The following is a 276127-nucleotide window of genomic DNA, read 5'->3' as shown; positions in this document are numbered from 1 at the left end:
GGACAGTCCCGATTTTTGGGTCTTTTTCTTATATAGGCTCCTATTACCCCCCACCCCCGTCCCGATTTTTCACACTTGCTGTCTGGTCACCCTAACCCTGGCACAGCTGGCATGCAGGGGGAGGTCACACACAACTCCTGACAGGAGGAGGAGGAGAATGGAGGGGTGGTGCTGAGCTCCTGGTGGGAGGCAATCGGAGATCCTGGCATGGGGGGGGAAGGGAGCACACAGAACCCCTAGCAGGGGGAGAGGAGTGGGGGGGGGGTACACAGAGTCCCTGGCATGATAGGGAAGCTGGGGGGCTTGCTGAAATAGAGGGGGATGGGAGGGAATGAGGATGCAAGGAATCCCTGCTGTGTGCAGTGAGCTCAGCCGGCAGAAGCAACAAAGCATGCAACCCTGGATGTGTTATTACTCATACAAATATCAGCTGGTTTTACTGTTCATTCAGAATTTGAGGTCCCACTCCTGCACATGCTTAGCTTGTAGCACATGAGCAGTCGCTTTGCTTCAGTGGGACTTTTCATGCTCTTAAAGTTAAGTATACGAGTCAGCAAGGATCGGGCCATTAATTATGGGGGGTTGTTGTTTTTTACTAGTAGCATCACTAAGCATTGGTGGTAGTGTTATGTTCACAGCATGCACACAGAGCAATTAGATAAAAACATCATTACTCTTGCTGGAAGGCTGAAGCGTACCACCACTTTATTGCTTAGAATTCAGAATGGTAACATACATGAACCTAAAACCAGAAAGAGACAAAACAGGCTGCTCCCTAAAAAGAGCAAGGCACAACTCACCCTATCTCATGTCTACACACTCTAAGCACACCGCTGTAGCACTTCAGTGTAGACACTTACTACAGCGATAGAAGGGGTTCCCCCAATGCTGTAGTTAATCCACCTACCCACGAGGTGGTAGCTTGGTCAACAGAAGAATTCTTCCACTGATCTAGTGCTGTCTATACAGGGACTTAGGTTGGCTTAACTATGTTGCTCAGGGATGTGGACTAGAAGCTGCTGACTTCTACTGCTAGACCCAGATCACATGCTCCCCTACAGAGCCCTCTAGCCTGCAAGCAGGACCAGGAAAACCCCCTGAAATTAGTGACAGCCTACAATTTAACACCGTTTTCATTACACCCCGGATAGCGATATTCATTATTAGTTATTTAGTCTTCTTGGTATTACTCTTTTGTAGAATCATTTAGTATTCATTATTAGCGATAACTCATCTTAATATTAGCTGTGGTAATGTCAGTTATTAGATATTATCTAACAGCAATATTATTCATCACTAGTATTAATTAAAAGTCATTTTCATTGTAGTAATATTACTTACTCTTCATAGTAATAATAGTGGTAGCTGTATTATGAGCATAAGTAGCATGACAGTGTAACCTAGGTGCCCCACAAAAATCCAGGCCCCATTGGGCTGGGCACTGAACATACAGCCCCTGCCCCCCAAAAAGCTCACAATATAAATAATACACAAAGGGTCTGAGGGGAAACTGAGGCACAGAGCAGGGACATGACTTATCCAAGGGCACACAGCAGGTCAGGTCCAGAGCCCGGAATAGACCCCAAGACTCCCAGTCCATTGCTCTGTCCACTAGCCCACCCTACCCTCCCAGGAATAGCACGTACTGTCAGCATGAGGCACGCTCCTGCTGCAGAGCACCATTCCTGACTCAGCCTAGCTCAGTCCCTCGGCCCCAGGGTGCCCTTGCCACGGGGTGGGTCAAAGCAGCCCCTCCCCATTCCAATCAAGAAGGGTGTGCGGGTGGAGGGAGCGGGTACTTGGGGGGGGGCAAAAGGGTTTAATTTGAAAAGAAGCCGGTGTTTTGGAGGGCGGGGTTAATCTGGGGGGTGGTTTGAGGACATGGGGGTTAATCGGGGTGGTGGTTTGGGGGCAGGGGGTTAATCTGAATGAAGGGGTGATGGGGGCAGGAGGGTTAATCAGGGGAGGGGGTGTTTTGGGAGCAGGGGGTTAATCGTGGAGGAAGGGGTGGTTTGGGGCCAGTGGGGAGTTAATTTGGGAGAGCTGGGGCCCTGGGGTAGTTTGGGGGGGCAGCGGGGAGTTAACGTGGGAGAGCCGGGGCCCCGGGGCCGTTTGGGGGGCAGCGGGGAGTTAACGTGGGAGAGCCGGGGCCCCGGGGCGGTTTGGGGGGCAGCGGGGAGTTAACATGGGAGAGACGGGGCCCCGGGGCGGTTTGGGGGGCAGCAGGGAAGGCTTGTGGGATCTAGACACTGGAAGCAGCAAAGTTTCTCTTGCAGCAGGAAACCCACTTTGGGGCCAGCTGGATTTCCCCCTCCTATTGGCAAAGTGGCAGGAGGAGGAGGGTGGATTGGAGGCCCAGCAGCCCCCCCGCCAGGGTCTCCTTACTCACCAAGTTCACTTTGGCCGAGGCCTTCCTCTGGGGCAGGTCAGGAGTGGTTAACCCGGGTGCAGCTGGTAGCAGATTCCACAGGCCCCGTGCTTTGCAGTTACTATTGTTTGGTTTGGTTTGGTTTGGGGGGGGCAAGGTGTTTGATTTCAGGGTGTTTTTCGGGGGGAGGCGGGGGTCTGCAAGCAGAAAAGGGATCCAGCCAGGGAAAGCCTACTACAACTAACCCTTTCCTCCCAAACCCCGGCCTGCCTGACTCTTTCTTTAGCTGCAAACTCCAGGAACTCAGGATAATACAGATGATTAAATAAATAACCAACCCTCCCTTGCTGCCCCCTGGAGCTCAGCTCCTGCAAAGCAGCCGCAAAAACAGGGCAGAGATCCAAGCCCGCCTTCCCAGCGTGGGATCCCTGCTGCTGGTCCCCCTCAATCCAGCCAAGCGGCTCTGTTGACCTGGTCCCACCTTGCCATGGTCCATGTGCTGTGTGATCTGCTCCCCACTGGGAGCCGGTGGCATTTCACGCCCGCTCAGTGCTGCCTCAGATGCCTACGGCAAGGTGTAGGGCAGTGGAGAATTGGGCCCTTTCACCCCAATGCTTCGTGTCAGTGCTGGGTGACCCCCAGGATGCTCGGCATGTGGGGTTTGCCTGGGCTAATTCGGTCCTTCAGTTCCCCACAATCCCTCCCGTCCCAGCCCCACCCCAGGCCTGCTGGAACAATTTGGATAGTGGGGGTGCTAAGAGGTATTTAACCAAACTGTAAACCCTGTATATGATGGAAACCATTTCAAGACGGGGGGTGCGGCAGCACCCCTACTTCCAGCACCTATGCCCCACCCTGGACTGTCCCTCCACCCCAACCTTCTTTCTCCCCCTCCTGCCCTCACCCCCACTTTGAACAGACATTTCCACGCTTCCCAGCTCCAACCTGTCAGGTTGGGTTTGTCTTTCCTGGATTCACAGATTCTAAAGCCAGATGGAATCACCAGATCTTTAAGGCCAGAAGGGCCCATTAGCCCATCTAGTCGGACTCTTGTATAGTACAGGCCGTTCCATTTCACCCAGATACCCCTATATTAATCCCAAAGACTCTAGTTATACCAAAGCGTTTCAGGCCTGAGGAAACTAAACTGTACACCACAGGCAGAGAATGGGAGCGACCAATCAATCAATCAATAAAGCAGGGGGACTGGGCCTCAGAATGCCTGGCTTCTATGCCCAGATCTGCCACCGACTCGTTCTTGTGCCTCAGTTTACCCATCCATGAAATGAGGCTATTGTCTATCTCTCTGGGGGCTAAGAGGCTTCACTTCATGGAAGTGCAAAGTGCTATCGTTAATATTATTATACTAGCCAATTGTATTATATAACATCGGGCATGTGACATTTGTGGTTATTCTGCAGGCCAAACGTCTGTACGTATCACAGGTCCAGACGCTCACTGAGCATTCTAGGAGTCTGTAGGGCCTAATTTTTAAGCCCGAACCAGACCCGAATCGGACCCAAGCCCACCTAACCCAAGCGGGTCAAGTTGTTTTCTTACCTGACTCATCCCCCTGAACCTGAGTCAGCGCCGCCACCTCCTTCGGGCTTACATTGGGCCGTCTCTCCTCCTGTCCATGGGGTTGACACCGCGGCGGTTGCATTCACCAGTGGCTGTGTGCCCCAGTCCTGCCATCCACCGCCCCTGGCTGCGCTGTGCGTGCTGCAGCGTGAGTGACTCACAGCAGCAGGGTGGGGCCGACCCACTGGGTGGGAGGAGGAGAGCCGAGCCCGAGAGAATCACCTCGATTTCCTGACCTGACCTGACCCCGATGCCTGTAGTCGCGTTTGGGTCAGGTTGCCGGGCTCTCGTGTGTCCTGGCAGCTCTGCCTTCCCCACGACGCCACATTACAGGTCTCCCACAAAATCGGACACCCCCCACGGTGCTCTGCGCTGTACATACATGATTATTTATCCTTTCTATTGCCACAGAGCTTCGGAACTCCAGTGATGCTCCCGGAGCCCTATGCCACTCGGTGATGTACAGACACAGAACAGAAAGATGGCCCCTGCCCCAAAGACCTTCAAATCTAAGTATAAGACACAAGACAACAGGTAGAGACAGACAGGGAAGGAAACAATGAGACAGTATGGGACAGCATGGTCAACAACAGTCTCTGCATGTCAGCTGCCTAGCTGTTGCCAAGTTTTTTGTCTGCATCCTGGCATAGGAGAGTTTTCAATACACGGAGTAAGAGACAGTCCATGCCCTTGTTTAAATAGCCAGGGTGGAAACAGAGAGGGGAAGTGACTTGCCCTAGGTCACTTAGCAAAGCAGTGGCAGAGCCAAGACTATATCCGAGGTCTCCTGATTCCTAGCCCAGTGCCAGTTCCAGCAGAACATACTGCTTCTCATCTTGAATTTGAGCTGTTTCTGCTAAAAGAAGCGACCAGGTGAACAGAATAATAAACTACTACACTCCCTGCACACACACACACACACACACACACACACACACTCTCTCTCTCATATTGTTAAAGAAACTCATGCTCAGGAAGGTTGTGCAAAGCAAACCAACTTCCTTCCTGGTCAGAAAATGCCCATGACCGTTGGTCATGCGAGTTGGCTCGAACACCAGGGCTATTTTCTGATCAGCAGTGAGTTGGGTAGTTGCAGGGCCGCCAGCTCTCGTGATATTATCACTAAGTCTCGCGATATTTGGTGTTTTACTTAAAGCCCCAGCTCCTGGAGGGAAGTGATTAGGAGAGAATCTTTTTCTTAAAGCAAGCTCTGAGCCCTCACGGCTGCAGAGAAGATCTCGAAAGTGTGACCCCCAGAGGCACAAAATCCAGAAGGTGACTACAAAGCACCCCAAAATTATTTTTTTAAATCTCATGGTTTTGAAGCCAATCTCGTGATTTTGGGGGGGTGATCATAATTTTTGCTTGGTGCTGGCAACACTGAATTCTGGGATGTGTTAGCAGGAGTGTTGTAAGCAAGACACAAGAAGTAATTCTTCCGCTCTACTCCGTGTTGATTAGGCTTCAACTGGAGTATTGTGTCCAGTTCCAGGCACCACATTTCAGGAAAGATGTGGACAAATTGGAGAAAGTCCAGAGAAGAGCAACAAAAATGATTAAAGGGCTAGAAAACATGACCTGTGAGGGAAGATTGAAAAAACTGGGTTTGTTTAGTGTGGAGAAGAGAAGACTGAGGGGACATGAGAACAGTTTTGAAGTACATAAAAGGTTGTTACAAGGAGGAGGGAGAAGAATTGTTCTCCTTAACCTCGGAGGACAGGACAAGAAGCAATGGGCTTAACTTGCAGCAAGGGAGGTTTACGCTGGACATTAGGAAAAACTTCCTAACTGTCAGGGTGGTTAAGCACTGGAATAAACTGCCTAGGGAGGTTGTGGAATCTCCGTCACTGGAGATTTTTAAGAGCAATTTAAACAAACACCTGTCAGGGATGGTCTAGATAATACTTAGTCCTGCCATGAGTGCAGGGGACTGGACTAGATGATCTCTCGAGGTCCCTTCCAGTTCTATGATTCTATGACCGCTGTGGAAGGAGCTTATGCATATATGCAATTGATTGTGTTTGGTAGGAAGGACGGTCTAGTGGATACAGCACAGAATGTGGATTCAGGAGACCTGGGTTGAGTTCGTGGCTCTGCCACCAACTCCTTGTGTGACCCTGGGCAAGTTGCTTAATCTGTTCAGTGCCCTTTCCTGTACTAAAATGGGGATAAAACTCCCCTTATGTCACAGGGGGGTGGCGTGAGGATAAAAAGCTACCAGCGATCACGAGGCGATCAGATTAAGGAGGGCACCTGGGTAGGCAGAATAGCAGCTTCTCGCATCTCTTCTGGTACGGAAGTAGATCCAGCGTGAAGCATTAAAGCTGAAGGAAGACGAGCAGCAGCGGGCAGGTCGTGGCATGATTGTGGGCGTGCCTAACACTTCAAAGCTATTGCACAACATCCCTCTCCCTTCACACGCACCCCTCCGGCCATGTGTGGTTTAAGGGGGTGAGAGCACGTCTGGGAGGGGATGAGTCTCTGGGACCCCCTTGCAATGCAAAAGTCAGGCGGTCAATAGCATGGGAGCTGGCAAAGACCTATCTTGCCAAGCCCTCACCACCTCAGCCAGTGTGGGAGGGTTCTCGCTGGCTGTCCGCGTTCCCCTTTCCGGCCTAACGTCACGATGGAAATGATCGCACAAGGGGTGGGGTGACCATGAACGGTCCTGGGTGCCTTCTAGTGGCAATTCCAATGGCAATACCGCGCAGCCTGGTCTACGCTAGCCACCTGGCCCTGCTGTAATTGAAATCGACCTGGTCACAGCAGTGCAATAAAGAGGCGGAGGAGCTGTTGCCAAAGCTGGGGAAAAGGCAGGGGGGTGAGGGGACGGTGCTGGCCTCCCAAGCCAAGGAGGGGAGGGCAATCTGGGGGAGGGATGCAGCTCCTGGAAGCCAGAGAGGGGAGTTGTGGGGAGTTTGGGTGGGTGTGGGGCTTCTCCAAGCCAGGCAGGGGAGTGGGAGCTGCCCTCCGCTCTCAGCACTGGTCAGGCCCCCCAGATCCTTTCTCTTCTCCCCAAACCCTGACAGAGAAATTGACGATAAGTGGAATGGAAGCCCAGCAGCGCAGGGGAAATAAACAAAACAAACAAACAGCATCAGAAGAAGAGAAGAAAATAAGTTTCCAAAATTCCAATTTAATAGGTTTCTGAGTGACAAAGACAAAGCCACTGGGCCACATCCTCAGCCCGCCTAGCTTTATTCACTTCAACGCTGCCACTCGGATTTACGCCAGCTCAGGATCTTGCTCTATTATTTATTGTATAGCTCATTCGTTACTTCTATGACAGCAGCACCGAGGGGCCCCAGCCCAGAGGAGGGCGGGCACTCTACAAACACACCTTAAGAAACAATCCCCGCCCAAAGAACTTACAATCTAAATAGACAAAGGCTGGGAGGGGAAACTGAGGCACAGAGCAGCAACATGATTTGCCCAAGGCTACGCAGTAGGGTCAAGACTAGAACCCAGGTCTTCTGTCGCGTCCCCTACCCACTAGACAACACTGCCTATGCTAGTGTCTTTTTTGGGTCGCACGGCTGAGACCATGTGACAAAATTCTAGGCCCACAAGAGTATCTCAGCTTGTAGCTCAGTGGAAAGCCCTTTCCTTCTGTTTGCTGATCTCAGCGCTTTCATTCTCCCTGGTGCTCCGCCCCAGCACTGCTCAGATAGCCACAAGGACCTGGTCTTGCACCAAAGCCTGTTTCCAGAATAAACATCTGGAAGTGGGTCATTTTCTTTCCACAGCCAAACAGACTCAGGACTGAGGCAAGGGGAAAGCCAGCCAGCCAGAGCCTGTGATGTAAGAGAGGCGCACCAAGGATCTGTCTGCTTTTGAGAGACCTAGTCCCGTGCCTTGGAAATCAATTGGACTTTGGCCACTCCCTCCAACGGGAGCAGGATCAGACTGTGTCCGGATCCAGCAGGAAGCAAAGAACTAGGACGGAAGTCTCAGTTGCCCCCACCTCTGAATTGGAGAGTTCAGCGCTGCTGCAACGTAGCCGATGGCCAACTCAGCCTAATTTGCTCCTGCAGCCACATGGTCTGAAGGGCAAACCCCACTACCTTGCTCACCCGGTGAACAGAAACTGCTCCGTGGTGGAAAGGTGAGGCAGTAAAAGGAACCCTGGTTGACTGTCATTTTGTTTTGTGGTTGTACAGCCCCTAGTACCCCGGGATCCTGTTCCATGCCGGGGGCTCCTAGGTGCTACCAAAGTCCAAACACTTAATCATAATTGGCTGCAGTTGCAGCGAAAGGGAGGCTGAAGTAGAATTTACTCGGTGCATGCTTTCCTGTTGCTCTCAGCTAGCTGTGCCCTCAGAGAAGATAAGGAAATGACCTCTACAAGCAGGGAAGGGAGCTGTCCTTTAGCGCAAGTGGTAGAGGGCGGGGACTGTGGCGCAAAACGGCCTGGGTTCTAGTCCTGTATCCAGGCGTGCGAGAGGCTGATCGAGTCACTGCGTCTAGCAGCTGCAGCGCCTGGGTTTGTTATAACAAGCTACGCTTGCCCTGCGGCCCATCTTTCAAAGGTAAATGATTTCAGATCTCTGGGGCTATTTGAAATAAAGCCCCAGTGCTCAGCCAGCAGCACGTGGAGACCGGGAAGAGGCAAGTTGGGAGGGGGAAAAACAACCAAAGCTATTGCAGAGGTGATCATCTTGTGTTGACATCCTTGGTGGATGGGTCTCTGGCTCGGTGGGGTGGCAGACGTGGTCCCAGTGATGTGTCAGCTGGTTCCTCAAGCGCTATCCTCGCTGCTGGAAAGGTGCGGGCTCGGCCCTCCAGTCTCCTCCTGGTGTTACCTGGAATGTTCCTAAATGGAGTGAAGCCGGCATTGGAAAATGTTGCAGCCCTTGGAATAAATGGACATTTCAGTTTAATGACACACCTCTGCCGGCAGGTCATTCTGCATGGACGCAGATCAATTGCAGCAAAAACTGCCTGCGTGCTGGTAGAGACTAAGGACCTGTCTATATGGGAAAGGGTGCGCTAGATTATAGACTCATAGTCTTTAAGGTCAGAAGGGACCATTATGATCTTCTAGTCTGACCTCCTGCACATCTCACCCACCCACTCCTGGAACAAACCCCTGACCTATATCTGAGCTATTGAAGTCCTCAACTTGTGGTTTAAAGACTTCAAGATGCAGAGAATCCTCCAGCAAGTGACCCGTGCCCCACGCTGCAGAGGAAGGCGAAAAACCCCCAGGGCCTCTGCCAATCTGCCCTGGAGGAAAATTCCTTCCCGAACCCAAATATGGCGATCAGCGAAACCCTGAGCATGTGGGCAAGACTCACCAGCCAGCACCCAGGAAAGAATTCTCTGTAGTAACTCAGATCCCACCCTATAGTGTCCCATCACAGGCCATTGGGCATATTTACCGCTAATAGTCAAAGATCAATTCATTGCCAAAATTAGGCTATCCCATTATACCATCCCTTTTGCTTTAAATCTATGAGCCTGACTGATTTAAATATGTCATTTAATCAGTGCACACCCCTACTGTGCACCCACTTAAACCAGTTTAACCGCATCTACCTTAGGCATTTACCTTGGTTTGACGAGTCATCCCCTTGCGCTACACTAGGGCCAGGACGGCCTGGGAGGGAAAGCGTCCCCTACTGAGCCACCCAAACTGGGACACCCTGGGATTTCCTGGGGAAGCAAAGGCCGGCCCTTTCTGAGCTTGAGCGTGCTGACGGGGTTCAACAGAGGCAATATAGCCACCGAAGAAGACACCTGCGTACAAGCCGTCCTGTCACTTTAATAAAAAAAAAAAAAATCATCCCCCTCTGCAGCCCGCTGAGCTGCAACCCCCACTGCTCCTCTCCCACTGCATGGGGGATGAGCGATAGCCTCAGCCCCTCCCTTCCCCTGGGGAAATCACATTTCTCATATGGAAACGCTTAAAGTTCAACCCAAGATCAGATGTGCCAAACGGCACGCCAACAGCGTGGCCGGCCCGCCAGCCGCAGCGTCTGTTCCAGCTGCAGAAAGTCTCTGCGGCCTGTCCAACCCGCATCACGTTCACACCGAGCATCAATTTCATGCCAAACAAACTACCCTGCAGTCGCCACCCTTCCGCGGAGCAAGAGCTAGGAAGGAGCTGCGTCTCTTGTACACGTTGTGCTGCTCTGGTCAGCTCAAAGGGGTCTTAGAAAGGGCAAAAACAGCCCCGAGAATCCACCCTGTGCGGGGCCTCCTTGGCCATTATGGGGGTGGCATAAGGGCTCTATGCAGCTGGTGGATCTTGGGCATAGATCGCAGCTATGGGAGATCAATGGCAGATTGGGGTGTGGCTGGAAAGCACTGGGCTACTTCTGTCTCCCAGGGACCATGGAAAACAGCCTGTAAGTTAGAGCAACCCTGAGGCTGCTCTAATGTACCCTGGGGGACAGTCAGGGCCTTGCACAGCCCCACAATATGGGCAGTGGAAAGAGGACTTAAAGCCACCTTCGTCACAGCCCCAGTCACAGCAAAAGAGTGACTGGGAACCAGACCTCTGCCTTCGGCTTGTGCCTTTCCAGCTTTCTACCAAGTTGTACCCGCGGACCAGCCCCCACCACCCCGGGCTCACCATGTACCCAGATTCAACCCACGCCCTGCGTCACGGCTGCGAACTCAGCTGCCCTGGCGAGAGCTGCCCCTTGATCAGGACCCTGCGAGGAGCCAGGGGCCACACATGGAATGGGAGAAAAACCTCTTCCCCAGCCTCCTCCCTCAGACCCAAGTGGGGTAGCTACATGCTGTGGGACCCACCGGGGGCAGGAGCCACCTGTATGCCGTGGCCCCTCTGTGCTGGCTACACCAGTGCAAAGGGGCCGTAGAGCCTCTGGGCTAATACCTCCCAGCTTAGAGGGCTGAGTTCACCGGCCCTGTAGGAGCCCAGGTGCAGTGGGGCTAGGAGGAGGCGTGGCTTGGCCACTCCCCTCGGTTGGTGCAACGCTATTGCAGCTGAGCGCAAGTTAAGGCAGATCTCAGGGATGCCTGAAGTAGCTCCAGGATAAGGGAAGCACAGTGCTTCCCCCCTCACTCCCTGTGCCGGGCTCAGCACTGGCATGGGATGAGGCCGGGCCTGAGATACCTCAGCGATGAGCCCAGGTAAGTAGAGAGAAACAGACCACGAGGCTTTGATCCAGCCTTGTCTTATGGGATGGTTTGTACCGAATGGAGGCGTCACTTCATACTTCAGGCAGCTTGCAGGCCCTTTCCTGTCTGACTGCACCTGCTCTAGAAGAGATCACGTGGAGTATGTCCGTCCCTGTCCGTCTCAGATCCCTGGAAATTTCCTGCTCCAAAAGCCCCCGTCTCTTGAACTAAAGGAGAATCTCCACAAGCGATTAGCAGTAGAGGCTATATGACACACAGGTGAGCAGTTCTGAGCCCATCCAGAAGGGGGCAGAAGTAGCATATGTCTATATACATGTCACCTACAAAGGGGTCAGTTCAGTGCCAGCAGCTAGTTCGTGCTTCACTCCACCGGTTTCCTTTCTACAGGCCTGGTCGTCTATGGCATTCTGGCTCTGTCTGCTCATGATTAGCCAGCCTCACGGATTGGAAGCAGGGTCTCCAGCTGTGAAAGGGGCCCTACGGCCCTGACCCAGAGAAATACTGGGGGACTTCAAAGACCATGATGCCCTGCTGAGCTGCACAGCCCCACCCCGCCATCTAGTGGCCCTTTCGCAGCACTACATCTATGGCACAACCCGGGTTTGACCCCCACAAACGCTGCCTCAGTGAGACCAGGGCCACGATTCATCCCCAGGGCAGGGTCATGCTGGGGAGAGGGGGGGCCTTAAGGTACCGCCCCATCAGGGATTCACAGACACCGAACTGCCAAGCTTTGCACAGCTCCATGTGTGACCCAATAACGCAGATGATTGAATGAGCTCATTTGCAAACGATTTGTATCTTGCCATAAACTTCGATCACCACCCTCTCCCCCAAGCAGTGACGGGGAGAGGGCCTGGAGCTGCATGAATGTTGCCAGCTCCGAGGCTGGGGCAGGTAGGGGGGTGAGTGGGTGGGTGGGTGCTGCTGTTGTACTGAGGACTGTGCCTTTAAGGGCTGAGGTCCCAGCCAGACGCTCTCTTGCCAGCACCTGACCTGCTGAGTGATCATTGAGCATCCCAGCTGTGACTTAAAGTCTTTCAGCTGGATGGTTTGTATGAAAGCAGCACCCGAAAGCTCAGACGCTACGGCGTTGGGGACCTGACGGGGATATTCGATGAGAGCAGGCAGAGCTGTGCCTTCTCTGAAGCAAAGGGGGGAAAGAAGAGAGACAGACAGACGGACAGACACACTCACTTGCACAGAAGAAAGATCCTAGTTCCCGGGAAGAGGAGGGCAAAGCTCACTCCTCCTTCGCCCTCAGGATTCGGAGCAGCATCGAGTGAACTTCTTCATCCATGAAGCCCTGAGCCGGAAGAAACCCCATCCCCGATCAGTGTGTTGTGTAACACACTGGTGTCCATGGTCTGGCTTGAGACACGTTCCAGCAGCCCTCCCCACCTCACCACCAGCCCTGGGCTTGCCATTCTGTACCACAGCACCCCCTTGTGGAGGGCCAGTGCGTGCTTCAGCCACTGCCTCACAAGCTCTGCCGGGGGAAAGCAATTTTCCTTTTTGCTCCAGCGTCCGTCCATAAGGGCCTGTCAGGCACAGCCTCTGCTGCCAGGACCTGTCAGATCTGCCTGTCCCCTGGCTCTGCCCCATCTACGCCCAGTGCTGCCTGCTTTCAGGCCAACCTTGGTCCCCCAGCAGAGAGACATCTGTGGCTTGCAGGGCTACAACTTCCCCACTCATGGCTGTGCAGTGCTGGGGACCCTGCACCCGGGCGTAAGCTTGGGGAAATCTAGCCCCTTGACTGTGCGAGGCACCTCCTAATCAGCCCTGTGGTCACTCCAAATGGCTGGAGGCATGTCCAGAGCCAGAAACAGGACTCAGGACTCCCAATCCCGTGCTCTAACCACTAACCACTCCCCTCCCAGAATGGGGATTTAGGGCCCAGTCACACTGGCTCCCAGGACTGTACTCACCCCACTAGACCACACGGCCTCCCAGAGCCGAGATGAGAACTCAGGAGTGGGTTAGGGCAGTGAAGACTGAGAACTGGGACTCCTGGGCTCTATTGCCAGTTCAGGGAGGGAGTACCTTCTAGTCGTTACAACCGGGGACTGTAACACTCTCTCTTCCAGCTCCCCCTACTCTAACCACCAAACACCACTCCCCTCCGAGAGCGGAGATTAAATCTCAGGCATCCTGACTCCCAGTCCCCCCTGGTCTAGCCTACAGTACCTCAGTGCTAGGAGTCTCAAGCCAGTTACAGCAGAGATCAGTGAGAACCTGCGGAGAATCACCTAATGGTTATGGGAACCAGCAGGAGCAGAAATGTATTGAAATCTACCTGAAGCCACACTAGCCTCAGCACCAACCCAGACCATCTGAGGTTTGTACCTGGGCTGCATTGAGCAGATGGGTTCTGTAGATAGTAACAATCTCCTGGTGATTTTTTTCCTTAACCTGGGAAAACAAAAATAGACAGTGCTGGTGAGTTTCAATCTGCCAGCAGGTGTTTATATTTCTATTAGGGTAGCACCCCAGAATCAGGGGACCCATTATGCCAGAAGCTGCATGTGCACAGGGTAAGAAAAAGCCCCTACCTCCAACAACTTACAAATGAAATAGACAAAGGGTGAGAGGGGAAACTGAGGCATAGAGAGGGACTTGCTCTGGGTCACATAGGAGGTCAGTGGCAGAGTCAGGTCACCTGAGTCCCAGTCCAGAGCATCTACCCACTAGATCACGCTGCCTCTCAGACCTATAAATAGCACCCTGACTGCAATGCGGATGGACGAGCCTTGCAATCTGAATGACTATTGTGCTGGGTATTAGAATGCTGCACTGCCCAGGTGAACCAGCACCTCCCACTGTAAAAACTCCCACAATCACCTGGCCTGGCGAGCAGACGCCGTGCGCTCAGAGCATTCCTACAGAGGCAGGGCAGCACGCGACTCACCTCTAACTGCAGCTGGAGACGAGCACTCTCACTGCGCAGGGCCAGGATCTCTGCCGAAAGCTTCTCCGTCTCCTTCAGCAGCTTTTTAATCTACAGTTCAACGACAGAGAAGAACGTCATGTCACAGATTGGGTTCCATACCGTCAGCTCCTCCGCTGGCGTAAATCAGTTATCTTCCCTCTGCTTCAAAGTTGCTAAGCCAATTTACACCCACTGGGGACTTGGCCCCTAGGATGTTGCAACTAACCCCTCCCCCAACTAGAGCTGGTCAAAAATATTCCAGCGAAACATCTTGCTGCTGGAAAACGTTTGCAGGAACGCGTCAATTTCGCTGACGTTTTTCTATGGGGGGAAAAGTCGATCCGAATCGTTTCGACTTTTGACGTTAGCACAACAAAACAAACGTGTAGTTTCTGTAAAGACATTTCATTTCGACGTGTGTGTCAATTCATTTCATGTAGACTTTTCTCTTAGACGAAACTCTGAAAATGAATATCCTATATTTAGGTACGATACGTATTCGATCTGATCCAATCATATTTTCATCTAATAGGAAAGTCAAACCAACGTGAATCAAACTAAGAGCCAAAATGAAAGATCTTTATCTGACTGAAATGAAACGTTCGGACGTTATTGAAACAAAACAACCCGATGCTTCCAAATGGAACGTTTTACAGAATTTTCCATTCCATGGGAGATGCCAGTTTCTGACCCCCAACCCTTTTCGCCTATAGCTCCTGACACTGTGCTCCTGGCCCTCTTTGCTTTTTAAATGGGTGATTCAGGGCACTAGAGCTGGGATAACATAACATAAGAATGGCCGTACTGGGTCAGACCAAAGGTCCATCTAGCCCAGTATCCTGTCTACCGACAGTGGCCAATGCCAGGTGCCCCAGAGGGAGTGAACCTAACAGGTAATGATCAAGTGATCTCTCTCCTGCCGTCCATCTCCACCCTCTGACAAACAGAGGCTAGGGACACTAGTCATGGGCTCTGAATCCAGCCTGGTTCGGGAACGACTGACAGCTGTTCCCATGGGGTGGCGAGTCAGGAGCCCCTGTGTGAGTCTCAGGCCAGTTTCTGCTGAACACCCTGGAACATATACAGTGATGATCCAAATTGCTAAGGCCTGTGATTCATAGATTCATAGATTCTAGGACTGGAAGGGACCTCGAGAGGTCATCGAGTCCAGTCCCCTGCCCTCATGGCAGGACCAAATACTGTCTAGACCATCCCTAATAGACATTTATCTAACCTACTCTTAAATATCTCCAGAGATGGAGATTCCACAACCTCCCTAGGCAATTTATTCCAGTGTTTAACCACCCTGACAGTTAGGAACTTTTTCCTAATGTCCAACCTAGACCTCCCTTGCTGCAGTTTAAGCCCATTGCTTCTTGTTCTATCCTTAGAGGCTAAGGTGAACAAGTTTTCTCCCTCCTCCTTATGACACCCTTTTAGATACCTGAAAACTGCTATCATGTCCCCTCTCAGTCTTCTCTTTTCCAAACTAAACAAACCCAATTCTTTCAGCCTTCCTTCATAGGTCATGTTCTCAAGACCTTTATCTTGATCAGAGGGCTCTATGCAGATAAATAGTTATTAGCTATGGTGCCAGTGTGTGGCACTCAAGAAAATGCAGGATTGTTCCTGGGGCTGGTAGGATCAATGAAAACTTGGGTGCGCACTGCAAATGGGGTGTTCTGGGCATCTCTACATACCAGCTCGTGACCGCCCCCTTCTCCACTTCTAGTGCCTTGGACCAATACTGCAGAACCCAGCAGGGTCTGATTCTGAACTGAAAATCAGGCCCTTGGTATTTTCAATAAGGGTGAAACCCCCTGTCACAGAACAATGTCCCAGTGTGAGTTAACAATCGAACCCTGAGCATCGCGTCCAGAGCAGGAGAACATTTAAAGGACTCGCGCGTGAGACCCTCCAAGCCGGCTATGGGATTCAGGCACGTTGGGTGTCTAACCCCCCCCCCCCCTTCGAAAATCTCAACCAATAGCATCGCAAGGCTGATTTGTGCCCTGGGAGCAACACCTGCAAACCCCATGGAAGCTGGACATGCAAGTCCAGGGACTTGCTGTGGGACGTCGTGCCAGGGAAGCAGGCGATCCTGCTAAGAAGGCAGCTTTGGAGTTTGTGGAGACCCCCCCCTCCCTCAGTCCTTTCCTCTTAAATCTATAGGCCAAATCGCTGGCTGGTGTAAGTCAGCGTAGCTCCATTGAAGACAATGAAACTACCCTGATTTACACCAGCTGAAGATCTCAGCCACCATCAAAGTCAATGGGAGTCTTTCTGTTGGTTCAATGGGTGCTGTGTCAGGCTCTTCTACATTCATAGGCCTCTGGCCAGCTTCAGAGGTCTCTTTGGTCTTACCTTCCCTTCTTTGTCCTGGCAGGTCCTGGAGAGCTCCTCCACCTTCTTGTTCAGCTTCTGGATGGGTCTCTCCAGCTGCTCCGACGTCCCCCTCAGCTCTCCGGCTTCCTTCTCCTGCTCCGCCATCTTGGCCAGCAGGTCCTTGTTCTTATGCTTCTCTGCGGCCAGGGCCTCCTCCCGCTGGGCGGACTTCCCCCTCACCTCCTCATGCTTCTCCTGAAGGGCTCGCAGCTCCTCTTCCAGAGCCTGAGTCTGGAGCGCCAGGGAGCTCCAGGCCTTCTCGTGCATCCGCAGGGTCTCCTCCTCCTCCGAGCACAACTCTGCCACCTTCACGGGCAGTCGGTCGAGCATCTGCTTCAGCTTGGTCACGTCGTGGCTTTCACCGCCCAGCGTGGCCTGAGCTGCCTCTAGCTCCTCCTTCAGCTCCCACAGATCTCTCTCCAGCTCATTCACCCAACGCCAGGGTTCAAGCACCAGCTCTCCGCCAACGATCTCCAAGGTCTCGGGCGCTTCCTGACCGAGGGCCTGGACACTGTGGCTTTGAGGGTTTTTCTCGCCCGCCGCGGAGGCGTCGATAGCCTCGCACTGCACGGCAGGACCCTGGTCGCCCACAAGCACCTGGCTCTCCTCTTCTATCTCCGACACCAGCTGCAGGGCCTCGTTATGCTTCTTCACCAGGTTGTCCAGTTTCCAGTGCAGCTCCTCCAAGATGCAGGTGCTGAGGCTCTGGCTTCCCACGCTGTTGGCCTCTCCCATCATCTGCTTGAGGAAGCTGTCCCTCAGCACCACCATCTCCCTCTTCTGGGTCTCTAGCCTTAGCCTCAGCTTCTTGGTCTCTTCCTTCTCGGCTGACAGCTCCCGGGACAAGGCGGCCACTCTCTGCCTCAGCTCCTCCACCAGGCCCTGCGCCTCTCCTTGGGGGGACCCCTCCTTCTGGTGCTGCCAGAGGCGCTGGAGCTCATCCTGTAGCTTCTCCCTCTCCTGGCCCAACTGGGCCAGCTCGTTCATGAGGCTGCCATTGTTCTGTCTGAGGTCCGACACCTCTTTCTCTAGGTCAGAGCTTCTCCTCCTGGCCTGGCCCTTGGTTTCCACAGAATCATTCCTCAGCCTAGGTCTGAGTTGCCCATGGGGGCCATCTTGGAGCTGGTTCTTTTCCATCCTGCCCTTCTCCAGCTCCTCCGGGGATTGAGGTTGCCTCAGTGGAGACTCAGCCTCATCTCTAAAGACATTGCTCTCCTCCTCATGCTGCTCCAGGCCATTTCTCAGCTCCTGGAGCTGGGAAGCCACCATGCCGTTTACCAAGACCCCTGACTCCTGCTTGCTCTGAGGGGCTGAGATGGCTTCCTGAAGAGGCCTGGCTTTCTCCAGGAGGCTGGAGTTGGCCTCATCCATCTTGGCCAGAGCACGTTCTAAGCCCATCACCATCTTCTCCCAAGAGGCCACGCTCTTCCTGATGGCTTCTGATGGCACCGCCTCGAGGTGAAATTTGCCCCCGAGGGCCTCCTCTGCCTCCCTCTTCAGAGCCTCGTTTTCAGCGAGGACCGTGGCCTTCTCCTCCTGTGCTCTGGCAGCCGCCTCCCTCATCCATGACAGGAACTGGCCTAGCTCAGCACAGAGAGCGGCTCTGGGCCCTCTCTGATCCACCTCCTGCCTTCCCGCCTTCTGGCTTTCTCCCTGCTGCTTTCCCAGCAGCCCGCGTAGCCGTTGGTTGTCGCCATCAAGCTCAGCGACACGAGCCTGAAGCTGCTCCAGTGCCTCACCATGGGCCCGCTTCTTGGCCTCGTAGACGGCGATCACCGCCCTCATGTTCTCCAGATGGCCTTCGATCTCCACCACCCTCTTCGTCGCGCTCTCCTTCCCCTCCAAGGCCGTGGCCACTTCGGCCTGGAGCCGCTGCAGCTCCTCCTGGTGGTGTCTCTTCTCCTCCTCTTCCTCCTCCCCCGGCCACTGTATCCTCTCTTCCTTCACTGCTACGTTCTGGCCTCCTCCTCTCCCTGCCTCTTGCTGTCTCTTCTTCAGCTCTTGCACTTGTTCAGCCAAAAGGTTCAGGTAATAGTCCTCTTCTGTGGTGTCCCGGCTGTACCGGCGGCTCAGCACCCGCCTGCCCTCATCTGCCCTCTCCGGCAACAGCTGGCTTATCTCCTGCACCTGGTCCCAGATCCTCTCCTTCATCACCTTGCACCCTTCCACCAGGGCATCACACTCCTTCGCCTTCCTCACTAGCTGCTCCTCCAGCTGCAGGACCTTCGTCTGCTCGTCTTCGTACCGACACCTCCACTCCTCGGCGTCGAGATCCTCTTCATCCCCGTCGGTGGCTCCGCCTCCCTCGCTCTGCAAGGTTGTGCTGCTGCTGCTGCGCTCCAGTGGTTCGGCGGTCACCTGGAACCACAACAGAACAGATGAGTTTATTGGAGAAGCGCTACAAAATGGCGTCCTCCACGCACCGTGACCTCACACGTACAGTGGGTGCGAAGTTGCGCTGTGCGGAAGACGCCATTTTGCACTTCAAAATGGCACCCTCCAGATTGTCCAGGGTCCCGGCAGGAAAGACTTTATTAAAATGGAGTTGTGCCAGCACAAATTTGGAACCCCCTGCCCTCTAGGTATGTGCAGCACCTAGCACATTGAGGACATTTAGGTGCTACTCTCCTATAAATAACAAGGACAAAAGTCAGCCAGACACTCCCCAGGGGGATGGGTACTAGGAGGTGGAGCCTTTTCCCTTCCCAATAGACCTTAGGTCGCCAGTTCTAATCTGCCCTTCGGCTGGTCGGGACTAAAAATCACTGCTCTCGCTGGCATTCTACGTGAACCAAATTGGTGGGGAAAAGGCCCAGTTCTGTCCCTTGCGCCACCACTTACACCAGTGCAGAAAACGCCAGCAGACGAGAAGAGCCATTTTGTGCACCCATTTTGCACAGACGCCGCCAGGGGACGGCGCTGGGGAATGAAGTCCTCGGGTTCAGGCCTGGTAACAGCAGCACAATCAGGGCTGATGCTGCTTCTCGACCGCCCTGATCCAATCTAACTCCCCCGCAATCCTCCATGTGTAACCAGGGACTGCAGAGTTTATCGCTGCGTAACACAGCCAAGAAGCTCTGACACACCTACAGTCTTTCTATGGCTGGTTCTCCTCACCTGTGCAGTGGCTCCTGTTTGACGGCCAGGTCCGTGCTCTGCTAGGGGAAAAATAAAAACACTGAATGAAATTTTAAAGCTCTCCGTAGCGCAGAGTGGATCTCCCGGCTCTGCACGAGCAGGGATTCAGCTAGTAAGGTGGGTAACGGATCATCCCCAATGACAACAGCTGTGACTTGGCCACGGTCTCACAGCGAATTTATAGCCGAGCCAGAAATAGAACCCAGGAGAACCCAACTCCAACCGTGGGAGCACACTCCCATCCTAGAGCTAGCTACAAAACACCAGTCCTCTGCCCTAACTACCAGGCAATACTCCTCCCCAGAGGTGGAACTAGAACCTGGGGGTTCCAACTTCCAGACCCCTGCTTTAAAACACTGGACACCACCATTGGGTAAACCGAGGCACTGAGCAGGGAAGTGACTCGCCCAGCGTCACCCAGTAGCAGAGCCAGATCTCTCGATTCCCAGTCCCGTGCGTTAGCCACGAGGCTGAATTTCCTCCCTAAGCGCAAAGCTTTCTTATTATCCTCAACAAAACTTGCTGAGATTCTTTTGGAAACGTTCTGGCGGTTTATTTTTTGGCTCTGGCCCTGCCCCTCATCCATAAGGCAGTCGCCATGGAAACCAAAGCCTAGCAAGCAGAACGCCGAAGACCAGGGTCCCCTGGATATTACATTTCGCCAAGTCCCGCCAAGCCCGATTATTGCTTTTAGAAATCAAAACCATCTGGAGAAGCTGCCGGAGGCTGGAGACCTCCTTGCAAATGAACAAAACAAACACGCATTAAAAAAAAAAAACCCAAGCAACCAATATCCTGCCCGAGCGAGGGTGGGTGTAATCCAACCAAAGGAGCCGATTAGAGGCACAAAGGGAAAGTTGGAGGTGGAAGCTGGGGGCGGGGGGGGGAACGACAGTTTTTGCTGCTTTCTGAGGCATTTCTGCATCTCAGAATGAAGTAAAATGCTACCTACTAACTAATAGTTGCCATGTTACCAATGGCTCTCAGCAGAGGGTCCCCCAAGTCCTTTCGAAGCCTCCGCCAGAGTGGGAAATGTGTCCCGCACTAAGCAAGCTTCTTGCATTAATCTCTGATTGTTGTGCCAGCCTTGTATTTTGGATAGCTCAGCCACGGCTAGACGTTCAGCTGGACGGGACCGTCGGGACCCTGTACATCCTCCTGCCCATAGCAGGCCACAGAACCTGGCCCACCCGCGCCTGTAACAGGCCCCGGACCTCTGGCTGCATTACTGACGTTGTCTGATCTTGATGTAAAGACTTCGAGTGATAGAGGATCTGCCAGTTACTCTAGTTCAAAGCAGCAAGGGACCCGTGCCCCATGCTGCACAGGAAGGTGAACCCCCCCACCCCAATCCCTTCCTGACCCCAAAACCAGCAGCCCCTTCCCCTCACCTCTTCTCTTCCTCTTCTTCAGGGCACTACGCAGCAGCCTCCTCAGCGGGCGGCTCTGGGACTGCAGGGCGTAGTGCAGGGCGTCGTGGCCCATCCTGTCCACCATGCTGAGGTCCACCCCGCTGCTTACCAGCAGCTCGGCTGACTCCACACTGGAGTTCTCACAGGCCAGGATCAGAGCAGTCCTGGAGGGGGACGTGAGGGGGCGTCAGGGTCAGTTCTGGGGAGCCCCAAGGGCACCCCTTGCAGCCAGGCCACCTGGATAATCCCTGTGTGTGGATCCCCCTCAACTGGCCCTCTCTGCTCTGGCCCACTGGAGCAGCTCCCATTTAGGGCAGCAGTTCTGAACCTTTCCTGTACGGGGCCCCCCAACCTGGGGCTGCCCATTGTTGTCTAGCCCTGACCCCTCCCCAGGTAGTAATACAGGAAGGACAGGCTGGCTGCAAGCGCCTGACTCCCAGTCATGACCCCCGTCTCTCTGGTGGTCCCGGCCCCCAGACCAGGCTGAGAAATTTTAGGGGACTCCTGTAATAACAGGCTAATCCCCGTGAGCCAGCTGTCTCAATATGGGACCTCGTCTCACCCACTGTCCCCAGGTTTCACGAGGTGGCCCCCAAGGCCTTCCAGAACTTCTGGGAGCTGCTGTGGGTCCTGTGGCACAAGAATGCCCACAATGCCCCTGGGCAACTGCCCCCCCAATCCCTGGTGAGAATGCCCATAATGCCCCTGGGCAACTACTCCTCCATTCCCTGGTGAGAATGCCCATAATGCCCCTGGGGAACTGCTCCCTCCCCGCCATTTCCTGGGGGAAACCCCCCACAATGCCCTCGGTGCCAGTGCTGTTTTGATTCTCAGAGCCCAGGCAGGACTCACTTCTGGTCCTTGTCGGTGAGGTCGCCGCTGGCCCCTCTCTGGAGCAGCTGGCAGCAGATGGCGGGGTGGTTCCCCACGGCCGCTATCATCAGGGGTGTGCGTCCATTCTGGAAGGAACAGCAGAGGCGGTTTGCGTGGCAGGGTGCGCGGAGCCCCACCCAAAGCCGGCGCGGCTTCCCAGCACCCAGTGGCTGGGAGCCGGCTCCCCGAGCCCTTGTAAAGGTTATGAGGCCCCTGGCCTGTGCCCTCCACACGGGGAGCGAGTTTCACCCCTCGTGAGGGTCCTTTCACCGGGCCCTGTCCTGAAGGTTTTACACTCACGTTATCGGTGACATCCAGGAAGGCCTCCTGGTCGCACAGGAGCAAGACGCTGGATGCACACCCTGACGAGGCTGCAGGGCAGGAGGAAAAGGAGCGGTCAGTGCTCGAGGGACATGCCTGGCTGCTGCCACGCCTAGGCCCCGGCTGCCCAGCGCACCAGGTACGCCCTCTCTCAAGGGCCAATGAGGGAAGGAGTCTTCAGTCTGACCGTCATCACTCGAGACCTCCTGAAGCTGGGGCCTTGTTCTCTGCACAGGGTGGTTCTTCAGACGAGGCGAGACCCGAGCAGGGTCATTTCCCCACGTGGGTTTAAACCCCCAGGAGGGGGAGGGAGGGAGGGAGATCTGTTAGGGCATCTCCCATGGGAAGCCCTGTCCCAGGGGATATTTACAGCTAGACTGGGCAAGCCAGGCAGCGTTGGCCAAAAAGGTGGACTAGAGACTTGATGGGACCGGGATCTCTAGATTTGTTCCATCTCTGGTCGCTCGGGTCCTCTCCTTGAAGGTGGGTGTGGGGGGAATGGCTGGAACACAATCCACTGCCCTGATCCAGCTCCTGCAGTCTGGCTCCCCACCCGCTATCCCTGCAGGGCAATATCCTGGGGACTCGGGCAGCTGGTAGGGACTGGTATATTTTGCCCACACTCAAATCAGCCTTTTCGAGGTCCATATGGCCCCTGGCTGGCTTCACCTAATCCACGGCGACACCCAGTGGACATGCACAGGCAATGCGCATTGTCAGCATCCCATCCCTACGGATGGACAGACAGACAGACACATGTCTGGGGATGGAGCGAGAGGTGGACAGAGGTACGTCGGGGGATAGAAAGACAAGGAGGTAGCTAGGACAGACAGGCAGGTATGCACGGCGATAGACAGACAGACACATATGGGGATGGTGAGGTCTAGAGAGAGAAGACTCTAGGGACGCCCATGGGAGACCTGCCTCGTGTCTGTCTCTCTAGCGTGGCAATGAGAAGACGACCGTGATGGGAGGGAACTCGTCAGATCTCCCTGCTGGGAGTCGGGTCCCCAGCCAGCTCTCAGTCCCCTCCGGCTGTCTCCAGGAGCCCGGGCTCAGCCTCCCGCTGCTGATCAGCCTGGCTCCGAGCCCCTCACGCCTCAGCCCCATTAGAAGATCTGCCGTGACGCGCGCGTCGGACAGAGCTCAGCTTTTCCCCTCGCCCGGCCCGACAGCCTGCGCCACCCGGAACTGACTCACCGGCCCAGTGTAGGGGGGTGCGGTTCTCCCCATCCACGCAGTCCTCGTTGGCGCCGTGCTGCGAGGAACAAACGTGGCCGTGAGGGCAGCGCGTGAGAATGGCCACCTCCCCCCCCCGGCCAATGGGCCAGGGGGCGGCTGGAGCGCAGAGCCGCAGACCCACCTCCTGCCCCAGAGGGAGACATGGCCCGGACGACGTGGGACAGCAGGAACCCTCACCCTGGGGTGAGCCAAGCAGGGCTTCCAGGTATCCAGGACAGATGATGCCCCTCAATTAAGTGGACTCCAGATGCCTAGACTCTAGCCCCAAGGCCGCCACAGACTCCCTGCATGACCTTGAGGCAAGTCACTTAAAAAATAAATAAATATCTGGGCCTCAGTTTCCCCATCTGTAAAATGGGGATAATGACCATTCCTCTGGCTTTGTTTGTCTCAGTTCGTTGGGGTCGGGACAGTCTCTGGCTGTTTGTATAGCCCCGAGCACAATGGAGGCCCCACAGTGCTGCCCAGCACAGATCTGGGAAGACAGGAGATCTTGTTTTCCCATCTCCAGCACTGACTCACTGCAGAACCTCGGGCGAGCCAACCCCCACCTGTCCGAGCCTCCACTTCCCCAGCGGTAAAGTAGGGCTAATTATTCAGGCAGCCAAGGGCTTAATTCAGGAACAACTGCCCGCGTCTCCCCGGCGCCTTCTCTCAGAGGATCCCAAGGCATCCGTTCATCTGGAGGGGTTTTGCTGGCTGCTTAGAGGCCAAACAGCCAACACAGTAAGTCGTCAAGCAGGAATTTGCTCACTGCCCTGAGCTAAGAGACACGCCTGTTACATTTCTGTCTCGCCCATTGCTACCCTGTCACCTCTAGACTGAAACTCCCCGGCCACACCTTGCCACACCAGAGGGAAATGATTAGCCCCGGAGCAGCTCAAATGCCAGGAGATGGGGCACGGCCACTGCTGGGCTGGGCTGGGCTAGGGCATGGTAGCCTCGTGGGATGCCACCCACAGAGCCAGGAGGAGGCTGGGGCCCAGTTTCTGATCTCTGGTTTGGCGGGGTGAAATGCAGAACAGCTCCCTCTACATCTGGGGTTACTCCAGATCAATAGTGGGGTAACGGAGAGTAGAAATTGCACCTGTGCACGCCGGGCTCTGAAGGGCACCCTCCATTTTCCACCCCCGCTAGAAAATGTGATTACATCTGGGGGAGCTTCCATGTTTTGCAGCTCCACCGGTGCGCCCAGAAATCCAAGTTAGGGACCCAGTTACTCTACAGCAGGGGTTCTCAGACTTTTGTCCTGGTGACCCCTTTCACACAGCAAGCCTCTGAGTGCGACCCCTCCTTATACATTAAAAACACTTTTTTATATATTGAACACCATTATAAATGCTGGAGGCAAAGCGGGGTTCGGGATGGAGGCTGACATCTCGTGACCCCCCCCCCCATGTAATAACCTCGCGACCCGCTGAGGGGTCCCAACCCCCAGTTTGAGAACCCCTGCTCTACAGGGAGCCCCCCACCCCTATGTCCAGCTTCAGGTCTCATTTCGTCCCTGAAATGCACAAGGTGGCTCAGGGCTCTGCATTCTCAGATGATCCCGGCCCAGTTTAGCTTGAATTCCACCCAGTTTGGATTACCACGCTCCCAATGCGCTGCTTGCGAATCACAGGCGCAGCCCTCTCACGATCTTCATTCATCGAATGGAAGGAGAGGCTCTATCATTCTCATGTCACAGCTGGGGAAACTGAGGCACGGAGCGGTGGAAGGGACTCTCCACAAGTCACCCGGACTAAGAATAGAACCCAGGCCCTTGACTCCCATTCCCCCCCCCTTCTCTAACCACTAGACCCATAGACCAGATAGCCCATCTTTTCTCAGAGGAGAACCCAAGAGGTCCTGGCCCCTGATCCAACCAGCAGACCCCACTGCAGCCTCCTACAGACCCTGTCAGTGAACGTGAAGCGAGTCTGTAAGGAATCAGATGGACCCTGTGGCTGCCCAACTGATGGCTTGAGCCCCAGCGGGGATCACCCCGGTGCCCAGCCCGGAGCATGGGGGCAGGGAGGGCAATTTCCATCTTTACCTGCAGCAGAACCTTGACGCACTGGGGCTGGCAGGCGATGGTGGCCAGGTGCAACGCCGTGCTGCCTGGGGAGCAGAGCAAAGGGAGAGCATCACGTCTCAGGAACAGAAAGCTAAACCCTGCCCGGAGCTGGGGAGTCTGTGACTTGCTGTGGGTGCATGGAGCAGGGGTGAAAACAGCTTCATCTCTCCCAGGGAGGGGAGGGGGTGGGAGGCCGATCAGCCCCTGGACTCATCTCAGGGCTCAACATGCCTGGCGCCCAGTAACAGATCCTGCTTGTGGGGGACAGGTTCAGGACACGCCCAGGGGTAGTGCCAGGGTCTGCAGTGGCACCAGGTGTGTGGCTGGCTGGGTCTGGCTCACCTGCTCAGGGCCTCACTGATGATCATAGGTGGGCTGGGGAAGGAATTATTGCCCACGTCAGATCAGCAGGGACCGGGGGTTTGCCTCCACTGCAGCGTGTGGGTGCCAGGATTCATAGAATATCAGGGTTGGAAGGGACCTCAGGAGGTCACCTAGTCCAACCTCCTGCTCAAAGCAGGACCAATCCCCAATTTTTGCCCCAGATCCCTAAGTGGCCCCCTCAAGGATTGAACTCACAACTCTGGGTTTAACAGGCCAATGCTCAAACCACTGAGCTATCCCACTCCTCTGAGTAGCTGGGTGTACCTCACTTTGTCAGTTCCGTGCCACTGCGGGGGCCTCGGGCCCTCCGGCTACTAATTTTCATCCTTCAAGATGCAAGCTGCTCCCCTGCCATCCTGGCCAGGGAACAACAAGGTGCACAGGTGGGATTTGGGCCCAAATTGGGGCCGTCCACTGAAACGTGGTGCTGGCCACCGTCAGAGCCAGGATATCAGCCTGAGTGGCCCATTGGGCCTGGCGGGGGATGGTGGGGTACTAATAGAGGGAGACAATTTAGCTAATCTGGTCTGACAGGAGGCAGGAAATGGGATAAGACCAACCGCTGGTGAGAGTGAATATCCTCTTGTTACTATCTGCATTGTAGTCGCACTTGGTCCCGAACCAGGACCCCAGCACTAGATGGCCCATTGATGTGTTCCAGTGAGGCAGAAGGTGGGATACCAGCCAAGGGGCCGGGTCCAAGGCCCACTGAAGTCACTGATTTCAGTGAGCTCTGGATCAAATGCCCCATGGACCACTGGGCAGGAGCTGGGACTCCAGACTACCTGGACCATTTATCTGTATGGGCCGGGCAGGAGGCGTGATGCTGGATTGGAGGGAACAGTGATCTGAGTTGGCCTGCCAGAGGGCGGGATGGCTATTAGCCTAGATCAGTGTTTCCCAAACTTGGGACGCCACTTGTGTAGGGAAAGCCCCAGGCGGGCCGGGCCGGTTTGTTTACCTGCCCCGTCCGCAGGTTCGGCCGATCGCAGCTCCCACTGGCCGCAGTTCGCTGCTCCAGGCCAATGAGGGCTGCGGGAAGCGACGCGGGCCAAGGGATGTGCTGGCTACCGCTTCCAGCAGCTCCCATTGGCCTGGAGCAGCGAACCACAGCCGGTGGGAGCCACGATCGGCCGAATCTGTGGACGGGGCAGGTAAACAAACCGGCCCGGCCTGCCAGGGGCTTTCCCTACACAAGCGGCGTCCCAAGTTTGGGAAACACTGGCCTAGATGGAGCATCAGTCCAGGCCAGCCCTGCACTCTCTGCTCCTCCGCCGAGCCAGGGAAATCCCTACACATACCGTCGTCATTCTTCTCATTGACTTCGGCCCCATGAGACAGCAGGATGGTCAGGCATTCGGTGAGCCCTTTGGAAGCTGCCAGATGGAACCTGCAAAGAGGCGGAGAGCCAGGACTCACTACGGGCACGGCGAGAAACTCACCGAGCGAGCCATATTCTTGGGGAGCAGCGAACGTTCCACCCTAAAGTCATCGTCAGAGAGAAACTCCCGCTTGCTTCCTACCTAGAGAGGACTGTGGGAGAACCCCTGATGTGTGTAATGCTTAGAGCAAGGGTAAGGAAGCCAGGACTCCTGGGTTCTATTCCGACCTCTGGGAAGGGGGAGGGATCTAGTTGGTTAGAGCAGGGAACAGGACTCCTGGGTTCTATTCCTGGCAGGGGAGCGTGAGCTATTTTGATTAGACCAGGAATGAGGAGCCAGGACTCTGGGTTCTAGTCTTAGGTCGAAGCAGAGCGTAAGCAAGTGGTCAGAGCAGGGAACAGGGCGCCAGGACTCCTGGGTTCTATTCCTAGATCTAGTTAGTACCTATGGCACCAGTGGCAGCCTTTGCTGGGTGAAGGGGTTGCTCATCATTTGATGCGCTGTCAACCAGCACCAGCTGCACAACCGGCAGTGCCGTCCGGTACTGCAGCACGTTGCTCAGGTTAATGGGAAGATAACATCTGTGGGCATGTGGTGTAAGATAGGGACAGTCAAGTCCTGTGGTTCAGGGCACCAGCGGCTCAGGAAGGAACTGTCAGCTACCATGTGCTGCATTGCACAATTAGCCAGATGCATTATGGGGATTTCATTCCCCACCCCACCCCCTACCCCCGGCCTTCAGTGTGATCTCTGTTAGGGGCAGGATCCAGGAATAGCTGGACCAATGGGCTGGGCTGGAGACAGCTGGCTAGATGAGATCAAAGCTTTGCTCTGGTACAGTAGGAGGGAGGGAAACCAGACCCCATGCTCTAGTTATTCTTCCTCTTTTTAAAATCCAGAAGCAACTTGAGGACCCCAGCTGAGATCAGGGCCCCAATGTGCTAGTTGCTGTATAGACACAGAGTGAGAGTCCCTGCCCTGAAGAGCTTAGACTCTAAATAGACCAGACAAAGAGTGGGAGAAAGGATTGTTCTTCCCATTTTACAGGTGGGGAAACTGAGGCACGGAAAGCAGCCATGACTTGCCCAAGGTCAATGGCAGAGCCATGTCTCCTGAGTCCCAGCCCAATGCCTTGGCCACAAGACCACCCCACTTGTCAACAGGCAGGTGTGCTATGGCAGGAGGTGGGGATGCTGGACTGGATTGGCCAATGGGCTGGGCTGGAATAGGAAGATGGGGGTGGGAGGGATGTTTGGCCCGATGGGCCAGTGTTATGATCTGGTGCATGAAGCAAATCCTACGTCCCTATCTTAAAGTGACACTCACTAGGTAGGGAGATGTGATTGGAAGGGAGCTGGGCTTTGTCCTGGCTTGGTGGGAATTAATCGCCTGAGCGCCGGCCTTTGGGGTACGGTTAGAAACAGCTGGGTTAGCGGGAGGGAAGAGGACAAGAAAACTTACGTACGCAGATTGGCCAAGGGCGTTGAGCTTGGTGGGTCTCGCGGTCTTTCTGGAAGCCAGGACGGCAACTCGGCCCACGTCCCCCTTCTCGACGGCTTCGAAAAGCTTCTGGTCGTGTTTGTTCCAGCTCTCGACCTGATTCGAAGAGAGCGTCACGGAGCAAGTGAGAGCGGGCAGGGCTGGAGGAGACAGGGCAGCATGGCCAAACAGAGCCAGGGCTCCCACAGGCTAAGTACAGGCCTGGGAGCCAAGAGTCCTGAGTTCTGATCCCATGGCTGCCAGTGACTCACCCTACAAACTAGGGCAGCCCACACCACCTCTGCGTGCAGAATGGCTGAGCAAAGGCAGTATGGGAGCAAGGTGGCCTGCGTTCTAAACCCACTGTTATCACCTACTCACTGAGTACGTCTACACTGGAGCTTTTCCCTCCAGTGACTTGATTGCAAATTAACTCGAGGGCGTCACCAAGCTTGTGAAGGCTCGTCCGGACACTCCCCCAACCCTCTGTGGCTTTCCTTAGGGATTAATCTAAAGCAAACCACAAATATGTGAGGAGCGTCCAGGCCAGTTTCTACAAAAGCCGAGCCCTGTGTAACCTGGGACAACCCACCGCTTCCTTTGTGCCTCAGTTTCCTGCTCTCCCAAAGGGAGATGATAACACAAAGGGGAGTGACAGTTCATTAGCTCTCAAGACACTAGCTATTATTCTGGTGCATGTGATGCACAAAGAAAACATGGTGCCTTTACAATACACACCACCTTTCAGCTAAGGATCGCCAATTGTCTATTTATAGCTGCAGGCTTGTCATCAGGAGTGCCATTCCCTAGGGGTTAATTAACGATAATTAGGGCCCTACCAAATTCGCGGCCATGAAAAACGCATCACGGACCTTGAAATCTGGACTCCCCTGTGAAATCTGGTCTTTTGTGTACTTTTACCTTACATGATACAGATTTCATGGGGGGAAACAAGTGTGTCTCAAACTGGGGGTCCCGACGCAAAAAGGGGTCATGGGAGAGTTGCAAGGTTACTGTAGGGGGGCCATGGTATTGCCACCCTTACTTCTGCGCTGCCTTCAGAATTGGGTGGTCGGAGAGCGGCAGCTGCTGGCCAGGCGCCCGGCTCTGAAGGCAGCGATCCGCCAGCAGCAGCGCAGAAGGGTGACAATACCATCCCACCCTTACTTCTGAGCTGCTGCCTTCAGAGCTGGGTGGCCGGAGAGCGGCGGCTGCTGACAGAGGGCCCAGCTCTGCAGGCAGCAGCACAAAAGTAAGGGTGACAATACCATACCAGGCCATCCTTACTTCTGTGCTGCTGCTGGCGGCGGCGCTGCCTTCAGAGCTGGGCTCCCGGCCAGCAGTCACTGCTCTCCTGCTGCCCAGCTCTGAAGGCAGCGCCACCGCCATCAGCAGCGCAGAAGTGAGGGTGGCAATACCATGACGCCCCTACAATAACGTTGTAACCCCCCCCCCATACACACAATACCCTACAATGGCAACACCCTGAAATTTCAGACGTCAAGATCTGAAATCATGACATTTATGATTTTTAAGTTCCTATGACTGTGAAATTGACCAGAACGGACCATGAATGTGGTAGGGCCCTAGAGGTAATAGCTGGCCCCTATGGTTAAATGCCATGTTTCTTATTTGAGACATGCTTAATCAGGAAAGCTGCAGGACATCCTAATGACAGGGGAAGGCAATGGCAGCTGTAGAATCGGGACAGCATTACACCCGGGTTTCGCGAGTGCTGAGTGGTTAAGTGGGTGTTTAACCAGCTGCTAAAGAGACATGACAGAAGACGTTCTGGTGTATTAATTAATACAGGAATTGCCCAAACGAGTATTAAAATAAGAGAAAGAAGGATCAGATCAAAAGACCAAATGGAGTGAGTCGTCTTAATCAGTCCAGAAGTGTATATCATTCAAGACATAAGACAGAGACACAAGTGCGGTCTAATGGGCTGAGCTCAGCAGTAAGAACCAGAAGCTCTGTGCCTCAGTTTCCCCACTGGGTGAAATGTGACAGCGATACTCGCCTTCCTTTGTAAAGGGCTTTAAGATCTATGGATGAAAAGCTGCTATAGAAGAACTAGACTTTTTTTTATCATCATCTGTGGTCTCGGGCAAGTCCTTTCCTCGCTTTGTGACTCAGTTTCCCCATCTACTCAACTCCCTCACAGACAACTTTGGCCTGGGGGGTGAAAACACAGGGATAAATTAAGCCATGGGAGAGCAGATGGGAGCAAATCCATTGGAGTCGCATCTGTTTACACTAGGGCCTCAATTTGGCTCCAAGGCTGGGTTTTTTTTAAACTATCCGAATCTATCTGTCTGACGTACTCATCCGGCTCACACCACCACAGTATCTGAGCACCTCGCAGTATTTAATGCATTTATCCTCATACCCACCCCGTATGAGGCAGGGAGGCTATCCTCCCCATTGTACAGAGGGGAAACTGAGGCACAAGGAGACTGAATGACTTGCCCAAGTCACATAGGGCGTCTGTGGCAGAGCCGGGACTGAACCCTAGGTCTTTAGTGCCCTAATCATTGCACAAGCATGGAGTATTAATGGACCCGCAGAGCCTGAGCGTTGGGTAGTTGGTGATTAACATTCCACACCCGCCTACACACCCTGAGCATATGTGTGTGTGTGTGTGTGTATTATTACACAAGGACAACACACCCCATGATTGCTCAAATCCTAATTACCCTGTATCCCAGATGAGGGCTGCAGTGGGAAAATAACCACAGGGTGGGATGCCCGGTCAGAGTGTACGAGCGGGGAATGGGATCTAGTTGCCTGCTCTCTTTGTTTCTTGCATGCACTATAATTGTAGCCCTGTGGGTCCCAGGATATTAGTGAGACAAGGTAAAAGATATTACCTTCCCCACCTTGTCTCTCGACAGTAAAGAGAAGCCAAGCAATTGTTTGCTTGTTTTGCTGGGCATATGAGTGCGGTCTAGTGGTTCCATACCTTGGAGGGAGTGTGATCCAATGGTTAGAGTGGGAACAGGACTCCTGGATTCCATTCCCAGGTCTTGAAAGAAGTGTTGCCTAATGGTTAGAGCAGGACTCTCTGGTTGTGACGTGTTTAGCACATAACATTGGACATCAGGACCATGCCTACCACATCCACTTACTCATCACTTCACTTCTTTATTCCTCAGTTTCCCTCTCTGGAAAATGAAGCCAATAATGCTTCCCTACCCCCTACAGTCACACCCTAATGTGTGACTGTAGAGAACTTTGAGGTGCTCCGATTAACGATGCCATAGACATGCAAATTATTATCACCAACCTTCTATTAACGTAGCGTTTGGTAAATTGGGCCTACACTAATTAACTGTAAACAATCCTTTGCCACTTGGATCTTCACAGCAACAACAGGACTAGAACTCAGATCCTCCTGCTCCCAAGACCATCCTCCTACCACTTTAGATGAAGGAGAATATCCCTTAACTTTTTGGCAGTATAGGGTCCATGACACACAGTTCCAATTCCAACCAGCAGAGGGCAGGCATGTGCATAGGAGGTGGAATTACACTATACCTATCTGTAAAGAAGTTTGGGATCCTTCAGGATGCTATAAAAGGAAATGATTATTAATTGGTTATGCGCTATCATGGAGTGTATTAAAGATGTGGGACCAGATGTCCCTGATACAGATGTGCAGCACCCAATACCTATTAACAGGCAAGTGATTGGAGATCCCCGGTGGACCCTGCAGTGCCTCATTGCACTGCTCGGTACAGGAGCCACAAGGCAAAAGTGTTGGGGTAACTTCTGCCGAGGGTGGGGGGCAGAGAATACCGAGTCCCCAACGGGATCTTTACAACTTCACGTCCCCACTCCCCTGGGGGCTGGCCCCTGGCTTCTGTACCAAGCCCGGGAACACCCTGGAGATGCAACAGCCCCTGGCTGACTGAGTAATGAACCCACTCCGCCATTCCGGTTTGTCAGGCCCGGACGCTGGCTCCCGTTGCCAAACCCAGATCGCTGCGTGCGATGCAGAGCGAAGACAGGCTGGGAACTGCATGGCATTCACCCCATGGGCAGAAGGGGCCGAGGCTCGGGGGCGACAGTGAACAAAGTGGGAGAGACTCTGTGCAGAGAGATTTCTGGTTTGATTTGCTTCCCGGGGCCCCCTAAGCAAAGGGGGACAGACTCCTAGGGCCTCACTAGCGGCTCTGAGCCCTTGATTTCGGGGGCACCGGCCCTGCTGGCGGCTCTGAACCCTCAGATGCTGGCCAAGGTCACACCAGGGGTCCGGAGCAGAGCTGCGAATTGACGTGGGACCGAGCTAGGGCTCTGACCATTGGACGGTCCTTCCTCTCCCATCACCCCCGCCCCCAAACGCGGGCCGCAGAGTCAGCCCCAGCCTGTAGGACCCTTGCCCTGCAGTCCAGGGGCAAAAGGGCCGGGCTGGGAAATGCTGTCCCCGAGGGCTAGCTCCGTAAGATACTGCTGGCGCGGGCTAGTCCTATGGGCGAGAGCACAGCGCGGTTCCCACCCCATACGGCAGCAGGGGGCTACGGTCAGAGACTAGCGCAGGGGCTCTCGGTCTTTGGCCACCCCGAGAGCCCCCTCCTCCCAGCGAGCTGAGTCCCCCTGCCTGCTTAGCACAGCACGGGGGGCAGACCCCTTAACACCTGGTGGGTGCGGTGGTCACTGGGAGAACCAGTACAATAGCATATGCATTGTATGGGGCGATTGCCAAGGAGGGCAGTGTAGGTACGGGGCTATTCCCATGGGGGTACTGTAGGCACGCCTCCCATAGACTACTGCGGCACAGGGCTCTTCTGTAGCACACAGGAATGTTCCTTTCTTAGGGCAATAAACCCTCCACTGGGCTCAGCCCCCTGCCACGCCGGCCAGCTCAGGGCAAGGGGAACATCTCGGCGGAGCTGACTCACCGCGACCTGCGAGGTGGAACAGGAGAACATCTTCTTCATGGTGCCCAACGTCCCGCTCCAGGGTGCCTCCCCGCCGTCAAGAAACCAACCTGCACCAGGGCAAGTGCCGGGCTCACACCATCCCCAAGCCGCACCCCTCGCTTCTCAGGACGGGGGCCCGAGAGAGCGGGCCGGGGTCCCCGGCGTTGAGGAGGGCTGGGTGAGGACGGCCATGGACCAGCGCCCCAGAGGGACTCAGCGCCGGCTGCTGAGCAGGTAATTGCTGTCAAAGGGAAGAGGCGTGCTGCGTCTGGAGAGCGTTTGAAGCTAATCCTTCTGCCTCGAGGGCCAGCCTCGTCCCCTCCCCTCGCCGCCTCCCGCGCACCTGCTGATGGCTCAGGCCCAGCCTGGGCTTGCCCAAGATCTGATCTCCGAGAGCGTTCGTTCTGGGATTTAAAAGGAGAGACGTTTCCTGCCATGCCACCAGAAGCAACTGCAGCCTCGGCTCCATGAGAGACGCCGGTTAGTGTCAGGGTCCGACGGAGGCACCGGGACCACGCGCCAGAGTTTGCATTCTTCGTTAAGCAGAGTCCGCACGGACGATGAGCAGGGGAACAACACACGAGGGGACACAGATCAAACTTCCAAGACAATCAAGTCCCCTGCCCCTATTTGACCTGCTTGGACATCACAGAGGAGGCCTGGTGGGCTCTGTAGAGATCAGACATGGCTTTGTTAGACACCCAAAACATATGGGCTCCGTACAACCTGTACCCCGAGATACACTCGCACACACAGGCATACACCCATTCCCCCTTGACACACACATATACTCTGACTAGCGCTGGCTGGGAGTTTTTTGTGAACAAGCCGATTCATCTAAACTGAAACTGTTCGGGAAACAGGGTCAATTTCCGGGCTGGGCCAGGAGCCTCGCTCATGAAATAATCCACCAGCAGAGGGCAGCACCCCCACGCAAGAGGAAGACGGGCAGATTGGGAACCCAATTTCCATATTTATTTGGTGCCCATCCCCGTAGTATCTGGGCACCTCCCCAACTTTTAACCTCCTCGCACCCCTGTGAAATAGGGACCGTTGCTCCTGTTTTTAACAGGTACGTCGTCGAGCTGCAGCAGCAAAGTGACGTCCCCAAGCTCTCACGGCAGTGCTGCGCCGGGAATCCAGCGCTCCTGGCCCCCTCACCAATGCGCCATCCTTCCTGTGCTCCACGGGATGGGGAGAGACGGACATGCATGCAGTGAGGGCCATTTTCCTGATGAATCCCAACCAGTCCCAGAGGGCAGCATGACCCCAGGGCAGCTGAGGTGAGATGCACCCCTCCCTCTGCAGGATAGATCTGGGGAACCAGACTGCAATAAGATAATAGGGTTTAGTAACAGCATCAAGCTCTCATTGGCACCGTCCAGCCAGCTAGCACGTGGGAAAGGAGCGCAAGCATCGTCATTCACTCGTTACACAGGGGGAGTGGAGAGAAGCGACTCATCCGAGTCACTGAGAGGCTAGAGTCCTAACTCCCATTCTAGCCCCTAGCCACGGGGCCATGCCGGTTGGTGGGTCTCAGCGCGGGCATCCCCATGACAAAGGAAACCCGCACAGCCCCTTCCACCCTCGAGCCTGGGAACTTCAATTCTGCCAGAGGCTCAAAACCAGGGACTGATCTGAGACACTGTGGCCCATTTGTGGCCCATTACAACCATTTATAGCACGCCCTACAGCCTGCTAAGAACTTGTAAAGAATGAGGGGCCGGGGCTCACGTACGGTGATGCTGCGCGGAGGACACCATCTGAGGAGCAAGCCGGTGTCCTCCGCACGGCGTGGCCTCCGGTACTTTCGGATTTAGGACAACACCGCTGGTGCCGGAGCTGCGCCGGTGAGCCCGGCAAAGCCCGGCACAAATTACGTTCTGCTACTAACCTTCCATTGTCCCAGGACTGCAGAGGTGTTAACTGCTCGCTTTTAAGTGGTCTCCTACAACACGCGTCACCCAACAATTGCTCCCTCCTTGAGTTTAGCGTGGCGACCCGGGTTACTTGCCCCAGCCCTGAGAAAGAGCTCCGCGACGCTCGGAAGCTGGTCCCCTCCCCCACCAGAAGTTGGTCCAATAAAAGGTGTCACCTCACCCGCTGCATGTCTCTCGTATCCTGCAACCAACATGGCTCCTATGCCACTGCAAAACTCTGGGCCCTAGGTGCTCTGTCACGTCCAGGGTTTGCAGGGAGCTGAGACGCTTGGGATCGGGTCTGAGGTGCTCTGCTCGGCCTTAGCCCTCATAAACCTGGGCCTTTGTGTGCTCGAACGGATTGCAGGCCTCCTTCATCACCCGGGATTGCCAGGTACTTTATTGCTGCCTCTTGCTGCCAACTCAAACAAACCAGGCAATCGCCGCATGTTAAATCACTGGCAAGGGCAGAAGAAACTGCCCTGAAGCTGGTTGCTATTGTCCTGTTAAGGTGTCCAGCGGAGAGACAGGTGCGGGGGACAGGAGGGCTCAGCTGCCCGGGGACACTCTCGGCGCCAGGCTCCCAGGGGGGTTGGGATCCCAAAACTCTCAAGATGGCACCAGGTGGCGAGACGAAAGGCCAGGCCTCAGCTGTCACCAGCACAAAACCGGCTCTCTTGTTTACAACCTCGGCAGAGATCAAGGACTGGCTGGAGGGAGGATGGGCCAGGGGTTAGGACACTAGCCTGCAACTCGGGTTCAAGGCCCAGTTCTGCCACAGACTCCCTGTGGGAGAGTCGCTAGGTGGCTCGGTGCCTCAGTTTCCCATCTGGACAATGGGGAGAGCAGCACTGCCCTGCCTCCCAGGGGGCTGTGATACATCAAAGACTGTGAGGCGTTCAGCTGGTGCAGTGATGGGAGCCATCCAAATACCCAAGATAGCTAGGCCAGGGGGTCCCTCCAGGAAAGGCCTCCCCGGCCTAGTTTTTAGGCCCCACCCAGACCCAGCCCTACCCCCTGAGCCAGCGCAACTTCCTCCAGCCCCTGGGGTCACTGCGTGCCCCTGCCGGCCACTGCCCCTGCTATGCTGTGGGGGTTGCAGAGCGGGAGGGGATCTGGTTCTTTTCCCAGCCGGCGCTCATAGTCTGGTCCTGTTGGGTTGCCGGGCTCTAGGCATGGCCCGTTGGCGGAAGATAGGGGCTGCAAGGGGCGCTCGCCCCTCAGCACCCTTAAATCCAGGATTTCCCAGGGGAAAAAAGCCAGCTAGGGCACTCCCAGGCTTTGATCAGCTGCCCGGAGCACAATCACCTGGACGTTGGAGATACACTTAAAGGGACAGCGCCTGATTAGAAATCACGGGTCAGACCTGGGGGTCCTAACCTGGCAGAAATCAGCAGGAGTTTGCCGTGTGTCTCGGGGGGCAGAGACACTGCACTGGTCAGTTTCCATACAGTCAGTTTCTCCTCTCCACTTCTAGCACTTTTTTAAACCAGAGAGCATAAAGCATTTGACAGATGGGGAAACTGAGGCACAGAAAGAGGACCCTTCTAGGGTCAGAGCCAGGAGTGGGCCACAACTGCCCAGCGAGGCAGCAGTGTCTAGTGGATGGAGCTGGGCACTCCGACTCACCAGGCACCGGCTTGCTGGGTGACCTTGAGCAAGTCAAGACCCTTCTCTGTACCCGTTCCCTGGCTGCAGGGAAGGAGCGCTGCTTGCAAAGTGCTCAGGTCATCGTTCAGTCTCCTGCCCTAACACAACAGCCGCGCAATGGTTACGTTGCAACCCCCCCAGGCTGAGGGAAGTTGATTTGTTTCCATTGGAATTTAAATTCAGGGCAACATCGGTACTGACATTAGAATTTTGTTTCTACAAAAAACCTGAATGTGGGACCCAGTCCTGACACTGGCCCTTTAAAATACGCCCCCCCCCCCCCCACACACACACACACGCTGGGCCTGATTCTGATCTCCCTACCTCCAGGGTAACTAGATTAGTCACCTGGTGCAGTGACTTAGACCAGCACAAAGGGGGTGCTAGCCACTACAGGGCCAATGGAGAATCAGACCCCACTGGCTCATTCATTCCTGAGTCACCCCAGGGCCTGTGCTCCAGCCGGGCTTGCTGCATGCACCAGCGGTGGCTTCGAAAGTCTCACCTTAGCAGTGGCTGCAGGTAAACAGCTGAACAGAGAGTCCAGCAGCGTGGGTGGATGGGGGAAGAGGTACCTTTGTTCTACCTGCCCCAGGAACGAAGGAGGAGTCTTGCCCTGCCCCTCGGGAGGGCCGGCCTTCAGTCGCTAGAGTGTCACATACACACCCAAGGCAGCTCTCCTGCCTTGCACAGTTCAGTCCACACCCCCTGTGCAGCTGGACTCAGGAGCGCAGGAGAGAGGAGATCGGCCAGCCTGCGTCGATTACGAGGGGTGGATTGGGGTGATTCAGGAGCTCAAGGGCCGACCCGGGCCTGAAGGATTCCCCCTCCCGGCTGTGCGAGCCGCTGCTGGCTTATTGTGTGGGGCCGTCCCCGTTCCGCGGACCCAGCGGCATGTGCACTCAGGGTGAGCAGAGCTGCATGGAAGAGCACTGACGGGGAATGGGCTGGCTTTGGGCAAGGATGGCTGCGCTGGCCACGTGGTGAGCAGAGGGGCCGCTCTCCTCCTCCGTGCGCCAGGTGCTGTACATCCTCAGTGCCACAACCCCTACCCCCCAGCTGGGAGGAGAGTGTGTTGAACATGCAGGCAGGGGGGATCGGGCAGTTGAACAGCTCGGCACGGCCCGACTTCGGGAACAAATCTCTGCTGGACTCTTGGGGGCTGAGCGGGGATGATGCGGCCTCCGTCCCGGCGGATGGGATCTTCGGCCTGCGGATCCTCATCTCCAGCGTCTACTTGGTGGTGTGCGCCGTGGGGCTGCTGGGCAATTCCATGGTCATGTACTTGGTCCGGGCCCGGAAGGGCAGGCCGGCCTCCGCCATAGACGTCTTCGTCTTCGGCCTGGCGCTGGCCGACTTCCACTTCGCCCTGACCCTGCCCTTCTGGGCGGTGGAGACGGCCCTGGACTTCACTTGGCCCTTCAGCAATGCCATGTGCAAGCTGGTCCTCACCTTGACCGTCCTGAGCGTCTACGCCAACGTCTTCCTGCTCACCACCATGAGTGTCACCCGCTACTGTTCCGTGGCCTCCGCCGTCAGGCCCGGCCTCAAGCTGACCGCCAACCTGGCCAAGTGGATCACCGTGGCTCTTTGGGCCGTGGCCTTGGGAGCCACCGTACCCACCGCCATCTTTGCCACGGTGACAGATGTGGTCGGGGTAGAGTTGTGCCTGCTCAAGTTCCCCACCAACCGGTGGCTGGGGGTGTATCACCTCCAGAAGGTGTTGGTGGCCTTCGTGCTGCCCCTGGTCATCATCTTGGCCTCCTACCTGCTGCTCCTCAGTTTCCTCCAACAGCACCGGGTCAACGCCAACAACCCCAGGCGGCAGAGCCAGATCGCCACGTCCGTCTGGCTCGTGGTTACCTCCTTCTTCGTCTGCTGGTTCCCCAACCACGTGGTGACCTTCTGGGGAGCCCTGGTGAAGTTCGGAGCTGTCCCCTGGGACAAGACCTTCTACTTCCTCCACACCTACATCTTCCCCCTCACCACTTGCCTAGCCCACAGCAACAGCTGCCTCAACCCTGTCGTCTACTGCCTGATGCGGAGGGAGTTCCGCAGGGCTTTGAAAGATGCTTTCTTGAGCCTCCTGGCCCAGGCTTCCTCCTACCTGCCTTCCTCCACCGGCCAGGCAAGGGACGAGGGCACCGCCCAGGTGGCACTGCCCTTGCACCGGAGGGGCAGCCCCAGCGGCCTACAGGTGGCAGAGAAGGAATACGCCCTGCTGTCCACCACCGTCACCGTCGTGCCTGAGCTGAGAGCCGAGGAGGCCAGCCCGCAGGGCGAGATAGGGACGGCCCTGGGGCGGGCGTCAACGAGGAGATGCCGAAGTGACCGCTGGTGAATCACGGCCTCTAAGACACATGGATGGCTTTTGGGCTAACAGCAGAGGAGCCTGGGCTAGCAGGGCATGGGGCTGCCGTTAGCACTGGTCGTGCTACGGGGCGTGATCTTTTGCACCCAACCTGACTGGAGGTCTTTTGCGATGCAGGCTGGCGAGAGCGATTCCACTGTACTCCTGTTAGAAATGCCGGGACCTGACGCTGGAGCTGGAGCTTCAGCCAGGGCTCCTTCCTCTAGCCCTAACACCCCAAGACTTGGGGGGGAACAAAGAGGGACTTGGTGGCTCTTATTTCCACAGCGCATCCCACAAAAGCCCCAGAGCCAAGCGAACCTCTTCCCTGCTGACGACCGGTCTGATGAGCCGGATGGCGCCTGCATTCGAGTTTCGTGGCTCCCTCCTGGACATTTCCATTGGCTTCATTTGCCACCGTCAGTCGCTGAGAGGGCAGACGTCGCAGGAGACCCCGTCCTGTCGTGGTCTTGCCACCGTCCAGGGACTGAAACCCACAGAGGACTCCAGATCTTAACGAGGACTTCAGCCCATGCCTGCAGATCCCGGGACCTTCCCCGCTTGCACCCCACAAGGGGGCTTGGGACTCGAAGACCTACACGTGTGCACCTCTTGACCTCTCTAAGGAGGGTGCAACAGGCCTCCGCATCTCCTGCCGGGTCTGCGGAGCAATGGCCAAACCCCAATGCAAGAGCTTTTTACAGAGCAACGCCTCCCACAGGCCCGGCGTGGCACCCTCGCTGAAGAGGGCCAGGTGGGTTTCCTCTTCAGAGTCCCGCTGGCAGCCCTGGGGCGGGAGGGACATCTACGCTGAGCAGCACAAATCGCGTCCCCCGTTCGGGGCAATTTCCCCAGCCTAAGCAGTGCAGGGGGGGTGAGGAATTGAACTACGATCTCCCAGCAGGGCAGTGTCCCCGACCCACCCACCCACAAAGCACATGGGGCCAAAGCAATCGTCAACTGCACTGTAACCCCGAGGCCAATGGGGTTGGTTACCCCAGGGGTCAGTCTGGCTTAGTAAACAGTGGCATAACTTTCCCTGGGCAGAGGGGTAAGTGTGTGTGTGTGGTCCCTCCAGACAAACTCACCTCTGAATCCATTTCTGGGGTTCCTACGTGACACGCTCAGCCCATGGGGTCCTTGCCCACTCACCTTAAAACCCAGATGTCCTTGTTCTTATAGCCCATCTCTGTTCTGCCGGGCGCCCCCCAGCCTCGAACTCTGGCCAGACAGAAGATGGCTCTGTTTTCAAGGCTGGATTCAGCAAGATCAGCTTGGGGTGGGGGGTGGGGGGGGAGCCAACTCTCTGGCTTCCAGATTTATGGGGCTCGCGTGAGGTATTATCGACTCCAGCCTGTGTCAAAGTCTAAATCAAGGCGGCGCTGACGCGGCTGCCAGCACCTGATTTAGCTCCAGGACAGAGGTTAATGAGGAACTACACCGCGGCTGAAAACATAACCCCTCGTAATGCTTCCAGCTGTGTGGAAGCACAAGTGTTAGCCAGGCCGAGGCCGAACCGCTGGAGCAGCTGGATTCCTTAGCAAGGGAACGTTCCACAGCGCTATCCAGCACATGAAGGGTTAAAAGGGTTAAATCCATCCTAAGGGCTTGATTGTGGTTGGTGCTGAGCTCCATCAGCTCCTATTGAAGTAGAGTAGGAATGTCGGGGGTGGGGAGAGAACAAACCCGTTCGTCACGCAGGGTTTGTGCCCATTGAACGAGTTTGGCAGGAGCTTCCAAGTGAATGGAGTTAAATCCGTCGAACTCCGAGTGTGGACGTAATAAAGGTGCAGTGTGGCCTAGGAGATAGAACACTGGGACTCAGGAGACATGAGTTCTAGTCCCTTCTCTACCACTGGCCTGCTGGGTGACCCAGGGCAAGTCAAGGCCCTGCTCTGTACCTCAGTTTCCCCATCAATAAAATGGGGTGATCCCAACCTCCTTCAGAAAGTGCTTTGACCTCACTCCTGTCCCTGTTCTTTTATTAGTTGTCCCCCGTAATTTTTTGGTCTCCAGGTCCTGTGGACCCCCCTTAGGCTGGGGGGGATCCTTTAGCAGTGGGCGGGCTTTGCCCGCCCACTTCCTGGATCCCAATAGGTCAGAAAGTGCTTTGAGATCTGCTGTTGAAAAGCTGTAGGAATTATTATAATGGTAGAGCCCTTTCCCTTTTGGTCACAGGGACCCCGCCTCCAGGAAAAGAGATGTTTTACCCCTCTAGTATGGCTACAGTTAAGCACCTTTATACCAATAAAACTGAGAGTGTCATACTGCTTTAACTATACCAGTGTAATTAAAGCTTGTGTGTAGAGAAGCTCTTCGGGAGAAAATATGATTCACTTGTTCCTATAGCTATAATTCACTCCCAGCCATCTGATTTATGAATTGCTCTGCAATACTGCAATTAACGTAGGCCGTATGTGTGTGTGTGTGGGGGGAGATTGTGATAAAGGACCATCAAAAAGGGACAAATCAAAAAGGTAATCAGCTCCCAGCCCTTGAGCAAACACAAAATCCCAGCCTGTCAGGGGACAAGCAGGGCCCATTTCCTGTTCACAGAAATGAAATTTTGATTGGAGTCAACCCAGGGCCACTGTTTTGCTGGGGAAGGAGCAAAGCACCAGCCTAGACGGAGGAGTTTAATTGCACCAGTGTCACAACTAAGGGGATGGAACCTTTTGCAGGGCTCGGCCCTCGCAGTCAGAGGTGGATTTTCCCAAAGAGCCCCTTAAGGTACCAAAATAAGTGGCTCCATTGTCAAGGGAGCTCAGAACATTAAATTCTGGCCTTAAATAGCCTAATGGGATGCTGAGCACTTTTGAAAAATCTGGCCCTGATTTAGGGGCATCAAGAGGAGATGAGCACTAGGGGAAATCATTGAATCATGGAAGATTAGGGTTAGAAGAGGGAGAGGGATAACTCAGTGGTTTGAGCATTGGCCTGCTAAACCTAGGGTTATGAGTTCAATCTTTGAAGGGGCCATTTAGGGATCTGGGGCAAAAATCTGCCAGGGACAGTACTTGGTCCTGTGGTGAAGGCAGGGGACTGGACTCAATGACCTTTCAAGGTCCCTTCCAGTTCTGAGATAGATATAGCTCCATGTTTAAAAAAAAAAAAAATTAAGAAGTGACCTCAGGAGGTCATCTAGTCCAATCCCCTGCTCAAAGCAGGACCAACCCCAACTAAATCATCCCAGCCAGGGCTTTGTCAAGCCATGCCTTAAAAACCTCTACGGGTGGAGATTCCACCACCTCCCTAGGGCACCCATTCCAGTCCTTCACCACCCTCCTAGTGAAATAGTGTTTCCTAAAATCCAACCTAGACCTCCCCCACTGCAACTTGAGACCCTTGTTCTGTCATCTGCCACCACTGAGAACAGCCGAGCTCTATCTTCTCTGGAACCCCGCTTCAGGTAGTTGAAGGCCGCTATCAAATCCCCCCTCCCTCTTCTCCAGATTAAATAACCCCAGTTCCCTCAGCCCCTCAGCCTCTCCTCATAAGCCACGTGCCCCAGCCCCCTAATCATTTTCATTGCCCTCCGCTGGATTCTCTCAAATTTGTCCACATCCTTTCTGCAGTGGGGGGCCCAAAACTGGACACAATACTCCATTACCCCATTTGTGGGCGCTGGGAAATCGTCTTTAAAATCTGGCTTGACATGGGCATAAGGGGAAGCAATGGTTAAGTTAAAAACTGTATTTACAGGAAGACATTTCTTTACCGGGGAAGTGTGGCCAACCCCCCGTGTTCAAAACTCAGGAGGTTGGGGTTTTTTGTTTTTTGTTTTTTAAAGCCAATCACAAGATTTTGGTTGATCATTGACAAACTTCTCTCCTATTTAACCCATCTATGGTATCGTTCAGAAATCTTGAGCCCAGAAGGCTGATTGCAGATTTTCCATCAAAACTGATGTTTGAGGGGAAAATCAGGTTTTCAGCTAAATGGATTTTTTCACAAAAAAACACCTGCTCTGTGCAGACAGTTTGATGTTTCATCCAAAAACGGAACACCCCCAAAGTGAAACATTTTGTTTTGGAAATGCCGCCATGTGCTTCATAGGAATTATAGTTTTAGGGCCTCATGCTCCCTTTCTCCTCTATTGGCTAAGCTCCCTGGTCAGACTACATCTCCCACAATGCACCATGGCCACATGACTGCCATGATGCATCAAAACGGGAGACTGTAGTGCATCATGGGAGATGGAGTATGACCAGTGAGTCCAGCCCACAAGGGAGAATGGAAGCATGAAGCACCCGAACTACAACTCCCATGATTCACTGTGGCAGCATTTCAGAATCACAATGCCTTGGTTTTGAGAAAAGAAACCATGAAAATTGTCATAAAAACACTCCCAAGTTTACTGATATTTTGAAATGTTTCAAACCCAAAAGGGCTGGAAAAGGCAAGGCAAGGTCACAAACATTTTGTCAACATTTATTTCGACTTGTCGATGATTGAAAAATGTCCACCAGCTCCAGTTCAGAAACAACCTCATGTGACACGTGCAACTAACCGACGCGGCGTGCGTTGCACTTTGGATGGTGGGAGACCCAAAGACCTAGCCAAATACCAGTTGATCAGCGAACACATTTGATAATTTTTCAGCCTGTTTGCAGACAAGTTGCAAAAAGGAAGGGAAGTAAATAAATTATTCACTATGATTTAGCTGGCAACCCTTGTGATAGAGGAGATGAGTCTCATTTATCCTAAAGGCCTCATTCTGGTAGTGTCAAGAGACTTTAAAGTGGGTACCATCCTGCCATTTCAAGGTTTCTTTACACTGCCAGGGGGTTTGTAAAGTGGCCTTGGCTTAACTGAGAATCTAGGGGGTATTCAGTGTTCCTTCTGGAGGGGATAAGCCCGGAGATGGTTCTCAGCTGTTGTGTTTTCTTGCTGCTACACGGCTACTACTCTGAAAGCTACAGAACATGAATCAACCTCAGATTCTCTCCTGGGTCCTTGCCCGCCCTCCATGTTCACAATACCTAAGCACTTTACAATCTGTAACACAGGTGTCCTCACAATGTCCCTGTGCGGCAGGGGAATGGAGACCCTGAGAGACTCATTGATTTCAATGAGAGTTAGAGACCTAATACCTTGAAGGGTCTGGGCCAAGATCACAGAGGAAATGTGTGGCAGAGCAGGGATTTGAACCCAGGTCTCTAGTGAAAGTCCTAACCACGTCCTCTCTTACCTGGTGGTTCTGATACCTGCTGGCTGTTAGGCAGATACATCCCCGGGAGGCAGGTTATCCCTGCACTGCAGGGTTTCTTGCCTCTTCCCCTGGAGCAGCTGGTACTGGAGGGCAATGGGAAGACTGGTCTAAAGGATCCACTCCTGAGCTCTCCCTGGGCAGTGCCGTGCTAAAAATAGTGAATAATAATACGGTTGGCTCGTAAAAGCTCTGAGGTCTGCAAACCTTCCGAGGGAATGCAGAGCCGGGGGCATCCGAAGAAACCCAGGAAGAGACTCGGGGTGCTTGGCTGTCCTTGAGTTTATCACTCTGTCCGTGGGCCGACACCGTGGAGTTCCAGGTGTGCAGGTCTCCAGCATATTCGGGGATCTGACAGAGGCAGGTTCAAAGCCCCCTCTCTGGTGTGCAGGGGGCTTTGCATGGACAATCCAGTCTGATTTATCTCGAACGCATCCCTTCTCCAAAGTCAAAGGCTGCAGCGTCACTGCAGAGTTGAGTTAATTGCTCCGGAGTTAGCTTAGCAGGAGAGAGAGCAGCCTCGCCGCAAAATAACCCTCAGGACCCTGTAGTGCTCGGTGTCCACCCTGGTGCTGAACTCACTGGTGTGGGGCACATGCCATGGCTCGTAGGGCCCGAGCCGGTCTATTTATTTTTGCACAGTGGAGAACTTGTCTGTCCTCTCTGGGCACATGGGAAACTCGGCCCACACAACTCACATAAACCCACCTTCCTCCCCAAACACATAACAGTTGCTGAATCCCCTGCCAGCCAAAAAGCTACAGCTCTCACCCGAATCCTCTCTCTGCAACAGCCTGGCTGGCTGCCATCGCCATATCATATCGTCACCAGGGGAAGATTATGGCTTCAGGTGCCGGGGGAGTGGGGAGAAATTAGCAGCAGGTGCAGCAAGGAACTGGCCTTTCTTGCACACGTGCCTAAGCAATAAAAAAAGTGGCGTGAAAAATCGGTCCAAAGCAAAGAACGGTTTGGAAAGTTTTCCTGCATTGGCGAGAGCGATTTCAGTTCCAAAAGAAAGGACAGGGGAGGAAATCAGCTTGGGAAAAGCCCTGTCGATTTGACTTCATTCCTGCAGGCAGTCTGGCCTCTGAGCGGTAGTGCCCCATTCTCTCCTGCCCTGCGCCACATGCAATGATGCACACCAGGGCCAAGTGGGTGTGGAACGCTGCCAGATCACAGCTGTCTTATTAGTCACTAGTTTTAGCACGGCACTGCCCAGGGAGCGCTCAGGAGTGGATCCTCAATACACTAGGTGCTGTACAAACCCAGAGGAGCCCTGTACACCCGCTTTGCACAGCTGTCCATGACTGCACAAGGCACACGGTGATGTGGCGGGGGATTAGAAAGACAGATGCGTTTATGAAGGGAGCCAATTCAAACTGTGCAAGCAAAGCTGTGTTCCTTTCTCCACGGGGTTAGGGGAACCCTCTCCCTTTTCTGCTGAGTAGCACCCACTCAGGGCATTATTTCCACGCTCACTGGCTCCAGGCACCTGGCAATGCTGAGAGCTGATTAATCCTTTCATGGGTGCAGACTGCTGACCATTAACTCAAGTACCTTGCTGCTTTCTCCTCTGCGGGGCACCAGCTTTCGCAGGCCACTTGTCTAGGTACCTAACTATGGCTTTAGGGGCCTGCCTGCAAGCACCCGAGTTGGAAATTATTTATCACGGTACAAGCAGTGCCGGTTTTCAGGGGCCATCGTCAGATTCTCTCTCTATTGACTATGGCCACCCATTGCCGAGGACCTCCCATGTCAAAACTGGGAGTGAAGGCCCTGAGGAGGGGCTTCACGGAGCCTCTGGCTTTTCTCCTTTTGGGGAATAAAAAAACCTGCTTTTGGGGCGGGTGCTGTGGGTTGTTTTTAATGCTATTAATTTACTTTTTTTTCAGATTGATTCTTTTGGAGGGAGGTGATTGGCTGGCTGGGGAGAGGTCTGGTTGGTTGCATTTCAGGGGAAATAAACTCTGTCAAAGCCCCTCCTTTCACCTCCACCAAACCCCTAAGACTCACGTGTGTAACCCACACCCAATGTGCATGGTGCTCTGTCCCCCTCAGCCACGACTGGGGGCCAGCCCCCCACCTTGCATGGGTTACCCCCAGTGGCTCGAGAGGAGCTGCACTATGTCAGGCACACAGCTAATCTCCAGGTGTTACCCGGGGTTCTCTTAACCCAAAGGTCTCGGTAACTTTTACTCTGTGCGAGGTGGTATTAGGAAATAAATCAAGGGAGACACGGCCGTCCGACCGATAGATGGCTGGCACAAACAGGACAACACAAGAGTGCTTTTACTTAAAGCTAAACTTTACTTAGTCTTAAGCACTTACACACATCTGCAACAGGTTAGTGAAACACCCCCAACCCTCGATAATTACCGAAGCTGAGCGTGGCTTTCTAGTGGCACCGTGACAGGCTTCAGCAGGCCAGGCTTCCGTCTGCCGGTGGGGACCCAAAGATGCGTCCAGAGGGAGCGTCCCTGAAGAGCCCCTCCTGCGAAGTCCAATTACCTCAAACTTTTCCCCCTTATTTATACATTAGTAATACAATGACATATCCCTTAAAGAAAACTTGCTAAGCAAGCAGCGTTAAAAGGTCAGACACCTTATGATTGCCAATTAACCAGAGAGATTTTTTGTTTCCGAGTGTCCATGCCTTTGGGCCCTGACAAACATTCCCGGGGGCACATATAAAAACAGACTTCTTGTTTTTCTACAATACATGCATCAGCAACCCTCTTAGCAGGAAGGGTGCGGGGTCAAGCTGTTCTGTCTGTGGCACCCGAAACCCCCGCCCCTCCTGTCTGGTTACACGGAGGCCGCTGCATGACCAATTTACAACCTGCTGACTTAGCTATTTTTGTTAGCAATAAGCAAGAATGGTTCAGTGTGGCCTGTTAACGTGAGTGGTTCAGTATGACCTGTTAACTTGACTACTGTTAGCAATACACAATAGTGGTTTAGGCACTTTACTGGTTTGCCAAAATCTCCCCGAACACAGGACGAGATGCCTCGACCTCCTTCCCCCCTCCTCGCCACCTGTTGCCACTTGCCAGCCTTGGTTGTTAGCTCCTGGGACGTTGTCTCTTACCATGTGTCTGTACAGTCCCTAACACAACAGCGGCCCTGCTCTCAGGTGGGATCCTGGAGGCGCTACTAGAACAGAAATAATCCTTGAATAAAAATTATCTGTGGTTGTAATATTGTAAAAAGGGAAGATTCTTGCCGGACTCCCTCCCCACTATGCAGAGACTGTGACCGGTCTGTGTGCGCCAGCTCATGGGATTTCCACCGTATACTGCAACCAAACAGCCCCTCGGGCTGCAGCTGTGAGTGAGGATGGCGGGTGCCAGGTTTGCCCAGCAGGATGAAAGCTGGGCTTAAAACGAGGATGCTTTTTTTTTAAAAAAAAAAAAGATGCAGCTCCAAAGAGATATTCCGCTTCCAGCTTAAAAGATAGAACGATGGCTTCAGCCAGCAGGGATCAGACCCCCTTCCCTCCCTGCCCTGGCGAACGGACGCTCGAATGGAGGATGCATCAAAGAGATTCAAGTGCAGATGAAACATGGACATGGTTTCCAGGCGTGGGGAAGGGCAGGATTTTCAGTCCTGGGGGACGGAGATGGGCAGTGCTCAGCTCCGGGCTGGGGAGGATCAGAGAGTCTTTTGCTCTTCACACAACAATAATGATACGAAGGAACCAAATGGGAACAGCTGAGTTCCAAATACACATTTACTAACTGTACACGACCATGCTGGCTTTGCTGCCTGCATCTAGCTGCGCCCCTAGAAGGCACATATGGTATTGAAAGAGATCCTACTCTATTGTTATGCACCAGAGTAACCAACCACAGAGCCTTTGCAGCCGTTGTTGGGGGCAGATTGGGGAAGGGGAGGGAAACTGGGGGAGATGGTCATTCCTATTTCTCTCTCATCGTCGTTAAAAAAGGGAATTACGTTAGTGCCAGTGGGAGGGGCCAGAGAAACAGACAGCAGCCACATATTCTTCACTTCCTGTCCTGAACCCTTGCACAGTGCTTCACTCCAGAGGTGGCTGCATTGCACTGCTGGGTACAGTGATTCCTTTACACACCAAACGCATTAAGATGGAAGATGCTAGATCTAGAGTCATTTTGAAGGCAAATCAAACTGGACAGTGTGGTGAAGCACGCAGGGCACCAGACCCAGGCTTCATTCCTCTCTCTGCACCTGACCTGCTTGAGTGACCTTGGGCAAGTCACAGCCTCTCTGTGTGCCTCAGTTTCCCCTCCAAACCTGTGTCTATTTGGACTGCTGGGCTCTTTGGGGCAGGAACTGTCGCTCACTCTGTGTCTATGGCGCAAGGGGGCCCCAATCTTGGTTGGGGCATCTAGGCAAAACTGGAATACAAATAATGTATTTTAAGTGAGTAACACTCCCGCACACACACTAAACTCCCCCGCCAGTCCCTCAAAATCCTGCTGGGCCAGGCTGCAGGCGTTACTGGGAGCTGTCTGCGGTGCTGGACGTGCCCTGAGTCCAAGCATGAGCTGTCCAGTGCTGACGAGTCGCACTCAACCTCTGTGGAACTGTGGGTTTTATACAACATGAGGTCAAGGTGAGGGCCTGACCCTGGGACAAACCCACAGTCCTCAGCTCTCATTGACCACTCAGCACCCAGCTTTCCCCGTCCAATACCATCATTCCAGTAGCCTGCGAGACCCCCACCAACACAGGCGCCGGCTTCTAATTTTCCCCGGAGATGCTCAATCCCCCGTTCAGCCCCAGGCCCTGCCCTCACTCCACCCCTTCCCCTAAGCACCCATCCCCACCCCACCTCTTCCCACCCCCACTCCACCGCTGCCCCCAAGTCCCCACCCCGCCTCTTCCTGCCCCCTCCCCCGAGCGCGCCCCATCCCCACTCCTCCCCTTCCCTCCCGGTGCCTCCTGCACGCTGTTCTGTGCTGGAGTTGATCAGCCGGAGCTGCCGGCAGGTGGGAGTGCAGGGGAGGGAGGGGAGCTGGCTGCCGGTGGGTGCTAAGCACCCGCTAATTTTTCTCCATGGGTGCTCCAGCCCTGGAGCAGCACTTATGCCCACAAAGATCATGGACCCATTGCTCTGTGCAGACACATTGTGAGAGACAGGCCCCCAGCCCGAGGAGCTTACAGACTCAGGCAGGGCCGTAGCAACAAAGAACATGGCCCCCTCCGAACGGTGACCCCCTCCGAACATATGTCCGGGCGGGGCCCCTTACAATGCAGAAACTGGAATGCGGTATTTATTTTGCCACTTTTAGGGGCCCCCTTCCTTGCGGGGCCCCCTCCGGTCAGAGGGTACGGAGGGCACTCGCTACGCCTCTGGACTCAGGATACAAGACAGACAACAGACGGATCGTTACCTCTGTTTGTACAAATTGGGAAACTGAGGCACGGAGCAATGATGTGACTTGCCCAGGGTCACACAGGAAGTCTGTGGCAGAGCAGGCATTGAACCCAGTGTTCCCAGGCTAGTTCCCGAACCACTGGGCCTTCCTGTCACAACTCAGGGCAACTGCACCTGTATTCCTCCTTTATGATCCCACAGGGTCTCCCATGCTAGGCTCCAGACTCCCCAGCCATCACCGCCCTTGGGTAGAGACCTGCTTCTCTCCCCCTTCTGGCCTGGCTATTGCCAGGCTGAGGAGTGCCTTGCCTTCACGGTGCTATCCGACTACCTCAGCAGGCCTGCATGGCTCCTCTCTGCAGAGACAGGACCCAGTGTAACCGCCCCAGTTCTAAGCTACCACGCCGCTCTTTCCCGGCGAGCACATTTTATTCCTAAGGTAAAAGCAACACAGAGAAAACATATTTACAATCATAAAAGAACCTACACCTGTGCTGATAAGAGATCAGACCAGCTCCAACGTGGGCTCCGGCCGGTGAGCAGTGCTTCAAACCCCACAAAGGGGTGTCCTAGTGGTGGGGCGGGGGAGGGGAGGTGTCTCATGTTCATTACACCCTTTTGCTCAGATTAAGAGCAACCTTTCTGTGATGAGCCTGTGACTAGGTGATCAGCCAGCCAACGGGTCTCTTCTAAAGGTGGGATTTGGGGTATGTCCTTTGCTTTTCCCTCTCCCTCCAAGTGTTTACATGTGAGGGGAATTTCTTAGGAGTGTCCCCCAAAGTCCTTCATCTTCCTGATAGCTGCATTAGTCCCGTCTTCATCCTAAAGCAGTTCCATACACTCCCATAAACATTTGCATTGGGGGGAGGGATAGCTCAGTGGTTTGAGCATTGGCCTGCTAAACCCAGGGTTGTGAGCTCAATCCTTGAGGGGGCCACTTGGGGATCTAGGGCAAAATCAGTACTTGGCCCTGCTAGTGAAGGCAGGGGGCTGGACTTGATGACCTTTCAAGGTCCCTTCCAGTTCTAGGAGATGGGATATCTCCATTAATTATAATAAATTGGGCTCCTAAAAACCATAATTCAAGAAGGTTTGTCCAGAATAGTGCAGGAATTCACCAGCTGCTGCACGTTCTCTCTCTCCCGTGCCAGGGATCAGTGAAGGAAGCCTACCACAAAGGGGCTTGCGGGGCTGCAGAATTGAAAAAAAGAAATGGACTGGGTTTTCTGGAAGAGACTGCCAAGCTATCAGCATTTGCTTGGGGCAGGGGGACACTCCAGCACGAAGCGGAGAGAAAAAAAATGGAGGGACACTTGAGGGTAGGCTGGTGGGAGAACAAATGATTGATGTCTGTGTGTATTTTCCACACAGCAAGCAGGGAGGAAACCTGAGCTGCCAAAAACTGCAGTCATCGGCGTGGAAAATTTTTACCTAGCGCTGTTGAATTAGAGACATCTCCGGGCATTACATTAAAATATAGGGCCAGCCCCACAGCTAGTATAAATTGGTATAGCCCCATTGACTCGGATGGAGCTACACCAGCTGAGGATCTGGCCTCTGCTCCTTGGTATCTTGTCTTTCCTTATTTAAAAGGACGAGCTCGTTAGAGCAGGGAATGCATTTGTATCAATGTTTGTAAAGGGCTGGGAAAGTTCCGGTCCTATTAATACGAATACTGCCCTGCTACCCACAATCCTCTGCCCTTCCACAGCATCACAGGCTCTCTGGCTGCCATTCGTGAGTTTAGCCTCACACTGCCCTTAGGAGGTAGGTTATTATATCCATTTTACAGGTGGGGAAACTGAGGCACAGAGCAGGGCAGGGACGCTGTGGCAGAGAGGCATTGAGCCCATGAGGCCTGACTCTCACTCCTGCCCTGCTCTAATCCCTAGACCATTCTCTTCACATCCGGGGAACTGGAGGCAGCCCTTCAAGGAGGAAGGACAAGCTTGGCCTTGGCCTGGAGATGTGGTTCAATTCCCAGCTCAGCCAACAACTTCTTGGGGGACCCTGGATTCCTGGCTCCCAGGCCGACGCTCAGACCTCCCCAGCTCCGTACATGGCCAACAGCAGCGATAGCTTCTCCTCCCCACCTCCATGCTGCTGCTCGGCCAGTGGGGCTCAACCCAGCCCTGGAAGGGGAAAGCTCACCTGCCACGCCATGCCCCATGTGGTCACTGGCCTCCCCGCTGAGGCCGCCAGCCATCCTGGTGTTCCGCAGAGACGCCGAGCTGCTGGCGTGCTGCCAGGTGAAATAAAAGTGCCAGGCGTTGGGGTCTCAAGGGCTTTGTTTAAGATGAAATTCTTCCCTAGTCACGGGACTCCAGGAGCTGGAGCTTCAAGCTTAGCACCAAACGTCATGAGAGCCGGCAACACTGAAAATCAACAGTGAAACCCTGGAGCGTAATTCCCTGGGGCTTTAACCAGCCAGAAAGGGAAGAGCCACGTCTTTCCCCCTAGCCCGCTTCCACCCAGCTGCCCCTTCCTTTCGTACTCCAGCCCGTGCAGCCGTGGGACCCATCAACCCTTTCCAGACTGCAGCGCTTTTCCTTTGCCACAGCCTCGCTTTCCCTGGAGGAGCTGGCAAGGCTTTGGAGGACCTGGCTAATCATAAAGCCAACTCACGGCCGACCCTTAAACCTGCAGCTCTCCGAATCAATCGAGAGGCTGGAAAGAGCCTCGGGCAATAGCCCCCCTCTAACAAGCAAGGGCTTCGAGCCCAGCTGGCTTGCTCACATCCACGCGTAGTGCTCAGCGCTGGTGCGGCCCTGGGCTGGATTCGAACCTGTGCCCAGGAGGCTCGGTCCGGCAGGGTGTTTATCGAAGGGCCATCGATAGGCAGTGCAATCTAGCACCATCTGCATCCTTCGCTCCCGTAATCAGCTGTTCCTCATTGACAAGCGCCTTCGATCAACACAGCTGTGAGATAAGAGGAGCCTGTCTGTGGGGTTGATTACTGTTCCACTGGAGAGCGCTCCGGGGTTTCATGGCAAAGCCTCGGCTGTGTCTTAATTAAAGTCGCTGGCTGGGGAAACAGGAGGCAGGTGCATCAACCCAGGGGCTGCCTGAGTGTCTGTGGTGATGCAGAAGGGGCCAGGTTGCCACCCACTCTCTGGGGGTCAGAGTCTCAGAGGTTCCCCTTGCGGGGGACTTGCCAGAGCCCCGAGCTTAGGTGGGTAAGACAGATAATGTGCAAAATCTTGGGCAGGCACCGCTGCAGAACAGCTGGGGGAGCAAAGGGGTGGACGAACTGGAGATGCTGCAGAACAGCTGGCGGGTGGGGGGGGCCTAGGGGCTGGGAGAGCTGGAGATGGGAAAATGTATTTCTCTCTGTCCCACGCCGGGAGCCCAGACAGATGCGCAGTCGGGAGCAGAGGATGTAGGACAGGAGCGCTGGGGTTGAACGTGTGTGCGTGGGGAACGTACGGCCCTTCTAGGGCCATCGGTTCTCTCCGATCGCCAGGGCTGGAGGAGCCGCTCTCCGTGCAAGCCACGGCTGGTTGGGGTGGACACTGGCCCGCAGAAGGGTCTCGCTTCCAGCTCATCGTCGCTTTGCAGGGCCCAGGAGGGAAAGGGACAAACCGGGGGAGCGTCACACCCAGGCCTCACGCTACCTGGCCCCTCTGCTGCTAGAGATGCCCATGCACACGGTGACCATCTCAAACTGCACCTTCTAGCCCCGGCAGCGCAAGGACCAGCCAGTTCCCACCAGCTTTATCAGCCTATGGGATCTGGGCATCTTCCAGCCGGGCATTAACTGACCAGCATCTGTCACATGGCACTCGAGACAAAGGGCGGGGAGGGACAGAGGCCCGGGGAGAGGAAGTGGTTGCCACAGGCAGGTGTCCTGTGTCCCAGTCCAGTGCTCGGTCCACTAGGCCATGCAGCCCAGCGCCTGCCCTCTAGCCTGGGATTCTGCCTCTCTGCAGCTATCAGAGCTCATTAAACTGAATGGGGAAAAAATAGCCAAGAGGCTGGGCATCCCCATCCAGGCCAGACATCAGCCAGACCCAGGACGAGGGCTCCAGGACCCCGGGCCCGGGCTCCAGGACCCCGGGCCCGAGCAGATCTGGCTGCTCCTACCCCTTTGTCATAACAGTTTAGATGGAGGACGCCGGACCAGGGAATTATCGGTCGTGCGCCGCTTCCAGGCTTAGCCCTTCGGAGGGCAACACACAGCCAGCACGCCTGGAGGTTAGAAGACAGGTCTGGATGTGGAGAGATGCTGCTCCCATCCTCGGGGGTCTGTCTCTGGAGGGCACGACTCAGGGGGGCATCCCGCGGCAGGGGCGTCGAGAGATCGGCTTTCCCTTCAGGGCTGCCGCTTGCGGGATGAACCCTGGCAAGCCTGTGCCCTGAGCCGTTAGCATTTACAAAGCGCTATAAATCGGGTTATAAATCGACGCGCTTGCTAAATGGGCCAAAAAAAACCAACAGCCAGGGCCTTATCTCGCTCCCGCCTGGCCAAACACAACTGGCTGCACATCACGGCCTGTAATGAGCGTCATTTGGACTGTGCGTGTTTTTCTAATTGTTCTGCTTTCGCTCGGCGGCACAAGGATTTTTAATTTCCTCTTTCTATTTAACTATCACAGACCTGGAGCTTTAAACACTCATCCTCCGCATTACACACTTCATTTATCCCAGTGTTTTCCCCCTACAAACAACCTCTAACGAGGACCAGCGAGCCCAGAATAGGTTATCTAGGAAGGTGGTGGAATCCCCGTCCCTGGAGGTGGGACGAACACCTGTCAGGCATGATCTAGGTTTACTTGGTCCTGCCTCAGCGCATGGGCAGGACGAGATGATCTCTCGAGGTCTCTTCCAGCCCTACATTTCTATGATTCTACGATCACCCAGCCTCTTATCATTGCCAGACGAGAAGGTGGATCTTGACAAGAGATTAGCCCGTTCAGAGCCAAACATTCCCACCATTGTGGGGGGTGGGGGGGAAGGATTTGGATCAGGTGTTCCCGATAAGATTCAAAAACCGATACGAAGCCGTGTGTTTTTTCCATGTATCGCACCGTTAAGCCTGCGGAACCCATTGCCACAACGGATCGGTGAGGTCAAGCGGTTAGCAGGATTCCAAAGAGGAAGCCAGATGGCCTAGGTATATTTAATCCTGCCACAGAGCATGGGGATGGACTCGCTGACCTGTGGAGATGGCTTCCAGCCCTGCATGTCTGTGATTTATACGGCTAATGAGATCATACAGAGGTATTATAGCTCATACTAATCATCAAGAGATTGGAAGGGCAATAAACCTTTTTGTGTCAGCGCATAAACCAACCTCTAATTACTGTGGGAAAAAGAGGAGATTTCTGCAGGGGAAGGTTATTCCTACGGCAGGGGTCTTGCACTTTTCTCTGAAGCGGCTGGAGCTGGCCAATGCCAGAGACCGGACACTTGGCTAGACGGCCCTTGGATCCATAGGCACCATCTCCGTGGGGGCTCCAGGACTCAAGCACCCATGGAAAAAAAATAGTGGGTGTTCAGCACCTATCAGTCACAGCTGTTTGGAGGCGCCGATGATCTGCTGTTTGGTGGCTGGGAAAGGCACTTGGGGGAGGGTGGAGAGCAGCGAGCAGCAAGTGGGGACCTCGGGGGAAGGGTTAGAGCCAGGGCGGGAAGAGGCGGAGTGAAGGCGGAGCCTCTGGGGAGGGGGCAGAGCAAGGGCAGGGCCTTGGGAGTGGGGTCGGGGCCTCGTTCATGGAGGTGAACCCACGCTGGAGTCCGATGTTCACAGAACAGTTCAATCCACAGGCCAAACCCAGACCAGAGCAGCAGTGACCAGGACTTCACGGAAGACAACGAAGCAGCGCCCAGGCCTGGACTGGCCCAAACGTTGTCGCATTACCACCTGCATTCGGAACGTCTCCATCGGCTGCGCAGGGAACTCTCTGTGCCGCACGCCCGGATGGCTCAGCCCTTGTGGGTTTAAACTCGCCTTCAGAAGTGGAGACCACATCTGAAGTTCAGGACAAGAAAAATCACCAACGTTCCTCACTGATGAGCCAATCGGGAAGCCGAGTTGGTGCCTAGCCTGTCCAACCGGCTCAGGGGAGGAATCATTTTGACCTTCGCCGCAGCCAATCATTTGGCAGAGGAGCTCTGATTGGTTAACGGCGGCATGTAACGGAAATATTTAAAGTGGGTTCAAACCACCAGCCCTTCTAGGAACCAAGCTCCAAGTATCAAGATGAAGGGCCAGGGGGGAAGGCCTGGAGCAAAGGCATTGAGAGGCTTTATATAGATTATTTCGGGGGGGAGGGTGGATACATATTACAAAGGGGACGTGGAGGCCCGTGGTCACTCAGAGTTCCAGTGGAGCTGCGTCATCTCCTGATGGATGGCGCTGAACTTGGGGCGCAGGCTGGGACTGGCTTCCCAGCACCTCAGCATCACGTCGTAAACTTCCACCGGGCAGCGCGGAGGAGCTCGCATGCGGAAACCTGCCAAGGCAAGAGAGGCTGGAGACACACAGCACGGGGGGGGGGGGGGCGGTAGCTCTGCGGGGGGCTGGGGACTAGGGCAGGAGGTACGTTAACATTCTCTGCACCTTGAAGTCTTTAAACCCTGATTTGAGGACTTCAGTAGCTCAGACATAGGTCAGGGGTTTGTTACAGGAGTGGGTGGGTGAGATTCTGTGGCCTGCATTGTGCAGGAGGTCAGACTAGATGATCATAATGGTCCCTTCTGACCTTGAAGTCTATGACTCTATGATTGTCTGTACTGCAGCAGAACCAGGAACTGAACCTGGCCTCCTGAGCCTTAAGCACATGGCCACCCCCTTAGCTCAGGGATGTGCCCCTTGTCCAGGACCCGTGCTGTGATAAACGCCAGCTCGCGCTACTTGCCTCGCTCCACCTGGCTCACCACCTGCTGGTTCGACATGCCGGGGTAGGGGGCAGCCCCCAGGCTGAAGATCTCCCACAGCAGGACCCCGTAGCTCCAGACGTCGCTCTCCGTCGAGTACCGGCCTGCCATCAACCCACAGGGGACATTAGTGAAGGGGGCCCGATCCCATAGCCCTTTGTCACGCGATCGGCAGGGTTACCCGTGAGGTTAGGGTAGCCACTGACGCGTCCCCAGAATACAGGACACTCCAGTGGTGTCGTCCTGAATGAGAAAAGTACCGGGACTTCCAGATCTGCCTGGGCCCGCCCCTGCCTGGGGGATCCTGCCTTCACCAGTGAGGTCACACCGGGGAGGGCAGATCAGCGCGCTCTGCACCAGAGCATCCTCCCTGTGATACCAGACGAACTCAGGAGAAAAATTGCTCCAGTCCCTTCAAACCCCAGTAGGGGGCATGCTGTTGGCCTTGACCAGCCTCCCCTGCCCCAGACCTTCCTGGGCCCAGGCCCCTTCCTCCTGCCCCGACCGCTGTAAAAGCTCAGCGAGGAGCGAGCTGTTCCCGCGCCCCTGACCGTATCTCAGAGCCTCCGGCGCCGTCCACTTGATGGGAATGTGCTTCATTCCTCCCCGGGAGGCGTAGACGCCATTGGCCTCCTGCCGCGACATGCCGAAGTCGCTGATCTTCAGCACGTTGCCTTCCCCCACCAGGCAGTTCCTGGCCGCCAGGTCCCTGCGGGGAGAGGACGAAGGGCTAGACGCACCCGGGCGCTGGCTGGGTACTCCCTGGATGCAGCAGGCAGGACTGGCCAGCAGGGGAGCTGGACACGGAACCTTACTGTTGGACTTTGCTCACTCTTCGGGGCAATTGTTAACCCTCTGGGTGCCCGGGGTGTCACTTTAGCCTCCCAGCGGGTGCAATTCTCTGTGCCGCAAGGGGGTCTCACCCATACCTGTGGATGCAACCGTTGCTCTCCAGATAGGCCATCCCTGCTGCTGCCTGAACTGCAAAGTGGATGAGGTCTTGAACCCAGAGCCGGCTCCCCTCGGAGCGGAGGAACGATAAGAAATCCCCACCTAGGTGGGGGGAGAGAGAGAACGAAAGAACAAAAGACCCAGATGATCCATGCCCCTCACGCCAACTCCCCAGCTAGGGCTGGAATTCAATCGGCAGTGAAACTCAAACGCCCCTTTCGCTTGGTTTTGCACAGGAAATAGGGCATGCATGCACTTCGGGCTGCGACCACTAGGTGGTGACATTCCCAACCCTGTTGCAGCAGGCCTGACATTGCACCCAGGAGGCAAAAGGTGCATTGGAGTCACAGGCAGACATGCAGAGCATGCTGTTATGCAGAGAGTTCTCCTGCTCACCGGACACCAGCTCCATGACGATGAAGACAGGCTGTTTCCGGGCACAGACGCCAATAATCCGGACGACGTTCGGGTGGCTGTAGCGCCTCACGATCCTTAGAAACAGGAAGGAGCAGAGGGATGAGCCACTGAGCCAACAGGGCGGGACCATTGCCCATTGGTCCGTCAGACCCCATTGCTGGCTGACCTGGCTTCCATGAGGAACTTGTGCTTGGTCTCCGGGGCCAGGGGCTCCCTGCAGGTTTTCACAGCCACGGGGGTGTTGTCGTATGACAGGCGGCCGCTATACACCTCCCCGAAATTCCCCTGGGGATGGAGAAACAGCGGTCGGGGGCAGTGATCATACAGCAGAGCAAGGCCTGCTCTGCATTACATGCCAAAGGGAAATCAGGCCCAGCCTCTCCATAGAGAGAGCACAGTGTGTGCACCCCCTCACTTGGCAGCATGCTGCAGCCACTCCCAGAACAAAAGGGCAGCTGTCTCCACCCACCGACGGAGTGCTTAGAAATTTAAAGGGGCTGCGCACCCAATTCCTTCCCCTCAAACTAGGTCAGGGTTTCAGCCTGCGAGCTCTGAAGGCTGGAGTGCTTTCTATCTGCCTGGGCCTCCCAGCCACGCCGACCCGCTGCCAATGTGCCCTTGCTGGGAAGGATTCCCCTCTAGGGATGAAAGGAGAGTTTGGCCCATTCAGTCCTTCTGTTCTCTGCAGGTTCCTAGACAGAGCCCATCACCTTGGTATCTGGGCACGTCGCCTTGCTTTCTCTTTTGAGGCTGCAAGTGAAGCGGGGCCCACAGCACGGGTGAGTTTTTGTGCTGCCAACCCCTGTCCTGCAGACATCATCCTGACACCCGCCAGCTCATTTCGCAGAGGCCACTGAGCTCCCAGTGACGTCAGGGCTGCACCTCAGATGCCAATCACAGCACCGAACAACAAATCTTACTGCTCAGCGGCTGTGTGGCCTAGCGGATAGAGCACTGGACTGGGAGTCGGGAGGATCTGGGTGCTATTCCAAGCTCTGCCACTAGGGTGACCTTGGGCAAGTACTTCCCCTCTCTATGTCTCAGTTTCCCCATCTGCAAAATGGGAATAATGGTACCCGCTTCCTTTGCCAAGTGCTTGGCGCTCTAATGATGAAAAGTGCTAGATAAGAACTAGGGATTATGATGTATGATCCCGATGTCCCACTGCTGCTGACTGACATGACAGACACCACAGACCCTTCCCACCATGATCCTTCCCTCCCCTTCCCTTAGCAAGGTGTATTATACTCCTGTCCACTCTCCAACCCCCTAGACCCACCGCCCCTCATCATTGCTCCGAGAGCCTTTTATGGGACGCAGCAGCACGAAACCATCAGATCCGTATTTCATAACACGGGACAAAGACGGGATGGCAGCTGCTGTATGAAATATTCACGTTGCCCTGTGGTTAGTGTCATTATCTCAGTGCTGAGGACGTAGCTAACAAAAGGGACTAGGAAGTGAATGCCTGAGGCAGATACAAGCACCACAGAGAGGTGTAACTTTTAAAGGGATTTTGTCCATATGTTACTAGATACGGCGGAGGCAACGAGAAGATACATTTATAGTTCCCTCTAGAGCATAGAAATGTCAGGCTGGAAGGGACCTCGAGAGGTCCACTGTCTAGTCCAGTCCCCTGCACTGAGGCAAGGCTAAGTATTATCTAGACCATCCCTGACTGGTGTTTGTCTAACCTGCTCTTAAAAAGCTCCAGTGATGGAGATTCCACAACCTCCCTGGCTAATTTGTTCTAGTGCTTAACTACTCTGAAAACTCTCTCTTGCTGCAATTTAAGCCTGTTTCTTCTTGTCCTGTCCTCAGTGGTTAAGGAGAACAATTTATCACCCTCTTCTTTATAACAACCTTCTATGTCCTTGAAGACTGTGGTCACGTCCCCCCTCAGTCTTCTCCAGATGAAACAAACCCATTTTTTTCAGTTTTCCCTCATAGATCATGTTTTCTAATCCTTTTTGTTGCTCTCCTCTGGACTTACTTCCATTTTTTCCACGTCTTTCCTGAAACGTGGTGCCTGAAACCCAATGCAGTACTCCACTTGAGGCCTTATCAGTGCTGAGTATAGCGCAGGGGTGGGCAACCTTTTTGGCCCGAGGGCCACATCTGGGTATGGAAGCTAGAGCGCCGGAGCGGGGCAAGCCCCAGACCCCGCTCCCCAGCAGGAGCTCGAGGGCTGGATTAAAACATCTGGTGGGCCGGATGCAGCCTGCGGGCCGTAGTTTGCCCACCCCTGGTATAGCGGAAGAATTACATCTCGGGCCTTGCTTACAATACTCCTGTTAATACATCCCAGAATGATGTTCACTTTTCCTGCAACAGTGTTGACTCACATTTAATTTGTGATTCACTATAACCCCCAGACCCTTTTCTGCAGTACTCCTTCCTAGACAGTCATTTTCCATTTGTGCAATTCATAGACTCACAGAATATCAGGGTTGGAAGGGACCTCAGGAAGTCATCTAGTCTAACCCCTTGCTCAAAGCAGGACCAATCCCCAGACAGATTTTTGCCCCAGATCCTTAAATGGCCCCCTCAAAGATTGAACTCACAACCCTGGGTTTAGCAGGCCAATGCTCAAACCACTGAGCTATCCCTCCCCCTCAGTTGATTATTCCTTCCTAAGTGGAGTATTTTGCATTGCCACTTACTGGATTTCACCCTATTTATTTCAAGCCCTTTCTCCAGTTTGTCATATTTTACATACTACTGAGCACGTGGAAACAGATTTTCAGAGGCTTATAATTTTGTCAAATTTGAGTGGAATTTCCAGGAAACAGGCATTTCAATGACCCCAGGGTGACTCTCCGGCAAAATACAGTCCCTGCTTCAAAGCATGGATGTGTTAGAGCTTTGCAATAAAAGGGTTGGAGAATTCTTTTAATATGAGCAAAACAATCCCTAATCACGTTCTCGGAAATGGGCGAACCATTTTAGCTGCAACTTGCCAAAGATATCCGCTTGAGGCAAATGCCCAGCATGGGAAATTTCACCACAAATGGCTCAAGGTTGTTAAAGTTATATGCAACTGAAACCAGCGTCTTAGAGTGGAACGTGCGGGACGACTTTAATTATAAGCATTGCTACCAGATCCGCCTAGGATATTATAGACGCACACGGAGAAAACTCACCCCCAAATTGGGGGGTGTAAGAATAAATGCATATCTGAGTCCCTGGCTCTGGAAGCTGAATCCCATCCCTGCCTCCCAGTCACCTGTGGCATCTGTAGCTCCAAACTCTGATGCTTTTACTTTTAGGGTACTACTCCTTTAAGCTTCCAAAAAGAAACCCCTCTGTGCGTGGAGAGAGAGAAGCCATTTGCTGAGTTAGAATCATAGAAATCTCAGGTTTCAAGAACCCCGAGGGGGTCATCCGGGCCAGCCCCCCGCGCTGGGGCAGAATCAAGTAAACCTATAATCGGCCCTGACGATGGTTTGTCCAATCTGTCCTTAAAAACCTCCAGCAATGGCGATTCCGCCACCTCCCTTGGACGCCCGTTCCCCTGAGAGTTGGAAAGCTTTTCCTAACATCTAACCTAAATCTCCCTTGCTGCAAATGGAGCCCACTGCTTCTTCAGTGGCCAAGGAGAACAATTGATCCCCGTCCTCTTCATAACACCCTGAAGATATTTGAAGACTGTCATCAGCTCCCCATTCAATCTTTTTCCTCAAGACTAGACATACCCAGTTTTATTAACCTTTCCTCATAGATCGAGTTTTCAGTTTTGCTGCTCTCCTCTGGACTTTCTCCAATTTGTCCTCATCTTTCCTGAAGTGCGAGACCCAGAACTGGACACAGGGTACAGCTGAGACCTCACCAATACCAAGCAGAGGGGGATAATTACCTTCCGTGTCTTACATACAACACTTCTGTTGATACACCCCAGAATGATGTTAGCCTTTTCCCCAACCGCGTCACATTGCTGACTCGTATTTATCCACTAGACCCCCCCAGCTCCTTTTCAGCAAGGCGACCGCCGAGCCAGTTATTCCCTTTTTTTTTTTTTTGAAGTTGTGCCTTTGGTTTTTCCTTCCTACATCTAGAACTTTGCACCTGTCTTCGCTGAATTTCATTTTTGCCGCAGCACGGTGTGGGATGCACACACTGCTCTCCCCAGGGGGATGGTGGGCCTGATGCTCATTTATATACTAGAGGCACAGAGAGGGGCGGTGACTCGCCCAAGGCCAGGCAGGCAGGAAGTGGCACAGGTAGGAACAGCGCCCTGGTGTCCTGACTGTCAGATTGCTGCCCTGTCCACAATTAACATCAGTCTTCCTGTGCGGAGCAGTACACGGCTAACAGCCGAGAACGGAGTCACTTACGCTGCCCAGCAGCTCCCCCAGCACCACGTCTTCATGGCTCAGGTCCCATTTGGCCTACAAAAGAACAAGGCGCCGGACAATAAGGGCTGGAGACAATAGCGCTGATAGCTTGCGTGGTGGGGCTGATCCTGCTCAGGGGCAAAGTCCCCTCGTTGACTGTGGGGAGGGGATCGGGCCCCGGGGGACAATGGGGGCTGACAAGGGTTGGAGCAAACACGGAGAAATGGGCCTGATTCTGGGGCCGGCCCAAAATTTTCCATTCAAGCTGTTTTTCACATCCACTCTTATAACCTTAACCATGGGGGCCCCATGCCCACCAAGGGGGGGAGTGGAGCAGAGGTTAACCCCTTGTTACTGCCCCGTCCCCCATTGCAAGCCCCCACTGGATCTCTGCCATACCCCCCACCCTCACCCAGCTGGGGGTCCCGGGCATGCAGCAGCGCAGTGGGCTTACCTTGGTGACCGGGTTCCGCAGGAGGAACGGACACTTCGTGGTGAGCACCTGGCGTGATTGCAGATGGTGGTGGATGAGCGAGGGGATGGTGGGGGCCCCCACCCCTCCAGGCTCAAACTGGTACCTGCCCTGCAGAAGAGCCCAGATCAGGACAGAGTGAGCGGGGGGAGGGGAGAAATCAGCTGATCAGCACAGAAGCTACCATTGCTGCTGATCGACAAGGGGAGTGTAGCGGCCAGGTTGGATGGGTCCCCCTCAGGGGGGTCCCCAAATTTTAAAAACCATGGGAGGGAGCAGGGAATCAGCTGCCTTAAGTGAGAAAGAGAGAAAGAGAGCGCACTGCCCTCTGCTAGAATGAATCAGAACTCCAGTGTGTGTGTTACAGGCCCTATACTGCTCCCAGCCGGTGGGGATTCTCCCATAGCAGGGGGCCGTGTTTCTGGACCAGGAGGCTCTGAATTCCAGCCCCACTGCTGCTGTGCACTTCTGAGCGGCAACAGCTGGAAAGTCCCAGGTGGCCACTGATTTATTACAAAACCCTACATTTGCATAGCGGCCTTTATTCTATGCTCTAAAGATTTGAAGCCCGATTTTCCTTTATACGAAGGCCCCCTTTGCAGAGCGCTGGCCGCACGATGAGGCCAGCAAATCAGCATCGCCATTTTACAGCTGGGGAAACTGAGGCACAAAGAGGTCTAGTGACGTGCCCACAGTCTCAGCCGGAAATAGAAGCCCAAGCATGTTCCTCTTTGGCGCTGCAAGTCCAGCCAGCGACCGCTGGAGGGATGGCCACAGAACTAAGCGGCTTGATCCAGAGAGATCAATTCAACTACACGAGCAAGCATGAGAACGCTCCTCCCACCAGGCTACCACGTGACAGCCAACGTCCGCGCGTCCTCGCTGGCCAGGCAGCACTCCTGGGGACTGGACGCCAGCTGTAGCCACTCCCCCGAGGCGAATAACCCTTTGGCGGGTTGGCATGCATGGCCTGCAGGGCTCACCATCACGTCCCCTCCCCACCGAGCTCCTCACCTTCCGGCACTGGATGATGAAATGCCTGCACTGTCCTCCAGCCAGCGCAGACAGGACATGGGCTCCTGGCCTCCCCTGGCTTGCGCGGACCAAGAAATCCCCCTCACTGGTCAGCAACGCCTGAGCCTCCTGTCTGGGGAGTGAGCCGTGGTACCAGTCCTGCTGGCCAAGGGGCCTCTGGGCCACCGGTACCAGCGGCATCGGAGGGGGCAGCTTGTGGTTGTGAGAGAACAGGAGAGAATCTAGGGTTAGATGCTCGCAGGGCATCCATCGGGCCCAGCCTTTTAAGAACTTCCTGCCTGGGAGAGGGGTTAGGGAGGCCGCAGACCAGAGCAGCCCTCTCCACACCATGTGCTGCCCCCTGCCAGCATGCCTCAATCCTACCCTGCAGCACCCACCTCCCCAGCAGGACGCTCCGGGAGGGTCACCCCCACTCAGACACTCCCACGCAGGGGCCAGGCCGTGCCAATGGACAGGGTGGGTCATTTGGGATGCGAATGCTTTTGCATTAAGTGGACCGAGACCTGCAAAAACTCATCTCATGCAGCGGCTACGGTGCAGCCCCCAGCGGGGACCAACTTTCCATCCCCGCTGCTACACGCTGAATCTGGAGCAGCCGCCGTTCCCCGTGGTTAACTGCAACGTCACTGGATCATGGGAATTCCTCCCAGCCCAACACCAGGGCTTGAACCGGTGACCAGCAGAGCCCCAGGCTCCATAACTTGAGCTAAAGCTCTCTAATGGGCTCTGGCTCAGGGACCAGCAACAGTCCCTGAACTGTAACCAGCAGCTAAGCCTCCCCCCTGGATCACTTATGGGTTCTTATGGGGTTTATAAGGGACACACTTCTATGGGGCCTGCCTCCCCTTTCTCTGCATTGTTGCACTATACCCGGATGGGTCTGATGGGGCGCAGCCTGTCATAAGTGCAGCCCCACGCGTATTTCTGGCACGAGGGGCAGCTCATCCTTCATTCCACGCAGCACCGGGCACGCGTAGGCCCTTGTAACCCAGCATGGGAACCTGCCACCCGGCCACCCTCCGGGGAGCCTGTCCAGGGGGACAATGGGGTATTATGACATCAGCAGTCACGTGAGACCGGCCAGACCCTAGGAGGAATGTGTACGTTAGAGACATGCTCAGAGTTACACCCCCAACAACAAGGGAGCACCGGCTCCGCTGGCTCGGGCGTGTAAAGCCAGGCCGGAAAACGGTGAGCGTCCAACAGTCCGAGGCCGAAGGAAGAAGACAGAAGCTGCCCCCAGATGATGTGGGAGGGGGTCCTAAAAGGAAGGCAGGTCAGCATCGGGGATCTGGCATTGAACAGAGCACGTTGGAGGGGGCAGCCTCGTAGAGCGGACCCGTTTGATGGCGTTAACGCCGGGAAGTAGTCACATGACACAGGCCCTTTGTTAAAGAGACATCACATCAATATACAATTCTATGCATTTAAAGACAATAGGGCCTGATCCTCAGTTATGCGAAGGCCCCTTTCCACCGCTCGGGCCATGCCAGGGGGCCTTAGTGAGTTTAAAGGGAATTTGGGCCCACTTTGCACTGCCAGAAAGGGGCTTTAGACAAGAGTCTCCCAACAAGAACCAGAGCCAATCGGTCGTCTCCCAGCCCCCCAGAGATGGGTATGGCTGTAGAGACCCGACCTGCTTTACGTTTCCCCACTGACGCCGCCTGTTGGTGTATTGACCCTTCCCTAGGCTCGGCTTCTTCCCCTCTCTTTCTAGTCAGGTTTGCTAGAGATTAAGGCCGGAGCAATCTGGCCTTAATCTCTCTTGGCCTCCCAGCCTATGAAGCGGGGAGACTAATCGGCCTCTCTCCCAGCCATTGTCTGTCTTCATGTCTATGGCAAGTTCTGCAGGGCAGGGACTGGCTCTCAGGCCCACGGTCGCTACAGCCCCTCGCACAGTAGGGCCCTTGTCTCGGCTTTCATCCAAATAAACTGCAAGGGAGGCAAAAGACATGGACACAGACCACGCTGCTCGCTGTTTATACTTCAGCAACATCTGGTTCTTTTCCCAAGCTCCCTCCCCGTCCCTCCATAAGCCTTTTGGCTCCACGACCTATTAGCGCTCCTATCCCCTTTCCCCCTCCACTCTAGCCCTGGGTGGTCTGCTACCGGCATTAGCAGCCGGAGCGCCAGGAATTGTGCTTCAAAGAGCCCAGCTCCTGCGCCGACGGAGTCTCTCTAGTGGGTGGAAAGTTTTACATTACAAAAATCTCCTTCCCCCAGCCTCTGTCATCACAAACGCACAAAGAGTTTGCTCTTGGAACAGGGATCAGACCCCGAAACAGAGACCGGGGGCTGACTTCAGCTGCCGGTGGGGAGTGAAGAGGATCTGGCCCCAGCCAGATTTCAACCCCCTGTGGCAGGGCGGGCTGCGGGGACTGGCCCCCTGGAGCATGGAGCAGGATCGCGCCTGCCTCACAGCCTGTAGCTGACCCATCCGTGGTCTAGCCACTCGGGGGGAGACCAAGAGCCATGCAGGGGTAGCCCAGGGCACCAAAGCAAATCACTGCATTAGCGGGTGAGCTGATTCTTCCTGGATTCCACGGGGCAGACAGCGGCCGGCTCCTCCAGGGTTGCTCCATGTCCAGCAGCCTCGCTAGACTCTGCCTCCCGACCAGCTGATCAGTCCAGTCCCCTGCTGGGAGATGATGTCAGAGCTGCAAAGTGGTACCCGTGCAGAATGCCCTGTGCGAATGCCCCAGCCTCCAGAAGGAAGCCCCAGGGTGTCTCATGCGACGAAGATGCACATTGGCCCCTCCCAGCAAGGTTACGGGACAGGCTTTGAGTGTCTGAGTAGCACGGGCCAGACAAGGGGACGCTGTGGGCACTTCCGGCTTAAAAACCAAAAAACGTCTATGGAAAACCCTAGGAGCTGCAACCCCCCCACCACCAACACACCCACAAATTGAACCGGAAACATCTTACATTCAATACAAACCGCCTGCAGTTTGGACTTTTCATCCCCAAATCTCACCCCCAGTCCCACCCAATTACTGTGCCAGCCTTGTAAACTGGACTCTAGAGAACCCGTCCACTCCACTCCAATACAGTCAGTAGGGGCCTGCTTCTCAGATACTGCTCCCTGCAGCACAGCGCCCCCTAGTGCCACACGGGGGTCAGCACAGACTCGCTCCCTGCAGCACAACGCCCCTGGTGCCACATTGGAGTGAGTCCGGGCTGACCCCTGCAGCAGAGCCCTGGAGTGAGGCATTGGGGTCAGCACTGACCCAGAGTGTCCCCTCCTTCCCCCGTGCCCTATAGCACACCCTCTGGCACCGCACTGATCATCACTGACTGCAGAGCGTACCCCTGCTAAGCCACTGGCCGGGCTGCCAAATACAGCAACGACTGAAAAGCACACGTCCAGTTTCCACCGGCCGATGAGCTCGTTGGAGGCTCCTCTTTGCAGGGCTGTAGCTGGCAACCCCACCAGCCTCCTGAATCTTGAAAGCAACCAAGCCACCCGTTAAAAATTCAGGAGAAGTTTCTCTTGAGCAGATCGTTTTGACTCGAGTAAATCCAGCACACACACGCAGGGGGTTGATTTTTTAATTATCTTTTTTTTTTTTTTTGTACAGTTAAATCAACAGGAAACAATAAACCAATTGAAACTCTTTTTGGCATTAATTAAAAAAAAAATTCCTCCCTTACAGCAACATCTGCTATTAATAGGTTTTATTGGCCAGCAGGCGTTTTAAAAAAAGAAGATTTTCTGTGGTCAGACTTTCTAAAAACGCAAACCTTCCGGGACTATTTCAACATGCCCCAATCCCTGTTTTCCTCCTAAGATCCAGCCGGCAGGAGCAGATCAGCTGAATATTTTAAACACAAAGGCCAAGATGTTGTGGTGGTTCCTAGTGCATCTGCAAATCGATTTTGGAGTCACCCCAAAATGAAATGTAACGAGGCCGCATTTTTTCAGGGGGCTGATGGTCTGTCCATCAGACTCCTTTAAGGGAGGGCTCCGTTGAGGACTCCCCGGAAAATGGCAACACCCCAAAGTCAATCATCCCCCTGGGAAAAATCAGAGCCCCAAACTGTCCCCCCCCCATCTTTTTTTTTTTTTTTAATTTTAATTTAATTACAAAGAACTCCAGCTTTGGTACAAAGAACCCGCCACCCGCTTTTCTGCTGCCCTCTGACACACCCCAGATCCCTTTGCTGGAGTTGCCCGATACATTGTGGAGCAAACAATGCAGCCAGGGCTATGTACACTCCCCCTCTTCCATCCCCACCGCACCGGCAGCCCCCAACCCCAACTGCCATTCACACGTCGGCAGGCAGGGGGCAACGTCTGGGAGGCCTTGGGATTTGGGGAATGTTCACGCTCAGCTGTTTTTCAGGGGGCGGGAGGGGAAGTCCCAGGACAAGGAACAGTGCCCCCTCGCCCCAAAAAAATCTGGGAGAGGGCTGAACCCTGATGAGATCGCCCTCATTTCCAACTCCCGCACGCCATCCTCCCTTTAAACATCACATTTGAGAGCCTCTTTTAGGTTTAATTGTTTCTTTTAAAGGGCCAGTAGAACCACCGCTTATAAATACCCAGAGACGCTATTTGGGGCCATTCGTTGTATCTTTAAGGGATGCTGCCCGGCAGCGGTTGGAGAGCATTGAAAAACAGAGCAGGCTACAGCAGGAGGTCTGTTCCTTGCTCCCTCCCTTATGTTACATACCATGCGGGCTCCTCCCCAGAGTGGCTCGCACTTGTCCTGGCTCAATGGCGACTCCGAGTCAACGGGGGTGAGCGACATCTTGCATAATTAACCAATTCAGTGCTGGACTTCCCAGCAGAACGTCCCTTTTGACTGCTGGATCTTCCAGATATTGCCGCTGGGCATCCCAGCGGAAGGGTTAAATCCTTCACCCCAACCTGCCAGGGTGCCCCTATAGTGTTGGCGTGCGTGTGTTTTCGCACAGGCACATCTAGTGTGAGCTTCGTGCAATGTCACGGAGAATGGACCCAGACGGGAGGACTCATCCGGCTGGCGTCTGACCGAACCAGCCAGGGGGAAATTAACGTTTGCCCTGGATATCAGACACCTGTGGCTTCCTCCCAAGGTCTGATCGGCTCCCAGCCAAGGGCCGGCAAATAATCCGAACCCTTCCGGTCCCTCCCGCCGCAACAAACAAAATAAATAAATTAATCGGCTCGGGAAGCCGCGGCAAACCGGCCGCCCCCTCCCCAGGGGAAGGAATAAAAAAGGAGCTGTGGATCAAAATGTTAAAAAACATCCCATGAGCCCAATGTCCTAGGGCAGCTCGGGAACCGGGCCGTGGTCCTGCTCCCCCTCCACGATTTGGTTTGTATTTGGTGCAGTTTTTCCCAGGGTCTCTTCCCTCTTTTGGCCAGGAAAATCTGTGGCAGCAGCGTCAACCCCTTGGCAATGGGTGGGCGGAGGAGTAGGGGGGTCGGGCCCCTCTCTAACTGTCCAAGGAACCGCCCTCTCCATCCTTGACCTCCTGGCTGCTCTCCACCTCCTCAGGAATGTCCTGCATCCTCGAAAAATCTGCAAGGAACCAAACACCCCAACTGATGAGCTCATGCACCAAGACGTCCATTAATTCATGGACTAACACCCCCTTCCCAGAGCACCAAGTCTGCACGAGGGGCACAGCATCATTCACCCATATTGTACAGACAAGGAAACTGAGGCACAAGCAGGGGGAGGACTTGGCCAAGGTTACTCAGATCCCAGGACTCCTGACTCCCAGCCCCTCCTGCTTGAGCCACTAAATCCGCTCCCTTCCCAGGGCTGGGAACAGAACCCAGGAGTCCTGACTCCCAGACGCACCACTCTGGAGAAGGGCCGGGGAATTGGGTGTTGCATTGTAATGCTTAGGGACACCAGAGACTGCCCAGGGCAGGACAAGTCCCGTCCCCCCCATCTCATTCGCCCATTTCCATGTTGGACCCTATGCAATCTCACTACCCTGAAGCCCCAAAGCTCCTGCTAAGTTGCACAGGGACGAAATACGCACGCCAGGGGCAGGATCCAACCCAGCGCTTCCTGCACCGAGCGCGCAAACCCCTGCCCTTGAGCGAAGGGTGCTGGCTGTGGCAATGGCTGGGGGTGACATCGCCACACGCACCACACTGACCTCGAGGGCTGGGAGGCGGAGACGGATGGCTGGCCACGCCCTCGTCCTCAGACAGCGCCTCAAAGTCCTCGTCGCCCTCCTGCAGCTGGGCGGGGCCGTCGCCTAAGGCACAGTCGCTTGGCAACAGGTTCCCGTGGTTGCTCCCTCGGCTCTGCTACGGTGGGGGGAGGAAGAGGACTCGTGTGAATGCAACGCCGTGGTCCTGGGGGCGTCATCGGGGATCGAATGCAGGAATTAATGGCTGATCTAGGAGAGCCAAGGCTGGGCCGCCTCCTTGACATGGGTGTGTGGCCCAGACACCACTAGAGGGGGACAGAGCGCCACACGGCGTGGGCGTGGCTTCCAGCTCCACCCCCTTCAAACGAAGTCCCGTTGAACAAGGGCAGGACAGCAGGGCCGATCGAGGAACGGGGAGGACCAAGGACTCCAAGGGTTTTGTGCCAAAAGACGGGATCCTTGCGCCACGGGCTCCCGAGGGGAGGGACCCTGCCTAGGATCTGGAGGGGATGGCGCAGGGGGCGACACGGCCCTGGACGGGGGGCTAAGAAGCAGGTACGATGGGGTTGTGGGATTTTATTTTTTTTTAGGGAGTGAGATTTTTTTTCCAGCCCCAAATCAAACTGCACCCAGGGTTTTTTACATCCTGCTCCTGCACTTGCTGTGTGGGACACCGCACAGCCTGACCGTGCCTTGTGCTGGGGGCAGGTGCTGACTCTCCAGCAGAGGGAAACCCCAGAGAAGGCTCCTGGCCGCCTCCCCCTTTCAGCAAGGGGGCAAGAGGGCTGGGAAGGGTGGCGTGTGAATTCCTTGGCTCGGGTCAAGAGCCCTGGGGACAGCAGATCCCATTGGTCAACCCAGCAGGGCAACCTCCCGCCCCGCCCTGCCAGGGACCAGCTTGTGCCACCCATCTGCTGCCCATGGAGCTGAGACCCAGCAAACGCGTTTCACGCCCAGCGTCATGGCTGGTGATGCTGGGTTACTCCCGACCTAGTCAGGAGTCGAACTGGTGACTGAGGGGCTCCCTGCCGTGCCCCTGACCCCCAGCCCGGCTGGCAGCCCTTGAGCAGTGGGTTTGCAATGCTTCCCCGCCCCAGGTGCCGCCGTGCATCGTGGGTAGCCATACCTGGGGCGGGGTGAAGCTGAGATACAGGGCGTCCCCCGCGGGCAGGCTCCGCCTCCGAGGCTCCGCCCCCTTCCGGACCCACACCGCCTCGGCAGCGCCTGCGGCCACCTGCCTGCGGGCCTCCTCCGCCTCGCGCTCCAGCCGGGCCCGCTCCTGCTCGCTCTCCCGCAGCCGCGCCTCCAGCGCCCCGGCCTCCTGCACCTTCTCCTGGCACAGCTGGCGGCACCGGCTCAGCTCCTCCTGGAGTAGGGTGTGCTGCCTCTGCAGCAGCGCCAGCTCCGTGGCCTGCTTCTCCGGGCCCTTGGCCACGGCCGCGTCCCCCGGCGCCCCCTTGCGGGAGTTGGCGCGTGACAGCTTCTCCTGCCGGCCGCCCCCGTCGTAGAGGTGCAGCTCCAGGATGGAGTCCTGCTGAACCACAGCGGCCTGGGGAGGGGAGAGGGCGTCACCAGGGCTGTCACGGCCCCACACTCAGCCGGACATACAGGCCCCAGGCAGAGCAGGGGCGATCCCTAGGCTGGGATCCCGGCTCTAGCAACTCCCCGGCCACCAAACGCTTGTCTCTAGCGCTCATTTCGTACCGGTGGCAGCCCTGTACTCTGCCCCCCAGGGGCAGCTGTGCCCCTGTCCCCAAGCCCCGTGCCCCTCCCTCCAGCCCCCTTCACCTGGGCTCTGGGCCTCCTCCCCGCTGTGGACTTCTGCTACCCCATCCCCTGCGCCGAGCTCTGCAACCCTTGGCCCAGGAATGCCTCCCTGTTTGCATGGGCTCCATGCCCCCCACCCCAACCCCAGCTCTGTGCCCCTCCCCACAGGGATTCTCCTCCTTCCTACCCCCATCTCAGAGCCCTCTCCCCAGGATTCTCCCTCCACCTCACCCCCTGCCCCAGGGGTCACCCTACCCCGTCCCTCCATACTACATCAACGCTCTGTGACTCCCTCCGCCCCAATGACAAACCCTAGGCAGCAACAGGGGAACCTCACCCCCACCCATAGGGACATGCCTCAGCTCCACACCAGGACGGATCCCACCGTACCCACCAAGGGGAACCGAAACCTTGCTCTACAGCTGGTGGGGAGCAAAGCTCGGGGTTCCCCCAGCCAGGGGGCACGTGGGATGGGAGGGAGGTTTGATGGTACAGACCTGCAGGCCATGGAGGAGGGCGTAGAGTGCCACAAGCCGGTGAATCACCTCCTGGGAGGGAAGAGAGCAATAAATCCATGTAAATAATAAATCAACAGCTCTTTCTAGCCATAGATCTCAAGGGGCTTTAGAAAGGAGCTCAGTATCATTATCCCCATTCTACAGATGGGGAAACTGAGGTACAGAGAGGGCAAGTGACTGGCCCAGCAGGCTACTGGCAGAGTTGGGAATAGAACCCAGGGCTCCCAGCCCAGGGCTCTAGCCACAAGGCCACACTGCCTCCTAATCCCCACACTCAGCACAGGGGGCAGAGCCAGGACTCCGCTCTCCTATCGACCCCTTCCCTCCAGCTGTATAAATCCCACCCCCATCCAGAGGCCGCCAGCCCCCCTACCTCATGGGGTACCTTCTGCTGCAGCTGGTTACCATTCCCATCCTACAGAGAGAGAAGGCAGAGATTAGCCATGTGAAGCCCCCCATAGCCAGCCGGTATCCCTAAAGTGTGTGTATTACAGGCCCCCCATGTGACAAATCTGTTACAGCACAAGCCAGGGGGGCTGGCTCTGTAGCTCAAGCTGTAGCAGCTCCTGCTTTTAGGCCTGGAGGTCGCCGGTTCAGTCCCTGGTGTGTCAGTGTGGATGGAGGCAGTGACAGTAATGTGCCAGCCAAGGCTCTACAGACAGGCCTAAGCTGAGCATAACAGCCCCCCCGCCGCACACGTTTCCCAGGAGGGAGCTTGCCATCCCTGTTTTACAGATGGGGAAACTGAGGCACAGCAGGGCCACGTGGCTCAGGCAGCACCAGGAATGGAACCTGGCTTCCCCCGGCGCTGGCTGTCAGACCCCGCCGTGGCATCCCCACTGGGACTGGCTCCCTGCCGGGGCAGAAAGGGACTTACCCGCTGGTCGGAGTCGGCCCTGCAGAACTCCAGGGAGCCGTTGAGGCTGCTGGTCTCGCCGTCTGCGGAGGGAAGAATGAGCAGATGAGACAGGCCGCGCTAGCCCCTTCCAGGGCCGAAATCCGCCTGCGGGTCACCGACGCAGGAGGCGCCCGGCCCTTGCGACATCTAATTTTAGTGGCTTGTGCAGGGTAGCACCTCCGTAGGGGTCAAAGGCTCCAAGGCCCGAAGGGACCATTGTGACCAGCCAATCTGACCTCCTGCATACCCGAGAACCTCACCCAGCGACGGCTGCGTCTGGCGGGGCTGGAGAGGCACTTTCAGGAAGAGATGTAAAGCCTAAGGCCTTGTCTACTGCAGGTTTTGCTGGCCGAGCTGTCGGTCCCAGGTGCGATCCCCGACCCAGAGCGGAGCCAGCAACAGACCCATGTGTAGACACAGTTACTACAGTACAAAAAGCCCGTCCGGGGAACTGGGGTACGCTTTTTGCTGCACCCCCACTAGGAGAGTTGGCCAGTGGAGCTCTCCAGCACAGCTATACTGACGAGCCTTTCTAGCGTAGCCACGGTCCCAGGGGTGTAGAATCCCCCATGTCCCTAGGCATGGAGTTCCAATGGTTAACAACCCGCACTTAAAAATCTGCACTTCATTCCTAGCTAGGTCTGCCTTCAGCTCCCACCCATCGGCTCTCATTCTGCCTTCGGTCGCTGGGTTAGACACCCCTCCCCCCTCACAAATCGCCTCCCCCTGGAGGTGGTCCTGGGATAGGACCCAGTCGCCCTCCATCTATTTTGCTTCCTCCAAAGAGCAGGGGAAGCTCCTGAAGCGTCTCACTGCAAAGCAGGTTTTCCCAGCCCCGTGAATCATTCCCGTCCCTCTCTCTACAGGCCTCTCCTATCTTGCAAGATACACCCAGTAGAAAAGGAGCTGGCACAAATAGAAAACACTGATCAGCTCCGGGGTCTACGCGGGCAGCGTCGGGCCCTGCAGCGAGACTGCGCCCTGCGGCGCCCCCAACAGGGAGGGGAGGAATCAGAAGGGAGGTCTCAGCTCGTACTCGGGGTGTCGGAGCCGGTGCCGGAGCCGCCGTCGGGATCAGCAGGGTGGTTCTGGTCTCGGTCCCTCACGGCTCCCACGAAAAGATCCTTCAAACACTCCACTGGGGGAGAAATACCTGGTGAACTAGTGCCGGCAAGACACTGATATTCCCTATCTTTCTGTACCGTGAATCCTTCTGCAGCCCTGGGGTCTGCTAGCAATGGGGCTGGGGGGGGGGGGGGTACAGAGAAAGGATGGGCACTAAACCGGGACTCAGGACACCTGGGTTCAATTCCCAGCTCTGTCACTGATTCCCTGCGTGACCGTGGGCGTGTCACTGCCGGGCTCCGTGCCTCAGTTTCCCCATCCGTAAAATGGGGAATTAATACAAACGCCTCTTTCCCACCCTGTGTCTGTCTGGTCTATGCAGACTGCAAGTTTTGGCCAGTCTCTCCCTCTTAGCACTGGCTGTTCTCCCCCTAACAAGAGATGAACACTGGGAAGTGGAAATCTGCCTGCTTTGGACCTTAAAACTCATCCTTATTAGAGGTTTGGAGGAGACCCATTGGGGGGCAAGTTATCCCACAACTGTCCACTAGAGGGAGCCCTTGCCCCTTGCTCGGAAGCAGCTGGTGCTGTCAATGTGTGAGACCAGATACCGGGCTAGATGGGCCCGGGGTCTGATCTGCTATGGCAGGAGATCCGGCAGGCAGGCCCTGCAGGAGGGAGGGCACTTTGAGAGCGGGGGGTGTTTAGTCCCGTGGCATCGGGTACCTTCGCGGATGGCTTTGCGGAGCAGCTTCTCTCCGCGGGGCCCGTCCAAAGACTCGGCCCGGAAGAGGGTGCGGGGGGTCGGGCAGGCTGGGGGGTCCTCGCAGCCGCTCCGCAGGCTGAGCATTTCCGCAAACAGCTCCACCTTCTCCTCCAGCAGCTCCGTGATCTCCCGGTCCCGCTGCGCCATCTGGTCTGGGGGAGACGGGAAGGGAGGGGGATGAATGACGGGGGCTGGCAGGGCAGCCTGGGCCAGGGGGTGGGGGTCGAGGTTACTGCTGGGCCAGGGCTCACTGGCAGGGACTGCTGGGAGGGGACACAAGGGCCAGTGACTGCCGGGGACACACGGGGAGGGGGAGGTGGGGTAGTCACTGCGGGGGCAGGGCGACCCCCTACCTTTCAGCTTGCGCAGGGTGGCCTCGCTCTCAGTCTCGATCAGGGGGAAATCCTGGCGACTGGGGCACCTAGAGCAGATCGGCCGCGTCAGGGGCTGGAGCCACAGGCTAGAAATCCCCAGACCCCACAGCTCCTTCCCCCGACTGCGGATCCCAAAGCACCACCCGGACGCTGAGGGCCTGAGCTCCACCCCCGCCCCTGGGGGAGGTCACTGTCGCTCTCCCCCCTGGGCCACCAGGGACAGACGCCCTTCGTGCCCGGTCCAGCTCGCAGCCCTCTCCCTGAGAGCAGGGAATCAGAGCTGGCTCTGTCCGCCCAGCCAGATGCTCCACAGATCCACCCCAGCAATGCCCCCTCCATAGGCACCCAGCCCACGTGGATGGTTGCCCCTCCCCCCCTGCCCCCTTCCCTCTGATGCCATCTTCACCCCTCCACTGGCTGCTCACGTTGGTCACCCCCTGGCCACCCAGTACCAGTTTGATAGCTTATCCGCTCCCCTATAACCTCCCAGAGGTCCCAAGCACCCCCCACCCCATACCTTTGACACCTCCCTTCCCCTCCCACACTGCTCACCCCCTTCCCCAGTGCAGGGAGGCTCCCCCAGAACATAAGCCCCACCCGGGGCGTCCCCACTTGGGCCAACAGCGGAACCAGAACCTGGAACTTTCAGTGCTAAAAGCCCCAGCTTCTGACGCTCGAGCTGGAGAAGCGGCTCCCTTTGCCGGCAGCTGTAGTAAAGCTTTTATCCTGCCCGTGCCAGACCGGAGGCAGACGAGTCCCTCCCTCTCCCCGTCCCACGGGGCGGGGGCACTCACAGGCGGACGGTTTGCTGGATGATCTTCATCCAGGTGTTGCGGTCGTCGCGGGAGGCGGCGTGGACCTCGTACATCTCCGGCGGGGTGCCGCTGATCAGGAACATGCCCTTCTCCTGGTTGGCGATGTCCCGGACGATCAGGTTCTGCAGGGAGATCACCGCCGGCTTGTCCTGCGGGAGGGGGTGTGGCAGCCCATTAGGGGGGGTGAAGGGGAATGGGGGGGATCCCAGGGGTTCACGAAGAGAGAGGACTGCGAGGACTGGCAGAGTCCTTATCTCCTAGCCCACCCGTCTGTTCATCTCCACCGGCTGTCTCTTGTCATACTTAGATGGGAAACTCTGGGGCACTCTGTTGTGTCCTGGCCCAATGGGGGCCCCGGTCCAGGACTGGGGCTCCGGGACACTACCGTAACGCTGGCACCGTCCGAGGGGCAACGCACACGGGCAAGCTAAGACGACGCAGGAGCCGGGGCGACGCGAGCAGGTGCCCAGGGTCCCGGTGGCACAGCTGGTCTTCACCAGGCTACTGCAGGTAAAGCTCGGGCAGGTCTGTCTGCCCGGACTGCAGGGCAGCCAGAGCCGCGGGTTACTAAGCCGGGCGCAGCAGATCTACCAGAGCAACCCGTTTATTGGGTCAGGCACCGGATGGGACTCCAGACATCGACTGTTCCCAGCTCTGCTGCTGACCCGCTGGGTGGCAAATCGCTACCCCCGCCGTGCCTCAGTTTCCCCTCCCAGCCTTTGCCTTTTCCATGTAGCTTTGGGGCAGGGACTGACTCTCGCTGGGTCGGTGCAATGGGCCCCTCTCCACTGCCATATAAACAACAGCGATAGCCGCAAAAGAGCGACCCAGAGAGCAACGGAGCAGACGCAGAGACCACCGGGCTACGAGCCAGGCTGGGTCACAACGCTTCGCTCACACCGCGCCTACCACTGGAGATGCTCCCAATGCCAACGAATTCACCCTCCCAACGGCCCCTGGCGGGAGCGGGTCAGGATCACATCAGGTTTGTTTACAGCTGGGGGAAACTGAGGCAGAGAGCTCCGGCAAGGGGCTCTCCTGCGGTAAGATGGGACCCAGGAGTCCTGACACCTAGCCGTGTGCCCTGAGCCCCAGCTAAGCCAGCCCTTTTGCCAGGAGGCCCAGCTGTTTCTGGCCGGCCCTGTGGCAGAGGATGAGAAGCCGGAGGGACCAGAGGCAGCTCACCAGGGCAGGGAAGGTGAATTTCTGGTCCTTCTCCTGGAGCAAAATGAGGACGTCGGTCATCAGCAGCACCAGGACATCTGTGAGCAAGAGGAAGGACACAAAGGCATCAAGGTGAGGGGCCTGCGGGCGATGGGAACCTCCGATCAGCTGCTGCAGCCTGGCAGGTTCACTCCGCCTCAGCCAGGCCACAAAGGGAGGGGGATGGAGCCTCCGCTGGCAGCAGAAGGAACGGGACACCCCGGGGAGCAGCCACACCTGGGAGGAGGCGGAGGCTGGTGCCCGGCGTGGCTTCAGGCTGGGCTTTGGGGGGGGGCGGGGAAAATCAAGCCCATGTGGATGTGCCTGGGGGCGGGGGCCTGAACCTCTGCCAGGTTCCCCCAGGGACTCCCCCTCCCGGCCCGCACCTTTGAAGCGCCCGGCCGCCGTCTTCCACAGCAGGCATCCGTCGTGCACCAGCTTCCGGCGCAGCAACTCGTCTTTGCAGAAGGAGGCGCTGTGGCCCTCCCAGTCCAGCTGGGCCTTGGACCGCCCGTCCACGCGCCCGTAGATCTCCTGCAGCCGCGCGTTCTTCTCGGACTCGTGCACCTCCTGGTCGATGGCCGAGATCAGGTCCTTGACCAGCGTCAGGGCCGTGCCCAGGTCCTGCTGATCCACCTCGTTCCCTGGGGAAGGGAGGGGACAGCGCCAGGAGTCAGGGCAGCTCCTTCCCCAGTAGCTGAGACGGGCACGCAGGGCACTCCCCACGCCCCCAGCTCTGCCTGTGTCCCTCGATCCCGACCTTTAGCCCCCTCAATCCCCTTCTATGCCCGGCCTGGGTTCCCCACGCCCCCAGCTCTGCCCATGTCCCTCGATCCCGACCTGCAGCCCCCTCAATCCACTTCTATTCCCACCCTGGGTTCCCCACGCTGCTGCCCCTCAATCCCCTATTCCCGCCCTGAGTTCCCCACGCCCCCAGCTCTGCGCATCTCCCTCAATCCCCTTCTATGCCCAGCCTGGGTTCCCCACAGCCCCAGCTCTGCGCATCTCCCTCGATCCCGACCTGCAGCCCCCTTCTATGCCTGCCCTGGGTGCCCCATGCCCCCAGCTTGGCCCAAGCCCCTGAATCCCCCCAGCCCCTCCTCCCAGGAGCCCCTTCACCTTTGGAGTTCTGCAGGATGCGGTCGATGAGGACGGGGTACTTGGTGATCCTCTGGGTGACCAGCAGGATGCACTCCTGCACCCCGTGCCGGCGCAGCACTGAGGAGCGGGTCAGCCTCTGTTGGGAGGGGAGATGGGGACAAGGATCAGACATCAGCTCAGAGCCCGGCCCAGGGGCTCCCCGGCCTCGAGTCACTGCTCAGTCAATGGCACACTGCCCCACAGACAGGATAAGCTCCATGATCCTCTACACAGATGGGGAAACTGAGGCACGGAGAGGGGAAGGGACTTGGCCATGGTCAGCAGCAGAGTCAAGAACAGAAGCCAGATCTCCTGACCCCTCTCAGCGCCCGCTCCGGTCAATAGCTCCCCCCAGGACAGAGTCACGCCAGCCTCACACCTCTGCCAGGCCCCTGGGTGCTCCAGGAGCCTGGCTCGCCAAGGTGGGGCCAACCCCCGGGAACAAGCCCCGAATTGAGGCCGGGCAGGGACTCACCCGTATGAACTGCTGGAACCTTTTGTCCCGGGCGATCAGCTCCTTGTAGAGCTTCACAGCCTTGTTGTGCCGGCTGCAAAACTCCGTATAGGCCTTTTTCATCTGCTCGGCGCTGGGGCCGGAGAACTGCGGGGGGGAGAGAGAGAGAGAGAGAGAGAGATCATCAGGCATCGCCACCGAGCGCTGCTCCAGAGAGCCGGGAGAACCAGCACACGCAGGGCCCGCTTCCCCCTCCCCCACCGCGGAACTGCAGCCACCTCTGGGGGGCAGGAGACCCGGCTGCTGCTTGCACAGTACAATGACGCCAACAGCTGGGAATGTGCACTGATCTCTCCCCCCCTCCCCCGGCAGAGGGAACTGCTGGGGGGAGGGGGTGCTAGGGAGGCAGAATGTTAATTAGTGGAGTTAACACCCTGACTTGTGCCATGAGCTCATTATCGCAGCACAGCGCCCCCTGCTGGGTCCCCGCCCTGGGCCTGGCAGCACAGCGCCCCCTAGCATCATGCTGGGGAAGTGCAGTCAGCACCCCCTGGCGGAAACCCACACATTCCCTGCAGCACTGCACCCCCTAGTGTTGTGCTACAGCACAGCGGTCACCCCACTAACACAGAGGGGAGAGCGCCCCCTGCTGAGCCCCCCCACCCCGCTCCCTGCAGCACAGCGCCCCCTAGCGCCATGCTGGGGCATTGTGGTCTGCACTGACTCAGAGGGTAGAGCGCCCCCTACTGACCCACCCACCCCGCTCCAATGTCCCTGTGTCTCCCATCCAGCCTTCGCCCAGCCTACACCACCTGCTGGATCAAGACGTCCCCCAGGCGGTGGATGACGAAGTTCTTGTTGCTGTCAGCGGCCAGCGACTCCTTGCGCCGCTCCAGCAGCTGCATGAGGAAGCGGTCGTGGATCTCGCTCAGCTCGTCCACGCAGGGGAACACGCTCTGCACCAGGGCCGGCTCCATCTGCAGGTCCTCCAGCATCCCCTTGCGGAACATGTTGGTCATGATCTTCAGGGTGCGGACGTGATGCATCTCGGTCTGGATCAGCTCTGGGGAGGGGCGCGAGACGGGGAGATGAGAGGCAGAGCCAGAAACCCCAAGGCAGCCCCCTAGGGGCAGGGGCAGGCGCCCCAAGGCAGTGCTACGTGCCCACAGAGGACCAGACTCCGACCCAGCCCCCAGCTGGGCAGCCTGGTTCCTCAGCTCCAGCCCTGGGCACTGGCGTGCTCAACCCCGCAGCTCCCTGGTTCTGGCGCTGGGACGCCCCAGTGAATCAGCTGCTCTGTAACGACCCACGGGGCTGACTCCATCCTCGCCTGGCCCCATAGCCGAGCCCAGAGTGGGGTTAAAATCACCGTCATCCCGGCTTGACTGGGTCTCGCGCCCACGTCGCAAGCAAGCGGGAATCAGGCCCCTGCATTGTGAGCTCCTGGGGGCAGGGACGGGGGCTTTATCCCCTGCGGGCCGCTCGCCTTTGAGGCACGGAGAGGGGGAGGTGAGGATAGAACCCAGGAGTCCTAGCCTGCGCACAGCCATCTGCTCGGCCCCTCCCCAAGCAAGGATAGAGAGATAAAGGGTCCCAGGCCCACGCCCTGACCCACCAGGGCTGCCGAGCCTGGGAATGGGGAGGAGCCCCGCGCTCCCGGGACGGGAACGGGCAGGGCGGGGTGCGGAGCCGAGTCCCAGCAGCGCGCAGGGGGCCAGGGCTCACCGTAGATGACGTCCTGGCGCTTCATCACCTCCTTCTTGTGCTGCTGCAGGTAGTTGTTGTCGACCGCCAGGCTCCAGGAGTCGGCCGCAAAGTCCTGCTCATCCGTCTCGAAGTTGCTCATCAGCTGGTTGTAGATGACTTCGGCCCCTAGGGTGGGGGAGAATGGCCAGTCAGGGGGGAGCCCGGCCCGAGGAGGGGGGCGTGTGTGCACAGAACAGGAGAGCGGGGCAAGGCAATGCTCCCACCCAGCACCGGGCTCTGCCCTGCTGGCGCCAGCACATCGGGGTGTCGTTTCAGAACTGGGGGGGAGGTGACGCATTGTGCCAGCAGACAGAATTACAGGCTATGTTCTATTATACCCCAAGAAGGCAGGGGGGCGGGGAGGAAGCGGAGCATACGGGCCTATGAGAAGTCCAGGGGGAAGTTGCCCCCTTTGCCCCAGTGCCAATGACCCCCCCGTTGCATAGCCCAGAACCCACCGCCCCTGCAGTGCCAAGGCCCGCCACCTCAGCTCTCCCACCAACAGTGAGGCGGTGCCCGTCTCTAGTCACTGCCCAACCCGAGACAGATTCGAGCGGCACCCCGAAGTGCCCCGCCTAGAGCCCGGCAGAGCGCTCGCACCTTCGTCGATCAGCGACTCCACCGACAGCGTCCGGTTGCGCATGTTGAGGGAGTCGGTGGACTGGGATAGGATGCGCCGGAGACCCAGGGGCGACTCGTCATTGAAGTTCCTGGAGGGAGACGGCGGGAGAATCCAGGGTCAGAGAAAGCCCCCCGGACAGGAAACGAAAACACTGCAGCTCCTGGCCATGCGCCGCGCCAGCCAGACAGTCAATTTCCTACAGCTGGGAACCCAGGCACTAGGAGGGGACGGGCAGATGGGGAAAGCCAGTGGCAAAGCTGGGAATGGAACCCAGGAGTCCTACCTCCCAGCCCCCTTGCTCTGATCACTAAACCCCACTCCCCGCTCACAGCTGAGAAAAGAGCCCAGGAGTCTTGATTCCTGGTCCCGTGATCCACCCACCAGACCCCGCTCGCCCCGGCACTTACCCTGCGATGTTGGTGGTGGAGACGCTTTTGGAGAGGGACAGGGCGGGCCGCCCCCGGCGGGAGCCCAGCAGGGTCTGGCGGAAGCTCTCGGCGGGGTAGATGGCCGAGTTGGGACGCTCCCTTGTGGTCGCTGCAGAGAGAGGGAGCAAACGGGCGCCGTGAGCTGGAGCACCGGGGGAGAGTGGGTCCCACTGGCGAGCCCACCCCGGCACGGCCTGACCAGTTAAAGTCTCACTGTGGCGTCGAGAACCAGACCACAGCATGTGGGTCCCCGCCGGGCAGGACCCGGCCAACGCATCCGCCGCAGGAAATACTTGGGGGCAGCATCCATGCTAGGGACCCAACCCTGTCCAGTGCAACCCGTGGTTCCCCGAAGCCATGCCCAGCGGGCGAGCCTTCCCCTGCTCCGGGGAAGGGTGTGGGGACTAGTGGTTAGAGCAGGTGGCTGGAAGAGGGAGGGGAAAACCAGAAAGAGAGAACATTTGGGATCCCAGCTTGGCACATGCTCAAGGCCTCTTCTTTGCCCTATCCATCCACGGTGCTATCGCCATAGGGCCTGAGCATCTATCCTGTGCCAGGATCCCCACTGCACAGCTGGGGGACTGAGGCGCAGAGAGTTCGGCCCCTGATTTTTAACGGTAACTCCCATGGGAGTTAGGCACCTAAACACACTCAGAAATCTGGCCCTCAGTGACTAGCCTAAGCTCAGCGTCTCCAGCAGAGCAGGGAATTGAACCGCGGTCTAACGAGTCCCAGGTTAGTCTCTAACCACCAGGCCATCTTCTCTAGTCTTCACCGCCTGGTCCTGGCATGGGCAGGCAGCTCGGCCGGGAAGGAGAAGGCCTTTGTCTGCAGCCATATTGTAAGGCCTAAAGCCTTCGTCTGCAGCCAGATTAAAAGAGCAGCCAAGCAGCAACCGTTAGCAGGAAGTCACATCCTCATATTCCATCTAAGTTACGTTAAAACACTCAGGAGCGCCGCCAGCTAGGGCGGCGGAAGGTCCCGCCCCAAAATGCCGCCCTCCCACAGAGACGGCGGAAGGTCCCGCCGTGGTCGCCGCCCCCCAAATCGCAGCGCCCTAGGCGACCACCTAGGTCGCCTAATGGGTTGCGCCGGCCCTGAAAACACTGTAATATCAGGTTGTTAAGAAGGAGACCCCGTCCTAATGGCCCCCACTATCACCAGGTAAAGAAACAGATCTTGAGATGGTTAGAGAAAAACTTAGTTGGACAGCATCTGTCTGGCAAGAAATCACTTATCAAGAGTTGTGGTTGTGAAATCCTCATTTCTTTATTGTTTTGTCTTTATGGTCCCCACTTCCCTATTGTTTATCTGCATGGTCTCTGTCTGGTTCTTTGATTGTTTCTGCCTGTTATATAATTAATGTTGCTAGGTGTAAATGAATGAAGGTGGTGGGGTAGGACTGGTTAAAGAATTTTGTTACGCTATGTTAGGATTGGTTAGTAAAATTTTAGTATAACGATTGGTTAAGAAGGACTCAAATTTCACTCTATAAACTGGGGTCCAAAAGGAAGTTCTTTGGGAACCAACTCCAGGACACAGCCCCAAAGATCAGAGCGGCCAGACCTCAACACTCTGCCAATGACGCCGTGCAGAGACTGAAGTCCCCCAGATGGACCTGATCCTGACTGGCCATGAAGAAAAGTTCATCTGTCTTATTGGGAGCGGTGAGCCCTGTCTGTGTAGCGTGTGCAGTCTGGTTTGGGTGATTGTTAATGAATAGAGGTGATGTAGGATATTACTGTGTAAGGCTCTTTCACTGGTAAAAGACCCCGCAAAAGATTTTGCCCTGAGTCCACAGGGAAAGGGTGTTTGCCCAGAGTCCATGGAGGAGTAGAGCCCAGAGCCCACGGAGGGGTAAAGTTAAGTGCTTTTCGCCTGGAGCCCTAGGAACTGGGTAAAGGTGGGTGCCCTTGAGTGTGTGAGTAATAGAGAATTTTGTGCAGGTAACAGGCTGGGGCTGGGATCCAGAGCCGTGGGGCACGTGGGACAGTCTGGCCCCAGTGACGTCAGTGGGAGCGGTGCTACCGATTCCATACGGGCCAGGATTTCACCCTCTGCGCGTGGCGCTGAGGGGCCAGCGCCCCAGCTGGCGTGAACGGGTGACTCCACCGGCACAGAGTGCAGCCTGGGGGCGCCTGAACCCTCCTCGGGACGGTTAACGTCTGGTGGAGTCGAGAGCCAGCTCCGAGCGCTGCAGACCCCAGGAACTTCACAGCCCCCCCCCCCCCCCCCCCCCCCCCCGGAGAAACGATCCGCGGGCGTTCTCCACAGCTGCCTGCAGGGGAGGCTGGACGTAATCGCAGCAGATCATTCAAGAGGGGATCTACATCTTAGGCGGGGTGGAAAACCTCTCTCCTGGGGAGAAAGCCGTCTCCACTGCCTCAGGGTGCAGTATCCATGTCAAGCCAGGAGGGGGCAGCGTAGCCCCATCTCCACAGAGCACCTGGTCTCTGTTAGCAGCTCCATGCAGTCGGGGTGCCATGGACAAGACTCACAGGGGGCAGGCACCCTGCAGGGCCCAGGGCAGTTCCTGGAGTCAATCAGGGGGGTAGAAGCCCCGTGGCTGATGGGCAGACATTTCAGCTCTCTCCCTCCCCACAGGGCATTCAGTGGAGACCCCTCCCTTTCCCCAGGAAGGGCAAAGAGCACCGAGGCCAGGAGGCTCCGAACCCCGCTAGACCAGCCCTGAGGCTTGGGTAGGGGGCAATTCAGGGGGGCATCTTCTGCCGCGGCTCCTCCCTGTGGGAACTCCCCTTCTGTGGGAGACGGGCCCAATGCTGCTGCTGAACACAAGCTCCTGATGCACCTTCTCTAACCCATTCGCTTTTCGTCCTCTTTTATAACCTGCCCTCTTCCTCCCCCCAGCCTCCTGCCAGGTTCTTGTCACTTCTCCCGCAGCCCCTCTAACTCTGCTGAGCCCCCTTTGCGATGGGGCGACCGGTGCGGCAGGGGGGTTATCCCTATGCAGCCGAACACTGTGTGCGTGTCACGGGCACCTCAGCTCAGCAAACCGGGCAGGGAAGCCACGCTGGGTCAGTTTGCCGTGTCCTGAAGGGCTGATGCTTGAACACGGCCCTGTTCACGAGACAGCGGCGCGGTTATCGCCTCCCCCTGCTCAGATTCTGATCAATAGCAGCCGTGGCAGCTTCCTCTCCGGATGGCCCAGAGCACTTTGCGAACTACACACATAGCGCTGCTGGAATGCGGCCACCTCTGGGGCGGGCAGCTGCCAACTGGAACGCAGCACGCTTCGGTGGGACGTCCGGGTCAAGGGGACTAAGGCCAGCCCTGCCACTAGGGCCACGGGACCTTTCGTGGCCCCTCCTGGCAGACCCACAGGGAGTACCAGGCATGGAACAATTTATTTCCCTGGGGCAGACAAAGGTCTGGGATGGCCCAACCGGGATCCGAACCTGGGGGTGGGGGAAGTCCAGCGATTTCAAACCTGAGGATTGGAAGACTAGGGCTGCCTCTCCCCATCCTGCTGCTTCGAGATGGAGCGTTAAAGGGACAGGAACGCCACATGGGCCGCTCACGTAAGGGGGGACGGAGAAACACCGCCAGCTTTGGCACTGCAGCGCCCCCCCCCCCCCCCCGGGCTATCATGCGCCATTGACTCGGCCCTCTTCAGCAGCATAGCTGGGAGTAGAACCCAGTCCCCTGCTCCAACCACTTGTCCCCCCTTCCTCTCCCAAAGCTGAGAACAGAACCTCCAGATCCTGTCTCAGATCCCCTTGTTCTGATCCACAAAACCTCTCAATCCTTCCCAGGGCGGGAATAGAACCCAGGAGCCCAGACTCCCCTCTACCTGCTCTAACCCCCCGGCCCCCACACCGTCCCGGCCCCCCTTGCTCCAACCAGTAGACCTCGCTCACTGCCCACTAATCCAATTCCTTTAATAGAAACAAATTGCTCCCCGCCCTCACCAGCCACCCCGGCACTCGGCCCCTTCGGGGGGCTCAGGATTTCTGGCTCACTTACTCTTGTTCCGCAGGGACACGCTCTGCAGCGCCGAGTTGTTCTTCAGCGCGGCGGCTTTCTGTTGCTGGGGGCAGAGGGCGAAAGGGGATGAGCCAGATTATCTCACCGAGCTTCTGGTGATAGAACAGGGGTGTGCACGCACACACGCTTCCCCCCCCCCCAGCTAATTTGCAGTTGCATTTATTCTGCACTCAGAATAGTCCCCCAGGGCCAATGTTTAAAGGTATTTAGGCGCCTCCATCCCATTAATTCACAGTGGGCACAATGGGGTGAGCATGTGGGGCGAGCTTCCTCCCACAGAGCGCCCCCTACCTACGAGCCTCCCCCCTGCCCTCCGGAGGGAGAGCAGAGCTTCCCAGCTGAGTCGGACAATCAGCCAGCTCCTTGCACGAAAGGCAACTACTAAAACAGACTGGAGCTGGTGATCTGGTGGTGAACAGCTCCCTAAGAACAAAAGAACAGCCCTACTGGGTCAGACCAATGATCCATCTAGCCCAGTATCTTGTCTTCCGACAGTGGCCAGTGCCAGGTGCCCCAGAGGGAATGAAAAGAACAGGGAATCATCAAGTGATCCATCCCCTGTCACTCATTCCCAGCTTCTGGCAAACAGAGGCTAGGGACACCATTCCTGCCCATCCTGGCTAATAGCCATTGATGGACCTATCCTCCATGAGCTTATCTAGTTATTTTTTGAACCCTGTTATAGTCTTGGCCTTCACAACATCCTCTGGCAAGGAGTTCCACAGGTTGACTGTGCGTTGTGTGAAGAAATACTTCCTTTTGTTTGTTTTAAACCTGCTGCCTATTCATTTCATTTACTCACCCAGTGCTCAAGAGAGGTGATGGGGACCCCCCCCCCCCCAGGTCTCAGTCCCTCCCCAGCCCCACGGGCTGCTCACCTTCTGCTTGACCTTGGTGCAATTGGGCAGGGTGTCCTTGCAGCGGTTGTGAATGGCGACATTGCAGGCTGGAAGAGAAGGAGAGGGGAGTTTAGACCGGACACCAAAGTAACAGCACTGCCCCATTCCGGGGTCTCGGCCCGCTTTAAGGGCCTCATTAAAACCCCTCTGAGATAAGGGTTGATCTGGCATTATGGCCTAGTGGTTACAGCAGGACGGCTAGGTCCTAGTCCCAGCCTGGAGTGCTGTCTAGAAGGCATAGAACACGAGTCTGGGAGTCAGGACTCCTGGGTTCTCTTGCTGGCTCTGGGAGGGAGCTTTGCCTAGTGGTCAGATCAGGGGCTGGGAGCCCCCCGTGCCCCCAACTAGTAAAATGGGATAACATGTATCCAGGGTTCTAAAGCCACAAGTGAAAGGTGCCGGTGCAAAGTTTGTTATTGTTATATACTTTGTCCACCACTGAAATGCAGCCACCTCTGGGGCAAGATGCAGCAACTTTAACCGTGCAGAGAAACAGTGCAACACTGCTTCAGGGCTAGGGCTGAAGAAAAATCATGTTCAACTGAAACTGCAAGGAGACAGAATGTAGTGAATAGAAGTGGAATTTAGCCAGGAGCCAAGAGGTTAACAGTCTTCTTATTTATATCATGGGATCTGATCCCAGGACTCCATTACACTAGGTGCTGTATGTACACAGACAGTCCCTGCCCTGAAGAGCTCAGGGTCTAAACAGAGGATGGGAGGGGAAACTGAGGCACCAAGCAGAGACGAGACTTCCCCAAAGTCAGAGCCAAAGCTGAGAACTGAACCCAGACCTCCTGAATCCCAGTCCGGTACCTTAACCACAAGGCCATGCTTCCTCCCAAGGCCAGGAAGTGCAGAGGGATCTTTAATGACCCACCCTCACTCAGGACCTCAGCGTTGGAGCTCATCGGGAGGGTGCTGTGTTATTCTGTAACCTCCCCTTGGACAGGCTGAGCCAGGCCTGTGCTGCTCTGCCCTGCCGAGCATCAACACACGTCAGTTTCCCACCATGACACCGTATTTTCCTCCCTTCCCTGCTGCGGAGGATCAGATCCACCCAGCGACATCACCGCACCCTGGCCATTTGGCTGCTGCCACAGCCGGTTCCCACCTCCTGCCTGGCGCTACCCAGGCACTGAGCTCCTGGTGGGCAGGGGTCTCTCAGGACGGAGGCCAAACAAGGGTTGAGGCTCCGGGTGAAAGCTCCCCACTCTGTGGGTGGATGAGTAGATCCGGCAAGGCCTGGTGTATTGCAGACCCCGAGCCTTTGCGCTGAGAAACTATTTCCTCTGGCCCCAGACAGAAGTAGCTTCTCATCTCCGGCCACACCAGAGACTCTCCACCATAAAGGTGCCCATCCCGGAGGTATGCCAGCAGATCGAGGGACATGATCATTCCCCTCTATTCGACATTGGTGACAAGGGATGTGATCATTCCTCTCTATTCGGCATTGGTGAGGCCTCATCTGGAGTACTGTGTCCAGTTTTGGGCCCCACACTACAAGAAGGATGTGGAAAAATTGGAAAGAGTCCAGCGGAGGGCAACAAAAACGATTAGGGGGCTGGAGCACATGACTTATGAGGAGAGGCTGAGGGAACTGGGATTGTTTAGCAGAAGAGAAGAGTGAGGGGAGATTTGATAGCTGCTTTCAACTACCTGAAAGGGGGTTCCAAAGAGGATGGATCTAGACTGTTCTCAGTGGTGGCAGATGACAGAACAAGGGTCTCAAGTTGCAGTGGGGGAGGTCTTGGTTGGATATTAGGAAACACTATTTCACTAGGAGGGTGGTGAAGCACTGGAATGGGTTCCCTAGGGAGGTGGTGGAATCTCCTTCCTTAGAGGTTTTTAAGGCCAGGCTTGACAAAGCCCTGGCTGGGGTGATTTAGTTGGGGATTGGTCCTGCTTTGAGCAGAGGGTTGGACTAGATACCTCCTGAGGTCCCTTCCAACCCGGATATTCTAGGATTCTATGAGCTACACTCTGTGTAGGCTCCAGCAACCCAGTCAGGCCTGAACTACGCCGGGGAGGCTGCAAACCCTGTCATCCCTACTCCCCTGCAGCTGGGGAGCATAGTTCCCTAGACGGCACATTGCCAGCTGGGGCAGGAGACTCGGTGCGCCTCCCGGGAAGCCTCTACCAGCTGCTTACGGATTCTCATGTGAAACTGACCCTCCCCCCGAACGGGGGGGAGAGGGGGGTGTCACCACCATCTGCACTCCCCTGGGGGGGGGCACTCCCCTTGGAATGCTTGGCACCGGGGCTGGCGCTGGCTGCAATCTGCATCTCGCCGTGCCAGGGCTTGGGGCGAGGCCAGTGCCACCTGGCTTGGAGAGGCCCCCGGCCCCCTGCTGCCGAGCAGCAAGCCTCCCCACCCGCTGCAGGGGCTGGGCACCAGATGGTGAGCGAGCTGGGCAGGGATTCGGCGCTCGCTCCAGACGGGTCCCCCCTTGCAACGCCACTTGCCGAAGATGCACGCGATGGAGGCGCCGGGGGCTTTACCAGCCTTCGTGGCCAATGCCCCAGCTCAGCTGGCCTGCGAGGGCTGTGCAGGGACAGGCCTCAGTGTCGTGGGGAGGGGCTAGCAGGACCGTGGGGAGAGACTCCCCCACCAACAAGCAAACCTAGCCCCCCTAACCCAGACAGCTCTTATCCCCTGCAAAGTTTGCTGCCTTCCACGGGTCTGAATCTGCCCTACGGTGTGCATTGTAAAATAAGAGGCAAGTAAGGACCTCTCAGGGAGGGGGGTGTGGTGGACCGGGAGCCAGGACTCCTGGGTTCTCTGCCCAGTGCCATCGCTGGGCAAGTCACTTCCCCCTCCCTGTGCCCTCTGTGACATGGGGCCAAGAAGGTTGAGGTTAGATTTACCCCAGAGCAGGAGGTTGGCATAAGCGCTCATGGCCCCAGGCTTTACCTGCAGGGTGTCTTAGGTACCAGGACTGATGCACTGGGGTGAAACTGACCCCAGTGTTTAATCAAGCACTTTCAAGGCCCTTGTACGGGTTACAGTGGTTGAGGGCAAATATCAAAACCCCTCTAAGTCCTTATTGAACAACAGAGGGAGAATTTAGATAAGCGGTTACCCCCCTGCAACAGGCAGTGAGTGTTTGTACACTGAGCGATTGGGAGCTGAAAGGTGCAAGAGGAAAAAAAAGTTTGTTGTTCTTCTATACGTTGCCAGTGACAAGCCGCCATCTCTGGGGTGGGATGCCGCAGTGCTGCATCACACCACGCAACACCCCAGCAGGGCTCTTCCTGACAAAGAGCATGTTCAACTGAAACGGTAGGGAGAATTTAGGGGGATGGGATGTTACGGCATCACCAACCCCGGGCATTCAAAAATCATGAGTCAGGCCCCCCCAAAAATGAGATTTTTGTAAAAGAAAAAACCAAAACGTTGGCTTCTTTCAACTGGTCTTCTGGTTTCCGAACCTTTCGGATTCACATTTTTAAACTTTTCTCTGCCACCACAAGCGCTAGAAACTATTTCGATTTTAAACCAAAGTTGAGATTCACATGACTCCAGCAGCTGGGGCTTTACGCCAAAACACCCAGTACCGTGAGAACTGGCAACAGCAGGAAAGAGACTTTAAATACAAAAGTTTCCCCTGGGTTTCCAAGTTCAGTTGGATTGGGAGAATTCCCAGCCAGTTCTCCAGGTATTAGCTCTTTAACACAATTCCTAGAACAAGTTAGATTCTTTCCACTTTGCCCTGCCTGTGATTTTTTGCTGACTGGATGGTCAATTATCCAGCCAATGATGCAATCCATGCCTCAAATGTTCAACTGTCCTCAGGAGCTGATGAGAGAAACAGACCTCTGCAACCTAACACCACTTCACTGAAAAAAAAAAAGGGGGGGGGGGAAATCTGACTGCTCTGGATGTCAAAAAAATAAACATTCTAGCTCTTTGCAATGATTCCGTTTGAAGCAGACCCTATCTAACTACTTTAGCCCGAGCTAAAGTTCCAACTCTGCTAATTATTTTATGCCTCCATAAATTCCCCTTGTAGCGTCCAACATATTTTTTTAAACGTTCTGGGCTAATCTGTCATGTTGTTGTGTGCTGTTAACACTTGCCACATTCCACTCCAGAGGTGGCTGCATTTCAGTGGTGGCAAAAATGTTCCCCCTGCGGGTGTCCTAAAGAGCTCTGGGATCCCTGGAGAGTAGTAATAGGCAATAAAAGCCCTGAATGTGACCTACTCTAACTTTGGTAGGAAGAACGTGAAACGGACATAGCTCCTAGTCATGCTAGTCATAGATCCAAAGCCATGCTTTCTAGCAGCCAGGGGAGTTGGGGGCCCACCCAAACCGTGGGCCAGCACTCTGTAAATGGAGAACTAACAGAGGGTCCTGCATGTGACTGGGTGAGATCACCCAGCGGAGGCTATTGTGAAGTTAAGTCCCAGATCTGTGGCCAAGCGGCTGCAGTGTGTGGGGCTAGGCCTTTCCGCCCCGCCAGCGCCAGAAATACCTACTACTGGTCAAAAGCTTTGCCACCTCCAAACACTTTACACACAAGGAATTACGCCTTGTCACTGGGGTAGGGGCAGATAAGACACAGAAACACTAAGTCACTGGTCTATGGTCACACAGTGAGTCAGAGGCCAGTTCAGGAATAGACCCCAGATCTCCAGACTCCACGTCCCATGTTTTAAAACCACAAAACCAGCCTCCCCTTCTCATTACTGGATAGTTACTATTCGGTTGTAATGTGAGAGTACGAATGCGTCCCTTGTTCTGGGCAGCTGCAGACTTGAAGAGTTAGGTAACATTCCAAAAGAGGCAGATGGCAAATACAACCTAGCCTTTGATGTGAGGGGAACAGAGATTGCAAACAAAAAAAACCCCTAAAACTCTCACACACCCCTTATAAATACAGATCAGGGAAAAGATGCTTTTAAAAAAACAAACCACCACCAGACACCCAAATTCTTCCAGGCCAACAAAGTGGTGGTGGTAGGGGGATGTTAAAGATCTTGTTAATGACAGAGCAGAGCGAGATCTTTTGTTACCGGGGGAGGGATGGGGAAGGGGCTGAGACAGACTGAGGCCTTGTCCCCCCCCCCTTCCCCTTCCCACTCCCCACAGTCCTGGTTTAACTACACTGGTAGTTAAAGCCATACAAACCCCTTAGTGTGGATGAGTTCTATGGGCATACAGGTGTTTATAAGGATACGGCTATTCCCATATGGGAAGAGGAATAAGCCGCTCTGGGACAAGACACCTTTGCACTGGTATAATTGCATGCAAACTGGTTGTACTGGTTCTAAGAAATCAAATGGCTTTCCAACTGCCCCTCAGCTGCTTACAGCCAGAGACCATGCTGTGCTCAGGGGGTCTGGGTCTCATCAGCTCCGGCATGCAGGGGCATCAAAGTGGGCGCACCTTGAATTTCTGCCCTCTGCAAAGGTCCCTGGCCACTGCCAGAGCCGTGTCCAAGGGGCCTTCAGTGCATCCAACTCGGGCCCGGAGTGGGCGGCGCTGTTTACAGGGAGCACAGCCTAAAGGAAGAAACAGCAGCCTGCTTGTTCTCAGAGGGATGGTTACACACACACACACGGAAGGGGGCTTGATTTTAGGGTATATTTTGCCTTGTGTATATTGCACACACACAGATTTTAAACACATCACCTGGTCAGGGTCAACTTTGGGGGCAGACGGGGGGGGGGGGGGGGGGGGAGAGCCAAGGGCTAACCCCCCCATTAGCGGACATGCATTACCATCACATCTTGCCTACACCAGGGTTTTAATACGCTCTAGTTAACCCCACTTTCCTAACGTAGACCTGGCCAATGGGCATGACCCCATTCAAAGTTGGTTTACAACTCCCTGCCAGCCAGTGGAAACAGGCCCCAATTATCCACCAGCTGTGTATCAAAACAAGGGCAAGGAGCCATTCTTTTGCATCCGCATTGTGGTAGCACCTAGGGGTTCCAGTCGTGGACCAGGACCCGGGGGCGCTAGGCGCTGTACAGACACAACAAAAAGCCCCTGCCCTGTAGCGCCGAGTCTCCTTGGCATTGTACAGCCCCTAGCACCACTGGGCAGAGCTACGATGCCGTAATACAGATCCTAATCCAACCCTGCAGATTTAGGCGCCGATTTTTCCTAAAGGGGCGTTCGCAATTCAATGGGGGCTGGATGCCCAATTCCCTCAGGCCCTTTTGAAAAATCCCAACCTCCACTTAGGCAAGAAACGCCCCCTTCTCGATTCCAATGGGAGCATCAGTAAAGGGTGCGGGGGCCAATCGGCTACCGGAGCCAAGGGCCTAGGAGCGTTTGACTCCAGAACCTGTCCCCCCGTTGGGATCTGAAGCCGTTTCACTTACACTTTACAGAGCTTTGCCCAGCCCCATTTAAGGACCAAACGCATCCAGTCGCTAACGTCCCAGGGAGTGACTGTCCCTGATGAACCATAACCCCCTCGGCGGGGAGAGCAGGCAGCGATTGATCACACGCTCGGGCAGGGATAAAGCTGTTGTCACAGGGCGGGCGGATCAATGCGCAGCGCAGGAGAACAAAAGCGCCGTATTTAGTGCACTGGAGCCTGAGGGTGCCGGCACAGCTCCCCGGCTAAGCCTCAGCAGGGAGGGGGCACCCACAAAGGGGACAATCCCGGGAACGCCCAAGGGGTGTACCCAGGAGCCCACACAACAAAGCTTCCTAAGAGCAAAAAATCTATTAGGCACCCAAGAGCATTGGCCACCCCAGCGTAAAAGGTATCCACAGCAGGGTTCCTATTAGGATAGAGGGGAAAGACGGCCTGGTGGTGAGGATGCCAGCCTTAAGTGTCCTGGGTTTAATCCCCTGCCTCAGTTTCCCCAGCTGCCGCTGCCTCACAGGAGGGCTGTGAGGTGCTCAGATACTACGGTGATTGGGGTCAGATAAGGGCCTTTGATACACTTCCCCCCTGCACAAGCTTTGGGTTGGCTCCCTGTGGCTCTTCCCTCAGACCTCCAGTCTGCATGACTTGCTGTTTTAGAACGTGGGAAACACCGATCACAAGAATCCAGAGAGAGAGAGAGAGAGCACAGCGTGTGTCTTTCCTCTGCAAAGCGCCATCTCCACCGAGCACTAACTGGCTGCTGCCTCCATCAGGCCCCTAGAAAGGGGAAGACACGCAAGAGGGCCTCATAAAGGGGGCAGAACTGGCCCCCTGAGAATCTCCACCCCTTTACCCAGGGGTCTTCCCAGCCAGAATGCAACTGGTGTCAGGGCTCTGCCCCTGCCCTGCCTCCAGCATCGGGGGTACGGGAGGAGTGCACTGTCCCTGCTCGCCTGGGGGGCAGAGCCGGAGTGACAACAGCCCTGGGGCTGCTCTAATTTACACCAGCGCTGGGCAGGACTCTGCACAGCCCCCACATTCAGGCAGTGCAAAGAGGGCATCAAGTGGCCTTATGCCCCAAGCGCCGGCACGGGATAACAGCCCCATGGCCCCACTCCTCCAGCTACTCAGGCCAGGGGGGCGTCGGATAAACTAACCCCAAGCGCAAGCCACACTCGCAGGCCAGCAGACGAGCACCCAGGCTCCTGGGCCAGCCAGGTCAGACGCTGCAGTCTGCTGACCGAGGGGAGGAAATGAAGTCATGCTCTGCATTTTTAAGAAGACAAATATTGTTTTGGAGATTGGCGAGCCAGCTCTTGTGCAACTCAGAAGCGGCAGGCGGGGGGAGAGAAACAAAACAAGTGAGAAACCCAGTGTTTATGTGTTCCCACTAGCTAGCCTCGGTCCCGATCGATTTCTCACAGCCCATGCTCTGAACACCACTCAGCCTCGCTCCTCTTTGAAGAGCGGCCGAGGTTCTGTCCCATTAAACGTGAGCGATAGGATCATCGCAGGCCGGTGGGGAGAGGCGGAGTCTAAAAATAGGTTTATCGCCGAGAAGCTGCCAGGGCCCTGTTGCCATTAACTGGGTGATGGGATCAGGGTCCCACTGTGCGCACAATCGCCGCGCGGAAGAGTTCACAGTTGGGAACAGGCGAGGCAGAGCTGAGGAACTGCGGCCTGGAGAGTTGAATGGATTTGCCCAGGGGAGCCTGTGCTTTAGCCCACAGGACCAGCCTCTCTCCCCAGCCTGCAGCATCCAAGATGATAGGTACCAGCTCCGAAGGGCCTCGCAGGATCAAGCCCCAGGCTTTTATTATTGCCAATTTTCCCTTCCAGCAATTACCCCCTTTTTAACACTGAGCCAGTCCAGACAGCCACGCTTCCATGGCACCAGTTCTTCCACGTTTCTCTCCACCTGCAACATACTAAGTTCATTCACTCATGTTGCCCCCTGGTGGCTGGTCCACAGAGAGGATAAAGGACCTACTTCTACAGCCAGTTAGGGGAGCTCCTGTTTATCTGAAACACTAGACGCCTGGCAGTTCGACTGGCCCCGGCTTTGCGACTTCTCTAGTGGATGTTATCCACCCAGGGCTGCCTGCACAATAGAAAAACCTCCGTCGACTCCCTTTGGCACAGGGGTGGGAGCGGGCACACGGCTTTGCCAGTCAGTGGCCTGTCTGCGGGCTGGCTTTAGCAAGAACTCGAAGCTGCCCGGCCCTCTTGTTTCTAGCTCAAACCTGTACAAAGTAGCCAGGAAGGGCAGGTAAAGGCTGGAGGCGAAGCAGCTGCCGAGGAGAGACGTTACTTCAGCCAATGAGCGACTGGAGGAGCCAGAGCTGCTCCTTAGTCTGATTTGGCAGCGGTTTCCGGAAATGAGCTCAGATCAGCTGTTGCAATGCTACAATTGCAGTGCTGTACCAAGGACATTTGGGCGTGGTGGTGGTGGGGGAACTGCTGGGTCTGCTGCCCCTCTGTAACAAAGGGCATGTCTACACTGCACTTAAGACACCCCTGACTGGCCCGTGCTAGCTGACTCGGGCTCAGGCTAAAGCGGCTGTTGAATTGCAGTGAAGACATCAGCCCAAGGTCTGGGACCCTCCCACTTCGCAGCCCTAGCGTCTACACTGCAATTAAACAGCCCCTTAGCCGAGCCAGCTGGCACGGGCCAGCCGCGGGTTTTCAGCTGCGTGGTAGACATGCCCAACGATCATTCTGCCTTGTGGTGAAGCTGCAGCAGGCAGCTCCAAAAATTCCTCTGCGGCGACTGTGGGAGCGCAGCGTCCATCAGAATCTCTTGCTCTGAGAGGACAGCTCAGTGGTTTGAGCATTGGCCTGATAAACCCAGGGTTGAGAGTTCAATCCTTGAGGGGGCCATTTAGGGAACTGGGGTAAAAATCTGTCTGGGGATTGGTCCTGCTTTGAGCAGGGGGTTAGACTAGATGACCTCCTGAGGTCCCTTCCGACACTGATATTCTAGGACACCTGTAAGCAGCCCCTGGGCATCCTGTGGCCCCCCCAATGACTGCAGTCACCGCTGGGGAGGAACACAGCAGCTGTTTCACAGCACCCAGGGTCGACATGCCGCAGTTTAGCACGGGAGGGTGAAAAATACTGCCTACGATTTGAGGAGAAGAATGTAACGGGCCATTGGACAGGAAACCCCTATGTTGTGAGAGGCACCAGGGATTAATTGTGCCGGGGATGTGACTGTGACTCGCTAAGTGCATGTGCAGCGCCTAGCGCAACAGGTTCCTGATTTTAATTAGGGCCGTGGTGTGCTACTGTAATACAAACAACAGGGCACACATGGCTGTGTCTCACTCCACATTTCCAACACCATCAGGTCTGCAGACTCGAGCAGAAGACAGTTTCTCAGTTCCCATTGGGGGGGGGAGGGTGTTTGTGCAATCTATTGGAGAATCTTTATTACTAAGGATTATGCAAGAGGCAGAAGGAAGCTAGCAGGGTTTTCATATCTCAGCACAAGGTGTTTTAATACAATGGCACCTGCAGCGAACCTGCTTTGGTCTAGAAATCCACCCGATAGGAGCCCGCAATGGCCTTTCCCTGCAAAGTCATTTTTCAGCCTCTAACATTAAATGGCACTTGAACGGCCCTGTAAAAAAGCCAAAACAAACAGAGCTTGCCACCCGGAGGGGTGCTTGGAGAAAAGCAATGGTGAAGCATCCTGAATTAGCTACCAGCAGCATGCAACTGCTCCGAGGAAAACATCATTTGGCAGAGACGATAAGCAGAGCCCAGGAACAACTGCTCTTCCGGAGGGGAACTTGCAGAGATGAGGCAGCAGATCTAAACCTCAGTTACTACAGAAAGGGAAGCCGCATGTTCTACGGGCAGAAGAGGAAGTGGGCTGGAAAGTCAAGCCAGGCGTGAACAAGGATCAGCTTTTCTCTCTCTGTACAGCCCCTAGCACCCTAGTGTCTCCGATGCGCTACTACAACGCAAATCAGCCAACTGCCGGTATTCACCACCAGGGGGAGTCGGCCTAGAGAGGGACATAAACGTGGTACTCTCCCAAACCCCGCCCACAACCTAAGCTCTACCCACTCGTGACACCATAGGGAGATCTGATTGGGTCGATCAGCCCAGCAGTGGAATACAGTAGTTAACAAGGGCGGTGCAAGTCACAGCACCGTGTAGACAGGCAGAGTTCCTGCCCCGCTCTGAATGGATGCAGGATAAACTCCAGACGCTCCCCCACCCTCTGCAAGTCTGGTGTTTAAAATTATAATTCAGCCTCACCTATCTCCCTAGGCTTGGCCTTTCCTAGGGTTTTCCCTGGAGTTTCCTAGGGTTTTCCCAGACTCTAGTTCTCTCTGCCCCTAAGAAGAGTTGGGACCTCGATGATGTCCCAGTTGAAGCTAACTGAACCCCCTTGCTAGGTTGCAGAGCGAACACGCTACCAAGATGAACAGGGCCGTTCACACCCCTCTGAGCTACTGTTTCAGGCTGTCTGCAGACCCAGGCAGACGTCACTGTGTCAGTTACACTGGTGTCACAGGAAAGTTAGAGAGTTAATGGAAGCTTCCTCTATGCTTCTGTTTGCTCTCCCCACCTCCCCCACGGAGGGCAAATGGAAATCCAACTAGTTCACCAACACCTCCGCCAAATGGTGGCGTGAAAAAGGAACTTGTGTTCAGAGGCAGTTCCCTCCCTCTCCGTCTCTCTCTCTCTCTCTCTCTCTCTCTCACACACACACACACACGCACGCATGCGCACTCTCCTCGCTGCGTCAAGCCGAGGGATCTCAGTGGTTTCCTGAGGAATAAGGATGTTGAAACCATTTGCAAAACTAAAATGAAAGCCCTTCACGAGCTGCTGACTTGATCGGCAGAAGGGCTGGGTGGGGAGGGACACTGCAGAATCTGACCTGAACCAATACCACAGAGTCACCTCATGAGAGCCAGAATCGAGGGAGGACCCCGGGGGACCTCCTGCCTGCAGAGGGAGAATGGCTCATCGCGCAATTCCCTCTTTATAACCGAACAACCTGGGTAATCGGTCGCTATGTTCTTCCTGCAAACAGCCCTGCTCCACGGACACCAGATTAGTTACCCCACTAGGCTCCAGGCCTCTCAGCTTTCTGGACAACCTCTTCCGGGCAGGACCCTGTCCCAGCACTTCTCTACTCCAGGAGGCTCCTCGCAGGAGTGTGAGGAGAGACACCCACAGATAATCAGTCACAACGTATAAAGGACTAGAGCACCCTGGGCATAGGCCAGGGTCCGTTCCCGCTCCTGGAAAAAAAGGATCAATTTCGGCAACATCAGAGGAGTCACATATTAGCCATGGCTGAACCTCAGATGACATGTCAGCATACTGTCACACAGCTGTTACCCACATGGATGTGAGTAGCCTAGTGGTTAGAGCACTAGACTGGGACTCGGGACACCCAGGTTCTATTCCCCATTCTGCCACTGGCCCCAGTAGTGACTCTGGGCAAGTCAATTTCCCCCTGTGCCTCAGTTTCCCCATGATACTAACCCCCTTTGTAAAGCAGTCTCAGATCTGTGGCTGAAAAGAGCTAGGGGTTATTACAACACAATTGTAAACAGTTATTTCACCCAGCACTAACCGGCAGCCAATGCTAAAGGCAGAATCTATACCAGTTTCCCCCAAATTGGATGTGTGGACACACTCATTTAGTTTACACTAGTTCCTGATCGACTTAAATAAGTCCGGTTTAAACTGAAGTCAGAGCATCTACCCAGAGGTTTGCAATTGTTCACTGGTTTAAATTCACGCAACTGTCTCATGTAGGCACACCGCCACTAGGAAATGCAGAAAAACACACCACTGTGCAAGATGGGAATCAGAGTCCTGTGGGCTGTAGAGAGACTGGGATTGGCTCCGTTTCCATTGGTTTCCCGTAAGATCTGGGGCCCTTCTTCCCCCAGGCCCCTTGAATCATTCTGGCGGGGATTTTAAAACTGGAATCTGACCAGGACACTAAATCCGACATCCCTTCCGTTGCAAAAAGCACCAGGAGACACAACCACCTTGAGAAGCCAGAACCGTGCTTCGACGACCAGGCCGGTATCAACCTTTCAAGGAGGATGGTGGTAAATTGGAGAAGGTTCAGAGGAGGGCCTCAAGAATGATGAAAGAGTTAGAAAACAGGCCTTCCAGCAATAGACTCAATCTATGTATGCTTAACATAGAGACGATGAAGGGGTGACGTGATCAGTCTACACAGGGGAGGGCAACTGAGCACTGGAACAATTTACCAAGGGTCCTGGCGGATTCTCCATCACTGACAATTTTTAAAGCAAGGTGGGATGTTTTCCTAAAGGATCTGCTGTAGGAATTGTTTTGGGGAAGGTCTCTGGCCTGTGTCATCCAGGAGATCAGACTAGATCAGCGGTTCTCAAACTGTGGGTCGCAAAATGGGGTCGCCACGGCTAGAGTTAGACTTTCTGGGGTCCAGGCTGAAGCCTGAAACCTACTGTCAGGGGCCGAAGCTGAAGCCTGAGGGCTTCAGGCCTGGGTGGCAGGGATCAGGCTACAGGCCCCCTGCCTGGGGCTGAAGCCCTCAGGCTTCGGCTTTGCCCCCCCTGCCCAGGGCAGTGGGGTTCGGGCAGGCTCAGGCTCCTGTCCTCCCGCCTGGGGTCGTGTAGTAATTTTTGTTGTCAGAAGGGGGTCGTGGGGCAATGAAGTTTGAGAACCCCTGGCCTAGATAATCACGATGGACCCTTCTGGCCTTGGAGTCTACGAAGCTACATCTCATCCCAGAAGTTGACACTTCTCTTCCACACAGCCGGACATGGATGGCATCACCACCTGATACGCGGGCATCACTTCCTGCACCATTGCTCACTCTACACAGGTCTCCTGTCCCAGTACCAGCCAAGCCTGATCCTATGTAGCGAGATCTAATGAAACCACGACTGGGGGAGCAGACGAACCACCACCAGCCTGGAGGTCAGGGATAGGAACGTTGCCCTAGATTCCATGGGCCAGATGCTACACCAAGTCGCGGGACCTACCATGGCTTCACACCAGCTGAGGATCTGAAGCCAAGAATCACGAACTTTCTGCGTATGCGGGAAAAGGTGGAGTCTGGAGAACACAATCAAGCAGTTTGGCTAGACAATGCCCAGGCTGGCCCCCCGGGGCTGTTCACTTCCATAAATACAAGGAGATCAAAGCAGGGGAAATGGCCTAAAACTGACCCGACTGCAGCCCAGCTAGGAAATAACATTTCACGGCCACTGGGAGAGGGAGTCTGACCAGAGATAAGGGGGAGGAAACCTGCATCCGAGATTTTCCAAAGGGGGGTTTGAGATTTTGGGTGCCCACCTTGAGATGCCCCGAATGGGCTAGATTTTTGGAGAACTGGTGCTCAGCGCTTTCCGAGAGCAAGGCCCCTCTCAAGTTGGGGCTTCCCAAAAATCAAGAGTCCCTTTCGAAACTCACAGCCCGAGTTCTGATCCAGTGTTAACCCTCCTAGGGCCTGATCATCAACTTCACTAAGACAGGTTTCAGAGTAGCAGCCGTGTTAGTCTGTATCCGCAAAAAGAACAGGAGTACTTGTGGCACCTTAGAGACTAACAAATTTATTTGAGCATAAGCTTTCGTGGGCTAAAACCCACTTCATCGGATGCATGCAGTGGAAAATACAGTAGGAAGATGTATATAGATATATACACACACACACACACACACACACACACACACACACACCATGAAACAATGGGTGTTACCATACACACTATAAGGAGAGTGATCAGTTAAGGTGAGGTATTATCAGCCTGAGAGAAAAAGAACTGTTTGTAGTGGTAATGAAAATGGCCCATTTCCAGCCACTGACAAGGAGATGTGAGGAACTGTAGGGGGTGGGGGGGAATAAACATGGGGAAATAGTTTTACTTTGTGTAATGGCCCATCCACTCCCAGTCTTTATTCACGCCTAATTTAATGGTGTCCAATTTGCAAATTAATTCCAATTCAGCAGTCTCTCGTTGGAGTCTGTTTTTGAAGTTTTTTTGTTGTAATATTGCGACTTTTAGGTCTGTGATCGAGTGGCCAGGGAGATTGAAGTGTTCTCCAACTGGTTTTTGAATGTTATAATTCTTGACATCTGATTTGTGTCCATTTATTCTTTTACGTAGAGACTGTCCGGTTTGGGCAATGTACATGGCAGAGGGGCATTGCTGGCACATGATGGACTTCACTAAGGACTCCCTTGCACCACTCTGGCAGCGTAAGGGGGCCGTCAAGAAGGTGCCAGTGTTCATTAGACTATAAACTGTTTGGGTCAGGGGCCATTTCATATAAACATCAGTGGGGCCTCGTGGCCGGAGCACTTGACTGGGACTCCAAAGACCTGGGTTCTATTCCCAGATCTCCCAGCAGGTGACCTTAGGCAAGTCACTTCCCCTCCCTGTGACTCAGTTTCCCCCAACTGTAAGATGGGGATCATGATCCTAAAATGCATTGAGATCTACTGATGAAAAGCCCCAAAGAGGAGATAGGGGCTGTGATGGGTTTTCAGCCCCAAGCCGAATGGGCCTGTAGGCACCACCGTAAGCCGGGTTTTTTTAAAAGCATGAACTGTTGCACCCAAAAGCCATAAAATTAAATGCAAAGACGGTCCCTCATCACGCATCAGGAGAGGAGGAAGGTTGGCAGAAAACACGACATGCCAGCCCGTCTCATCCCATCTGCTGTAGCCAGAGCTGCTGGAACGGGCAATATTGATCGGGAATGGCCTCGAGCGGTGACGCGGGTTTCGCTGCCTACGCGTGGGACAGTCTCCTCTCCCAGTGCCTAGAAACGCACAAGCCAGGGTCTGCCCATTGAACTGCACCCACTGAAATGCCACCCTCTGCCCTCGGAGCCACACAGCAGCTCGGTAAGAGGAAGGGTGGGCTGGTGGTTAAGGCGGTGGGGTGAAACTCAGGAGATCTCTGGGCCTCAGCTTCCCATTTCACAGATTGGGGGAAAAGAATCTCCTCTTTAAAGATCTGTCTTGCCTATTTCGACTCTCAGCTCTTTGGGGTAGGGTCTGTCACTCACTGTGCACGTACAGCACCTAGCGCAAGGAGGCCCTGCTCTGTTTTGGGGCCTCTAAGCTCTACTCTAAATACAAACAATCGTCATCAGACTTGAGGGGCCATGCAGCCCAGTCTCCCAGGCCCGACAGTGACCAGCAACTGCCACTTCGGAGGAAAAGGCAAGAATCCTGCAGCTCCACAATAACCTGCCCCTGGGGAACATTTCTTCCTGACCCTATCAGAGGTTGCTCTGTGCCCTGAAGCATGAGGGTTTATAGCCCTGCTTGCTTATAGCCACGTGCCCATAGCATCCACAGCTGTCTCTTCCCGTTCCATATACATGGGCCGACCCAGCTAGGGGAGAGCAAGCTGCAGTCTATCCTACCAGCAGTAGCAGAATCAAGGGAATGCCAAGCACACTTTCATTGCTACTGCTGGGACACCCAGCCAGTTTGGCAGATCCAGGGCAGAGCCGGTGGCTCGTCACGCGACCGGTGACTGCTGGAAACACAGGCCGCTCCACAATCGCGTTTCCAGCCAAGCCACTTCTCTGCCTGTCAGGCAACAACTTTGCAATGCGATGGACGCAGGCAGGTGCTAAGGGGTGGACAGAGAGCAGACCTTCCCCTCCCCCTCCCCGTGCCATGGGGCCGGGATCCCGGGGCAGGGCAGGGAACGAGAACTCCATTTCTCTTCCCACGGGTGAGATCCTCTCTGAAGGGCGACGAAAGCTGTTTACCCCAGAGCTGGCAGCTGCTTTGCAGACAGATGTTGCAGGCACAAGGCCCCGATTGAGCCCGCGGCCACGGCAGCTGTTGAGAAGCAGCGTGCCGACTAGGCTGGGAACAGCTGCGACCGTGGGACTCTGGACGGGATTCGGGGAGCGGCCCCACCCGGCTGAAACTGAAGTCACCAGCCCTTCTCCCAGGGGGCTTGTTCAGCTCCCATTTGATAACAAGGCTGCATCTCGGGGCATACAGACCGTGCCCCGCAGTGCCATAGGACCTCAGCCCCGTGGCCAATCCCAGTCTAGCTTCAGCTCCCAAATCGCCTCTTCCCTCCCCACAGCTAGAAGCTGCTGCAGACAGCAGCCTGCATTGGGACGGCTGCCAGCTGGCCATACAGACCGCGTGCTCTTTGGCGGTACCCCTCACTGCAGCCTTGGGGATAGGGGGACCAGACAGGCGGTCCCGGCTCCGCCCGTCACGGCCGGGGCAGACTAGACTGGCGGAGGGACAGACACAAAACATACAAGATGCCCCATGACTGGACGCCGGATGGACTCCCGCAATGGATGGGAACAACAGAACAATAGCCGCTGGCGCTCCATGCGTTTATTTATTAACCGCCACAGGGTCTCTGACCAACGGGGAGAAGGGCGAGCAGGTATCTGCAAACATTCCTGCTCAGCCGCACGGCTGCAGCCCGTCTGCTCTTTCTTGGCACAGAGGAGCTGGATCTGTACTGGCCGGTTATATGTTAACCCGGCGCGGTTTTGGGGGTGGGGGTGAGGATTTAAAGCAGGACCCGGAATCCGGCCCACGGCGGTAACAATCAGGGATCGGCAGCGCGGGCTAGCGGGGAGGGCGCTGGGCTGGGAGTCGGGATTCTCAGCTCTGCCGCTAACCTGCTCCGTGACCTTGGGAGAGTCGCTTTTCCCTCTTTGCGCCTCCCCCCGCTTTGTCTGCCTCATCTCTTTACACCTTCCGCTCCAGGGCGGGGGGGACGGCCTCTCAGCGTCTAGCAAAGCAGGGGCTCGATCTCGGCTGGCTCCTCTAGGCGCTACCCTGGCCATCAAGGGATGAGATTTTCCAAAGGAGCCTCGTGGCGCTCGGCCCCCAGCTCCCTCTGAAATGCAAACCCTCGGCTCGGACCCACCAAGCTCCTTTCCCGTAGGGCAAAAGCATGCACATGCGGTAACCAGGCAGCAGCCCCCTTTAACCCTTTCAGGTCAGGGCTAATCTGCAGCCGCAGGACGGCGATGGGGAAGCTCGCTTTGCCACTGCTCGGGGGGGGACAGCGTCAATCTGCCGCCAGCCCTGATTTCGCTTCAGAGGGGAAAGAGAAGCCAGGTGGGAGTCACGCCTGAAAGCAGAGCAGGGAGGGATTCCTCCCACCGGGTGAGTCAGCGCGTTATCCCCAGGGAAGCCGTTCCATCTCCTCCCCCGCCCGCCCGCCGGAGAACCCGACAGGAAACGAACAACGTTCCGTACATCTGTACCGTTCAGCCGGCAGCCAGGTGGGAATACCGGCAGCGCTCTGGCCTCCCCCGCACTAAACCCCATGAGACTGCAGGGCCGGCGAGTCTCAGGAACCTGCGCAAAGCCAGGTAACACTCGAGACAGCAGGGCCTGTAGGAGGCAGGTTATAGAGACTGACAGCGCTGGGGGCTGGGCACGGGACCTCCTTATATGCACATGGCTTCTCAGAGACAAGCCCAAGTCTCCAACGGCTTCCTCTTCCAGAGCACCTGGTAGCTCGTTCTCTGTATCGTGGTAGCGCCAGTCATGGACCAGGATCTCACGGCGCTCGGCGCTGTACAAACAGAACTAAGAGACAGTCCCTGCCCCAAAGCGCTTCCGAACCACGAACAGACGTCTTTCCAAGCACACCTACAATAACAATCCAGAGCTTGTATTTACACCCCTTCGCCGTCTTCCATCCCAACGCACCGCAGTTACGGCATTGCTCACCACCGAAGTGCGTCCACCTCTGGAGCGCAATGCGGCAGCTGTTTAGCAGCCACACAGCAACATCCTGGGGTGCGTTCGGACAGGAAGAAAGCATCCAATTGAAACTGCAGGGCAGAGGAGGGAACGCTGGAGTCAGATGAACGGAATGAGATGAGCTAGAATTTGGCCAGGCCCCTGGGGCTAGCATCTCTTCTCTTGTGTAGAGGAATCTTTAATGTTCAGCCTAAGTTTTAACATCTCCTTAAAAAAAAATGGAGCAAGATCCAAACACAAGCAGGCAGTAGGGCTGCATGCAACAGCTGCCCAGATAACACAGTGATGGGCACCAGTATTAAACTCTAGAATAGGTTAACTTATATAGGCCCGGCCCACGGGATCCCAGCAGGCGGCAAAGCCATCCCGGGAGAGTCACATATGAGTTTCCCTGGTCCATGGGAATCTGCTTTCCTCAAACTCACTCAGCTTCGATCCTGCAGGAAACACGCAGGGCTGATGCAATGGCTAGCTGTCCCCGTGGCATCCCAGGAGCCTCCCATCAGAAAGGGACAGCCAAACCCCCAAACCCTTGGGGAACCCAGCTGCATACAGCGTGCACCCTCTCACTCGATAGCCAAGATGCACGCACACAAGATCTGAACCGCTGCAGACACATTAGCCTGTCCCCCAAAAATCAACACAAGGGCAGAACTCTGCCCTCAGACCTGCCCGGGTGCAGCCCCGTCCCCTGAACGGAGCAAGAGAGCGGATCAGACCATAGGGTCGGCGGCGGGACTCCAAGTCACCAGCACATCCACCATGCCAAACCCGAGGGATGGGACGCTCCAGACCAACTCCCTCACCCAGCCGTCTAGGGTTTAGCATCTCTGAGCAAAGGGCTGGAGGGCAGGGCAAAGAGGAAAGCAGAGTCTAGCCACCAAGCCCAGAGACTGAAAGAGAGAGAATTAGGTATTTAAACAGTCTGATTAGGGAGTCAATGGGAGACAGCACCGCTGGAAATCAAGCCACTGGGAACAACCCTGCATCTCCATGAACTATGCCGCTCTTATTTCCCATTCACCTAAATCCTCCAAGAACACGTGAAGCAACCTTAGCAGGCAATCACCCCCATTCCAGAGCATCAGCCAGGCAGCGGGTGGGGATTTCCCACCATGCATTGCACAGCCGTTTATGGCGTCCTCCGATGCAGGTATTGGCAACGGGATCCCAGGCTGAAATAACCCCCGCTCCGTACAGACAAGCCCTGAGCCGCTTTCGAAAACGGGACCTCGGCTTCGAAGTCATGTCGGTGCTTTTGAAAATTGTACCCAGCGACTAGAGAGATCCGGATGGTGGAAACACCGAGGACGGTAGGAACTAGGCATGAGAGATGAAGTTAAGGGAAGAAGCAGTGATAGCTACATCGCTCAGGGTCTTTACAACTATCCTGGACAAACACATATTTATCTGGTTCCCACCACCAGAGTATCTGAGCACCACCCCATCTTTAATGTATTTATCCTCTCCCTATGTGGCAAGGCAGAGCTATTATCCCCATTGTACAGGTGGGAAAACTGAGGCGCAGAGCGGCTAAGTGACTTGCCCAAGGTCACACATGGACTCTGTGGCAGAGCAAGGAATTGAACCCAGGTCTTCCAAGTCCCAGGCTAGTGTTCTAACCACTGGACCACACTTCCTTGGCAAAGAGCATGTGCTGTAGGGAACAATCCTGCGCTGGCTGGAAGCTGGCTTGGGCGCGCTGAGCAGTTCAGCCCTGTCTGCTCCACGGCGAGAAAGAAGCACTTTTAAACTTGACGAGGAAGAAACTGCAGCTTCTGAATGAAATCTCTGCTCCCTCTCCCCACACGCCCGCCCGCTGCGAGCATCCCGCCCGCTGAGATCGAAAGGCATCGTGTTAATGAGACACAGCGAGGAGATGGAATTTCATTCTCGCTCCTGGCCACAGCTGGGATTTGCCTGCTGGCTGGAGTCCGGGCAGGGCCTGTATGCACAGAGCCACACGTTTTATTTATAAGCCGTCCCATACATCAGCTGAGGGAATGATCCTTTCAGAAACAGCTAAACCCGGCCAGAATACAGGGAAGGCAAAACCCACCCCCAGCCACAGGACCTCCCATTCATCCACGGCGCTCTGGCCCGACCACACACGCAGGCAAGCCCGTCCTGGAGGATTTGGAGAACAAGTCATTGCACGATCCTTCGACTGAACTTCGAGTCAGATCCCCAGCTGGGGTAGATCAGGGCAGCTCCACTGGAGTCAATGGGCCAGACCCCCCCCCCCCCCCCACTGGTGTATATTGGTTTCATGCCAGTGACTCCAGCTGAATCATGTCTACACTAGCAGCGTGTTACTGGTATCGCTGTATTGGAGTACTATACTGGCAAAGTATTCTTTGGGTGGATGCAACTGTACATCATCTAGCTTTGTAGGAGGTCTAGTGAAACCACCTCCCAGGAGCGAAAAGTCACACCGGTAAAAGCACAGCTTCGCCAGTATAACTGCGTCTACACTGGGTGCTTGTGCCGGCAGAGCTCTGTCCATCAGCCATCACCCCATCACCCCCCTGACAGACACACCTGGGCCGGCAGTCGGCTGTAGTGCAGACATAACGGCCGTCGCCCAGGCTTACACCTGCAGAAAATCTCACCGCTAGAGCAAAGCTTTTCACATACTGCATCTCGCCCCTTCCCCGTGCGGCCGATCAAAAAGAAATCGACTAACAGAGCAGAACCGGGCAGCTTCCCCCAACGATTCACGTCTCGGGAGCAATTCTGGCGTAAAGAACAGCGCTAGGTCCCCAGGACACAGAGAGCACACGACATACTCAATTGACCTGGAGTAGTTCACACACCAAACCCTCCTAGAGTCAGATCAGGACCGTGTGTACAACTAAGGGGCATATAAGAAGGCAATGCAATTCAACCGAGCGTATCCGTCACAGTCTGTCTCCTCGGTGCCCTAAAATCTCTCTCCCATCCTGCACCGTGAATCCCATTGACCACCACTGATTTCTTGTGCAAGGCTACGGGAGGCTTTACGGCCCCCCACGGACAGCACACTCCTGCATCCAGATATAGTTGTGCAAACACAGAAGCGTCTTCTCTCATACTAACACCGATCCTCTTGTTCTCCATCAACCCAGTTAAGCCCTTTCATGGGTAGTAGCCAGGGGCGTATCGAGCCAGCCACCTGGTGCTGCGGGAAGGAGGGTTTTACTCTCACTCAGGAGTGGAACGTGTTTTCCCTGCTCCAGGAGCGGCGCGTGATGCAGTGGGATGGGCAGGAGGTTGCAATCGAGTTGGGGGGCTGAGATAGAGAAGCGGGGGGTGATGAGAGAGAGAGAGGAAGGGGGCAGACGGTGGAGCAGAGGAGATGGTGAGGCTTGATACAGGGAGGCAGGGGAGGCCCAGGGAGCGGGAGGTAGGAAGGAGGAGATGGGGATGAAGGAAACAGAAGCGGGGTGACAGGGGGCAGAGGTAGAGCGGCACCTGGAAGACGTGGACGGGAACATGGGTAGGTGAGAGGAGCAGGTGGTTCAACGAGGAGGCGCAGGTGAGCGGCAGGAGCAGATGGGTGGGCGGGGGAGACAGGGCTGGAGAACAAGTCGCTCGCCGACGTGCGGCTACTCACTGGGGCAGATGAGCGCCTCCTTGGCCGTGATGCTCTTGTTGCAGGCGAAGCACATGGTCATACCCGAGACGGTGATGGTGGTGAAGAGGTGGCCGTTGGTGTAGCGGGCATCCTTCTCCTTGCCCTCCTTCATCTTCTCTTTCTCTTTGTTCTGTTGGCCGAGAGAGAGAGTTAAAGCCTCAGCTCCGCAGAGGGGGACCCCTCACCCGTCCGAGAACGGGACGACCACCCTAGAAGCCTCTCACCCGGGAGGCCCTCCCTCCAGCTTGCACCTTCCTGACAGTCCCTCCCTCGGCCAGTCGTTTTGCGTTCCAGCTCATGGTGCCGACCAAGGGGATCCAGGTATTAAACCCGGCCCGTGCTCCGGGAAAATCGGCCGACACTGCAAACGGATGTGGGTCGTTAGGTGTTATTGGGTCACCAGAACCCAGCTGATGTCACGTCCAGCAGGACAATCACACCAGGATGGGGTGAAAGAGGCAGGGGAGGGGGGCTAGAAAAGCCAGCCAGATCCATGTGAATCCGTGGCACGGAGATCCTAGGAGGGAGAAAGAGCACAGAGGAGAATGGGAGAAGACACCCAGTTATTTCAAATCTCCTGTACTTCCCTGTTTCCGATAACCATGACAACCGTGTGTCTGCTTAACAAATACACCCCCACCCCGCCATGGATGCCTCACGCCATAGAGCGGCACAGACCCAGGTGTGATAGAACAGCCAAGGGAAGATCTACACCCCTTATTCCTGTAGAACAGAGGGGCCGAGTTACCCTGTGTAAAATGGGGCAGGAGGAATTGGCTTTGGATGCTCAACAAGAAAGGACCCCCACAAAAAAACAACCAAACATTGTGCAGTGAGTCTCCTAGTAATGCTTTAAAGATGTATCTGGTGCCTTTCATATCCCACAGGGTCCCCAGACAAGGTGCTCCTGAAATGCAGCCACCTCTGGGGTGGAAGACAGAAGCCAATCATTACTCAGGGTAAATGGACATCTCAATGTGGGCTGTGAAAAAGCATCAGGGGCTTTCAGACTCAGCCAAGAGACCACAGACAGTCACATTTGGGTCACATTTTTTCTGCTCAACCAAGGGCGGAGCTGACCCCACGGAGATTCAAACAGGCAGCGTTTCACAGCTAGTTGGGAAAACCTTCCATTACTGCAGTGTTCAGGTCAGGACTCTCAAAGACTGCATGTGACGGCACTGGGCAGCACAGATTGGGAGCCAGAGAGAACCACAGGGTCTGTCTGGGTCCCGCAGTCCCACTAAAAAATAATAATAATCAATCCTCCTTTATACTAATTATAACAGAGACCTGGGCCTTCTCTACCACGCACGGGACACTACAGCCTGTAGGCAAAGTGACTCATGGTCCCCGAAATGGCCCCTGCTCTAGCCACTAGACCACATTCCCTCTCTAGAGCCAGGAAGAGAACCCAGGAGTCCTGACTTCCACTTCTGCCGCTGCTGCGCATTCAAGCACTGGCTTAAAGTTTTCACTCCTACACCCTGGAGTTCAATGTCGATACAGGTGATGAATTTAGTGATTTTGCCCTAATCCAGAGGTGACGTTTTATTTTATTTGAACCGAACCAGGTGTCTCCACCCTTGCCGCAAACCCTCCCGCCCCCACATGTGTGGCCTGGAGGTTTGAAGAACACAAACCCTACAAAGATTGGAAGCCACCCCAGGGTTAAGGATCTAGCCCCTGGCGCCCGGACTGGGGACAGGCAGCTGGTTGTCATGGCACCCTCCTTTCAGAAAGAGGAAGTCAGCCGGTCACTTCCTGTTGCAAAGTTCTGAGTAATCCTAGTCCTGGCTATTTCTGACTTCGAGTCAGCTTTGCATCACGTGTCTCGGTGAGAGAAAACAGACTGTCCTCCCTGCACACCCAAAGCTGCAAATTATTTATATTACAGAAGCACCTAGAGCCTCCAGTGAAAGCTGGGACCCATGGTGCTAGGTGCTGTACAGACTCATGGTGAGAGACAATCCAAAGGGTTGAGAGTTTAAAGCAACAATACAGAAAGAGCAGGAGGGGAAACTGAGGCACAGAAAGGCGAAGTGACTTGGCCAAGGCTGCCCATCAGGTCAGTGGGAGAGCTGGGAATAGAACCCAGGTCTCCTAACTCCAAACCCAGTGCCCTAATCACTAGACTTTGCTGCCTACTACAATGCTGGTCACTAATCCCTGTCTAGTTTCGATTCCCAAATAGGCAGGGAACTTCTCCCGTGTGTCCATAATGCGCCCCACACACCAACAGCTCTCTGTAGAAGAGGAGTGAGATTTTGCCTTTCACTCAAGGATCTCAAAGCACTTGAAGAGACACTTATCAGAAAGCTGAGCGACCGATCAGACTCTGCACAGAACCTGCAGGAGGACAGAATCCCAAGCAGTCATTTTATCCAGATCACCGACCTCTCCTTTTCCTAAACTCTTCAAGTGTCAGCATTCACCTAGTGGGGGGGTGTCCAAAGTAACAGGGCTCAGCAAAGGGTATTTTGTACCAAACAGCCAATACCCAGCAGAGCCTGGTGACCACAGCTTAATACAGAGCAGGGATAGCATCAAAGTGGGGACCAGCCCACCACAATTCTAAACTTCCAGTAGGATCATTGTTTGGAAAGGGTCTCCATCCCCTCATAATTCCCTGCAGCCCCACATCCTGTCTCCAAACCTCCATCGAATCCACCATGGTGCAGGAATGCAAGAGAGTCTTAAAAATAGCAGGCCAGATCCTCTGCTGATGTAAACTGGAGCGACACTGATTTACACCAGCTAAGGATGTGGCTCACCCCCCTCGGCAAATAGGCAGCCAACTCACCCAGGTTGCCCAGCGGGTTAATGCAAACTGCAGCGTCTCTTAGCACCCTCGGTTAGCTCTGTTCTGGCAAGATAGCAATCGGCAGAGAGAAGAGCTTAAAACTTGACAATTTCGAAGTGAAATTGACAAGATCAGAGAGCAGGCGCCTTGTTGCTTTCAATCCCCCACAGCCCACGGGCAGGAGCAGAAGGTTGGTGGGTGATTTGGCTCTAACAATTCAAAATCTCACCCCCTCTGTTGCTCAGGCTTCCTGAGAATTTGGGAGGGAAGGCGCCCCACAGGAACCAGCAGATGAATTTTCTACTCATCTCTGCCGCTGACAATATGGGGCACCAAGCGCTCACCCTTCAGGGCACTGCCCTTCTGCTGCAGGGGTCAGGAAGGAATTCCTTCCCCAACTCCCAGGCAAAATTAAGATCACAGTAAGGATGTGCTGCCTTTTTCCAAGGCATTGGGTACTGGAGTAAGACAGACCAGTGGGCTCACCGGATACCCAACATCCTAGAGCAAAGGAAGAGCCTATGCACTTGTATGCAGAGTGGTGAAGTCTGACCCACAGGGTTTAATCCTAAGAGGCTTCCCCATTTAAAGGAGATTATAAAGCCAGAATTGGGGGTGGAGAGGAGGAAGAGGAGGGGGGAGGAAGAGGAATCCGACCCTGGGAGCCCACAAGCCCCATTTTCACTGTACACAGAAACACCCCCCCCCCCCCCACACACACACACACAGAAATGTGTATACAGCTGCTCTTCTGTAATAAAAGCCACAGATAGAGCCATTCGGTCCCCTCCCCTGTTGCCGGATTCAGTTCTGCTTTGTGTTCCCCAAGACACTGATTTGATAAGCCCAGCAATGGAGGGGTCACGGTTGCTGGAAATGAGGCATTTTCCTGACAGCTCTCCTCCGATAAACAGATGGCGTTTCCTTCTCCTAGCCAGGTTAGTCCCTGGGGGGGATGGGAAATGAAGAGGACGGCTTAGATTATCAGACAGGATGGGGGTCATAAGCCCTGTACTTCTCCCTCCTTCCAACCACCATTCAGACACAGCGACTGACTGTCAGACTCACCGATGGCACGAAGAGCAGCTGAGATGACACAGAGGAATCACACCTATTTACCCGCCCTTGCTCTGGTCCAACAGAACTGATAACCCGGGTGATGGGAGGAGAGAAGGGGCAGGTAGCCTAGGCCGAGTTTTGGCTGGGGTGGAGAGGGGGAAATGGACTAGATCTTGTCCCTGCAGGGGGGTGACTCAATCCACTTGGTTCCCCACCCACCATCCATCCATATTCAACTCCTAGGCCCAGTCGCTTGCCTCTACAGCCCCCCAACACGCACTGCGCCCCTTCAGAGATTTCCATTGGATACAAACAAGCAGGTCCAGGCCCTCGGCACCGGGGCCAAGGCAGGCAGCTGTGCTAAGAGGGCAGGAATGCTACTGGGGTGGGTGGGAGGTTAAAACAGCTCCTCCCCTGCCCCGCGCAGGGCATGCGGTCCTGCATAGCGATGCAACATCTGGTTAAAGTCACACCCCCCCAAGATGTATCAGGCGGGGGGGGGGGGGGGGGAAGAGGGGAAGGGGAGGGCAAGAGAGAGAGAACACAGCAGGGGATTTAGCGGAGAGGTGGGGGAAGAGGCCGTGGAGACAGTTCTTGGAGTGGGGGATGGACGGTACCAGGCAGGGATCGCTCGGCTGGCTCTACATGGGAGCGCTTTAAGGGGAGAGTCGGCTGTTTTCATGCAGCACGCCCAGCCTTGATCTGAGGGGGGCAATGGGAGGACAGCGGGGTACTGCGTGAACCCCCCCCCGCTATTTGCTTTGTACAATTCCTCGGCTCCAAGCATGAAGCAGCAATGGCCAAGTGGGACATCACTGCCAGGCACCACAGTGCCGGACATCCGCCACAAGCCACCCCGCACTGCGCCAAGGGACCAGCACTGCAAAGCTAAACCAATAGGTCAGGCTTGGTGGGCGGGTACTGGCGGTGGCCTGCGAGATACAGGGGGTCAGATTAGAGGATCTGGTCCCTTCTGACTCTTAATAGGATTCACGGCCCTTTTCTCTTCCTCCGGGGCATGTCCATACAGCGGCTGATCGGGTGCCAGGCTGGTGCCTGCTATAACCCACAGCCTCCCCCAAGTGGGCACGTCATCCTCACGCAGCCGGGGGCGTCCAGCGGGAGAGATCCCCCGGGGGACAGGAAAGGAGCAAGCACCCATCAGAAAAAAGCTGCGCCCCCAGCCTGGAAATCAACCGCCTGCATTGCACCAGAGTGGGAGGCAGGGCCCAGGGGGAAGGGAACTCACCCACTCCCCGCAGAGGAGTCTCTCTGCCCCGCAACCATCACTGAACGGGGAACAGAAACAGCAGTCCATCCCGGTGCAGAGAGCCCCGAACCACAAAGCATCCTGCCCGGTTACTGGGGCTCCCTGCCAGCCGGAGAAGCTGCCAGGCTAGGAACAGGGAGGGCGGCAGGGGCCCTGGGCACATCATCAAGCCATTGTCCTGGGATTTATTTGTTCCTGACACTGTTTCTTTTTTTTTTTATTAAAGGGACCCCCACTGCGCACATGCAGGCCGGGCTTAACAGGAAAGGGACCCACTTTGGGGGCCAGGGCTTCTAACTCTTGTGCGACAATCCCCACAAGGGAAACTGCCCCCACCCCCAGACACAAATTGGGGGTAATTGATCCTCACGGAGCCAGGCACAGCTAATCTGGAGTTACCCCCCCACCCCCGCCACAGATCGCTGGCCTCCGTCGCTCTGTTCCTGTGCTTGGAGCAGCAGGGGCATTAAGCTAACGTATTCCATATTCCACAGTGATGCAGGACCCTGCCCCAGCATAAATTACAGCAACCTCTGGGCTGCTCTAGCTTACGCTCTGGTGCCTTGTGGACCCTGGGAAGCAGAGAATACCTACAGCACAGTGCACTCCGGCCACACACCCCATCACCCACTGGGGCAAAACCCTTACATCAGCTCTACGCTGGGCAGGAAGGATACTCATGGGGCTGTTTCCATCAGCTTTAAGGCCCCTTCGTGCTGCCAGAGCAGCCTGGAGTGTGACTAAGAATCAGGCCCAATGGATTTACCGCAAATTCACAGTGGTGTAACAGAGATCAGAATCCGGCTCCCTTCCCCCTCGTGGAGAATCCAGGCGGGCAGGAGGACTAGAAAGGCAGCTCTCACCCTTGGGAGCCGAGACAGGGCTGGGAATCCGTATTGAGAAGCCAGATACGAAACCCGGACATAAAACAAACTCTCCCACGCCGCACCTGGAAAGCAGGGATCTGCACGCCTTGCTCGGCAAACTCAGTCCATCATTAAAAGCCACTGATAAGAGAAATTCCACGGCGTGCAAGAGACTAAAATCTCTGCCCAGCTTCAGAGCTCTCAGGATTTCAAAGGATGAAAAACCTGCTTCCCAGAAAGACGCCATCCTCGGAAAACATAAAGGTCTCTGCAGGAGCTCCAGAAATCCTCAGCGACAGGGCACGCATGGGGACGTTATCTTGTTCTTAAGTTCTCTAGCCCCTTCCATCAAAAGGATCTCAAAGCACGTTACAAACACCAATGCATGCACCTGGGAGATGAGGCGGATGATACTGACCTATCTGGCAGACGCTAACAGCGCTTCCCTACATTACAGGTGTGCGAGGAGAATAAAACACATTAAAGATTGTGAGGTGCCTGATACAGTGGTGATGGGAGCCGTCAAGACTTCATATTAATAGATGGGATTGCCCATATGAATCCAGACGAGGGACTGGCCTGGCCTGCACAGATTTATAGCACCTTTATACCGGAATCCCCACTAGGGAATGGTAAACAAACAACCCCCCCTAAAAAAAAAAAAAAAATGAGGCCCCTAACCAAAGTTATTATCTTGGTTCAAAAAAAGGGTTTAGAGATAAGAACATAAGAACATAAGAAAGGCCGTACTGGGTCAGACCAAAGGTCCATCTAGCCCAGTATCTGTCTACCGACAGTGGCCAATGCCAGGTGCCCCAGAGGGAGTGAACCTAACAGGCAATGATCAAGTGATCTCTCTCCTGCCATCCATCTCCATCCTCTGACGAACAGAGGCTAGGGACACCATTCTTACCCATCCTGGCTAATAGCCATTTATGGACTTAGCCACCATGAATTTATCCAGTCCCCTTTTAAACATTGTTATAGTCCTAGCCTTCACAACCTCCTCAGGTAAGGAGTTCCACAAGTTGACTGTGCGCTGCGTGAAGAAGAACTTCCTTTTATTTGTTTTAAACCTGCTGCCTATTAATTTCTTTTGGTGACCCCTAGTTCTTGTATTATGGGAATAAGTAAATAACTTTTCCTTATCCACTTTCTCAACAAGATGGTCTAAATCAGCAGGGTTTTCCCTTTTTCCTCACTGAAAAAGAATTTAAACAAAAACGGGGCCTGGAAGACACTCTCAATATTCCACAAAAACATCCATTTCTTTGACATTTTTAGTTGCGCAGCGGGGGGGGGGGGAAGATTTAAAAACACTTTTTGTTTTTTTAAACTGGAAAAAGGTGAGGGAAGGTTCCTTTTATTATTAAAAAGTGGTTCCACCCCTCCCCCACACACAGAAAAAGTTTAATTTAAAAAAAACAAACCACAGTTGTAGGGGGTGGGGGGGAATCTTTTCCCCCCAAAAGTATTTTTGTGAAATATCCTCACTCTCCCCTCCGAGCACCAGGGATAGAACCCTCTTTGGCTGCTCAGGGGGGAATGAGTTTGCCAGGTCTCTGCCAGTTTCGGAAGCGTCTATCATTGAACCAACCGTAACAATCAGCTCGGCCCAAGCCCACTCATGGAGGCACCAGTCTGATTGCAGAATCAGTTCTCCATGCTCCAGTCAGCCAGGATGTACAGTCACTGCTTAGCAGTGAGTAAGAGGCCTGCAGCGCTTTCCCAGCAGCCAGTGGCTTTTGTTCCAGACAGAAAAAAAGGATCCTCCTCTCACCTATTTGAGAGAGGCCCAGTTCTCTAAAATAATAATCCCTCGCTCTGATACGTCTCCTCAGCACATCTACAAAGGAGGTCAGTGTCATTATCGCCATTTTACAGAAGGGGAAACTGAGGCACAGAGCAGGAAAGTGACTTGCCCAAGTTCACCCAGCAGGTTAGTGGCAGGGCAGGGAACAGAACCCAGATGATCTGAGTCCCCATCCTGTGCTCGATCCACTAGGCCACGCTGCCGCCTCGAAACCCCAAATCTTCTAGACTTACTTGAGACACAAACTTCAAGGGTCTAACTGTAAGTGACCATTCAGGACCCCACAAAAACAGGGTTATGTGGGCACTTCGCTTCCTGTTATGTTGCTGCGCAGCTGTTAAACAGCTGCCACCTTCCACCCCAGAAGTGATTGTATTTCAGCAGCAGGTGAAGCAATCCCTGAAGAGCCTTGCTGTATGGATTTTAAACCGCTGCCCTGCTCCTCCCCAGAAGCAGCTGCAGTGGAGACAGTTCACTGCTTAGTCCCACCTCTTGATGGCACAGGCTGGCTGTAACATCAGCCTGGCAACGTGGGGGTGGCTAGAACATTAAAGGAGGACTAAGCACCAGGAGTGGGTGAAATCCCTCAAAGGCAAATCAAGTTTTTACTCCTCTCGAGGGATTTTATTAAGCATTTATATAGGTTGGGAGCCTCAGCGTGACGTATTAAGAGGATGTCCCTGCTGCAAACAGCTCACCCTGTAACAGCTCCTACACGGACTCCCCCCACGAGTCCAGCCTCATCTCTGTTTTACGGACAGGAAAACAGAGTCAGAGGCGGGGGAGGCAACTTGCTTCCGTCTGGGAAGAGAACCCAGGCGCCCTGACTCCCAAGCTTCATCTAGACACTTCTTCCTCCGAGCGGGGAGATCAGGTTATGCAGGGCCAAATGGGTGTGAAGCCGAACCCCTGGCCAGGTTTGCCAGGAGGGGCCGGCCTCCGCGGGAGGCTTCCCTGCTGTTTGAACTCCTGGCTCCACGCCCCAAAGCTGCTCATTCAAATCCCCCTCCTCGGCGATCCTTCCCTCTACCCCTGCTGCTCTTCCATTCCAGCCTCGTGGTATCAGAGCACCTGCCACACGGCGAGAGGGCTGGGGAGAAAGCAACAGGACCTGGTCCCCTCCACCCTCCGAAACCGTCTTCTTCCTCATGCCATGTGCTCTCCTCCATGCCCGGTTAAACCACCTAGGAGTTCTGCCGACAGACATCTATGGAATCAAAGCCAGCAGCTGCCCGCGAAGCCTCCAACCCTGGGATGGATAGATCCTTCCCCGCCACATATAATCCACAGGCAGCCGGCTGCCGGGCCCTCTCTGTCAGCTCTCTCCCCCGGCTAGCCGAGCTTTGTAGCTATTTCCCGCTTCTGGGGTCCGCCAGTGCTACAGGGAAAGGAGCCAGCCAGGTGAGGCAGGAGACTGTGGCGCACTGGTGAGCAGAGATTTTCCACTCACTTTCGCGCTGCTCCCAAATTCGGGCGCCGAACTGATCGCAGCATTCGTAACTCAGCTAAATAAAGAAACACTCACCCAATCAGAAGGGTTTTTTGCTCTAGTTTGGGGTTAACACCGTGAAGTTTATACCCAGCTCCCTCAGAAGACTCAAATGATTCAGCCCAGGCGACCTGAGGGTTCGGGTTTGTAATGAAACTTGACAGCGGGGCACTTTGGCTGGGTTTGAGGTCAGGCGGTTAAAGTAGGGTTCTGTTTTACAGGGTTGTTCACGGTAGCAAGAGACTCACAAGCGCAAGTGTCTACAAGGCCAGGAGAGCTTGGAATATAGCCCAGGGATATTGACTCCCTGGTTCCTGCTCTAGCCACTACACCATGCTCCCCTCCTAGTACTGGGAATAAAACCTAAGAATCCTGACTCCAGGCCCCTGCTCTAGCCACTACACCATACGCTCCACTCCTAGCTCTGCTCCAACTACTAGACATCACTGCCTGAAACTCTACCACTAACTAAAACGCCCAGAAAGGTTGCCCCCGACCCTGAACCTTAAAAAAGGAAAGGGTTGTGGGGAAGTCAGGACTACTGGGATCTATCCCCAGTTCTGAGAGGAGAGTACGATTTTGTAATGTGGGATGGGGGGAGGGCAGAGATCAGGACTCCACACAAACCTCCAGTGCAAGCATTCACCTCTGTACCTCAGTTTACCCGTTGGTACAATGGGGGGGGGGAAAAAAAATCACACACACACCGGCACTGTGATGGTTAATTCATCTGTCTCAGAGCCTTGGATGAAAGATGCAATAGGAGAAGAGATCATTGGTATTAGAGGGTCTGAGAGCTGTGGGAAATAGGTCTCGGATTTGTACCCGACCTCAACGGTAAGGGGCAAGAACACCGGAGTGGAACAAACACTAAGAGAGGTGGAGAGGGAGGACGACGACCGAGAGTCTCTGCAGCCGTTTGTCTCTCTGAACAATAGCTCAGGCTGCGCTGTCACCACTCGGCCGTTCCAGGCACACGTGGGACCCACCAGCCCAGGCAGACGTTTCTAGAAGCAGCCACCTCGGGAGGACAGAGCCACCACGCTGAGAAGGGAAGTCACTCGCTGCCTCTTTTCTATCCCCGACTCTGACCTCGATGGGCGCTATGGGTGTTCGGCCTCTTGGGAAGCCAGCCGCTGTGAGTGCCCGGAAAGCCAGCCAACCCCACGCTAGCGGCCACGTCTGAAAAATCCAGCCCCTGGTGCCTCAGTTTCCCTCTCCTCAACGTAAAGCAGAGTGGCTAGTGCTGAAATTGGCTTGGTGAAGTGCAGCTGAGACTCGGGGGTAGCAGATGAGCAGCTGCAGGTTTGGCTGGCAGACAAGCCCAACTGGACAGATCAGCATCACTGGATTACAGTAGAGCCCCACTTGGAGAAACGAATTCCCCAGGTTCCAACTGATCGGATTCAATGTAGAATACAACAGCCGGAGGCGGTCGGAGCTGGGGAGACGCGTATTGGGGAGGCAGAGAAGCAACCGCAATGGGTGAGGAGCGCCGACATCCGGGCTCACCTTCCGTGGAGCGGCTAGAACAGGAGACTGGGAGCCAGGACACCTGGGGTTCTGTTTCCCACTCTTGAGGAAATGCCGCGCAGTGGCTCAAACAGGTGACTAGGAGTCAACCTGGTTGCTAGGTTCCCTGATCTCAGACATCAACAGGCGGCTGTTCACTTGAATAGAGCTACCTGCCTAATCCTGTTCAGTGACGCGAGGGAGGTGTGAGACAGGTAGGAGGCAGCAAGACATTCAACCCACTTCGCCTCCTCAGTCTGGCAACACCCTGGCGGGGGCCGGGCAGGTTTCCTCTTGCCCATTAGGTGTCAGGATGCGGGCGATGCCGAGCGTGCTGGTACATTTCCACAGCTCACGCCTGTATCATCATCCTGCCCCCGGGAAGCCGTTCTGGGGCACAGTCATCTGGACGAAGCATGGCTCATGCACAGAGCAACATAAGGGGCACGCGTGTCTTGCCTCCTTCCTGCATCCAGCTGTGGGCTGAATGAGGGCCTATCTATTCAGCCCAGCTAGGGGAAAACAGCGTAGTCTAGGGCTCAGGACACCTGGGTTCTACTCCCACTGGGTAACTCTGGGCCCCTGGTTGTCCTTCCAACCTTAGTTTTTTAGATTGTTCTTTGGGGCAGGGGCGGTCTCTCACCAGGTGCACGTACAGCACCTAACGCAATGGGCCCAGATCTCAGCTGGGGCCTCTTGCTGCTGCTGTAATAGAAACCATCAACAGCAGCACATTATTCAGCTGGTTGTCCCCATAGCAAGCAGCCTCCCACGGTCAAGACTGCGGCTCCAACGCGACTTATCCAATGTGCCGCTGACTCCCTGCATGACAAGGGTCGCATCCAGGTCATCAGGGCCACGGATCTGATTGTCCTTTCAATAGCTTCAGGTTTTCACAGGGTAAGTTGGAGGGGGCAACTCACATTTCTGTTTTGACAAATAATTTTTTTTTTTTTAAATCTGTTGAAAAAAGAAGTTGGATGGAAACTTTGGCCCGCTCTAGTCCTGATTTTCGGAAGGGCGCCTGTCAAACACCTTCTGAAATCAAGCCGGATCTGCCATTGAAAGTTGCACTCCTAGCTAGAGTGGTTACGGGTGTGATTTGTTTTTTTAAACCAACACAGGTATCCCGGTACAAGCCCTAGTGTTGACGTAAACCAGCACAGTTTAAGCGGTGCAGCCTGTGTATAGACCAGGACTGAGGGGTCTCAAACTAGTCCGCCCTCCCAAAAAAGTCACTAGTCCCCTTTGGAAAAAATCTTAGCCCTGTTTCACTTTTTAACCCATCCGTTATCACAGCCAAGCTCCCCTCTCCCCTATGCCCCTCCAATAGCAACCCAGCATGGAGCAGGGGGAAAATCCACTGCCTCAAAACTTTAACCTCCAGCTTCTAAGGAGTTAACAGGAAGAGACAAAGAGGGCCAAAAAAGCTGGAAACAAATGAACCTCCATCGCTGGCTCCCTACTTTAGCAAATCCCAAAGGAGGAGGCGGGCGCAGCTCCGGAGAGCGCTCCTTCCTCCAAAGAGGCAGCAGATCCCTCAGCCTTTATCTGCAACAAGAACCGGCCCCAGCCGTTTCAAAGGGGGCCATTGTTCCAGTTGTAGGGACAGGTGGTCTCTCTGCACAACTTGACTGGCCCGTAAGCCAACGGGAGCATAATGAGAACAGACGGGATGCGAGACGCTGCTGACAGATCTCAATGATCCTCGCCATTTCAGGATGGTTTATTCATGGATTTTAAGGCCAGAAGGGTATGACTGGTACAGCAGAGCCACAGCTCTGCTGGGAAGATTGAGAGTTGCTTAATGGTCAGCAGATAGTTTTTTAAAGTGCCTTGAAATCCACACGCCACCTCGGTTTGTCTTGCAAATTGCTGTACCTCATGGGGATCCGGTGTAGGGTTAGTGGGCCAAATTTTGGGCATCTCAAACAAGGGGCTCTGAGATAAAGCCCCCCTAAAAATCACATGACATCGGCTTGCCTGACCAGTGCATTGCACGAGCCAGAGAACCCACCCCAGTGATTCCTGCAGGCAGGTGGGTTTTTAAGATCCTATCTCTAGCAATGGGACCAAACTGCAATTTGTAAGTTACAGCTGAAGCGGATTAACATCAGAGGCAGTGCTGCTGATTCCCAAGACTTTATTGGGAGTCTTGCAATTGACAGTAACTTTTTTTTTCTTAAAGCCCCAGCTCCTGGAGTCAGGTGATGATGCAAGAATCTCAGCGTTTGTTTAAAAAAGGGAAAAGTTTCTAGACTGCAAAGAAAACTTGAAAACTATTCCCCAAACCTGAAGGCAAATCAAAAGACACCCCCCCTTTTAAAAAAGAACCTTATGATTTTTAAACCAAGTCTCACAACTTTGGGGGGCTTGAAATGTTTTGGGTCAGTAATACAGTGCATGCTTCCAGTGCCTAGCACACGAGGGCTCCGGTTTCAGTTGGCCACTGAAATAATACAAATGAATAACAAGCCCCCCCAATTTAGATTATTTCACCCCTTCTCGAGAGGATATTTTGCTCCTTATCACCTTCCCCAGACATGCCTGTAACATAACAGCACAGCCGCTCTCCAGTTCCACTCCCCGCAGGATGGGAACAAAGCAATCTTTCAAATGCCCAGTTCCTTCCTCCCCTTAACTTTGCAACAAAAGATGCCCTCAAACCCAAACACGCAGGGAGAGGCCGGCAGAGTTTCAGGGGCGGGAGAGCCAGCCAAGGCAGAGTTTGACCAGGAGCACAACTGGCTCCTTTCAGGCAGGAGATGAAAGCAGAGGCACTACCCTCAGAATCACAGGTTCCCCATTCAGCCCCCATGACTTCACCTTTCCAGCAAGACCCCAGCTCACAACAGCCCCTTTATGCCAGACGCACGACGGTGCCGGTAGACGCAAGAGGCCCGGTATGGAGTAAACGAGGCTGAGCCAGCATCGCCCGCCCCCCCCCCCCTTCAACATTCACGAGTCGGGGCCCTACCCTCGCCGCAAAATCATGAGATTGGATTTGAAAACCAGGAGATTTTAAAAACAGTAATAAGGCAGGGATGCTTTTAGTTGCCCTCTAGAGTTTGAGAATTGGAAGTGAGGGGGTGAGAAGGGTGTCAAGTGTCCAAGCTTTACTCTGCAACCATGAGAGACAGAAACTCATGGGGGGGGGGGGGAGATTTTAAATGAAAGCAGAGGTTCAGGCATATTTCACAGGATTCCAGGATCTGGAGATTTAAGGAAACATACCAAATACCAAGTGACATGGGATAAAAAAATCGGGGGAGTTGCTAATACTGGTCCACCTCCCACAATCCATCCACTTCTGAGTCAAAGCGGTTTCTAGCCCTCGCTGTCTATTATGCCCAGTTTCTCCCACGGTGACTCCACACCATCCCCAGCCCTCTCCGGCTTGGTCTTGGGTTTCAGACACCAGTTTAATCACTCTCTCTCACACACGCACACCCCCCCCCCCAAAGTCCCAGCAGGGAGTCCCGAGAGACAGGCACTAGGGGGTTGCCCCAACCAGCTGCCCCCAGAGCTGGAATCTCCAGTGCCAAGGAAGCCTCCATCTTAAGCAGAGATGGGCCCAGAGCTGCAGAGAGGGACTTTCCCACGGGGTCCAGCTCCACAAAGTGTTGGTTCCTCCCATGCGGAAGATGCAGTTAGCAGCGGTTCACAGACCCCTCCCCCGAATGGCTCCCCCATGGCCCATTCCCAAAAGGGTCATGGCCCCACATTCAAGGCTTCCACCACCTTGGATCCAGGACCAGTCCCCTGCTCTTCAAAATCCCGGCAAATTCATTCATCCAAGGTCATTTTCAGGCACTTCTGGGAGCAACCTCAGCAGCCTCTGGTGCCTAGCAGGTCTGCTAGGAAGCCAGACCTCTCAGGAGATGCCCGGTGTGGCGTTCCTCATCCCCCTCTCTGCCTGTCCTTGGCAGGCCCCGCTCAGCCAAAAACCTAGGGCTCTGGCTAGCAGAAGAGAGGGGGTGGGTGTGCTTGGCAGGGCGGATTGAGGGGAGTTGGCAGAGATGCATGGGGAGATCCCAGGCCACCACCATCCCTTGCAAGCTAGCTCCCCGTGGCTTTGAGTGGGAGCGACTATTTTAAAGACCGTGACAGCTGGTGGCAGCAGCCTGCAAGCAGGGAGCGGGAGCCAGGAGGGGAAGGTGGCAACTCTCCAAGCGCCTGGGATCGGTCATACCCACTGCAGCTCTGCCCCCAACCAGGCCTCCTGGGAGAGGAGATGCATTCAGACCCCCATCGCACCACAGCTGCCGCCTGGCCCAGCTGGGGTGTGGCAAGCAGGGTGCTGATGAAATCATCCGACATGCAAACCACCACTTCCCCCCACATCCCAATACGCAGCCGCTCATGGCCAGCCCGCCCCTACCAGACCCTGAGAAAGCCCCGCCTCAGCATTTTCTTCCCAACATGCACCGAGGGCTGCTAAATTTGAACATCCCATCAGGAGCCGGCGAGCAACAAAAATCCAACTCTGCACATCTAAGAACTCTGACCGCAAGGCGGGATTGAACCTGGGAACTTCAGCGCTAAAAGGAACCTAGTGAATGCTCTCCTAGCAATGCCATTTGAGGGTAGCAGTTGTAGGTTCTTAGCCCCCCCATGCAGGCCAGCCACCAGAGGGGGACACAGAGCAACACCAGTTGATAGTTAAGCCTGAATCCCGGTGACACATTCTACAGATAGAGAAACTGAGGCACAAAGGAGGCTGGACACCCAAGAGGACCCGGTGAGGCAGTGGCTGAACTGAGAATAGAACCCAGTCGTCCTGACTCCCACTTCTCCGTTCTAACCACGCTGGAACCAGGAAGAGAACCCAGGTGTCTCTGGCGCCCAGTCCCCTGTTCTCACTACTAAGAGACATTCCCCTCCCAGAGCCAGGAATAGAACCCAGGAGTCCAGATACTGATGTCTTAACCACAGCTCCACCCTCCTTCAGCGTCAGCACAGCACCCACCGGGGCCTGCCAATCAACGCTGCTGGCAGAGCAGTTCAGCTACTCGTGCCAAGCGCAGGCACCAATCTGCCCCTCCGAGAGACACAAGCCTCCTGCCAGTCTGCTGGGTGCAGCATTTCCCCCCCTGCCTGTTCTCATGGCACCAGCTGGGGCCTCAAAGCTTCCCATCAGCCAGCAGCCAACAAAAACACGGCTGCTCTGCGTTTCGAGATACCAAGGTCTCATTTCATCAGGCCAGCTATTGCCTCATGAGCTGGCACGGGAAGGGACGCGCCGCCCCCAACTGAGCTACAGTTCCCTTCTCAGCCTCCTTAGCTCAGCTGGGGATGAGCAGGGAGACCTCCTCCCAGTGGCATTTCTCAGGTAGACACCCCCTCCAGCCCCCTCCTCCCCCCCCCCGGCTGATCTGCCACTATACTAAGCTTCAAGAGCAGAGATGTACCCGGAATCCAAACCTTGGTTCCAAGCATCCTCATGAGATGGGCTTGCTGACTCTGTGCCGCCTTGGGAGAGGCGCTTCAGCTCTGTGCCTCAGTTTCCCCCACCTGCAAAAGGAGGGAGGAATCATCCTTCCTTTCAACTACCCTTTGTCTATTTCGTGTCTCACTAGGTGTACTTCCAGCACCAATCACGATGGGGGCCTGATCTGGAGCCTGTGGATGCTACTGTAATAATAAATCAAAGGTCCCTTGACACTTCCAGCTGAAGGAACTGGTATATTACACCACACTGAGGCCTCTATCTGCCAGATCGGTGTAAAGGGACCCTGGTATAAAGGAGGATCAGGCCCAAAAGCATGAGGAAGCCTGGAATCTGGCTCAAGACCTGAACCCATCTCTAGTTTGGAGACACGCAAGAAGGATAAAGCTTATTATGAAATCACATGTGCCGGCTCTTTTCCTGTCTCCATGCCCCAGTGTTTGCAATGATCCCCTATTTTACTGGTGGAGAGAGGACTCCCAGATTGCTTGGATTTCATCCTGTGCAGCCCCCAAGGCCTGCTGGCAAAGGGGGCCTTGGAAGGCTGGACAATAGCAGCATTTTAAGCTCAGCGCTATTTTAACCACCATGCTGGGAGCATCACATGGCTACGGAAACCACTTCATTGTGCCTGGCCGGAGCTGATAAATAGCCCCACGTGGCAGCAGCTACAGTGTCACCCCTGGGGTATAAAAACAGGCGGGAGGGGGGGAAGCAACAAGAAAGCAGCAGTGGGTGGTTGGGTGGGTGGAAAAGGGGGTATAAAAATCCCCTTTCTCAACTGCATCACCCAGTTACACCGCTTCCCAGGGCTGTACCCTATACAAGGGGGCTCGTGAAGGATCCAGAATTCAATCTCTGGATTTCTCTTGACAAAAAGAACTGGGAGCACATTGTAGCCTGGGGGTGGGGGGATTCAAACACACGAACTCACCCCTTGCCATGAATATGGTATTGTCAAATGGTCCTCCCTCCCTGCCCCCAACTCGGTCCCAGCACCCAGGCCCGAAGTTCACAGATCCAAACGGGAACCCCCTCCCCCCAGAATCCAGATCCCCGCTGATGGATCTGGCACCCCGTCCACACACACTTGGTAAGTTTTCTTTTTTAAAACCGCTCCGTCTTTGGGGTTGCCCAGCCCAGCCCCTTTGCAGGCACCATCTCCCCAGCCTAAGTGGTTTTGCAGATGCCTGCTTAATAGGAACCAGCTATAGGGGCCCTTCAGATACAGATTCCCCCCCCCCACACACACACACACACGAGGGAAGGGAGAGCTCAGACCAGACAGCGGCTGAGCCACAAAGAGCAGAGACAGACCGAGTCTCTCTCCAGACACCAGTAAAGTTCTCTCCTTGCCCAAGACTTGGGATTCCCCCGCCCCCCTAATGGCCGAGAGCCCCCAGCGAGCTGCTAGTCAGACCAGCATGGGGGGGGGGGGAGGTTTCTCTCCATCACCCCCACCCCTCCAGAGCTGAAGGCAGAGTCAGAATGCCATCTGTGTGCCTGCGTGAAGTGGGTCTTTGGGCGATTCTGGAGAGATGGATCAGAAACCGGGGGGAAATAGACCATTTCTCCTCCCCCCACCCCCACCCCGAGCTTCGGGTGGAAGGCTTAAAATAAAGGATTCAACTTTCAGATCGGGCGCAGGAAGACTTAAAAGGGGAACAGCTGCCCCCTCTCCTCCCAGATCCCCCCCACCCTGCGCCCCACACAGCTGCCCCCTCTCCTCCCAGATCCCCCCCACCCTGCGCCCCACACAGCTGCCCCCTCTCCTCCCAGATCCCCCCCACCCTGCGCCCCACACAGCTGCCCCCTCTCCTCCCAGATCCCCCCCCACCCTGCGCCCCACACAGCTGCCCCCTCTCCTCCCAGATCCCCCCCACCCTGCGCCCCACACAGCTGCCCCCTCTCCTCCCAGATCCCCCCCCCACCCTGCGCCCCACACAGCTGCCCCCTCTCCTCCCAGATCCCCCCCACCCTGCGCCCCACACAGCTGCCCCCTCTCCTCCCAGATCCCCCCCACCCTGCGCCCCACACAGCTGCCCCCTCTCCCCCAGGCACCGACCTTCCACGCGATGTCCTTTGTCCGGTCAATCCTGGTCCTGGCCAGCGATTCGATCCGAGACATAGTCCGGCGCCCCAGGCTCGGGAAAGCCGGATTGGCCCCCGGAGCGGAGCGGAGCGTTCAGACGGCCGGCGCTAGCAGCAGGGACCTCAGCCCGGCTCCGGCGCAGGAAGTCAAAGAGCCGCGGAGCTCGAAGCGCAGCTCGCTTATTCAAATCAGTCTCCTCCTCTCCGGAGCCCGGCTGGGGCCAGCGCCCACCCACCTCCGAGCAGCCCCGGAGAGGCTGAGCCTCCCAGGCGGGGAGGAGTGAGTGGGGCCGGGGGGCTGCTGGGGACTGGCGGTGGGGAGGGAATCCCCCATCAGGGGCCATGGGGTGGGGGAAGCTACCGAAACTGTCTCGCTTGAGTTGATCTTTGTGAGAGCGAGGGAGGAGCCCAGTCCCTGAACTCTGCCCTGGGCAAACAGAATCAGAGCTGGGCTTACAAGGCGGCACCCTCGGGATCGGGGGCCACCAGGGGTGAGTTGAAGGTTGCCAACCCTCCCTGGAATCTCTAGGAATTCAAGATTCATCTTGAAAAGTTTATGTCACGCGATGAAACCTCCAGGAAGACATCCAGCCCAAACTGGCACCCCTGTCCGGTTTGTTTACGTATTCGTGTTTTTGTTTATAGTAGGGTCTTTCCCTTGTTCAGGGCTTCATTTGTCATGCGAGAGGTGCCGGGGCTGAAGCTATTTTGTTTTGCTTTCGTAACGGATGCGGCAAGTCCAGAGGTGCTGGGGCTATGAACTGCCAAGCCAGAGGTGCAGGGGGCCTGACAAAAAGCACTGCCCATCTTACCATTCCTGGGGTTTAAGCCTTGAAAAGGGGGGCTTAAAACAACACAGACAACCCAACCACCCCCACACATAACCCAACCTCCTCCCCAGATCCACCACACGCCCCAGCTCTTCAGGGAGTTTAGACCCAGACCTGGATTGAAACGAAGGTGGGTGACCAGACAGCAAATGTGAAAAGTCAGGGCAGGGGTGGGGGGTAATAGGAGCCAAGAATCGGGACATCTGGTCACCCTAATTGAAACAGCAACTTCCAATCTCTGCACCCATCCAATCTGCAGCCCCTAGCTCAGAACAACCCACGGGCTTTGGGGAAGTTCCAGTCCTGACCCAGCAGCTGGAGGGGGAGCATTGCAAACAGAACAGAGTCTAACTGGCCTCCGATCGTCTGGCTGCTCCCCCAAAGTTACATTTTACAAGCCAAGGTGTCCTCAAACAATGGAAGAGTTAGGCAGAGAGGGCTAGGCCTAAGAGGCGCGCTGATGGCTCACACCTGCACAAGCACTGGCCATCTCAGCCTTCAGATAGCAGCGTTTGCAAAGCTCTTGAGACGGATAAGGAGCTCATGGTTCACCTCTCATTTTGGCCTGAAATGCAGCTTCTTCTGGGGTGGAGCACAACAGCTGGCTATCACCACCCAACAGGAAGAGAGGGGGAAAATACTCTGTCTAGCAGCAAATGTACACAAACCAGGAACCTGACCAGGGCAAACGCCTCAAACAGGCCACTGGATTTTCAAATGCAGGCAGAAAAACCTGCCTAAGATCTCTCCTGGAATACCCCAACAAAGCATGAGTGGTTCTAACTGGGTAGGGGGGAGGGTTGCAAACTGGGAGCAAAGGGCAGATCAGCAGCTGATGGAATTCAAAGGGAAGCTTGCAATACACACTGTGGGGGGGCGGGGATGGAGGTTCACTGCTCAGCAGGGGCTTCCTGGCTCACCGCTGGGACAACAGTCACTCAGGACAATAGCCTAGGAAGCCGCAGTAGTGGCTGGTGCTCAGAGGTTGATAAGGGAAGGGGCCGGAAAGGAGGACACACCTTCAGGCTTTAATTTACATGGGAGGATATGTCCCAGTTGCAGCCATGGGGGTAGGTGCACCAGTGCAATCCTGTAGCATGTCAGGACTCCTGGGTCCTCTTCGCAGCGCTCTGTGAATTTAGAGCAAACTGCTTCCCCAGCTGTGAAATGGGGGTATACAATATTCACATCATGGTAACACCTCGGAACCCCCATCACGGAGCAGGCAGGGCCCCGTGGTGCAAGGCACTGTATGAACACAAAACTAAAACATGGTCCCTGCCCCCAAAGAGCTTCCAATCCACCTAACAAGACCTAACTCACAGGAGGTGGCCGAGGCTGGTTTGCAGGGCGCTGTGGCAGTGCTAAGCTTCGGCATCCTGCATTCTAGCAGCATGATCAGAAGGGAGCAAGTATCTCATTAAGTGGGTGATTTTTATTAGTTTAGCATAGTAGGTGTCAAGAGCTGCCCACCAGAAATATTTACCATGCATATGAGGAAGCTTTCTGGGTCCTAGAAAACCTAGGATGTTCCTGATCGCCACCTACTGGCACTTTAGCTATTAACCCACTAGGTATATACCATATCCCTCTGTACACACACCACACAAAAGACAGTCTGTTCCCTGGGGAAACTGAGGCACAGACCAGGGAAGTAACTCACCCACGGTCAAACAGCAGGTCAGCGTCAGAGCCAGGGATAGAATCCAGGCCTCCCATGTCCCAGTTCAGTGCACTATCCACTAGAAATAAATTAATTCAAGAAGAAAGCAGCCAAAAAGAGAGAGACAGAAAGCACCTGTCTCTGGTCACCTGTTCTAATCGTGATCGCAAGGCACAGAGGTGCCACTCCTTTCTGACTATCAATACAGCCTGCAGCTGCAGGCTACAGGGCAGGGCTCACCTGGATCCTCAATGGGCTGATTAACAACCTCATTAGCTGCCAGGATGTCCTCACCTGCTGTTTCCACTGACAGAGACAAAGACTTTGTCTCTCTGCCCAGGCCGGCCCATTTCTCTTGACAAACCAGAGGCCCCGATTCCAATTCACATAAAGGAGCTCCTTTAAACTGCAGCAGCCTAGGGCCCCTACATAAAGCCCAAGCGGCACAAAGAGCCCTGCTGGCTGAGGTCGGGCAAGTCACGTTCTTGCTCTGTGCCTCAGTTTCCCCATCTGTAAAAAGGGGGATAATGCTACTGACCCCCTTTGCGAAGCACTCTGAGGTGTAAATATTATTATTACTGTACAATAATTAGAATCAAGGCCCAGAATCTCTTACAAAAGGAAATCTAGGGGCTCATAGATTCTGGAAAAGAAACAGGAAGCCACGTAATTGCTTCTGAGAAACAATCTTAAAGTTAGACAATGCCAATGTACAATTGACTCCGCTCCAGAATTCCTCCTAGATTATTAGAAGTGGAAGGTCAGAGCTGTGTTCCTGGAGAGGTAATTTTCACTGCATACATTATATTGTTTGAGATTCACTTCATGGGCTGAGTAGACGCATTAACTCTTCGCCTATCAAAAACGCTTTTCATCTAAAGGACCAGAACGTGTTTTATAAGCAATACTTTTTAAACTTCCGTGTTGCCATTCTCGTTTTTACAGACGGGGTAAACTGAGGCATAGGGACTTGTGCAAGGTCAGCCGGAGAGCGCTGGAAGGACCCCAGGAATTCTAGAACCCCTGTGCTGACAACTGTCATGATTTTTTGGTGAGTCTCATGGGATATTAGGAGGTTTTTTGGTTTAAAAAAGTGTATCCCATCTTCTGGAGTCATGTCATTACAACAGCACCTCGGAGTTATGAATACCAGAGTTACAAACTGACCGGTCAACCACACACCTCCTTTGGAACCAGAAATACACAATCAGGCAGCAGCAGAGACAAAAAAAAAAAGGCAGCAAATACAGTACTATGTTAAATGTAAACTACTAAAAAATAAAGTGAAAGGAACATGTTTCTTCTGCATAGTAAAGTTTCAAAGCTGTATTAAGTCAATGTTCAGTTATAAACTTTTTGAAAGAACAACCATAATGTTTTGTTCCAAGTTACAACCAACCTCCATTCCTGACGTGTTCGTTACTCTGAGGTTCTACTGTGTGAGAGAATCTCCACAGTCATTTAAAAAACAAAATACCTTTGTTTACCTGATTTAAAACAAACAAAAGGAAGTATTTTTTTCGCAGGCAACCTGTGGAACTCCTTGCCAGAGGATGTTGTGAAGGCCAAGACTATAACAGGGTTCAAAAAAGAACTAGATACATTCATGGAGGATAGGTCCATCAATGGCTATTAGCCAGGGTGGACAGGGATGGTGTCCCTAGCCTCTGTTTGCCAGAAGCTGGGAATGGGCGACGGGGGATGGATCACTTGATGATCACCTGTTCTGTTCATTCCCTCTGGGGCACCTGGCAATGGCCACTGTCGGCAGACGGGATACTGGGCTAGATGGAAATTTGGTCTGACCCAGAATGGCCGTTCTTATGTACCTAGCTAGAGATCGTATAACACTTGTCATCTGAAGAAGTGAGGTTTTTACTCACGAAAGCTTATGCCCAAATAAATCTGTTAGTCTTTAAGGTGCCACCAGACTCCTTGTTGTTTTTGTAGATACAGACTAACACGGCTACCCCCTGATACTTTTCATCAGTAGATCTCAAAGCACTTTACAAAGGAAGTCCGTATTATCCTAATTTCTAGTCACGGCTGCAAAGAAAAGCTTGAAAACCAGAAGGAAAATAAAAAGGACCCCAGCATTTCTTCATTTTCCTTTTGATTTTTAAGGAAGTCTCATTATTCCTGAGCGGGCCAACATGATTTTTGATTGCTTGAGGTTCGCAACTTTGGAAGCCAGGCCTGCGTTCTAGCATTCAAGCAGGAACAACCTCTCATGGGATGCCTGGTCTCCGCCGAGCTAACGCACCGTGGTTTCTTTTACCTGCGAGATGTCTGGAATTTGTTTTACAAGGAAACAATCAAAATTTGTTATTTTCTCTAAACTGACCCCTATACAAACTAACAGTCCCTGGCTAAGGGAAATCAGCTTCTTAGAAAAATATAAACTGATGAATTATGCCCCGTTTTCCACCATTTGTCCATCATGTTTTTCCTAAGCCCTTTTTGCACTGATCTGTGGATGATCTTCCGTATGTATCTTAAAACACAGTAAACCGCTATTGTACGCTCCCTTCCCTGGAAAGATGCGTTAGAGACACGTATCAACACCCTTTAGGTGACCAAAATCCTCCCCGTCTGCCTCTAAACATCACAACAAAGAGTAAATATTCTGCAAGAGCATTAGACCCGGGTGGTCCTGCTGGGGAGCGTTTACATCTTGTGATCCCACAAAGGCAAGATAAAAGCCGATTGTAAGCAACAGCAGCAGCAAGGAGGAAGATTTAAGAGGGGTGACTTTAGAGTTTATTTAACCGCACAGAGACACAGCCCTAAAAACCACCTCCTTTATCAAATGACTCAGCCTGCCAGCTCGGCCAAACCATAGGAACAGTTACCCCAACGCAACAGGAGGAATCCGGTCCCCAAACGATATCACCTTAAGAAGTAGCTAGATCTATGCATGAGCACTATTCCTTCTAAAGAATTTGGCCAGCCCTGCTTAGGAACAAGAGCTGAACTTTCCAGCCCCAAGGAGATTTGGCATTGCTCTTGCAAAATAAGCAATCGTGTAACCACCACCAGAATTACAGAGATGCTAAGTGGGCCTTCCAGAGTAGGCTATAATTACACTTGGAACACGAACGGAGAGGAGGCGCACACATCCTGCCAGACATGCAGACCTCTGTTTTGGAAGAAAAGAACAGATCATATTGATCAAGATTTGAGAGAGAGCAGCGTGGACAGAGGTGGCGAGCGGTGTACAGAGTCAAACATTCCCCAAGTCATTTTCTCCTCTAGCAGCCCAGTCACTGTCATCTTTGTTATTTGCAAGATTCCCCCAACCAGCCCCAAATCAGTTTACCAACAGAATACAACCTTGGAAGAGGATTGTCCAGCAAAGTGCCGGAATTGGGATATCTGCTAAGATCCTGCTTTATCCTGAGACAGGGTTGGAGCGTGGCATGTTAGACAGGCTCCCAGACTAGATAGCTTATTAGATGTGGTGTTCCAAGAGACAGCCCAGTGTTTCTCAAACTGGGGGTCCCGACCCAAAAGGGGGTCACGGAGGAGTCGCAAGGTTATTGTAGGGAGGTCATGGTATTGACAACCTTACTTCTGTGCTGCCTTCAGAGTTGGGTGGTCGGAGAGCAGCAGCTGCTGGCCAGGCGCCCGGCTCTGAAGGCAGCGCCGCTGCCAGCAGCAGCGCAGAAGTGAGGGTGGCAATACCATGATGCCCCTACAATAACTTTGTAAACCCCCCCCCCCACACACACACACACACATATCCTTTTGGGTCAGGACCTCTACAGTTACAACACCATGAAATTTCAGATTTAAAGTATCTGAAATCACAAAATTGATGATTTTTAAAATCCTATGACTGAAATTGACCAAAATGGACCATGAATTTGGTAGGGCTCTATTTGTATCCCAAATGGGGATGGACACACACACACACACACACACACACAAGCGCCCACCGCAGGAGTTTGCTTCACTTCCCCACATCCACGCCCAGCTCCTAAGAACTGATGTAATGGATCAGACCCCTGGTTTATCAAGTCGGGTGTATCTGACAGTGGCCAATGCGTAATATTTCACAGGAAGACCAAAAAAAAACCACACCATGCACCAGCCCAATCACCTAGAATGCACTTCACTTGTTCAGCAAGACGGCTCTTGAAAATTAAATGGATACTCATAATGTAGCTCCAACACATGGGTTCTCTCAAAATTGTTACAGCCCAGAGGGTTTCATGAAAAGGAAAAAGAAAAGACAAGATTATTTCTCAATCCACCATTCTGATGGGGAGAAATTTGAAAAAACCAACAACAAAAAAATCAGTTTACGTAGGATCTATAGAAGCATCTTGTGTTGCAGAGCTAGCAATACTAAAATAAAATTTTCTCAGGACTAGGGAGAGGGCCCTGGTTATGCTGGGAGCTGAAGAGAAGCCATGTTTAAGTGTTACCAGCTTTGCATCATTTTACCACGCGTTTCGTGATATTGGGTGTATTTTCTTAAAGCCCCAAGTCCTGGAGTCGAGAGAGAACCTGGGCTTTCATTTAAAAATCAATCAATCAATAAAGGTCTCGAGAAAAGCTTGAAAATGTGACCCTAAAGACAAAAAAGCCCCTTGTATTTAAGATCACAATTAAAAAAAAAAACCGCAGGATTTTTGAATGCTTCGGGTCAGTAACGCGGGAAAGAAGGATGGGGAGTTTGTCAGCGACACAAGGAAGCTAGACTATGCATGATTGATATCAAAGCGCATCGCGTGCCGTTCAGGAGAGCCTCCCAACGCAAGCTAGCGAGCATCTGAGGCACATCGGGGTTACCTCCGCGACAAAATTAACTCCGAGAACGTGGCCCCAGACAAGTCGTGCTAGGCAACTTGACTCTGCACTCTGCATAGACTGAGAACATCATGTTTAACATCACGTCAGTTGGTTGTGGGTACCCTGATCAAAACAGGATGACCCGCAATCAACTGTCGAGGTGAGACATTGCTTGTCTCTGCTGTTAGTGTAGCTAGAGTCATGTTAAGCTAACTCAGCTCTTCAGTCATGTTCTAACACAACCTCATTTCTAGGGAAGACAAGACTCAGACGATACCGTCCTCGCCCTAGGTCGCAAACCGAGTCAATGGCACAGCTAAGAATAGAACCCAGGAGTCCCGACTCCCAGACCACCCTTGCTCTAACCCTTAGGAAACACTACCCCCAGTTTGGCAGCCCAAGGGTGGCTAGCACTAGTTAATACGGCTTCTGATTAATTGCCTGCTTGGTAGATTCTGCATAAGCAGGAAGCTAAAAGATCATTAAAAAACATGTCAAAAGCCAGAGGCAGACGTTTTTCTCAGAATGAGAGGGGTAGCCGTGTTAGTCTGAATCTGTAAAAAGCAACAGAGGGTCCTGTGGCACCTTTAAGACTAACAGAAGTATTGGGAGCATAAGCTTTCGTGGGTAAGAACCTCACTTCTTCAGATGCACTTCTTGCATCTGAAGAAGTGAGGTTCTTACCCACGAAAGCTTATGCTCCCAATACTTCTGTTAGTCTTAAAGGTGCCACAGGACCCTCTGTTGCTTTTCTCAGAATGGTTACTCATTGCTTGCAAGCTAAAGGAGGGGAAATAAGGGAGCGCTTTAGGAATCAGCAAAGCGGCTCTCTGCCATGGATAGAGAACGAGAGCTGAGCTCTTGGGGCGGGGGGAAGACAAAGGCACTGGATTCATTCCAGTTTTGCATCATTCATGTGTAAAATCTGCAGAGCCGGTTTGTAGCAAAGTGAATATTAAGACGAGGCTGATACTTCACATTAATAATTATGGCAGGGCTGTTAACGTCTCTTTAAGGAACAGCAAAAGACGACGACTCTTTGCCCAGTTTGCTGCAAAGTGCAAGAATTTGGGCAACCGCTCTAGAAAATCTCACTTGTTTCCCTACAGATCTCAGAGCGCATTGCACATGGGGGGGGGGGGGTAATCTTTTTAAAGGTTAGAAATGAGCAGACAGAAACATAAGTTCTATCAAAGAGAGTGCAGTCTAGCAATTCCAGCTATGGATGGATGAGGAGCCAGGACTCCTGGGTTCTCTTCCCAGCTCTGGGATGGCAGGATAAATGACTGGCCATTGGGGTTTCTCCATTCTATTTCGGACGCAGCAACCAATTTATCACATGACCATAGATAATCACTTCATTCTGCCTCAGTTTCCCCATTCTTTAAGAGTGGGATAACACGTTACCTACCTAACCCGGGCTGTCATGAAGATTAACTACAGTTTATAAAGTGCTTTGTTATCCACACAATACTAGGTGGCACCTTTCATCAAATGATCACAAAGGTGAGAAAAGTTTTAACAACTCCATTTCACGTGTGGGGAAACTGAGGCACAGAGCAGTTAAATAATTTGACATCTTTCACACAGAGTGCCCGTCGCTGAGCCAGAAATAGAACTCAGGTGTCCTGATGGCAAATCTCACCACTAGAAAAATGCTCCTTTTGAAAGACAGATAAATACCAAGAATTATTAGTACAAGTGTAGCTGAAGATGGACATTTAGAAATTAGAGAGAGACAAGGTGGGTAAGGTAATGTCTTTTATTGGACCAGCTTCTGTAGGCGGAAAGGACAAGCTTTCCAGCTTCACAGAGCTCTTCTCATTTAGAAATTAGATTGCTGGTGGATTCTTTAAATCTACTTCAACAGCAATTTTACTTGTAAACCTACAATATAATCTGAAATACAAGGGAGCTTGCTTTGTTTGCAGGAGGAGTGGGGAGAATCCAGATTAATAGACGAAGATGAAAGAGTTTTGGGGGAAAAGCTCAAAGGTGCAGAGAAGGGTCAGTTGAGGATTTTGGAGGGATTAGACTCTGGCCTTCATCCAAATGAGCATTAACTAATCAAAGGCAGGTGCCTAAACTCATTACAGCAAATCTCAGGGAAGACACGAGCAGAAGTAGCCACCACCTAAGGATCAGACCCCAACAGAAATCCAGGCTAAGTACGTGCCTGTACAGTCAGTTAATTGGGTACCCAGGGCCAGATGGTGCTGATTTACATCACTGTAAATCCAGAATAACTGCACTGGTCTGACACCAGTGTAACAGGACATAGCTATGCCCACGTGACCAACCAATAGGGAGAGGGGCAGCCTCTGAGGAACACAGTCCCAGTGGGTTTGTACATTTGAAGTCAAGCTCTACGTTACATTCAAAGAAAGAAAAACAGGTACATTTTAAGAGATACAGAGCCTGATCCAAAAGCCCATTAGAATCCCCCGCTGCCAGCGCCCATGAGTTTAATCACAAGCCATGTGATAGAATTAATGTTTCTTCTTAAAGCCCCAGCTTCTGGAGTCACGTGAGTCTATGGGAATCTCAACTCGGATTTAAAAGAAAATAGTAAGTTTCTAGTCCTCACAGCTTCTTGGGAAAAGACAAAAACTCCCCCACATCGTAAGCCAGAAGACAAATAAAAAGAATCCCCAATTTTTTTTTTTAAAAATTCATTGCTTGTAGGCCCCACTCATGATTTTTTAAACCAGTGCTTGGGGCTGGCCATACTGGGAATCAGTGGAAAGGCTCCAAGTGGCTTCAATGCTTTTATGATCAGATCCTCAGCGAGCAACAGAAACACATTCCCTAGAGCCATCCTGAGAGATGAAACAGTAACTTCAGAGCAGCCTTGCTTTACCCCAAATCGTTATTTATAGAAATCCAGGGGGCTGGAACCTCCTGTCTTCATACCACTGTCTCTGCTCCCCCTCTTCCATCTCACCTAGCCCCAGCTTCTTTTCCAGTCCCCTTCCCAAAACCAGACCACCGGTGACACGAGCGCCTTCTCCTCTGCCGCTTCGAGCCTGCGAGCAGTCCCAGGAACTCAGCGCACATGTTCGTTTCACAGGATCGGAGCCATGAATTGCGGCTTGCTTCGTAGGTCTAAAGGCCAGAAGGGATCAGCTGGTCGGCGATCCTGCAGGAATTGCCAGGCAAATCTCTGTGGCATGGGCTATGCAGAAGGGTGATCACAATGGTCCCTTCTGGCTTTAAAAAATTAAAATAAAAATCTAACACAGGCCAGCTGATTTCACTCAGCCCAGTGAGTTCGGCAGGCAGAGAATTGAAGCCAGATCTCCTGAATGCCAGGGCAGCGTCAGATCCACTACAACCAGCCCCCCACTCCCCAATGCTAACACGCAGTAACTCCTGCTCTAACAAGTGACATTTCTTTCTCCCTACTACACAATAAAACAATCATCATGCATGTGGGAATCGGGGGGGAGCGGGGGGGAAGAAATCAGGGCAGAGAAATTGGACAGGTTAGACCTTAAGCCAATAAAGTGCTTTTAAAATAAAAATTTTAAAAAGGCACGGTAACATTCAACACTACCCAGCGTCTAAGTGAACCCAAGGCGAGGCCATGTGCGCATAAAGGGAAAAGCCAGCGGTACACGGCTTAATGAGTAACTGCTAAAACATACCACCGCTAATAAAGATACTCTCTACCAAGCCAGGAACTATATAGTGCTACTGAGTGGAGTGTATATACAGATAGAGCCCCTCAGGGCCGGACTCTTTATACAAACAAAACTCCAACACAAAATAAATTCATTCTGCCCCACAAGACGGGCCGGAAAATGCAACGGGCTGGACGCAGACGAAAAACATTAGTGTTTAGACAAGAGCAGCAACGTTCTCACTCAGGCCTCTGTTCAGAACGGGGGAGAGGGAAAGGGGGGGGGCACTTTCCCAGCAAGAGAGCTAATAAAAGATTTACCTTCCCCTCTCCCTCCCCGCCCCAGTGAGGCCACGCCAATAGGAGTTTCCTCTAGCGAGTTAACAGAGAAGGATTATTTCCCAAATCACACAGGAGCAGCTGGAAGTTTAAAGGGGCTGCATGGCCCAGTGGGAGACCCCGGCTCCCACTCCTGGCTGTCTCACCTTGGACAAGTACCTCTCAGTATCTATTCCCCCCAGGGCCGGCTTTAGGCCAATTCAACCAATTCCCCTGAATCGGGCCCCGCCCCTAAGAGGGCCCCCGCACCCAAGCCCCGGTACGGGGTACCAGCAAGAGCCGGTGTGCTGTACCCAGGCGGCCCGGCTTCCCCAGGGGGCAATTTAAAGGGCCTGGGGCTCCCAGCAGGGGCTGAAGCCCCAGGCCCTTTAAATTGTCACCATAGCCCCACTGCTGGAGCCCTGGGGTAGGGCTGCGGGGCTCTGGGGGCTATTTAAAAAGTCCGGGGCTCCCGTTGCTTCTACCGCCCCGGCCCTTTAAATAGCTGCTGGAGTGCCGCCCCTTCCCCAGGGCTCCTGCGGATATTTAAAGGGCCGGGGCAGTGGAAGCAGAGGAGCCCCAGGCCCTTTAAATAGCCCCCGAGCCCCGGGCTGCTGCTGCTACCCCGGTGGGGGAGGGAGGAGGAGGGGGCACTTACCGTACAGGGTGGGCTGTACCCGCACCCTCTGCCCGCACCAGCCCCGCACCCCCCTGCCCTGCCCGCACCAGCCCCTGTCTCCAGCAACCCCCGCACCTCTTGCCCTGCCTGCAGCCAGACCCTACCTCCAGTCAGCCCCTGCCCTGCCTCCAGCCAGCCCCATGTCCACTGGTGCCCTGCAGTACCCAGGGCAGTAACCCTGCACACCTGCTTCAATGAGGGGGGCAGGGAGCAGCTGGGACCCACACATGTGCACACTGGGTGACCAGACAGCAAGTGTGAAAAATCAGGACGGGGATGGGGGTAATAGGATCCTATATAAGAAAAAGACCCCAAAATCGGGACTGTCCCTATAAAATCGGGACATCTGGTCACCCTAACACACCCCCAGGGAGTGGTGGGGACCCACACATGTGACACGGAGCTCATTTCTAGTTCAGGCCCATCTTTTTAGAAAAGAACTTTAGGTAGGGTTAACATACATCCTTATTTTCCCGGACATGTCAGGCTTTTTGGTTCTTAAATCGCCATCCGGGAAAATACGGACGTATGGTAACCCCATTGGTACAAAAAATACATACTGTGGCACATCTCTTAAATCAGAACTTTTTATAGGGAACCGGTTGCTAAGAAATGAAAGGCTTTTTTTTACATTTTTTTTTTAAGTCATCCCTGCCGGGGCCCCGCCGAAAATGTTCGAATTGGGCCCTGCACTTCCTAGAGCCGGCCCTGATTCCCCCTCCCACCCTGGCACAGTGGGGCAGACACTGGGCTGGCCCCCCAGGAAAGCTAGGTTCTAGTCCTAGATCTGCCATTGACTCTGTGAGAGACCTTGGGCAAGTCATGGCCCCACTCTGTGCCTCAGTTTCCCCATCTATAAAATGGGGAATTAATAAAGACTCCTTTTCCCCATTCCTATGCAGAGTGGAAACTCTTGGGGAAGGATCTGTCTCTCTACACATGTCTGGGCAGCACCCAGGTTTAACTCTAGCAGCTACACTCATTCAAACAGATAACATCTCCCCATCTCCAAGTGCTTTCCAGAGGAAGGCAGTACCATTAGCCCCACATTACAGATGGAGAAACTGTGGCAACATTACTTACCAGAGGTCACCCAGCAGCAGACCTAGGAATAGAACCCAGGTTTTCTTAGTCCCAGCCTGGTGCACTAGCCACTAGGCCATGGTGGCCCATGAATAAGGAAAGGGATTCGGAAGGAAACTTTTAAAAGCAAAGGGCTAGTTATCCCCCTGTCCTGTGCAGTCTGTGTGCTGGAGGACAGATTTACTCTCCTCCCTTTATTTAAGGGAGCAGCAAGACCCCGCCGTAAGGTCGGTCGGTATCTCACACACACTTCTTTCCTCGCTGGGCTTTCACCCAACCAGCCCGTTCGCAGTGGGCCCGGCCCTCCCCGCCCCCTTTGCCAGCGGATAGTCAACCCAGCTTCTGGGGCTGTGCAAGGGAGTCCAGTGAAAGCAGTTGCCTGTGTAACTTAACAGGTGTCAGCATGCCTAGTGGTTAGAGCAGAGGACTGGGACTCAGAGCTTACTGCTGACTTTGGCCAACTCAATTCCCCTCTCTCCAGCTGCTCCTCCTTTGGGCTGGGCTTCACCCATCTCTTCTATAGCCCAGGCACTAGCCATGCCGCATGTTGAGTAATTAGATTAGGGGGAGAGGGGCTGGGACTCAGGACTCCTGGGTCCCACTCCCAGCTCAGTCACCACCTCATTCTGGGAGCTTAGGCGTGTCACCACACCGCTCCCTGCCTCAGTTTGCCTCGCTCTGGAATGGGGATAAGATACTTCACAGCGCATTTTTCAATGCGAGCAATACTTGGGGGACCTTGGGGTAAAGGAGCGGAGGTCTGAAATACAAGCTGCTGGAGATGGGCAATCTCGCCTATGACCAATGGAGACCTGGGAAGGAATAAGTGGGTTTGAATGAGACATTCGGTTACCGTCACCAGAAACAGCATCTTCCATCTCAGAACCTGCTGAACCGGAAAAGCAGCCCCAGAGGAGCAAGGACACCTGAGCGCTAGGCACCCTGCGTCCAAGTCAACAGGACTCAGGAAATCGAGTTTCCTCTTCTTTTCGCCATGGGAACCAGCGCTGCTCCCTACTCCTCTGCCCCCATCCATCCCAGCGGCTGTCACCACTGCTTAATGAGATCCCAGCAACAGAACGTCCGTTGCCTGTAAGCTGAGATGTAACGCGGGCTGCACCGCCGAGAAATGGAAACAGTCCAGTCCTTCCTTGAGGCAGCGTTTGGGTCACCCAACCGGCTGAGTTAGACCCCGATCCTGCAGACACACGAGTAACTTCCCACAGGGTCGTGGGTCCCATTGAATTACCGACACACAAGCACCTGCAAGATCAAAACCCTTAGACCTTGGCTCTATGCCACAGTTGCATTGACTTAGCTAAACTGATTTAAACAGGTGCAAATCCCCTTATGTGGACACTTCAATCTGATTGCATTTGGCTTACTTTGGTGTATCCTGGTTCACTAAATTAAGATACCAATCCGTAACTGGGATTTAAATTGAGGTAACTAATAAGAATATTTAAATATTAAGATATAATTTTAAAATTGAGATAAACTGTGCATAGATAAGGCCTGTGTCATTTGTGTGGCCTGGTATATTTCTAAAAAAAACAAACAATAAATCAGTAGATCTCCAAGTGCTTTACAACAGAGGTCAGGATTATCATCCCCATTTTACAGATAGGGAAACTGAGGCAAAGAAAGGCGGGGGGGAGTGAGCCAGCAGTACAACCCAGCTCCTGACAGCTGCTCCAGCGCTCTAACCACTAGGACCCACAGCCTCCCCTGAAGTTGCTATTTTATTTATGCTAAGCTCCCAGAGAACAGAAGAGTTTAATTTGCAGTGTCCTTTGTTAGCAAGTCCAAACAAATGCCATAGATGGTGTTAAGAGTTAAACAGAAGCAGCAGAAGGCATGAGAGAAATCAAGAACCCAACAGCAAGCGAGGGGAGGTTTTTGAGCTTCAGTTGGGAAAGAAATCAGAGGTGGAAAGGGCTGCAAAGGAGAAGGCTCTTGCGCGGATTACTTGTGGAAGCAGAGAGAGATGAGGCAAATGGAAAGGAACAAGGCCCAAGGAGAGGGGTATAAGGAAGGGGCTCTAAAATAAGCTACTTATTAAAGCACATGAAAGAAATAAGCAAGCAACCACCTTAGCTTTACCTGGGATGGGGGCCTCCTGAATCTTTACCAGGTACCCACACGGAGGGGACATCTCTAAGGCCAAACCCCAAGTGCTCATGGGGCTGGGAGCTACCGTCTCTTTCAATTAATTAACCACTTCATCTTTAGACAGCCCACTGCTTTGTCAGCGGCAGCTGCCAACGCTAGCACCAAACGAGCCCTTTGGGGGATGGAGGGGGAGCGCTGGCTCGCTGCCAAGGGCGTTTTAATGAAATCCACTAGCCAAGAAACAAAGCCAACCCCTCTCTCGCACCGGAATGACGACACACGGCTGGTGTGCCAAGCGTGGGCACTCGACCTTAGGAGCTGAAAGGGGAAAAACATTCCTGCCAGGAACACTGCTACCCACTTTGCAGCCAGCTGTAGGACAGAGGCTCATCCCACGTTTACAACTTCCTCTGGAGTGTCAAGACACTGGGTTAGACCCAGTTTGCTGCGAAGTGCAAGAATTTGGGCAACCACTCTAGAAAATCTAATATCCTCTATGAGTGTGTCTCTGCTTCAGCGTTAGCTCAGCTGTTGCCCCTAATCCCCCTCCAGCCAAACCCTCTGACCTGAGCTTAGTGCTGTGTCCAATCCTGGGCTAGTTGGGGCTGGGGTGAGAGACTTTCGCTCTGCAGTGTGGACCCAGGCTAAACCCCACAGGCGCCGCTACTCCTCCAATGCCTTCCCACAGCTTCCCTCTGCACCCATTACAGGTGAGTCCGCCCACATTTCACAGGGAATGAATCAGAGAGCAGCTCCGTTCACTGCAGCCCAAAGAACCAGGGGATGGGCCCCCGGAAGGCCCAGCAACATACAGCGGCGGTGAGGACGCAGGACTGGGACAGGGCTGCTCGCACCCAGGCGAACTCCATAGTGAAGATGCACCCGAGCCGCAATGAGCTTGGGGGGGGTTTCAATCCCACCTCCCACTCTCCCCAGCCCACTTTGCACTAATGAGCCGAGAACAGCCCCTGGACCAGGGAGGCGGAACTGCTGCTGTTCCTTGCAGGAGTGCATGGAGGACAGAAATTTGCTCTGTGGGATCTGCAGCACCTTTTCCCCGGGCGACGCTGCCTCTGCTCCTGAGCCAGCGCACAGGGGAGACAAGGGTTAAACCAGTCCCTGGGCTTCCTACAAACAATCCATCCTTATGTTTACCAAGCAGCCTCTCAGGACTCCACCTTGCCGGGCTGCCTTTCGTAAGGGGAGGACCGTGAGATGGTGTGCAGAGCTGGGTAATTGCTACCTCTTTGTTCTGAGCCTTTAAATATTGAAGGCTGTCTCCGCAGGGCCAGCGGCTGCATCGGGAGGCAGCATGTTAGGGAGTGGCGCACGCTGTGCTCTCAATCAGAGAGACTTGACGTTTGTTCTTTCTTGCTTGGGTCGTTCCCTAATCTCCATTAAACCATTCAAACTGAAAGTACTGCAGCATTCTTATGACTATTATGAGGTGTAGTTTGCTAACAACTAGGAGCCCGTGTCATGGCCCAGGCCACCTGGACAAACACCGAACAAAAACACTGTCCCTGCTTCACAGAGATTATAATTAATTTCCATAATTAAAGCATATTTCCTGGTCTGATTGCCATGGCATGGCTGTGAAGTTAGAGGGTCCTACCACAGTGTTTGATTTTCTTGGGGGAGTGTGGTCTCCTGGTCAGAGCTAAAGGAGGGGGGAATGGTTTCCTTAGGAGCCCCTAGCAACCTGTTGTCATTCCCACATCCATAGGTGGCCCCAGCTAATGAGGGAAGGTAGTGTGGGCTAGTGGTCAGAACACCGAACTGTGACGCAGGAGACAGCAGGTCTAGTCCTGGCTTTGCCACTGCCCATGAGCCTCAGTTTCCCCTTGCACACTGTCCAGTCTATTTAAACTCTTTGGAACAGGATCTCTTGCTATGTGTACATCCAGCGCCTAGCACGCTGGGGCCGTGATCTCGGGCAGGAGCTCCAAGTGCTGCCGTCATACCTCTAATAATAGTTCAAGGGAGAATCAGCAGCAGAAAAGCCGGCGCCCGCACCCTGCAGAGAAACCCCTGGCGCGTCAGATTAACACATGGACGGGCGGCTTGTTGTTCCAGAGGCCCTGGGGGAGACCGGTGTCCGGTAAGATCTGCCGTCAGTGGAAAGCCCCTGCAGCGGAGCTGATGGGAGGTCATGTGCCAGGAAGTGGCCCCTTATGGGGAGAAGGGGAAGTGGCTGTGGGGGGTCTGCCTAGGTTAGTTTCCTTTTCGGAGGCTAGAGCCCTGGCGAAGAGGGTTATGAACAGCAGCTCCCTGGGGAAGGGAGGGGAAGACCAGGCTTAAATGGCAGAATCCAGGCCCCAAGCCAGCAAAGCCGCGGGCTCGTCCTCTTCACAAGTACTTTCTGGGCTTGGCTGGCACCCCCGAGCTCCCCTCCGTGGCACAGACGAGAGCCCGTTGGCATTGCTTGGTACCAATACCATGCCGCATCCTAGTTCTCCCTCATAAAAAGAATCAGCTCCGTGTGTAAGGTGTAGAGTGGCTGGGATTTGATTAGATCCTGGTGGGGGGGGGGTGTCTGCTGAGCACCAACAACAAACCCCCCAGGCCTGAGGAAGCTAGGAACCCACCCCCCATAGACCAGTAATGCTGTGGCTCCCCAGGGTGTGATGCTACCAGATCCCCCAAGCTAAGCAGCCTCCTGTGAAAGGAAGGGGTGGCAGAAGGGGGTTCTCTTTCCTTGAGTCAGGACCAGCTTCCCCCCTCCTGCCCCCTATGGGAGGGTTCTATCCCCAGCCTGGGTCTGTCTTGTCTGTCGGACCGTGCGCTCCCCAGGGCGGGAACTGTCTCCTACCATGTATTTGTACCGCACCTAGCACAACGGGGCTCTGCTCTCCGCTGGTCTCTCCGCGCTGCTGTAATAAACCCGATCAATGCTACCCACGCCCCTGTTTGCTGCTCTAACCCCAGGGAGACAGGGCTTGTCCGTGCGGTGAGCTGCCAACTCATTAGGAAATCCGTCCTCGGCATCTTTTTAGCTGGATTCAAACCCAGCGAGGGGCTGCCGGGCCCACATGAGACATTCCACTGACTCACCCACCTCCTCCGAGGATGGCCATACATGGGCCTCTGGATCAGGCGTCTTCATTCCTCTGCGCCAGGCAGCAGGACTGGGCAGCCGGTGTTCTACTTATTGGTCCTTCTTTGAATAGCTCATAGACTTGTAGGACTGGAAGGGACCTTGAGAGGTCAGCTAGTCTGGTCCCCTGCACTCACGGCAGGACTAAGTATTAGCTAGACCATCCCTGACCGGTGTTTGTTTAACCTGCTCTTAAAAATCCCCAATGACGGAGATTCCACAACCTCCCTAGGCAATTTATTCCAGTGCTTAACCACCCTGACCGTTAGGAAAATTTTCCTAATGTCCAACCTAAACCTCCCTTGCTGCAGTTTAAGCCCATTGCTTCTTGTCCTGTCCTCAGAGGTTAAGGAGAACAATTAGAACATAAGAACGGCCATACCAGGTCAGACCAAAGGTCCATCTAGCCCAGTGTCCTGTCTACAGTGGCCAATGCCAGGTGCCCCAGAGGGAGTGAACCTAACAGGCAATGATCAAGTGATCTCTCTCCTGCCATCCATCTCCACCCTCTGACAAACAGAGGCTAGGGACACCATTCCTTACCCATCCTGGCTAATAGCCATTCATGGACTTAACCACCATGAATTTATCCAGTTCTCTTTTAAACGCTGTTATAGTCCTAGCCTTCACAACCTCCTCAGGCAAGGAGTTCCACAAGTTGACTGTGCGCTGCGTGAAGAAGAACTTCCTTTTATTTGTTTTAAACCTGCTGCCTATTATTTTCATTTGGTGACCCCTAGTTCTTGTATTATGGGAATAAGTAAATAACTTTTCCTTATCCACTTTCTCCACATCACTCATGATTTCATATACCTCTATCATATTTCCCTATTCTTCTCCCTCCTCCTTGTGCCAGCCTTTCATCCCCTCCAGCTCTGAAAGGCCAGGCTCTCTCAAGAGCGAGCTCAGCGCTGGTGAATGGGTTGCAGCGGTTTGTTTATCCATCGAACGGGCATTGAGGAAGACAGCAGCTCGAGAGACCCCAACCTAGCTGCAGGCCCTGCTGTGCTAGGAGCTGTATAATCAGTGAGAGAGTCTCTGGCCCCGACAGCTTCCAGTCTAACCAAAGTCGGCTCCCAAGTCATTAATGCACTTTGGGAAAGGTCGCCCTTGGCGACTTGCCCAAGATAAGGGCCATGTTGGAGCCGGGAATTGTGCCCAGCTCCCACATGTCGCACGCGGTCAGCGTAACCTCTGACCCATCCTTCCTCTCCAGCACAAAGCGTCCGACTGGTGGATGCGCTATTTTATTCCAGCCTCTTCCGTTTGCCTAGCAATAGCCTCCCCTTCTTCAGCTCCATTCTCTGCTTGCGTGTCCACCACTCACGCTCCCTCTCTCAAAATACTTCAGAAAACCTCAGGTTAAAGAAAACCCCTCACCAGGCCCGCCGACAGTGGGGGGCAATTGCTCAGGGCCCCAGGTGATTTAAAAGGGCCTGGGGGCCCCCAGCCACCAGCGGCGGCGGCAGTGCAGTGGGGCTAAGGCAGGCTTCCTGCCCGCCCTCGCTCCACACCGCTCCCGGAAGCGGGCGGCACATCCCTGCGGCCCCTAGGGAGGGGGTCTCCGTGCACTGCCCCTGCCCCGAGCGCCGACTCCGCAGCTCCCATTGGCCGGGAACTGCGGCCAATGGGAGCTGCAGGGGTGGTACCTGTGGGCTGCAATGCGCGGAGACCCCCAGACTCCCACCTAGAAGCCGCTGCCAGAGGGGTGTGCCGGTCGATTTCGGGAGCCATCCAAGATAAGCGCCGACCCCCTGACCTCCTCCTGCACCCCAATCCCCTGCCCCACTCCCTCCCAGAGTCCGAGCCCACACCCCCTTCCACACCCAAACTCCCTCTCAGAGCCTGCCCCCCCTCCCACACCCCAACCACCTGCCCCAGCCTGGTGAAAGTGAGTGAGGGTGGGGGGGAGCGAGCAACAGGAGGGGGGAGGGGTAAAGCAGGTGGTGCGTGGAATTCAGGAGCTGTTTCTGCCACAGTTGGCGGGGGCTGGTGGGTGTGGGTGTTGTTCTCATGTTGCGTTTCAACAAAAGGCGCAGGATATGGAACGTTACCAACCTGGTTCCCGTAGCAACTGAGGGGATTGTTTAAATACTAGGAATGGTCCGTGAGGCCGTGCGGGTGAGTGGTTAGCCCCAAGGAACAGGGCACGCTCCGGGCACAAAGTTGCAACAGTTTAACACCAACGCCAGTGCCCGGCCGCGGAACGTGAGCGCTGAGGAAGGCTGGAGAGCAGCGGATTGAGGTTTGCAATTCTCCAGGCCAAAAATCAGCCCGGAGGATATTCGAAGCCAAACCCGCTAATGGCCGCCCTCAGCAGCTCTCTCGGCGCGGACGCATTATTAGGATGGAAGACCAACATGTTCTGAAGCGCTTTTACCAAGGAAGGCTGCTAGCTGGCTGGCACGTGGGTACCAAAAGCGTCAGAGTGGCCCAATAAGATCGCCAGTGACAACATCAACTGCATAGCCAGCCAGCCCACCTGAAGGACTAGCCAGAGACCGATCCAGGCAGCGCGTGATCTGCAAGGAGGCCCATGTTCCCGTGGGATTTGCCCTGGTGATGAACTAAAGCTGTGATTCCCATGAAGTTTCGTACCTGGTGTGTATCAAGCCCTGGCAAGCGAGAGCCACAGGTTCTATTCCAGCTCTGCTAGTGGCTCACTGCGTGACCTTCTGCAAGTCACTTCACCTTTCTGTCCCTCCGTTTCCTCATCCATCACCCCAGGTGCTTTGAGCCGGTCAAGCTCTGGCTCAGAGACTCTCAATCTATTTCCCGGTAGTGGCTCACATCTCATGGGCATTCCCCAGCCGTCTCTCCCACTCACACTACACCACTGTGACTGCTACAGTCATTGCTTAGCTTCAGTTCAAGTGCAGCGAGGTTTTGTCCTTTTCAGTTTAGTCACCCTGCTTCCTTTGTTCTCCACTTCATCTCCCCGGTCCCCTCTGAACAAGGACCGGAACCCAGCAGCTGCATGTGATCAGCCAGTTCCCTGCAGCGTGGGAACATTTCACACAGGAAGATATCAGTCATTACTCCCCTGTTACAGCGAGGAAAACTGGGGTGATGTTTGCTCACCTATCCAAGCACAATGCCTAAGCAATCACCCCAACCAACACAGCTCTTACGGTTTCTATATGCAAACAGGAAAACTATACTACAGTTTGAACAGTTTGTTTCAGATTATGGAAAATCGGAACAATAAAGAACCAAAGTAAAGTCTCCACGGGGAGGAGCACAGTGTGTATAGCTCCTCTGTAACATGCTACAAAACTCTGCCTGTCACAACAGGAGCTGTGCCTTCAGACACATGATACATGACAGACAGCAGCTCTCTAGATGCAGTACAGAGAAAACAAAATCTTAAGAATTAAAGTCGCAGCCATCACCATAGCTAGCTCCCCCATTCCCGATGGCTTCAATATGCCCATTATATAGATGGGGGAAGCTGAGGCACAGAAAGAAGTGAAGTGACTTGCTTAAGGTTGCACAGTAAGTTAGTGGCAGAGCCAGGAACAGAATCTGGGAGTCCAGTAGTTACACCAGGGAGCTGGGCATCAGGACTCGGCAGTTCTATCCCCAGCTCTGGGAGGGAGCGTGGTCTAGTGGTTAATGCAGATGCTGGGGAGCCAGGACTGCTGGGTTTAATCCCCAGCTCTGACTTCATCAATCTTCGAGGAGTCTCTTCCCCACAAGCTTGCCTCCTGGGAGGACTCAAATTCCCATTGAAGCCAGTGATCAGCATCTTCCTGGATCAAGCCTTAAAACAGGGTCACATGCAGATTCCCTACAACCCTCCAGTGGGCAAGGGAGTATTGTCTAGTGGTTAGAGCTGTGGGAGGGACCTGGAAATCTGGACTCCTGGCTCCGATACTAACTCCCTGTTCATTCTATGTATTTCACTGGCACCTCTCACCATGTGACGTGGTGTCTGAGACGTGTCCACCCACTGTGCCTCAGTTTTTCCATCTGTATAATGGGGACAACACCACCTCCTCCCTCCCCCAGGGTGGTGCGTGGCTGCATTTGTGTTTGCTTGGAGATCCCGCTAGAAGAAGGCAAGGTATTATTATAGTGCTTCCTTGCCAGACCTCCCCCAGACACACACCCCTCTCTTTCAGATCCTCCTCCACGTCTCCGCTCGACAGTTTCATGTTGAAATTATGCAGATTTCCCCCCACAATGGAGATTTGCTACCTACTTTCCAACAGTAGATACCACATAACCAGGGGTGCTGGAACAATTTTTATAGTGGGGGTGCTGAGAGCCATCGAACCAAACTGTGAACCCTGTATATGAAGGAAACCACTTCAAGCCAGGGGGTGCAGCAGCCCCCCTAATTCCAGCACCTATGCAAATAACCCCAGATCCTGTAACACCCACCCCCGTCTGCATAAACTAACCCAAACTGTATCTGATGCTTCCTCTTTCCAACCAATGAGCTTCCTTCAGTCTGCTGGAACCTCTCAATCACTAAGAGTTTCTGTGTACAGGTAGGGATCCCACTCAGCTGTTCAAAACATTCCACTCCCACCCCCATTATAACACCGCTGTCTCTCTTCAGCAGGGACTTTCCTACCCCATCACCTCTCATTACAGACCTACGTTTGCCCTCAGCTACACCCCCACCTGATGATGTGTCATGCTCAGTGTTTTCAGTTACAGAGGTGAGGCTGAACTCAAAATGTTCCATCTCACACACACACCCCCTACGTACCTTCCAGACCCTGGGGAAGTTTCAACCCCATCGCTCGGTTCCATCCCTCGTAAGTTACCTGTGTCAGAAACGCTGAGCAGTGTTTATTGACAAAAAATCCTATCCTATCCCATGCCCATCACCCTGCTATCTGACCCCCTTCCAGTAAGGCATTAAAGAGCACAATTAGCATCTGTTGCTTGCTTTCAACCTTCTGCCCATCAGGTAAAAATGGGTGGAGAGAAATATATTTTTTTTCCCATAGCATATCAGGGTTGGAAGGGACCTCAGGAAGTCATCTAGTCCAACCCCCTGCTCAAAGCAGGACCAATCCCCAGACAGATTTTTGCTGCAGATCCCTAAATGGCCCCCTCAAGGATTGAACTCATAACCCTGGGTTTAGCAGGCCAATGCCCAAACCACTGATCTATCCCTCCCCCCTAAGCCATATACACACTCTCTATAATCACATGCACGTGATATGTGTGTATAAGAGATAAAAATCACATGATTTACATATATAAATTCCACAGTGGTCACAGCTTTTGGTCCTATTGATTTCATTTTACTCTTGCTACGGATCCCAGGTGCAAAGTTTGGACCTGCTTTTGCTCTGTTCCTATCCAGGGACTCGGTTTGGCCCATGAGCGGGACAGAAGGTCGGTTAAGAAATTCTGATCTGGATCCAAGCTGGGATTGGCTCCTGCCTCCAGTACATGGAGGCGGCTGGATCTGGGGTTTAACCCCCGTCCCTGCCCCCTCCTTGTCAGTCTTTGTCCCTCACCAGCTTAGACTGTGACAGATTAAGGTTTCATTTAGGGTTGCCAACCCTCCAGGTTTGGCCTGGAGTCTCCAGGAATTAAAGATGAATATTTAATTAAAGATTATGTCATGTGATGAAAGCGCCAGGAATATGTCCAACCAAAACTGGCAACCCTCTCCCTCTGCCTCACAGAGCAGTGCCTATAAAATTAACTTACACAGCTGAACCAGCCTTTGAGGAGACCCCTCCCCACAGCCTCCCATCCAAGCCAGGCATCAGGACCTTGCAGGATCAGGCCCTAAAACAGGCTGACCTGCAGATTCCCTGCATCCCTTGGGCTGGGATCCTGTCTCTTTAAATAAAGGGGAGGGCAGGTTTCACCTGCTTCTTAACAGCCAGATCCAAAGTGCCCACTCAGTGGGCATCAGATCAGGTCATAAAAGAGGATCTTTGAACTGCCGTGGGAGCTGCCATCGCATGTGATAAATCACTTCCCAGGAAGTTCTGCCCAGGCCCAGCCCCAGCCATTAAAACAGCGTCCTAACCGCCGGGACGGTGTTTTTCTTTGTTTTCATTAGCCAGTGAAATATTCAAACCAGGCCAGCCCTGAATTCTATGTAATGCTCATGAGCAGCTTGGCGGGTTTATTTTTAAAACACACACACTATTCTGATTTTAGAACATGAGTCACGTCTAAATATAGCAGAGGTTGAAGAAAAGGGGACAGTGGAGCAGTGTTTGGGTGGAGGAGCGCTTCCAAACCTTTTGCAAACGGACACACAAACTGCCTGCTGCGTTTGCTTTGCCCACCGCTAGAGGACAGCTGCCTCTGGGGTGGAACATGACTACTGTTTAGTAGCTCACAGCAACAGTGTGCAGGGATCACTCAGCTAGCATGCAAATGCGGCCACCTCCAGGGTGGCAGAACGTAGCTCTGTAGTAGCTCACAGCAATAAATAAATTAATGAAGATATCCTATTTCCTAGAACTGAAAGGGACCCTGAAAGGTCATTGAGTCCAGCCCCCTGCCTTCACTAGCAGGACCAAGTACTGATTTTTGCCCCAAATCCCTAAGTGGCCCCCTCAAGGATTGAACTCATTACCCTGGGTTTAGCAGGCCAATGCTCAAACCACTGAGCTATCCCTCCCTGCTACACAGCAACTCACCCACCCAGCATGGAAATGCAGCCACCTATGGGCTGGAACACATCAGCTGTATAGTAGCTCACAGTACTACTGCACAGGGATTGCTCACTCATCACAGAAATGCAACCACCTCTGCGGCGGAACGCAGCAGCTGTTTAGTAGCTCACAGCAACGCTGCACAAGGCTCGCTAACTCTGCCCGGAAATGCAGCCATCTCTGGGGAGGAGCACTGCTGCTACTGAACGGATACACAGCAACTCGGCAGAACCATTTAGGGCACGAGGTAAAGAAGAGTCCCGTACTCAATTGAAACTGCATGGGGAATTGAAGGACGCAAAATATGAGCGCCCACAAGGGGCAGTGGCAAGGACGTCAGGGTTAAAACTCGGGCAAAAAAATGCCAAAGGACTGTAAAGAACCAGAAATAGGTTCTGTTCCACCTCTCCTCCACACGACACTGGCTGTAGCAGCAACACTCACAGCTCAGTTCATGGAGAGAGCCCTCCTAGAGAATCACCCCCTGCACACCCCAGAACACAGAGCCTATTTCACAGGCTGCCTGTTGGAGGAGGATTTGGGGAAATCCATGCAGTGTAGCGTGGTAGAAACGGCTCTTTCTGGTGCTTATCGGGGAAGCTAGCTCCCGGCTGATTAACCTGGGCAGCTAAGAAATGAGAAAGCCAGGTGACACACAGCTATAGCAAATTCCCTCGCTCTAGAATGGCCAACTGCATTACAACACGTGTCCTGCTGCGCCAGGGCCAGCACTGGAAAGGCCCAACCGGATCGCTCAGCCAGGGCCCTTCTCCCATCCCAGAAACGCCGAGCAGCTGGGCTCAATTAGCGGCTGCTTCGGGGAGCGGAGAGACGTCCGCTCCGTGCCACTTTGAAGGCGATTCAAACCCGCAGGCGGGCGGCCCCGTTGAAACTTATTGCTGGAGTGCAGCGCTGGGAGAGACAAAAATACCCAGCGGGAGCAGAGTTCTGGGCATGTGACAGCCGGGCCGCATTTATTCGCCACCTGGGATGCTGGCAGCACCCCAGGGCCCAGGAGGTAACGCGAAGGTGGAAGCCAGGAGGCGACGGGGTGGGAACGCAAGAGCAAGAAGGCTTCCAGCACCCTTCCTCCCACCTCCCGCTTTGGCCTCGCGACAGCGGAGAGCTCCCCATACACCAGGCGATCTCCTCCGTGGCTCGGCACCTTCTCAGGATTTCACTCTGGCCCCTAGTCTCTTTCCATGTTGCAAAGTAGGGTACTGGGCAGTTGTACGGGGCTTTGCAATCCCACTGCCGCTTGGGAGCTGGGGCAGTGTGGTCACCCCATGCCCCCATTTTACAGATGGGAAAGCAGAGGCTTGGAGATCAAAGGACATGAGGGAATCAGTGTCAAAGCCAGGGTCTGACCTCAGGCGTTCTTGGGCCCCAGTCCTGTGCTCAGGCCATTAGGGTAAATTACTCTGCACATGTGTGTGTCACTTGCAAACAATCCCACTAGCTGCACAACTAGGAACCTAGCAGCATCTCCCCACAGTGCTGCAATTCATGGCCAGGGATTTCATCCTGCTGGGAAGTTTGAGGATATTCCCCCCTTTTCCCAGCCATCTGAGAGCAGCTTTTATTGTCTCCTCCTCTTTAGCTGTTGCATAGGGTCAGGATTTCCTGGAACACAGATCACAGATAGGGGCTCAAGCAAAGAGCGCTAATGTCAGAAATGTCAGACCTGAACGGGGGACCTCAGATCCCCATATGGGTTCAGGTCCAAATTCACAGCTCGAATCTTTCTTTAGGGTGAGTCGGAGTCGAATTCTCCAGACATCGGGGCAGTTTGGACTGGGATTTCCATATCTCCCCCATGTCAGGATCGAAGGTTCAGCCCCTAACAGAGGCACAGAGTTTCGAGCCATAAAATTACCCAGTCCCTTTTAAAACACGAGGCTGCATAGTCTAGTGGCTGGAACACTGGGCCAGCAATTAGGAGAGCCGGGTTTTAGTCCAGGCTCTGACCCTGGCCTGCTGGGTGACCTCGGGCAAGTCACTTCCTCTCCCCGTGCCTCAGTTTCCCCATCTATAAAGCAGAGATTAGCTCTATCTTGCTTTGGAAAGTGCTTTGAGATCCCTGGATGAAAGCCTCGAAGTACGAAGCATTATTGAGCTTTTTCATGAAGATCCCTGTGTTGATGATGTCGGTTCTAAAGGCCAGTGGTTTAGTATTTGGGGGTGAAGGGCCAGTGGGGAAGAGAAGAGTTCGGGCTCCCAGTTTAAGCACATCCCTGTTTTGCCTGATGCAATTGTTACATGAAGCCCTGTGTGTCCTGCCGGTTTGGCAAAGAATGTCTAAGCAGAATATTTTCCTCCGTCCGGCTGGAGATCGCTTTAAAGTCGGACAGAAACAGCCGGTTCCTGACTACGGCCCTGCGACCACAATCCCAGACTTCCTGGAGAGGGAAGGGGGAGAGGCTAAGGAACTGACACCTCCTTCCCTGAAATGAGAGGCTCAGTCGCGTAACTACTCAAAAGGAAATTTACAAAAGCAACTTTCCAGGGGGCCCCTGACCCATGTCCCGAGTCTGATCCCTTCTAAGCAAAACAAACTAGCAACCGCAGGGCAGTTCAAACCTTGTTCTCTAGCTGCTTCTTGGGCTCCAGGAAGCACTTTGGATCCAAACCGGCTGACATTGGCTTCCCTGGGGTTTTCTAACCAGCCTCAAATCTCTCTCTTGATCATCTCTAATGCTTCCTCTGCACCCCCGGCCTCCAGCTAACTGCACACACAAGCAACAGCTAGGCGGGAGGTATTACGCGCTGGTTAGCACAGGTGCGGATGCCAGAACTCCTGGGTTCTCCAGGCAGTCTCTGCCACCAGCTTGCGGAGTGACCTCAAGCAAATCCCCTCCAGCCCCTCGGCTCGGTCTCTGGAAAGCAGGCAGGCGGTACTGCGAGGCTTAGCTCAATCGTGTCTGTAGGACGCTTTGAGATCCTCCGATCAAAGATGCTCCCACTTGCCTGCTGGGTGACCTCTGGCATCTCACTTCCCCCCCATTTCCCCTCCCACCCTTTGTCTGGGGCCGGGACTTTCTCTGTCCGTACAGCCAAGGAGGCCCCACTCTCAGACAGGGTTTCATTCCATTTCCCACCTCCCTCCCTTCCTCCCATGATTAATAAGCAACAGCGAAACACACAGGAGACAGTTGAAATGCCTACAACCTCCTGGCGCCCCGTGACTCAAGCATCAAGCGATGGCCTGGATCATCTCAGGCCTGGGGGGAGGGGAGGGGGAGACGGACCTGGAAACAGCTGTTGAATGGAGCGAAAAACAGGACCAAGCCAGCCTCTGAAGGAGAGCGGAGGCATTCCCTCGCCCTCCCGCTCCTTCCTCCACACTTGGGAGCCAAGCGGTGAAAGTTGCCAGCGGTTGAAACCGTGCAAAAGGGGGGGGGGGGATGAGCAAGTCTGTACTCCTGGGCCGGCTGGTAACGCTGGTAACAGCTGACTGCTCATCCGCCTCGCCCCTGAACGGAGAGGAAGGAGGGAGGATTACATTGGGGAGGCGGGTTGGGATTAATGGTTTCTGCAGCGCCCGGAGCGGAGGGTTCGCAACGCTGCTTCCCCTCGGCGTCTGGGGGCAGCATTCAATCCTACGGGCCCCCAGCCAGCGGCAGGGCCGGAGTCCGTGTGCTGGGTGCAGCAGCCGAGGGTACAACAGAACCAGCTGCTCCAGCGCTGCGCACCCCTCGCTGAAGGTAGCCGGGGGGCAGGACCTCAGGGCTACTCCAACCAGCTCCAGGATTGTGGGAGGTTCAAGCCCCTTCTACTGGGCTCTGCACTGGTGAATTCAGCCCCATATCTGTGCTACACATGGGATCAGGACAGAGAGGTCCCCACCCCACCCCCCAATCTCTAGAGGGATGCTTTGGAGGAAGCTGGGGTGGGACCCATAATGCGCCTGGGCAAGTGTGCACAGCTGCACCTGTTCTGCAAGGGCTGTGCCCGGGGGCTACAGAGCCAGAGCTCTGCAAAAGAGCCTAAGAGGGGTTTAACCCAGCTGCCTAATCCACGCTCATCGGGAGGAGCGAGGCTGCACCCTGCAGATGCTATCGAGAGAAAAGCAACGTTTCCTGTTGTTTGCCCAGCCCCGGAAAGGAAGGGCGAGACAAGCCAGCGTGAAAATCTGCAGTGTGCTGAATGGGCGAGCATGCGTGTGGCACCACTGCCCTCCAGTGGAGGGAATCGGCACTGCCCAGCTATGTGTCACGAGCCCTGTATTGCTGATGGCGATTCCCCGTTAGCTCAAGTCAGAAGGGGCCAACTAGCTGCTTCCTGGGGGCTGCCAGACAATCCCAAATAATGGCTCTCGGCACTCACATAGGGCTAGTCACGTGTGGCTCTCTAAAGCATTTTACAAAGGTGGGTAAATAACATTATCCCCCTGGAACAGGACACTGAGGCATGAGAGAGCAGGACCATCACTAGGCCAAGGAGTCTGGGATAGAACCCAAGAGTCCTGAGCTCAGTGTACTCACTAATGGCTGATGGGAGAATCTGTTGCCTGTGCCCATCTACTGGAAAGCAGTGGCAGCAGACTCTCTGAAACACATGCTCCAGGACCTGGACCTGATTAATGAAAGCCGGGGTGGGCATAGCGGAGCGGTGCATGCGCTCGCTAGAGAAACCAACCCTTCCTGCTGCACCGCCTACCCGTTCCTTCATGAGGCAGGAAAAGGTTTTCACTTCCTCGACCACGAGGCAGCTGCTTTGCAGATACACCCGGTTTTGAGGAACCAAGAGGCTGAGCAGACAGCCCAACGAAGGGGAATTCCAGGGTACGGCAGAGCGGGAGGGTGGGTTACATCCCAATGGAGCTTCCTTCCAGGGCAGCGGATGGATCACAGGGAATCCGTCACCACTAGGTCACTGATTCAAATCCAGCCTGGATCAAAAGCACCGGGGTGATGAGCCAACATCTCACAGAGAATGCCACTTACTGAGTTGCCAGGCACCCTGGGAGGAGAGGTCTCCCACAGGTCCCACCGTCTTCCTTAGCTGATGGGGTCCCAGCACCAGTGGGCGTGGGCGTCCCCCCACCCCGCTCTAACCTTTAGACAACACTTCCCTCCCAGAGCTGGGAAGAGAACCCAGGAGTCCTATCACCCTCTCATATGCTCTAACCAGGAGACCCCAATCCCCAGCCAGAGCTGGGAAGAGAACCCAGGAGTCCTGTCACCTGCTCAAATGCTCTCACCCTTAGACAACACTTCCTTCCCACAGCTGGGAAGAGAACCCAGGAGTCCTGACATCCACTCACATGTGCCAACCACAAAACAACACTCCCCATCCAAAGCTGGGAAGAGAACCCAGGAGTTCCTGATCACAAGCTCCAACCAGGAGGCCCCGGGCTCCCCCCTGCCAGGTCACAAACCGAACGGTCCCTCCTACCTTCGACTTGCCCGTCATCTTCATGAAGAAGCTCAGGGTTCGTCCCAGAGGGCTTCCCTCCCGGCGCTGGTTCTCCTGGTCTCCGGCCTCCCCGGCAGCGTCCAGCTGTCCGCAGCTCCCGGCATTAAAGCTGCAGGGGAAGGAGGATAAAAAAAAAACAACCCCACAGGCGCTAAAGACAAACAATCCCCCTGTTTTCTTGTTGTTGTTTAAAGGCCAGGAAATAGGGAGGGGCCAGCGCCCGGAGCAGCCCCAGAGACACACACTTCCCAGCTGGGGGAAGCGCACACAGAGCCCTCTGTTTGCTTAGGCAGCCTTAGATGTTGGGCTGGGCAATTGGGTTTGTAGCCGCAGCCCCTTTGCACAGGAAATTGGGGGCGGGAGAGGGGGGGCTCAGGCGCTCAGAAGCCATGGTGATGGGCAGCAGCTTATAACCCACTTCATCCCGAGAGATGGGACACAAACTAGTCTGCACAAATCAACCCAAATGGGGTGGGTGGGGGGAGAACTACAGGTAAATTCCTCCCATCCTCCCCCCTCCGGCCGATCCCGCTGTCCTGATGTCGAGATTGGGCGCCCTTCGAAGGGACCTGCCACAAGTCACTGGGCCCACTGCAGGAATCAGGGTGGGGACCTGCCGGCTGTACCACGAGAGGAAGGATGGACTTGTGGTTAAGGGACTGCCCAGGCTATGTGGGTTCTAATCCCAGCCCTGCCACTAGTTTCCGGGGTGACCTTGGGCAAGTCACTTGCCTGCCTCCGCACAGAAATTTCAGTCCCGAGGCTCTGTCAAAAGCCAGCGCGCCCCTTGCTGTCACCGCCAGCATGAAGGCAGACTCTTAGCACCAGGGTCGCAGAAAGAGCCATCCACGGTAAAGGAATCGATGCATCCCAGCAGGGTCCGTTTCCTGCATTAGCATCACCGGGGTCCCTCATTCTGGGTCTTCCGCCACACACGGAGGCCCTCACGCGGGCCTTGGCAGGGTGAGGCGTGCTCCAGAAGTCACCCCCCCAGGGACTACAAATAGGTTACACACACACACAGAGCGAGGACAGGAGTAGGTCCCTGACTCCAAAGCCAAGAGATGCAGAGCGATAAGAAGGCACCCTCCCCCCAACCCCCACCCCCACTCTCCTGGGACAGGCTCTTGTCTGGGTTGACCATGGGGAAGGGAAGGCGGAGAGAAAAGGGTCCCAAGGACACAGATCTAAGCCAGGTTCGCATTGACAGCTCAGTGGCCGGCACATAGTCCAGCCACGCAGCTTCCAGTTACCCACCCGGCGCCCTGCAGGCAGCCAGCGAAAGATCGGCCTTTATCAAAGCCAGGGAGAGGCACTGCTCAGTAATCCCAGCCCTGAAATAACAAAGCGCCCGGCTGGCTGGTCCCCCCTAATGAAGACGGGAATGGGCTGTGACAGGGGATGGATGGATGGAGATTATGGTAATCCTCTCGGCAGGACAGCGCGGGGTGGGCGGAGACCTGGACATCTGCAGCCTGGCAGGGTGGGGAGGCGCGGGAGCCAGGCAGAGGATCACAGTCAAAGACACCAACCGAGCCCAAGGGCCTAGAGGGGAGATGGTAGTGTGAGATTCCAGCTACAGCCGCTTTATACCGCGCTGGCAGCACGCAGGGCCGGGTCTCCCACTCGGGAACAAAGGTTCCCCCCCTTCGGGAGCAGACGTGAAACCAGCTGGATGGTCTCAGCCTAGCCCCAACAGGCCCCAGGGAGCCACCTATCCTTGTCCCTAGAGGACACGGGCTCAGGGCAGGCAGCATCTCCAGGTATGGCCAGCACCGGGCACACCAGGGCCCCGCTCATGCTGGGGTCTTGTGCTTTCCCCGGGGTTAAAGAAGATTGCAACACGGGAGGTCTTATTGCACCAGCCAAGGAGATGGGGGGTTCTGGGGCGGGGGGGAGCCAGAGCTGTGGGGTGAGGGTGGAGGTGCTGCTTATGGGATAGGGAGCTGCTTACCCCAAGCCTGAGGGGGGGGGGGGGGGAGCTGCATTCCTGCCCTGGCCATCACTGTCCTACAGATACTAGGGGCCAGCAAGATTGGCAGGGGTGGGGCTCGCCCTGCCGCTGCAATCCGGCACCTCTCACTGCCCCATCGCCCAACGAGAATAACGGTGCCAGGGCCCTAAGCAAACACGGGCCAGGCTCCCAGGGGGCCGGCGCCGCGCACAAGGGCCTCTCTGTCTGCGAATGAGCCTCAGCGCTAATTAATGGTGGTGAATTATGAGCAAGGCAGACCCATTACGGAGAGGTCAATTAACACGTCTGCGTGGCCGCAAAGAGCTTTTGTCCCCCCTGGCTCGGAGGCATGCGGCGTGCCCGCTAGCTGGAAAGGGGGCCACGTTCTCGTTGCAACCGCAGGGATAAACGGCAGCTGAAAGCTGAGCTGGTCACCCCCACCCCTGGCTGCAATCGACAGGGAGGGAGGGAATACAATGAGGCCGGTGCATGCAGCGTGGGCTTGGCTGTCCAGGACAATTCAGCGTCGCCAACTCTGGCGGTATCGGGTGGGGTTTTTCTTAAAGGCCCCAGCTCCGGGAGTCAGGGGATTAAGGAGGCGGAATTTCATACTCACATGGTCCACAGACCCCAATTTAAGTTTTTTCCCTGATCCTTTCCTGGGTGGGGAGCCAGGGGTCAGCGCTCTTGGAGGGAGTCAAGATTTCCAGGGTGCCTCCCCAGGGCACCACCCAGCTCCCACCCAGCCTTGTCTGCATTGTAAAGCTTTGCCAGTGTAGCTACACAAGCAAAAACCCTCCTGGCCTGGAGGGTTATTTCATTTATACCGGCAAAAGAGTGTTTTGCCGGTATCGCTGGTCCTGATTCGGGGAGTGAAAAATCGACGATGGCGGCAATAGCACTTTTTAGGCAGCAGAGCTGCATCTACACTAGGGCTTTTGTGACACGGTTGTGTCATTAAACAATCACATCCCCTAACTGCTAAGCTGGCGAAACCTTTAAGCGTAGATCTGGCTGTAGAGAGACTTTCCCAACAGGAAGGGGAAGCTTCCAGCTAAATCAGACTCAACACATGAACCGAGTCACCTTTCACTTGTCCCCGCCCACCTCACCAGTTTGCAATGATCGAAGGCTTTCTGTTCCCTTCCCAGCCCCGGCGCCTGTATCCCACCCTGCACTGAAGTCATAATGCCCCTCACGAACCGCCGCGCTCGTTTCCGGGGCAACACGCTGATGGCAGAATGATCTCAAACGGTGAATGGGGACAGACTCAGTGTGAGGTTGGGTTGTAAAAAGTTTTTAAAACCTAGTGGTGCAGCCCTATGAGTGATCCCATTAAAAAAAAAACAAAAAAACCACCATCTTTGATGTCTCAAGATTGTCCTTACCCAAGATTATTAACAACGGTTTGTATGACTGTAGCATCTAATATTTAATATTTGTATTGTGAGCACCTAGAAGTCCCAGTCACGGACCAGGGCCCCCACGGTGCTAGGTGCTGTACAGACACAGAACAGAAAGACAGGCTCTGCCTCAAAGAGATTACAGTCACCTAGAGATCGCAGCCAAGAGCAGGGCCCTATTGTGCTAGGAGCTGTACAAAGAATCATAGCACTGTAGGGCTGGAAGGGACAGCAAGAGGTCATCAAGTCTGGCTGGGCAGGACCAAGTAAACCCAGACCATCTCTGACATCCCTGTTCTTAAAACCGCCAATGAGGGAGATTCCACAACCTCCCCTGAGAATTAGAAAGATTTTCCTAATATCTCCCCTAAATCGCACTAGCTGCAGATTAAGCCCATTGCTGCTTCTTCTATCTTCAGAGGACACGGAAAACAATTGATCACCGTCCTCTTTGTAACACCCCCTAACATATTTGAAGACGGTTTTCAGCTCTCCTCCTCCCCCAGCCTGTCTTCTCTTCTCAAGACTCAACGTGCCCCTACACACTAAAGGGACTGCATGGCTTGAACCATACCAGTGTGGTTGAAGTGGCACAAGATTTTGTGTAGAAAAGGTCCAAGAGAGCACACAAGTTTTCACACTAACTAGACAAGCGAAGAAATATTTTTCCCCCATGTAAGATTGGGAAACTGAGGCACAGATCCTCAGTCAGAGGTATTGAAGCTCCTAACGCCTATTGAAATCAATGGGATTTGGGGCACCCAAATACCTTTAAGGATCTGGGCCTAAGTGACTTACCCAAGGTCACAGAAGGAGACCAGACTTGAACTCAGGTCTCCTGAGTCCCAGTCCAATGCCTTAGCTACAGCTAGATGTGAAATCGACCTTAAGTACAAATGAAACTGACTAGTCCCACTGAAGTCCAGCAGAAGTAAACAAACAACAGAAATAGGGGAGGGTAAAGTCCAGTTTGGGTAGCTACATTCCAGCCACCTCCCCCTGCAGTTTCAATTGGATGTGGCCTACGTCTTCACTTCCTGTCCTAAACCCTGCCAGTTCTAATAACCGGAGGTGCTGTTAGTAACACAGAGACGTGTGTTGGTTTAACTCACAGCTTTCACTGGATCCCTGGGAGTTCTGCCCCAGGCCAGCAGGAGTTCACCCATGATTTTTCACAAGGACTGGCCAGAATAAACCAATATTTTCCTTTTCAAGTCCGCTCCAGTCGGGAAGCTGCTCTGTGAGCAATATGTAGCACATGGCTCCATTCTCATTCATTCATCCATCCCCTCCCACCAGCTCCAGCGACAGATCCCTTGTCGCTGGCTGCCCCGCCTGACACAGACACAAACAATGGAGGGCAGTGTGTGACAGGCGGCTCGGGAGACATTCAGGGAGATGGTGAGGTCTAGTGGTCGGAGCAAGGGACTCACAAGCCCAAGGTTTGCATTCCCAGCTCTGAGAGTGGAACCTGATGGTCAGAGCAGCAGGACATGGAGCCGGATCTAGTATAGGAGGAGCAGGGGGTGGATTCCATTCCCAGTTCTGCTACCTCTGGCCTAGATACACTTCATGGTCTATGCTGGCTTCTAGCAGCATAGACCCTGGCCACAGAAAGCTCGTTGAGGGAGGAGCTTGTGGTGATTGAAAATTAATGCAGCCTCCCTGTGCTCAAAAAGCAGGGGTGGGGGGGCAAGTCCAGCGCACATGAATACTCTGGCTGGGAACATAATCATCATCTCTCTGTTACGGATGGGGAAACTGAGGCACAGAATGGGGAAGCAACTTACCCACTGTCACCCACCAAGTGGCAAATAGACGACAGAGTTGCAGGTTAAAGACAGAAAGGATCTCCTCCAACCGTGTGCAGGATCTAATCCTGACGCCGCGGCCTGGGCTCTCACCAGTAGGCAATACTGGAGAATGTCATAGGGATGGGATGAACAACGCTATCTGAATTAGCACAGCTGGTTGAAACTTTTTTGTCTACATGCCCCCCCCCCCCAAAAAAAAACCTAGAAACTTCCCTGAGAAAACCAATTTCATCCATTTTTTTGCTTAAAAAAAAAAAAAAGCCCAAACCCACAAACCTGAACCCCCCAACTAGAAAAAGAAAAAAGACTCTTGATTTTTGTTTTAATGAAAACCCAAACAGGGGTGGGAAAACAACCCCCTCTTCCCCCACTTTCATCAACTTATAAAAACAAAATGCATTTCTGAAACAACTCTACCAACCATTCAGCTAGAGTCATCTACTCTAAGGACCTAACAGCAGTATTGCCATCCGAAGCATTCCAAAATAATGAGCCAGTCCCCTCCCCCAAAACCCCCCACCACCAATTTTACTTTAAAAATCCTGAAACTTTGAAAAGTAACAAATGTCGGGGTCTCTTTTGGTTTGCTTTCTGCCTTTTGAGCTTTTAGGGAATCACATCTCCAAACTTTACAAGGGGGCTAGGAACTTACTTGAAAAAAAAAGAAAAGAAAGCAGAGGGTCTCCCGTCACATGACCCCGGGAGCTGGAGCTTTAAGGAAAAACCCCACCGAATAGCACAAGACTTGCAGTAAAGCAGCCAGAGATGGCGACGCTGAAATATGCTAAGGCCGTGAACTGTGACAGACAGGCCAAGCGGCCAGGCCTGAGACCAGATCTGTAAAGGCATTTTGGTGCCTAGTGTGATTTTCAGTAGGTGCCTATCAGCGTCTTCAAATCTGTACAAGTCTGGCGCCAACCTCCCAGGAATCTCAAATCCTTCCCTTACCATCTGTGACAAATACCCCCCTTTCCCCGGAAGCAGAGACCAGCAGTATCTGCAGATGCCAGGACACCCCACTAGGGGGAGGCTGTGCCCAAGGCATAAATATGAATGAAGCCTGTTCATAGCAGGCAGGTGGCCACAGCTGACTGCCTGCCTGGGCCAGCCAGTGAACAAAGTAAGCCCCGATTCTGCCCTCTCAGCACAGCCCAGGCTGGGTTTGTGACCACAACCGGAGAGCAATAAAACGGAAGCTTTCTCCCCAGCTCGGAGCATCGCTAAGGATTTTCTCAGCAGGCCTGCCTCTGCCCCTGCCCGCAGGTCCTTCTCCCGCCAAAAGCAGCATTCAAGCCCTTTCTACACCCCTAGGTTGGAGCTAGTCTCCCTCTAGATGGCATATTTCTCTCTGGCCCCCTTACTGAGCCCCCGTCACTCTGTGAAATGTTTATCCTCACAGCACCTCTGCGAGGCAGGAAGCGGTTATCTCCAGCGGGGAGCTGAGACATGCAGAGATGAAGGCCCTAAACCTCACAGGTATTTAGAACAGGGGGGTCCAGGGGGCCATGGCCCCTCACTTTTTACCAGCCAGAAGGGTGAGCAATGGGTGTGTGTGTGTGTGTGGAGAGGAGCACGTGGGGGGCAGGGTCTCAGCAGAAAGGGGCGGCACAGGGGCAGGGTCTCAGATGCCAGTAGGCCCCACCCCCTTTTAGGAAGTTCCACTCCTGATTTAGGCCCCGCTAATTTCTGTTGACGTTAGACACCTAAATACTAGGGCCGTCGACCGATCGCAGTTAACTCACGCGATTAACTCAAAAAACTGAATCGCGATTAAAAAACTGAATCGCCCTGTTAAACAATAGAATGCCAATTGAAATGTATTAAATATTTTTGGATGTTTTTCAAATATATTGATTTCTATTACAACACAGAACACAAAGTGTACAGTGCTCACTTTATATTATTTTTATTACAAATATTTGCACTGTAAAAATGATAAACAAAAGAAATAGTATCTTTCAATTCACCTCATACAAGTACTGTAGTGCAATCTCTTTGTCCTGAAAGTGCAACTTACAAATGTCGATTTTTTTTTTGTTACATAACTGCACTCAAAAACAAAACAATGTAAAACTTCAGAGCCTGCAAGTCCACTCAGTCCTACTTCTTGTTCAGCCAATCGCTAAGACAAACACGTTTGTTTACATTTGCAGGAGATAATGCTGCCTGCTTATTTGCAATGTCACCTGAACGTGAGAACAGGCGTTCGCATGGCACTTTTGTAGCCAACTTTGCAAGGTATTTACGTGCCAGATATGCTAAATATTCGTATGCCCCTTCATGCTTCAGCCACCATTCCAGAGGACATGCTTCCATGCTGATGATGTTCGTTAAAAAAATAGTGCGTTAATTAAATGCGTCAGTCTGCACTGCTTTGGATCGTTATCGAGCAGAACTCGTCATCAGCACGGATGCATGTCCTCTGGAATGGTGGATGAAGCACGAAGGGACATATGAATCTTTAGCGCATCTGGCACGTAAATATCTTGCAACACTGGTTACAACAGTTCCATGCGAACGCCTGTTCTCATTTTCAGGTGACACAGTAAACTAGAAGTGGGCACCATTATCTCCTGCAAATGTAACCAAACTTGTTTGTCTGGACGATTGGCTAAACAAGAAGTAGGACTGAGTGGACTTGTAGGCTCTAAAGTTTGATATTGCTTTATTTTTGAATGCAGTTATTTTTTTGTACATAATTCAACATTTGTAAGTTCAACTTTCATGATAAAGAGCTTGCACTACAGTAGTTGTATTAGGTGAATTGAAAAATACTATTTCTTTTGTTTTTTATAGTGCAAATATTTGTAATAAAAATAATATAAAGTGAGCCCTGTACACTTTGTATTCTGTGTTGTAATTGAAATCAATATATTTGAAAATGTAGAAAACATCCAAAAATATTTAAATAAATGGTATTCTATTATTTAACAGTGCGATTAATCGTGATTAATTTTTTTAATCGCTTGACAGCCCTACTTAATACCTTTGAGGAGCTGGCCTAAGTGATTTGCCCAAGGTCACCCACGGTGCCTGTGGTACAGGAACTGAACCTGGTTGCAGACTCCTGGCCTGTCTCCCCCAGCTCAGGAAGGGCTGACCCCACATGCCCAGACTCTACTCAGCCCCTTTCTGTGGGGCACAGCAGGGCCGCCCAGAGGATTCAGGGGGCCTGGGGCAAAGCAATTTCGGGGGCCCCTTCCATAAAAAAAAGTTGCAATACTATAGAATAGTATATTCTCGTGGGGGCCCCTCCGGGGCCGGGGGCCTGGGGCAAATTGCCCCACTTGCCCCCCCCCCCGGGCAACCCTGGGGCACAGTTTGATTTAGCTGGGGATTGGTCCTGCTTTGAGCAGGGGGTTGGACTAGATGACCTCCTGAGGTCCCTTCCAACCCGGATAGTCTATGATTCTATGGTTCTTCAGACACCCGACTCATCAGGTAACAACTCCCACACTGTACGGACGCAGCTCTTCCTCCGGCCCTCAGCACAAAAACCTGCCCGCTTCCCACCGGAGATGCTCGCTGGCTTTTAGAGTCACTGGATCAAGCCCAGCTGGGAGGTGGCTGATCAGGCGCAGGCGAGACCGCACAGCGTATTGGAGTGGGCCTCCCAGCCCGGATCCGCAGACGGTGGGGCTCACGCTACTCCTCTAAACCCAGCCCTGCTCTGAAGTTGTGGCTCAGTCCGGTGGCTGGGCTCTAGGACCCTGCGAGGTGGGAAGGCCCCAGAGCTTGGGCTGCAGCCTGAGCGTCTACACCACAATTAAACAGCCACTTGGGGCTCTGGCTGAGTCAGCTGGCAGCGGCGGGTGTCTAATTGCAGTGTAGACGTAGCCGTAGCCAACTCACACAGGGGAGTCTGCGGCTGAGCAGGGAACTGAAACTACGCCTTCCCATTCCTCTCGGGGGGCCTTTGGCCAGGGCCCCAAGCGGCGTAGCAAACCCCAGCATGCTGGCTGGGCTCATACAGCAGCGAGAGCTGGGGCCCCAGGAGATTCTGGCAGCCTGACTCAGACGAGTTACTCAGGGTTTGCATCAGTCACATTCCACGAGCCGACCGGGATCATGACGTCCAGGGGCCGCGACGCAGCAGCTGGACGTGCCCGGGAGAGGATGCTTGAGCAAACAAAATGAAATCGACAGCTTAAAGGGACGCCCAGATGCATTAAACCCTCTGCCATCCGGAACTCCCTCTCATCGGAGTTTGCTCCTGGAGTCCGCAGGGCCCAGATCCACAAAGGTATTTAGGCTCCTAACGTGCACTGAAATCAGGAGCCTAAACACCTCTGTAGATCTGCACGCTGGTAAATGTCCCCTTAGATCCTTTATTCAAGCAAATCTTTGGGCTTTAACCAGCTGTCAGCCGCTTGTTATCTGCTTCTAGGACTGTCCACACAAGGGAAACTTTTCCCACCATGGCAGTGTGATTTGTATCAGGAATCTCATGAATTAGGGCCCTACCAATTTCACAGCCATGAAAAATGTGTCACGGCCCACGAAATAAGCCCTTCCCCGTGAAATCCGATCTCCCCCTTGCTGCTGGGAGCGCCCCTACCAGGGGCACCTAACTGCTAGTCCTGGCCAGGCCCGGGAGGGTCAGGACTTGTCCTTCCCCTGCACGGCCGCTCTCGGTGGGGAGATCAGACCCACCTGCAGAGCCAACGCAGAAGTGAGGGTGGTACATCCTCACCCTCACTTCTGCGCTGCAGCAGCCTCGGGGTGTCCGTGCTCGGGCATTCTGCCCCACCCCCACGGCTCCTGCTGGAGTTCAGGGTGCCCATTTTTCCGGGGTCCTCCAAATTGGCCGGGGCCCTTGGACACTGGCCGGGACTAGCAGCTATGGGCCCCCAACTGGGGGGAGATTGGCATCACCTCCACCTCCGGGAACCTCCTCCAGCTGCAGGAAGCTCCGCAGCTGCTGCCTTCAGAGCTGGGCTCAGCACAGAAGTGAGGTTGGAAATCCTACGACACTGCCCCCCCGCCAACAGCTTTGTGACCCCCCCGCCATGATCCCCTTTTCAGTCGGGACCCCCAAAGTTACAACACCCTGAAATTTCAGAGGTAAACATCTGAAATCATGAAATTGACCAATTTTAAAGCCCTCTGGCCGTGAAATTCACCAAAATGTACCGTGAATTTGGTAGGACCCTACTTAAAGCCCCTGCTTCTGGAGTCATGGGATTAGGAGAGAATCTCAGCTGCTGCTGCTGCTTTTTTTTAAGCAAGTTTCTAGCTCTCACAGCTGCAAACAGAAGCTTGAAAATGTGAATCCCATTGGCTCCAAAACCAGAAGGTAAATAAAAAGAACCTCAAGATTACTGGTTTTATATTTTTAAATCTCATGATTTGGGGGGCGGAAGGGACCTGACTCGCGATTCTTAAGCCACACTACTATTATCTGCACCAATTCAGCAACAGCAAGTGAGGTGCTGAGAATCCAGGTTCCCATCCCATTTGAAGTATGGCATCAATGAAACCTGCTCCATACGGTACTGGACTAACAGGGGTCCTTAGCCTGTTAACCCTTCGGGGCTCGGGGAGTGACTTATTATTATTTGTATTATGGTAGCATCGAGAGGCGGCTGCTGAGATCAGGACCCCATCATGCTAGGCACGGTACACAGACATAGTGAGAGCCAGCCTCTGCCATGAAAAACTTGCAAGCTAAATAGAAAAGAGAAACAAAGGAACAACAAGAAGCCTAGCAGTGACGAAGCTCTTCTCATGAATAGGTCTTAAAGTGCTTTAACAGAGGAGGTCAGTATCATTAACCCCACTTTACCGGTGGGGAAACTGAGGCAGGGAGGGGACTTGCCCAAAGTCACACAAGGAGCCAGGGACAGACCCCAGACCGCCTGAGGCAAACGCCTCTGTCTTACCCACAGGACCATCCTCCTTCTCCAAGTACAGCCCCTCCGCTGTACAGCTCCCGGCACCCAGACACATCTTGACGACGAGCAAATGCCTCCGAGCCTTACCCATTGGCGAGGTCCATCCCAGAAGCGAAGAGGGAGATTTCTGCAAAGGTGAAAACAAAAAGACGGTAGGAAGCCGTAGCCCGGAGGCCAACGAAGAGGTTCACAGCAAGGTCAGCGTCCCATGGGGTTCACTAAACTAACCACTAGGATACCGATCCAGCATGCTGCAGCTTCCTAGAGATACCGCAAGGCTCGGGGTTAGGACCGGAGAACACAGGAGCGGAATAGCGTTGAGTCTTGCTTTCTGTCTAAGGCTCAACTACTCCAAGTGCTCTGAAATCCCCACGCTCAGGGCCGGCTCCAGGCACCAGCTTACCAAGCAGGTGCTTGGGGCGGCCGCTCCGGAGAGGGGCGGCGCGTCCAGCTGTTCGGCGGCAATTCGGCGGACAGTCCCTCACTCCTGCTCGAAGCGAAGGACCTCCCGCCGAATTCCTGCCGCAGATCGCGATCGCGGCTTTTTTGTTTGTTTGGCTGCTTGGGGCGGCCAAAACCCTGGAGCCGGCCCTGCCCACACTTACTCGGATTGTCTTGAAATTTGCTGTGCCACCTCGGGGGGGAGGGGTACGGCTCATGGTCCAGCTCTGGGGCTGTTTGAGTAAAGGGGTCTTGAGATACAGCCCCCTAGCACTAGCCATTTGCAAAATCGCCCAGCTCTGATCACTTTTTTTGTGCACCCGGAGGGCATGAATGAGAGGTTTAAGTATCGCCTCTCTCCCCATGCTGGCAGGGCAGCAGGCCCCACCGGGCAACCTCACCTCGGGGCTAAAGTTTTGGGGCGTTCCATTGATTTAGGAGGGAAACGGCAGCACAGCAGATGGCTCATGACAGATTCAGAGCCGGGCTGGTGCCCGAGGGCGAAGGCCCGTGGACATCATCACACTGCAAAGTCCCGGAAAGCTCCCCGCCGAAACCCGAGGCTGCGCCGGAGACGCACAGTGGGCTCAGGAAGGGGCGGCCTGCAAGGCCATGGTCACAAAGCCGAGGGCCTGGTGGAAACAGTCAGCGTGCTGGAGAGATCACTGAGCATCGGGGCCGCGGGACGGGACCCTCCCCGAGGGAAACGCTCTCGTCCTAGAGAGAAGTCGCTCCCCTCACAGAGGAGAGGGCACCAGTCAAAGGCTGATGTGCCCCTTGCCGCCTGCTTGGGCCTGGCTTTGGGCTGGCTCTCTGCCCCCAGCAGAGTCACCCACCTTAGCAAGGGGATCAGGTGGGAAGCTGACCCAGGTCGCTTTGATCCGGCTTCCTCCCACGGGGCAGGAGTCTGCCCTCCGCCCGGCAGCGGCTATCACCGCTGGGCGAGGCGTTCCCAGCCTTATAGCTGCACTCAATTGCTGGTGACAACACGGCCCAGTTCCTCTCCTCCCTGTCGGGCGAGAGCCTGGCTAGGGGGCAGGCATAGGCACCAACTCTGGGGGTGCTCAGGGGCTCACGCACCCCTGGGGCTGGCTGCCAATCAGCTCTTCAGCGGCCACCCCATCAGTCAGCTGTCGAGCGGGGCTGCCCCGCCACTGACCCCTCTCTACCCCCTCCCCCGCCCCCAATGTCCTTAAGGCAGGAAGGGGCAGAAAGGAGTGGGCAGGGAGAGGCGGGAGGCGTCAGGGGAGGGGGGCTCAGGGAAGGGGCGGGGTTTTGGGGGGGGGGGCAGTGTGGAACACCCACCAGCAAAACCAAAAGTCCTGTGGGCGCAGGGCTAAGGAAGAAAAGCCGGCTGGGATGGGGAAGGGTTTGTCCTAGGACTGCAGAGCGAGAGACACCCCCTGTTTCCCAACCCTCCCCCCAAGAAGGGAGGCTCGGCCAGGAAGGAAATCCAACAGGTCAAATGCCCTGGAGCAGGTCCTGGGGATTTCCTCTGGTCTCAGCTCTCTCCCTGGTGGCCAGTAGCCAGCACTGCTAGGGTGCCCAGATATCCCAATTTTATAGGGACAGTCCTGACTTTTGGGTCTTTTTCATAGAATAGAAGACCAGGGTTGGAAGGGATCTCAGGAGGTCATCTAGTCCAACCCCCTGCTCAAAGCAGGACCAATCCCCAGACAGATTTTTGCCCCAGATCCCTAAATGACCCCCTCAAGGATTGAACTCACAACCCTGGGTTTAGCAGGCCAATGCTCAAACCACTGAGCTATCTTATATTGGCTCCTATTACCCCCATCCCGATTTTTCACACTTGCTGTCTGGTCGCCCTAGGCACTGCCTGGTGGGGAATTTGGAGCCGAGGCGGCGGGAGGTACATGGCAGAACACCTGGCCCATGCTCAGGGATCTGCTGACACTGCACAGCAGCAAGGGGGCGCCCCAAGCCTCTCTGGACGCCCCCCTCCCCCCCCCCCGCCAGCACTTGGGGTTGCCTGGCAGGCTGGGGTCAGAGGAGCCAGGTGGAGGGGCCTTCCCTACTCACCATCCGCATCCGGGAAGCGGTCGATGCCGCTCAGGGAAATGCACTTGGAGAGGGCGCTGGAGGCGGGGTTCTGCCCGGTCCGATAGGCCTGCAGACTCCTGGCGTCTTCCTGGGGACAAGCGCAGGGATCAGTGCCAGGCAGCGCAGGGGTACGGCTGCCCCCACTGCGCCAAGTGAGGGGGGTGGCTCGGGGCAACGGCTCAAAAACACAGCGGCGTGCCCACTGCTTCCCGCAGCACCCACCCGTAGGGGGGCAGGGTCCCCGCCATGCCCCCTCGCCAGCGGAACTGGGGTCCATGAAGCCCTGGCTGGGACCCCCCACTCACTGCTCCAAGGAGAGCTGGTTGGGGTTGCTGTGGGGAGGGGGTGAAGAATTTCGCCTCTCCAGACGCTCTTGCTTGGTCAGATCACTTCGCCCACCACTAAAATGCAGCCACCTCTGGGGTGGAACCCCACAGCAGCAGCAGCAAGAGAGCGAGAGGATTCAAGAAGCAGCCTGTACACCTCCACTGTCGGGGGCTCCCTCCCGTTCTCCGTTGCCCAGCCCCGCAATTCCCCATCACACCATCCCCAAGGCACCTACAGGCGCTGCCTCCGTGGCAGGTGACACCCGAAATGCACACTGTGGATTTTTCACTGCCTGTGGTGCACTGAGGTTTTGTTTTTCGGGGCAGAAATTAGTTGCCCTCCTCCCCCCACCTTTAGCTCTTTGCTTCTCTTCCCCCCCTCCCCAGTTCCTGTCCACTGGAGAGGAGGAGAGGGAATCCAGTGCCAGGAGACCAGCAAGCATCCCAGAGATCAGCAGGACTCCAGCGTGGGAACCTTTACCTGGCACTGGGCCTAAGGACCCCGAGTTCCATTCCCAGATCTGCCACTGGCCCACCCAGGGCAAGTCACTGCCCTGCTCTGTGCCTCAGTTTCCCCTCCCACCCGTTTTCTGTTTAGGCTGTCAGCTCTTTGGAGCAGGGACTGTCTCTCACTAGTGTAGGTGAAGCACCTACCTCAGCAGGGGTCTGATCTAGGCCCTACCAAAAATGCAGAGAATAGTTGTAGGTAGAATTGGCCCAGGCTGGAATTTAGCCAGGAAACCAGGGGTTAAACACCCCAGATGTTTTTTAAAGCACTGTGGGACCTGCATCTGGCCCCAGCGTGATCACAGCTGGAATCCTGGGCCCCCTTCTGGTGTCCACAATTCCAGCAGGAGGCTGGCGAAGGCTCAGGGAAGAGGCACGAGCCGGATGAAAGGATCGGAGGACGCGTCCGAGAGGGGCACGCACAAGCGGCTTGATCTGTTTAGCGTCACAAAGGGAAGGTGAAGGGGTGATTGGATCCCAGGCCGTGAGTCTCTCCACCGGGAATTAACGGGCTCTTCGGTCTAGCAGAGGAAGGGGGAACGCGGGCCAATAGCTGGAAGCTGAAGCTAGACAGATCCAGACCGGAAACAAGGCGCAGATTTTTCACAGGGAAGGTAATTAACAGGGGGGGCGCGGCAAGTGGGGCAATTTGCCCCGGGCCCCACAGGGACCCCCACGAGAATATACTATTCTATAGTATTGCAACTTTTTTTTATGGAAGGGGGCCCCCGAAATTGCTTTGCCCCAGGCCCCCTGAATCCTCTGGGCGGCCCTGCCGGCCCTGGCAGCAGCAGCGTGTCTTGCGCGGGGGGCGACATGGGGCCGCTGTGGTTCGCGCCGCGGGGGAGCAGCACCCGCACCTTGTGGCTGGACCGGGCAGGCTCCGAGAGGGGGACACTCAGGCTGGGGGTTGCCCTGCCTGCAGATGCCGCAGGGCGGCCGCCCCCCAGCGCCGCAGCCGGGGCTGGGCGAAGCGGCCCGAGCTGCCCAGGGACTGCAGCAGGACGGCCAGAAGCAGCAGCAGCAGCGGGGCCATAGAGGGCAGGGCGCTGCCGTGCGGGGCCCACGTCCCGCTCTCCGGGGCTCCACTCCCTCTGGGGCTACCCTGTCCCGGCTCCTCAGCCCCCTGCCGGGCGGTCCCCCGGCTCTGCCCTCCCGGGTCCCGGCCGGTCCTGGAGACGGGAGCCCTGGCTGGAGGGACCCTGGGCTGAGGCACAGCCCGGGAGCCCCGCTGCTTACCCCGACCCTGCCAGTGCCGGACCGGCTGGAGGTGAGGGGGGAGCGGGCGGAGTCAGCACTGGTGGGGGGGAGCCCAGGGCTGGGGCGGCAGGGGCTGTGGGTGGGGGAGGGCACTGTTGGGAGGCAGGTGAGAGCCCTGGGGTGGGGGGGCAGCCAAAATTTTTTTTGCTTGGGGCAGCAAAAACCTAGAGCCAGCCCTGTCGCCAATGCTGCCAGCCGTTTCCCTTCCCCAGAAGAGAAACATCGCTTATCGAGGCTAACACGCCCCCGAACAGGAACTGTTCTGCCTTCCTCCTTCCACCGCGGGCTGACAAAGGGAGCCGCAGAGTCAGGGTGAAAACAGATGAGAAGTGGAGCAGAGAGCGCTAGGCAGGGACAGGAGGGGTTGCCTGGCTGGCTTAGCTCATTGCGGAGTCTGCTTTGAACTTCCTCCTACTCTCCCGGACTGCACTGCAGGGCCAGCTTATTTCTCTTCACCTCCCTGCCAGACCAGATTCGGTCCCTCTCAGCCGGCATCCACCCTCCCTCCACAGTGGATCGGATTCCTGCCCGGTCTCCCCACACCTTGTATCAGAGACCATTGGCCCATCTGAGTCAGTATCCCTGCCTCTTATGGCCAGTTTTGGGTGCTTCAGAGCAAGGCAGCTGCCCCTGGGGATACAACTGCGGCCAGGTGCGTAGTGATGCGCAAGCAGAGGGATAATTCCTTCCTGATCCGTCTCAGGTGCGGGACAAGGCCCTGAAGCATGAGAGCTGGTTGCATGATTGCTGCAAACATGCAGGTGCAAGTAGGCGAGATTTGGGGGAGGGAGAAGGGCACTGATCCTGTGAGGTGCAGAGCACTCTCGCTGAAGCCAATGGGAGCTGAGGACACTCAGCAGCTGGCAGGAGATAGTCAGCACCTTCCAGGATCTGGCCCTCCACCCCCTTCGGGCAAGTCCCCTGGGGCTCAAGGGAGGAAGGGGAGATGCATCCCCTACCTGAGCCCGCTCCAGGTCCTCCTCCTCCTCCTCGTCCTGCGAGAGCAGGGACTCCAACTCGTCGTTGCTGCGGATGATGGGGGCCCGGCGGGGGTCCCTGCGGTGTCGGGAGAAGCCATCCAACTGCCCCGCAGCGGAGTCGAGCTCCTCAGGGGCCAGGCCCTTCAAACTCACGCTGAAACAGACGAGGGAGAGCCAGGCTGAGAACTCCGAGACCGGGGCCCAGAAACCTGCTAGCCGCCTCCCCACCCCCAACCCCAAATCCAAACCAATGCACACTGGGACTGCTTCATTCCCTCCACCGCAGCAGAGGGCGCCACGCATGCCCCCCCCCCCGGCTCCCAGAACTCCCACGCTCCCCTCCCGGTTCTGACAGCGACTCCCCTCCGAGACCGGGGGCAGGTCCTGAGCTCGGAGCACTAAGCTGCGGTGCAGGTCACGTCCCCGCTCCGTGCCTCGGTTTCCCCCTTTTGCACAAGGGGGATGAGGATGCCTTGCTGCCCCTGCAGCTAGGGTTAATCCGTCCCCAAGGGGGATTTAGTCGTAGATGCTTCACACCAGCATAGCGGGAGGTTTGACTCTCGCCGCTGGCTTCGAAATAAAAACCCACTCTTTTTCAGGGAGGTCACAACCAGCTGCGTCTTGGATCATGCTGCTCTTTCCTTTCCCTTCCCCATAAAGGGGTCCAACAACCCACCTGCCCCCCGACTTTCAGCATGGGAAAGTTGAATCCTAATGCAAGTTTTGCAAACAGCATTGGATCCTCATAGCAACCCAGGGAAGCAGAGGCCAGGACAGAGCCCACGTCTCCAACACGTAGGTCGCTTGCCTTAACCACAGCCCCCCCCCCCCCCCCCCGCGCCTCTCCCCCCTCAGCCCCTGCTAGCTCAGAGGTCAGTAGTGAAATTGACATAGAAATCATTCCCACAGAGCACACCATACTCACCACAGCCTGCTGAACATGGTGCCTAGATGAACCCCTCCCTCGCCCCCGTCGCAATCTCCCCTTCCCCCTACTCCCCCAATGCCGGCACGTCTCTAGAATCGGTCTCTGGATCTCAGAGCCCGACTTCCTGCTCCGGCCTCCACGCTGTTTGCAGAAGTGGGCTGGTGGTTGGGGGTTGGTTATTTTTCATAGCTGCCTCTTTACAGCGGACGAAAAAGCCAATCATCAGCCTGAGCCGGCCACTCTCAGAAAGAGAAAAACCCCAACGCTCCCCTCGGAGCGAAAGAGGCTTTGCTTCAACCGGACACACGAAGGGGCCGTGGGGTGGGTGTAGCGGCAGGGAGAGTCAGAGGGGCCGGCTTCCCCATCACACTAGCAGGGGGCACGGCTTCTGCTACGGACACTGGGGCTTGGATCTTGCCAGGCATGGCTTTACCGGGGAGCTGAAATACTGCGAAACAAAGGACCCGGTTCTCAGCGATGGCCTCTGTCTTTGCCACGAGCAGGTGCCTCACTGAGGGCGCAATTGCCTCAAGCTACCAGCAGGGGGAACCACCTGCCTACTTTGTGACAGACCGGAACATAGGACCGGAGGGGACCCCGGGTCCAGCCCGGGCTGTCACAGGCAGCCCCTCCGGCCATCCCCTTCAGAAACTGATCAAGCACCTCCCAAAGCGAGTTAGGTTGTTGCCTCTGCTACTGGGAGGCTGTCCCAGACCCTCTGTCCTCCGATGGTTGGAAAACCTTATAATTCCCCGGTGAAATTTACTCACAGCCGCTTCATCCCCCTTTGTTCTCATGCCAACATTTGTCCTTTAGCTCATCCCCCTCCCTGGGGTTCACCCCAGTGTCTTCACAGAGAGCCCCAGATCCCCTCGATCTCAGCCCTGGTTCTGCCACACTGAACAAGCCAGAGACTTTCCGCCCGTGGGATCAGGTCCCCAGTCCCCTCGTGATCCCTTCTCGGCACTTCCCGCCATCTGAATTCACCTCTCTCGAACTCGACTGGCCAGAATTGTACACAGGATGCCCGACAACGTCTTACCAGCAGCATGGCGCTAATACCTCCCTCTCTCTACTGGACATCCTAGGATGACATTTGCCTTTTTCGCGGGAAAGGCCTGAACTGGATCCCGACCTGTTCAAATTCTAAACCCCGCTCCCCTGGAGCACGTCAGTCTCCCATCCAAGCCCTGACCCAGCCTGGCTCTGCTTAGCTAGCAAAACCAGCATCTCGGCTCAAGCCGGGCCAGCTGCCAAAGCAACGCTTTGTTCGTCGTCGCCATCAATCCCTGGGCCCGTTCGCTGGGCCGAGCTGCCGAGGGGCGATAAAAGGGAATCAAAGCCACTGAACAGAGGCAGCCAAGATCAGAAATAACAGAGCTGGGGCCACCCCAGTCCCCACCAGCGACCCTGGGATCAGAGCCCACATCCCCAACCCCATCGGAGGCCAGTCCATGGGAGCCCGTCCACAGGGAAGCCCACGCAATAGAGCTGCATGTACCAAGTAGGAAGGGGCCGACAGTTAATGGACAGAGGCTAGGACAGGAAGTGGGGAGGCGGCCACAGCAGGATAGAGCCATGGTCTATTATTATTTGGATTGGAGTCCTAGCCACGGACCAGGGCCCCACTGCTCAAGGTGCTGCACAGACACAGAACACGAACACCTAGCTCTGATACAGAGTTTTCCATCAGTAGGTCGCAAAGCACTTTATAAAAGGAGGTGAGAATCATTTCACAGCTGCAGAAACTGAGGCCCGGAGAGGGGCTGTGGTTTGCCCTGCAGCAGAGGGATGGGGAGCCCTCAGATTTTTATCCCAGCTGGCATCACTGCGTGTGAGCCACAAGTTTTAAGCCTTTCAATGGTCTTGCCAAACTTTGTGCAGTCCTGTGGCAAGCAGTTCCACAGGTTAACATCCCCCTAGGTAGTATTGCTTGGCAGATAGTCGCAGCATGCTGCAGCAGCCAGTTCCATGGGTTAATATCTCACAGGCCTGTGGCAGTAAGTTAACCGCCTGCCCCCAAAATACCCTTCAGAAACAAGATCCACAAGCCACACCCTTGCCCACATAACATTCTGCAATAGGTGTTAACACCCCATCTCCATCAGTAATACACCCCAGCAGCTAGACACACCCCAACCACCACCCTGCAGCGGCCAGTTCCAGGGGTTAACGCCCCCCCCATCACCATTAATGTCAAGCGGCAAGCACATTTCTTAGGCTCTGCGTTTGGTGCCAAGATGGCAGGCGTGGGGTGGGGGTTCCAGGCTTCCAGGCCATGGAAGGGAGAGAAGGTGCCATGGGCCAGGCTGGGTACCTCATTTGGTCGTAGTCCGGGTCGCTCTGCAGCTTCTTGCCCGGCTCCCAGCTGTGGCGCCGGTAGGAGTCCCGTCCACGGAAGGAGGCCCTCGACATGCACGACCTCCGCAGCGGCACGCCCAGGAAACGGTCCTCCTCCTCCTCCTCCATCTCCCAATTGGCCTCCGGGTCGCCACCGGGGCAGGAGCCCTGCTCCACAGCCGACATGCAGCGGCGTTTCTGGCCCCGGGCCCTGCAGGGGGCGCCGTCGCAGACTCCTTGGCATTGCTCGGGGCTGTTCATCCTCAAGTCACGGGGACAGACGGACGCTGGGGGGGGGGGAGGGGGGGAGAAGACAGACAGGACAGAGAGGTCAGGCCCAGGCTGAGTCAAGAAGCAATGTCACAGCGAGCAGGCTGGGGGTGGGTATGGAAGGGTAGGGGGTTCCTAACGGTGACTTGGAGTCACTCCCATCAGATGGCCACCAGATGGGGCCTGTCAGCTCCAGCCTAACCACTAGGCAACCCAGCGAGCTCAGCTGGGCCCAGTGAGCCCCCTCCACACGGTCCCTGCTCCAGTCCTCACGCCCAGTCCCGCTCCTGCTCCACTCCCGTCTGGTTTCTGACCCCCCGGCTATGACTCCGGCTCATCCCTTGACCCCTCAACCCTGACTCCAGCTTCACCCTGGGACCGGTGCCTGCTCCCTGCCCCTATGCTTGTCCTTACCCAAACTGCCCCCACAGCCCCCAGGCCAGGTCCCACTCCACTCACACCCCAGCAGTATACAGCTCCTACAGGAAACAAGTTGGTGGGTTCTCAGCTCTGCAAGCATCCGCAACCCCAAAGCCATCACCATAACTGGCACCGACCAGCCCCCTCGCTGCTAGAGGACTGGACAGGCCCCCAGAGTTCGAGCTGGCCTCCTGCCCCTACTCAGGGCGGACCCTGGGGATTACGGTGACCAGATTATCGAAGGCCAGGACCCTGGGTCACTCCTCACCCAGCAGGGGCCCGTCACCCCCTCCCCTCTAGACTTGTGCCAGAGCTGACCAAGTCCCCACCCCAGCCAGCCCGGGTGGTACCAGTGCCAGAGCTGCTGTCCGGGGCTCAGTGGCTTTGGTGGCACGGCTAATGGACACTGCTGCACCTGCTCGACTTGGGTGTAGGGGGAGGAGGAGCACGGGGAACTACTGAGCACGAAAGAGGGACAACTCAGTTGCCCATTTTAAGGCTCCAAATTTCCAGGCCACCACACGGGGAAAAACAGAACACGCTGGGACAGAACCAAGCTCGCTGGTCACATCAGATCAGGGTGGGGGTACATCCACAGGGGGCAGCCTCTTGCCTGCCTTGCTATTGCCTGTGTAGCTGAGGCCAAAGTTTGGTGGAAGTTCCCAGCCTGCTCCATTCCCCCTGGCAACACCAGACACACTGGATCTGGGAACTCCCCACTTTGCTGGTGTGTATTGCTTCCCCTCTCTCCCAGCCCCTAGTTCCAGATGCCTGTTCAAGCTGATAGGACCCACCTGGGCTAACTCCAGGGTGAGTCAGCCAATACGGCGCTGCGGCTCTACGCAGGATTGTAGCGCCCAGTTACAACCCAGCTGTCAAGCCTTATCCTGCAATAGTTGGGGATGCTGATGGTTTCTACAGCTGATCCTGTGTCCCCTGACCAATCCATCCCCACACCGTCCCATCGTGCTCTCTTTATGAGCTCTTCCACGAAAGCAGCTGCCTTTCAAGTGGACATTAAAGCTTATTACAGCCATAAAGAGGAACTGCCCTTGTTGGCCATTTCCCCATGCTCCCTTCAACAGACCCATTCAGCGAGCATGTCGTAAACCTACACCAGAGCCTCCCCCAAGGTGCTGACCTACAGCTCAGAGGGTGATGCTGGGAGGAGACGAATCGGCGAAGAATCTGGGGCTCCAGCATCCATGCTCCCCAATGGCTCTTGGCTGGGTCTCCCAAGACACAGCAGCTGGGCACTGGGGGGGTGAAAAGACCTTGATTCCCAGCGACTCCTTGCAAAGCGCTAAGGGAAAACAAGTCCCCAAACGCAATTAGCCAAGCGCCTGTGCGTCGTACTCACTCCCCATCACCGCAGTGTCCGAGCACCTCACCGTCTGTTACGTATTTATCCTCACAACCCTCCTGGGACGCAGGGCATTGCTGTTAGCCCCATTGTACAGCTGGGGAAACTGAGGCTCCATGAGGCTAAGTGAGCTACTCAAGGTCACATGGGGAGCTGCAGCGGAGCAGGATTTGAACCACTAGAGGGCTCACAGCAGAGCTGGGAACTCCTCAGGGATACCATCCAGTTGACACACACTCCTCCCTGCCTCTGCCTTGTGCAATCTCTCCATCCCGTCTCTCTCCTTCTGACCCCAAGAGACGACGGATGGTTTAATGAGTCTGTAGCCACACTGGGGAGTTTGAACGGACGGCCTGAGCGGAAGCCCCCTGGGAGGCTTTCCATTGACTTCAACTTTGGATCAGGCCCTTCAAGGCACGGACCAGCTCAAGGGGCTGAATTACTCTGGCTTCCTCTGGCCAGCTCCCTCCCTCCCTCTTAGGCAGATGGGGGGGGGGGGGCTCCAAGTGGATACATGGCTCAACAGGCAGCCGCCCCTCCGGCCAACCTGAGAAGCAGCCAGGGCGGTAAGAGGCGGGTAGGTCACCTATAGATCGCTCATCCTAAAGATCCCTCTTTCAGGCCCGTTGGCTACAGCGCACGTGAGAGCGCACGCCCCTTGCCGGGGAGCACGCGCCCCTGCCAGGCCTAGCGTGGGCTTGGGGCAGACCCTGGAAAGGGGGGCGCCCGTTCACGCCCTGGGCCTTTTGCCAAGGAGCCGGGAGGATGGCACAAGACGGGCACAAGAGTGGGTGGAGTTATCGGCCCCGGATATTCCAGCGCGCTAAGAGGAAAGCAAAAAAAAATCTCCCCAAGCCAAGTGCCCCCCCTCTCGTCTCGCCACCCGAGTTACTCATTAAACGGCAAAGAATTTCTGAAGGAAAAGAGGAGCCGGCCGCACCCCTAGACACACACTCCACGCTTGGGGCCTGGGTCGCAGGTTAAATGGACAAGTGTGTGTGTGTGTGTGTGTGTGTGTGTGTGTGTGTGTGTGTGTGTGTGTGTGTGTGTGTACACACGCACCCCTCCTTGCAAAGACCACGCCACTCCGGGGTCTCTAATAAGTTCCCTAGACAAGAGGGGACATTCCTGGAATCCAGCCTCTGTCTCTTTCCATCCATCTGTTGTCTCGTGTCTCAGACTGCGAGCTCCTTGGGACAGGGACCATCTCTTTGTTCTGTGTTTCTGCAGCGTCCAGCCCCGTGGGGTCCTGGTCCAGGGCTAGAGCTCCTGCAATACCAACAGCAACAACTCGGGCCTTTGCTGTCCTACCCTCTGAACCATTTTCTATGGGGGGACCCGACGACAGGGGGCACAGTCTGGGAGCCTTCCCATCGTCAGGGCCGCCCAGAGGGGGGAGCAAGTGGGGCAATTTGCCCCAGGCCCCGGGCCCCGCAGGGGCCCCCACGAGAGTTTTCAGGGCCCCCCCCCATGAGAGTTTTCGGCAGGTCTTCGGCGGCAGGTCCTTCAGTGCCGCCGAACACACCCGGATCGAGTGAAGGACCCATTGCCGAAGACCCAGAGCTCCTTCCGCTCCGGGTCTTCGGCGGCAATTCGGCAGCGGATCCTTCACTCGCTCCGGGACCCGCCGCCGAAGTGCCCCGAAGACCCGGAGCGGAAGAACCCCTGCCACCGAAGACCCCAGGCCCCCTGAATCCTCTGGGCAGTCCTGCCCATCGTGCAGTATACACACCACCAGCATTTATTGCGCCTGTGCCGACAGCAGCATCGCCCCTCTGACAAGTGTCTTACGCCAGGCCTGGGACAGAGGGGGTCCAGCAGTCTGCCAGGCAATTCCTTCTCCCAGGAATCTCAGCCCCCCACCAATGCCCGGTTCCCATCAAAGCCCAAGGCAGGCCGGGTCAGGCGGGTGGAAGGCTGCCCACTTCTAGCCCATGTTTAAAGAAAACCCAACGCAGCGGAGCTGTAGGAAAGATCTTTACGGAGACGGCAGAGAGGTCAGCATTACCCACGGAGGGGCTTGTGTTTGTCTTGAGCAGCCTGGCTCGCCCAGGTTGCACTCCGTGTCCCACAAAATGAGGCCCCTCCTGAAACGCGACCCTCTTTCTCCAGTCTCATTCACCACACTGTGGCTGGGGGTTTCCAAGGAGGCTAAGGCACCTAAATCCAATTTAACGGAGGCTCCTAAATCCCTTAGACTCCTTTGCAAACCCCAGCTGAAGGACCTGAACCAAAATCACACAGGAAGTCTGTGGCCGAAGCAAGAATAGAACTCACGTGTCCCCACACCTAGGCCTGTGTTTTAACCACCAAACTATCCGCCTAGTCCTGCTGGTCTCTGTCCCTCCCCTGATGTGATGCATTTCCTGTGTAAACATGCCACAGCATCCAAGGCAGCTCACTGCTGGACTGAGATCCAGATCCGATGAGCAATCACGGCCCCTGTTACAGCTCGCCTGGCATTTCTGACACCAACAGAAAACATGAACCGTAGATGGGGAAATCACACTAGGCAGGGAGTGTAGTTAATACCTAACAGCAAAGAGGGGAATTCAGCATTTGGAAAGCAACGTAGAGCTGCCGTTTAGCAATCATTAGGGCTGAAGTTACAGTGAAGGGCAGTGTGGTTCAGTGGTTAGAGCTGGCCACGCCTGCATTTTCATCCTGGTTTTTGACACCAACTCACTGTGTGGCCTGGATCAAGTCACCGTTCCTCAGTTTCCCCTGCTGTAAAATAGGGGTTAATACCTCCCCGAGGAAGGAGGGTGCAGTGGTTAGGGCGCCAAACTGGGACTCGAGACACCCAAGTTCAATTCACTGCTCTGCCACGGACTCCCAGCGCGACCACAGGTGAGTCATCACTTCTCGGGGCCTCAGTTTCCTCATTTTACAATCGTGTAAAGTGAGAGAGTAAATTGGACATAGCCAACAAAAGGTCTTTGGGGTCATGAAATTCACACCGTTTCTAGAGGAAATCCAGCAGTCCAGGACACCATCCACGCAGGCTTGGTTCCAAATCCCAACAACCCAAAAGCATTTACAAAGCATTGTATCCACCCCGGAAGCAGTTTGATCGCTCCCCCGCCATTGTCTGCAACCCAAACACTGGCACACAGGCAGCACTGAAAGTGAAACTGACCATAAACAGAAGAGAGATTTGCTTAATTGACTTCCAGGAGAGAAATGCAAAGATCAACCACAGAACTTCAAGAATGGGCCCCCAAAGAACCAGAGGGTTAGAAGGGTCCACAAGGGTCACTTAATCCCCTGCCAAGATGCAGGATTTGTTGTGTCTAAACTACCCAAGACAGAGGGATATCCGGCCTCCCAATTTTAGTCCAGTTTACTTTCCCAATCTTCAGCTGCTGGTAATCAGCAGAGCCCTGTTGAAGTTGGTGGAGCTGTGCTGACTTAGACCAGCTGATGATCTGGCCCTTAAAATGCTAACAGTAGGGCAGGGATTATAGTTTTGTTCTGTGTTTGTACAGCGCCTGGCACCGTGGAGTCCTAGTCCATGGTGAAGGCTCCTAGATGCTGTGGTAATAATTTATACAATAATGATAATAATCTGATGCCTTATTAGCTAAGTACAGAAATTGGATTAGACTACGACTGCTTCCATTTCTGTAGGTCTTGATGATCTACACACCTGGGAAGGCTTAGACCAAGAAGTGGCTTTAATGATTCCTGGCCACTGCATGAAATTTGTAAGTTGCAGAGGGACCATCATAAAGGCCTGCTCAGACATTCCTTTCCTTTGATTTTGCACTTAAATGCTCCTACCCAGAGACTGTTGACTCACAGGTCAATGTGGGGTCATGGTGCTAAAAGCAAAAACGTCCCAGACAGTCACCTGCCTTCAGTGCAGAGGCGGTGAATCAGAATGAAGGGGGGAAAAAAGAAAGAAAAAAAGAGGCCCAGCCCCTGGTGTTATTTGAAAAGCTCACATGAGGAGTCCATACTCCATCTGCTGCTGCTGGAGCTCCTGGGCTTACCTGGCTGCTGGTTCGATAGCCCAGAGTTTTCAGGTGTGCTCACGAAAGTGATGCTATCAAAAAAGAAAGGTCCCGTTTATCCCCTCTCGCTAGCTTCCAGCTGCATTTGCGAGAGAGAATTTTCCTACCAGCCCCACGAGATCTGAAATGCCACCTCTGCTCTTTGCATTCTTATCATTATTACTGTGATAGGACAGTGTAGAAACCGCAGCGGAGACGGTGTTAGGCACTGCACTGACGCACAGTAGGAGACAGTCCCTGCCCTGAAGAGCTTATATAGACGAGACAAAGGAAGTAACATTATCAAAATAAATATATAATCCCATTTTACAGATGGGGAATTGAGGCCCAGGGAGATTAAAGGTGTCTCTAGACAGCAGTTTCTGGCTGCCACAGCTTCACTGTTCTAGGACTGGAGCTAGCTGGGGTACGTCAGCTCAAGCTGCAATCGTAGCCACTGATTGAGGTCTAGACGTACCCTAAGTGACTTGCCCATGGTCCCATAGGGAGTCTGTGGCACAGCTAAGAATTGAACCTAGATCTCCTGAATCCCAGGCTACTGCCTTTAGCCACAAGGCCACCCATCCTCTCCGAGTTTTTCTATTATTTATAATAAATACTTTGCCTTTCTCTTTACTGTATCTTCCAAGTTAGGCTCTCAAGGCAGTTAAGTGATAAGAAAGGCAGCCTCAGGCGATGGGGATTACTTCCTGCTCCCGGTCAGTATCACCAGAAGGAAAAGTTCTGCAAATTAGAACCGGAGACACCTGTTCTGTGAATGATGTGGGAGGCAGAACGGAATCCAGCTCACTCTCCCCTAGCTGTAACAACAACACCTTACCCAGCCCTAGGCTCCTTCACCCGCCCGGCTGTGGAGTGACCCTCGATTAGCCCAGACCCCGGCATGTCTCTTTGGGAGCAGCATTAATGCAGCCGACGGACGGGGTCTATCCTCTGGCCTAGACAAGGCCTCAGCTGCAGGAGATCAACAGTCTCTGTAACTGCGGGTCACGTTGGTGTCTTTGTGGAGGGGAGGGCTGCGAACAGGCAGGTCACCACAAATCTCCCTCCTCGCGGGAAACCCAAGGGCCCTACATTCAGTGGCTGCAGGACAATTTGAGCATCCGCATGTGTCTGCATATTTATCACCTCCTCTGCACCCCCAGTTTAGACCTGCCCCTCCTGGGATGCAGTAGGTACAAGGAGTGATTGGGGTCGCGGGTTTTGAGCCTCCTTGCTACAAAGCCCTGCCTGAATTACTGTGTCCTCACTGGTTCTGTGTTCCCCCCGTGTCTGTCGCTAGGACTTCTGGGTCGCTAGGACGTCCCATGATTCTTTGTGTTGCAGAGAGCTGAGATGCTCCAGGATGCTTTCCCAGCAAATTGTGGAAGAACTTGTCCATCCTTCCGGCCACACGGGGGAATTGTGGGAAGGCGTTGGAGGACTATCAGCATGCAAGGGGTTTAGCCTGCATCTACACTAGAGAGATCTATCTCACCCCCTCTCAGCCAGGCCAGTGAGCTCAGGTTGAAAGTAGCACCAAACTCAGGTCAGAGGGTTGTGTGTGTTGCTGGGTTGGGGGTTAGGAGGAACACCCAGGTAAGAATCCAGACCAATTCTGCAGTGAAGACATACCCTCAATATGGGTCACGGCTAGGGCCCTATCAAATTCACGGTCTCTTTTGGTCAATTTCACAGTCATAGGATTTTAAAAATCGTAAATTTCATGATTTCAGCTATTTAAATCTGAAATTTCAGGGTGTTGTAATTTGAAGGATCCTGACCAGTAAAGGAGTTGGGGGGAGGGGTCGCAAGGTAATGGGGCGGGGGGGTTGCAGTACTGCCACCCTTACTTCTGTGCTGCTGCCTGCAGACCTGGGCCCTCAGCCAGCAGCCGCCGCTCTCCGGCCACCCAGCTCTGAAGGCAGCAGTGCAGAAATAAGGGAGGCATGCGATGGTATTGTCACCCTTCTGCGCTGCTGCTGGAGGGGCATCGCGTTCAGAGCCGGGCACCTGGCCAGAACCTGCTGCCTTCTGGCTGCCCAACTCTGAAGGCAGCGCAGAAGTAAAGGTGGCAATACTGCAACCCCCCCTAAAATAACCTTGTGACCCGCCCCCTGCAACTCCCTTTTGGATCAGCACCCCCAATTTCAGCAACGCTGGTCTCCTGCATGAAATCTGTATAATGTAGGGTAAAAGCACATAAAAGACCAGATTTCACAGGGGGAGACCAGATTCCACGGTCCATGACGCGTTTTTCATGGCCGTGAATTTGGTAGAGCCCTAGTCATGGCCCTATCTGCACATAGAAGACAACAGCCTACTACTGCTGCCAACTAACGGAGTTACTCCTTTAGCTCAAGTAGCAGACAGTTGTGCTGCAGATCCTTGGTCACACCCTGCTGATGACCCACGTACAGGGGGAGGTTAATGACATTGCAATGTTGGGAGCCCTAGTATGGATGGGCCCTTGGCTACAATATTATGATTACAGTAGCACCTAGAGGCCTCCACGTGCTACATGTTGTACCGGACACACAGTGAGAGATGTGCCCTGCCTGGAACAGCTCACAATCTAAAACAGACAAAGGGCAGGAGGGAAACCGAGGCACAGAATGGGGAAGGGACTTGACCAAGGTCGCCCAGCAGGTCAGTGGCAGAGCCAGGAATAGAACCCAGAAGTCCTGAGGCTCAGCCCAGCGCCCTCTCCACCAGATCATGCTGCCCATCTTACAACCATCTTTAGGGCTATGCCTATCAGCCCTGCTCAGTCACCGACCAAACTGTGAGTTTTCCTCCATGTGTGATCAGCCCCATCCTTCTGTTCTAGCTGCCACGGACTCACCCTCTTCACCTGCTCCTGCAGAGATCTGCTCCGGCCTCTATCTGCACTGACGCCTTCTGCGCTTGTGGCCAGCCTGCGGCGTCCTCTTTGCCCCCGACATACAAACTTCCTAGCTACCGCCCCGGGGCAAACGGGATGAGCTCAGCTGCTTTCCTGTTTTCGAGTGCCCAGGCAGAGTCAGCTGACAAGAACTTTCCTCCCCTTCGGCCCGTTATCTGCTGTCAGATCTTTGCTGAATTGTCCTAGGGCCGGTTACCAATTTCCCATATATAGCGATGGAGCAAAAAATGGGAGAGGAGCGTGAGCTAGTGGTTAGAAGAGGGGCCAGGGAGCCTGGGACCCATTTCCCAGCTCTGGGAGGGGAGTGGTGTCTAGTGGTTAAAGCTGGGAGGCTGGGAGCCAGGACTCCTGGGTTCCATCCCAACTCCGGAAGGGGAGCATGGCCTCTCTAGAGATTAGAACAAAGGGGGCTGGGAGTCAGGCCTCCTGATAAATTTAGCTCTCTTTTCACAACAAGGTAGTGTGATAGAGGATGGGACTGGGAGACGCCTGGGTTCTATCCCCGCTCTGGGAAGGGGGTGTTGTCTAGTGGTTAGATCAGGGACCGGGAACTAGGATGCCTGGGTTCTATTCCTAGCTCTGATACCAATTCAGTATGTAACGCTGGGCAAATCTGGGGGCTAGGGAAGAATCAGGAGCATTGGGCTGGCAGCTGGGAGCAGGAGACGAACGGGGACTCATGTGCGGAGGGAGAGGAAGGGTCTGGCTTGGAGAAGGATGCTCTAGGAGCCCTGGGGAAGGGGCAGTTTGGGTGGACCCAGCACCTGTTTAACCACTCAACAGGCTGGACTGAGCCAGCCAGGAGCTAACCGGGGGTGGGTGGGAATATCTAGCGCAGAGGGGAGAAAGAAGCCGATCTAGAAGGCAGTCAGCTGATAGGGTCCAGGGCGGGAAGCGCTCCCATGGAAACCTGGAGGAGTGTACACAACACAGCAGGATTCCCGCTGGGGTGTATGGGGAGGGGCAGGGGGGTGAGGACAGCCCAGCCCAGGGCCAGCCTTTCCCCCGAGAACCACCAAGAGGCCGGCGCTCATCTCAGAGCCACAGCTCCAGAATCAGGGAAGTGCCTGAAAAGCAAAGCAAAGCAAAGCCCTCCCCACCCCGATGGGATTCTCCTTCTGGGACCACAATTCCCCCTGCAGGGCTAGCATGACCCACTGGCTACGTGCGTGCTGTGTCCCACTCCAGCCACTAGCTGATCTGCTAGAGGATAACAGCTTACTACTACTGCCAGGGAGCGGAGTGACTCTTTTAGCTCAAGCAGGGGAAGTCAATCCCCTGCTGATGACCCAGGCAGGGTGGGTTGCTCAGATGGGGAGAGAGAGAATAGAAACCAGCCTTCCCCTTCCATCCGAGGAGCTCAGAGAACTGGATTAGCCCCCCCTCAAAACTCCCTTGGGGGGGCAACATCTCTGTTCTACTAGACTCTACAGACGGTCTCATATCTTCTCTTATGAATTATTATCTCAATTATCAGAGCATCTAGGAGCCCCAGTCATGCCCCAGGACCCCATGTTGCCAGATGCTGTACAAACACGGAACAAAATGACAGCCCCTGCCCAAAGAGATTGCAATCCAAGTACCTTCCCCCTCACAGTAGCAAGTGAGCTTCTTCCAGGTGTGCATTAAGCAACCAAACATCTGGCCTCTGTGGTTTGTTCTCTCTCTCACCCGCTCCCCAGGGGGAGAATTGAGTATTGTTTTGATAGGGTGGGGGGTTGGGGGGGGTTACGTATGGGGAGACTCAGGCAAAAGGAGAGGAAGTGACTTGCCGAAGGTCACCCAAGGAAATCAGTGGCAGAGCTGGGAGTCCAGGAGTCCTGACTCCCAATCAAATACTTCTCTGCCACTGCTACAAACAGAACCCAGGAATCTGATGTCAAGTCCCCTGCTCTAACCGGCAGGCCCCACGCCCCTCCTGGAGCCAGGAATACAACCCACAAATCCTGACTCCCCACCCAGGACCCTACCCCCTAGCCCACATGCGGCCTCCTTCTGAAACAGATCAAACAAGTAATTGACGATGACGCAGCCCTGCCTGGCCCTGCGTGCATCCTACCTGTACTTTTAGTAGAAGTATTTGGTAGTGAATGAATACAGCGCCTCAGCCCAACCCATCTTTCTAGCTTTAATCCAGAACAGGACTCACCCTCACATTCACAGAAGGGAGATCAGACAAGCACGTCACACACGCTGTGTGTGCTGCTGGGGAATGTAAACAGGCTTGAGACCCAAGCTGCTGAGAGGGGGAGGAACAGGCAACAAAAAAAAAAAAAAAAAAAAAAAGAAATGCCAGGGGTGGGGGAGGGGTGGAGAAGAGGGATTTGGGAAGAGGGGACTGATCTCTGCGAGAGCGAGGAGAGGGCTGGGACAGGGCTAGGGACTAGAGTTAGAATACACAACAGCTCTTAAACCTCACGCTTCTGGGCCTGACCCACATTCTCATCTGCTACTACAGGGATCTGGCACCTTCCACTGAAGCAGCCGTCTGGCCACTGTCAGAGATGAGCTGCGGGACTAGATGGGACCCCCCCAGATCTAATCCCGTCTAGGGATTCCCATGTTCCACTCCTTGCAGTCCTCATCCCTGACGGGACCAGGCTCCCATCGGCAGGAGCAGGGAAGAGAACCTGGAGGCAAACGCCGTGACCTGGACAACCTCAGAGCTGAAGCATTTGCGAGTGCATGGTGCCCACCAGGGGTTGAACCAGGGCCCTCTAAAGCTGAAAGCAGGAGCTAGACAACCAAAGCACCCTAACGGGGGCTGTAACAAACTCATATCCTCTACACACCAGCACTCACCGTCACCCAGCGCTCACTTCCCCAGGGAGAGCCCGAACCACTGACCTAACGCTATAAGGAGGGAGGCAACGCCCCCCCCCCTCAATTTTGTGACTCCAGTCTGAAAACCAAAATCGAAATATTTCAGAAACATCAAAACGAACCGTTTCAATTGGACATTTCCAAAACTCGCTCTATCCAGTAGGAAACACTTCCCTTCCAGAGCCAAGATTAGAACCCAGGCGTCCGGGCTCCCAGCCTCCTACTCTAGCCCCTAGAGGCCATACGCTCCTTCCAGAGTCAGGCGCAAAACACAGGAGTCCTGATTCCACGTCAGGGGCTTTAACGGTCTGATCCCATCCCTCGCTGGTGTTCAGCAAAGCCTCCCAAACTGAATGGGGGGGAAATCATTCCAGCATCGGGCTGACAATTTACAAGCTCCCCAGTCACTTAACAGCCTTATAACATGTGGGAGATTCCTGGACATCCTTATTGTTCTCTAGACCGTGGTTTTATAATGAGAAAGTGACCAGGAATTTTAAAAAAAAAAAGCCTAATAAAATTTGTATTAGTAGGCTTGGCAGAATTCAATTGTTAGGTCAACGGATAATATCAATGTGTATTTTTATCAATTTAAATTTTCGGTGTTGTGCAAAATTATGGGGTTTAAGCATTTTTTTTTTCCTATTTTGATCTATTGAAATGTTCACAGATGCCAGAAAGTATGGGAGCAGGTGTCGGACAATTATCAAATGACAGCAGATGCTGAGACATAAAAAGTGAAAGCTTTATAACCAGTAAGTCACAAATTGTCAACATCAATATACCTAGTATGAAAATACACACAAAAAATCACAGAATCATAGGACTAGAAGGGACCTCGCAAGGTCATCTAGTCCAGTCCCCTGCATTCGTGGAAGGAATGGAGCGCCAGGCTAGGAGGCCCCACTGTGGATTCTGCCACTGACTCGGGGTGTCATTTTTCCTGCTTTGCCTAGCTGTAATTTTCAATGGTTATTGATGGAAATAGTTTGTCCTCTCTTTAGTGTGGGTTCAGTGAAATCAACGTCTACTGACATTTACCAATACAAATCTAACACCTCCTAGCCTACTTACTGGGCACCATTTGGAATGTCAAGAATGTGAACATGGGAAGCACCCTGTCTGAAGAGATGCAGGTGCTGGGAACTCTTTAAATCAATGGACTAGTGCTGAAATTCTGACCCTGTTAAAGTCAATGGCAAAATTCCCCATGACATCAGCCAGGACGTACCCCTAGGTCCTGATTTCGCCACTGCCCTGCACTGTATGGAGTCATTTACATAACAGCATCAACCCCATGCAATCATGGGATCAGCTAATAAATCATGAGATTTAAAAAAATAAAATAATTTGGCTTCTTTTTTTTCCCCTTTGCCTCCTGATCTCTGAGCCTTTCAGGTCATGCTGGGATCATGTTGTCCAGCTTCCCTCAGCAATCACAAGAGCTAGAAACTTACTTTAAACAAATCCCCGTGACTCTCCCAAAAATCACGTGACTCCAGGAGTTGGGGCTTGATGGAAAAAAAATACTAAATATCACAAGAGTTGGGATACAATTGCGAGGGTTGGCACCACTGTTTACCCCCACACAAAGTGGGTGGGAAACGCCCAGATCTAGCTGCATTTTACATTCACCATGAACCGGAGTGGCTGCACAAGGCGGAGGGAGTGGAGAGTCAGGCCTGGCGGCTCGATAGTGAGATTTTTGTCTCCACACAGAAGTTGCACTAATTCAGCTGAAATCCGTTCTTAAAGCGATGCGATTGAACTGCAGCAAAGCACTTCACACTGGTGGGCAACTGGCTTAGCCCACGTCACTCCCAGCCCATCCTGCCCTGGGCTCGCTGGTGGCATGGATTGCCTTGAAGGGATCAGATTGCCTTTTCTTCGGCTCTTTATAAATCCTGCTGGGGAACATCCCCAGACCATGCAGGATAGCAGAGCAGATGTGGAGGAGGGCAAGGGACGCAGGTAGATCTACATTTAACGCTCTCCTGTTAAATAACGTGCCTGCAGCAACACACCTCTATCAGGCTATTGGCTAACACATGGCTTGTCAGGTCTCCAGACCCCCTTGCTGGAATCACAGGAATATATTACTCTTAACGCCATGTACGGTTGCAGAGAACAAGCTCCCTCATCCGGTAGCCTATGCAGGGACAGATTAATAACGCATCTAGCCAGGGGGCTCATCACCTTAATATCTGAGCACCCCAGGAGCCTGTGTGTATCCTCTCCACAGGCTGTGTGGTAGGGAAGTGCTGCTTTCCCTGTTTCACAGATGGGGAAACTGAGGCCCAGGACTACTTGCAGGTCTGTTCCACTGGAGACGCCCGTGTCACGTTGCAGCAGCAAAGCCCTTTCCGGCAAGTGGGAAGCAAACCGTGTCCAATCAGACCCAGGCCCAGGAGAGTCTGCTGTTTGAAAGGCAGATTCGTGCTCCAAGCTAGGCTCGCCGAGGGCCTGACCCTGAGAGGCGCTGCCCTCCAATGCTCGCTGATGTCCATGGGATTTGCGTGCTGGCCAGGGCATAGAGCGCCAGGCTAGGAAGCTCCACTGTGGATTCTGCCACTGACTCAGGGTGTCATCTCAGGCAAGGCACTTCCCCCGTGCCTCAGTTTACCCTTCTGTAAAATGGAGGGAACAACTCAGACCCACCTCTCAGGGAGCTGAAAAGAGGAATCAATGTCCACACAGCACCAGACCAGCAGCTCTCAACCTTTCTCATATCAAGAACCCAGCTTCAGAACTCTCCTTACCCTACCAGGATCTAGCTAGGACCCCCCTTCCATTCAGTAATACGAGCAGCCAGTCCCCAGGCTGAGAACCTATGCCCTATATAAATGCCATGTCCTGTTAGGTTGGACTGTAAGCTCTTTGGGGCAGGAATTGTGGTTTTGTTCTGTGTTTGTACAGCACCTAGCGCCCCGGGGTGCTGAGCTTTGACTGTGGCTCCCGGCTGTTACCGCAAAACTGGTGATGATAGATCAGGAGGAGACATTAAACAACGCTCCCCTCTGCCCATACAGGTGGGGCTTAAAGAAACCTGAGTGTGCTGCCCAAGATCTCACCCAAAGCTGGAGTGTGGGCGACTGCTTGGTGCAGCAGCCTGTGTGGTATTCTGTCCTATTCACAGCCGTGCGTCACCTACCAAGAAGCCACATCAAAACACTGGTACAACAAATGGAATCCAAGGTGTGCAGACAACAGCAGGTGGCACCCGCTGGCACTTAATTCTCTTCCTGCTGGCTCTGATCACGATGCTAACCGCTCCCCCTCTGCCCTGCAGATATCCCTTCTTCCTCTTCCATTCCTCCCGGCCCCCCTCCCCGCAAAAACAAACAAAACAAAATCCCTCTCCCTTTATTCCCTGTTTGCATTGTCTCTGCTGCGCATTTCTGGGCTCTGGATCTGCAGGGCACAAGGACGGCCTGCCCAGGAAACATGGCATTAAGGTGTGGGTTGTTTGTGGCAGAGTCTGTTTGCTGATCTCGGAGCCTTGAGTCATGAATAGTCAAGGGACCCAGCCAAGCCCATGGGGCTACAGTGGAAGCCTCGGATCTGGCTAGAAGGGCATCTGGTAATTGCTAAATGCACCGCTGACGAGACCTCGGTGTCAGCCCTACACACAGTCAGGGGAGCAGCTGATTAGTGTTTTCTCCAGGAATTGAAATGGGGGGTGGGGTACGAATTTACAGGGGGAGCTGGAAAACGGCTAAATTGGCAACACTGTGACCACTGCAGGGGGGCGTTCGGGGGGAGGGGGAAGGGTAGGGAAATCCACACTCACAACCGCTGTGGATTGGCACAAACGGCGGGCCCCTCACCACACACTCACCCAGGGGTTACATGAGCCCATGGCACTTCAAAGCTCCGTGGCCTCCTAAAACACATCCCCTGATGGGTCCCCACCCCAGCAGCAGTGGGATTGGCTGGGTCAGACGTAGCGATTTTAGGGAGCTCCATGGCAGGATAGGTGATGGAGGGGAAGAGCTAGCCTGGGACTTGGAAATCCTGGGTTCTATCCCTTGCTCTGCAAGAGACTCCCTGTGTGACCCTGGGTAAGTCACTTAGCCGCTCTGGGCCTCCGTTTCCCCATCTGTATAATGGGGCTAGTAGTCCTGCTTCACAGGGGAGTGGTGACGATAAATAGAGGTGAGGTGCTCAGGGACTACAGTGAGAGAGGCCAAATTAGGGCCTTAGTGAGATATGCATCCAATTCCCCTGTTCCAGCACCGGGACATTATTTTGGGGGGCACCCCACTGTAGCTTGTATGGGGTCCTCAAAAACAAAGCCATTCCTGGGAACGCTGCTACCCCAGAAAATATACCACTAATGTGGATCTATTCCTGCACCCCAAGTTACTCCTCACCAAGCCAGCAATCCCGGTACAGAATCCACTGCCTGTCCGACGAATCAATCTGTGAATTTAAAAGGGATCAAGGCGAGCACTGGACCAGGACTCAGCAGCCCTGGGTTAGATTCCCAGCTCTGCCCTTGGCCTACTGGGTGATCTTGGGCAAGTCACTGCGCCTCCCTCTGCCTCAGTTTCCCCATCTGTAAAATGGGGTTAACCACACTGACCCGCTTGGGAAAGCACTTGGAGCTCTACTGATGGAAAGCACCATCTAGGAGCTGGGTATTATTATTTTATCCAGGGAAACAATCTGCCCCCCTGCCAGCTCCTTCCCCTACCTGCATGGGGCATGAAGCGTCTGGCTGTTCAGGAGCAAAACGTGCACACGTGCCAGCATGCAGGGAACAGCGTGAAAACAGGGCGGCTCTGGCCAAGATCCCAAAGAGAGAAAACAGGGCCCATCCCGCATCCAGGCTGGACACATTCGACAACCCCAGCACTCGGCCCCAGAACCTCGTGATCTTTAGCACACGACCCAAGGCAGCTGCTGTCAGCTCCACTGTACAGATGGGGAACGGAGGCCCAGACACTGGCCCAAGGCCACCCAGGGAGTCTGCAGCAGAGCCGGGACTTACCCCCATGTCTTCCAAGCCCTAACCACTGCACCATCCTGCCCCTCATTCGGAGCCAGCTGTCCAACACTCCCAGCTCGCTGCCTGGCACCTTTTCTAGCCTAGGCAACATTCTCTCCATCCACCAAAATACCTTTGACAGGTGCATGCACAGACCCTACATAAACACGCCCGTGTACACAAACACACCACCCCCGTTGGGCTCAGTGATGCAGTTTTAGACCTTCAAGCACAAGACTACACCACCTGAGTGGCAAGAGCAGCTCCCTCAGCTGGTAGCTGTAGTATACTCTTATCCTCTCCTGTGGAGCAGAGCAAGGGCTCTTAACACACTGTTTGATAGTGTAGGTCATTTATATGCCTGGACACGGCCACAGCCTCAAACCTACCCCTATCCAAACACATCACCGGGTGCATGGACATCCTGAAAGCAACTCTTCTGTTTCAAATGCCAGACATTATAAAACTTTGTTGCTCCAGGCTGAGTTTATAGGCTGGGTTCAGGAAGACATGCCTTCGTGCTAAAGCAGGACACATCCCTGCACATTCCTTCTAGGATCAGCCCCAGTTATTCAGCCAGGCATCTTGCTGTCTGCTAGATTCATCCCGGAACAGCTCAAATCACAGCAAGGATTTGAGTCCCGGGGGGCCCCCCGAAAGGAATCAATTGTGGTGGACTCAGTGGTAACTTACGAATGGGGCTAAAATCAACACCCAGCCCTCTTAGAACCTGTGTTTATGTTTTGCAAAGAATTCCAACAGCCACCTGCCTACGAGTGACAAAGGGGCTCGCGGATCATGTTACTGGAACTGCAGCTCCTGGCTCAACTGATGAGCACCTTTGTTATCCTTACAACATAATAGGGGTAGATGACGGGCAAGACCTTGCTAAATTGGCCGGCCTCACGTGCCACTGGAATCCCCTCCCCCCACAGGATCCAGTTCCTCCCTGTCTCCTGACATAGGAACAAGTAGATGGAATTAAACAGTAGCAAGTTCATAACCGAGACAAGGAAATACTTTCCCCTGGGCGGCATGCAGTTAGACGGTGGAACTCATCGCCACAGGAGGACTCTGAAGGCAAAAAAGATTCAAAGGGGGCTTGGACACTTATACAGCTAGCAAGACTACCCAGAGCTAGGATAGCGAATACAAGCAGATTGTGGAAGGGATATTAAACCGCTTCAGGGTCAAGCCAGGCTCTGGCTGGGGTCAGGATAAGACCTGATGTTGGGGGGCAGATTATCTCACATCCACTACTATGGGGTTCCCCTTGGGTCTGATCCAGTCTGGCAATTCTTATGTTCCTTTCAGCGCTGAATTTTCTGGATTAGGGGAAAGTCCCCCAAGTACAAACCCAGGCGCTGTTTAGGCCAGCAAGAAAAGAATCAAGTTCCTGGGGGAGGGGGGATCAAAATCTTATTAAGTTTTTCCATTGGATTTCAGCACATGTTGGATCAGGCCCTGAGCGTATTGAGGACTGGGGTGGGATCGAAAACCTGCAGACGTAGGACGTCCATATGGGTCCAATCCACCCCCAATGAAGATCCCCAATAGGCAATGGACCAGGTCACAGAATCATAGGATTAGAAGGGACCGCAAGAGTCATCTAGTCTAATCCCCTGCCAAGATGCAGGATTTGTTGTGTCTGAACCATCCAAGATAGATGGCTATCCAGTCCGATATCCACAGAATAGGTCCAGTCCAGGTAAGGACAGGGCAAGCTGCCCACCCTATGGACCAATGTGTCTCGCTGCCACGGTAGAAGGACCCCGTGGCGGATGAGAGGGGAATTCAGGCTCCATGTCCCATTGGAGGTAGAGCTGGTCGGGCCCATCCAGTGAAATATTTCAAGCTTAACATTTCTTTCCATCCTGAATCAGGCCCCAAAGCCAAACATTCGAAAGTTTTTCTGTAACCAAATTTCAGGGGGGGGGGGAAATCCTTCTAGGTCAATTGAAATGAAACGTTTTGATGTGACCATTTGAAACCGTTATACAGCATCAAGTGAATTTCAAAAGGCAAAGACGTTTTGGAGCCAAAAAAAAGGAAACTTTTCATTTGAAACAACATGTTGCGGCATTTTCCCCCAAGAAATTCCAAATTGGTTTCCTGAACGCCAGTTCATCGAAACAGATCCAATTCGGCAAAATAATTCAGCGCCGTCAAAATGGCCTTTTTTGGCTGGAAAACTGTTTCGACTGAAACATTGAACCTGGGCTCTGTGGCCTCTTGGTTGGCACCTTGGTTGTCGGGGCTGTTTCTACAATGAGTGCTGAGATCGGCCCCACTCATCTCCCCCCCACACACACACACCCCGTACACGCAAGGGGTGAGGGCCCTGTGCTCTATGCTAGAACGCTAACAGCCCCCTCCCCCCGGATTGAATAACACTCTGTGACTGCAAGCCATCCTCAGGAAACAAGCCAAGATCAATACTCTGCATTACTGGGGCAGGGGGAGATGTACTTCAAACACCCTCGGCCAAAGTGCATCCCGGCCATGACTCCGGGGAAGCCAGGTGACGCAGGGATGAATTTGGTCCAGCAGCAGCAGTAGATTTGCACTTGTATGGGGCCTTTCAGCCAGCAGTTTGCAACCATTAGAAGCAAATGGGTTCCAGAGGAGAACCACTTGCAAAAGGGATGGGGCAGCTTCCCCTAGGGCGAGTTCAGAGCCAGGTTTTCCCCTGAGAGGTAGTTCTTAAAAATGATGTTGTGGGCTCCATGAAATTACCTTCCCAGGATTCTGTAGCAAAGGGATCTCCCTTCTCCTTTTCTCCCCCCACCCCAAACACCCAGCCCTGCAAACCCAGCTGGGGATCTGAGAGTCAGAGCCTGGATTCTTTCCACCTTGCACCTCAACACCCCAATTCTGCCCTCAGCAACACCCCAGCCTTCAATGGCGGCCGGCCAGGTGTGACTCCAGGGGAACAGAGGAAGCAATTCGATTGATCATGCAGGAAATAGAATACCCCAGAGTTCCTGCACCCAGAACCAGGCTGGCTCTGCAGGGCTCATGGGTCTATATTGTCATTTGTAGAGTTACTCCAGTACGGGAAAACTCTCTTCTAGTGTGGACACAGTTACTAAGAGTGCTTGTCCCCGAATAGCTTCTGCTGGTTCCCCCCCAGCAGCATAAATTCTGTAACAGGGTCTATGCTGAGGCTGTTAGCAGCATAGCTTTGTTGGAAAAATAAAAGAATTGATAATAATGATCATGATAAAATCACACTCCTAACCCACATAGCTAAAATTGGAGGGCAGGGCACGCCACGCAGGGGCTTAAGGTGGTAGAATTCAGAGCTGGGACAGACGGAAAGGTCTGGTCTACACACAGATTTGGTCCTGGCATAGCTCTGTTGGTAGGCCGGGGTGTGATTTTCGACGGCTATTATTAGATCCATTCACTAGTGTGGACGCAGGTACTGGGTATAGCTCGTTCCCCTGACCCTGGGGGAAGAGCTGTGCGGGGAGCAGATCCCTTTATGCCACATCGCTGCTTTAACTAGCCCAGGAGAAGGCTGCCAACTCGCCTCTCCCTTGCCCTTTTTAACACCAAAGCACGGGGCAAAGGTTACCCAGGAAGCCACAGGATCGTCAACAGACCAGGCAGGCTGAGCCCAGGGGGCAGGGCAGGGGCTGAGCCCATTCTCCGGAGCTCGCCGGGCGACCCCAGCCCAGGTGGAGAGACGCACCTTGCCCAGCCCCCGGAGGGGTCGGCACGGGCGGGCTGGCACCTGTTGCAGGTGATGGGTGAAAAGCGGCGGTAGGAACGTACCTGCTGGGCTGGGGGCGGCTGTTCCCCCAGGGGGGTTGCGGATCCGCTATGCCCCGGCAGGACCCCAGGGGCAGGGCGTGGGTAACCCCCCTCCCCTCCTGCAGCTCCTGCTTCCAGCCTCGCTTCTTCGCAACTTGCAGGTTCCTCCCCCGTCTCCTCGCTCACCCCGAATCAAACAGCCGGGACCCGCCCAGCGCTCCGGATCCTCCCAGCTGTTAACCCTTCACCCTCGGGGCCATCTCCTCCTGCACCCCGTCCGCAACGGGGCTGAACCGAGCGGGGCTGAACCGAGCGGGGCTCCGCCGGAAGACAGAGGCGGCCACCGCGGAGGGACCTTTTGATTCAGCAGCAAGCGGCTGCCTTTTGAAGGCTGCAAAATACCCAGGGTGAAGCCTGGACCCCCCCTCCCCCCGCCCCAAAAAGCTTCCTGGAGGAGGCTGGGAATGGGGAAGTCCTGAGGTCTCATCCTGCCTCTGATTTTACTGGCTGGGTGCCTCAGTTTCCCCACCTGCGAGAAGGGGGCCGCCCTCACCTGCCTCCCTGGGATGTCAAGGATCCCTCTGTGAGGAGCCCCGCAGAGAAAGTGGTCTCCCGCCTGGCAGGGTCCTGGAGCAGTGGTCTATACAGCAGGGACACAGGCCCCTGTCGGCTGGCCCGGGCGTCTCCTTGCTGTATAGACCTAACCTGACAGTCACACAGCCTAGAGCAGCGATTCAGTCAGGCCTTGCGAAGCCGGGTGGGGACGGGAGACCTGGGGAGAACAGGAGGTGCTGCAGAAAGGGAGCATACAGATCCCAGCATGGTGCTAAGGGGGAGTAGCAGCCTGCAGATGGCAACTGAGATCAGCATTCCCCCCCCCCCCGCTGACAGTGCTCCCCAAAGGTGGTGCTTGTCTGGGGGAGCTCAGCTCTCCCCTGCAGATGGGAAATTGGCTTCCCTGGAGCCAAGATCTGCAAACCAGTACGGCTACCCCTGGGAAGTTAGAGAGCACTGAGCACCCACATGTCATTGTCCGCAGGGATAGGGAGGTGACCTCACGGTTCACGCAGGAGGGGACTAAGCCAGGACTCCTGAATTGAATTCCTGGCTGCAGGAGAGTGGGATCTAATGGTAAGAGCAGGAGTGGGCATCTGTTCCCAGCTCTGCCACTTACTCCCTGGAGGACTCTGGGGATGACCTGTCCCCATTTTACAGCTGGGGAAACTGCAGCTCGGAGAGGGGGTGACACTGAGCTACCTCCCCGGCTGGGCGAGGGGCTTCATTCAGGAGCGTGGGCAATGCGCTCGGAGATTCTCCAGCAGAAGGCGTGGGAGACCCAGGGCGAATTATCGCTGACTGCCATGACGGTCAGGCCCCCGTGGCAGTCTCCAAGGCTCTGCAGGCTCAGCCCAGCCTGACCAAGGCAAGGTCCGCGTCTGCAGCGGCTACGCACAAGCCATGCGAGGTGACGAGCCAGCCGGGGCCCCACCTGGGCACAGCGATAAGGACGGCTTTGGGCAGGGCTGGACAATGGAGGCGACACCTTTTGCAGCAGTGACTCAGGCCTCTATGACATCACCCTGCCCACGCGATGGTGGGTCCAGCCACCGCCTGCCTCCGAATCAGCTCCCAGCTCTGGGACTGTCCCTTCTTCTCCTTGCGGGAGCCAGTGTGGTAACCCTTCGACTGCCGCCAAGCACGCCAGGTGCATGGGGAGCAAGACAACGTACCAGCCACGTCTGGATGGAGCAGGCTGCCCAACAGAAGAGGCCTGGCTGGGTGGAGGATGCCTCCGCTGGACCCCCAACCAGACCAGATGCATCCAGGTGTCGGATGCACTTGGCCAACTACTCAATGCATTGGGTCCTTCAGGATAGGGGTGGGCTGTCGGATGGACCAGGTCTCTCCTCGGGGGGATGGGAGATGAGGAACCTACCCTGGCCGCTACCATACCAGATTAATTTCCAACCTTCCAAGCTAGCAGGAAGGTTTTTAAAGCTTGCAAGCAGAACCCTGCAGCGGGACTGGGATCCTGCCATAATACCAGGAACAAGATTAAAAAATAGTCCCCTGGAGGACTCTATGCACAACCAATTAAGGCCTTGTTGATTTTCAGGATCCCTGGTCCCTCATCACAGCCCTGGTGGTGCACAGGGACATTACTTGAGAGAGACGAGCACCCCCTACTGACCACACACACACATTGCAGCATCTGGCTGCTCTTCAGACCGTTCTAGCACTGATCCAGCTAGTCCTCATTTAGCATGAAAGGTTTCCCGAGCGAGAGCCGCCAGCAGGCCCTGGAGCTTGTACCTTGGCTCTGTCTGTGATCGTGCCCTTTCTTCCATATTCTGGCTGGTTCCGTAAACACGACCACAGCCTGTTAAGCAAACAAGTGACACCGGGACCTTTGTGCAGGTTTCCAAAGATGAGCCAGTACCAGCAGCTGCCGCGGGCTGTAGTAAGAATCAGGCCCAGCGCGAGGACGACGGGCCCGCACGCTGCTTCGGAGGAGCCACAGCGCAATTCAATTCACACCACCACACGGAGAGCCGCGGAGAGGCGATCTTGGAGCCAATGGAGGCTTCCAGCCTCAGGATCCATTTTCAATCCAGCCTGGAGCGGGTGTAACGGAGCAGCGGGCCCGGGCCTGCTCTACAATGGTCTTGGTGTGTCTCCCTCAAGCACCCAATACTTCAAGGGACATCATTGGAAACTGCTGGCACCCAGCACCCGGGAAAGCCCGACCCCTAGTGGACAAAGGCACCTTCATCCCTGAAGTCTCTGTGTCTGTTGCCATGACTGCAATTAGCCATTGTTGGGGCCAGTCTCCACAGAGCCCACATACCCGATTTTCTCTCCAGTCCTTCCTTCCTCAGAGATGGGGTGAGACTGAGGTGAACCCCCTTCTCCCCAGTGACCAGGCAAGGCCTACAGCTAGTCCCACAGATTTAGGCTGCATCTGTTCCTAGAATAATCTCATTGTGAGCAAATGCACCAGAATGTCCACAAGGTAACAGTCTAAATACAGGGCACTCGGATTCAGTTTTCCTGTCTATACGAGGAGGAGAACACCCATCTCATGGGAAGGCGGAAGGGAAGAGGGCAGAAAACACTACGCTCCTGCCCTGGGAAGCACACTGTACTATTACCCCAGGTAGAGAGAGCTGTGAGATTCATACATTTCAGATGTATGCAGTGTTGTTATAGTCACATCAGTCCCTTCTGTTCACCAACAGCAGTTGGGCCAATAAAAGATGACTTCACCTACCTTGTGTCTTTCTAAATGTTAGACACAGGTTGGGGGCAGGGATCATCTTTTTGTTCCGTTTGTACAGCACCTTGCACACGATGGGGTCCCGGTCGGTGACGGGCTACCACAATACCAATAAATAATGCTACCATTGTACGGTCCTGGCTTGACCAAAGGCTACACAGATCAGACAGGACCAGCCTCCTACGACCAGGTCCTTCTAAACCAGTGGTTCTCAATCAGGGGCATGTGTACGCAGAGTCTTCCAGGGGTACATCACCTCCTCTAGATATTTGCCTAGGTTTACAACAGGCTACAGAAAAAGCACTAGCAAAGTCAGTACAAACTAACATTTCATACAATGACTTGTTTATACTGCTCTACATACTATACACTGAAATGTAAGTACAATATTTATATTCCAATTGATTTATTTTATAATTATATGGTAAAAAATGAGACAAGAAGCAGTTTTTCTGTAACAGTGAGCTGTGACACGTTTGTATTTTTAGGTCGGATTTTGTAAGCAAGTCGTTTTTAAGTGAGGTGAAGCTTGGGGGTACGTAAGACAAATTAGACTCCTGAAAGGGGGACAGTCGTCTGGAAATGTTGAGAGCCACTGTTCTAAGCAACCCCCAGCAGAACTTGAAAGGTAGAAAACAAAGCAACATGTGTGCAAGGTGTATCTGTTGGTTCTCACCTGTTTGCCTGCAATCCATCCTACCAGAGATCACCAGGGACCAGGAGAGGCAGCTGCAAGGGATGAGTAACTGTCTTTCTTCCCAATGCCAAGGCTCACAAGGAAAGCTCCCTTGTTTGGGACACTCAACACTAGGCAGGACAAAGCATTAATGCTGGGAAGTGGGATGCGCCAGTTAGACCTGTTAGTTCAGCTTCTACGGCCCCCTCTTACACACCCTTCGTGGAGTGGAGCTTTGTTCAGTATTAGCATCAATGGTTTCCTTGATCCTGCCAACTGCAACACTCCTCAGTCAAAACAAAGGGTGGAACCGGTGGCAGCAGCGAGCAGTTGGGATGAGGGGGTGAGAAATCCTGCCTTGGAAACATTGTTCTCGGGACAAAGCGGCAGTGTTTGCTTTCAGCGGCGCCTGGGAGTTTGGGCCACCGACACGGAATTCTTGGATAACAAGACCGCTTTGCTCTGAGTGGCAAAAAATAATAATCCTGCAGCTACTTTAGTAGCACCCATCAGGGTCCTGTTAGCAGAAGCCTGGTCGAAGGAGAAAAGATGAGGGGGCATGTAGGGAAGGTTCAGGGGTAGAAGGCAGGAGACCCAAGTTCTTCCACCTCTGAGTGCTTGAGGCAAGTGACATCGGCTTTCTATGCCTCGGTTTCCCCATATGTGAAATGGGGATGGTTAGTTCCAGTGAGGGACTGACTGAAAGGTTTAATTCACGAATGGCCATGAAGCTCTCTGCGATTCTCATTTGGAAGGGGCTGGAAAGAAATTGGCGCAGATTAAATTGAATCGCGTGCCTGTGAATTTAGAGCTGGTTTCACAGCCCTGCAGACCAAAGGCATCTTTGCACAGAACAGGCTGGGCAGTAGCAACAGGGCAAACTGCCTGCTACACGCTGCCCTTGGGAATGGGCCTCAGACCTGGCCAATCCCTGCACTCTCTTCTGAGGTTGCCCAAAACACCCACTTCTATCCCCCCCAACCCAAGGTCACATGCACCCATCTCCAATGGTGACCTTCATTGTGGTTTGCCTGGCCTACATTCATCTAGAATCATAGAAGATCAGGGTTGGAAGGGACCTCAGGAGGTCATCTAGTCCAACCCCCTGCTCAGAGCAGGACCAATCCCCAGACAGATTTTTGCCCCCAATCCCTAAATGGCCCCCTCAAGGATTGAACTCACAACCCTGGGTTTAGCAGGCCAATGCTCAAACCACTGAGCTATCCCTCCCCCCTATTCTTCCTGCCCAAGGCCAGTCAGGGCTGATGAAAGATGGCAGAGCCCCGCTCCACCACCAAATCAAGGCAGACATCGCTAGAAGGGCAATTCAGAGAACTGGCTTGTAAGAGGTCACCTCACTGCAGGAGGGCACAGGTAAACTGCAATGTGGAGCTGCAGTAGAGAGGGCAGCATAGCCACCAGGGGAACCTCCCGGGCCCGGTTTTAGCTTATGAAAATCTTTTCCATTTGAAAAAAATAAGTCCCACTCCTGGGGCTCCTACTCTGAATCTTCTATAATTATAAGCAAGCAGTTTGGGAACGCAGGTGCCTCCTGCCCTTGCTGGAAGCTAGGCTAATGTATTAAACAATAATGTTCTGGGGAAGAGGACAGCACCCTAGACAGGGCGGCTCAAAACTCATCAGAAGACAGCGGCCCATCCACAAAGCTACAGAGAGCTGAGCAGGTACAGCAGCAGACCCCCTTGAATTTTCTCTCCGCTCTTGCTGGCTGTAAAGGTGTTTTACTCTAGACTCATCCCAGCTAATCCACTCCCCAGGGGCTAAGGCAGTGTTATGCGCCACACATTCTGCAGTGCTTTGGGCAGCCAGGTGTTTCAACACTTCAAATCAGCCGGCGTGGTGCCGAGCACAGAGCCCTGGACTGGGAGCTACAAGGATCTGGGTTCTAGTCCTGGCTATGCAACTTTGGGCAAGTCACTTACCCTGGGTAGGGCTGTTTCTCTCCCATCCCGTGTCTTAAGCCTTGGCTACACTCGCAGATTCACAGCGCTGCTGTGAAGCGCGAGTGTAGTCGCGCCGCCAGCGCTGCGAGAGCTCTCTCGCAGCGCTGCAAGTACTCCACCTCTCCGAGGGGAATAGCTTGCAGCGCTGCGAGGGAGCATGCAGCGCTGCAGGCGCTGATTACACTGGCGCTTTACAGCGCTGCGCTCAGGGGGGCGTGTTTTTTCACACCCCTGAGCGCAGCAAGTGCAGCGCTGTGAATTGCCAGTGTAGCCAAGGCCTTAGAGTTTAAGCTCTTTGGCCATGTCTAGTCTAAAAAAAGTGGATTATTAAACTCATAGTGTAGATGAGGCATGGTGTAGTTCTAGCATGTGGCAACTGGTCAAGGGGGACCCTGAAAGGAGCGTTGGAGTAACCCACAGTAGGATTTTAACAGATGTTAAACACATGCCTTCACTAGGATTAAGGGCTTGGTATACTTTTTCAGCTGTATCTTCCTCACTGCCGCTGCTGGCTGATGGTGCGTACAGACAGAGCCTCTACAACCACTGGATTTACTGCAGTTATAGGTATGGCTCCTGAAACCCACCAGTCCGACTGTGGGACTCACTGGTAGGAGAAGAGACAGACTCACTCTGTGGTGTTCATTTTATTATAAAACCCTTGGTGCATACAGTCACACACTTCTCAACAGAGTAATCAGAAAAACAGAAACATGGCGGTCAATTGCTCACCAAAATAGAACAACGTAGCCAACATTCTCTCTAGGGCAGGCATCTTTCTATGGGGGTTCATAGGCTGCCGCTTGGCTGAGAGGGAAGGGCACTAATAAACCTGCATAGAAAGGAGGTCTCCGTTACCGTCACTTGATCAATCCTCTCAGTGACAGTTGCAAGAAGCATAAAATGCTGGGGAGCGAGGGTGATGGGCTGATCTAAGATCGAGGAGGATTGTGGCATGAGGAGATCTGGCCACATGTGACTGGCATTCGGCAAGCAAGGGTGATGCTGCAGAAAGGCTCTCGCCCCCACACTCCTTGGGCGTTATTAGCGTTCTTGTACTGCAGCTGCGTCTGGAACTTAATTACAACAGAACCGGAGAGGTCTTTGCTCCAGATCTGCTGAGAAAGGGTTAAAAAAAACCTCAAGAAAGCGACTGGCCACAAGAATTATACAAATCCCTCCCCTGCCAGCACTGAACCGGTGGCCCAGTCACTTGATTTGGAGGGTTGATTGCTGCTACTCCGAGTACACTGTAATTCTAAGCTCTGGGTGCTGGCTGCATTTGGCTTTCCTCAGTTCTTCTTGGTCTTGGGGGTATCGTATTTTCTCTTGCTCGAGTACCACAGCAGCAGAGGGATTCCGATGGAGGGAAGGGTCATCACACCAAAAGCTGCCCAGTCGAGCTAGCAGAAGGGGAAACCCATTAGAAGTAGAGCTGAGATGGGTTATGCATAGCTAAATTCCCAGCTTCTCATACCTGAGCCCCCCTGCCCAAGCGTTTTGATCCGACCCCTACAACACAGGCTCATTCCTAGAAGCGAGTCTAACGGACCATGATGAATTAATTGTCACTCTTCTTGCAAGATTTTGCAGAAGTTGCCCCAAAAAGCTTAGGAGCCACCTTGGGAATTTCCCAGGCGGCTTAATTTAGTGTCTGGGCTTCTGCTTTCACGCCATGAGCCAGCGCACACAAAAAAGGTCAGCGCTAATTTGAACTGTACAGTCACTGGGAGAAAATGGATTACTGGTTTAATGGTACTTACAAAGTGAGGGGAAAACCTCCTGTCAAACTCTCTCTGAGCCAGGATTCCTCCCTGCCCAGGAGCACTGGTGAAGCCAACCTGAAATGGGGGAAAAAGAAATAGCATTTGCCCACCGTTCCTGGCACTGCAGGCGCTCCGTTGCAAGCACTACATGAGAAGAGAGAGGGACTATCTATCATCCCTCGATGGCTGTGTCTAGGAGCACACACTGTGCGTCTCCGCTGTGAGATCTGCCATTAGGATCCTGTACGTGATCAAGTTCACAAGAAAGGTAGTAGCCACTCACCACAACCTGCCCTCCCTCCTGTGCCAGGTAGGTGATGGTAGCCGAGGTGAAGTTGAAGTAGCCAGCTTTGAGGGGCCTCAGGACCACAGTGTGAGATACGTTGCTGGCTCTGTGTAGCAGATGGTTAAGGAAACAAATTGCATTTTGTTCCAGGGGAGCAAGACTCAAAACACAGGGAGGGGGGTCTAACCAGCAGGTTTGAAATCTTAAACGACCTTCAACTACAGATTCAGACCTTTACGGGGGCAACTCATCTATTCCTCCTTCCCTGACAGATGGATGGAGTTCCGTGCAATTTAATGTGAGGGGCGGCTATGTGTTGTGTGACCCGAGAACTAGTCCTTGTTTGCAAGGACACTAGAGATCCCAGGGCACTTTATTGGGATTTGCCCTCGGAGCCTTAGCCAGAAGTCAGGTGTGCTTGCATTTCAGGGATGATGTATGGAGTTGGACGTGTCTTGGTATCCTTGGGCACCAGCGGGGACAAGGGGGAGCCGAAGAACAGACCCAGGACATGGCATGAGGGGAGATTGTTTCGAACTGCAAAAAGATACGGAGCAATCCTGTCCCACTTGACGTTAAGCATTCCAGAGACAATGCCAAAATCTTCCGGGGGGAAAGAATCATCCGACAACTCCACATCCAAAGCCGCGCTAAACACAACAGAGAGAGGGGCCATGAACAGAGCCGGGGGATGCGTTAGCTGGAGTCCCACTGGGGGTTACACTAGATGACCCTTGCGATGCCTTCTCACCCTATGATGCTACAGGCTGTTTCACAAACAGAGGAAAGTTCAGTGCTAGCTGCTGATCTGGAGTAAAAAGCCACAAAGATGAGAGTAGAAGGAAGACAGCGTCAAGGAGAAATGACTGCCGAGCAGGACGAGCTGGACCTGGGGCATAAGAGGGAAGAGCTGAGAGGAGCCATGAAGCGGAGGACAAGGAATTGGCTGTGGAAAGAGCCCAGGAAGCCAATGGAGGTCTATGCACGTGAGGAGGGGAGCCCCGCATTGGGGATATGAGTGACAGGAAAGGAAGGTGATTTTCAACGGCAGCATTTTGGACACCGGTGGATGATGATGCAGTCAAAGACACACATGATGAAGGCAGGGACCAGGGCTGGAATAGAGAGGAAAGGATGAACAGGGGGATTAGAGAGTGGAGTGCCAGAACTTGGTAAGAGCTTAGACATGAGCTTTGGGGGAGAGAGAGAGAGAGAGAGAGAGAGAGACGCCAAGGAGTCTAAAATAGCAACACAATGAACACTGATTTGCTCCCATACACTGGAATCCACTGAGACCCTTTCACAGCTTCCAGAATCACATTCCTCCCCCACACCCCAAAAAAACCCTGCACACTTTAATCTCATTACCCTTGAAGCCTCCCTTGGGGGGAGGGGATAGCTCAGTGGTTTGAGCATTGGCCTGATAAACCCAGGGTTGTGAGTTCAATCCTTGAGGAGGCCACTTAGGGATCTGGGGCAAAATCAGTACTTGGTCCTGCTAGTGAAGGCAGGGGGCTGGACTCGATGACCTTTCAGAGTCCCTTCCAGCTCTATGAGATAGGTATATCTCCATATATTATCTAGGGGTCACCAAATGAAATTAATAGGCAGCAGGTTTAAAACAAATAAAAGGAAGTTCTTCTTCACGCAGCGCACAGTCAACTTGTGGAACTCCTTGCCTGAGGAGGTTCTGAAGGCTAGGACTATAACAGCCTTTAAAAGAGAACTGGATAAATTCATGGTGGTTAAGTCCATTAATGGCTAATAGCCATGATGGGTAAGGAATGGTGTTCCTAGCCTCTGTTTGTCAGAGGGTGGAGATGGATGGCAGGAGAGAGATCACTTGACCATTGCCTGTTGGTCCACCTGGCATTGGCCACTGTCAGTAGACAGGATACTGGGCTGGATGGACCTTTGGTCTGACCCGGTACGGCCGTTCTTATGTATAATGCCCCTTCCTGAGTGGGCCTGATAGGGGGCTCATACACTGCAACTTTACTCCTACTCAAGTCAACAGTCCTATGGACTCCAGTGAGAACAGACAGTCATTTTTAACAGTGGTAAGAGAAAACCTTAGGTGATCACAGTGGAACCTTCTGGATTTATAATCTATGAATACGGAGATTCTTCCCCTCTATTCGCTCCTGCCCCCAGAGTGCCCCTCCCTCCAGAGGGGATTTGAGAGAAGTAAGGGAGGAGCTTGAGAAAGGTTTTTACTCTAGATGTCTCCCTCCTCCCCGAGCTAGTGAAACATACACTGCAGAGACACACCTCTAACACTCCGTGTCCTTCAGGGCCAGGCATCTGATAGGTACCAAGAACACAGATAAACCTTACCTGGAGCCAACATTGTAGATGTTGTACTGTAGAGTCAGGTCCTTGCCCTCCACTGCATATCTGTTTAACAGAGATTTAGAGGCGAGTAGCCTGGCTCCCTCCTCGCTGTGAGCAACAGACAGCAGGGCAAACACAGCAAGAGCTAACAGTTTCATCTGGAAGGGGAAAACATTCACCGTTAATGCCCGAGTTTCTAAAGAGGAAAAATTGGAGGTGGTGGCCTTCTGGAGGGGGCAGTAGCAGACAGCAGAATAGATCCATAAGTGCAATGTGTTATGAAGCACAGACAGCTGTGTGGTTTAAGACATCGTACACGAAAGCATCATACCATGGAGGAGGGAGGGATCAGTCCCATTCAATATGGCGCCAGTGCAATTGCACCTGTAATATTTTGGACACTTCTCTACCAGAATGAGACAACTGCAAAGCAATGACTTGATACCGGGTTTCTTTTTCCTTGGCTGCTCTGTGAATGTGTGGTAAATTTATTAAAGAGACAGGGTGAGCACGGGTAATACCTTTTATTGGACCAATGCCTGTTGGTCCAATAAAAGATATTATCTTACCCACCTTGTCTCTCTGATATCCTGGGACCAACATGGCTGCAACAACCCTAGTATATTTACTGTTATTTAACATTATTAAAGGCATTAAAAGCATTAGGACACTCATTTTGTAAAGACAAGAAGCTTCTACAAACATAGAATCATAGGATATTAGGGTTGGAAGAGACCTCCGGAGGTCATCTAGTCCAACCCCCTGCTCAAAGCAGGACCAACCCCAACTAAATCACCCCAGCCAGGGCTTTGTCAAGCCGGGCCTTAAAAACCTCTAAGGATGGAGATTCCACCACCTCCCTAGGGAACCCATTCCAGTGCTTCACCACCCTCCTAGGGAAATAGTGTTTCCTAATATCCAACCTAGACCTCCGCCACTGCAACGTGAGACCATTGCTCCTTGTTCTGTCATCTGCCACCACTGAGAACAGCCAAGCTCCATCCTCTTTGGAACCCCCCCTCAGGTAGTTGAAGGCTGCTATTAAATCCATCCTCACTCTTCTCTTTTGCAGACTAAATAACCCCAGTTCCCTCAGCCAATCCTCATAAGTCATGTGCCCCAGCCCCCTAATCATTTTCGTTGCCCTCTGCTGGACTCTCTCCAATTTGTCCACATCCCTTCTGTAGTGGGGGGACCAAAACTGGACCAATACTCCAGGTGTGGCCTCACCAGTGCCGAACAGAGGGGAATAATCACTTCCCTCGATTTGCTGGCAACGCTCCTACTAATTCAGCCCAATATGCCGTTGCCTTGGCCTTCTTGGCAACAAGGGCACACTACTGACTCATATCTAAGACCAAACAAAACCTTTCTGCTATTTCTCCTTTGAAATCCAGTGGAAACAATTTAACACACACCGCAACAACATTCCCCTGCAGTGTCTGCAAACAAACACTGCAGCATTGTGCTAGCACCTGAGAATTGCAACTGACTAAAAATGACCTTGAAAATGACTAGCCTATATTCAGATGACAGAAAAACAAATGGCTTAACGGTTTGTTTTTTAAAGTCATCAATTTAACATCCACTGTTAGCAGTAGAACAGAGAACATGTTATTTAAGACAAAGTTAACTTGAGGGCCCATTTAAAGAGTTCACATATTTCCTATCTTTACTCTCACACACAAATATTCAGACATCAGTCCGCTCCCATCCAAACACCGTTTGGTTGCAGAGCCTTCCAAAGGGCACACTCCTTTTCTTCAGCCCTGGCACAAACCTCTTCTTCCCAGACAAAAAAAATGAGAGAGCTCTGTCCTGATGATCTGACACCCCACTCACTCCACTAAGCTCCTATCACCCCTTTGGGTTTTTGTACCCATCCTCTCTTTTGATAGCGGATAACCAGACCTTGCCGATCTAGCCTGAAATCATAGCCAATATAAATCCCTGTCCATATGCCTCTCAGGAAACCTCTCATCCTGTAGGTTCTGAGATTTCTAGGCTACAGCGCCATGGTCTTCCCTAGCCACAACAAAGTCTTGAGCAATTGGCTAATACAGTGATTCCTAAACAGTGGTCTTAGATCACAGAGCCCTTCCCAGTGGCTTGTGAAATTATATTTTGATAACCAAGTAGTGAGGCGGTTGGGTCTGGGAAAAGATCCATCTAACACATATTGGGCAACAGCATGAAAAGGCTGGAGAACATGTGATCTACCTTAAATGAAAGTATGAAGAAGGGGCTGCTAACTGTGTAGCTCTTTCACTCCCATCTCCTGCTCAGCCCCTGTACACAGCACAGTCATGTCTTTTCCCACCACCTCCTCCTGCAGCCACAGATCATTGCTTCCTTATGCCCAGTATCCGTTCGGCCTGTCCCCAGCCTCTCTGGGGCAGCAGCAGGGCCTGGCTGCTACTCTCAGCCACGTGTCTCCATTTCCCTGGCACTTCTGGAGCCAGAACAGGCAGCAAGTCAGGAACCCCACAGCCTGATTATAGGCTGCCTGGAGGAGAACTTCCCTAGCTGCCTTTCCTCCATGGAGCGCTGACGTGTCAGAGACCTCCCCTATGTACTCCCACAGCCCTCCCCACCCAACCCCCCACCCCGGGTCATCCAAACCTTCCTCCCCCACAGGCCCCCCAAACCCCACCTTCCCCCCCCACCCGCACGGCTCCCCTCCAAACCTTCCTCCCCCTTCAGACCCCCCCCAACCCCCACCTTCCTCCTACCGCCCTCCGGATCCCCCCAAACCCATGGCTCCCCCCCCCAACCACCGCCCCCAGGGCTCCCCTGCAAACCTTCCTTTCCCCTCAGACCCCCCACCGCCCCCCGGATCCCCCCAACCACCACCCCCTGGGCACCCCTCCAAACCTACCTTCCTTCCTCCCTCCCCTGCCCCCCCCCAAACCCCACCCGCACGGCTCCCCCCAACCACCACCCCCTTGGCTCCCCTGCAAACCTTCCTTCCCCCTCAGACCCCCCACCGCCCCCCGGATCCCCCCAACCACCGTCCCCTGCCCCCCCCAAACCCCACCTTCCTCCCCACCCGCACAGCTCCCCCAACCACTGCCCCTTGGGCTCCTCTCCAAATCTCCTTCCCCCCTCGGGCCCCCCCACCGACCGCTCCCCGGGGCACCCCCGAGCCGCTCTACCGTCTCGGCCCCCCCGCAGCCCGACCCCGGGCCCCGGCCCCCTCTCACCGCTGCGGCCCGGCTCGCCCGGCGGAAGCGAGAGTCAGCACTGAGCGCCCGGAAACCCGCCTCCGCCCCGGGGCACGCTGGGAACTGGAGTCCGCTTCCGGCACAGCGGCGGCGGGCCGGGAGCTGACGGCGCCTGCGCACACCCAAGCGGTGTCCCCTAGGAAGGCTCCTGGAAGCCAGGCCAGCCACGAGCTGTCCGGGGGACGTTCACTTGCAGGCAGCTTGCTGTGGTTTGCACCTTGCAAACTCTCCGGTTCGCAGCGCCACCGTCCCCTCCTCGGAGAGTGATGCACCTGCTTGAACCTAGACTGCAGTTCTACCCACCCCATGGCACCAGCAGGGCCTGACTGTCCGAGTGCATCTCCCCTCCTTGGGGACCAGAACCATCTTCTGAGACGCTGCTGCTCTCCCGAGCCTCAGACCTCTGCGCCTCACTCCCCCCTTCAGATGGGAAACCTCTATTGCTCCATGGTCTCTTCATTTCTCTCGCCCATTATTATTTGGGTCACCTATTCCATAGGTTGGTAGGGTACCTTTTGCATGTAGGGAACCCCATCTGTGTTGTTGTCTATCTAAGGTACTTACCTGGCTCCATCACTATAGTAGCTGAGCATCTCACAATTCTTAGTGTATTTCTTCTCACACCCGCTGTGGCAGGGCAGCACTATTATCCCCATTGTATAGATGGGAAACTGAGGCACGGAGTGGGGCAGGGACATACCCAATGTGATGCAGTACAGCTAGGAATAGATGCCACAACTCAGCCCTCTCTTCACTGGACCACACTGCTCCTGATTGTGTTTGAAGCCAAGTCAGCTGGAATCATTCTTAAACAGAGTTCATATGGGTTCAAAGCCCAGCGCAGTTGGCCTGTGCATCCCAAGTTCTGAGCAGCCGCCCTCCCCGGTCTTCTAACCTTGCCTCACAATAGAGCTTTAGATGGGGAACATAGAAACCTAATGCTCCTCCTGTTGCAACTCCTGTTGAGGATCGTGCTGCCTTAAGGGAAGGGAACAACCACTTGTGTGCGTATCCTTTTTCTACAAAGTTTATATTTAATCAAAATAGAATCTCAGGCGGTAAGTACATTGCATTTGTCTTTCAATTTGCACCTGACCATACAGGACACGGCAGGATCCTGCCAGCATTGCTAACTGGATCTGGCTGGAAAAGATGAAGGGGTTTTGCCCACTCACTGGGGCAGCTGGCTGCTTACTTCCACTGTGGTGCGATCTGAGGGTGCTCAGCACTTTTAAAGAGCAGGCCCCTCGGCCATGCTTCATGTTCTCCATCTCTGATACTTAAGTCCCATGGGAGGTAAGTGAAGAGGAATCTTCTCATTAACGTTGGGATCCCCTGATGAAATGAGCTACCCAGCTGTAATGCGGTGGCGAGATGTTTGCACAGACATGGGGCCTCATTCCATGTTGCCCTCTACCTCATGTATTCATTCACACCAGTACCAAGCAGGTGCGCAACACTGATTTGGTAGTTTTACACCCCCACTGCACAGGTACAAAAGGCTACACAAGATGCAGGGCGCCAGAAAACCAGCCCTCTTGCATCCAGCCAGCAGACACACAATCAAGGCTAAAGCAGAGAACAGAGCACAGCATCATGACTGGCTTCTAATGAGGAAGCCTCAGCTGGGGAGAGATGGTGAACCTGACTGTCAGTCACGCTCAGGTCCCTTTGTGCTGCTCTGGCAGTGCAGAGGGACCTTAAAATGAGCAGAACCAGCTCCCTGGAAATCCTCCCTGCGCAGGAGCCACCCCAGCTGGTATGGAGCTTGCATAAGAGTTCGGTATCCACCCTGCTCCCTGTCTCCAGTGGAGGAGACATGGCTGGAACATACTGCAAGGGCCATTGGAGGCAGAGCAAAAATGCGAGTAGCCCTGAGGCTGTTCTGATTTACAGCAGAGGTCTGGCAAGCCCCCAGAACATGGGCAGCATAAAGGGGCTTCAAGTCACCTGAACCCCTAGCCCTAGGGGCATGGGCAGAGTGACCTCAAATCAGACTCAATACATCTCTCCAAAGCGCATTGCTGTCGCTTCCCGTGCTGCTCCCACAAGGACTATGCAGCCTTCAGAGGAAAACTCACACTGAAAGTATTTACAATAGTTTTACTTCCAAGCAGCACCTCTAGCAGAGCCCTATCAGTTGTCATGGTAACACAAACCCCAATCCTGTAACTATACACTTGACAGCCAGCGCCAGAGTGAACGCAAAGGAGACGAGGCCGCAGGGATGAGACTATGGGAATCAAAGCTAGTCACCAAACCTATGGATATGTTAGGTGGGGGAGGAGGCTGAGTTTTGCAGGCCCTCCTGATCTCTCTGCTCCTTCCCCTTCTCCTCGTCGCTAGCCAGAAGCAAGTTCATGGATTCCTGCAAGCCTTCCAGGATGCTCAATTGTGCCAGAGCGATCTGGGTTTGGATCTGGATGTTGTTGTGCATGCACTCCAGTAGGCCGTAGCATTCCTGTGGCTGATGATCAGGGGCTGGAGAAAAAAGGGGCAAAGCGCTGGTTTGTTTCCCCCTTCCTCAAATGCTAAGTGATTCTTAATTCTATTGAAATTTTGCCTGTTTACAGAGACTTGCATCCCAGAACCTCGCTGTGCTGTGCCACAGCCCAGTGCACGGGGTATTATTCCCGTTTTACAAATGGGGAAACTGAGGCACCAAGCAGGGAAATGATTCGCCCAAGGTCACACAGACCTGGGAATAGATCCTAGGACTCCCTGACTCCTAGTGCTTTGTCCTAACCACTAACCCTTGCTCCTGCCCAGAACCAGGATAGACTCCAGAAGTCCTGACTCCTAGCCCCCTACTCCTTACTGCTAGAGAACACTCCCTTCCCAAAGCTGGGGTGGTCCCAACACTTACTGAATTTTTTCTGTCCTTTCCTGGCAGCCTGGGCACAGGGTAGACCTGGGCTGGGCCTCCGTTGGGAAGATGGAAGCTCAAGAAAGCTGGGGGAGGGTTTGGCAGGACATAGCTTCTTAAAAGAAGAGGAAGGGCCTTCGAAGTTATCCTCTCCTATCAAAAAAAGGCTTTGTATTACAAGGATGTTTTTCCCTATTGAATAATAATCCCTAGCTCTTGTACAACATTTTTCTTCAGTAGGACTCCAAGCACTTTACAAAGGAGGCAAGTATCATTATCCCCATTTTACAGATGTGGAAACTGAGGCACAGAGCGGCAACGCCCAAGGTCACTCAGCAGGTTGGGGGCAGAGCCAGGAGTGGAACCCAACTCCCGAGTCCCAGTCCATCCACTGGGCTAATAGACTTACTATGTAGCATATTATGAAAATGATGACAAAAGATGCAGGGCGATGAAAAATCAGGCTTTAGTTGTTAATGCTGCTTTGTAGACATTAGCCAATTAATCCCTACCCCAATTCCATGAAGGGACGAATCCTGATAATTTTACAGAAGGGGAAATTGAGGCATAGAGGATGACATGATTTGCCTGAGGCCACACAGCAAGTCGGTAGCAGAGCCTGGATCGGAACCCAGGAGTTCTGACTGTGCAGTCAGGAGCTCTAGCCACAACATCATACTGCCTCTCAGGTAATGTGTAGGACATACCATGGATAAAATACAGTTTTATATATATTCCTTTTGTTTGTTTGTTTTCTGTTTAAATGACAAACGGGGATCCCTAATAGAAATCACCCATTCTCAGAGTGCTGTACCTGCTTTGACATGTTACCAAAATGATATAGCCAATATATTATGTATTTTTAAGAGAATCCATACCTATACTAAAGTTAACCATTTTCCCCAGCAATCTCTATACTGAAATATATTAAAAATTGTGTAAGTTTTGTTCTTGGTGCATACAGAGAAAGTAGTATTTTGCTGAAGTTTGTGAAAATAATAACCAACTGATATAACTGTTGCTAGAAACTAGGTACAAATTTCCAACAACCTCGGATAGCAAGTACAGATTGCATTGGAATGGAAATCTTAGGGTAAGAACGACACAAACTAATTTTGGGGAGTTTTGGGACCATGGTAAAAACCAAAGGTATATATACACCTCAGCAGTGAATTATATTTCCAGAACAATCCATGCTGCTGGTTGTATCCCCAGCTTGATAAAGTGGTAAAGTATTTAACTCTCATCTTTCTGTATTTGTGCAGACTGATCTTTGACTAACACTCGTGGGTTAACACATTTGGTTGACTGTGATTATTTGATGTCCTATTGTTAAAAGAACCTAATCTTAAAGTAACAATCATTACAGTAAAAGTAGGTATAAAGATTGGGGATTTCAGATTGGGGAAATACGTACGTGAGTTTTGAGTGGATCGTCTCGCTGTGTCTGCAAAATAAATGACTCTTGTTACCGTGAGTTTCTATATTGATGGGATAACAAGACTCTTAAGGAAGAGTTCTTCTGCTGCTCTGATATCTTTTCTTTGCAATGAACCATTCAAAACTGAGTGCCTGATTCTTCTTGACATTAATCTGCTTTGCACTACTACTCTGCCTGTGCAAAGGGACGCTACTGTGAGTATAACTAATTTATGATTTACGGCCCCTTTATACTGCCAGAGAGGTCCAATGGGGCTTTAGGGTAAATGAGAATAATAATCCCTAGCTCTAAACTTGAGCTTATCATCAGTAGATCTCAAAGCGCTTACAAAGGAGGTAATATTATCCCCGTTTTACAGATAGGGTAACTGAGGTACAGGGAGAGGAAGTGACTGGCCTAAGGTCACCCAGCAGGCCTGAAAGGCTGGGAACAGAACCCAGGTCATCTCAAACCTAGACCAGTGCTCTAGTCACTAGGCAACACTCTCCTATCTGCTTTTCCTGAAAGTTAAGGATCTGTTCCTATAAGGTACTGAGCACCCTCCACTCCCTTCAGAGCTCAGCACCCTTCAGAATCAGACCCTCGCAGTATTGTCTGTACAAGCAAAGATTTGCTACAATATCCCCTTCTCTTCTTCTGTTGTGCTATGTATCTATCATCAGCCAACCCACTGCTAGCTGCATTTCAGTGGTGGTGTGTATACATACAATAATATGTAGCACAGTGATTCTCAAACTTTTGTACTGGTGACCCCTTTCACATAGCAAGCCTCTGAATGTGACCCCCCCCCTTATAAATTAAAAACACTTTATATATATATATATATATATATATATATATATATATATATATATATATATATATATATATATATATATATATATTTAACGCCATTATAAATGCTGGAGGCAAAGCGGGGTTTGTGGTGGAGGCTGACAGCTCGCAACCCCCCCATGTAATTACCTCACGACCCCCTGAGGGGTCCCAACCCTCAGTTTGAGAACCCCTGATATAGCACCTAACTTCTTCAAAGCAGTGTCCTCAACCCAGCCAGCAGCACCTATGCATAACCCTAATCCCATGCAGATTACATATACTCATAGCAGGAACTATATCGTATGAAGCTGTAGTACAATCAGTATGCATATTATTTATTATTTGTATTGCAATAGAACCTAGGAACCTCACTCATGGACCAGGACTTCATGGAGGCAGGAGCTGTACAAATACAGAACAAAAAGATGGACCCTGCCCCCAGAGAGTTTATGTTTTGGCAGGGGGAGCGTTTATGTCAATTTCGCTGCAAAAGTTCCAATTTGGCCGTTAAAGGTTGGCTTGTGTCTGAAGTAGAAATGCATTCAACATACTTTTCCAGTGTTGTTTTTCTTCCTGAGCATCTGTTTCTGGCTCCATCTGAGGAGGAACAGAGCTTGTGCCTATGGAAAGGAAAGAGCTATGTTATCCAAGGGAATATTTTAAAGGAAGGAGGTTGGAAAGTCACAGACTAGAATGTAACTTTCTTCTTGGCTGTGTGTGCTAGCTAGAGACATATACTGTATTCTTGCTTTTTAAACTGTGGTGGTTAAAAAGAATGAAAAATTAGAACATACCAAGAGATTTTATATTGTAACAAAGCTGTGACCACTTGGAACTTTAAAGTAGCAGCTATATGGGTGATTTACACCGTATAAATAGGTGGCTAGAACTCAAACCCTTTGCTCCACATGCACAGGCCCTTTGCTCTGAGGCTAAAGGAGAATCTTCATTAGATTGTAGCAGTATAGGGCCTCTGGCACACAACCGGACAGTTCTCTTTCCAGCCACAGTGGACTATGGCAACATGTGCGTTGGCTGATTCATAGTAATGTTAACACAGAGAGAGAAAAAACACATTTACAAGTGAAGAACTTATTCTTACAGGGGCAATGGCTGTTTTTGCTCCATAAGTCCCGGCTGCACTGTGTATGGAGGGGAGCTGGGGTGGGGGGGGGGTCAGTGAGTGGCACCCAACACAACACTGGTCCCCAAAGATAATATGCATCTAGGCCCCATGTTGTGCATACTGGACATCTCTAGCACTGTCATATGGTCCAACATGGCTCATTAACAAACTACAACTCCCATGAAACACTTGGTAAGGCCTACAGCTCCCATCATGCTTCGGGAGCAAGACTACAGAGTGTGGCCCACGTAAGACTACAATTCCTAGCATGCCCAGGAGCAAGACTACAACTCCCATGATGCCCCAGTGTGAGGGAGCCGCTGGGTAGGACTACAATTCCCAGCATGCCTCGGTGGAAGGGACTACGACTCCTAGGGTCCCCCACAGGACGAGAGCCAGCTGCTTAACGGCCTCTGCTCTCCTCCCCACTCGCCTCTACAGCCGGCGCGGCCGAAACCCGAGCGCGACGGACGCAGCCCGGAAGGCCACGGTACCGGCTCCCCCTCTCTGTCCCGCCAACCGCTGCTCGCAGCTTGTACGCATGCGTCTCACCACGACCCTGGGCACTGCGCATGTTAGAAATCACCTCGTCCGAATAATCGCGCAGACGCGGTCTCCCGGTTTTTTGAGGCGCATGCGCAGTATTCCCTGTCCCCTCCCAACGGTGGCAGTTCCAATCGAGGCCCCACGCGCTGGGAGTCACCGCTCAACCGAGCTTGTGGTGAAGTGGGGGGCGGGTCCTATACGTGAGGTCCTGTATTCCTATTGGGTGCCGGGCGTTCGGCTCGGGCGGCGATTCGTGGACGCGGCGGCGGGCGGGGTAGGGTGTCACGCGGCGCGGTGAAGCGGCGTTGTTCGTAGTGTGTCTGTCTCCAGAAGGTTCCGCGCCGGGTCCTCTGCCCCGCGTCGCCGCCAGGATGATGGGCCAACGCCCCGTACTCGTGCTCAGTGAGTGTGAAGGGGGGGCCGCGCCGCGCCCCCGACTATGTCTCCCCGACACCGGGGTCTCCCGAAACCTCCCGCCCCTCCCCCACCCAGGGGCCTCCTGGAAACTTCCCGCCCCCCCGCCCCCATCGGGGGTCTCCCATAACCCCCCCCCCCCTGCACCTTCTCCCTGGGCCCCTCCCGCCTGGGTCCTTCCCATCAGGGTCTCATCGTGCCCCGCCTCATCCCCATCCCGCAGCCCCACCCCACGGGTCTCCCATAACCCCCCTCCCCCTTCTCATGGCTCCCCCAGCCCCCCCATTTCCTCCTCGTGCCCCTCTTGTGCCCATCCCCACCATCCATCATCTTTCTGAGTCATCCCCTCCATTCGGCTCCCCCTGCTCCCCCTGATCTATACAGCTCCCCCCAGCCCCCCGATCCATACAGCTCTCCCCTGCCCCCCATTTCCTTCTTGTGCCCCCCTTGTGCCCATCCCCACCATCCATCATCTTTCTGAGTCATCCCCTCCATTCGGCTCCCCCTGCCCCCCCTGATCTATACAGCTCCCCCCAGCCCCCCGATCCATACAGCTCTCCCCTGCCCCCCATTTCCTTCTTGTGCCCCCCTTGTGCCCATCCCCACCATCCATCATCTTTCCTGAGTCATCCCCTCCATTCGGCTCCCCCTGCCCCCCCTGATCTATACAGCTCCCCCCAGCCCCCCCGATCCATACAGCTCTCCCCTGCCCCCCATTTCCTTCTTGTGCCCCCCTTGTGCCCATCCCCACCATCCATCATCTTTCCTGAGTCATCCCCTCCATTCGGCTCCCCCTGCCCCCCCTGATCTATACAGCTCCCCCCAGCCCCCCCGATCCATACAGCTCTCCCCTGCCCCCCATTTCCTTCTTGTGCCCCCCTTGTGCCCATCCCCACCATCCATCATCTTTCTGAGTCATCCCCTCCATTCGGCTCCCCCTGCCCCCCCTGATCTATACAGCTCCCCCCAGCCCCCCCGATCCATACAGCTCTCCCCTGCCCCCCATTTCCTTCTTGTGCCCCCCTTGTGCCCATCCCCACCATCCATCATCTTTCTGAGTCATCCCCTCCATTCGGCTCCCCCTGCCCCCCCTGATCTATACAGCTCTCCCCAGCCCCCCCGATCCATACAGCTCTCCCCTGCCCCCCATTTCCTTCTTGTGCCCCCCTTGTGCCCATCCCCACCATCTATCATCTTTCCTGAGTCATCCCCCGATCCATACGGCTCCCCCCGGCTCCCCCCGATCCATACAGCTCTCCCCTGCCCCCCATTTCCTTCTCATGCCTCCCTTGTGCCCATCCCCACCATCCATCATCTTTCCTGAGTCATCCCCTCCATACAGCTCTCCCCTGCTCTCCCCCCCGATCTATACAGCTCCCCCCAGCCCCCCCGATCCATACAGCTCTCCCCTGCCCCCCATTTCCTTGTGCCCCCCTTGTGCCCATCCCCACCATCCATCATCTTTCCTGAGTCATCCCCCGATCCATACAGCTCCCGCTGCTCCCCCCGATCCATACAGCTCCCGCTGCTCCCCCCGATCCATACGGCTCCCCCCTGCCCCCCATTTCCTTCTCGTTCCCCCTTGTGCCCATCCCCACCATCCATCACTTTTCCTGAGTCATCCCCCGATCCATACAGCTCCCCTGCTCCCCCCCGATCCATACAGCTCTCCCCTGCCCCCCATTTCCTTCTCATGCCTCCCTTGTGCCCATCCCCACCATCCATCATCTTTCCTGAGTCATCCCCTCCATACAGCTCTCCCCTGCTCCCCCCGATCCATACAGCTCTCCCCTGCTCCCCCCGATCCATACAGCTCTCCCCTGCCCCCCATTTCCTTCTCGTTCCCCCTTGTGCCCATCCCCACCATCCATCACTTTTCCTGAGTCATCCCCTCCATACAGCTCTCCCCTGCTCTCCCCCCCCCCCCCCGATCCATACAGCTTTCCCCTGGCCCCCATTTCCTTCTCGTTCCCCCTTGTGCCCATCTCCTCCCCCCTGCTCCCCCCCCCCCATCGCCTCGCATGTCATTCTCTGTCGCCTGGGCCACTCGGGTTTCCTCTGGTCTTCCCTCATATTGTTCGCCCCTCCCCCCCAACACACACACATTGAGCCCCCTCCCTACCAAGTTCCACTCTCATTGGGGTCACTGCTTCTTATTGGGGTTTCTTCCCATTTGGGTCTCCATTGTTCCTCCTGTATGTTGGGTAACTTCCCACATTTCTCCTCCAGCCTTTGGGTTATCCCCTACATATTCCCCACCCATTTAGGTTCCCCCTTCTTGTTTTACAGCCTCTCTCTTCTCATATGTGTGTCCCACCAGATTGGTGGTGCTCTCCCATTTTGGTCTCTCCTGTATTAGGTACCTCCTATATTCCCCTCCCACCTTGGGGTCTCCCTAACCCTTTGTAGTCCTTTACATTGGTATTTCTTCCTATTTGGGTTCCCTTCTCACATTAATAAATCCCCCCCCCCCCCCTTTGGGAGTCTTCTTTTGTAGCCCTCCTGTATTGAGTTTATTTCTGTTTTTGGAGTCCCTTCCAATATTGGGGGCGGGAGTTTTCACTCCTCCCTTCCGGTTATTTCACTCCACTTTTGTTTTCTCTGCTTCCCCACAAAAGGATTCCTTGCTTATCCAAGCTGGGCTTGCAATAAAGAAATGACATCACATTTAATATGGGTGGGGTTTCTTTGGGGCAGACCCTTGTGATAGGAGATCACCTAATATGGGTGTTAGTCTCAGTTATGGGTATAATCAATACACACTGTTTTACGTATGGCAGGTTATGGGTCATTGAGGTGCAGTATGGAAACTTAACATTTATAATGTTATTCTACCTATTATGATGCTGGAGAAAAATTCCTTAAAACGATAATTTTTCAGAGTACCATAAAGTTACTATGTAGCAATTTTATAGTAGATTCTCAGGAATATTGACTCGTTTGAATCTTCAGTACTATTGGCCCTCTTTTGGTGACAAGTCAAGACATCTTATATAGTGCCTTATTTGGAAACATAGTTTCTACTCATGAGACTTAAATAATGGAGAGACCTTAGAAATCTTTAATGTTGCTATTTTTTAATATCATTCTTTTCAATTAAGAGGGGAAGTTGGCATAATTTTATTCTGGTGGCTGTACATCTTGGGTACTCTCTTATTTAAATGCATGGCTCCATAATTCATGTGCACATGAGTAAGATTGCATCATTGATATGTTGTCAGTATTGCCTCCTCAACATTGGATTTCCCATTGAGAGCTCACAAGATCAGTTATATTCATGCTGTTGCTATTTTTTGTTTTCTGCATGCCGTAGGTCAGAATACAAAACGTGAGTCTGGAAGGAAGGTTCAGATTGGAAACATCAGTGCAGCTAAGGTACTGTTTTATGCTACCAAGTATGTTCGCAAACTAGAAATCAAAAGCATAATGAACTTGGAACATTTTTAGCAGGTCCTTTGACTTCCCTATAGTCCACTTGTTGATATTTCTTTACAAATCTCAAATGAAGATATACCTAGCTCATAGAGCTGGAAAGGACCTTGACAGGTCATCGAGTCCAGCCCCCTGCCTTCACTAGCAGGACCAAGTACTGATTTTTGCCCCAGATCCCTAAGTGGCCCCCTCAAGCATTGAACTCACAACCCTGGGTTTAGCAGGCCAATGCTCAAACCACTGAGCTTCTCCCTTGCTGTGCTAAAATAACAGGTGCAATTGAATAGAACAACTTTTTATTCTAGTGATGACAGTGTAAAAAAAAAAAAAAAGGGTAGAAGAAAAATTAAACTTTAATCCAGAATGCTGCATAAATCTGAACCTTGACACCTTGTTTAGCAAGTAGTTTGGGGTGATGTCTGAGAAGATGATTACTTTAAAATATTGTGCCTGATCTCTGAATAGAGGCAGCTGTTGTTTTAACCTTTAAGCGGTATTGTTATGCCTAATTAAATCTTACTCTTGCTGCATCCAAGGAACTGTAAAATTATTGGGTCACTTATGTTAATTACAAGGTCTGCATTTTCTGTGTAGTTTGGAGGGATTATTCAAGCCCATTTAGAATTTTGAAGCACTGAATGTGGTGTTAATGAAACCCTCACTGCTGGACCCAAGGGATTAAAGGGAGACAGTTTAGAGTCAGAATGGGTAGCCTCATATTTTAGAGTGCAGGGCAAAAATTGAAACATTAGACAAAGTCTGAATCAGTTCAGTTCTTCAGTGTTATTTACATGCAGTTCAAAAGTAGAAACCACACACCCAATCCTTATAGCAACATGCACAGTGTGCCTAGGAATTCATAACCTCATGTGTGACATCTAGGTAATAATATATGGCTATTTAAGTCCTATCTATTTCTTTGTAAAGAGTTTTGTACTGGTAACGTATATAAAAGGCGCTCTGTACCATCAAACTCTAGTATATTGGTATGTAGCTACCTCAGTACTGACTAATTGCATGTATGTATTGAAACATTTCATGGGGCGATGCACAAAGAAGCGACCTTCATAGCCAAGGGTCCACCTAGTTCATTATCTTACCCCTGACTCTGGCTAATTCTGGATGTTTCGGGGGAAGGTGTTTACTTTTCACAAGGGACCGTTATCTATCAGCATATCTATGGGTAGTGCCTTCCTACCCTCAGGATTGCTTACATTTTTTCAGCAATTAATATCACAGTATTAAATCATGCATGAGCAGGACAACAGTTTAGTCCAGCTCGCTAGCTGGCTTTAAACTAAAGTGTGTGCCATCTCTATATATGCTTTCCTTACTACGTATACGTCAAATGTTGCCTAACTAGTACTATTATAGTTATATTAGAAATAGGAGTTTCAGACCTTTCCTGTTCATGTTTAACTCTTGATGCTGTCAGTTAGAATATATTGTCACTGAGTTTTAACACACAAAGTTCATACTTAGTGGCAAAGAGGTCTGGTAGTAAGAGGTTAATGAACTGAGGCAGTACAGACTAGGATTGAATTTTTCTCTCACCCACACTCTAAATATTAACATAGGTCACTTTTTGGTATAAAAACTACAACATTCAGCTTAGTAGCTTATCTCTTGATATTTTCTCTTCCCCTCCTCATGAGCTTTGCTTAAAAAAAAAAAAAAGGCAGAACATACATTAGTTATGAACAACTCCTGTATCATCTCATTTTTCTTTCATTTTAGACCATTGCTGATGTTATCCGAACATGTTTGGGACCAAGAGCGATGATGAAGGTAAGAGCTTTTGTTGTAGTCTTTGCACTAGACTCTGCCTAGAAATGCTGCGTATCTTAAAGATCAATCTAAATGCTGTTTCTCTTCTCTAATGTAGATGCTTCTGGATCCAATGGGTGGAATTGTGATGACCAATGATGGTAATGCTATTCTTAGAGAAGTGAGTCTTCAGTTTTGATACCTTTTTCTTAAGCAGATACTCAGTGATTTCCACATTACGTTGCCAGTGTACATTTTGCAGTGATTTGGACAACTCTAGAAAATAATCATATCTAGCCCTTATGTAGTATTTAAAAACAGTATCCTCCCAACCCAGACAGAGGATGGACAATGAACTTGTTGAGTTCCTGTTGCTACTAATTTTCTCGTAACAGAACCACTTGTAGCCTCATTCTTGGCACATAAATGTGTTTCAGGGTATATGCATATGTAACTTGTACAGATTTGCCACTGGAGCTTATGTTACCTTGCAGCTGATAAATATTTAGTTGTCTTAAATTAAAAACACAATAAATGTTAATAATTTGAAATTCAGATCCCATTACATCGTTTCTCTTTTACTGTGGTTGGCCGAGAGGGTAAGTTTCAGTAGAGCTAACGAATGAGAAATATTTATACAAAAATATGTTGGTGGCAAAAAACAAACCCCAAACCAAGCCCACAACTCTGTAAAATCCTTATACAGTAGATTCTGCTTAATAGCAACCCTGTTCATAACAACTGTCCTGTAATCAAAAAGTTTTACCTAAAACCAATATTGTCCAATTGACTACAGTGTTAATTGGTCTGGATATTTGAAATAGGCTTGGCATTTATTGGTAACTTTTTTTGCCATGAGGGCCCCTGGCACCCCCACTCCCTGTGGAAAGTCTAGCTGCTGGCAGATTTGCAGGACTGCAGCCAGGGATAGAAGTGCTTGGATGTGCACAACCTGGGCTGTGGGCAGGTCAGCAGTGGAGAGGGGGCCTGCTGCCCAGAAGTCTGAGCTTTCCATGGGGAGTGAGAGCACTGGGGCCCTGTGGGGCTGAATGGTACCTCTCCCTGCTCTCTCCAGGCTGCATCCTGCTCTGACATCCGGTACTGTGCAGCCCCAGTGCTTCCTTCCCCAGCTGCAGCCCTTGAAAGCAGGTTTGCAGGGCTGCAGCCCTGGAAGGAAGCGCAGGGATGTGCCAAACACTGGCTACAGGCAGGTTTGTGGTGCTACTGCCAATGAAGGCATGTCCCAGTGCTCCGTCTTACTAGCGATTGCTGGTTAGTAGCAACCTCTCAGTGGACGGCTAAAAGTTGCCAAGTGAAATCTGCTGTAGCTGTACAAAGACCTTCCCTCACATAAGCCCATGGAATTAGAAGCTTGAAGTGGGATTATTGCAAATGGAGCTCTGTACAAGAAGAGTTGGACTCTGAGATCAGTTATGCCCAGTGAATTTGACAGAAATTGAGGATAAGAAGGTTCATATTTAATTCACTTCCTTTCTCTGGTCTGAGGAAGAGTCTCATGTGACAGAGGAGTTACAATTGCTAATTTTGCGGTTAAATTCTCTTAAGTGCACATATGCCCCCAAGAGTAGAATTTGCCTCATTGTCTGAATTTTGTCTTTGTGTCATTGTGACACTAATTTATGTAGTGCCAATAGTGGTAGGTGTTTTACTGATGTGTTAGAGGCAAGGTCCCTGGCCTGGAACATTTACAATTTGTATAATTCCTATTAAATACTGATAACTGACAGTTTTACGGATGACACCTTTGTTCTAATTGAAAAGGAAAATGTGTATTGTAGGGTAAGTCAACTTACACAATTCTATTGGTCTATTTGCTTGGGATGAGTAAAATATCACTAGTTGATTTTCATTATCCTTGCTTAACACAAGTTGATTTTGCACTTGGGGTAATACATTTTCATAATGGTTTTGCAAGGCTGGTTTAACTTCCACATTAATTTATTGTTATAATTGTTGCATGCATCACTGGCTACTGGCTTTCACCAACTGAGGCCTTCAGAAAGAGAGAGAGACACCAACCATTGCTGTCTTTCCACACAAATATTTTTTAAATATCAAGAATATTCCTAGTGCCTAAAAATCTGCTGGAGATGTGACGTAAATAACGTTTTATCTTCTGCCTTAGTATTGGGAAGAAAATTCTTTGCCAAGGTGGGGTGAAACCCCTTTCCGTGCTCACAACTCACTTCAAATTTTTCATTCCCGCTAAATGTGAACAAGTACCTTGGATTCTAGACCAAGTGTTCCATTGTGTTTTCTTCCCTGCAGATTCAGGTCCAGCACCCAGCTGCAAAATCCATGATCGAGATCAGCCGTACTCAGGATGAAGAGGTTGGAGATGGGACCACATCTGTAATTATCCTTGGTGAGGACATGCTTTAAATCAAGGAGGGATTGCAGCTAAAGTTTTTTGTATTTTGGTTAATACATCTATGGCAAAGCGATATTCGTTTTAACATTCACATTGATGCTCTTCTATTTGTGAGATATTGACAAATGCTGACTCAGATTAATTATGAGCCACTTTGTCTAAGCCTGGCTTCTATCTTTGGCAAGCAAAGTGGAAACTTTGGACAACTTGCCCTGTGGATTGATGGATGGCTAAGGGCTAAGCATTTTGCTTTTGTATACCAATTTTCTGTGATTTGGCCCTGGGGAGTTACTATCTAAGGGGCACCTCCTTCTCTCTCCTCCCCCCAATATGCCTCCAAGCATTGCAGTCATTTAAAATTTTCTTTCCTCTTGCACGATGAGTTTGTGAGAGTCTCCTGCTAAGGAACCCACGCCTCACATTTGCTGATGGGGATGCAGGGAGCATGCTCAGAGCATCCCTTAACAGTTTTATGCTAGGGAAAGCATAAATATGATGGGTTTTTATCACCAAAATGAGCTAGGCCATTTACATACAAGTAAAGGTATGTCTACACGGGGGGGGACATGGCAGTGAGTCTGAGCCCAGGTCAACTGAGTCATAGAATATCAGAGTTGGAAGGGACCTCAGGAGGTCATCTAATCCAACCCCCTGCTCAAAGCAGGACCAATCCCCAACTAAATCCCCAAATGGCCCCCTCAAGCATTGAACTCACAATGGGTTTAGCAGGCCAGTGCTCAAAACACTGAGCTATCCCTCCCCCCTTGAGCTATCCCTCCCCCGGGCTCGCGCTGCAGGGCTTACGCTGAAGCCCTGGGCTCTGAGACCCTCCCCTCCCACCAGGTTTCAGAGGCCGGGCTCCGGCCTGAGCCTAGATGTCTACACTGCTATTTTTCATCCCACAGCGCAAGCCCCACAAGCCTGAGTCAGTTGACCTGGGCTCTGAGACTCGTTGCCATTGGTCTTCTTTAGCTGAAGACAATTCCCTGCCCTCAAGAGTTTATATTCTAGTTTAAGCAAATGATCATGATTAAATATGGAAGAGATGTGTTGGTGATTACAAGGCTCCTAGAATAGGTAGCAGATGCTTTAAGTGTCCCTTATTTGATGTGCCACCAGTTCCCACTAACTTTGTTTTTTGTTTAGCTGGAGAGATGTTGGCTGTTGCCGAGCACTTCCTAGAACAGCAGATGCATCCAACTGTGATCATTGGTGCATATCGTAAAGCTCTGGATGATATGATCAGCAGTCTGAACAAAATCAGGTGAGCAGTGCTGTTTGGGTTTGGAGTTATTTCTCTGTGCAATTCTGGGTAAAGATGAAACTCTGGTGATTCAGCCCAGCAAAGTGTAACTCAGAGGGAGGTCTAGAAACCAGTTTGTATAGTCACATAAGTTAGCAAGTGTCAACGGTGATAAAGTAAACCTAGTTCTCATGGGTCTATTTGGGAGGGAGGATGTTCTAGACGAGAATTTCTGTGTTTCAGTCTGTTAATTATCATAGTACATTGAATAGATATTTGAATGGCAGTACCTCCGGGCTATTGTCTCTGAGCAGACCCACAGTAATTTTGATTATTGCTAAGCATGTCTGATCTTTAACCATCTTTCAGTGTGGGGAAGATCACTCCCTATAGGGAATAGTCTTGCAATTTCAGAGAGCTGGACTGGGTTATTTAATAAATCTTTTCCTTCTGTACTGTGAGTAATATCCTGTGTGCTGTTTGTTCTTTGCTCTAGCACTCCAGTTGACGTGAACAACAGAGAGATGATGCTGAATATAATAAAGAGTGCTATAAACACCAAGGCGATAAGCCACTGGTCTGACTTGGCCTGCGGCATTGCTCTTGATGCTGTCAAGACTGTGGAGTTTGAGGAAAATGGCAGAAAGGAAATTGACATCAAGAATTATGCAAAAGTAGAAAAGGTAAGTATGCTTTGGACCCTCGCTTGTTTCTGTATCTCTCTCGCTAATGGCAGAGCAATTTTCTGAAGCTACAATGTATGCTCTGTGTGTACAGCATCTAGCTTAATGGGGTCCCTTCCATTACTGGGGCTACTACACACTATAATAATATAAATACTAAATAATATTAATGTAGGACCTTGTGGGAAAGATTTTGTATTCTGCTGCTGCTAAGTCAACAGGAACTCAGTCCTTATATATTCTACTTTGTGCTATCTTTGATGCTGTAGCACAATGAAGGGAATGGAGTTGGGGAAGGAATTAATTTCAAGGTTTTAGAAACCAGGTTTGCCAGAATGAAAAAAAGTAATATTGATGGGAGAGGGGAATATCTGATTTTTCAGACTTCCAAGAAAGTATCACAAATAATGGAATGTAAGTAGTCCCTTCTGTGTCTTCTCAGGTACTAACAGTTTAGGCCAGCTTGCAATAATTCCCCTAGTATGGTCTACCATGACCGGAACAAGTCATAAGTAGTTAAGACAGAGTGCACATTCTGTTTTCAGTACTGAAACTAAGTACAGTTTTAAGCCCATTCATTTCATTTCAAAAGCACAGACACACATTTTCATGGGATAGACTTCTGAGAGCTTTCCATTCTGCTCATGCGCTTATAGGCTTGTGCTCTTATAAAGTAATTCTTAAAAATAAAGGTATTGGAGCCAGTATTCAGCCTTGTAGAGAGGAGAACTGATCCTCTAGTGGTTAGAGCATTGGGGCGCCTGTGTTCTACTCCTGGCTGTGCCACTGAGTTGTGTGGCCTGGGGCAGGTCACATGACCACTTTGTGCCTCCGTTTACTGATCTGTATGATGGGGATAACTACTTCAGAGGAGACTAGTGATGCTAATGTGTTTGAAAGGTACTATTGGACAAGGAGAAGTCTTATTTTGGAATTCAGTTTTCAAAAGTGAATGTCTAAAATTAGGCATCCAAGTGTGGAAACTTAGCCTGTTATACTGTATAGTGGAAAAGGACAACAATCAAAACTAGAAGCCACGCGTTGGTTCCAAGAATGCTGTGGGATTGCAAAAGGAGTAATAAGCCAGTGCATCAAACATAAAGTGTGCAAAAGGAATGGTGAAGAAATAGGGCTAAAACTTAAGGACAAGTGGAGCCAGCTTTACACCAATATTTAGGCTCCTGGGTGGGGATTTACGAAAGCACCTGGGTAGGTTCAGTGCCTAACTCCCATAGAGAATCAATGGGAGTCCGGTTCCCAATCTGTGTAAGTGCTTTTGTAAATTGTAGGAACCTATTAGGTGTCTAAATACCTTTGGGAATCTCTCCCCAGCCTTCTAAAGGGCCTTACAATTTGTTAGAGGCAACTAATTCCTCCTTAAGTATAAACTGGTTTGTTTGCTGTAATTTTAAAAATAAATTCATGCTAGAGATTAAAATCTGCCAAATTTGTATCGGTTTCCCAGTCATCTGGAGAGTTACTTGTCTTCTCATTTGCTTCGATAACTCTCACCTCTGCCCTGCATGTGTCTGTCAGATTCCAGGTGGCATAATCGAAGACTCTTGTGTCTTGCGTGGAATCATGGTAAACAAAGACGTAACTCACCCAAGGATGCGTCGCTATATCAAGAATCCACGCATTGTGCTTCTGGACTGTTCGCTGGAGTACAAGAAAGGAGAGAGCCAGGTAAGGCAGGTCTTGTGTAAAGATGTCTGCAGGTCTTTGTATGATGCTAGTGAAAAGAGCCAACAATGCCATAATGGGTAAGGCGTTTTGAATGTTTTCTTCTGCTTCTTGAGGGTTTGTTGCAGCTCAAGCCTTGCATAGAGCCAAGTATGAGTAAAATATAGGTAGAAACACTTCCCCATCCTAATTAACAGTGAAACACTCTGGTGCTAACACTAATGGAAAGACATTACACCAAGGCTTACTCATCGGATCAACGGCTTTTCATTGGGTACTACTGATTCCTTTCACCTCTTCTCTGTTCGGCCTGTCTTTGCCCCAGTTGAACGGACAAGAAAAATGGAGTATGATTGTTTTAGCTAAGGGACATGCATTGCATTTATGTTAAAACCCTGGAGAAAGAGACTAAGCCCCTTAAACCTCTTTCTGTGCAGACTGATATTGAAATTACCCGTGAGGAAGACTTTGCACGCATCCTGCAAATGGAGGAAGAATACATTCAGCAAATCTGTGAGGACCTGATAAGGGTCAAACCGGATCTCATCATCACAGAGAAAGGAATCTCTGGTAATGTATATGATTGAGTGTAGTGATGGACAAATATAACCGTAGTTGTGTTTCAGCATGATCCTTTAGTGTTAACAAGTGAGAGAGTGGTAACAAGTTCTGAATATTGCCTTTCAGAGAGCAAATATTAAAGCAGGCTCTTAGATTTATGGAGTGCTAAAGATCCTCTCACTCTGTAGACGGCCAGGGTGGGTGGGTAAAAAATAAATCTCCAACTTGTTAATTTTTCTGGACGTGTAGCTTGTTTAGGGTAACTACCACCCTCCCCCCGTACACATGCTTATTGGGAAGCTTGCGATTCCACTGGTTAGTCAGTCAGATGTTGCTATACTTATCCAGTAGGATGCATAGTCTGTATGATTTATTTTAAGCTGATGGCTGTCCCCTGTGATTCCAGTGGATGCTTAACTTTTCTCAGGGTTTGACCCATGGTTTGGTAATGTATTTAACACTATTGAGAACAAGAACCTGGCAGAATATAGAGGAGCTGGGTCTGGAATGTTTAATATAGTTTTATCCAAGCAGCACTGGAACATTTTTCTTTGCTGTTGGTTTAGGAGAAGTGTTGAGCACTAGGTTCTTTTCTTTCCATAATCCTTGGTGTAGGTTTCCAGAGTGGTGATAAACCTTAAACCAAACCTGTGTAAAATAACTTCTGTCAAACTTGGTTTCAGACTTGGCCCAGCACTACCTGATCAGAGCCAACATTACAGCTATCCGCAGGGTGAGAAAAACAGACAACAACAGAATCTCCAGGTGAACAGACCTTCATTGTTGAGAGCCACATTGCGCAGCCCTCACTCGCGTTGAATAGTATTTACACACATGCATAGCACTGTTGATTTCAACAGGACTCTCACTGTTACCCCCAGCTCTCACTTATTTGCGTGTTGCACTTCCGCTTACAAACTAGTTTGGACATTTAGGGCATGGACTGTCTTTGTACCGCACCCAGCAGAGTGGGGCCCTGATCATATAGGGCCTCTCCACTCTACTGCAATCCAAACCACAGCGAAGGATTTCTGTTTTGTTCCTTTGTGGCAGGGCCTGTGGAGCTCGCATTGTGAGCCGCACAGACGAGCTGCGTGACGAGGACGTGGGGACTGGAGCCAGGCTTTTTGAAGTTAAGAAAATAGGAGATGAGTATTTCACCTTCATCACAGATTGCAAAGACCCCAAGGCCTGCACTATCATGCTGCGTGGAGCCAGCAAGGAAATCCTAGCAGTAAGTTATGGCATAATAGACCTTCCCTTGATGCCAGGAGGCAGAGTTCCCTGGAAAGACGCTTACGAATTCATCATCATGGCATCTTTCTAATTGCCATGCAGAGCCATCTCATGTGACAAGATTTACTGCTAGCAGATCTCTCCAAATTGTGACATGGTTTGGAAAAATGGGGTAGTTGATGGTTTACAAGGAATTCCAGCCTTAAACACTGCATAGGAAAAGCAAAATCTGTATTTCCCAGAGTAAACAATTGACCAGTGGACATCTGTGTGGCCTTTAATAGCACTTCACCTATGACCGCTTCTTCTGTGTAGGATGTTAAAACACCTTTCAAATAGATCTTTTATGTTAAAATCGTTTCATAGAGTTTAAGGCCAGAAGGAACCATTTAGATCATCTAGTCTCACTTCCTGTATATCACAGGTCATTGAATTTCACCCTGTATTGAGCCCAAAAACTTAGACTAAAGCATTTCAGCGCTCAGGAGGCAAAAATGATGTGTGGCATAAGGAGAGAACAAGTTGCCACCAATGCCCAAGGGCACTGCAATGGCAGCGAATTGCATAGGTGAAGTATGCCCAGGTGAACCCAACACTCCCCATGCTGCAGAGGAAGGAACCCTCCCACCCCCCAAGGTGCATTCATGCCAGTCTGATCGGAGTGAAAATTCCTTCCTGACCCCAAATCTGGCAGAGAGAAGTAAAATGAGGCCCATAATGGTCACCTGACTTATCTAAGACATACTGAACTAACTTGGTGGCTCCCAGATTTGGGAGTAGAACACAGATCTGCTGGTGCCTAATCTCATGCTTAAACCTGCAAGCCTTGCTGCCTCAGATGAGAACTTGAAGCAATATTGACTGTTCCTGTAAATAGGAGCCATATCATATTGGTGCCGATTTTAATATTGGCCTTATTCTATGGTCCTGACTGCTCTGTAGCCTCTGTCATGCTGCTGTTGTGCTTTAAATAAGCAAACCTGCAAATCTATCACATCTTTGCCTTTTTCTTTTTTCGCAGGAGGTGGAACGCAACCTCCAGGATGCCATGCAGGTGTGTCGTAATGTCCTAGTAGATCCTCAGCTGGTGCCAGGAGGGGGCGCTGCAGAGATGGCTGTTTCTCACGCTTTGACAGAGAAGTCTAAAGTCATGACAGGAGTGGAGCAGTGGCCCTACCGTGCGGTCGCCCAGGCTCTGGAAGTCATTCCAAGGACACTGATTCAGAACTGTGGAGCCAGTACCATCCGCCTGCTGACCTCACTAAGAGTAAGGGTATAGTCCATGGGATTCTAGCTGGCAGGAAAAACTTCTCCAAAGAGCTAGTTACTATCAGCCTCTTTTTTTTTTTTTTCAGCTATAAAATATATTTTCATCTTGGAAATCCTAGCTAGTTGTGTGAGTAGAAATAGCGTGACAGATCGTTTGGTAGTGGTAGCATGTCAGATCGTTGGGGACCTAGATTTAAGCTTGTAACAGGTTTTTACAAAACCTAATACACACAGACACAATCTCCAAGTTGTGTTCGTTAAATCAATGGAAGATTATTTTGCATTTCTCTGCAATGTTTGTAGCCAGATATTGCAGCTTTGGCTAGTGCATGAGAACCTGAAAGTGAAACTGACTAGTCTAAACTGAGTGAATATGCCAAAATTAAGCAAATGACATAGAAGATTTAGAAATAAATGTTTAGTTTTATTTACACTTAGTCTCAGATCTTACTAACAAAGCTGGTGAGTTAATTTGTCTTTGGTTGATGACTCTAAATCTAATTAGTGTTTAGTGCAGTTTCAGTGCTGTTCTCCATATAAATAAAACAGCTGTCCCTTTAAAACTTATACATGTTTAAAATCATAATGATTCCTTGCTATTTGCATAGATGACTGACTGAACGAATGAATCAGTGTTTCAGATTTCCTTCAGAAAGATGGGTTGGTTTGAGACCTTATTACTAATTTATTACAGGCAAAACACACTCAGGAAGGCAGTCAGACTTGGGGAGTAAACGGCGAGACTGGAGCCTTAGTGGACATGAAGGACCTGGGGATCTGGGAGCCTTTAGCTGTCAAATTACAGACCTACAAGACAGCTGTGGAGGTAAGGAAGCAACTGATGAGTGATTGTGTGTCACTGACCTTCTGTGCTTGAGTGTCTAGAGCAGGAAATGGTGTGCGGGAAGGGAAGAAATTGCCACGGTGTCTCCATACCTACAAGGTCGGTAGATATTGTGGCCTGTGCTATCTATGGCTGGGTGTTGCCACAGTCTCAGAGAAATCCAGGTCAAAAAACATACCTCTGGGATCCAGTTGGTAGGACTGTGTGTACTGCACTGTGGTTAACTGATTGGTTTGATCAAACGACCCTTTCCTCTCTTCCCCACAGATTAAGATTTGAACATTCAGTAGACTGGTGGTGTGTGGTAGATTAAACCAGTTACTCTCTCCCTTCCTGCACATCACCAGAAAATTTTAAACATTTTCCCTATCAACTTCGTCTCCCAGCCAAGTTCCAGTGGGTCTAAATGCCTTCCACCTAGTTACACTAGGATTCAATATTTTCAGTACTTCCCACCACATCGTGTTGCCGTTTGCTGTTAAAGCAGCTACCATGTTCCACCGCAGAGGTGGCCGCATTGCAGTAAGGTGTGACATACTTTGGGATTCAACAGGATTGAAGTATATGTGCTTGGGTTGACTGTTGTTCTTCTGTGATACAAATGTACAAACTACCAAGAGCTGAAAGCAAAGGCTGCTGATGAGATTTAAAAGCGGGCATTGCAGTAATTCAGAGCAGCATTCAGTGGGGTCCCCCCTGGATTGAGCACAGGTTTTTTTACACCATTTCAAATTGGTTTAAGAATCAAATTAGTTAAATTGGTGGGAATACGGTGCGTGCAAGCCCTAAGCGAAAGCTGGCTACCTCAGCAAGGTGCCCAAGCTGCAGCACGTCCTCTCCCTGACCCAGCCCTGGGATTTTTCTCCCCAGACTGCCGTCCTCCTCCTCCGTATCGATGACATCGTTTCGGGGCATAAGAAAAAGGGTGATGATCAAAGCAGATCGACTGGAGCTCCAGATGCAGCCCAGGAGTAAGAGGAGACTGAGGAACCATGCGCCTTGAACTACAGTATGGAAACAGCCTAACAAAATTACCGCTGTATCTCCTCTGCCTGAGCTTGGGCCTGGACACAGTCTGAGTATTGAGTATTAGTTTGTCTGAAGTCAGTGGGTGGGAGGGAAGGTCCATGACTGTGGGGAACGGGCTGCTGTCACGTGTGCGTCCCTCTCCTGTTTGGAGATACTGACACTTAATTTAAGTATATACTCTGTAACTTCTGCTGTTTGCTTCAACAATAAAACGTGTCACTCCTGTTCGGTCCCTTGTGTCTATATCTAACGTGACTCGCTAGCCTGGAGCTGCGAGGTGGGGTGTTCGGTTAGCCATTTCCAGAGTGGGGACAACTGGTCTCCGGCAGGCCTCTTTCAGAAATCCAGTGTCTCATCCCTTAGCATGAAATCCTTCCTAATGCGCTGGTCCACTGGAATATCCCACTGTGCTGTTTCTTAAGAATTTCCGTTACTAGCAACTATGATTGAAACCATGCCAGTGCTGTCCTAATAAAGGGATAAATCCCCTATGGGGAGTGGAGGAAAAGCAAAACTTGGATGGGCTTTGGGGGATCCCTGAGGTTTGGGGGCTTTAACACCTATTGTGTCCCCCCCGACCACCCCAAAAGGGGTCTGAAAGAGGCACTATTATATATGGTCTTTACGAGCAGCACCGAGGGCATCATGTCTATTTCAAAACCACCAGTGACCATGGCTCCTGTGCTGGCAATTCAGAGCTGGCCAGGCAGACGGAAATCTGTGCTCTCCAGGGCGGAGGTTCATCAGGGGAGGGCAGGAAACTTGAGTTGCTCTTGCCATTTTCAGTTGGTTCCATCTCCCAGACTGTCAGTTCCCCCATATTTGATTAAGTCCTGTGCCCCCTCCCTCATCTGAGGGGTAGACCTTCTGTTACTTGGTGGGCACTGGCCACTAATCTTAGTAGGTTGGCATCTTTCACTGGCACTAAATAAAATGTAAAATCTTAAGGTTAGGATTTGGATGCCCACTGTCTTAATTTAATGAGAATTGGGTTTCTAACTCCCCATGAACCTGGAAATATATCTTCTCTTCCCCCCCACCCCCACAAAAAAAAAGTCTGTTAGAATGGAGTTAGGGCTGAGGATAAGTATCAGGGTAAAGGACCTCACAGGGATGTCATAATTAGCCCGAAGCCAAGTATTATAAACCTCGGAAATTGAGGCTTAAGGTTAAACTTAAATTTGAACATTTTATGGTAAAGACACTCAACTTTAACTCTGCCCTGCAGTGACCCTCTGCAGTAACTATAGTCAAGACTGTTCCTTCAGGGTGTCCTTATAGGGCAGTGTTACGATCATTTAACTGAATACTTTGATACCTTGAACGTATTTAGATTTGTCCTCCTTTGGCTCCCGTGGCTTAAGTAACTTCACTGTGCAGATCCAAAAGCAGGTAAGGAAGAATTCTGCCCCATCGGCTTCCACTCACCTATCACTTCATTCCCTGAGACTTTGGGTTTGAGTGGTGCCCTGAGCTGCACATCTTTGAACTGAGAGATCATTCTGCCCGTTGACCCTGCATGGGAGCACCAAAGCTTGGCTACTGAAATAGGGCTGGGGCTAGTCGGTAGATTTAAGTCTGCCTTGTCTGAATGCTGGAGGTGGGGCTGTTCAAGATTTGGGAGCACCCTTCTCCCACTTGCACTAAAATGGATTAGTCCAAGGGGAATTAATTACCTGCCGCCTGTAGTGTAAATGTTTATACATCAACTTTGTTAACTAACGAGGAGTCCTTGTGGCACCTTAGAGACTAACAGATTTATTTGGGCGTAAGCTTTTGTGGGCTATATGAAAATTATATAATTGCTTATGCCCAAATAAATTTGTTAGTCTCTAAGGTGCCACAAGGACTCCTCGTTGTTTTTGCTGATACACACTAACACAGCTATCCCTCTGAAAGTTGATGTATAGTACCTGAAACTTCAAATAGCCACCTTAGGTTGGAGCTTTTATTTGAAAAAACTCACGTTTCTGCATGCGTGACACTGATGTAAATCCACCAATGTAGAGGCCGGGGGTATGGTTTGCATTTTAGAGCAAAGGGATCCTGAAATCAGGGCTGCTGGGTTCTATTCCCAACTCTACCACAGACTTGTGACCTGGGGTAAGTCCCTTCACTTTTCTGTGCCTCAGTTTCTCCAGGGGGTAATACTTCCATTGTGGTAGAGATTCTGAGGCTTAATATATTCCCTGTAATGTGCTCTGAAATCCTCCAAAGTGTATTTTAAGGGAGCAGCACTTCACAGGAAGGGACTAAGAATTCCATGCTTGCAACCCCATCCATGCATGTGTATTAACACCAGTTTAGGAACTGCATGTGCTAGGCTTCACTGCTCCCCTTGAACCACATCCTGACACGCTCCCTGTGCTATGTGGCCATGCCATGGCTGTGATCTGTGCTCTCTCCTCATTACCCACAATTTACAGGGTCTCTGAAATGATTTTCAAATCCGTATGAGGTGTATTTCCTGGGGGCGGGGGGGGGTGTATTTAATGCTCGTTGAACGGTTTGCTCAATTTCAGGCAACCTGATGGGGTCTGTGCTTCCTTAGCTACCATGTTTAGTGTGTCAACCTGTTGCTGGATCAGGCTGTGCCAATACAAATGTATTTAAAGCTGACCGGGCCTGATGTCCGCTTTCTGGGTCCCATCTTTAGGGATTTGACACCATACATCTCTAAACTACAGGAGGGTCCAGAATATTCCAGGTGGATTTCCCAGCTGCAAGAAGCTGAGCTTCCTGTCCACTTCCACACCTAATTCCCATCTCTCCATGGGCTTGTTCCACCCAGACCTCTGACTTCTTTCTGACTCCCCTTAATCTCAAATCCATCTCCACACACCTCTGCGCCTCCCCTTTGCACAGTTGCAGGGTGCTCTTGTGCTTTCCCATCCATCTAACCCTCCCCTTCTCCTTTCCAAGACTGTCTCCCTTCCCTTCTTTAAATTTCACCTTAAAACCTCCCCTTTCTCCTTCACTTACAGCCAAAGTCTCTGAGCAGCATGTGTGACAGTGTGCTTGAAGCATGTCAAGAGAAGAGGGATTACATTGTCAGAAGTGTTAATATGCTCTCTCTTTTCTTTGGATGGGGCACACAAGATCCAAGTTAAAGGCAGCAGAGGGAGAGGAGGCTGCTCAGGGCTAAAACTGTCTTTTTTTCCCATTCACTCATAGACTTTAAAGCCAGAAGGGACCATCATGTTCAGCTAATCTGAGCTGCTGTACGTTGCAGGCCACAGAACATCACCCAGCCACTCCTGTAATAGACCTCTAACCTCTGGCTCAGTTACTGACATCTTCAAATCATGATTCAAAGACTTCAAGTTACAGAGCATTCACCATTTACACTAGTTTAAATGTGCAAGTGACCCGGGTCCCATGCTGCAGAGACAGGTGAAAAAAGTCTTTGCCAATCTGACCCAGGGGAAAATTCCCCCCCCCCTCAGATACGGTGATCAGTTAGACCCTGAGCGTATAGGCAAGACCCACCAGCCAAACACTTGGAAAACAATTCTCTGTCGTAACTCAGAGCCCTCCCCATCTAGTGTCCTATCACCAGCCATTGGAGATAGCTGCTGCTAGCAGTCACAGATCGGCTACATATCATTGTAGCCAGTCTCATCATACCATCACCGCCATAAACTTACCAAGCTCAGTCTTGAAGCCAATTAGGTTCCCCCTCCTGCTCCCCTTGGGAGGCTGTTCCAGAACCTCACTCCTGTGATGGTTAGAAACCTTCGTCTAAGTTCAAGCCTAAACTTGTTGATGGCCAGTTTATATCCATTTGTTCTTGTGTCCACGTTGGTCTTAACTTAAATAACTCCTCTTCCTCCATGGTATTTATTCCTCTGATGTATTTATGGGGAGCAATCGTATCTCCACTCAGCCTTCTTTTGATTAGACTGAACAAGCCGAGCTCTTTGAGTCTCCTCTCATATGGCAGGTTTTCCATTCCTCGGATCATCCTAGTCGCCCTTCTCTGCACCTGCTCCAGTTTGAATTCATCTTTCTTAAACATGGGAGACCAGAACTGCACACACTATTCCAGATGAGGTCTACTTGGGGCCTTGTTTAATAGTACTAACACTTCTCTGTCTCTACTGGAAATACCTCCCCTGATACTTCCTAGGACTGCATTAGCTCTTTTCACAGCCACATCAAATTGCTAACTCATAGTCATCCTGTGAGCAACCAATACACTCACGTCTTTCTCCTCCTCTGTTGCCTCCAACTGATAAGTCCCCAGCTTATAGCAAAAATTCTTGTTGTTAGTTCCTAGCACATGCCTTTGCACTCTTAAATTTCATCCCATTTCTATTACTCTAGTTTTAAAGGTCATCCAGATCTTCACAACTACCTCTGAGGATCTAGGCCAAAGTTCCTGCAACCAGAACGTAGGCCTTACCTATACGCATTGCTTAGTGCACTAAGGGAAGCCGCTCAGATACTGTGGGGATGATGAGTGTGGTATAAGAACCTCTGTAGAATAGAGCAGACATAAGTTGCACCCATTTAACTATAATTTAAAAAACAATGTAGCTAAACCAATGCAAACGCCCATGTGGGCATACGTAAGTCAGTTTACAGCTTGCTAAGAGCAGTTTAGCTTGCATCAGTTTCAGTTAAATCGGAGCTACTTGTGTGTGCAGACAAAATAGTGTTGTCCGTGCATGAAGCTGAGTAGAGCAGTCCTCGCATTCCCATAGAGAAGCTGATCTACAGAGATTCCTTTGCTGTTATGCCTTGACAATGAATAGGTGGCTGGTGGCCTGAGACCACTGCCCACCACTGTGACCTTGTCTCATTGTTTCCTTGTGCTCCCCTGTCAGCTGTATTTACCTGGGGTCTCTTGCCTTATACTTAGATTGGAAGCTCTTTGGGCAGGGACCGTCTTTTTGTTCTGTGTTTGTACAGCACCTTGCACCATGGGGTAGGCTCCATGGCTGAGGCTCCTAAGCACTGCTGCAATGCCAATAATACATAATAATAGGCCATGGTAATGCAAGACCATTGAAAGGGGAGACATGGGAAGTTGTTCAAGAAAATAAGTCCCCGCTTCTCCCAATAAAGGTCGTATTAACTGCTTCACAGCTCACCTTCTATTTGTGCTGCAGCTACTGAGTTTCTGCCATGGAAAACTTAACAGAAGGTATGCATGGCAGCAAGGTCAGTGTGCTTGTCTTTTGCCACCTGTACATGGCACAGCTGTGGTGTTCCAGCCAGAGGTGGCTGCATTTCAGCTGTGGGGGGAGTGATCCCTGCAGATATACAGGGTATGTCTACATGGCACACTAAGCCTGGGCTCTGACTCAGGTTTGAGCCAAAGCCCCCCCGCCCTTCCTTCTGCAAACAAATCAGTCCGACTCCAATCAGCAAGAGCCCAAGTCCTGCTGTGACTCGGATCCGAGCCCTGTCATTTTGCAGCGTGGATGCAGCTCGAGCTGCAGACCTGAGTCAGGAGCTCTGCGTAGTGCAGTGTGGATGCAGTAGCACGGTCATGAGACCCAGGTCCAGCCACTGTAAGCCCAGGTTTACAAGACAGTGCGGATGCTCAAGTGTGGCCTTGGAAACACCCAGTCCACAAGCTCGGGTCCCCAGACCCGGATTTACGATGCAGTGTAGACATACTCATGTAGGCCTAGATCTTGGGCCTTGTGGGAGGCAGGCTGGCTGCTGCACCCGCGGGTGCATTGAGCCCAGGCTCAGAGCCCTAGCAAGCTGGATCAAAGCACTTTGGGATGACAGATGTTGAATAAACGCCAGATCAAGTATGCGAGTGAGCTGTGAGAACAGCCTCGTTCGGGCTACATCAAGGGTTCTCAGACTGGGGGTCAGGACCCCTCAGGGGGTCGGAAGGTTATTACAGGGGGGGTCGCGAGCTGTCAACCTCTACCCCAAACCTGCTTTGCCTCCAGCATTTATAATGGTGTTAAATATATAAAAAAGTGTTTTTAATTTATAAAGGGGGTCGCACTCAGAGTCTTGCTATGCGAAAGGGGTCACCAGGACAAAAGTTTGAGAGCCACTGGGCTACATCCCCCTCCCCTCCCCTCCCCTCCCCTCTTTTCAGGCTGCGGCTCCTTTAAGAGCCGTCCTCTCCTTTAAGAGCAGACCGCCCTGCCCCTTTAAGGCGGGACGAGCCGGGCAGGCGCACGTGAGGCGAGAGTTGCAACACAGTAGCAAACATGCTGCGGGGAAGTCGCCTGCTGCTCGCTGGCCTGTGGCTGCTGGCGAGTGTCTCTTGCCTGCTGGGGGACGCTGCGGGCTATCGGAGGAAGGTGAGCGGGGGGGGCTGGGGGTTTGCTGCAGAAGCAGGTTTAGTGGCTGTAGCCGCTTCATGCTTCCGGGGTCTGGCCCCCGGGGACATCCGTGCAAAGAGGGGACCGCTCAGCCTTGGGGGGCTAGGCAGAGACCGGGCAGGCGGGGATCGGCAGGGAGAGGGCCAGTGCCTGGCTTTGCAGGCTGTGGCGGGGCTGATGGGGGTGGCTGATTGGATTCATTCAATTAGCTCGACCTGCATCCCCTCCTCCCCCCGATGTTGTTGGCTGAGGTCTTTCTCTCTGGGCAAGTGTGCCATCGCCTCGCCACGCCCTGCCCTGCCTTCCTTGCTGCAACCTCTGCCGAGTCCCGTAAGGGGAACAAGCTGCCCTGCTCTGGGGAGGAGGGCGGGCGCTGGCTCTCCAGGAAGCTGGCTTCTTACCCTGGCCCAGCGGCTCCTAATGCTCCTTCCCTACAGCTGGGCCAGAGACAAGCCGGGGAGTGAAATAAACCAGAGGCCTGTAGCTTGGCAGCCCCAAACAAGCAGCTTGAAGAAAGGGGGGGGGGCTCAGAACCCTGCTAATGGCACCGCATGGGGGCCTGGGCAGTAATAATTGAGGGTGTCCCCGGGGGGACGACCAGCAGAGAGAGGGCAGGGAATGACTGGTTCAGGCAGACCCCTGTCGGCCCCTAGTGGGGGGGTCCCAGAAGATGCGCTCAATATGGCAGTGAGTGCTGGGGGGAGCTTGTCCTACAAGTGTCTGGAGGTCCTGTTCTTGGGGCATATTAGTTATAAATAAATAATATATGGAGGTATACCTATCTCATAGAAGTGGAAGGGACCCTGTCAAGGCTGTATCCCCACTTTGAACTTTAGGGTACAAGAGTGGGGGCCTGCATGAGGACTTCTAAGCTTAACTACCAGCTTAGTTCTGGTCCGCTGCCACCATTCCCTACCCTGGGAAGCTTTTAGAAACCTCTCACCAATTCCCTGGTGAATACAGATCCAAACTCCTTGGATCTTAAACAAGGAGAAATTGACCCTTGCCCCCTCCTTCCTTTCACCAACTCCTGGTGAATACAGATCCAAACCCCCTTGGATCTTAAAACAAGGAGAAATCAATCAGGTTCTTAAAAAGAAGGCTTTTAATTAAAGAAAAAGGTAAAAATCATCTCTGTAAAATCAGTATGGAAAATAACTTTACAGGGTAATCAAACTTAAAGAGCTCAGAGGACCCCCCTCTGTCTTAGGTTCAAAGTACAGCAAACAAAGATAAACACTCTAGTAAAAGGTACATTTACAAGTTGAGAAAATAAAGTAAAACTAAGACGCCTTGCCTGGCTTTTTACTTACAAGTTTGAAATAAGAGAGACTTGTTTAGAAAGATGGGGAGAACCTGGATTGATGTCTGGTCCCTCTCAGTTCCAAGAGCGAACAAAAACTTCAAACAAAGAGCACACACAAAAGCCTTTTCCCCCCACCCCACCCCCCAAGATTTGAAAGTATCTTGTCCCCTTATTGGTCCTTTGGGTCAGGTGTCAGCCAGGTTACCTGAGCTTCTTAACCCTTTACAGGTAAAAGGATTTTGGAGTCTCTGACCAGGAGGGATTTTAGTACTGTACACAGGAGAGCTGTTACCCTTCCCTTTATAGTTATGACAGACCCTGAAAGGTCATAGAGTCCAGCCCCCTGCCTTCACTAGCAGGACCAAGTACTGATTTTTGCCCCAGATCCCTAAGTGGCCCCCTGAAGGATTGAACTCATAACCCTGGGTTTAGCAGGCCAATGCTCAAACCACTGAGCTATCCCTCCCCTGTAGTTCATGAATAACCCCCCACTCCTCCTTGTTAAGGCCAGCTATAAGCACCCTCTCCTCCCAGTGCCCTCCTGGTTGTCAACAGCAGTCTGCTCTCCCCAGCCGGCCTCTCACTGGGTGACTCACAGGGGAATGACTCCTGCTTACAGAGAGTTTCCCTCTTTCCCTGACATGCCCTTTCGAAGCAGGAAGTGGAACTGCTGAGCTGGTTCCTTTCTAAGCCTGCAGGCTCCAGGCTAGCAACTGTGGGGCTTCCGCTTCTGCAAAGCGCTCTGGCTCCTTGGGACTTTCCTTTTTCGTTTTGATATCGCTTGGAAGAAGGGAAACCTCGTCTTCGATCTGCTCTACCCAGTCCTGCCTTGGGGGGTGGGGATGAACTAGATCACCCCTTGAGATCCCTTCCAGCCCTACCTTTCTGTGGGTCTATGAAACCACCGTGCTTGTCCCAATAGAACTCTGTTAGGGGTGTGATTTATTTGAACTTATTTGATTTTTTGTTTTTTGTTTTTTGTTCGCAATATAGTTATACCAGTACAACCCTCCCAGTGTGGCTGTAGTTATACTGGTGTAGAGGTGCCTTGTACTGGTATCGCCTATTTTCCCTTCCCATAGAGGAATAGTTAGACATCATCCCATTTATACTGGTATGCCGCCTCCACACTTGTATGGCTTCAGCTATCCTGGGATAGGTGAAGTGGTACAACTTTTTGGTGGGTTTCGACAAGGCTTTTATGTTATGCCTGGGGGGTGTTTGTCGTCTGTCCCGTGTAATCAGAGCAATGAAGCAAGACCAGCCACAAACCTCTTGATTCTCCCGTTTCCCCTGCATCAGAAAAAAAACTGAAAATCGATGTCCTTCCCTTCCCTTGGTTATTGAAATTCTGCTCCTTTCGGTCAGATACTTTGGCCGAAGTGAAGCACACCACAAAACCAGAGGCTGCTTGATGATGGGAGCTCTGTCTAGATGGCTTGGATGATTCGATGGGTCTCTTCCAACTCTTAACATCTGGAGCCTTGTGTGCCAGACTGACGATATCTGGCGCAAACCTGATGGAATTAGGAGACACCGTCTCGAACTGGGTTTAGTACCTGTGGGGTCTATTGTATTCAAAATGGTGTGTGTGTGTGTGTGTGTGTGTGTGTGTGTGTGTGTGTGTGTGTGTGTGTGTGTGTGTGTGTGTGTGTGTGTGTGTGTGTGTGTGTGTGTGTGTGTGTGTGTGTGTGTGTGTGTGTGTGTGTGTGTGTGTGTGTGTGTGTGTGTGTGTGTGTGTGTGTGTGTGTGTGTGTGTGTGTGTGTGTGTGTGTGTGTGTGTGTGTGTGTGTGTGTGTGTGTGTGTGTGTGTGTGTGTGTGTGTGTGTGTGTGTGTGTGTGAGTGAGTGATTGTACCTCATTCCTGGAGGAGGTGAAGCCCTGTCTGCCGGGGAAGGATGGCCTAGTTGTTAGGGGCGAGCCTCTGGTTTGGGAGACCTGGGCGCAGTTCCCAACTCGGCCCCAGACTCCTTGTGTGATATCAGGCAAGCCGCTTAGTCTCGCTGGGCCTCAGTTTCCCCCCATCTGTAAAAGGGTGGATACTTCGCTACCTCACAGCAAAGGTTTTCTCAGGCCTAGATGCTGTGGTAATAGGCTGCCTTTACCTGTCTGGGACCCTAACGGGCCAATATAATGCAGAGCTCCAGATCCCCAGTGACCCTAAGGAGTCTAAGGCTGACAATCCTGGTCTAAGCTTGTCCTGCCACTGCCCAGCAGGGCACGGGCTGAGCGGAGTCTAATGAGCTCAGGAACGGTCTGTGTGTGTGAATAATTCCCTGCCTGCTCTCTGCCTCCCACCGCCCAGGTGACCCTGCAGTCCGTCCCCGGCTCGAACAGCTCCTCCGCCAACCTCCTGCACGTGCGGGCCGTGGGCCGGAACAACACCCTGCACTACGTGTGGAGCAGCTTCGGGGCGCCCACCGTGCTGCTGCTCTACACCCGGAGCGAGAGCAGCGCCCTGCGCGTCAACTGGACCAAGCTCCTCTCGGCCTCCCCCGCCGGGGCCATCTGGATCGAGCCGCCCGGCAGCGTCGTCTACTCCACCGCTGTCGTCTTCACCAAGGTCAGGGGCGGCGGTGGGGGGGAGGCTGGGTCAGAGCCGAAGGAGCCACCTGCTTAGCTCCCGGCACAGCTGGTCCTAGAAGGTGGCATTCAGCTCTGCCACATAGGGCATCTGGCTGCCCTCTGTTCGTGCCCATTTGCTGCCTGATGTGGGGCTGTCCCTGTGCAGCCTTCTCCAGTGTGCTGTCCCCCATCTGCTTCCCCGGGGGGGGAGGGAGGGGTGCCCACCACTTCTCTTGGGGTGGGAACCCTGCTGTGGTTGCAAGTTGGGGAAACTATGCTGCCTCTTAGCCTGTGTGCTGTGCCTTTAAACTTCTGGCAGGAGGCAGCTCCTTCCTGGGGGGGGAACAAGCCCCAGTGAGCATGCAGGTGGGATGAAAGGAGGGGGAGGGGTTTGGTGCCTCCCTCAGTAGTCAGGGGAAATAGGTGGAACATGCATGGTGCCCTGCATTGCCAAGGGACTGGGGTCAAGTATGCACGTGCATGGGTGTGTGTGTTTAAAGTCTCTTCCAATTCAAATCGAGGCCCCTCTCCCTCCTGCTCCCAGGTGTTCGAGTACAACGGGGCCAATGTGTCGGCCCTCTCCAAGGGGCAGGAGGAGCCGTTCTACCCCCCCTACGACCTGGCTGGCTTCTCCTGGCAGAACGTGAACCACACCGTGAACCAGACGGCCCTCACGGCTAAGTTCCAGGGGGTGGACACCTCGGACCCTGGGGGGGCCTTCCACAATGGCACCATCTCCTTCCAGGTGAGGCAGCCCTCCCCCGCCCCACTTCCTTCCCGGGAGAGGAGTCTGTTGCTGCTAGCCGTCCAAGGGTGTGACCCAATGCCCACTGAAACTGATGGGAGGCCTCCCAGGAGCTCTGAATTGGGGCCCCTTGGGCCTTCTTGGCTATACCCCCTGTGCCATTGGCTATATGCTACACACCCTCCATGCACCCCTCTAGCCCCCTGCCGGGCTCTCAGCTGCCTCTCCTCTGTTGCTGTTGACCCTCTCCCTGTCCTGTGCTGGTTCTCTGGTCCCCTCCCCAGCCCTGTTGGCATTCCCCAAACAGCATTCTTCCCCCTCCCCCACATATATACCCTTTCCCTCACCTCTTCCTGATCAAGTAGGGGAAAGGGCCTCTTCCCTGAGCTTACAGCAGGGCCATGGTTAGGCGGGGCTGCGTTGGGACCTGCTGCACGACTACCAGAAGCCACCCCCTATTCTAGCCCTCTGGGAATAGAACCCCGGAGTCCTGGCTCCCAGTCTCCTGTGCTGTAGCGTGAGAGCGTTCCCCAGAGGATGGGCCACTCCTCACTGGTTCCCCAGTGGCCCAGCAAGACCCAATGGTTTCTCTGACCTTCTCTCAGCCCCCAGGACTGTTTGGAGAAGGTTCGTAAGGTTCATAGATTAAGGTGAGAAGGGGGCATTCTGATCCTCTGGTCGAACTTCCTGTAGAACACAAGCCAGAGAACCTTGCCCAGCAATTCCTGCATCCAGCCCATAACTTCTGGGGGAGCTAGTGTGTCTCCTGAAGAAAGACATCCAGGCTTGAGTTAAAGGCTGCAAGAGATGGCGAATCCTCCAGGGCCTGAAGTGCATTGTTATTCCAATGGTAACGCCACTGGGCTGGATAATCTGGCACAGTTTCATCGCCGTAGGCTCCTTCTGGTTGCTGTAGGGCGTATGAAGTTATAAGGGGTGTCGTGACGAGTCCCCCATATCCTTGCTGTAACACTTGTGTTATGGTAGCACTGGATACCCACCTAGTGCTGGGTGCTGCACAGACACGATGCAGTCCCTGCCTGTAAGAGCTGACAACCTGAATGGACAAGGGAGGGTGTGGGGGGAAACTGAGGCATAAAGAGGGGAAGTGACTTGCCCAAGATCACTCAGCAGGTCAGTGGCAGCGCTGGGAGCAGACCCTGTAAGTTCTGAGTCCTGGCCTGCTGGACTGCTATTCCTCTCATGCCTCTGCCTCCAGGTGACTGCCTACGAGCAGGGTGGCCGGGACGGCCCCCTCCCTCGCCTCCTGCACACCGCCAACAGCTCCAAGGTGGAGTTCATCATGGACAACGTGGCCCCGCGCGGCAACAGTTCTCGCTTCATGCTGGAGGTGGTCACGGTGGAGGAGAAAGGCGGGCGCAAGAGGCTGCAGTCTGTGCGGTCCATTGATGACGAGTACACGCCCACCATCTTTGAGGTGAGGGCTAGGGGGCGCTAGGGTGCTGAAAGCCATCTAGCTGCCTAGAAAGAGGCCGATTAGGAGCCCGTGGTAATGGGCACCATGTAGGAGCCGATATAGAATAGAATGGGGAGGGAAGAGGCTGGAGCAGGAGTGAATATGACCCATGTTGGGGGGGGGGTGTCCCATTCTAATGGCTGATGCATATATTGAGGATAAGAGTCTACTACCAGTGACAGTGAGTGGAGTTCCTCCTTTAGCTCAAGTGGTAGAGGTGGAGGCCCTTGGTGCTGCATGGTGCTAGTGACCTGAAGAGGTTGTGATATTGGCAGGGGACGACACGCAGATTTAAGTCCAGGTTGGTTGGAAAACAAAACTTCCTGAGAAACATTGCTTGTTTGGGTTGGAATTTTTGTCTTTGATGGAGACTTTCCAGACTGCTCTAATTCTCAAGCTTCAAATGTTAAGGTCAGCAAAGGGCCCTTCACCTAATATTTGTCCCCACGGTGTTTTGTTTATGGCTTCTACAACCTGTCTGTGCTATTCTGAAACTTCCCTTAGGAGCCTGCTTGTATGGGAGAAATCCAGGCACGAGAAAGCGAAGTCACTTGCCTGAGTCAGTGCCAGAGCTGGGAAAGGAACCCAGGAGTCCTGGCTCCTGGCACTCAACTTTGACCTGCAGAATGTGCTCTCTGGGTTCTGTCCTGGGCACTGGAAGGAATCCTGGCTCCCAGCTCCCCTGCTCCAGCGTGAAAGCAGTTGGTCGTCATGCCCTTGCTTCGTCTGCCCTCTTAACATGTTGCTCTCTCCCCTCTCTCTGGGTGGGGGCAGATGGCCCAGCTGGTGTCCGAGCCCCGCAACGACAGCATCGGCCCGAGCTTCTTCCAGTGGAAGACGACGGCGTACGGCTCCAGGGAGGCCAGCCGGGAGAACGCCATCCGCTGCCGCTACCACCCCCTGCAGACAGCCAACCGGATGCTGCCAGGGCCCAGCATCGCGCACGCCTACTTCGGGGAGGGCCTGGGCCGCAGCCACCACATCGCTGCCATCAATATCTCCTTCGGCGGTGAGGACGGGGAGGTCTACGCCGAGAAGGGCTACCTGAGCTGGTGAGTGGTACCTTCCTTCTGCTCCCCCGCCTATCTGAGTGGTATCTCCCCACCCGTCTTCTACCCACTACCCCTGCAGAGTGCTAGGTGCTGCACATGTGCAGCCCCTGCCCTGGAGATCTCCAGGCTAAAGGCCTCTGTTTGGCTCCCTGTAGTTGGCTGCTGCTGCCCCACTCCCCCTCCCGACAGGCCTGTGGCTTGGAAAGGTCAGTCACTGAGCCTCATTTCTCCCTGTCCTCCAAGTAGCTTCCTGTGTCCTCTGCCACGGGCTACTTCAAACTCCCCCCAACTATCTCTGCACAGAGGGGAAGTGACTGGCCTGCAGGGCAGAGGCAGGATTTGAACCCGGGTCTCCCAAGTCCGGTGCCTTAGCCCCAAGGCCATCCTCTGTCCCCATTGGTGGGAGGAAGGAGGCCATGGGACTCCGCTGATTGGCCCAGACCGGCCTCTTCGTCGCTGGCTAGCCTCTTCCTTTGCTCCCTGCTTCCCCCAGGTCTGCCTTGCTTGGCTTCGGCACGCCCCCGAAAGACGCCTTCTCTCCCCTCGTGATGGCCATTGTGGTTGTGGCCCTGGGCACCCCCGTGGTGCTGCTGCTGGCGGGAGGCCTTGTGGTGCTGTTCGCACGGAGGAAGCGCCATTCCCAGTACGAGCCCATCAACTGACTGACGTGGGCAGGACTCGGAAACAGCTAGCGCCGGCCACGGTTCTCTCGCCGGACCCTCGGGCTCCCCCAAGGCTCCTGAAGTGGTTGCTCCTGGGAACTTATTTATTAATAGCCACGGTTACGCGTCCTCTTCTCTCTCTATCTCCACGGCCCTGACCCCTCGTCACTCCAGGCTCAGAGGGGAATAGTGCAGTGACCTGCAGTGCTACCTCCGCACCCTGGATCCTGGCTCTTCGGCGCTCGGCATGGGGGGGCGTGGGAAGGAGACCCGCCATGTATTCATAACTGTTCGGCTGTCTGATGTCTTGAGGATGGACTGATCCATTTCTCCCTTACTGCTTCTAAAAGACTTTTAGGGGGTATCTGGCACTGAGGTTCTCCACGGGGGCTCTAGAATACCTTCCAGGGCAGGGCTGGGATCCAGCAGGGCCTGCCCAAGAAATGCCTCACTTAGGGGGTCAGAAACATTAGCAGTTTCTAGGCCAGTGTCTAGCATCTCCCTTCACTCCTAGTGTCTAGCGTCTCCCTTCACTCCACCCATCAGCGTGCCTGACCCGGCGTTCACAAACACAGAACCTTCTCATAGGGCACTTTGCAAGGTGCTACCCAGCTTCTGGTTTTAATCGCTGCTCTTGTTTTAAACCAGCTGGTGAGGGATTGTGGCTTGGGGGGGGGGGGGGGTTTGGTTGTGTTCACCACTGGGAGAAATGATCTTCTGTCTCTTTAAAAAGGAGAAACCACTAGTCGTCTTCTCCCTCAGAGGCTGGGTCACAGAAAGCAACGGGCCTTTGCTGTATAAATCACCAGCTTGTGAGCAGATCAACCTAGTTACACCCTGCACACGCCAATCACTTGAGTGTTTTGTAAAGTCACCAGTTCCTTGGATGGTGTCACGCGGTTCCAACACTCGGCTGCATGCTCACCAGTGAGGCAATCGGCTGCCCGTGAATTCTAACTGTACCTGGGACGGTTAAAAAGTTGCCTTTTGCCAATAGGGCGGAGGCTTTTCAGAATGAACCAATGACTTTGGGGTGCATCAATGTTAGGTGTCCAACATGAGTCCCCTTAAAAGGGGCCAGATCTTTATTTCTTTTGTCAGAGGGTCGGTGCTCGGCCCTGCCTGCAAAACGGGGCCTCTTTTAAGCTACCTCAGGTTGGGCGCTCAAAAAATCACCAGTCCCTTTTTGAAAACCTTGGCCTGAAAGGTCTAAATCCTGAGAGTCAAGCACCCCCCCGCTTGCAAGTTCCAGATCCCATTGCTGTTACGCCCCTGTTCTCACTCTGCTGAGTTTGCTCAGAGAAGCCAGCTCTGAACGTGTTACTTGAAATCTCACCAAGCACCCTCACTTGGCTGTATGTAATTCACTCTGTGTTTGAGAGGTGATCACAGGCTTTCTTCAGATGCTTCTATCTTTTGATCTGCCTTTGGACCAATTAAAGAATATTTTTAAGACCTCTGTGCCTTTTGGTAGCTTTGTACGTATGTAGGGCCAGGCTGGTGGTAAACGTATATTCGAGTGGTGCTTGGGGCCCCAGGCTGGCGGCTGTGTGAACACGGAAGTAGCCCATCCCTGCCCCCCGGATTGAAATAAATGTTCATGTGTCCTGCTCAGCCAGGACAGACCATTGTGGGCAGCAAGACCCAGTGGTCAAAGGGCATTCCAGCTTCATTGCAGGAACATCCACCGGGGATAATGGTGAAGATAGTAAAAATTATTGAAATGGAGTAAGTCTTCGCTGATATCACTATTAGCTGTGAAACAAAATCCTAGTTTTTCCTCTAGTGCTGAATGGGTCCCAGCTCTCTGGTGGCCTGTTTTAATTTTTTTTTCCAACTAGTTTTACTATCAAGGGCTTCTGGCTCTTGTGTGGGTCACAGTAAAAAGCCAATCCCGTAAGATCTCCCAGGTGAACCTGGCTTGGCTGGTGCCTACAGGGCAGACCCATAGAGGAACTGGTCGTGGCCGATTTGGTGTGGTGGTCTGATGCAGTGTCCTAGCTGGGGGTTAGGTGGGATTGTGTTGCTGGAGGGGTAGCTGCTCGGGTGAGAGGTGAACTGAATTGCCCATGGCCATTTTGGGTACAAGGGCAGCTGTTTAAAGTTAGTGTCCCAGCCGAATTCAAAATCTCTGGAATTTACCTTTCTCCCCACAGTCTCAGTTGGCACCGGATGTCACTCCCCATTCTGGATGACTCTTTACTGTTGCTCTGCTACAGTGTTCAGCCCCAGAACTGGCTGCATTTCCCCAGGGGAAGAAATAATTCCTATATGTCACGCCAATACGTTTGTGATCAATTTTTAATGGTTACCAAATAGCTTAAGGTGCAAGGTAGTAGCGTAGCATCATCTCTCTCTGCCTGGGTTTGATCTATGTCCATCATGGTACAATAACATGGGTGTTGCTAACAGAGCAATGTCTGAGTCCGCTCCCTCCCCTAGCAAGTGCCAGCAAGACGCTGGAGAGTAGAGAATCAAACCGAGCCTGGCCTCGCTGCTGGCTCTGGGCATGTGGGAACTGGTGTCTCAGCTGGTACAGGTTACTTCTGGATCGCAGACGAGGCGTTTGCCAGCTGTTCTGTAGCATTTAGTGCTATCCTGCCCGCCATGTGAAGTGAGAAACAGGTGAGGTAGCAGTCACGTCGGCTTAGGTAAGGTCCTAAAGTAGAGGTGGGGCCCAGTGTTCGAATCCAAACTCTACGGCTCCAGGGTGGTTGAATGAGAGTTTCTGGTCCAGTCCCATTTTGAAGCTAAACAGTTCTTGCCTTTATGACAAGGGATCTGTTCTGGCTCCATGCCTCCAGCTGTCTGGGGGGGGGGTGGCTGGCTGTGATATATTGCACACAGGTCTAGCAGTGTAAAGGGGAGCGCAGAGAGCTTTAGAATGGAGGGCACTGCCCCTGTCTGGGATGAACTTGTGCGCCACTCCCCCCACCCGCAAGCTAATTAAGTTATTTAATGGGACAACTGTCTGCTCTATGAATAACAGTAATAACCTCTAATGCTATCGAGCTCTCTTCACCAAAGGAGTTCAGTGTCATTATCTCCACTTTACTGAAAGGGGAGGGGGGGAAACCGAGGCACAGAGAGGGGAAGTGATTTGTTCATGGTCACCTAGTAGGCCTCAAGCATTGCTGTGCCAGCGTGGTGCAGATGTGCTCTAGTGATGAAATCCTGGCACCACTCACGTTGACGTCACAGCAGCCAGGGCTTCACCCCAGGAGCCTGGGTGCGCTTGCACTGCGCTATAGACATGGAGCGTCTAACCTGTGGGACTTTCTGCTTCAGGACTCCAGCGGGATGATTCTTATAAAGACCGGATCATGTGGTGCTTGGCTCCAGTGTTCGTTGCAGACCAGACCCCACGCGCTTGTGCTGAGCGTTCACGGGCTTTGGCGCTGAACTTGCCACCCTTGTGATGTTTCTGTATCTACGATTCTGGGCTAAAGCAACCTCACGCTGCAGGGCTGCAAGCCTGAAGGAGTCAGGTAGGAATTCCAGGCTGCTGGTGGTTTCATCTTCCTTTGGCTGTTCCTGCAGATGAGACCAGACCCGGAGCCTGATGCAGTTTGGATTTTTTTTCAGACTGGTTGGAAGAACGGTGGGAAGAAACACTTTCCTGTTGGGAAATGGGGTTTCACCAACTCGGACACTTTCCAGCAGGAAAATTTAAACACTATCTGTGTCTGCCTGAGCTACCATGGTTCCTCCTGCCCGGACTATGTCTTCCATGATACACCAAGCAGCATGAGACTGCAGTGGCTCATGGGAAATGTAGTCTAACCAGTGAACTGAACCCACAGGCAAGCATGAGTCCCAGAACTATAACTCCCATCAGTCATTGCAGCCTCTCAGGAAGGCTGAGAGCTTAATATCAACCTGCAACAATTAGACACTTGCAAATTGGAATTATTTTTAGAACTCTTTAGACAGGATACTGAGCTAGATGGGCCATTGGTCTGATCCAGTATTGCCATTCTTATGTTCATTAAAAGTTTTGAGACAGTTTTTTCCCCCAAATAATCCTGGAAAGAGATACAGAAATACTGGAATTTCCTGCAGGATAGAAAGCGTGATCATTTATTTTTTTTAAATCTGCTCTGCTCCTTTGATACAAAACCTTCCAGGTAGTTTAAAGTGACTGAACCAAGCTCTGCAACTTACGAAAGTAAAAGATCCTTTATTTATTTATTTTTTTCTCCCACTGACAAAAATGCAACAGCACTCCCTCCCCGACTTGCTTTCGCTTAGGCCCCCATCCAAAGCCCTCTGCAGTCAAGGGGAACTCCTCTGTTGATGGCACTTGGCATTGGATTGACCCACATCCATCATCACCGCCTCCTGTGGGAGAACCATTCACCCTCGACAAGAACATTGCAGCTGGCGCAATGCAAGTGACGCGTGAACAAGAAAAATAAATTTATGGCAGGGTCTAGTGGGCCAATAAAAATCCTCCACAGCCGTGATAGGTGCCAATTCTCTTTTCTGGCCATGAAATGCTTCTCTAAGAGGGAGGGACAGCTCTTCGTACACAACACCGGCTTGCCTGCCTGTAACCCTGGGTTACCCTGTCACCCTGCAGCTTGCTTAACGTGCTTGCAAAGGAATGCATGGAACCCTAGACTAGGTTTTGGCCCCTAACTTACCAGACGGGCTGTGAGATCTTGTGTTTCTCGGACAAATATTGATGTCTCTTTAAAGTGTATATAAAAAAGCAGATCGCTCTTTTTAAAAGAACAGAGTTGGCTAAAACCAGCCTTTGGGAAAACAAATGATGGCATGATTGGAAGCAATAGAATTTTGTTTCAATGCTTTAAGGCTGCAGCTGGTGCCTTCTATACCCTGCAGGTTTTTCTCAAGCACCTCTCAACCATAGTGTGGAAGCCCAGATACACCTACCCACAGGTAGATGGCAAAGACCAAGATTTGCAAACGTGATAAGGGACTTTTGGGTGGGGGGAGGTGCTCCTGTGAGCAGCTGTGATGGGGAACAGGGCAGCGGCGTGGTCTGGTTTCCCAGTTCCATGGGACTTCGGCATAGCTGCAGCCCGGCACCAGCGTTTGTTCACTAACGGCGCTGATGGAAACGCTTGGACGAGGCCGCTGTTGGGTGGCAAGCACGTGGGTGCCCAAAGCTTCGGGGGCACGAGATGATCGCCGTTGACGGATGTAGACTGAACAGCCAGGCAGTCTTAAGGACCTGAGACTGAACTAGGTGCTCGGGCTGCAGGGAGGCTCCAGGATTTGCCATGAGGAAGGGGAACACGGGAGAGCGAAGGCCATGAGCAGCAGGAGCTGCTGCAGGGACGGAATGACAGAGGGGAAGATGGGCAGGGTGGAGGGAGAGAAAAGAGAGAAGCAGAGATCGTAAAGGGGATCCTGTTTTCCCACTGAACACCCAGTCTGAGACCCCTTTTAAAGGGGCCTGATTTTCAGAGGCTGCCTGCTTGATCTTTTCTGACAGTGGGGGGCCTCTAAGGGGCCTCAACTCAGACAACCCAAATTGCAAATTTAAAAAAAAAAATCTTAACCTGAATTCCCTCCTGCTTCTGGCCAAATCAACCTCCTTCCCCAAATTGTCCCTGTGAGATGCACACCGACCATAACAGGGTCTGCGGTGCTGCTGTGTTCCAGCCCAGAGGTGGCTGCATTTCACGGGTGCCCTGCTCCTGTCTAGAAGAGGTTGCAAAGCTGCCATCGATTGTGCTAGAATGGAGGCTGGGCGGGAAGTAAAGTGTGTGGAAGGCACAAAAGGCTTAGGTGTAAATCTGGAAGGATTCCAGATGCTTTTCCATTCCTTTTAAGACACAACGTGGGCCTGAGCTTCAAAACGTTGCAGCCAGACTTCCCCCGCAGCGTTTGGGGTATATTGGCTCTAGGGGGTTCTGCTGTGGGACCCTCGAGCTTTGGTCTTGTGGTTTTTGGTGGTGGGTTTCAGGGCCAGCTCCAGGGTTTTTGCCGCCCCAAGCGGTGGGGGGGGGGAAAAAAAAGTCGCGATCGGCAGCAGCTCCACTGCGCTGCTTTCTTCTTCGGCAGCAATTAGGCGGCCGGTCCTTCCCTCCGGGAGGGACCGAGGGACCCGCCGCCGAAGAGCCCGACGTGCCGCCTTCCCCTTGGCCGCCCCAAGCAGCTGCTTGCTGAGCTGGGGCCTGGAGCCGGCCCTGGTGGGTTTATTCTCTGCCATTCTAAATACTGCCCCCTGGCGCATATTAACAGGAAAGCAGTTAGTGTCCCCCACCATGTAGGGCAGGGGTCTCAAACACGCGGCCCAGAGTTATTTCCTGCGGCCGCCAAGCCCCCACCGTGCCGCGTCGCCGCTCCTCTGCCTACCTCCAGGCGCTTCCTGTCGCCAAACAGCTGTTTGGCAGTGCTTAGTGTTTTCCAGGAGGGAGGGGGAGGAGTGGGGAGCCAAGCACTCAGGGGAGGAGGCGGAGAAGAGGCGGGGCAGGGGTGGAGATTTGGGGAAGGGGTTGGAATAGGGGCAGGGAGGGGGCGGAATTGGAGTGGGGACTTTGGGGAAGGGGTTGGACTGGGGAAGGGGTGGGAAGAGGTGGGGTGAGGCCTCATGGAAGGGATGGAGTAGGGGTGGGATGGGGGGGGACTTTTGTATCTTTATATGGAAAGGTGTCAGTGATGCAGCCCTCGGGCCAATGTACTAGTCCTCATGTGGCCCTTGGGGTGATTTGAGTTTGAGATCCCTGACGTAGGGAGTATCGCTGGGACGCTGAACAGAGGGTCGCTGCTCCAGCTCGGAAGGACGTGGCGGCAGGGAGGAGAGAAGCGGGTCTGAAGTGTGAGCGGCCACAGGAAGAGATCAGTCCTCTGAAAAGGGGCGGGATGGACAGGGTTAGGCCAGTGCCCACTCCCCAGTCTCGGGATCCACTGCTGCGTTGGTTTCTGAAAGAATGGCAACCAGGTCTGTTTAGTAACCGCCCCTCGCTTTTATCTAGCGCTTTCCCTCTCTAGAGCTCAAAGCCTCTTACAAAAGAGAGTCAGGATCATTAGCCCCATCTGTGTAATGGGGAAACAAGCATAAAGAGGGCCCTAAAGCGAGGAACAAAACCTACGTCTGTCGAGTTCCAGCCACATTGCCTCCCTCTAAACACCTCTAACATTGTCGGGGTGGGGGGGCGTGGCCGTGCTGTAATCAGACTCCTCCCACTATGCCAGACTAGCTGGCTCTTCCTGCTGAAACAATCAGCAGTGAAACAGCTAACAAGGACAATGTATGGGTTTTCAGTCAGTAGGTTTCAGAGTTAACCGATTATGGGAGCAGTTCTCATCTCTCCTACAGCTAGCATTTCAGGCAACCTGCAGCCTCAGACAGTAGCCTTAAAGACTAACCCAGGGACTAGGCTTCTTGAACTGCAAGGTTGGGTTGACTGTATGGGGAAGCAGAGCCTAGGACGTCCAAACTGGCATGATACGACTCACCCATGCAGGAGGCCCCAGGAGATGGGGACATGCTGGCTGGTAGCAAAGGAACGTCTGAGGAAGGTACTGCAGGTAGCAAGGCAGACGCCAGATTGCTGTGCAAAGATGACTCTCCCATGCTGCTTAAACACATCTGCAGATACTCCCCGGACAGCATCCGCAGCTGGCCTGCCTGGTGCTCCAGGGATGGGTGAGGGCAGGGTGCTGGGTCGCAGCTAAAGGTCTCGGCTGAAGGCACCTCCGGGGGTAGGATCTGCTCCAGGTTGGCAGCTGTTGGCCTGGCTTCTGCAATGTCCTCCTGGGAGGACTCCATGCTTTCTTGGGGGGGCAGCTGGGAGGCGACACTGGAAACCAAGTTAATGGAGGCCCAGTGCCCCACCAGCTGCTGGGATGGGTCCAGCCTGATATCTAAGGAGAGGGAGAGGGAGAGACGGGCATTGGAAAATGAGGGAGATAGCTGCATTGGTTTTTTATAAGCATCACGGGGGGCCTCAGTTTACCTGCTTACTATTATTTTGTATGACTGCGTGGCGTGAAATCAAAGGAGGCTGCTGGGGGGAAACAAGCAGGAAACAGAACAAGGAGGGAGACCGAGAATAGGGTCCTTAAGACATCAATGTGGGAAATACCCACCTGCCTGGCTAGCACGTTTATTTTTCTCAGGCCCAAGCCTAGGGTCAAAGGGACACTAACCTATTAAAGACCCCCACCTAGAGAGGAAGAGGAGGGGGCAGCAGCTGCTCCAGGGAGAGACCAGGAGGTTAAAGTCAGGACTCCTGGGTTCCCTGCCTGGCAGGGGGGCGAAGGGGGACAGGACCTGTGGGTATCCCTATCTCTGAGAAGCAGGGTGGACTAGTGGTTAGAGAAAGGGGGCGCTAGACATTAGGATGCCTGTGTGGTTATTTGTATTGCAGTAACGTCTAAAGGCTCCTGCCCCATGGTGCTAGGCCCTGCACAGACACACAACAAAAAGACAGTTCCTGCCTCAAAACGCTTGTGAGCCGAGTTCTGTTCCTGTCACTACAGAGAGTGGGGTCTAGGGGTTAGAGCATGGGACAGGGAGGATTCTATTCCTGCCCCTGGGAGGGAGCGGGATATACTAATCGGAGCAGTGGGGCCTGGGGGTCAGGCTCTATTCTTCTCTCTGTAAACGGATTTAGGGCTTAGTTAATTCAGATTAAGGTAGGGTATGAATTTAAAGTGCAAACAGCTATTCCTGAGTAACTCCATGTGTGGGCAAGTCCCTCCTCAGCAGAGCAGTGGGGACTGAGAGGTAGGACGCCTGGGTTCTGCTCGCAGCTCTGCCACTGACTTGCTGTATTGCCGGGGGTAAACCGCTTCCCTCGTGCCTCGGTTTCCCCCTCGGTACAATGGGGAGACTATTGACCTAGCCCTGGGAGCGGAGGCTTTGTTCACTAACATTTGAGATCTCTGCATGAAAGGCAAGAACAGGAGCTTTTTTGTTTTTACGTTTTTTGTTTTTATGTTTGTTTGTGACCTAGGCCTTGATTCCTAGGGACGCTGAGCGCTCCCAGCTCCCGTGGACTTCACGTGGGGGAGGGGCTGAGTGTCTTCTGAAAATCAGGCCCATAGGGCATATACCATATCTATTTTATTACGGGCCCAATCCTGTCAGGGGCTGGGCCTCTTTGACTCCCCCCTGGAGCACAAGGATCTTCAGTGCCACCCTCAGGGCTGGATCCAAAGCCCGCTGGGGTCCCCGGGGGAGCCTTTCCAGTGATTTTCATGGGCTTTGGATTGGATCCTTGGTGCCATGGGAATAACAGCCAAACAGACAGAGGCGTAGGTCAATATTGACCCAAGCTCCAGCCAGAGCAATGCAGCTGAATACATTTTCCCCATAGTCTTGAAACAATTCGCCCTGTTACTCACTCACTACTCCAAGTGTGAGAGAAGGCCTTCCACACACACCCCTACCGTCTCCTCCCCTCTCCTGCTCCACCTCAACACAGAGGCTAAAACACAGCCCGTTAAGTGGGTGCTCACCTCCCCTGTACACCTCTAGGCCAAATGCAGGGAGTGCATGGTGGTCCCAGAAGGGGTGTGACCGAGGGGCATTTGGGATGTGTAATCTACAAGCGGAACTGACCGAGCAAGAAAAACAATTAACACAAGTGGGGACAAATAAAATAGCCTCCCCAACACCTTTCAGTTTGGATCACAGGCACCGTAGCCCACAAATCCATCCTCTCCCCCACAACACACACAAGCAGACCCCAACCTGGCAACCCCCTTCCCCTCAGGACAGGAAGTGTCAGTTGCATCATAGGGAAGAACCTTCCACTGCTGAAACCAGAGGTCTGACTCTGAGTGTATTTGGTAAGGATGGGAGAGGTCTTAGGAAGAGGGTCCCCTGGGACTGGCAGGGATAGGGTGACCAGATGTCCCAATTTTATAGGGACAATCCCAATTATTGGGTCTTTTTCTTATATAGGCTCCTATTACCCCCCACCTCCTGTCCTGACTTTTCACACTTGCTGTCTGGTCACCCTAGGCAGGGATGGGATGAGGCCATGAGGGTCCCCTGGAGGAGGGTCCCTGGGACTGGCAGGGGGATCCCTTGGAGCTGGAAGGGATGGGACAAGGGTCCCTGGGGCTGGCAGGCAGGGGAGGAAAGTTCCCTGGTGCTACCAGGGCGGATCTCCTATCAATGGCAGGCACAGGACAAAGGTCCCCTGTTGGGCTGGTTGGGGGCCGTCCCTGGGGCTGGCAGGGGTGGGACCAAGGTTGCTGGGCCTGTGGGGGTCCCTGGGGCTTGTGGGGGGAGGACTAGGGCCCCTGGGGTTGACAGGGGGTCCAGGGTCGCCAGGGCAGGAAAAAGTGGGAGCAGGGTCCTCTGAGACTGGCAGGGGAGTCACTGGGGCTTGCAGGGGGAGGGGGAGGGGGCGGGTCCAGGGTCCTTGGGGCTTGCAGGGGAGTCCCTGGTGCTGGTGTGGGTGGGACCAGGGTCGCTGGGGCAGGCAGGGGTGGGACCAACCGACCGGTGTCTCTGGGGCTGGCAGAGGTGGGAGCAGCAGGGTTGCTGGGTTCTTGGGGTCTAGCAGGCGGGTCCCCTGGGGCAGGCAGGGGTGGGGGCAGGGTGCCTGGGGGTGGGGCAGGCAGGAGACGGGAGTAGGGTCCCTTGGGGCTGGCAGGGGTGGGAGGGTACCTGGGGGTGGGACCAGGGTCGCTGGGGCTGGCAGGGATAGAGGCAGAATCCCTGGGGGAGGGACCAGGGTCGGTGGGGCTGGCAGGGGTGGAGGAGGCTCCCCTGGGGATGGGGCTGGCAGGGATAGAGGCAGGATCCCTGGGGGTGGGACCAGGGTCGCTGGGGCTGGCAGGGATAGAGGCAGAATCCCTGGGGGAGGGACCAGGGTCGGTGGGGCTGGCAGGGGTGGAGGAGGCTCCCCTGGGGATGGGGATGGCAGGGATAGAGGCAGGATCCCTGGGGGTGGGACCAGGGTCGCTGGGGCTGGCAGGGATAGAGGCAGAATCCCTGGGGGAGGGACCAGGGTCGGTGGGGCTGGCAGGGGTGGAGGAGGCTCCCCTGGGGATGGGGCTGGCAGGGATAGAGGCAGGATCCCTGGGGGTGGGACCAGGGTCGCTGGGGCTGGCAGGGATAGAGGCAGAATCCCTGGGGGAGGGACCAGGGTCGGTGGGGCTGGCAGGGGTGGAGGAGGCTCCCCTGGGGATGGGGATGGCAGGGATAGAGGCAGGATCCCTGGGGGTGGGACCAGGGTCGCTGGGGCTGGCAGGGATAGAGGCAGAATCCCTGGGGGAGGGACCAGGGTCGGTGGGGCTGGCAGGGGTGGAGGAGGCTCCCCTGGGGATGGGGATGGCAGGGATAGAGGCAGGATCCCTGGGGGTGGGACCAGGGTCGCTGGGGCTGGCAGGGATAGAGGCAGAATCCCTGGGGGAGGGACCAGGGTCGGTGGGGCTGGCAGGGGTGGAGGAGGCTCCCCTGGGGATGGGGATGGCAGGGATAGAGGCAGGATCCCTGGGGGTGGGACCAGGGTCGCTGGGGCTGGCAGGGGTGGGAGAGGGTCCCCTGGGGCAGGCAGGAGTGGGAGCAGGGTCGGTGGGGGCAGGCAAGAGACGGAAGCAGGGCCCCCTGGAGCTGGCGGTGGGGGGGTCCCTGGCGCTGGCGGAGGTGGGATCGGGGTCGCTGGTGCTGCTGGCGGGGGTGGACCGGGGCCCTGGGTGGAGACGAGCCCCCGCAGGTGGCCCCTGGCTCCGCAGCCCGCCTGCGAGAGCTGTCCCGGGGGCGCCGCCCGCCGGAGCCCGCCCCTCTCCCCGCGGCGGCTCCTTACCGCAGGGGCCGGGGCTCCGGGCCGCCTTCCGGAGGGCATTGCGGGGCGGACACAGCTTCCTGCGGCCGGGTCCGCGCTCGGCGGCCATGGCCCGGCAGCGGCTCGCTGGGCAGGGTCGGGGCGGGGATGGTAACGGCCGGGCCGCTCCCCGCCGGCCGGCCACAGCCCCGGGCGCGGGTGGAGCCGGAGCCGGGCTAGTGGGTTGAGGTGCAGATCGGTTTGGAAGGGCGGCGGCGGCGGGGGGGCAAAGGTGCGTTCACACCCACAGGCCAGACTCTGATCTCAGGCTGGTGTCAATCTGGAGTCACTCCACTTAATCAATAAAGTCAGGGCCACACTGATCTCAGCTAGGCTGGTGTAAATCTGGATTCACGCCATTTAATTAGTGGCGCGAGGGCCACACTGATCTGTGATGCTGGTGTACATCTGCAGGCACGCCACTTAATAGTGCCGGCCAGCAGACTCTGATCTCTTTTCAGAGTAGCAGCCCTGTTAGTCTGTGTCACCAAAAAGAACGAGTCCTTATGGCACCTTAGAGACTAACAAATTTATTTGAGCATAAGCTTTCGTGGGCTAAAACCCACTTCATCGGATGCATGCCTGATCTCTGTTACACTGAGGGTAAATCTAGAGTCATTCCACTTAATCAGTGGAGCCAGGGCCACACTGATCTCAGCTATGATGGTGTAAAACTGGAATCCCTCCACTTTAATCAATGACCATAGGACCAGATTCGGATCTGTTACACTGGTGAGTTACTCCATTGAAGTCAGTGACTGGCTTTACAATAGATTATACTAGAAAATTAGGTCAGTTTAATTCCGTGGCTGTGTAACATAGTGAAGCTGGCACATGTCCCGACGTAGACCACCCTAGGTTGATGCAGGAACCCCTCCTGTTGGCGTAGGGTAGGTACGTGCTGCAGCAGCGCCATTGTCGTGTTTCAAGCGTACACAAGCCCTGAGATCAGAATCTCACCCTCTGCTTTCTCATGTGCCTGGAAAGCACCACCAATGCCTGCGGTGCTGCATAAATCGAAAACCTCCCGCACGGTATTAAGCGAATGGTACCTTTAACATAAGCCAAAGGAGGGGCAGTTCCCCTCTTGCTCCCCCAGCATCTTTCTTATTTTCTAGCTCTCGCCCATGCTGGCACTAGGACCTGATGAGTAAATAAGAGACATGTTGGGAAACAGCCAGCCCTCAGGGATAGAGGCTGTGATGAAGAAGGATGGGCTGGTGGTTAATATGCGGGTCTGGGAGTTGGGAGAGCTCGGGTCTGCCACTGACTTCCTGCTCTATGACCTTGGGTGAGTCTCTTCATCGCTCCGTGCCTTGGTTTCCCCATCTATAACGTGAGGGCAATAGCACTCCCCTGGGTTGTGAGGATAACTACATTGAAGGTGGCGAGGTGCTCAGATATTCCAGGGACGTGGGCCACAGAAGTACTTAAGGTAGACAGAAATGGCAGGAGTTCCAGGAAAAAAGGGATGAGGAACCCTGAGTGGTCCATACAATCCCTCTTGACACACCCAACCAAGGGTGTAAAATTAGGAATGTCCATAATTACTTGCCCCACCAGCAAAGTGACCAAGCTCCAGCCCAGGGCCCATGCGCACGCACCCACACACAGACACACACACACAGGGAGGCATGCGCATGAGCGCGCACACACACACATGCACAGAGTTTCTTCCGTGTTGCTTGGCTCACCCAGATCTAACCAGTTACGGGAACGGAAACTGAGCCGCATCACAGATCTAGAGTCACTGGGTCAAAAACAGGCCCCAGCCAGTTCAGCAGGAATTTTGCAGTTGTTTGGGCTCGCTCAGAATTATTCCTTGTCTAAGCTTTTAACCCCGGGAGATGGGAGAACTGCTGGCAAGGGTGTGAAGTGGGTAAACACAGAGGATGGAGGTTGGTTAGGGGGATCCAAGAGAGTGTAAACAGGGGGGAAAGGGAGTTAACAAAAGGAACGGGTTGTCATGATTATTTTGTATGTTACAGTAGTGCCTAAGGTTTACAACTGAGATCGTGGCTGCATTGTGGTGGGAACTGTACGTACACACAGTGAGAGGGGGCCCCGTCTCAAAAAACCCACAGCCTAAATAGACAAGACAAAGGCTGGGGAAACTGAGGCCTACAGTGGGGAAGTGACTTACCCAAGGTCACACGGGAAGGCTGTAACAGTCAGCAGAACTGGGAAGTCAACCCCCACTGCCTGAGTCCTAGTCCTCTGACTTAACCGCCTGATGAGGAAAAACATCTCCACGGTGAGGCCTCTTAGGGCGTGGAATGGTCACTGGGGGAACATTGTGTGGGACACTCAGGACTGGCGGATGTACTACACTGGGCCGGGGGATGGGCTAGCAGGGTCCAAACAGGTGTTTTCCGTCTCTGGGCTGCCTTTCAGATTTGGAAAATGCAGGGTCACTCGTAGGAGGATTCTCCACCCAAACTTCTCTTGCTGTTATTATTATTTATTGCAATAGGACCTCAGGAGCCATCATGGAGCAAGAGCCCATGGTGCTCCGTACAAACTGAACCAAAGACCGGTCCCTGCCCCAAAGAATAACACTCGTCTCCCTCACCAGACGTGGTCTGTCTATCGCATTCTCCATAGACGCAACTCCACTTTGTCCTAGATCTCTGATTCCATTGTCACCTTCCTTATCTCCTCCAGCTCCAGACATACAGGGAGTTCACCTCCAACCCTACGCTTCTGGCCTCTTCCCACGCTCTCTCTGCTGCCTGTGACCTTTGGAATGTTACCAGAATCCAGACCTGCCTCATTCGTGGCATAATCACTTCTCGTCTCACTTATTGCAATCCGTCTTGAATAGCCTTCAATCCCTGCTTCGTCGTGCTGCGACTGGCATGCCCTGTCACTGCAGGAAGTTGGGCCGTTTCATCACCATCCTCCATTCATCTGCCTTGGCTTCCTGTCCATCTCTTGCTCCAGTTTAGAATGAGATTTCCTGGCTTTCAAAACTCTTTGGATTCACTTCACCCCTCCTCTCTGGCCCCGAATACAACCACTCCCTCTGCTTCTCTGATTTCCATCCAGCTTCTCCAACTTACTCTTCCAAGACCCATCCACCTACTTCCCCATCCACGCCTCCAACATCCATTCAGATAAGAATTTTTGACCCAACCTCATCTCTTACCAAAAACCACCAAAGCATTCTGTTTGTTTGTTTTTTAAGACCGGCGCTGAACACCTACCCTCTGAAAATTAGGCCCCTTTTGTGGTGTATTGAAAACAGTGCTGAAATTACAAACTATCACCTTAAGTGAAAGGGTTTTCCTGGGTTTGCTTGCAGGCTAGAGGGGTCTTGAGTGAAGTGTTTGAGCAGAGGAGCTGGTAAAGAAAACAGCTTAATGCAAGGTGGGGTGAGCTGTTCCTCGCTGCCTTAAGGAGCAGCCTGCTTTCTCTCTCTCTGTTTTTGTGTGTTCTTGTTCTGAGTTCTAAGACATAAAGTTGTGTTACGTTGCAACCTTCCAGCAAGAGTACTTTATGTTTCTATGTAACTTTTCTGTGTATATGCTGTGAACATAACCCCTTTATGGTGTTTCAAGGTGGACAGCCAAAATCAGTAGGCATTCTTGAAAATCTTATGTAACGTTCTTTGCTAAGCCATAACTAACCTAAAGGGGACAACAAGGAGGGATGGGAAACCCATGGGAAAGGTTTTATTCATGCGCTTTGCACACAAAGGTGATCAAATCAGTACCGAATGCTGAGTACTTGGACATGGAGCTGGTTTACACCTTGCACTGTATTTAGCAAAAGTGGTTACCAAAACCGAAAAAAACCACAAACCAAACAAAAAACCCATAACTCTCCCCCCCCCCCGAAACAACACAACAGCCATTAGATTAAAAAAATTGATTTAGAAACAATAAACGTTGCCTGATGTGAAGAGTAAAACTGGAAGGTAAAAAGTAGAACTGAACCCCCCAAATTCCCTGTCGCCTAGCTGGCAGCAGTCCCTGTGACAGCCCCCAGGGTACATCACTCCTGACAGAAGCAAGGACAGCCAACACAAGGGACTGTGCACAGATGCTTTGCTCGGTCGGGGGCCACATGCTGCAAAACTATGTAGTCCATGTCTCCTTCTCCTTACGCCCCACCTCTGTGCTGCTCTCTGCAAATGATTTTTTTGGAAGGAGGGTGATGGCTAAGGGAGGCCTGGCTGCCTGGGAGGTGCCAGAATGTCAGTCATAGACTTTTAAAGCCAAAACTATATTAATAATAATCCCTAGCTTTTCTATGGCCCTGAACATCAGTCAATCTCAAAATGCTTTACAAAAGAGGTCAGGAGCATGATCCCCATTTTACAGATGGGGAAACCGAGGCACGGAGCGGGGACGCGACTGGCCCAAGATCACCCAACAGGCCCGTGGCAGAGGCAGGAGTAGGACCCAGATCTCCTGAGTCCCAATGCAGTCCACTAGACCACACCCTGACCTCCTGTATAACACAGGCCTGAAAACGTCATCAAGTGCTTCCTGCACCAAGCCCATAGCTTCTGGTCGAGCTAGAGTATCTCTGTCTCAGCTATCCAATCCTGATTTAAAGACTTCAAGTGATGCAGACTTCACCACATCCCCAATTGCTAATTTGGCCCTAGCACTGTAAAAGTTAAAAGAAAGAATGTAGATGCAAGCAAACAAAACATGGGTGGATTCACATTTTCAGAAACCACTAGGGAAGTTCTGAGAAGACTACAGGGACAATAAACAGTTCATCCTATTCCTCAGGGTAGGGAGGAGTCTAGCAGGCGGCACTAGGCCCAGCATGATGGTTGCAAAAGACTTTAATAAGTAATGCCCACTCCAGCCCGGGGTTAAGTAAAATAAAGTGACCCGATACCAATCAATCCTGATCCACCCACTGATGAAACTTGTTCTTCCACTTGCCTGGGGAAGCTGTTTACTGATTCCACATGTCCCCTGTGCCCTCCATCCACTGTTTGCCTTGTAGTGTTTCACAACCAAAAGGAAAATAACCCCAGCCACAGCTGTTAGCCTCAGAGACGGCAGCAACCTGCCAAAATCAATACACAATCCGGAAGCCCATACATCAGTCTGGTCTAAGAGCCCCTACTGCTGCACACGTTCCTGTTGACAAGGATGAGTTAAACCAAGTCCCCCACCCAGAAAGTGGGTGAAAACATAGTGCCACAGCGCTGGCTGCTTATTCCAGTCTAGAGAGACAAAGTGCGCGAGGCAATCTCTTGTATTGGACCAACTTCTGTTGGTGAGAGACACCAGCTTCCCAGCTGCACAGAGTTCTTCAGGTCTGGGGAACCCAGTGTCACAGCTACATACAAGGCGGAACAGAAGTAGTTAATGCATATTTCAAGGGGATGTGGCCCGTTAACTTTGCTAGACAATAAAAATCATGGACTGAATAGAGACGCTGGATTTATGGCTTATGCGAACAAGCTGAAACCCACTAATAACTCCTTCCCCCCCCCCCCCATTCCTTTCCTCCCTAGGACTGGAGGGGCGTTAACGGGCCGCTTCACCTTGAATGGTCCCTTGAAATATGTTACGTTAAATAATCTGTTCCGCCTTGTATTTAGCTGTGACACTCGGAGTTAGGCCAGATCTACGCGACAAACCTGTGTTGGAATAACTATGTCGCTCAGGGTGTGAAAAATCCACACTCCTGAGCAACAGTTATACTGACCTAACTGCCCCCCGCCCATGTAGACAGCACCATGTCCACGGGAGAGCTTCTCCCACCGACATAGATTCTGCCACTCACAGAGGTGGGGGTTTTATGCCGACTGAGAGCTCTCTCCCATCCGCATAGAACGTCTTCACCTGCGCTGCACGTACAGACATCCCCCTAGTCTGTTAGCCCGGCTCAGAAGCTGCCTTTATCAGTGCAGTTAATGAGGCTTATCAGTGAAGTCCTCTTTTATTAGCAAGGATCTTTCTTCTCCTTGAAATTCGCAGGCTCCTTAGTGGGGACTGTTGCTCCATGATCTAATTATCCAAGAGCACCTGCCTTAGAGTGCTCAGAAGAAAGGACGATTTGAATATAAATAGCTAGTTGAGGTCTGGATCAAGTTAAAGGGAGGACTGAATTAACCCTTTGAAGCCAGCTAATCAGGTTAGCTGGTGGAATTCAATTGCTTGATTGATTCCAGTAGGAGGCGCTGTTGGGCCCATGGGTTTCATGCATGGACAGGGGGGCTCATGCCCAGGTCTGTATTTGGCCACTCACTTCCACTTAAGGCTTGGGGTTCAGAGCCTGCGCCAGGTGGAGCTGGAGTTGGGGATTGCTCAGCGCTTCTGCGAACCAGCCCATTGGGCATCGGGGCATTCACGCGCTGACATGTAGGTGCCCCGGCCGAGCCCCCCATCCGGGCTCTGTTCATCGCCATCAAATCCATCTCCCTTCTGCCAAGCATCAGAGCCCCTTGTCCCGTCCTTTACCCCCAGTATCTCGGCTTGGGCGCTGCGGCCCGGCTCTGCTTCTCCGACGGCATGTCCTGCTTGCCGTTGGCGGCCGTGGCGAACATGTTCTCGGGCTCCAGGATGAACATGCTGTAGAGGTTCCACAGGAGCATGGTCAGCAGGGGCAGGAAGGTCAGGCCGAAGCCGAAGCCCCGGAAAGAGCGACCCATGGCGTAGGCCAGCCAGTACAGCAGCCTGGGGAAGAGAAGAGGCACGGGGGTGGGGGAGTGTCAGGAGACAGGGCCCGGTTGTCCGAGGACCACTCTGCCCGAGGGCAGGGCTGGTGGACACCGGAGGATTTGGGACCACGTTGCTGGTTTAATGCTCTGAGTCTTGGCTTTGTGCCGCTCATGGGCAGCCATCTCGCAGCTGCCCAGAGTCAAAGCTGGCAGGATGGAAGACCTCCAGGGGAAAGCCAGGGTGCTGCAGGGAGTATTGTGGCCCATTCGCTAAGAGGCGCTCTTCCCTTCGCGTCAGTACGAGGCCAGCATGGCGCTAGGGGAAACTAGTGCCTCAGTGAGGGAAACTCTCCTTGGGATCAGTGCTTAATTTGTAACAAAAGAGGTGCCGGGACTTAAGCATTTAGGGGCTGGGCTCAAGCAAATTTTTTACATTCATAGCAGATACAGCAAGCCCAGAGGTGCCGGGCTCTGAACCGCCAGGCCCAGAGGTGCCGGGGCTGTGAACTGCCAGGCCCGGAGGTGCCGGGGCTCTGAACTGCCCGGCCCGGAGGTGCTGAGCTCTGAACTGCCCGGCCCAGAGGTGCCGGGGCTCTGAACTGCCCGGCCCAGAGGTGCTGAGCTCTGAACTGCCCGGCCCAGAGGTGCCGGGGCTCTGAACTGCCCGGCCCGGAGGTGCCGGGGCTGTGAACTGCCAGGCCCGGAGGTGCCGGGGCTCTGAACTGCCCGGCCCGGAGGTGCCGGGGCTCTGAACTGCCAGGCCCAGAGGTGCCGGGGCTCTGAACTGCCCGGCCCGGAGGTGCTGAGCTCTGAACTGCCCGGCCCAGAGGTGCCGGGGCTCTGACCTGCCAGGCCCAGAGGTGCCGGGGCTCTGACCTGCCAGGCCCAGAGGTGCCGGGGCTCTGAACTGCCAGGCCCAGAGGGGCCGGGGCTCTGAACTGCCCGGCCCAGAGGGGCCGGGGCTCTGAACTGCCAGGCCCGGAGGGGCCGGGGCTCTGAACTGCCAGGCCCAGAGGGGCCGGGGCTCAGCCCTAGCAAGCCCTGGCCCAAATTAAGCCCTAGTACTGATGCCACTGCTGCAGTGTGGTGCTAAGGAGTTGGGTGGGTGACGGAATCGGTGACACTCTTCCCTCTGCGTTAGGGTGTCTCCAGCACCCCAGCATGAATCTAGGGGGCGCAGTGCTGACCCCTATTCCCTAGCGTGGTGCTATCCGGCAGGGAGCAGAGGGGGTGACCCAGCAGGGGGCACGCTCCCCTCTCCCGAGCACTAGGGGGCGCTGTCCTGCTAGAAGCGCCATCTTTGGATGAGACTTAAAACCACTATGCTGGACCTCCGGTGGTCTTTAAAGACCCCTGGTGCTTTCCAAATGAGCGGGGAAGGAGCGGTGTTAATCTCTGAGTCCTGGCTAAATGTTGACGGGACCCAAGCTCTCCTGTCCCCTGGATGAAGGAGCGAACTCCAGGCATGCCAATATGTTCCCCCAGCACTAAATTAACGGAAGGACCAAAGAACCCACCTCCCCGTCGTGATTCTAGCTCTGCTCTGGGTTTAGACTCATTGCTCTCAGCTCGTGGTCCATTTAAACGTAGCCTGGGGAGGGGTCTTACGCCATGCGGGAGGGGAGTGAGCTTACCGTGAGATGGCAAACAGCCCCGTGAGCAACGGGATGAGCTTCAGGGCTTCCTGAGGGAGGTAGGTGGCCAGCACAGCAATGTTGAAGAAGTAGAGGATGAAGAGGTAGACGGACTGGGAAACGTAGCGCCGGTGGATCTCCACCTCCCTGCGCAGCTCCCCGAAGGGCTGCACCGAGGAGAAGCAGAGGCGGGAGACCCCGTACACGATCAGACCTGGTGGGATTGGAGAGAGAGAACTGAGTGGGGGACAGTACTCTCTGGCTGGACGCAAGGAGCGATGGGTGGAGACCAGGACTGGGGGCATAGCGACCGCTGGGGAGTGCTAGGCTTTGTGAACGCTCTAGGCGTGATAGTGACATAGCCATGCCGCTGTAGCTCCATAATGTAGACGCCGATGGAAAGGGGTTTCTCCATCATGGTAGTTAATCCACCTCTCCGAGAGGCAGGAGCTCGGTTGATGGAAGAATTCTTCTGTCGACTGAGCAGCATCTACCCTGGTGGTTAGGTCGGCGTAACTACGCCACGTGGGGGTGTGAAAGAATCACACGTAGGTGATGTAGCTAGACCTAAATTTTAAGTGTAGACCTGTCCTTAGTGTTGGGCTAGCAAAGGGTGCCCTGCCATCTTTGATGTATTTATTTTCACAACCCTCCCGCGTGAGGCAGGGCAGTGCGGTTATCCCCATTGTGTAGATGGGAAACTGAGGCACAGCAAGAGTCAGTGACTTGCCCAAGTCACACAGGGCAGGGAATTGAACCTGGATTGCCAGATAGCAACCTAACCACTGGATCATAAGAACATAAGAACGGCCATACTGGGTCAGACCAAAGCTCCATCTAGCCCAATATCCTGTCTTCCGACAGTGGCCAATGCCAGGTGCTTCAGAGGGCATGAACGGAACAGGTAACATCAAGTGATCCATCAAGTGATCCATTCCCATCATCCCTCCTCCCTCTCACGCTCAGCCTGATGACCTGCACAGAAGGAGTGCATGGCCCAGTCAGTTCTTGGCCTCTCAGCTGAGCCTCCCAGCCAGGGGGCTGGTTAGTGATGGTCACATTGGTGGTTTGGGGGACGTGGTCACTAGACACTGGGCTGAGACCCACCCAGCTTGTTTCATGTCAGCCCCCAAGCAGCCACCGGATGGGAATGGCTGTCGGTCACTCCTGGGTAGGCCACGAGCCAACTCTCCAGGGGTGCTGAGCGCCCTACAGCTCCCTATTGACTCCAGTGGGAACCCATCCCCGGAGCCAGCCGCTCTGCCTCTCAGAGCCAGAACGCTCCCCCAGAGGAGAGAGGACCAAATCGCCCAGCTCCGCTCACCCAGGATGATGGGGAAGGTGCCGAACACTCCGCAGCGAAGGGTGTAGACCAGCCGGGCGCTCATGGTTGGCATTAGGGGGGCATCGAAGGGCAGGAAGACGTAGGCCCCGTACACGAAGCAGGGGAAGATGATCATGGCCCCGATCATGGAGGCCACGGCCTTGAGGTTGGCAGAGCTGCAGTCCTGGCATTGGAGGCATTGCAGCCTCTCGGCAAGTGGCTTGGTCTGGCCGCCGCCGTAGCCAGCTGGCTCGTCGTAGTGCGTGGGGTAGCTCAGGGGGCCGTGGGTCAGGAAGGCCAGCTTCTCGGGGTCGCCGTTCTCCTTCTCACAGCACACGATGGCCTCCTCCTCCAGCTGCTGCTGCTTCTTCTTCCAGTCGCTGGCCCCTGCCGAGCCTCGGCACCCGGGGGCCTTCTCGATACAGTGGGGATCGATGGGGATGAAAACATGCGCAGCCACCTCAGGCATCCTGTTGCCTTCCTCCTCCTCCCGCAGAAGGGAAGAGCCGGGGATAACCTCCTCCTCTCCAGTAGGCCCCGGCTCGGGGCCCATGCGGCTCCCCTCGGGGCTTGGCCTCTTCTCTGTCTCAGATGCCTTGCGGGATGGGGTGGTGGGCTCCGTGGCCAGCTCACTCATGGAAGAGTGCCGGGACTGGTCCCAGGGCAGAGTAGCATCAGGGTCTCCTGGCTTCTTGTCTTGGACACTGCCGCAGGCCACCTTCTGCACTGGGGGCTCCAGCGCCTCCTTTCTCAGCTCCACCAGTGCCACATTCTCTGTGTGAGCCCCGGGGTCAGCAGCTGCCATCTTGGGTCTTCGGGGATGTTCCAGCTGACAGACCCTGAGGGAGACTGGCTTTGTGGTGGTACGGGCAATAGAACTTATCGCCTGTTTAAGGGTGTAGAGTCTAGTTGCTGTCCTCTGTCATCGCTGTTCTCCTCCTACGGAGGGATAAAGAACATACACAATGAGATACCAATAAGAAGGGCCTGTAGATCACACTTCCCAAGCGGCCAACGCCCCTCACAAGCCAGACCATTAATCAACACTTCCAAGATATTGTTATCCCTCCTTTATAAGCTGTGGACATCAAGAGAAGTGGGACAATTAATCCAAGGTCACACAGCAAATTGGTGGCAGAGCTGGGAACAGAACACAAGAGTCCTGGGTCCCTGTCACCCTCCTGCCCCTGCTGTAACCACCAAATTACGTTTCCTCCAAAGCTAAAAGAAAGCCCAAGAGTCCTGACTCCCAGGCGTCTGTTCTAACCACTAGATCAAGCTGCTTCCAGCTGAAGTTGGTGGAATTGCTCTGGAATCATACTGGCATCACTGAGCTCAGTTAAACACTATTCTATTTGTTATTAAGATGATTAAACCCAGGGGATGAAACAGCTGCTGAAAAAAAACCACAGGATCAATTTCTATGGAGCTCTAGGAAAGGGTTAAATAATAGATATACCCTGAGCAAAATCCCACATCCAAACACTCCTATAAACTCTAGGCATGCCTCGATCTAGAGCAGAACTGACAGCTTGTCTACACTTGAAAGTTAATTCAGATTAAGGTTGGGTGTGAATGTATGGCCCAATAGCTATTCCAGAATAACTCCATGAGTGCACAAACCCTTCATGGCTACTCCTAGAGCGATAATGGGATGAATTTTCAAAAACACCCAATCCAAACACTCCACGGATTTTGGATCAGAACTTTGTGCCTCGCTACCTAAATGTTGGATCCAAAACATTTCTGAAGTTGGGATCTGCATTACAGCGCTGGGGCTGGCCCCTCATTGGCTGAACCAAAAGACCCCTGAATGTTGGGAATAGAGATGCAAATTTTGGGGTTCAGGACCCCGGACGGCAATGAAAAGAGCAGGGCTTGATTTTCAGGAGGGGTGAGTTCTGGCAGAACCCATCCCATTCGCTGCGGCTCTTTGCCTTTGAAAATCAGGTTGGTCAATCCTTGCAGAGACCTGTCAGCTTACCTGGAGGGATATTTATTACACTGGTGGTGAGCGAAACTGCTTAGTGTGTCCTTCAGATGCGCATACCTTGCAAAACTCTCCAGAGGGAGCGGCGTGAACACTGATTGACAAGATCTGGGAGACACCTCTCAACTGCAGGCCTACACAACATATGGCAGGCCAACAATTACAATACCACTGAGTCATAATGGGAAGACCAGAAGGGACCACCAGATCTTCTAGTCTGACCTGTATCTCACAGGCCACCAACACCACCCAACAACCGAAATGAGATTGAAGTATGACAGCCCTCAGGAGACTAGACTATGATGTTCCACAGGCAGAGACTAGGGAGGACTGAGACGTATGAATGCCCAAGGCCCCTCCAATGTTAATCACTCTTAAAACATGGAGGCAAATATGGGGAATATTGGCAATCCCTCCTGGATTGGCTGAAATCTGTCAACCAGGATAGTTAATTTATTCATCCCCACTTTGCCTTCCCCACCAGCAGACTCACTGCACCCATGAGGGATCCCAGGGGGTGATGGAGGGGGCAGATTCCCAGCTGGTGTCTTGTCAGTTTCTCTCCACTAAACCAGCTGAGGATCTGGCCCTGTTGATTTTAAAGAGATGTAGGAGTGTGCCCATGTGGGGCTCAATATAGGGTGGGGGATTAAGAGCCACTTGTGAGGCCCTCATTAAGTAGTTGCCAAAATGGTAGAGGTGGAGGGGAGAGGGGGTCAAAGAAGTTACAAATAACGTATTGACGTGTATCTCACACACCCAATAATAATCCCTAGCTCTTACATAGCACATTTCATCCAGACATCTCGAAACACTTTACAAAAGAGGGCAGTAGCACTGTCCCCACTTTGCAGATGGGGAAACCGAGGCACAGAGCGGTGAAATGAGTTGCCCAAGGTCACGCTACATCCCAGTGGCAGAGCCAGGTCTCCAAAATCTGTCTGTCTGTCCCCCCGCCACACACACACACACACACCCAGGCAACCTGCAAAACTCCCTGCACCCATCTGCAGAACAACCCCTCCACTCAACCACACTTCAAGAGAAAATGAATAAAGTAAAGCAGAGATCTGTTTCCCTGCTGGGCTGCTTACTCGGAAAGCAGGCTGGGCTCAGCCGGGCCATAGGGAAGTGCAGCAGTTTTGCAGATGGCTGTTCCTGGTTGTGAATGTTTCTGCGGCTTCTTTCCTTTGCCTGGACTTCAAACCTGTTTAACCAGCAAAGGTGTGGCTGGAATTAAAGGGGCAGAGGCAGTTTTGCCTCACCCGACATATGCTGAATCAGCCGGCAGAAAAGGCTGTTCCCAGAGGTTGTGTGCGTGTGTTGTGCATGTGTGGTGTGTGCATGTTTGTGTGTTGGGTATGTGTGTGTGGTGTGCTCATGTGTTTGCATGTTTGCGTGGCACGTGCTTTGTGTGCATGTTTGTGTGGTCCATACATGTGCATGTTTGTGTGATTTGCATATGTGCATTATTATTACTATTATTAACATGCTGGTGTATACTTGTGTTGTGAAAGCATGTATGTGTGGTGTATAGATGTGTTGTGTTATGCATTCAGGTTGGTGTGTTGTATTTTCCTGTTCATGTGTATGTAATTGCATTGTTTGAACTTTGCACATGTATCTTTGAGGTGTGTGCATCCCGTGTGTACTTATTTATTTGGTGCATTTGCAGTGTGCATGTATGCGGCATATGCTGAGTGGTGTGTGTGTGTATGTAAGTATGGTGTATATTTAAGTGTGGAGCACGTGTATATGTTGTGTATGTAATAGGTATGGGGGGCATGTGTGGAATGTGGTGTCTGCGTGGGTGTGTCTGTGTGTATACAAGCATGGTGTATGTTGTGTGTATCTGTGTGGGTTGAAAGCATAATGTGTGACTATGATGTCTACGTGTGTTAGTGCTGGCATGTGTGGATCTGTCTGTATTAATATATGAGTGTGGTGAAATATAAACTCCGTGTGTGTGTGTAGGCAGTTGTGAGTGATGTCAGGATAAGTGCTGACCCCAGCACCAAAATCTTAGATCAGTATGTACAAACCCCTGGATTGGACAATAGTTTGGGTGATTAATTTGCATGGGATAAGGAAACCAGCAAGCTGCCCTGGATAGTTGTGTTTATTGGGATAACTCACAAGGATCCTGGAGGCAGAGAGAAGTGGTTGGAACATATCCACAGCCACTTCTCCAAGCAAACACTCCAAGCTTCATTTTCATGTTGAGCAATTTAGTGAAATGAAATGAGGGAACAGAGCTAACATGGCTCCTGATTATACTAGTCACCTCCCCCCCCCCAAAACAAACCCACAATCAGATTATGTTTAGGATCTAATTACAGAAATTAATGTATGTAATTAAATACCCCAGAAAAGAAAGATAATTCTGAATTAAGGAAGAGACACTCAGCTTCACTCACTCCATCGCATCACAGCACTGCCCAATGGGTGGGGATCTGGACTTTACTCAGAACGTGCTGGGCCTGTTGATTCAAACTATTAACATAATCTAAACATATGTTTGAATTCTGTTCCCTTAGGTCCCACATCCAAACACTGATCTACTCTGAACCTACTGTCTTTAGAAGGGTTACGTGGCTTACAATACGAGGTGGATTTCCTAAGGATTAATTATATGATGTATTACAGTTGAACTTGGGACCTCCACGGAAATCAAGACCCTGTTGTGCTAAGCGCTGAGGTGCAGGCTCTGGGGTAGGGCCAGGGATGAGGGGTTTGGGGTGAAGAAAGGGATCTGGGTTTGGGCGGGGCTCTGGGCTGGGGCAGGGGGTTGGGGTTGGGGCTCGGGGTTGGGGTGCAGGCTTACCTTTGGCGGCTCCCGGTCAGCGGCGCAGCAACTGAGGGGGCTAAGGCAGGCCCCGGAAGCGGCCAGCAAGAGGTCCGGCTCCTAGGCAGAGGTGTGCAGGCGGCTCTGCACGCTGCTCTCACCCACAGGCACCGCCCCCCCAGCTTTCCATTGGTCGGGCTCGGGGCAGGGGCAGCGTTCGGAGCCCCGTCCCCGCCCCCCCGCCTAGGAGCCAGACCTGTTGGCCACTTCCGGGGCGCAGCGCGGTGTCAGAACTGGTAGGGACTAGCCTGCCTTAGCCGGGCAGCACCACCGACTGGACTTTTAACGGCCTCGTCGGCAATGCTGACCGGAGTCACCAGGGTCCCTTTTCGACCGGGTGTGTTCCGGTCAAAAACTGGACACCTGGTCACCCTACCCAACTCTGAAGGCAGCGCAGAAGTAAGGTTGGCAAGACCATGACTACCCTACAATAACCTTGCGACTGCTCCATGACCCCCTTTTGGGTCGGGACCCCCAGTTTGCGAAACACTGGTTTCCCCTGTGAAATCTGTATAGTATAGGGTAAGAGTACACAAAAGACCAGATTTCACAGGAGATCAGATTTCATGGTCCGTGACATGTTTTTCATGGCCGTGAATTTGGTAGGACTCTCCAGGGCCGCCGAGAGCGGGTTCGGGCCCCGGTGAAAAAATTTTTTCGGGCCCCCCAGCAAGGGCGGACCGGCTAAACAGGGCCGACGAGGGGGGGGGGGGGAAGCAGAAGAAGCCAGGCCCCCTTCCCAACTGCCGGGCCCCGGTAATTTGTACCGGCTTGCCCCCCGCCTCGTCGGCCCTGTCTATTAATAAGCAACCGATCAACCTTTTAGACTCTAACCCTTTATTAAATATTGATTAATCATTTCTTAACCCTTTACAAACTAAAAAGCATACCCTCCGTGTAAATGTGGGGCCAATTACAACCGAACCAAGGTCTCCTGACTCCCAGTCTAGTGCCTGATCCACTGGAGTTTTTAGTTTGTCTGACTTTCACCTATGTCACTTCCTAGGTCCTGGCTTCCCAGGGCCAGATTTGGCCTTCAGTTTCACCAGCGTAAATCAGGAGGGACTCCATTATTGTTACTGGATTTAAACTGGTTTAAGTGACAGGAGAATCAGGCCCTCAGTCTGCACCTGTCATTGAGATCCCCGCAGTCTCAGAGGGCAGGGGGTAAGCCCTGAATCCATGTGTTGTCAATAAAGTTTATTTGAATGGCAGTTGAAGCTAGGAGACGGCCATGTTGCCATCACTAAGTCCTGG

General features: G+C 53.6%; 9 protein-coding genes across 9 annotated transcripts; 3 read left to right on the top strand and 6 right to left on the bottom strand.

The window, feature by feature from the left end:
• Positions 1-12302: 12302 nt before the first annotated feature.
• Positions 12303-33603, bottom strand: ANKRD35 (ankyrin repeat domain 35). Its single transcript, XM_065420344.1, has 13 exons — positions 33565-33603; positions 28647-28777; positions 27101-27189; positions 25395-25459; positions 23318-23375; positions 22097-22167; positions 21776-21882; positions 20903-21087; positions 19491-19528; positions 16353-18731; positions 13968-14057; positions 13406-13471; positions 12303-12365 (listed from the first exon to the last, which is right to left on the bottom strand). The coding sequence occupies exons 1-13, from the start codon at positions 33601-33603 to the stop codon at positions 12303-12305; spliced, it is 3381 nt and encodes a 1126-aa protein (XP_065276416.1).
• A 4632-nt stretch (positions 33604-38235) lies between these two features.
• Positions 38236-39495, top strand: RXFP4 (relaxin family peptide/INSL5 receptor 4). The gene has a single exon (XM_065420546.1). The coding sequence runs from the start codon at positions 38236-38238 to the stop codon at positions 39493-39495; it is 1260 nt and encodes a 419-aa protein (XP_065276618.1).
• Positions 39496-56384: 16889 nt separating this feature from the next.
• LOC135892611 (tyrosine-protein kinase Fer-like) lies at positions 56385-64406 on the bottom strand. Its single transcript, XM_065420409.1, has 9 exons — positions 64140-64406; positions 63108-63236; positions 62654-62707; positions 58486-58604; positions 58299-58393; positions 57881-58004; positions 57503-57660; positions 56933-57055; positions 56385-56527 (listed from the first exon to the last, which is right to left on the bottom strand). The coding sequence occupies exons 1-9, from the start codon at positions 64404-64406 to the stop codon at positions 56385-56387; spliced, it is 1212 nt and encodes a 403-aa protein (XP_065276481.1).
• Positions 64407-69581: 5175 nt separating this feature from the next.
• ARHGEF2 (Rho/Rac guanine nucleotide exchange factor 2) lies at positions 69582-177436 on the bottom strand. Its single transcript, XM_065420137.1, has 26 exons — positions 177153-177436; positions 173887-174061; positions 170814-170922; positions 168420-168459; positions 157247-157376; positions 108632-108782; positions 86936-87003; positions 86037-86100; positions 82032-82161; positions 81603-81712; positions 80982-81128; positions 80069-80319; positions 79278-79403; positions 78782-78899; positions 78049-78306; positions 77645-77721; positions 76439-76608; positions 75624-75691; positions 75231-75422; positions 74476-74577; positions 73419-73480; positions 72915-72956; positions 72521-72571; positions 71383-71805; positions 70260-70413; positions 69582-69667 (listed from the first exon to the last, which is right to left on the bottom strand). The coding sequence occupies exons 1-26, from the start codon at positions 177434-177436 to the stop codon at positions 69582-69584; spliced, it is 3588 nt and encodes a 1195-aa protein (XP_065276209.1).
• A 26815-nt stretch (positions 177437-204251) lies between these two features.
• SSR2 (signal sequence receptor subunit 2) lies at positions 204252-211261 on the bottom strand. Its single transcript, XM_065420072.1, has 6 exons — positions 211207-211261; positions 208007-208161; positions 206221-206319; positions 205667-205775; positions 205381-205458; positions 204252-205020 (listed from the first exon to the last, which is right to left on the bottom strand). The coding sequence occupies exons 2-6, from the start codon at positions 208159-208161 to the stop codon at positions 204910-204912; spliced, it is 552 nt and encodes a 183-aa protein (XP_065276144.1). The 5' UTR covers positions 211207-211261; the 3' UTR covers positions 204252-204909.
• Positions 211262-212845: 1584 nt separating this feature from the next.
• On the bottom strand, positions 212846-218089 carry TSACC (TSSK6 activating cochaperone). Its single transcript, XM_065420475.1, has 5 exons — positions 218029-218089; positions 216902-216970; positions 215511-215540; positions 214094-214246; positions 212846-213708 (listed from the first exon to the last, which is right to left on the bottom strand). Exons 1-5 carry the CDS (start codon positions 218048-218050, stop codon positions 213500-213502), a joined length of 483 nt encoding a protein of 160 aa, XP_065276547.1. The 5' UTR covers positions 218051-218089; the 3' UTR covers positions 212846-213499.
• A 187-nt stretch (positions 218090-218276) lies between these two features.
• CCT3 (chaperonin containing TCP1 subunit 3) lies at positions 218277-234800 on the top strand. Its single transcript, XM_065419843.1, has 14 exons — positions 218277-218424; positions 221750-221811; positions 223606-223656; positions 223754-223816; positions 225925-226021; positions 227174-227291; positions 227767-227953; positions 229490-229639; positions 230074-230206; positions 230881-230962; positions 231251-231431; positions 232455-232700; positions 233397-233528; positions 234417-234800. Exons 1-14 carry the CDS (start codon positions 218394-218396, stop codon positions 234519-234521), a joined length of 1638 nt encoding a protein of 545 aa, XP_065275915.1. The 5' UTR covers positions 218277-218393; the 3' UTR covers positions 234522-234800.
• Positions 234801-240760: 5960 nt separating this feature from the next.
• GLMP (glycosylated lysosomal membrane protein) lies at positions 240761-248681 on the top strand. The gene is made up of 6 exons (XM_065420525.1): positions 240761-240853; positions 244486-244743; positions 245290-245490; positions 246710-246928; positions 247742-248019; positions 248513-248681. Exons 1-6 carry the CDS (start codon positions 240761-240763, stop codon positions 248679-248681), a joined length of 1218 nt encoding a protein of 405 aa, XP_065276597.1.
• Positions 248682-266873: 18192 nt separating this feature from the next.
• On the bottom strand, positions 266874-270840 carry TMEM79 (transmembrane protein 79). Its single transcript, XM_065419827.1, has 3 exons — positions 270036-270840; positions 268712-268925; positions 266874-267093 (listed from the first exon to the last, which is right to left on the bottom strand). Exons 1-3 carry the CDS (start codon positions 270838-270840, stop codon positions 266874-266876), a joined length of 1239 nt encoding a protein of 412 aa, XP_065275899.1.
• Between the last annotated feature and the right edge of the window lie 5287 nt (positions 270841-276127).

Source organism: Emys orbicularis, chromosome 20 (assembly GCF_028017835.1).
Source record: "Emys orbicularis isolate rEmyOrb1 chromosome 20, rEmyOrb1.hap1, whole genome shotgun sequence".
Classification (NCBI taxonomy): domain Eukaryota; kingdom Metazoa; phylum Chordata; order Testudines; family Emydidae; genus Emys; species Emys orbicularis.
This window is presented reverse-complemented; position numbering and strand designations above follow the sequence as displayed.

Coding starts and splice junctions, on each gene's coding strand:
- SSR2 (XM_065420072.1), bottom strand. CDS start 208,161: ATGAAACTGTTAGCTCTTGCTGTGTTTGCCCTGCTGTCTGTTGCTCAC. Junction 206,320..208,006: donor ATCTACAATGTTGGCTCCAG/GTAAGGTTTATC, acceptor TGTTGTGTTTAG/CGCGGCTTTGGATGTGGAGT. Junction 205,021..205,380: donor GGAGGTTTTCCCCTCACTTT/GTAAGTACCATT, acceptor CCCTTCTGCTAG/CTCGACTGGGCAGCTTTTGG.
- ANKRD35 (XM_065420344.1), bottom strand. CDS start 33,603: ATGAAGAAGATGTTCTCCTGTTCCACCTCGCAGGTCGCG. Junction 23,376..25,394: donor GCGTCAAGGTTCTGCTGCAG/GTAAAGATGGAA, acceptor TGTTCCTCGCAG/CACGGCGCCAACGAGGACTG. Junction 22,168..23,317: donor CACCCCCCTACACTGGGCCG/GTGAGTCAGTTC, acceptor CCTGCCCTGCAG/CCTCGTCAGGGTGTGCATCC.
- CCT3 (XM_065419843.1), top strand. CDS start 218,394: ATGATGGGCCAACGCCCCGTACTCGTGCTCA. Junction 230,963..231,250: donor GACAACAACAGAATCTCCAG/GTGAACAGACCT, acceptor CCTTTGTGGCAG/GGCCTGTGGAGCTCGCATTG. Junction 233,529..234,416: donor CCTACAAGACAGCTGTGGAG/GTAAGGAAGCAA, acceptor TTTTCTCCCCAG/ACTGCCGTCCTCCTCCTCCG.
- TSACC (XM_065420475.1), bottom strand. CDS start 218,050: ATGCGCAGTGCCCAGGGTCGTG. Junction 214,247..215,510: donor ACGATCCACTCAAAACTCAC/GTACGTATTTCC, acceptor TTTTTTTGATAG/GAGAGGATAACTTCGAAGGC. Junction 213,709..214,093: donor GAAAGGACAGAAAAAATTCA/GTAAGTGTTGGG, acceptor TTTTTTCTCCAG/CCCCTGATCATCAGCCACAG.
- TMEM79 (XM_065419827.1), bottom strand. CDS start 270,840: ATGGCAGCTGCTGACCCCGGGGCTCACACAGAGAATGTGGCACTGGTG. Junction 268,926..270,035: donor CACCTTCCCCATCATCCTGG/GTGAGCGGAGCT, acceptor CAATCCCACCAG/GTCTGATCGTGTACGGGGTC. Junction 267,094..268,711: donor GGGCTGTTTGCCATCTCACG/GTAAGCTCACTC, acceptor TCTCTTCCCCAG/GCTGCTGTACTGGCTGGCCT.
- LOC135892611 (XM_065420409.1), bottom strand. CDS start 64,406: ATGCCCTGCGAGCATCTAACCCTAGATTCTCTCCTGTTCTCTCACAAC. Junction 63,237..64,139: donor TCATCATCCAGTGCCGGAAG/GTGAGGAGCTCG, acceptor GCTCTTCTGCAG/GGCAGGTACCAGTTTGAGCC. Junction 58,605..62,653: donor TGGGGGAGCTGCTGGGCAGC/GTAAGTGACTCC, acceptor CTCCATCCCCAG/GGGAATTTCGGGGAGGTGTA.
- RXFP4 (XM_065420546.1), top strand. CDS start 38,236: ATGCAGGCAGGGGGGATCGGGCAGTTGAACAGCTCGGCACGGCCCGAC.
- ARHGEF2 (XM_065420137.1), bottom strand. CDS start 177,436: ATGAACAGCCCCGAGCAATGCCAAGGAGTCTGCGACGGCGCCCCCTGC. Junction 174,062..177,152: donor CCGGACTACGACCAAATGAG/GTACCCAGCCTG, acceptor CGTCTGTTTCAG/CGTGAGTTTGAAGGGCCTGG. Junction 87,004..108,631: donor GGAGGCGCTCATCTGCCCCA/GTGAGTAGCCGC, acceptor CTTCTCTTCCAG/CCTGCAATGTCGCCATTCAC.
- GLMP (XM_065420525.1), top strand. CDS start 240,761: ATGCTGCGGGGAAGTCGCCTGCTGCTCGCTGGCCTGTGGCTGCTGGCG. Junction 245,491..246,709: donor ATGGCACCATCTCCTTCCAG/GTGAGGCAGCCC, acceptor CTCTGCCTCCAG/GTGACTGCCTACGAGCAGGG. Junction 248,020..248,512: donor GAGAAGGGCTACCTGAGCTG/GTGAGTGGTACC, acceptor TGCTTCCCCCAG/GTCTGCCTTGCTTGGCTTCG.